This window comes from Fimicolochytrium jonesii (genome assembly GCF_025526975.1).
Source record: "Fimicolochytrium jonesii strain JEL569 chromosome Unknown EV422scaffold_10, whole genome shotgun sequence".
NCBI classification, from domain to species: Eukaryota; Fungi; Chytridiomycota; class Chytridiomycetes; order Spizellomycetales; family Powellomycetaceae; genus Fimicolochytrium; species Fimicolochytrium jonesii.
Genome location: NW_026515677.1, coordinates 184,833 through 434,301, shown reverse-complemented (window position 1 = coordinate 434,301; position 249,469 = coordinate 184,833). Strand labels below are relative to the sequence as shown.

The window sequence follows — 249,469 nt, the reverse complement described above, 5'->3', positions numbered from 1 at the left end:
CCAGACGACATTCGACTCGAAGACACCCAGCAGTGTGCACATACTGCGAAATAAGTCTTTTGTTTCCAGTCATACGGCAGTCTCCAGCAGCGCAAATGGCTTTCCTTCCGCAAATCGCCATTCGGGCGTGCTCAGCAGCACCGTCCACCGGGAAGGTTCTGGCCGTGATCGCAAACCGCATAACTACCCCAGTACTGCGATCTAGCACGTTACGCACCCACACCCAACAGCAACAACAACAACAACGATCCCTCCACATACTACAAAGACTCCGCCAGTCCCCATCCCACCCCAGCCCGCTCCCCCCAACCTCAACTTCATCCCCCGCTCTCCTATCCCAACGCCGCACCTACCGCCCCCACACAACCGCCGAGGACAGCCAAGGCCGCTCCATCCGCACGATTCCCGACCGCCCCACCCAGGCCTACGCCCGGCTGCGCGACGTGATTCAGGAGTCCCGCCTGCGGGAAACTGTGCGCGCGCAGGAACGGTTCGAGCGCAACCCGGATCGGAAGAGGAGGAAGAGGAAGGAGAAGGAGTGGAGGCTGTATTTGGCGCATGTGAGGAAGAAGGTGCAGATTGCTTTTCATTTGAAGACCAGGTATGTCCCGGTGGGGTTTCATGGGTTGTGTGGGGTGTTTTGGTTGGGCCTTTTGGAGGTTGGGAATTCACCGTTGTTTCTTGCTACGACAGGTCGGCGTTGGAGAAACAGAACTACAAAGATATATAGAGATCTTGGGCCTTCTCGCCACTGTACATATTGCAATATCTATTTTTGCGAAACGAGGGTTTGATTTAATGGGAGTCTGCCATTTTTCGCACCTGTGGGTGAATACGGGAGGGAACTGGTGGTCTTAATGAAGCGCCAGCAGTTGCGGAAGGACCAGGGTGAGGAGCGAGAAGGGCAAGAGGAGGTAGATGCTGAAACACCGCGAGAGGCGCCCGTGTCGTTATCTTCATCCGGATTTGACTGAGGAAGATCCACGAAATCCGGTCAAGTGGGGCTTGGGAGCGCTTCCAAAATCAGATTATTGTCCAATCCCACAACCCCACACCACCATCACGTTTCTCACATACGCGGAGGGGAATCATAGAATGCTGCCACAGCGTACCCAAAATACATTCCCCTTCCTCCTCCAAAAAAACCACCTAGTTGTCTTTACATGCTCCCCCCTCTCAATGGACAGATACAGAATCACATAGTCGAATCAAACCCCTCCGGATTCGCCGGTGGCCGCACACTCGGTGTTGCCGTATGGCCCTGCCCCTTCGAAGGTCTAGTCTGCAACGACGGCAAACCCCCCACTTTATCCTTCTCCCCTTCCCTATCCGCCAGTGACGCGCGGGTCTTTCTTGTTTTCGCCGTCGGGGTTGGCGTGGGTGTCGGTGTCGTGGCGGACGAGGATGATGACGCCGACCGACCCTCAGCAGGAATAACAGTCCCAAACCCGGCAGCCTCATACGCCAACTCCCTCTCCTTCTGCGTGAACCCCCTTGGGCGGGAGGTCTCGATTGATTGAGGGTCGACAACGACGTAGCGGATGTCGGTGCCGGGGTATTCGTAGAGGGGGTGTTGGAGGAGGCGTTCCTGTGGGGCCATCAAGGTCAAAGGTCAGGCAGGGTATGTGATCGTTTGTTGAAGGGGTTGGGTGGGTGGGCCAAGACTTACGGTGATACGGCGTAGACCGCGCGCGCCTGTCTTCTTCTTGATGGCCACTTCTGCGATTTTGCGGAGGGCTTCGGGGTGGAATAGGACTTCCATCTGTACGGCATAACATACGAAATAATCAGCACGGATCGTGCTCGGTAACAGACTTGGCGGCGGGTCACTCACGTCGTCCATCTCAAAGATCCGCTGCAGCTGCTTCGTCAGTGCGTTCTTTGGTTCCACCAGGATGCGCACGAGGTCTTCGATTTCGAGGGCTTTGGCGCTGGCGAGGACGGGTAACCTGCCTGGAATGCAGCATTAGTCTTTGGATTCAAAGAGAGGAAGAGGAGTGGTACTGAGATATGAGGTTCGATTTGTTACCTACGAATTCCGGAATCAGACCGTAGCGGATCAAATCTTCCGGTTCCGCGTGTTGCAGAACATTGTTGGCAGGTTCGTTGGCGTCAGACGCCTGACTCCTCACAGGCGCATCAAACCCAATCGACTAGAGTTGAAAGGCGCCAGGCTTCGTAAGTCTCTCATCAGATCCCAGTCTGCTGATACACCCGACATACCCCCTTAGCCCCAACCCTCTCATCCACAATCCTATCCAGCCCTACAAACGCGCCCGAGCACACAAACAATATATTCGACGTATCCACCGAATAGACATCCCCACCCTGCGCCGAGTTCCGCTTCGAGCCCGCTGTCCCCGGTTTCACTGTCACGTTGACAACCGTGCCTTCGAGCATCCGGAGCAGGCCTTGTTGCACGCCTTCGCCGGAGACGTCGCGTTGGTTGGGGTTGGCGGCGTCGGAGCGGCGGGCGATTTTGCTGGAGGGGCAAAGATGTCAGTGATATTCAATGTCAATATCATTGCTGGATGTAACTCCACTCACTCAATCTCATCGACGAAGATGATCCCCTTCTGCGCCCGGTTCACGTCAAACTCGGCATTCTGCAGTAATCGGTAGATGCAGATTTCTACATCCTCTCCGACATATCCGGACTGCGTGAACGGCGTAGCGTCATTCATTGAGAATGGGACGTCCAGGACTTTTGCAAGCGTACGCACGATGAGCGTCTTGCCTACGTAAGTAGAAGTGGGGAGTGAGGCGTGTGGCGGGGTGGATATAGGGTATGATAAGGGCGGTTCAACATACCTGACCCCGTGGGACCAACGAGCAGCACATTGCTCTTGTCAACCAGAACCCGCTCCTCGGAGTCCATCGCGGAACGGAGATGACTCGGCTGCGGATTGAATCGCTCTACTATGGGATTCTCGGAGGTCAGCACCATCGCTGGTCAGTGATGATACGAAACTTCCTCGAAGGTCTTACCTTCGCGAGGATCCGCCGACTGAGCCTGCTTCATATTGATCTGCAGCCTCGCATAATGACTGCGCAAGGCTACAGCAAGCGTCCGCTTCAAATCCTCCTGCCCAATGACAAACTCGTCCAAGTATGCACGGATCTCTCGCGGGGTGGGTATCCGGGTATCTCCCGTGGCCTGCTGTCCGTTATCGACCTCCTCCTCCACGGCCAGTTGCGCCTGCGCAGTCCCGGTGATCTGGCTGGTGATGCGCTCCTTCAGCCGTTTTGTGGCGGATGTGCTGCCGTTGTGAGGGCCCTGTTGATGATCCTCTATGTGGGTTTGCCGCACGGCGGCTATTGCAGGCGACGGCGCGTCGGAGCCGATGGCGTTCGAGAAGTAAGAGGCAGAGTAAGAGGGCTCCGTGTCTGTCAAATAAGTTTTGCGCTGCTCGGCAGCGGGAATGGCGCCTTCTGGACCTCGGTATCTCAGCGGCTCCCTGTTCGTGAGTAGCTCTCGGTAACCTGCTTGCACGGGATGATAGCGCCTGCAACCCGGGCGAGGGCGGGAGCAGCATTGCTTCGCCAGTCGAGCATGCATCTCGAACCTCGCTTGTGGGGATCTTCAGCGGAAAAGAAGACTTCTTGGACTGCTACTTGGACTGGGGGTTGCGGGAGAGGGAGGAGTGGGCGCGTCCCCGAGCGAGCGAGCGATGTGTCACCCTGTGTGTCACCGCTTTCTCTCGCGGATGGGTGGCTGTGCAATCTTCGCAAGACGCTCAATCGCCCACCTGCCCACCTGCAAAGCCTTCGTAACCGATCTACTGTACATACAGTAGCTCCCCAAACGCACTCCGCAGACAACGGTACTCGAACTTCCAACGACGGCGCTACTTTTGCATTCAAGCCGGTTGGAGTACAAGACGTCAAGCGGTTGTGGGTCTCTTTTCAATGTCTTTCGTCCGCGGAGTCGCCGGAACACGGCGCTTTGTATGCGCCAAGTGCACCGCTGCCCGCTTGCGCCAAAGAGACCGAAATCAGTGGAGACGGACGCTGTTCTCGCTACGTTCCGCATTTGGAGGGTCGGCGCCCCCCAAAACCCAAGCACCGGATTTAACCAAAGAGCAACCCAAGGGATCGTCGTCGTTGGAGCGGTCGCAAGGGCAAAAGTCGAGTTCTGTGGCCGTTAAACGATTTCCGACGTTAGAAAACGACGATGAGAGGGAAATGTACGATGAACTTACGGTGCGATTCTTGGAGAGGCTGAGAACAACAGAAGGCTCGACCCACGAGGTGTGGGACGATTACACGAAACTGATGGAAAGCACCCTGGACAACGTCAGGTGGTCTACCATGGCCCATCATCAGCTTTTCCGCATACTCGACAGCACCCAGACCAATGCGGCCGCAGATTCTAAAGCGACAGTGATGTCGTCCATCGTTCGAAAGCTGGCGTCGTCCGCAAGCTCCGAAGAGTACGAGCGCCTGATACGGCTGCACGACGACCGAAACAACTCCTCGACAGTAAATGCTCTCATCCTCGAGATGAGGCGCAAAGGAATGCGGCCTTCGATCCGAGCTTATAACAGCCTCATATCGGTCTATGTGCGGAATAACCAGATGGCAGCTGCTTTGGGTGTTCTGGACAAGCTCAAGACCCCAGAGTCGTGGGATCCTACCGCAGAACACCCTCTGAAGCCGGATGCGACAACGTACACTATCTTGATCCGCGGCTTCTTGGAGAAAGAGAGTCATGCCGAGGGCGAGCGCTTGTTTCGAGAAATGCGCGCGTTGGGATTCAGCCCTAGCGTTTCCATCTACAACCAGATGATGATGAGCTCTATCCGGCGAAAGCGAAACACCGCCGCCATCAGATTGTTCCAGGATATGCAGCAGTCTCTCGATATCGTGCCCAACCTAAGTAGCTATCGACTGTGCGTCGCCGCACACGCCAATAACCGGAATCACGAAGCGGCGCGGAAAATGCTCAATGAGATGTTGAACTCGAACAGCGCCATTGTGCCTCGACCAGACTATGCCATCTGGAGAGTTGTCATCAAAGCCATCGTTGCCGCCGACGATGTTTCTGGTGCACTACAGGTCTTCAGACATCTTCAAAGCCTTGCGCCGAAGCGCCCGACGAAGGGAGATGTCGCGCATGCGGCCGTCGTTTCTCCAGGAGCAGATATCTATGACTCTGTCATCGGGCTGTGCTGCTCCCACGGGGATGCAACAACAGCTCAGGAGCTGTATGCGGACATGGTGGAACGGGGTATCGAGCCACTACCCTCGACCCTCAACCATATCCTACGGATGTTAGCGAAGCTTTCGAAATGGGAAGAAGTGGACAATGTCTTCGAAGATGCCGCCACAAAGACGAGCTCACTCGTGGCTTTGGACGTCATCGCTGATCTCATTTCGGCTGCTATTGCCGACAAAGCGTATGACACTGCGCTCACACTAGCCCGAAAGTCCGCCATCCCACGGTTAGCCTCAACCCCCACCGACACTCCTCGCGGCGCCGCGGACAAGGTGGACGAAGCCATATGCAACCTCTTCGAAGCGCTCGCAGTCACCGAGCGGATGGATGACGCAACTGACCTCGTGAGCCGCCGACGACAAATCCCCTTTCCCGTAGCTGCCACCACACTTTCACAAATGTACACGGCGCTACTACGAGGCGCCGTGGCAACGAAGCAACCCTGGGACTCCATCCAGAATCTGATCACGACCTGCGCCGCAAACGGCGTGTCACATACCCCGGCGTTCTCAAACGACGTCCTGAAAGCAGCGTGTCAAGTCCACACCAAACCGACCAAACCCATCATAGACCTCCTAGACTCCAATTCCATCACCCCGTCAGTCCCCGGCTGGCTCGCCGTCCTCGACATCCTCCTCGACACCAACCGCTCAACCGAGTTACGGCTTCTCCACTCAGAACTCAAATGGAAGACGGGAGAATCGGCCAAACTAGGGTTTTGTGTCCTGGATATCGTGTTGGCGCGGTTGGATGGGCGGAGGGACACGGCGGAGGTCGGGGACGGGGAGGTGGGTGAGGGGTGGGCTGCGAGGTTGTGGACGGGGTTGAGGGAGGAGGAGGTGGAGATGATTGTGGCGATGGTTGCGAGGCGGGGGGTTGGGACCGGTGGATGAGGGCGGGTGTGAATTTTGGTTTGCCAAGTACGTATTCAAGGTGTTTTGTGGGGAATAGCTCGATACCAATGCAGTTCCGATCGACGATGCCCAATCTCGAAAGTTCGTTCCTGTCCAGGATGTGCTTCAGTCTTCTGTTCTCGATTTTTCTGCACCATTTTTCAATGTATTCCCACATACGGTGTTGCATCTATACGACAATGATGACTATGCTAATAGAAACTATGGCCCCCATGCGCTATTACGCACACAACATCCCCGAAGCGCTAAATCACAGTTTATGATTCCCAAAAGCCAACGGCTCATAAACCGCCTCCGAAAGGTAATTCCTAATCGGCGGTCCGACATGCAACCCCAAGTTCCTCGCATCCACCATATCAGGTCTCAAATGCGCCAACGTCGGCGCCCCCAGCAACCGTAACGCCATGTTCATTTCATCCTTTAGCAGCTGTATCGCCTTCTCGACTCCTGGCTGCCCGTACGCGCTCATGGCGTACAGGAACGGCCGACCGATGCCCACGGCTTTGGCGCCCATCGCGAGGGCTTTGATCACGTCGGTTGCGCGCCGGACCCCGCCGTCGATGTAGACTTCCATCTCCGGCCCGGGGTGGTCTGCGTAGTAGCTTTTGAGGGCGGCCATGACCTCCGGCAAGATCTCCAGCCCCGATCGGGCAGTCTCCAACTGCCGCCCGCCGTGGTTGGATAGCACGATCCCCGCAACGCCGTGTTGGGCGGCCAGGACGGCGTCGGCGGCGCATTGGATGCCTTTGAGGACGATGGGGAGGTGTGTGATGCGTTTGAACCACGGGATGTCGGCCCAGCAGAGGGTGTCGTCGATGAAGGTGGAAATGGCGCGCGCGGCGCCTTCGGAGCGTTTTACGTCTTTTTCTTCCATTTCGGCGGGCCGGTCGTCGACGAATTTTGTGCGCATGTCCTTTTCGCGGTTGCCTGGTGGAAAGACATGAGGTGTGAGTGACAACTTAGGTTCACCGCTGATGTGCCCGAAGGGACGCAGGCTAGGTACCTAATGCAGGCGCATCCACAGTGATGAACAAAGCCTTACACCCCCTCGCCTCGGCCTGCTTGACGATCCGCTCCGTGATCTTCCTGTCCTTGTTCACATACAGCTGAAAGAACTGGACTTGATCCGGCCCTCGCACCGCCGTCATCTCATCCAACGAGAACGACGATAGCGTCGGAAGCATATGGATGATCTTGGATTTCCCCGCTGCGCGTGTCAACGCCAGTTCTCCCTCCATGTGCCCCAGTTTTCCTAGCGCCGTTGCGGTCATGTAGAATGGAGCGGAGGAGGGGTATCCGAGGATTGTGGTTTCGAAGTTGATGCGGGACACGTCTACCAGGACTCGGGGGATGAGCCACACCCGTTGGAAGGCACTCGTGTTTTCTCGCAATGTGATTTCGTCGTCGGTTCCTGGACGACAACCTTGGGTCAACGGGCGAAAGCAAGCCATGATGCACTGAGAACCTCTCATCTTACCAGATGAATAGTAGTTCCAAGCACCCTTCTTCATCGTCTTCCGTGCAATGTACTCAAACTCGTACATGTTCAGCACCCGAGCCAAGTCCGGTTTTCCCTCCTCGGCCATTGTGCCTTTCGGTTGCGACCCGGGCAGCTTCACGGCTTTCTCTGGAACCGTCTCCTGATCAAGAGCACCAATGAGGGTTTCCGGCGACAACGTCCGACTTATGACATCCTTCGAGTGAACTTCCTCGAAGGCTTCGGTTCCGTCAGTCCCTGTTTGTAAAGCGGTCAGAGGCTATGTATCTCCGCTCGACACTTCGCGGTCTGCTTGGCAATGTGCAACGCTCTTGAACGAACCTGCTTGCGCAAGAATCAAACGTCGCCCGCCCTGCCTCAATGCTTTACTTAACGTATTACTTTCCAGGGTGGTCAGCATATGCCACAGAAACATACCGGGTGTTCGTCCAGAAAGGATGTCAAATCGTAAACCTGGCCGTGAAGAGCGACCCAGCAGTCGGTTGCTTTGTTATGCCGCTGCAGCTCTTGATAGTCTATTACCCTCCCATCCTGCGTCTTTCCTGGTGACATTGTCTCTGCACTATGCAAGTAGTATATTAGCCAGTATTCCCAGTTTGTGAAAGTCGTCCAGTCCAAAGGTGTGCTTTCGTTTCTGGGCTGGAAGAAACTCCGTCATGCGCTCATCACCCACATCACTTACTTTATCGACGCGTTCTGGCGCTGGTTCCGGCAGGCACATGTCGACAGCTGTTCTCTGGGGCTTGCCCAATGCCCATCCTCGGAGGTCACTACAGAGATCACGCCCAACCTCACTCCCTCCGACACGCACCCCCAGCAACATGACCACCCCTCACAAGCGTCCAACAAGAGCCTCCGCAAAACGGGAAGCAGATACCCCCTCCCCGCGTTCGAAATCTTCGCCCCGCAAACCGAGGCCTCCATCACCCAGGCAGTCGATTTTGGCACGGACCAACCCACTACCCATTATCCAAGCGTATGCAGCCGCTGTTATCACTTACTTGACGAGTTGTGTATACCTGTATGGGCTTATCTTTAGCAATGTATGTGCATTGTGCTGCGTTTTGGAGAAGTCTTCCTTTGAACTGTTTCACCAATGGGATGTGATTTTAGTGGTTGAATGCGAAAACAGGCACGCAAACGAAACCGTATTCAGCGCTGAAGAACAAAATAGTGATAATAGGTCCGGAAACCATCGCGCGTTCTGTGGGATGTTAATGGCCATATGCTGATGCCCATGATGGGTTGCAGGGGATGACCACGCTTTTGGCTACGGCGACGACCTATCTGTCGCCGGAACATCAGGTTCGATCGGTCAAGTAGCCTTGTCTATCTTAATCAACGAGTGTCTCAAACAGCCCCCGTTCTCTAGGAATTGCGGGACACCTCCGAAGAGCCTTACTAGGCGAACGCTACAATCTACGTCAATCATGGGTGATTCATAACCGCGGAGCGATGGGGACGACGAGTGAGGATTGGTATGTATTCCTTCCCAGCAAGCCCTTTCGCGCGAGGGCTTCGACTAACGCATGGGTCCAGGCTACCGAAAAACGCAAAAGCCCCCAACGCCGGGCGCACCAAGTTCGAAGCGGTGTTTGAAGACCCCACATACGCGGACGCCGATGTGGTGATCGTGTTCCTCGGGTCCAATGACTACCGGTTCGTTCACCGTCCCTCATACTTCATCACCACCCTTCGAGAGAATCACTGACCAGAAACCGCATCACACCCGCAGCAACCCCACCCTCGACCCCGAGTCCACAGTCCGCAACATCGCCGCAACCTGCCGCACACTCTCCACCATGGGCAAAGACGTCTGGATCTGCACGATACCCAACCACAACGATGAACCCAAAGGCGACGCGGTCGTTGAGGCCAACATGAGGCGGAATGAGATATTGGGGTTGTGGATTCAGAGGTTCGTGCATGGATACGGGTGGGGGAGGACGTGGCTGGGAGGCGGGTACTGATTGTTTTTGGTGCGGGGGGGTAGTAATCAGGAAATAGTGAAACCCGGCCCACCGCTCGACGCACTGAGTTACGATTTCCGACACAAATCGTTCTGGACAAGTGATGGGCAGCATTTTTCTGCTAAGGTGAGCATGGACTCAACTAACCCCGTTTGCCTTGAAGCTTGGGGCATTCCGGATCTCATGTGTTTGTACTCAGGGATACCGAAAGTTGGCAAAAGACTTGGCAGACCTGATGCGGACGAGTCTTGTTAAGAGGGAGTTTGCGAGGCTTAGCAAGTCTGTCAAGTTTTGAGAAACGGGGACCAACGGCGCTGAGCAGGGCCCCATGTACATCGTCGCAACCTGCTTTCCGCAAACGCCGGATTAGATAGATTCATAGCCTGATCCCCCCATACCCAGCCACCCACGGGGAAAAGTCCCTCCGCCATATACAACCCAGCATGCATCAAACGTAAAATGGCGCCAAGCGTCGTCTATTATCACCGACCAGCCATAAATAAAACACAAAAATAGCTTAAAGGACATAAGTGAAGAAAATCACAAAAAGGGGAAAGAGGCACAAACAAAAATTACACGGGGGCCCAATGTGTGTGGCACCCTCAGCAAAAAATAAAAAGTCAAGCCCGATAGCGTGCGTAATGCTGATGCTTCTCTATCCATTCTAGAATAATTAGATGGCGGCTAGCTCTAATCGGAGTCTGTTGGAGAATGAGCCGAGGAGGAAGCAATGGTCAGTACTGGTCCAAGTGACAAAAGGCATTGCGAGTGACGAAAAGGGCTACTCACCAGTATCAGGCTCCTTAACCCCCCCTTCAACCAACCACTTCATATGCCTCGCCCTCCTCCTAACCTCCCTCGCCTTGACATCATTCCTCGTCATCTTCTTCTTCTTCGGCTTACTCGCCACCTTCGCCTCAATCTTCTTCATCGCAGCCTCCTCCTTCGCATGGTCCTCAAACGCGTCCGCGTTGATCCCATTTTCGTTCTTGTTCTTGCGTGTCAATCGACCGGCTTCGACGTTCCAGACCTCCGGGCACAGCGCGCCGACAAACTCCTCGTTGTGGGAGATCATGACGACCGCGCCGCCCCAGTCACGGATGGCGACGGCTAGCCCGCCGAGGGAGTCGCGGTCGAGGTAGTTGGTGGGTTCGTCGAGGACCAACATGTGCGGGTTGTTCCACATCGCCGCCGCAATGACGACTTTAACTTTCTGGCCCCCCGACAGGCCGGAGATGGCGTTATGGTCTGCAATGTCGCCGTCTAGGCCGACATCCTCGATGTGTTTGCGGATTACACTGGGGGAGAGCTCGCGGTACCCCTGCCCCTCGCGCGAGGCTTCACGGTCGTCGAACGCCTGCACGAGTTTCTGGAACCCGAGCTCTAGCAGCTTCTCGCGGGGAACCCAGGTGTTGTGTTTGGGTATCAGACCCACCCATTTGACCTCGTACTGGAACGATTTCTTCAGCTTGGATCGGCCGATGAGGTATTCGATCCTGCGTTTAGACCCGTCAATGTCGATAGGTGTCTCCATCTGTTTCTCGTCCTGCTCGGTCAATTTTCGGGACTCCTTCTCGAGCACTTCGCGGTCTTCACCGCCTTGGTACCGCCATTGGATGTACTGGTTCGGTGTCTTTTCCAAGTGCTGGTCGAGGTGATGGAAGGCGTGTTGCGCGACGTAGCCGACGCGGAGGTTGGGGTGTTTCCAGACTTGGCCTTCTTGGGGGATCGCTTCGCCGGTGAGGACCTTGATCAGCGTGGACTTGCCGGCACCGTTGGGCCCGATGATCGCCACACGGGACGAGAGGGAGACTCCGACTGACACTCCGCTGAGGGACGGTTTGGGCGCTCCCGGGTAGGTGTACGTCGCGTCGGTCATTTTCAGAATCGATTTGGTCTTTGAGTTGATTCCCTGCAAGAAGGCCGGCGGGGGAAAGGCGAACTTGACGTTGTCGGTGGAGAGGGTGTAGTAAGATTTCGCCTCCGGCCTCCGCTCCACGAATTTCGACAGGTTGCCCTTATAGAACACCAACTTCTTTCGCTCGTAGTGAATGATGTCCGTGCACACGTTGTCGAGGAACCCAGAGTCGTGGGAGACGACCAGGACCGTGAGGTTTGGCTGGGAGGTGAGGTAGTTGACCAGCCACGCGACGTTGCCAACGTCCAGGTGGTTGGTGGGCTCATCGAGTAGGAGGAGGTCGGCGTTCATGAGGATCGCGCGGGCGAGCTCGAGCTTCATCTTCCAGCCTCCGGAGAGGCTCCCGACCTGCTGCGCAATGCGTTCGTCGTCGAACTGCACGTCCCGGAGGGCCTTCTCAATCGCGTCGCGAGAGATACCTGCCAGACGCTTGTCAGTAGCGACGAAATCGAGCACGGGCAGGGAGGTGTCCTCGCCCTGCAGGGAGTGCTCGACGAGGACCGCGCGGAGCTGGTCTTGGGGTGGGAAGTTCTCGACCTTGCCCTTGGAGATGGCGCGCATGAGCGTGGATTTGCCGGCGCCGTTGTGCCCGCAGAGACCGTAGCGACGGCCGCGCATGAGACGGAGGGTGGTGTGGTTCAGCAACATCATTCCACCGTAGGCGAGGGAGAAATCGCAAGAGCAGAGTTCCTCGCCCTCTTCCTTGTCGAGACCGGACTCTCTCAGACGACGCTCGTGTTCGACGTGGCGGTAGTGCGTCGCGAGCTTGCCGAGCACAGCGTCGGCTTGGGGCTTGGGGATAAACGCGGCCAGGTACGGGGAGCAGTTCTGTTGCCATGCCTCGTCGTGGTAATCCTCAGCAACGAGAAGTTCGTGCAACACGCTACCAACGTGGTTGATGGAGACGGCGGCGAAGGGGTCGGTGTCCTTCCAGCGGGCGACTTCGGCGAGGTACGCTCGGAGACGGGCCAAGACTTGGTTCACAGACTCGATTGTCAGCGAATCTTTCAAGTCGGCACCAGACGCTGCTACATCTCCTCCGGCACGCATGAGCGTGTTCTTTGCGACGGTTGCAAGCTGACGAATTTCAGGGAAGGCGGCCGTCTCGATCAACTTGTCAAGACCAGGCAATAGCTGGGGTAAGAATTGTCCAGCTTCCGCGGGATCCCTGACCAACTTGCAAAGATTGTCGGTGATGACGGTTGTTGGGCGGACGACGGCCATGGATCGCTCGTTCAAGGCACGAACGAGGAGGGGGACCATGATGGCCAATGCCGGTCCTGTGACTTCAGCAACGAAAGTGGTAGCAGAAAGCTTCTGCACACAGTCGGGTACTTCGGTGGGCCTGGCCATGCAGGACACCAGCATGGGAAGGTGAGGAGCAATGTCGGGGTTGTTGGCGACGGCGCAGACATCTGTCATACACTTTGTTGCTGCTTTTTCCACTTCGGCTTTGGTGTCGTGCAACCGCTCGGTGACGTTGGGGATGATCTCAGGGAGGGCAAGAGCGATCTGGTCCGGTGCAGTTGCAGCCAACTTTGACAATGCTTCCAGAGCCCCAACCATCGTTTGCCACTTTCTCGTCATGGCTTCGAACAGGTAAGGGAGGATGTTGCGGGTGGAGTACGGTGATACAACGCCGAGGAGAGCGTTGACGGCCATCTCAGCGGCCTCTCTCACGGGTTGACCCTTGTCCGCATAGCTGTCAAGGAGGATGGGAAGCAGAGGGAGAAAGTGGGGTTCGATGGGTCGCCCTATGACCCGGACGAGTCCGTGAAGACCGAGCAGGGCTCCTTCCCTCGCCAGACCGGACTTTTTGTTCTGAGCTTCGCGAGAGAGGTTGTCGAGGACACCAGCAGTGCGAAGCATGTGCAGACCGCCGGCTTGAACGGCTTCACCCAAGTCCGCCGCAATGGCGACACAATCGTCACTGGTTTCGCAGGTGTATAGGTCGTTCAGAAGTTGCTTGATACGAGCGACCGACTCGAGCGATCGTTTTGCCTGGTCGAAATCCTGTTCCGGGGCAGAGTCCATGGCGGCGACTGGGGGCATAGCGGAGTCGTAGTATGCAAGTGGTCAAGTCGTACTACGGGTTGTACTGACCGTCTCTCCAGCTGAAAACCGAAGGTGGGGTATTTGGCAGGCAGTCGCAAGCGGGGATGCTTGAGAGAGAGGACGAGAGACCCTGAGAGCGTGGCCTTAGTTCGAGTCGAGTATGGAGGAGACAAGAACAGCAAGGCGACGAGGGTTGAAAAAGGAAAGCAAGAGCAGCAAACAGAGGGACGAGGGAAGTCTTGTCTGCGGAGCGGGCCTTATGGGAGGGGAGGGGGAGAAAAAGAGAAAGCTCCAGCCAGAACCAAGCGCAAGGGAGCCTGCCTGAGGGGCAATAAGCTAAATAAGAAATCCGCGCGATAAGATACGCATCGTCAATCAAAAGCAAGCAAGCAAGCAAGCCGGGCACTGTGCTCGTGTTCAAACTCCGCGCGCCGAGGGGGCCTTTCTCCTTCCAGAAGCGACGCACTGACTGCATATAATTCAAAGAGACACGACAGACAAAGCGAGGGAAGAAAAAACTTTTCTCCCTCCTCTTTTCTTGCCCGTGGGCTGGTGTCTGGATGAGCAATCACCAAAAGACGGGCGCCATATTTACAATCCGTCCTTTGGATCTCCGCCTTCATGATCGCGCATTACCAAGGCTCCGTTTATTGAATTCGCTTCTGAGATCGACGCGATTGTCATCGTCATCGTCGTCTCACGTCAGCACTTCCCAAACACGTGGAAATCCAACCCTACGCGTCAACAGCTTGGATGGCAAAGACCGCACGCCCGAAGAGGCTGCCTGATCCCGGAGGAATCAGGTCTCACGTAGTTCTCGAGGCGAATGGCTGGCATCTGTCGGAGTTTGATGGCAAATTGGCATTGTGTGTTGGAACCGGTTTGGCGGGCGTCGTCGTTCATCAGATGTAGGAGGCGGTTCACCGTGTTGCCGCCTACATATACCGGAGGATCATGGCCTGCAGTAGTTCCCGATGGCGCGGAAAGCAGATTACCGGGTGGCGAAGGCTGAGAAGGCAAAGAATGAAGGCGCAAGAGCGACATGTAGAGGTATTCCTTACCTAATGGGAAGGCCGAAGCGGGTATTTTGACACTTCAGGATGATGACACTAGATTTTTCGGAACCCCGATGGCGGCAGTACTAGGTTCTTGAATGGTGGGAGGAGACCATGCCGTGCACCATTTCCCAATGGGCGGGCGGGAACATGAGAGTTGAAGAAGGCGACGAATGCGGAAGACCGTGAAGGAGGATGTGGAAACTGAACACGGTCATGCTGCTCCACAGCAGCGAAAGAGGTTGGCATTTGGAAAGACGGCGTGATTGAGATCGTTTTCTGCATCATGAGGGGCATTAGTCGTCCTGAAAAAGCGTAGAGCTCGTCAATCTCGCCGTGTTGAAATCTTGGGTTAAGAAACGCGTAGTGATATCGAGGCATAAATTTGGGCGACGAAGAGGTAATTGAACGAGGACCGTGCGCGCAAAAAGTGAACGAGAAGCCGAAAAGGACAGACAGCGAAGCACGGACCAAGGAACTTTGAATGCGACCAGCCCACGAACGCGAAAGACGAGATGGATGATGAAGACGAGGTGAACAAAGTTTCTTGTATGTATGGACGATCGAAGCCAGAGAACGCGAAACGGGAGACGAAATTGCGGAAACGAAGCCCTGCAAAGGCCTGACAATGATTGAAGAGGACGGCGTCGGTGGGAACGAGTGGATCGATAGACGTTCGAGAGGTGATGCGACCGCGACAGTACGGATAAGGTATGCGTCGGTCGCGCTCGAGAAAGTTGGGGTGACCTTTGAGCGGAATAGAACGATGGGTAGGTGCGTAGTAGGACATTGCGTTGCCATTTGGAACTTGAGTTCGATGAATTGATGAATTGATGAGTTCGATGCAGGAATGCTAAGCGCTACTATACGTGCCCACCAGCAACAATCCAATGGAGTGCTTACGGGTAAGAAACTCCGACCGTGCTTACGAAATGAAGTCGCCTGTGATATCACCTTGATACCGTCCTTGAGATGCACAGACAAGTCGGAATGATACACACCGTTGATCTTGAGAATATAGTCGCTATTGATGGTGCTGTCAGAACATCTATTACGTACAGCTTGTTCCCGTAGCGAAATGCATCATTAGAAGGAAAGGTTCACTGCGGGGGGAAGGACGATCCTCGAGATCCTATAAAAACTTGCATCCGACTTGCTCTCGCTCTGTCAGTGAGCAGCAGGCCGTAGCAAAACCCACTCAAACTCTGCCGTCAATAGGACGCATATAGTCTATGCATTGCCGTCGGGTCCTGACGGATGGTCTCCTGGGCGCCGTGTGCAATATTTGAATCGTTCCCGGTCACGTGTGCGCGAGTTAATCCCGGTGAGCTGCGTCATACTAGTGGAGGCCAGAGTTGCTGGACATGTTCGTTGGCAAACGACTGACTTGCAATGAACCGAGTGTCCCGCAGTCTCTTTACGTCTATCCGTCAATTCCACTCTTCACGAATCAACATGGGTGTCACTAAGGAGACCATCAAGGCCGGAGATGGCAAGAACTTCCCCAAAGCTGTAAGTGAGATCTCACCCGAGCGCCCGCGCATCTCAGTCGACATAAACTAACCCTATGATCATCAACGCTTTTAGGGCGACACCGTCACCATGCACTACGTCGGAACGGTAAGCACTGCCCGGCCTTGGCATGGGCCTTCTCCTACGCCCTCCGGGATTAGAGCGGGTGATAGCTGTTGGAGGAGGCTAACATTGTGCGAACTTCTACTAGTTCACCAAGGACGGCAAGAAGTTCGACAGCAGCCGGGACCGCGGAAGTGCCTTCGTAACTAAGGTACGATCAAAATCGCTCATTCAAAGTTGCATGACCATTCCTTGTATTTACCGCTTGGTTATTCTTCAGATTGGTGTTGGACAGGTCATCAAGGGATGGGACGAGGGTGTGCCTCAGATGTCCCTCGGAGAGCAGGCTAAGCTCTTCATCACCTACGATTACGCTTACGGCGAGCGTGGCCACCCTGCCGGTATGTTCATCCATCTAGGGTTGTCTTGGACGGTGGGGCATACCATGAGTCCTAACGAACCCCCACCTCACCCTCATAGGCATCCCCGCCAAGGCCGACCTCACCTTCGATGTTGAGCTTCTTAAGATCAACTAAACGACCCCTTGTGTATAGTCGTTTCTGTTCCCTCCGTACTGTTCGACCTTTGTATGTAATCAGTGCGTTTGGGTAAATGTAATTTTGTTGTTGCTAGCCAACGAGTCTGCGCGTCAAATATTGTGGTGGCTGGGGCTGGCCGGGGGCAGTTTTTTTGCGATTGCCTTTCTTTCTTCCGATGCATTGATGATATTCTTAAAAAACAAAAGTGCTTTTCCCAGCTGCTACCAGTGAGCGGCCTGACGACTTCCGTTGCGGTATGCGACTCTCTGGTCTTCAAGCTTGAAAAGCTTGTCCATTTCCTTCGCCTCTCCGGCCTTCAAAGATCACTTGCGGAACTGGAAACCTTGCTAAAGGCCAATGGCCACCGAGGGTTCAGCTGCTAGCCGGGCAGGACAGGCTGGACCTGCGCTTCTCGAACTTGTGCATTTGTCGAATAAGCTGGTCTTGGACAATGTCTACTTGAACGGCCTTCACGCACTGCGTCGCTTTGAAGTTCGCAACGTCTCGGCATTCCCGCTTACAATCAAATTGCGGTCGAACCTGGGGTCCCAAATTGCATTCCAGTTGACCAACGAAAACTTGCCGGAACGGGACCTCCGGCATCCGCTCAACCGGGACCTCTCGTCAGCGTCTCTTTCCTCTTCCGTCGAGTCAGGGTTGTCGGATATTGCGACTGATAGGGAGCTTCAACAGCAGAGAGCGAGGCTGACCAGCCCTGTGTCGGCCGAAGGAGAAGATCATCGATGGGCCGCAGCGAACTCGTTCAATCCCGTGACAACGAACACTGTAGAAGCAGCGGCTGTTGGGGTGTTTCAGACGGAGCACAATACGCTTCATGGCCATCAATTCAACCAGCTTTTCAACTACGTCAACCACATCGATGAATTGAAGATTGCGCCTGGGGAGTCGCAGAAGATCATTCTAGCTTTCCTACCAGATGCTCAAGGGCGGGGACGGCGGAATGCAGATAAGGATGATCAGTCCGTTGACAAAGAGGCGAAATTGGAAGACGTGGCGAACGATGATGAAACGTATGACTTTTTCGAGGTCAATGGGTTGCTCTTCTTTTTCGCTTACAAATCGCAAGATGCGAGTTTGGCGACGGCGTTACCGAGTGATTCAAACGGAAGTGCCATCAACGAAACAACGAGGGAGCATATCAGTTCATCGAACGACACGAATGGTAGCGGTTCTAGGTCACGATCGGGCACCGGGTCGAAGAAGGAGGGGGATGAGAATGTAGCGCTGTCCACACAGGCACCGCCTGACCATCAAATCAGCGTGAAGTTCCGTTCACGCGTATGCCGGTCTGTTCTCTGGACGGATATTGGCGATACCGGCATTTCATTCGACGATTGTGTTGTAGGGGAGACGTATTTCAAGGACTTCAGCATATCAAACCGGTCGGAAATCGAGCTCTTTTGGATCCTGAACATGGCTGATTTGTCTAAGAAGCAAGAGAGACCGTGGCTGAAGCTGACGGATTACGACACTGGAGAGCCATTGGATGGGCGCCCGATTCCAGCCTACTCTCATCGCCGCTTCCGGCTAACATTTCGCCCTCGAGATGTTGGCGAATACTCCTACGAATTTCAGCTTGAGAACGCCAACGACTCTAGCAACACGGTGGAAGCAGCGTGTCATGCAGTGGTCCGCTCAGCGTTGCGTGAGGAATCTTTGGTTGTCAGCAGTGGGAATGTGGTGGATTTCGGCGATTGTCTGACAGGCTTGTGGGCGAAGCAAAGGCTGGTTTTGCGCAACATTTCCGAAAAGTCGCTAGACATCGCTTTTGGGTCTGAGGCCCAGGGCGTTGTTTTTCAATTGAAGAGTGACGAGCAAGGCTACGAGAGCGCCGCAAAGGGGGTGTCAATAGGTGGAGACATTGGCAATCCTGCAAATGACCAGACGAAGGACGATCCATTTACACGCGCTACGGAGAACAGTGAGATATCGTTTTCACAAAGCGCTGCAAGCTCAAGACCAGGATCCCCTTCCGTACTGGGATGGAAGCATGGGGAAGCCGCCAACAGAGGGTCTTCGTCCACGGACTTGGCGGCGATGATATCGGCGGCAGCAGGGTTCTCGCATGCTGATGAGGACGGGGACTCTGAAGGGTCGGGAGAAGGCGACTACGTACAAGGAGATGGAGTCGGGCATAGTGGGGAAGAGTATCGGCGTATTGAGGAGCTTCAACTCCGGCCTGGGACAGAGCGGGTTGTTGAAGTTTGTTACCGTCCTGCGAAGGATGCTCCCTCTCCGGATCACCGAGGAGGTCGTCTGGTTCGTCGGAATTTCCGCCTTCTTCTGTCATATTCGTATCATGGAACCCTGGCGAAAGAGCGAAAGGCCATTCAGTGCAAAGCTCGTACCTGCACATCGTTTATCGACGTCAATCCGAAGATCGTCAATTTTGGAGACACTGATGTGGGAACTCTGAAGTCTGCCCCTATTCTCATCACGAACTGCTCCGATTTACCTGCCCGCGTCGAGCTACGTTTCGTTTCGAAAGTACTGAACACGTTCCGCGACGAGATCCTCATCCCGCCCAAGCAATCTACTGAAGCAAAGGTCGACATCTACCCGCGAAAAGTAAATCCGGAGTACCGAAAGCAGTTGACGGTGGTGAATGTGCTGAACCGGGAGAATGATCAGCATGTCGAGGTTCGGTCGACGAATGTTGATCAGAACCGCGTCACATTCCATTCCTTGTTTTACCGGATCCTCACACCAACCTCATCCAATTTCGTCGATTTTGGAGAGGTCATTCTCAACTCGACGGTGGCTAGATCACTGACCATTGCAAACATATCGAAAAAGCGGCTGGTGCTACAGATCACATCATCCTCTCCGGATGAGATAAAGATCTATGGACGCGGAGCTCCGAACTCGCCTACAATGGAGCCATTAGCAAAAAGTACAGCCGAACGTCGCGAACGCTTATTGGAGTCCATCAGTGATCGCAGGAAACTACAGCGGGTGGAATCTGCAGCTGCGACAGCTGCGACAACGGCAGCCCCAACGAAGATAGCTCCCGGCGCTCCAAAAATGCGGTCAATGGCCGATATTTTCGAAACCGCTTCTGCTGACTATCTGGATCTGGCATCTACTCTTTCTGTCAAGGATGGACGCCGATCACCCCGAAGGAAGACGGTGCAACACCAGGTGGGCGCACTCAAGCAGCTGCGTGCTCAGTATCGGGAAGCGACTGGCAGTGGTCAGGAAGAAGAAAGCGCCGATATCCGGCCAAGTCTCAGCGCACGATTGGGTCTGCCAACGAAGGATTCTCTCAGTATTGGCGAGGTACCGGCCAAACCGGACATGGATCCTGATAGCGAGCGATTCTCGAAATCCCTGGAAGCAGCATTGCGGAATGTTGAAACAGGAACCCAGCGTTCTGGATCAAAGGTTAACGAGGGGTCCGAATCTGCTACGTTGTCAGTCAACACGTTGGTCAGCATGTTCGATGCCATCAGCGGCGTGGTGCCTCCAACATTTCAAAAGGCTTCCGGCGAAGAGCGATATGTACGAACCAGATTGCATCTCAATCGTGAAATCGAGAGTGCCATTAAAGATGGACGTCTAGCGCCTCTGTCGCAACTTGAGATTGCACCTGAGAGCGACATGCCACTGTTGCTCTTGTTCATGCCGGATGGAGAGAGTAAACCATATATTCAGGTATAGCAGCTTAGGGTGAACTTCGGTACATGATTCCCGCGCCGGAAACCAATCCGATTCTCTTGTTTCGCAGGCCAAAGCGCGGAAGGTGGATTACCGCGTGTTCATACGCTTAATCGAATTCGATCGGGATATCGAGCAGCCCCAGTTTGAACAGCTTCTACGGGGAGATCAAGACATGATCCCGGTCAGGGAACTCCTGCTACGGTCGTCGCTCTCACGGTCGATGATGGAGCTCAACCAGAAGAACATCAATTTTGGGGTGATGGAGAAGAACGAGCACAGAACAAAAACGATCGTCATCAGGAACAACTCGGAAGCACCACTTCTGTACGCTATCCGAAAATCTGGCTCAATCGCGTCTGGAGATCTCATCCTTGGAGACGGTCGAATGGGAATCGTGCGAGGTCATGGCAAACGTGAAGTGGAGTTCATGTTCGACCCATCCTTGGCTGGACCCTTTCATGAGCGGTTGACCATCGAGAACGTACAAGACCGCACGAACGATCTCTCCATCTCTGTGAAAGCAACTATTCGAAGACCCGCACCATTCATGCTCGAGTCAGACGCGATCGATTTCGGGCCCTGCTTGATTGATGACACGTGCATGACCGCGCAAACCGTGGTTGTCTCAAATACAAGTTTCAAAAAGACCCGGATGTTCGAAATCCGCGCCGATCCCGCTGAACTTCATTTCAAGAAATGTACGGGAACGTTCATTTTCGATCTGGTGGACAACGAAGATGATTATGTAGAAGAAGCTGGCGACATGCAGGTTGATGGCGCACCAATAAAACGACGGCGGCCGTTGATGATGCTCTCAAAAGAGATGGAGGAGGAGATAGAGCACCTGGAGCAGAAGCTGAAAATCGCGAAAAGGAAAGGTCACAAGGACAAAGTGAAAAAGCTTCTTGACAAACTCCACAAGTTGCGAGCCGGGATCGTGGGCGATGACTACAATGAGGATTCCACTAAATCGCAGGGAAGTGCTCTTGGAGCTGAAGGGTTGACTGACACTGGAAAAGGCCCCACCGGCGACACCACTCCGAAAGCTTCGGAGTCTGCCTTCACGCAGTTGATTGATCCGGAACTCAGTAGCGGGATATCTAGTATGAACCCTAGTCGGAGAGCATCGCAAGTCAACCTTGGCACAGACGCCGCCCCTGCGGATACACCATCGCCCGTCGTGTCTTTGTTGCAGTTCAAGGTGAAACGCACTGATCATGGGATCGTCTTTGCATTGGAGCCGCGCACCATCAGAACAATCAGCGTGAGATTTCGACCAATTTCCTCCGACGCTCCCGCCGCCTGCGCAATGCAAGGTGGTGAAGATGCTCCCCTCGTTAGGAACGGATCCGACTCGAAATTGAACGACGGGCCTGGGTTACGTGGGAGTGAATATATCGCTTCAAAGCTCATTACGAATGAAGCGCCGGACGCGAAGGATTGTGTTGTACATGTATCTGGGAAGCTTTATGTTCATGAGCACAAGAACATGGATATCACCAAGGAAGTCGACTTCAGTGCCACGGTGCATCTCGACCCCGCTGCTTTCTTCGACCAGTTACCTCAAAAGCGGGATGGGAAACGAGGCCAGAGCGATGCAAGCCCAAATCCGGAGTATTTGCCAATACGGGACACCCCGGAAACTCAACCTGACAGCCGATCGCCATCTCCGCTATTCATCAGTAGACCTGTGCATTCGGGTGGCGGAAAGGCGCCGGCAGCACCTCTGCAATCACCGGTCGGCGCTTCGCAACTCTTCGCGGCGCCTCCGAGCTCAGCGAGGGTCGTGACGTCACCTGTGGATGCTGCAAATATTCCGCTCATCGAGGTCCCGATAATCGATCTGGGAAATGTCAAAATCAATGAGCGGAAGGACTGCTACTTCACCTTTACGAACCGAGGATCAGGCGCACTTCCCTACAAGCTCGATGCGGGTGCAGATGGACTTCTGCAAGGCTATGAGTCCTTTGGGGTGCTCTCAGGAGGAGAGACGCGGCGAGTAGACATGCATTTTGTACCGACCACATTCGGGCGACAATCATGTTCCTTGAGTGTGCAAAGCGAAGGAAACGGAGAAAGGACTATAGTCACATTCTCCTTTTACGTTGTGGCCTCCTCGTACCTGCGCTTTCCCTCGCTTCCCGACCCGGCTGCATCAACTGTAGAGCTCGATTTCGGATATTGCTACGTGGATCCCAAGAGAAAATTCGCGCGAGTCCTATCCTTTCCTATCGAAAACGTATCTGATGATGAACTCTACATCAGCGCAATCTCGAATCTTGCCCAGCAGTGCTATATCTTCACTGATGTTGAGACCGAGTCGCCAGCGGTAAACCTTCGCATTGCCCCGCACTCTACCGAAACCGTGTTCATCGCGCTCCAGCCCTACTTTGGCGGCTCTTCTGCTCGGCGACAAGTCAGTGTCAAAGGGCAAACACCTACGTCTGGAGCGAATACTTCTCAAACCGAGCCTTCGGCTGGCGGAACTGAAGACTTCCGGACGCTAGTAGGTGGCATAAAGTTCCTGGTTCAGAAGAAAGAAGTTTCCTACAAGGAGGCACAACAACCATCTACTTCTGCTGGGGAAGTGGAGTTGCCCCACATTGTAGCGGATGAGTTATATCAACTGATGACATACACGGCGAAGTTCAACGCCATCATCGGACAATCCCTCATGAGCGTTTCCACCACCCTGGTGGACCTCGGTACCATCAGCAATCTCGGTGCTGTGTACGTCGACTCCTTCTTTGTCTGCAATATGTCGAGCAGAATGCCCCTAGAGTTTTCCGTTAAAGCCCCGGATGGTTTGGAGCTGGAACCTTACACCGGAAGAATTGATGCTAAACGTGACATCCAGAGCGCCATGGCTGGTCGGGAAACCGGGCAGGGTGGGAACGAGCGAGACGCAGAGCTGCCTGATACTTCTTCAGCCCGTGAATGTGTCGGATTCGAGCTACATTGCACGCAGTATGGGTTGACCTCGCTGTTTCTGGAGATCGTCAATGCAAACAACTCTTCACAGAGGATCGAAGTCGAAGTCAGGATTTTTGCGGACATCAATTGGCTGGAACTCCATTCCACAAAAGCTCTCGCGCATCCACCCCCAACGGCGCAGATCGATGGTCGAAAACGGCTGCCGTCTCTTCGCTTCGATAACGCGTACGTGGACATCCGGGCGGGGGACGGTAAGAAGTACACCGTTCCTCCATCACCGACCACTGAAGACCCGCCTGGGCCAGTCGTAGCGTTACAGAGAGACGTCGATGGCAGCACTGTGCGAATTGCAGATAGCGGCGAGCAGTCGGTAGAACTCCGTAACGTATCCGACAAGCACCTACGGCTAGTACCCAAGTCCACACTTCAGATTTTTCTCAGATGGATACTTGACCCGCACGTCAATGATTCTAACGGAACCCCGAACTCAGACGCTTCCGTGGAGCTGAAGGACGAGGACGGCAACTGCGGGCCCGCCATAGATCTTGCTCCAGGGCAAAAGGTGACAGCGATCATTTCCACTCCTGAGCCGAAGTTCAAGGACGATACAGGTTCCGTACTGGATAGCCTGCTCGCTGGAAAGAAAGCAGCAGTCAGGGGTATGCTTCTATTCCAGGACGCGGTCGACAATCTCATCGTCAAGGCAATTGAACTCCGAGCACATTATGGAGTCTCGAAAGGGGAGATAGATCCACCTAATCTCGATCTTGGCAAAGTGGGCTACCACAATGCTTGGGCTTCTGCAAAGTTCCGATTTTCCATCAAGAATACGGCTGAAATCCCTTTACAATATGAGGTGCAGGCCATGGAGGCTTTCGAGTTCTCAGCTTCAGTGGACAATGCGGACAAGTCGCTGGAAAGCGCAAATACAATCGGATCGCGGGGCATTCAGTGGGTCGAAGGAGTCCTGCACGCGCGGCAGCTCAGCTCTTCAACAGCGGGACCGCAAACCTTCCTAGTCGCTGTGAACAATATTCACAACAAGCAGAATGTGATGATGATCAATGTTCAGGTTCACATCACAGTGTTCGATCTTCGCTTTGATCGTCTGGAGGGTGGTGCTTTGAAGCTTCCACCACTGACCCACCCGCAGTTGCCAACGGCCCTACCGTGTGATACGTGGTTCTCGATCTGTAACACGGCTGATGAAGAGGCGAGGTTCGAGATCGGATACACGGCTTCAGTAAACGTCGCGGATTTTGTGCGACTGGATGTCCTTTCCCGGTTTTCGAATTCTCCGCTTACCGGCTCCGTAACCCTCTCACCCAAGGGTTCGATCGAAGTGAGGGTCCGAGCTTACGCCAAGGAACAATCAAGGCTTCCTGCTCAGCCACCGGAGACCTTGTCACTCACAAATCCGGACGGTGTTCCCTTTGGAGATCTTTGGATTGTCCCGAAACTACGCAGTTCTGAGAACGGCAACGAGCGAAACGACGACACCCGAATCACGGAGCATATTCCCATCATGGGGACCATCGTCGAAGGGCAGACATTCACGTTGTCGGAAGAGCAAATAACATTCCGTATCTTCATGGCGTCCGATAGCGATGATGAAGAAGCTTCAGAAACTAACGAAGCAGACCCATGGGCGGAGCGCCGGTCCTCGACGGACATTTTACGAGGGGATGACGCTTCGGGCAAACAAGGATTGGCAGAGCGAACCCGGACACAGAAGGAGATTGTCTATGTCACCAACCTGTCGAATACGTCTGAACTCGAGTTCCGAGTCACTTTCGAGTTTCCCCTGGAGCTGCCCAACGGAATGAGCGTGTTGAAAGCTCCCACTCTAAGTGAAAACATGACAGGAAAGGTTCCCCCCGGTGGCCGCTTTCCCCTATTATTCGAGCTGTTGAACCCGAAGATTGGAGGAGTCTCCGATGACATTCGCGTTCTGGTGTCGGATGTCAAGTCTCGAAGTTTGCGAGCACAAGTCCTTTATGTTTCCATCGTGGAGGACACATCCGCCCCGCTGCCGGCGGAAGAGGGGGAGGAAGATCAAATTGCCGAAACCCTTTTCGTCAACGATGCTTCCGAGTCAACTCCGCTGACCGCAACCATCACCGGAAGAACCCCGATGGAGGATCCCAGCTCATCATTGGATGAGGAGGATGACAATATCTTCTCTGATGCGATGTCATCTTCTTCATTGAGGGAAACAGACCGGGGGTCAGTGTCCGTTTCGACGAAGTCCTATCAAATCGATACCGTCGCCTCTCCAGTACCTCACGTGCGACGCTCCCATGCTGTGCTTTCGTTGCGAGGCTGCAAACGTCTTTCCGAGACGAAAGGCGGTCACGAACTCGATATACTTTATGAGCTAGATTTTGGACAACAAGACCTCGGGGCTCCTATAGCCGTCAAGAAGTTATCGCTGGAGAATCCATCATCAGAAAGGGTATCCTACAGGATCAGGATACTGAATGACGCGGAGCGATCGTGGCTGTCGTTTAGCCGGAATGAAGGGACCTTGGAGGGCGGTGGACGCGTTGGGGTCGGTATAGAGAAACATCGAGAAGCGCACACCGTGTCTGTCAACGTAGCAACGCACACAAGAGGCGTCTATACCACGTACATATTCATCGAGAACCTGGACAATCCAGCTGACATCAAAACCGTCCGCGTATCCACGGAAATCGTTGCGCGACAGAATGTCCGGCGTACCGCTGCATCAACAGCATATGCAGGCAACGTAAGCAGCGCGGTGCCTGTCGAGCCCGCCTCGAATCGCGTTTTCGACGTGTACGTCCACGGCGCGGACTCGAGCGTCACATCCTTCGTCATGGACCCAGTTTACTTCGAGACCGAGTACGTGGCGCGGAGCATGATTATCTGCAATAGAGAGGCAGTGCCTCTCGAGTTTACCATCCACAGCAGTCTCTCGCCAGATGATGACACGGACCTGCTCTTCTCCCTCTCTCGGACGACTGCAAAACTCTTTCGAAGCATCATCATAGAGGCGGAATCACAAGCCCGGATTTACGTACGTTTGCGGCCGTCTATCGAGATGGTCATGAGGCGCTCCGAAGTCGACGAAACAGCAGTGCAGAATCGTTTCCCGACGACATTGGCCGCGGCGAATGTTCCTTTCGAGAAGACGATCGAGATTTACGTGAATTGTCGACTCGTGAAGGACTACCAGAAGATTATTCCACTGCGCTGCATTTGCTACCAACCTCAGCTGCTGCTGTCGCAAACCTCATTCACATTCCGCGGGATCATGCGTCGAAAGCACTTGACGACGGAAGCGATAAGTAGAGAGGATGAACAGTGGTCCATTCAACTGCTACCTCTGGAAGGAACGCTGGAAGTTGCCAATCTACTTACAGACCCCATGGAATGCTGCGTTATGAACGACAGCCAGTATTTCACCGTCGAATGCATACCAGAGCAAAGCCACGCAAAGGAGAGCGACGCCAGAGTGGAGTCAGTCGTTCAGAACTCGGCAAATTCAACGAACGCAATATCGCCAAGCCGCAACAAGCAAACACTGCAATTTGGGATCGAAGCTCAGAAGTTTGTGAGTTTGCGGGTCGTCCCCAATATGGAAGCATTACTCAAGCACATCTCGCATTTGCGGAGGGTGAGTCTGCATCAACTGGCCAATGAGCAACCGTGTAAACATTCATTGATGGAAAGCAACCATTGCAGGAGAAATACATCGTGGAGCACTTTACGGTGTATAATCGCAACCGGCCACGCGAGAAGACCTTCGTGGTACTGAAGCTCAGTTTTGGACAGTTCCTCGAGTTCCAGGTTCGTCTAGCTGCATTGACCTCGATACCCAGTTCAGTGGTACTTATTTTTCCTTCGAACCCAGTCTGCGTCCGGTTCACGGCATTCTTACGCGATATTGGAAAGCCAGATCGTCCGGCTTCTCCGGGACCTGCAGTACGCCTCTGATCTCTTCAACCCACCCGAGCCTGACGCGCCAGTCGCAGCAGTAAGTTTTAGGATACGTGAATACCACCCATATTGCAGCCTGGCGTTTGTATTGATCCCGGTTCGCATATTTTCAGGAATACCCCGACCTCCTGTTCCGATATATTTACATTGTGGATCAACTCGTGTATTGCGGCACGCGTGAGCATGCGGCGGAGAACTACGCTCATCTCGCGCAGCTTCTCTTCAGGTATGTTGAATGTAAATGAAGCTGATTTTGAGGTCCATCGACTAACATTCCTCGTATGAAAATTTAGCTCCCTGTTTGGGAAATCGGCATTCCGCGAGCGAGCGCCGGCAGCAGTTACTGCATGGCCGCCATACTTGACCAAATGGGTAAGTGTACCTCTCAGACTGGGGATGAATCGCCGTTTCTTCCAACGTTTCTCATGAGTTTCCCTCCTGCTGCAGATCAACATTTTTACATACTTTTTGGAATTCTTTCCGCAACGCTGGCCAAGCCTCGATCCATTACGGGATCTGCTCCGAAACTTGCTCGGTGGTCCTACCGTCAACTCTATATCGACGGACACCTCATGACCTGGCACGTCTCCTCGCTTTGATTACTGTAACGTCTGACGCTGGTGACCCGCCCCATTCTCATTCCTTCCTGTGCATTAATTTCTTGTAAATACCTTCTCATTGTTTTATAACTCATCTAAATAGACGAGAGGGGTGGGGCTACTGTAATTTTCGGAGGAATGCTGGATGCGTGCCGCAAGTTTCTTCATGATGCCATATTTTCGACACCGGAAACCTTAATATGCCGGTCATTTGCATAAATCGCCTTTCACGGGTTTTCCAGCAGCTGAGGTAAGTGAAGTGTAAGGAGCCTGAGCGCAAGTGGACCCTATCACTGTGCAAGACGTTCTCACCAATGCGGTGAAAAACAAGTTCATTTACCAAAAAGAGAACACCTCCCCGTCAGAGCGTTAAATCTATATCCCCCATAGCCTACGCTAATCCGAATCTGATTCCTCGCGAACGGGCTGCGCCTTCTTTCGCGCCAGGTATCTCGCCCTAGCATCCGAGACCGTATCTTCAGTAGTCTTCCTCGCCAATTTCTTCTCCAACTCCTCCCGCTCCATCTCCTTCCTCTTTTTGCTTTCGTCCTCCTTTTCCCTCTGCTGGCGCAGGACCATCTCGCGTGCTCTCGCGTGCTGCTCCCGGGAGGCATTGCGCTCCTGTGCGCGCTTCTGTTCCTCGGCGCGGCGGAGTTGCTCTTGGGCTTCTCTCTCCCGTTGGATGCGATCTCGTTCTTCCTTTTCTTGTTGCTGGCGCTTGATGTAGCGGGAGGAGACATTCAGGCCGCCGACTAGAAGCTGGCGCTTGTCGACGACTTCGTTAGAGTCGTTGACTTGGATCAACCCTTTTGCGATTGCGTCTTTCGTCCGTTGGGCTTCCGCTTCGTCCTCATCATCCGCTTCGGTTGGGTTCCTATCATGACTCGTATCCCTGTCGGCTGCTATACTACCATCCCCTATCTTCACGACAGCTTGCTCCTCCTTAGCTTTCGGCACCACCAGGGTCGGATCCCTTTGATTCAGAATGTCCCTATAGAAGCTTGTCAAATCTCCACCCTTTGTGACATCCTTTTCCATTGCCTCTCGCCGCTTCTCCTCCTCTTCGATCTTCTTCAGGTCTGCCATCTGTTGCTTATATGCGCCAGTAACAAACTTTTCCTTGTCGCCAAACTCTTCGCCTTCCTCCTCGCGTTCGCGCTGAACCTTACGGAGCTCGGCTCGCTCCAGGTCGATCTTACGTTGTGCGGAGGCCTTGATAAGAGCTTCCATGTATCGTGGCTGTGGAAAAAGAGGATGCGTCAGTTTAATGCCCACCACTTCCACTGTGAATTGGTGTAAACCCACCTTTTTGATAGCCCCCCCATCAGGGTTATCCCTTCCCTTCTTGACAGCTATCTCCTTCTCCTTCAAGCTATCATATACGCCGTCATAATCAAACACACTCGCATCCTGTTGCAAAGCCTTCTTATGCGCCTCCTCAGCCCGCTTGTCTCCTTTAGCCTGCACCGCCCTCAACTCCAAATTCACACGTTTTTGTTCATCCCGCGCTGCTTTTGCGGCTGCAGAGGCCGAAGAGGAAGAAGACCCTCCAAAGGATGTGATCCCTTGGTCGGTACGTTTGTCCGAGTCGGAGTCGGAATCGGAGGCGTTGAAGGCTTTGGCTACAGAGAGCTTCTTGCCCAAAGAGAATTGCGTTCCGGTTTTCGCCTGTGGTTTGGCCGACTTTGTGTCGCGAATGAAGAGACCATACTTCTGGGTTCCATTTTCGCTTGTTCCTTTGACGTTTCGCAACGAGCCGTTGGAAGCCATGTTTGCTTATCGCAAAGTCAAACTATCTTGGCTAACTAAGGGGCAATGATGTGGTGGCAGTGGTGCACTCCACAGACATGGAGCGTATTGAGCTTTGCGTTGGGAAGCTGGGAAGTCTACGCGACAAACACGATGTGCTTCCCCGCCCATTCCCCGCCCTACTATGTGCCGAGCCGATTCCCTTCGATTGCGTACCGTGGACCCTGAGATTTGAGGTTGGAAGTGGGTGCACCCAGTATCCAGACATTGTCAACCGTATTTAAAGCCCGCCACCCGTTACGCCAAAATGCCCGTGCTCGAAACATTGCCTGAGGAAATTCTCCTCATCGTACTCGGATGGCTCCCGCTTGAGACGTGCGGGCGCCTCCTGCAAGCGTCCAAAGTACTCCAATCGTTAGGAGCGGCTTACAAGCCTTTCAAAATAGTCACTACTTTTCGCAATTTTCTGTTGGAAGGCGACTATGAGTCCGCTGAACCGGAGGAAGAGGACGAAGTGGAAAGTTTTGGCACGTCTTCCGCACCAGGGTGGGCGGCCTTTGCGAACGGTGTTCTGGTTTTCAATGAGGGCGACCCGGACACGGACGACTCTCCTGAGGGTGAGCAATTGGAAGATATTCTCACCTCTCCGGGAGAAACGGCAGTGGAGAAGGCGTCTGCACCAGCCCCGTCACTGGAGGCTATCCGTGCCCGTCTCGAAGTACTTATATATCCATTTGTAGTTCCCGTCGTACGCTATGCGTTTGACGTTTTTCTCCGTTTAGGGCGCCAAATATAGCCCCGAGCTGCCTCAAGGATGGACGTGCCTTTACAAAAGGTCCCGCGAATTGGAGCAGTCTGAGTCTGCCGCTGAGGACATCATCGTTTTGCAGATCCCCCGACCTGGCGCGACAGCGCTTGTTTTGAGATATGAGCAGGGAAGCGGCTACATTCGTAGATATCAAGAGGTTGACCACTATCTGTCCATATCGATTGATCAAGACGACGGGAAAGGTATTCTGCAAATCGCGTCGGTGCTGAAGGAGCATCCGACGGACAGCCTGAGATATCGGAAGATGGCGTTGGACGAATCCATGCAACAGCGGTTTGGATTGGGGACGACTGAAGTATGGGATTTGATTCGAAAGGTCTTCACAGAGGATCCGTTTCAAAAACTCGAGGCGTTCGATGTCTTTCGAGAGGTGCTTAGCATGGATGTTGATGGTGTTGCGGTGCCGTACGTCCCCCGAGGCACCCGAGGTGGGAGAACCTCGTACGAAGTGGCCACAATCGCAGCCGTACACGACCTTGAACAGCATCGCAAAGAAACGTGGTTCGAAGCCGTCCGCGAAGGGATGCTCTTCGAACTTGCACAATTGCAGGGCCGTGTTCAGATGAAGAACACCTTACCTCGAGCGTTTGAGCTCTTGAACAACAGCGACGCTGACCCTCAACGGAAATATGATTCGCCACCGCGGTTCAAGGACTGTAAGGACGCCTTGGAGAAGGCTCTACCGGGCGCCCTGGCCTTTAGTACTCAATCGGTGCAAATCACCGCGATTGACGTACGTCACGGGCCCCACTCCTACTCAGCCTATTCGGATTACGGGATCAATGGTTACATTTGCGACGTGCACTTCCGATTGAAGGTACGGTAACCAACAGCTTCATGATTGATGCACACACCAGAGTGCACTGCACTGACGGTGAATTTTCTCCCAGCGAAACGATGCATCCTTGAAATTCCGCTACCACGGGCAAGTGACTTGGACACACGACGACGACGAGAATCTTAACTTGAAATTGGATTGTGATGGCCATCTCTTGTTACGCTGTGAACAAGACTGGGTTGAGGGGGGTGGTATACGCAGAGTTGGTCGCTGCGTTCAGTCGGTTTTGATGGAGGTCATGGAAAAGCTTCATTTGCGTGAGGACTATGCGTGGGACGAGACGGCCTTTGCGAGACTGCTCTGGGCCATTCCGAGGTGCATCACGGAGGGAGATCCAAGAGAAGGGTATGGGGCTATTCATTGGCTGCTGGGCGAGGGCGTTTCGGGGAGTTCTTTGGATGAGTAGTGTGAGAGTGTGCATGGCATCTAGAGTATCTTCTCTGTCCTTGAAATCAGATGATTCACTTCCAATTTGTCGTCCAAGTCGTGCGTTCTCGTTGTTTTAGGCAGTTGGCGCCAGCGATAACCGCGCCTTACCTGTGCCAATGCCAATAAAAAGCTGCAAAATCTGGCCTCGCGTTCCCGTTCACTTTTCCCCCAAGCTATGACCAACATCACAATCGTAGAGGAAAGCCCCACAACAGCGGACGCGCGAGCGCTCATCGACGAGCTAGAAGAGCATCTCGCCTCCCTCTACCCCGCCGAAAATCGCTATGGCGCCAACGTCCACACCCTCGTAAAAGACGGCGTAAAGTTCTTCGTCATTCGAGTCGACGAGCAAGCCGCAGGATGCGTGGGACTCAAGATATTTCCCGACAACGAGTACGGCGAACTCAAGCGCATGTACGTCCGGCCGGTCTACAGGGGTTTTGGGCTTGGGAAGAAACTGCTTGAACGAGTTTTCGAAGCTGCGAAGGAAAACGGTGTGCCGATCGTACGTTGCGAGACGGGGACGCAGCAGACCGAGGCTATTGGACTGTATCAGCGAGCGGGATTTTCTTACAGGGGACCGTTTGGACCTTATTTGGAGAGCGAGGCTAATGGTGGCGCTTTGGACTGCAATGTGTTCTTAGAGAAGCCTTTGTAACCATAGATTCAACATAGACTCGGAAAGTAGAGTTCCCAAGGAAGTCTGCTTGTATGTAATCTGGGAACAGATATCCATCGGCGCTTCTCTCTTCCTTGCTCTGTGGTGGCAAAGGATGGATGGCATGGACCCACGATTGCATGGAATGAGCTACGAGACTGGCGATGTGGCTTGGATTGGACGTCTTCCCTGAATATTTCGCATATGGGGAGAAACACACATCAAATTGCAGATTTCTTCATGTTTCGCCACAAGCGGAACACATCTCTCACAAGTCGCCCTGAATCAAAGCGCACCAAGCGCTCTTAGGGCAGCAGGTGGGGTTACCTGTCACATCCATTGCAAAACGTGCTTGGCCTTCTTCGATGGCCATTCATCATGTACAGTACAAAGGCCGGCCCCCGCAATCCATTTTTGTATGCATCGGAAAGTTCTTGCGCTCCCTGCACATGCAGGATGTATGTACATGGTTACAGATGATAGCGCTGTCCAAGGTGACCATACCCATCACATCGAACAGCGACGCAGATGGCGAAAGCGATGCACGCCTTCACGAGTGCGACGCGCCAACGCGCAGAGAGAACAGGAGAGAACAGGCTACATGTACAGCCAAACTTCAACTTCCAACACCTTGCAAGACTGCACAGGGCGTGGTGAGGTGGTGGTGGTGCACTCCCTCATTGTACCACTAGTAAGCTCTGTCAATAAACCTACGGACTCCCAACTGCAACGGTCTCGAAAGTGTATTTTTAACTTGACATCCGGGGACACTGCTCAGTTTCCGATTTCAGCCCCTCCAGCACAGTTGGCCCAAGCTGGACACAACGACGACGACGACGATCACGCTCGGCAGGACTGCATATCGGCACTCAGTTTTGAGGAGTTGCATAAACTGAGGCCACAGGTTACCCTGTTTTGACGTCGGTGTCAGGAGGTGACGTTAGTTTCTGTGTAGTCGACGGCTCGCGGCGAAACTTCCACTATCCCGCACTCGGTGTTATCGAGCGAGTCAGCAGGAAAGCCATTTCTAGTCTCGTAGCGGCCGTCCGAATCGCAGTGGGGGCCGGACACACGAAGCAGGGAATGCTAACCCTGGACGCGGAGCTTCCGATCCCGACGCCACCCGGTCAACACTCATCCGGGAAGACGTCGTCACACGCCACCACAGGCGGCACACGGCAATTAACGCTGGACGTCCTCCACCCTACCCCATCCTGCATCCCCCGTGCCACGCGTCCGAGCCCAGCCGCCAAAGTGCCCGCCACGCGCAAGCACCGCAGCTCGGTGCGGGAAAGCGTCTCGGAGATCGCGGCGGCGCATCAGAGGTCCGGGCGCACGACGCTGTTGACGTGGTTGAATCGGAGTCAGCAGTCGGCTGGGGGTGATCAGCAACAGCAGCAGCAGCAGGCGATAACGGCGACGCGTGGGGGTGGGGCCTATCGGCATGAGGGGGTGATTACAAGTACAGGGGCGATTGATGGGGGTGGGGAGAAGATGGTGGCGGTTTCGCTCACTCTCGATGCGGCGCGGAATGTTCAGACTGCTGTTGATTACGGTGAACCGGCCTCCATAGCCGCCCCGTCGACTCCGTTCGCGACGGTGAATACATTCGCATCGAATGGCATTGGTACTCGTGCGAGCAACGGTACAACCTTCCAGTACCCTCCCGTCACGCCCCAAGCAGTTTATAAGCCGCCACCATTACCACAAACGCAACAGCCTCAACAGATTCCGTCACAGCCATGGTCGCCGCCTCCGCCTCATCAAGAACGACAGCGATTATCATCACAGCAACCAACGTACCAGCAACAACAACCACAAAGTGAACAAGAGCGCCACCAAGACCACCAAGACGAACAAAAACGCCAGCACCAACGCGCCCACCCCTCCCTCCCCCACCCAACCCTCCAAAACATCCAATACCACCCCATAACCGAATCCAACATCACCCGCCTCCGCCAACTCAACTCTCTCCTCTTCCCCGTCCGCTACAACGACAAATTCTACCGCGACGTCCTTCACGTCCACCCAGCCGACCTCAGCTGCCTCGCCTTCCTCGAGCGGCTGCCCATCGGCGCCATCTCCTGCCGCAAGGAGCCGCTGTACCCCGCCACCGACCCGCGGCACGACCCCAGGCATTGTCGGGTGTATATCATGACGTTGGGGGTGTTGTCGCCGTATCGGCGGTTGAGGGTTGGGTCGGCGTTGTTGGGGAGGGTGGAGGAAGCCGCGGGGAAGGATGCCGGGGTGGTGGAGTTGGCGCTGCATGTGCAGACGAGTAATACGCAGGCGTTGAGGTTTTATGAGCGGCATGGGTTTGTAAAGGCGACGATGGTCAAGGACTATTATATTAAGAACAATGTGCAGCCCCCGGATGCGTGGGTGCTTAGGAAGAGTGTGAGGGTGGCGCGCAATGGGAGGGATTGGTGAAGGGTTGGCGCGGGGAAGGAGGGGGGTGAGAAAGGACGACCGAGAAACGATTCCCCAGATACACATAAAATACAGTTTTGACCCACGCGCTTCATTTGGTCGAGTCATTTGGCGAGTGGATTATTGGGGTGTGCGATAAAAGAGAACTCGATTCCCCGGCTCATGTGCGGCACACGTCCCTGCATCCTTCACGCCAACGGGGCTGTTGTCGACTAAGACATGCTGCGAGAAAATCCCAGTCGGCCTTGAACTAGGCAATGCACCGGCCTGTCGTCGAACTCCTCTCCGCGCTGTCCAATGGGGTTTGCGCGTTCCAGTTCCACAGGGAGCGCAAGGACATGTGGGTGCAAGCTTTGTGGAACTGCAAGGTCGGGAAGCATGACCGGGTAGCTCGCCAGCGGATGCCGTACGTGGCGGCCGAAATCGCGTTGGGTGAGGCTAACCCACAATTCGACGGTATAATCTCTCCTCGGAACTCGCTATTTCTCGACTTTGGCAACCATAACCGCATCCGGCCCAAACTGCTTCCACTGCACGTCCGAAAACTTCGGTAGCAATCCTCCACCCGCTGCCATTGTCTCCTGAGCCCCAATAGCATGCACGCCATTCCCCACAGCAACAGGGGCGACCGTTACGATAAGCTTATCAATGGCCACATCCATGCTTGTCAACAGACTCCCAATAACGGTCGCCCCACCCTCCACCATCACACTACGGATATTGAACCCAGTCGCCAGCACCGCTAGCGCGTTGCGGATACTCACGCGGGGGCCGCCTTCGGTATCCCCAACAACCAGTATCTGCACGCCCTTTTCGGTCAGTTCATGTCGGCGGACGGGGTCATGCACGCGTGTGGTGACAATGAGGGGTTTACGGGCGTCGCCTCTATCGATGCTGAGGAGTTTCGCAGAGACGGGTGTGCGGAGGGTGCTGTCCAGAATGATGGGTTGTGGATGCCTCGCTTCGTTGCCTGACGCGTCGGAGAGGACAAGGCGGGTGGTAAGGCTGGGGTCGTCGTTGATGACGGTGTCGACTCCGACGAGGATGGCGTCGTGAGAGGCGCGGAGGGCGTGGGTGAGGGTCATTGAGTTTGGAGAGGAGAGGGTTAGCGGCCTCTTTTGGGGACCGGCTATGAAGCCGTCGAGGGATTGGGCGTAGGTGAGGGTTAGGAATGGGAGTTGTTCTTGATTGTGTGGGGCTGGGGACATTGGCGGGAGGTGAGGCCGGAGGAAGGCGTATGCTTCTTCTTCGGCTTTCCTTGTCGGATCTGGTGGTGCTGTTGCCATCTTCGCTGCTTTCCTGAGTAGTGGAAGAGAACCGAAGCCCCTCCTTAGCGGAACGACAATCGAAACCCTGCAAAATGCGTTTCGCCGAACGTCCAGCGGTCGGGGATGGTAGAGCAAGGTAGCACTGATATCCGGAGACGAGACTACTGCGAGAGCACAGCGGGACAGGCCAGGGGGGTTTGTGCGGTGGGAGTCTTTCGAAGTGAGAGCAGCTGCAAGCAGGACCGCCTTGAATATGCGGACGCGTGAGCTTTCTGGACGCAGCGCCCCAGCAGCTCCTGGCGGGGATATCGCTGTGCATTGTCCTTCTCGTGTACAATGTACACCCCGAGGACCCGCTGAGGACCCGGCGACATGACGCTACGTTGCGCCACGTTGGCAGCAGTATATAAAGCTGTCAGTCGGTCGGCCGTCGTGGAAAACTTCTTCCTTTTTTCCTCACGCCACACAATACATCGTATCTACAGTCCTCTCCGAAGAACCCATTTATCGCTCAAGCTTCCACTCGACCCCATACACAAAGCCGCAATGGCTCCCCCCGAAATCATCGAAATCACAAGCCGCACCGGCGCTATCCTCATCGCCTGTAAGCAGCACCGCCAAGAATGATGCCACGTCTGCTGCATGGACTTCAGGGACATGAACCGCACCGCCCTCGACGAAGCCGCCCTCAAAGCCCTCGCAACTCAACACCCAGAGGGCGCATTGCTCGGTGACGGCTACCTGCCTGTCGGCACAGAGGTCCGCATGATTGATCGCAGCGATCGCAACCCGCTGGACCATCTCGTAGGTGTCGTTCGGGGAAGGAAGATGAAGAAGGAGTATCGTGAGATGCTTGAGCACTATTTGGTGAAGCACCAGGGGGGGAACGAGCTGGTCCCGGTGGAGGATGTGCATTATGAGTGGCAGATTAAAAAAGATGGGGCATATGTTGATATAAGGAGTATTGCATCCCAGATGGGTTTGGAGTAGGTTGTCTGTTCAAGTTCATTTTGTACTTTGGGTTCCTTTGGGATGTCTTTCAGGGTGATTTCTGTTGTCACTACAGGTTTTTCTCGTCCTGGATCTCGAATGGGTTCGTGGCAGTCCCAGGCGACTCTCATATGTGTAATAGCTTTCATTGCGATATTAAATCTGCGAAAAGTTCTGGTTCTTTCCCTCGCAGAGAAAACTTACAGTGGGTGGCCAAAAGAGCAGTTACGCGCGGGGGTAGCTGGTAATGTGTCACCTTGAAAGTCACTGACCCCTCTCCGTGGCAACTACTACAGACTACTGGCAGGAGGGGGCCGACGAGGCTCAGCTCTGAATGAGTACACTACATGCAGCTGGCGAGTCCAACATGCATGACTCACGCGTGTGTCCGATTGTCGCTCCGGTCGTGATCAGGGTCGTGATGTCCGGAAGGCTAAATGCCGTGTAATAAACCACGGCGCATATGAAAGGCGGTTCGGAATCCAGAATTCACCCATTCGATCCAGTCACACTCAATCGTCAACAACCAACCCAGGTCTCGGCCTAGAAAGAGGAGCGAAAGAGGAGCGAAAGCAGCTGCTCGAGGCTGTGGCGAGAGGCTACCGGTTGCAAGCGGCCGTTCCCAGTTTGCAACGTGTCCACAAGTTGATGGAAGTCCCAGCATCATTTCAATCACACCCCATCCGGCACCTCACCCACCCCCTTCCCAACCAGACTATATAACAACTCCACCTCCCTCCTATACACCAGATCCCCCTGAGGCCCGTCCTCCCTCGGCGTCTCGAGCACCATCGGCAGCCCATTCAGTCTGTCGTCGTTCATGATGCACCGGAACGCCTCCCACCCGATCTTGCCCTTGCCGAGATTCTCGTGCCGGTCCTTTTTGCTGCCAAGCGGTTCTTTGGAGTCGTTGAGGTGGAGCGCGCGCAGGTAGGGGAGGCCCACGGTGGTGGAGAAGGTGGAGAGGGTGGCGGCGTAGGTTTCGGGCGTGCGGATGTCGTAGCCTGGGGGAGATGGGCGAGGGGAGGGACATTGCGTGGGTCAGGTTTACCACACTCCAAGGCCAAGCCATACACCTCGCGGGATGTACATACCAGCAGCAAAAGCATGGCACGTATCCAAACAAACCCCCACCCTCCTTTTATCCTCCACCAATGCGATGATATCCCTCAGATCCTCAAACGTGTTTCCGATCACGGTGCCCTGTCCCGCCATATTCTCAATTACGATGACGATCGATTCCGTCTGTTTGTGCGCGGCGTTGATGCGCGAGGCGATGCGCGCGATGGCTTCGTCGCGCGGTTCTTTTAGGGCTGCCCCGGGGCTGGTTGAAGAGTAAATCGTAAGAATGAATGGACCATGGTGGAAAGACAAAAGAAGAAAATCTTGAAGCACTCACTGGAAATTATACAACCCAATCCCCAACTCCTCACACCTCTTCAACTCATCCACAAACGCGTCAAATGCCTGCGTGGCCTTGTCGGCGTCCACAGAGGCGAGGTTGATCAGGTAGGAACCGTGTGGGAGGAGATGTTTTCGTGGGTCGAGTTTGGCGGCGGTGCAGGCGGCTTTGAAGGCTGTGATTTGGTTGGCGGCGATGGGGGGTGAGGTCCAGCGGCGTTGGTTTTTGACGAAGAGGGCGAAGGCGGTGCCGCTGGGGGATTTGCGAGAGTGGGTAAGATGCGTGTGGTGAGGCGATGTTACTGGACAGTGCCACGAAGCACTGGGTAGATTGGACCCCCACTCCCCGAGCACCCCCACCGAAACCAATAAAACATTGTACCTACCCAATCCCCACACTCTTAACAACCGCATTCCAGGCGCCCCCAGCAGCCGAAACATGCGCCCCAACATACTTCCCACACCGATGCGCCCGCTCCCACATCGCCGCCGTATCAAACTCTTCAGGGACATCGATCGGCGCATCCTCGTCCTTTTTCTTTGCTGCTTTCTTCCTTGCTGCTGGTTTCTCGTCCTCTTCGGCCGAGTCGGCGTCGGGGTCAGGGACGGCCTTTTTGGTCTTCCGCGCGGCTGGTTTGCGTTTTGCTGTTTTCGGAGCGGCCGCGGGTTCTTCTTCGTCTTCTCCTCCTCCTCCATCTTCTTCAACCGCCTCAGCTTCGGCAAACATCTGCGTATCCTCTTTCTTCAGCACCGCTTTCGATGGCCGTCCTCCACGTGCTTTAGTCGGTGCGGCCTCGCCATCCCCTCCCTCCGCCCCGTCGCTATCCTCCACCTTCGCTTTCTTGACACCCACCTCCGTCTTGACCTTTGCAGCCGCTCGCTTCCTCTTCACCACCACTTTTTCCGCCACCACCGCCTCCGTCTCGGCCCCCGCCGCGTCGCCCTGCTCTAACACCACCACTTTCGCTTTCAGTTCCGCTACTGCTTCTGTTACGGATGCATTAGGAGATTGTTTTGTGAACTTATTTGTTGTTGTTGTTATGGATTGGGACATGGTTTTTGTGGGGGCATCATCGGTGAGGGGTGGTTTACGGGTGCGGGTGGAGCGGCGAGGTGGGGTTGAGGATGACATCTTCCCTTGGAGTTGGTGAGAGGTGAAGGAGAATGAAGTGGATTGCGGGGAGATGCGCAGGGTTCGGGATCGAGGGGCTCTACACTGGTGTGCAAGAAGTGCCTTCAGCATTCCTGAAACTGTGCGGAAGAAAGTCGCAGGTGACAGACATGTCCGGAACCATGCCAATTAGGAGAAAAGTTGGACATCTCTCAAACCGCCACAACCGCCAGAAACTGAAAATTCATCAAGAGGCCCAGTGTTTGCAAAACCGGCAGTCACTAAATAAAATTGTTGCAGCTGAGTAGCCACGGGAACATAATATACATGTACAAGAAGGATACCGGTCCTAATTCTACGCTTTTATAAGGTCATGGGGATTGTGGTGGAATAAGTGAGGGGGGATGGATACTCTAGTAACGGTAGTGGTCGGGCTTGTAAGGGCCAGAGTGGGGGATGCCAAGGTAACTGGCCTGCTTGGGGCTCATCTTGGTGAGCTTCACGCCAAGCTTGTCAAGGTGGGCGGCGGCGACCTCCTCGTCGAGCTTCTTGGGGAGAAGGTGGACACCGATGGGGTAGGAAGCGTTGTCGGTCCAGAGAGCGATCTGGGCAAGGACCTGGTTGGTGAAGGAGTTGGACATGACGAACGAAGGGTGTCCGGTGGCGCATCCAAGGTTGACAAGACGTCCCTCGGCGAGGAGGATGACGTGACGGCCAGAGGCGAGCTCGAAACGGTCGACCTGGGGCTTGATGTTGACCTTCTTGACGGCGTTGGCCTTCAACCATGCAACGTCAATCTCAATGTCGAAGTGACCGATGCTGAAAAGAGGGATATTTGATTAGATTTCTGTATTTAAATGGGGAATCGTTCAAAACGCGGAAATCCATATACTCACTTGCAAACGATTGCGTCGTCCTTCATGCGGGGGAAGTGCTCGCCGGTGATAATGTCACGGCATCCGGTGGTGGTGACAAAGATGTTACCCTCCTCAACAGCGTCCTCCATGGTGGTCACCTCGTAACCCTCCATAGCGGCCTGGAGAGCGTTGATGGGGTCGATCTCCGTGACAATGACACGGGCACCCATACCCTTAAGGGCGGCGGCGCAACCCTTGCCAACATCACCGTAACCGGCAACGACACCGATCTTTCCGGCAATCATGACATCGGTGGCACGCTTGATACCGTCGATGAGAGACTCACGGCATCCGTACAAGTTGTCGAACTTGGACTTTGTGACGGAGTCGTTGACGTTGATGGCGGGGATCTTCAGCTTGTTCTCCTTCAACATGCGGTACAGGTTGTGGACACCGGTGGTGGTCTCTTCCGAGACACCCTTGATCTCGGGGAGGAGCTCGGGGTACTTGTCGTGGATGAGACCAGTGAGGTCACCTCCGTCGTCCAAGATCATGTTGGGGGCAGCGCCGTTCTTGAAAGCCTTCAACTGTTGTTCGAGGCACCACTCGTACTCCTCGTCGGTCTCACCCTTCCAGGCGAAAACGGGGATACCTACGAATTGAGGAAAGAAACGTGCGCGGGATGAGAAAAAAGAGTCTGGGAAGAACAAGAGAACACGAACGAGAACCGAACTCACCGGCAGCGGCCATGGCGGCAGCGGCGTGATCTTGGGTGGAGAAGATGTTGCAGGAAGTCCACGTGATCTCAGCGCCGAGGGCAATGAGGGTCTCCATCAAGACGGCGGTCTGGATGGTCATGTGCAGGCAACCAGCGACACGGGCACCGGCCAGGGGCTTGGACTTGCCGTACTTTTCCCTGAGGGTCATGAGACCGCTCATTTCGTTCTCAGCGATCTCGATCTCTTTGCGACCGAACTCGGCGAGAGTGATGTCGGCGACCTTGTATTGTTGAACCATGGTGGGCGATGTGGGTGTGTTGGTGGGGTTTGGTTTGGGGTCTGGGATGGGATGTGATGGGAGCCGAGTCTAGAGAGGAGGGGGGCGGGAGAAGGCAGTCCGTGGTATTTATGCTTCTGGGGGTTCTGCGGATCGGCCACCAGCAGCCGGCTGAGCCAGTCCAGGAGTCCCACCGGCACAGCATTGTTCCGCTCTCCAAACAAGCAGCCAGAAGCTGGGCGTCCTAATCATGTTGGGTTTAGGACCACGCGTTGTTTGGGGCGGACTGCGTCTAATCAGAGAGCGATCCCTGGGGGGGGATCCGGCATCGAAGAAAAAAAACATGTCCGCTCGTGCCTTGCCCCCACACTCCCCCCTCGGTTTGCCCCAGTCTCTGTCGTTCAACACGACGAGTCATGTCGCGCAAGCCACACCCAAAGCCACCCCAAGTTTCGGACACCCGTGAATCTCTGGACCCTTTGTCGGTTTCGGACAGACCTCAAACAAGCAAGTCACGTGATCTAAAGTGTTTCGCACGCGCTTTAGCGTTCGTGTCACCAAGCCTCGCACTAGGATGATACCGGTTCCGCGGCGTCCTCCTGTGCTGCACTCGTCGTCAATCCCTGCGGTGGATCGGCTACTTTGGGACTCGGGGGGGGGGGAACACAGATGTGTCTGGCTTCCGGTTGAAGGGAGGGCGAGACAAATGCGACGCAATAGTACGATGATGATGGGGATGAAGAGGACCGTAATAATTGATGCGATGATCTTCTCACCAAGTGTAATGTTGTTATTGTGACTTGTGGCAGGTGGTAAGTGCGAGGGAATATATTGAATGTTGTCCCTTTTCCCTCCCATGGATGATGATGGTGTGGATGGACATGGGAGTCGGGACAAGGACAAGAAGCTTCTTCGACAGCCGTCTCTTTCCGCGCCCACCGACCGCCGAGCGCTTCCCGCTTTTTTTCATTTTCGTAACCTACACACACCATACGTAAACAGGAGTGTCGTGACGGGCGTCCCAGTCAGTACACCTACCCGTTGACTCTCCTACTAGTACTGTATCTGCTGTGAGCCTGTCGAAGGTCAGCCCGACAGCCAGCGACGAGAGAGTTGCAGCGCTCCCGCCGTCCGCGCCTCTCGGAGTCTCTCCCGTGTCTCCAGGCGAGCCCTGCCCAACACCCGCATAACGCTGTACGCCCGGCCAGGAACTGCCGAAATAGCCTATCGTCACACCTCAATATTTATAGGAACCTCAACCATGGCAGAAACCGAACGAGACTCCAAAATATCCTTGGCATCAGCGACCGGCCCAGGAAAGGAGGACTCGGGCTTAGACGTTGAAGGTTATCTCCCTTCATTGCGTGACGGCGCAGTCGCAAATGGCGTCGGCGAGAATGCACCCCGCTCACCACTGGCAGCGTCGGCAGCAGAACCAGATAATGCGCCCGCTCATTCACAGCAGCAGCCAACGAGGGAAGAGGCACCTCGCACGACGGGAGAGGAGTCGTCCTCGCAGTCAACACCATTGTCAGCTGTCAACAGCAACATTGCCGCTCTTCGATCAGCCACAGCAACAGCATCCCCGAAACCTGCCAAACGACGGAAAAAGTTCTACTATCTGCAGATAACCATCTCCCTGCCGAAACGAGGGGCTCTGCCAGGGTACGAAGGGGACCGACGAGTAGAGTGGGCTGTAGGCGACGACGCAGCAGATATCGCCGAGTCGGCAGACAAAACGAGGGAAGCGCTGACGACCCTCAAAGCGTTCTGGGACGACGTATCACCCGAAGAGCTCAGCTTCGCTGAATTCGTCTGGTGTGTCTTTGGCGAAGAGTTTACAGAAGCGGCGGCGAAAGACCCAGAGCAGGATGTGACGGGGCATATGGCAACCAGGCTGGCCGGCAACACTATGGCGTTATCGGCGTTTTTGGCAGATGTGCGGGACTGGGACGCTTTTCGACTGTTGATTAGGCGGCGGGCGGGGAGATTACCGGTGACGCTGGCCGCACGAGGCCAGGAGAAGCGGAGACGAGCAAAAGGGAAAGGAGACTCTCCCGACTCGTCCAACACGTCCTCATCCAAGTTATCGATGCGGGACGAAGCGGTGCGGATGTTGGCCTCGGAGGCGTTTTTCTACGTCATGGCAGAGCGGGAAGCAGAATGGGAAGCCAAACGGTTGGCTCTAGAGGCGGCTCTGGCAGCCGCAGAAAGAAAAGTGCAACGCATCGTGCACTCGGTCACTGGCGCGCTGGGCGGGGCTATTGGCGAAGTGCCGTTACATCGGGCGTCGCAGCGGACGGACACTATCGTGCGTGGGTCGCTGGAATTGCTGAAACATATGGAACAGCATAGCAACAATAGCAGCAGTGGCGGTGCGGGCGGGGCGAGTATGCCCGCACCATCACACCCAAGTAGATCACGCAAGAAGCAACCACAGCAGCAAAACCGTCGCAGTGGCAACCATCACGGACGTGGTAACCAGCATTCGACAGGGCATTCAGGGAGTCTCACTAAGAAAGTGAGCTTTGACGAAAGCACCATACGGCGCGAGGACGTGAAAGATAGGTTGCGACTCGCGTTAGAGGAGGCTTGCGGACGGCTGGATAATACAGAAAGCAGAGAAGCCACGACGAAAGAGATCTGGCGCGCGTTGAACGCTGCGCTCGATGGAAACTCAGAAGAGGAAGAAGAGGAGGAGGAAGAAGAGGGAGAAAGCGATGAGCCATTGGACGACGATGAAGGCGAATACGAGTACACAGACCCACGCCCAGAGCGAAACTACAACCGCTACTCCTCCTCCAACGACGACGACGACCACGACAAAGGCGGCAGCTCCTCCTCCTCCACCGGCCGCTCTCGCCCCGCCCTGTCCTCCGTGCACCGCCCCACTTACCGCCACACCCAGCAACAGACCTCCCCAACCGACCCCACGGGGCTCTACCGCATGGACAACGCCGCCTTCATCACACCAGAATACGCCCCCTCAGACAACTCCGACACCGAACTCAACAGCCCCGAAGACAGCGACCTCGGCCCCGCAAATATGCGACACCCACCCACCCTCCGCATTCACGGCTCCGCCTTCCGCGACCAACGCCACCAACCGCGCCGCCCACCCCAACATCTCACCCCCCTAGCAGAAGACGAAGACCTGCACCACCCCAGCTCCCCTTCCTACCCACCCCCGCGCGACTCCACCGAACCCAACTGCCTCGACTTCCGCCACACCTTCAAAGGCCGCAGAAGCAACGAGAGCGCACGCCCGACGAGGGGCGGGAGCTCGGATACGTGGGATGACTCGAGCTCGCCGTTTCGACCGGACCCGCCGAGGGAGGGAGGAAGTCTGGGGAAGAAGTTTGGCAAGCTCTTAAGGTTGAAGAGTTCGAAGGACTCTTTGAGGAATTAAAACGCGGCGTATTACACCCTCCCACTCACACCCCATCGACGAACTGGTCGCGGCCGGAGCACACAGACCTCGTCCCCCACTCCCCCCTTTGGGCCTGTTATTCATTTTTCATTGTTGATATTTGCCCCCCCTCCCCCCCGTTTTTCTCATTTTGCTTTTGTTGTTTTTCATTCTGAACATTTTTTTTTCTTTGTTCCCCAGCGTACATTGTCATCGACCTTTGCTCATCAAATGACTTTGGTTCTTGTAATTTTTGGGAAAACTACGTTAGTATCCCCTCCCCCTCCCCCTCTACGCTAGGCAGATAGTCATAGTCACATAAAAATATTTTGGGTTGTTCTAATGCTGAATCGGGATTGTAAACTACAAGATAAGATCCAGTTTTGTAATCTGTGAGGGTCTATAACCAAGCTACTCTATGTCAGATGATGGGGGGGCGTTGTGGTGACGGGGATACATGCCAAAAAAGCCTCTCCCGGTGTTGAGGGTTGCCAAAAACCGTCGCCGTGTGCCCGTGCGCATTCCTCACCACCACCATCTCTAACTCGCTCCCAACTCCCCACAAACAGCCTCCAGCACCTCCCCACACCCATCCTGTATCTTCGCATCCATCAGCTCATCCGCCCTCGATGTTCCCAGCGATAGCGTCGCGCAGGGCTGGCCGGCGAGTTTAGCGCGCTGGGCGAGGCGAAATGCCGAGTAGACCTGTAGCGATGTGCCGATGCAGAGCAGGGCGCGGGATGCGTCGATGAGGTCGAAGGATTGGTCTCTTATTTGCTGGCGGATGTTTTCGCCAAAGAAGACTACGCTGTGTGATGGGATGTGGTGTTAGTTCAGGTTTCACGATACGGGGGATGGTCAGGAGGGGGTCGAACGTACCTGGGCTTGTACATCCCCTTCCCACACCCCTCGCAGTCCGGATAATGGAACCGCGAGTAGTCCCACGAGGTCTCGACGTCTCCATCCGGTCTCACTTCAGTCGAGCTGGCCACGTCGCCGCTCTCCGCGTTGGGATTCCGCCGCGCCCATTCTACCAGTTCTGGGTTCATGTCTGCGACGGTTTGTTGGAACTCGGACCGCCGGACTGTGTGCTGGCAGGATAGGCAGTGGACTTCGTGCTAGCAAAGTGGACGGGGGTTCGTTAATTCACATCTTCAACGAAACGATTGCAAACACGTCCACACGCGCAAAAAGTACCATACCAGCGTCCCATGCAGCTCGATCTTCTCCCCCAAATGCAGCCCATCCACATTCTGCGTGATCAGCCCGCTCACCCACCCCTTCTTCCGCAACGCCTCGACGGCGTAATGTGCGGTATTTGGCCGCGCTTTCACGATGCGCGGGTAGCCCAGGTATGATCTGCTCCAGTAGCGTTGCCGGGTGGGGTGCGAGGAGATGAACTCCTGGAAGCGGATGGGGCGGTAGTCCTGTGATAAGATTTTAGTGAGTTTGGCAAGTCCCGTCCGAAGCGAAACCTGCTAGAGATGTCCCGAACGGACGCGTAGGAGTCCTGTCCTATCGCTTCAATCGTCTGGAATCCACGACCGCATGCTGTCGCTCGCAATGACTGCTCGCCTCGCTCGCTGGATCTAGAGTTGCGCCTGCGGCGCGGAACTCGCTCCCACCCAGAGCCAGAGCGAACCAACCATGCATCTCGGCCTTCCTCGCCCCAGACACCCCAGACACCTCAGCTGCCAGCCTCGCCATCCCCAACCCATCCCATCTCATTCCCCTCCCCACCCTCAAAATGTCCCCGCCCCACCTCCCCTTCCCACCTCCTGCAAAACACACCTTATTCCGCACATAAATGCCCGTCGGCCCTCTATAATCCGGCACGCCGCTATCGGTCGATATCCCCGCCCCCGTCAGAATAGCTAGCTTGCCCTCACCGCGGCGTATGAATTCGGCGAGAGTTCGTGCGTGCGCGCGTATCCGGGAGGTTTCTTGGAGGAGGGACATGTGGTGAGTGGAGGAGATACCTGGAGCGGATGGGATATGAGCTGTGGGATTCGGGGAGGGTGGTTGTCTTTGTATTCGGGGGCGATCAGTGATGGGGAGTGGGAGGGAGTTTTACGGAGGGCGGAAAATACGCGAGCGCAACATGTCCGATGAGTCAAGTCTCCGATCCGCGCGACTTCCGTCCCTTTTCGCCAAAGGAGGAAAGCTCTCGTTCATTTACAATGTTACAGAAGAGTCTCCGAAACAAGGAGATGAGGGAGTAATGTACAGTGAACGGGTGTATAGCCTATCCAGTTGAATAGCCGTCTCCCTACAGAGCTTTGCCCGCCAACGACACAACACATGAGGATTTCTATCCAGCCCTTCAGCTCGCATGCTCCCCTTTCCGCACGCCGTCCACACTATCAAGTTGAATGTTTTCTATCATCGGGATGATGGCGTCCCACAGTTTTCCTCCCTACCAAAACGAAATCAGGTACGTGTCCCAGGCCCCCCGCCTCAAACACATCCATTCGTTACCTTCTCGTAGTACTCCATCTGGCTCTCGGTGTAATCCCTCAGAATATCCTTGAAATCGTCGATCTTAACCGCATTGAACAGATCCATTTCTTTGATGACCTCGTTCGAGAAAGCGGACGATATCGTGGTGCTTTGTTCGACCGCTTCTTTCAGCTATAACCCCGACCATGAAAAATCAGATCTTTCCCACTTCCATTACAGGCTCGCGATCCCTATTTCAACCCTTACCTCCTTGATCTTGACCTCCAATCTCTCCAGCTTGGCTTTCCTCGCCTGCTCATGATTGACGTTCCTGAAATCGTTGTACTTGTCCTTGATCAGTCCCAGAATGCCTCCGTCGCCTTTTCCCTGTGCCGTGCGCTCGCGGTCGATGATGTGGTTGCCGAGGTATCGCTCGAGCTCTTCGTGGTCGATCTGCTTTTGGTCGCGGATTTTAAGGACTTCCTGGGGAAAATGAAGAGTTGGGGAGTGTCAATGATGAAATGCGACAGGAGAGGAGGGAATGGAAAGACATGATTGTTCTTACTTTGACGGAATGGCTGTATGCGATGTATTCGCGGATTTCGCCGACGAGATCTGTATCCTCTCGTAAGGTCTGCGTAGAGGTACCGAAATGGCTTCGGTGAGCTTCCATATCTTGCAGCTACTGAAAATTCTCTTTCACAAAGGTAAGCCATACCTTCTCGTGCAATAACTTGGCAATCTCCCGTAACGTGGACCCAAACTCGGACAATGGCTCCGATATTTGCGTCTCCATAGATGCCATTGTCGTGATGCTGCGATGTAAATCCGCCGTATCCGTCTCCAAGTCTAGTTCGCAACATCACATGATATGGTCAGGATCTCAAATAGACAGCGAAGTGTCCTCGTCAAACTGCATCCAGTGATCTAACCTGATTGCTCCTTCAGCAGTTTGATATTGAGGCGCTCCACAGTCTTCAGGTTCTCCTCAAACTTCTCCACGCTCTCCTTGTACTCCAAAAACTTCGGGTCCGGTTCCCGGACTTTCGACACGACGTTGAGGATCGCATCGCTGATGGATTCGAAAACGTGGCTGTCCCGCCTCTTTGCTACTGCATCGGCTCCCTGCTGCAAGTAGTCGAAATGTTAACGCTTTCGCCTTCGCTTTTCGTCGGTGATCGCTCCTCATGCTACTGTATGTGCATACCAGGTCCCCGGGTTGCAAGAACTTCTTGATGGCGGCACTGTTCTGCAGTGTTGGATGCCGAGTCACCCGGTTGATGTAGGTCTGGAGGGAGTATCTTCGCTTCTCTATGAACTCAGTGCTGAAGCGGTCGCCCGTTATGTATTCTACCGTCAATCGGCGTCAGTCCTTCGCTCATCCGTAAACGTCATCTACTACTCGGACAATTCTCCGCTATCCGTACCCATGCGGTGCTTTCCCGGTAATGGTGGTATTATGCATGCTGGGTATTCCTCGCTCAGAGTTCCATGCAGCCATGCAAAGTCCTGGAACCGTCTTCGTGTTGAAAGATTTGACCGAGCGAAGCTTGGTAGTGTAGACTGCAGGTACCGAAACCGATAGTTCAGTAAAAGTACGACAGACATAGCAGCAAAACGATCTCTGGCCCAACCTTTGTGTCGATAGCATAGGTGACAAACGCGCTCGATCCCTCTCCATGCTTTTGTGCATCGGTGACAGTAACCTTCAAGGCGTTATTCGCCGTGAGTCCGAAAGTGGTGAGTGTTTGGCGGGTGGGGGAGGTCGAAGATGATGGCCCAATTTGTGGGTCGTCGTCGGGTGTCAGAGCGCTCGTTGCCTGTAAAGGGGATGAGGATGAGTACCGAGCCTTTTCAGAGTGCGTGATGATACTGTGTTGTACATGGGTTTCTAGGGGATTTGAGGGGGTGTCCCAGGGGACCTCGCTGTACTCTTCGCTCATATAGACTTCTTCCATTGCTGGGTGACGCTGGAATGACTTGTGCCAGGTGTACGCGGGGAGTCGAAGAACGAGGCTTGAAGGTGTGGATCGGGAGAAAAACGGCTGGCTTGCCGACCGACTCAGCTGGCTGTCGTAGAATACGGCGAACGTCTATCGGCTATGCACAGACGCAGATGGTGCGGACAAGAGACGTTGGGGTTCAGTCGGGATGGGCCGGTGAGACTTGGCAGCTCCAGTTGTTGCAACCTGCAAGTGGGCGGCGGCCAACTCCAGTCGCCACACGTCACCGCTCAAAGTGACTCACGCCAAACTGATGACAACACAACCACCTCGAACATCCCGCTCGCTCCCCCGCAGTCCCAACCCACCAATTCCCGATGGGCTCTTAAACTTCAGATTCAACCTTATATCCAAAAACATATGGCACGCAAACGATGCACTCCACATTCACCCCCAAATACTCTCTGCAACTGTGCAATGCTCATGACGGAAAGGCATGTCCACAAATCCATTTCATCCTCCTCACTTCCCTCCAACCTTAACCTCAGCCTGCGCATTCCTCGCCTGCTGCTGCTGCTGCTGCTCCGCCGAAGCAGCCCCAGCCGATCGCGGGATCTGGCTCTCATTGCCCGCTCCAGCTCCATACGTATACGCAGATCCTTGCTGCTGCTGCTGCTGCTGCTGTGGATTAGCACGCTCAGAAGCCGAAGACCGGCGTCGCTGCACCTCCCGCACGACTTCCTGCCCTATTTGCTCTTTTTGGGTCCGTGTGGCGGCGGGGAGGGATGAGAGATCTTCAATGCTACGGCGTGCTCTGTACGAGGGAGATTATAGGGTGGTTAGGTGGTGTTCACAGCGGGATTGTGGTACTTGAAGCGATTTGTACGCACTTCTCTTGATCTGCCCACTCATCAACGGCCTTTCCGCACGTTCGGCGTATCGCCAGGCCGATTTCCTCGGACTGGTTGGTTTCCAAGACTCGGCGGCGTTGTTCTTGCTCTTCCAACTGTGCACGCGTGCGCCAAATAAGGGGAGATTCATTGGATCAGCGACTGGAGCATCAGCTAACTCTCCATTCGTTCCCCAGAAGATTTCGTCCTCACTCCCATCTCCTCACACGGACACTTTCCCACAAATACCCCATCTTTTCGTTACTCACCGCAATAGCCTTCTCAATATTCTGCTTCTTCAACAGCTCTTCCTGGATACTACCCTTCTCAGCCTCCACAATCCGTCTCTGTCGCTCGGCTTCCATCTGACGGTCGGCTTCCTTGGCAGCCAATTTGCGCGAGGCGTCTACCTGTGGAGTTTTGCAATCAGGGTCAATCATCAGGCCCTTTGCGCGAAGGCTAGCCAGTGTATAGGTGCAACACAGCAAAGAGGGCGCCTCCCCAACCCCAACGTTGCGTTGATCAATCCATACCTGAGCCTCAGCTGCAGTAATCTCCTCATTCGCCGTCCTCACCGCCTCAGTCTCCAAACGAGTCACCCGCTCTCGGTTTTCCTAATCAAAGGAAAAAAAACACGTAAACAAACCCCTGTCACACAGCTGACAGGACTGCTCCTCTGTCGTCTCACCTGCCGTAAACGCCTCTCCTCCTCGGTCTCGTCCTCTAGTCTCACGGGCTCGGGGAAGGGCATGGTTGGGGTGTACGAGTTTTGATATGAGATAGTGGATGGTTTTCTTTCGGTCGAGTTGTTGCAGGTGAACGGACGTGTGAAGAGTTTGGAAATCGACTGGTCAGGCACCTGATGAACAAGGTTGGGAGACGAGTTACGCGTGGCTGTCAAAACGGGGCTTTCGGCGGTTGGCGTACAAAGTTCAGGGGAGGTCACGTAAGCTCCACAATAACGCGCCATCTCCGACGCCCCGCGAATATGCAGGGTAAGGAGGCAGGAGCAGACGAGTCGGTACTCAAGTCAGGACGAATGTGCGGGTAAGGCAGTCTTAGGTACTGTACATGAGTGCGGCCGAAGAATTTGTCAATGTGTCCAAAAGGGTGAATGAAAGAGGGGAGAGATATTCCGGGCGCATAGTATTACCCACGGTGTATGAGTTCAAGCCAAAAGTAACAATCAGAGGGGGGAGGCAGATGAGAGAGGACTCAAAAGATAGACATCCGATGTAGAGGGGAATAGGGAATGGGAAGGGAAGGGGTGAGGTTGAAGAAAGGGTGAGAACGGGAACATTGAAAGGGGTGGGACGCAGAGATCGGCTATTCCGCCTTTGTGTGCTCCTCCGTAGCACCCTCCGCCTTCGGTGTCTCAGTGTGAGCACCCTCAGCAACGATTTCCTTGTGCGGCTCGTGCGCTGCTGGCTCCGCTGTAGCAGGTGCAGAAGGCTCCTTCGGTTCCTCGTGCGCGGGCTTGGGCTCCTCAACTGGTGCCTCGTGTTTCACGGGCTCCTCGTGCTTAGCGGGCGCAGGCTCCTCATGCTTGGGCTCCTCGTGCTTAGCGGGCGCAGGCTCCTCATGCTTGGGCTCCTCATGCTTGAGCTCCTCGTGGGCAGGAGCACTCTTCGAACCCACGCCGGCGTTGTGTTTCTGCGCATCCTCGAAAGCCTCCTTGAACTTGTTCGCATCTTTTCGGAAAATTCGATTGGTTAAGGGACAGTCCCTCAATCTTTCAAGAATCATTCCCACAACTCACTCTCAGAGTTCGCAAAACGGATGGCAAGGAGCTCGTGAGTGGCGTCTCCCTCCGAAACATCCGCCAGGGTGCTCCACACCCAGGACCTGTCGGAGCCGACGTTGGGCTTCAGCTCCATCTCGGATGTTACTAAAAGAGACAGATCAGTTCTGATGAATTCAAAGCGAGATGATCAGACTGTTAAAACTCACTGTAGTGGTTGGCACAGATCTTGTGGGTCTTCTCACGACGCATCAGGATGCGGATCTTCTGGCTCTCCTTGTGCTTCAGCAACTTCACGTCACCGGTTCCACGCTCCTTCCACTCGTTCAGGCCCTTGTCGAATCGGAAGAGTTTCGAGCGCCTAGATTTTGCGAATTCATTGTCCATCAATATCGTGCTCTTATCGAGTTGACTTTTGCATGTGCTCTGTCCCATTGCTGCGAGGTCTCTCCCCCGGTCCCATTCACTCCCAGTCCCTTCGTGCTCACGTATTGGGCAAGCATCCTATGTCACATTCTGGATAGGCGATGCCCCGATGCAAACCCGACGGTGAAGCCCTCGTCTCGCATAACTCCAATACCGCCGCTGCCAATTCTGCTTCGTTTGCATTTCCCAACTTCCAACCGTCCTGCAACTCATCAGTCTGACGAGGGGATGTCCAAACTCACATCTTGAAGAGCGCCTCATCATCTTCCTCCCCAGTCTTAATCTCATCGAGCTGCTCCAGCTTCATGACGGGCTCAAAATGCACGTCCACGGAGGGGGCAACCTCCTCCTCGGCACCGGTATTTCCTTCCTATGAATTCGACATACGGGCGATCGTTAAAAATGAATTCCTTGTTCCCACTAGTCAAGATTTCGTCCCCATAGCAGACGCTGTTCACTAGTCCCGCAACTCCCTCCTTTGTTTTCTGTCTTCCACAGCGTCCCCGAAGTCCACGTCGCTGCCGGGAGTCACTTTATAGGCTGTGATTGCTTCCAATCTCGCTGTTGGACCATCTGTCTTTAACGCGTTCCCAGGCTCGAAATTCCCACGGTCCTATGACACCCCGAGCTAGGGTAGATGGGTCCCATCCTCCAAGCCTGCTTGTTTTACGTTCCACTCGTTGCTCGCACGCTAGTCTCATCATCGCGCAATGCCATCCCGCATCATCGCGTCTCTATGCCCCCTGCCGAAAATATTAACACGGAGTTGGAGAAAACGCACCAGGTGTTCTTCAGACATATTTGCTATTTCGATTTCGATAACGGATGGATGGATGAATGGATGGATGCCTATATATATAGCTGTGCTTGCTTTGCGAATGGACGGATGGATGGATGGATGGAAGAGCGTTGGTTCACCGTGGGCCGCGTAGATTGATGTGCACGCGTCAACTTCATAAGGTTCCCCGGGGATTTGCTACCTGATTTGCTACCATCTGGCGGGATATATACTCGCTCTCGACTTCCGCAATCGCTTGGGGCAGCCTGGAATAGGGGCAGTCTCGCAGTACGCTCTCGACTCCCGCAATCGCTTGGGGCAGCCCGGAATAGGGGCAGTCTCGCGGTACGCTCTCTCAACTTCCCAATCGCTTCGCTGTCATAGTTGCTTCGCCGCCGGACACCATAGCAATAGCAATAGGTCTATGATACAGAAATCGTTTCCGCTCTCACCAATTTACAATGTTATTGTTCTGATGTTCTTTGAGATCCAATCTAAGGACCGTTCCTGCCTCACCCTGAGCTCTTCTAGCTGGCCCACCACTACGTCAATGTTGCCCGGACATATACCTCCTTCCCGTTTATCAGCACATCTCTTCACAAAGTCAATAATGACCTTCCGCCGGTTGAAAAACCTCTGCTCGTTCCCTTTCCGCCAGCGTGCACCCCACTTCCTCTCCAACACCTCAATTGGTGGCCCACCTCCGAGTCCGTATGTCCATTCCCGCCATAAGTCTTGCACCGTGTGAATTCCCCTGCTCATGTGATGGACCGGTGGGTTCTCCTCTTCTGGCCCCGCCGTTGAATGGTTCAATGGTTGTGCAGTTGACGGAACCGTGTTTATTGTTGTTGTTGTTGTCGCCGCCGTGGGTGTAGTGGAGATTGCCATCAATGTTGATGGTGTGTGGATGGTTGACGGGACTAGCGCCGTTGGGAAGTCCACATTGAGCGAGAGCCAACACAGTTAACGCAGCTACTACGCCAAACGCCAGAGAAGCCGCCGCCGCCGCCGCCGCTGCCCTAGAAATCACTCAGATCAATACGCACGACAACGTTGCGGATATATTTACCAAATCCCTAGATGAAAACAAACACTGGAAGTTTGTTCACGCTCTAGGGTTGCGCCGAAAGGCCGATGTTGCCTGATACAGCGATGCGCTCTTTTCCTACTCCCAGGATCTATTTTTCCTCACGGAGGTTTTTGCGACTGGGAGAGGTTTTTACCGAGGCATTCACGACTACGACGGCGAAGCGACAACACATCCCATGCCGGTCGACCTCCCGCAAGCGGCGGTCGTGCTCAGCACTGGAAGCGTCGAGATCAGCGATGGCGGAAGCGATGGCGGAAGTTGATGGCGTAAAGTTCAGGGCGTAACGAATCGCGAGCCCGGCTCCTACTCCGATCTGGACTCAAGCGATCGTGACTTGAAGAGCGAATCGCGAGTCCGGCTCCTACTCCGATCTGGACTCAAGCGATTGCGGAAGTTGAGAGCGGAACGTTCTATGGGATCATGCAGAGCGACTGCGACGGCGACTGCGGACTGAATTCGATCTGCAGTCTGAGAGGGAGTGTTGTAAACAGCCAGTTTCAGCCACAGCTTCCTTTTTATAGCTACCGTACCCCCCCTTTTTCTTCTCTGCAGATAGAGAGCTGGTTGTGTGTGTGGGCAGACCGTCCGATCGAATGTCTATAAAACGAGTGGTGTGTGTGAAAGGGGAATAAAGTAACGAGTTCCACAACACCCACATCCTTTACACGCGTGTAAAAGAACGTGGGGATCCCCACTCTACTCTTCGCGCTCCTCACGCTCCTTACTGTACACTGCTTACAGCCTTCACGCTCGGCCTTACCGGAACCCAGCGCAATTGCGAGCAGATGTGTACTCGCCGACCACCACCAGGTAACAACCGCAATTCCTCACCGTTCTCAGCTTCATTACCACAACACTGAGTTCTTTGACACACAGCTATCAAGGCGATCACCTGCAACACCTGTCTCGGCTGAACTTAAGGCACAGCACGGCCATCATGTCATCACACCAGGCGCTCCAGGGGCACCGGTGGGGTGGCTTCTTTACGGGAGCAACCACACCACGGCGGAAGAGGAGGAAGGTTACTCCGGTTACCCCGCGGCTGCCCATAAATCCGCCAACCGCTGTGCAGACACCAATGCAACCCCCGCGATTCGATTTCCCACCTTCTGTCCAGCGCCACTTGCCCCAAGCAATTGCAGACATGGTTAGCGAGAGCTCCGGCGATGAAGACGGGCAACAGCAACAGCAGCGAGGGCTCTCACCCGCGGACAGGGGTCTGCAGCGTCCGTTGAACCTCCCAGCTCCCATCCCTTTCCCTTTTCCCAGCACACCGGGATCCCTGGTGTATGAACCCCCGCCACCACCACCAGCTCAACGACCCCGCCCGCAAACACATGCCAGCACTAAGGTTTCGCTTCACCGAATCATCCAAAATCACAATCAAGTCCAAAGGGAGCGCCTGACAACGTTCATCGCCGATGTTCAGGTCCTTGCGCGCCACACCACGTTCTTCCTCAAGTACTACCTTGGTGAGTTTTTGAGGTACACTGTATATTTCCCATAATATTTCCCATAACAATGTCCTGACTGCTACATCTGCCCACCCCACCACAGCTGATCATCCTCTACACGATTTCCCGGACATCACCGACAAGCACAGTAGTGTGATATTTGAGCTACTAAACAATCCGGGCTATAACGGCAATCCGGTCATAGCGCAAGAGTTGCGTCCACGGGTTCAAGAGTACCGTAATGTTCACGGATTTGCCCCCATCCGCATGCGAAATAGCCAACAGACCGCGGCGTACACGGCTACGAGCATCTTCACAAACCTCAAAGTTAACGTACAAGAGCATTTCATGCAAATGTTTCTGCGCTACGTCAATGAAAGGCTTGGTTTGAAGCAAGTCGTACTGCATCTTCGGAGAGCCGGAGTCAGCCGAGCGCAGCGCCAACAGTATTATTGGCGTGTCCGTCAATTCAGAAAGTACGCGACATTTGAAGAGTACCCAACCGAAGAGGAGTTTGCCGGCCTCACACGACTTGAGCGGACTCTCCTCGACGACTTATGGGCTCTGTTTCCTCCCCAGGATGAACCGCTTGCATACAGTCTTGATGTGGACGCAATGCCATATTTAGGTGAGTTGCATCCTGTACATTTATCCACTCTCCCCCCCCCCCCCCCCTCCAGCTCGTGCGTGCTGCGCAGCGAGCCGGGACCCCGGCCGACGTGATTCGCGATGCGCTGTTGCCATCGCCGATGGCGCGCCGAACATACACGCTCAAGCCCACATCTCGCGGCGGTGGGCATACAGCAGCACTGGGAGTTCGCGCGGCGTTTGCGCGGGTCCTTGCTAGGCGACCGACAGTGCCTCCCTTGGTATGTCGACCTGGTCGAGTGGCTGCCTGCCGGGACCCCGGCCAACGTGGTTCGCGTTGCGCTGTCGCCGCTGGGCGCCCGCACGCTTGGCTCCTGCGGGCCCCCGACCCCCCCCCCCCTTCTCGCCCCCTCCTCCCCCGCCTCGACGACGCCCCCAGTGCGCGCACAGCGGGCCCGGGGCACGGCCGATGCTCTTGCCCACCGCCACAGCGTCGACGTAACCACTCGCCCCCTTTGCCCCCCCCCCCCTCGGCTTCCTCTTTTGTCTAATCATGGTCCACACCTGCCTCACCAGGTGCCTATTGTGAGCTCTCACGCCTCTATGAGCGCCGTGGAATGCGGCTGTTTTCCGCTATCCCGCTGCGCAAATCTCGAATCCAGTCGTCTGTTCGGATCGACACGAAGATCCTAGCCACTCATATCTTGGGCTTGAGCCGCCGTCGCATGGGGAAACCCACTGATGAACGCAAGCGGGAGCTGTGGGGGCAGTTTATCAACGTGAATGTAAGTTAAGTCTGTACCCTTCTGTGCTTGATTCAATCAGATTACGTCGCTGAATGACGGATTGTAGGACAAGGTCTTCAAACATCGAAAGAAGCTTGGTCTCAAGTTCGATGGGTCAATTAGCACCGACGGGTATTCCGTTACCATCCACTTCAAGAAGCCAGGGCTCAAGTATGGGTATCGGGCCCGGAAGCGCAGCAAGGCCCAAATGCGGGAAGAAGTCAAGCAGCTGTATTTTGAGCACCACATTGACGACTTAAGGGAGGCTCCAAACATCGTCTGCATTGATCCGGGCAAGCGTGACCTCCTATTCTGTCGAGACAACAAGAAGGAGCGGCCATTTCGGTAAGTTTCAGATTACTACTGCCCTGCTGTCCCCACCATCCCCCCCCCCCCCCCCAACCCTCGACTTTGCGGAAGATGGTGCGGAGGTGTTTGCGGACGTTGACTTGGAAGGGGTGGTTCCCCTGTTTGCGGACACGGGCAACGAAGTCGGTCCAGACGGCGTTGGCGGCTTCCACAGCCATTTTGCCACCGTCGCGGATCTGGGCGAGGAGTTCGTTGATAGAGTTGGACGAGCACGGAGCTGTCGATGGGAAGCGGCCGCGGAGGGAGCGACCAATGAGGGAGCGGCCGCGGTTGGTTTGCTTGTCGCCGTCGCGCGTCATATCGCTCGTCGCGTGGCCCATGTTGATGACCTGCATGACGGTGTCGAGGCCAACCCTGTCCTCGTCCCCATCCCCACCATCCCCCCCCCCCCTTCACTGTCCCCACCATCCGTTGTCACATTCTCACAAAACACCGCCCCTCATCAGATATACATCCAATCAACGGGCGGTCGAGACAAAGTCGCGGTACTTTCGGAGAGACATGACAGAGCGGAAGATCAATGCCGGCGTTGCTGAGATGGAATCACAGATTCCATCGCACAAGAGCATGAACATCGAGGCGTTCTCAGCGTTCATTGTGGATCACGTACATGCGGGTATGATGTTCTACTTCAATTGTGATTTTCAAATTTAGTAATCCATGGGCTGACATCCATCTATATCCCAGATCCCGCCCTGGATGAGTTTTACCGGGATGAGATTCATGTCGCTCGCAGATTCAAGGCGTTCTCACTGCGGCAAAGGTCTGAGAGCAAGCTCATTAAGAACATGCGACGCCGGTATGGAAAGCATTTTTCGGTCATCTTGGGTGATTGGAGCGATGCTGGGAAAACGATGCGCTTTCAGGAGTCATCAAAGACCAAAGGGTGAGTGACCATCATGGTTTTTTATGTACTATAATATGCTAACTCATCATGGAACAGATTCCGCACACTCTTTGCGAGAAACAGCATTCCATGCTACTTGCTGGATGAGTATCGAAAGTCGTCCGTGTGCCCCGACTGCCACGGCCGTGTGAAGAAAAACATCCGACAGCGGCTGTCATCTCGGCCATGGCAAGCTAGAAAGGGGAGAATGGAATTCGTCCATGGATTGGTGGGTTGCCCCAACCCTGAATGTATCAACCAAGACTGGACGCCATTTGAGATTCCTGGAAGACGACGACCACTACGACTACGGATGAGAGTGCACAATCGGGACGTCCTGAGCACCAAGAATTTCCTCTCGATTGTGCGTTCGGTGGTGTTTGGCAATGGCCGCAGACCAGACGCATTCTCCCGTAACCGTAGGTAGTCTAGATTTCACCCCATCCCATTTTCCGTGGTGGTTATCTGCCATCCACATCATTGTACCTCTGCCTGAGGCGTCGCCGATGATGGCAACTTGTATACTCGACTGCCTAGACGGAGCAAAGGCTTCAGGACCTTCGAGCTCAGCGCTCACATACGCCCGCGCGTCGATTGCAGCGTCTCTGTTTCTGGTTCCTTCTCCGCCTTCCTTTTTACTGCATTCCTTTTGGGAATGGCGCAACAGCAAGGTGCAAGAGCGGACTCTGGCTGGCGTTGCGGGAGAGGAAAGCGACGAGGAGCCTTCTGTCTTTGACGTTGATGAAGCAAGTTAAAGTAGGCATTTCTCTGTTTTTAAAAGAAGATAAAAAAAATGTAATGAAACAGTTTTGAAGAGTGGCCTCTGGTGCACATATCCTACTACAATACTTGGGTGGCCGTTGGCCTGTCGGCAGAGGCCGTGGGGTTGCAAGAAGAGATGTCTGTGTGAAAAAGGGTTTCGCGCGGAAGGCAAAAAGTGAGAGAGAGCGACGCGCTTGCCGAAGACGTATGTGAGCGCTGAACCTTCGAGCGGGAACGGTAACCTCGCCTTGATTACGATTGCGGGAAAGCGCATACACAGTAACTGCGTCATGGCTGCCTCCACCTATGCCGCGAGCGCGGCGACAAGACGGGGGACCACTTTGAACCGGAACCAGTTCTATCTGGGCTACATAGTCTTTCCGGCCGAAATCAACCAAGCGACACCAGCAGAATCGTCGTTTCCCACAAACCTTCCATGTATCCAAAGTCCAACATCTCCTGAAGTTCAACGAACATTCTCAGCTGGCGACCCGACCAACCCGCCCTACCGCCGTCTCCGTGACCCCAAGTATCACCCGATTTTGGTACACCGATACGATCCCGAGGATGAGGTGGCGACTGTATTTGTGGCATCCTCCCACCTGGTCTATGCCCACCGGTTCGTCCCCGTTGCGGACGCACCATGTCTGAGGAATCAGCCCCCAGAAGGCATTCATCTCGTGCCGGACGGTTTGTTTGAGGGTCAGAGGTCATATCTCAACTTCTCCCACCCCGTCAAGTGCCAAGTCGTTTTTGAGAGTGTCAAAATTGAAAAAGGCCAGTCTCGTGACAACGCAGGTCGAGCACTGGTTGTCCACCCGAAGGATGATCAAGGTCAAATTTTTGTCACCATCGCCCCAGATGAAAAGAAGAAACTATTGAGATATCATTGGCGATACTGGAGGAATGTTAGATACGATGACAACCAAGAAGAAGACTCGAAAGATAGTGAGCCTGACGGAGGTGAAGCGGATGCTGTTGCCGGAGGTGGTGTTAATGCTGACCAACGTGGCGGTGGTGCTGGGCGAGGAGATTGTGGAAATGCTGGTGGAAGCGGCGGTGGAAGCGGCGCTGGCAGCAGCTCACAGAGCAGGAAAGCATGGGCGGAACGGGTTCAGTATGCACTCACCCATCCCGACGTCCCGGAGGAGAAGGATGATAGCCTTAAACCATTTCTGTTTGTCGTGGGACCACTCTCCCCGTTCACCCCTTTGAAAGAAATCGCATATGAACTTGAAAATGGGTTCGAAGATTGTTTGGCAAGCCATGGACGTCGGGTGGGGGCGTGAATACACAACACAGAGAAGGCTTGTATGTACATGGTTTGCAACCAATCCTTACCCTAAACCCAACAAACAACCCTCAACCTCCTCCCCCCATCCATGCTGCTAATGATTCCCCCATCAGTGCTCATCACATCACCCTCATACGCCAGATATGATTTTCCACCTATCCGTCGTCATGATTGACGGATGTTCCGGAATCTGTCGCTTCCATTGAATACAGTTCACTGTATGTACCTCGTAGATACAGTATAAGAGAATACCATGTTTTCACAATTGGCCCCTGGAAGTTGGTATGTCCTAAGGCGCATGAATATTGTACCGCACGTTACTTAGGGCGGCGGGAGCGGACGACGGGCCCCAGAACCGACCACCCTCTCCAGCACACAGGCCCCTTCCGCACTTCCAGTTCTGTACCGCCACGCCACTGCGTCTAATCAGCCGTCCTAGGGCCCCTGGAGCTGGGGCTAAGATGGACCCTCGACCTTCCACTGCCCGCGGGCGCGTGGCGTAGGAGCCACGCGAACTTACAACTTCGCTAGAGTGGGAGTGTTCAGTGTGCGGCTGGAATTCGTGCTCGGGGTCACCGCAGATTGGGAATTGTGCTTGCCTGAATGACACGGCCGTTGCGCGTCAAAAAGGAAAGGAACGCGTCTGTTATGGTGAGGTCCAATTCATATAGCGAGACACTTACAGGAAGCTGCTTAGTGGAAGGATGTTGTCCAACCATCGGCAGGCGCGTTGAGTGGTGGGAGATGGCGGCGGACGACGGAGAAGCGGCGGCGACGTTGAAAAGGAGGGACGTCATGCAAAAATCCAACACTTACTGACGCCTTCGCTGGGAAGATGCACTATCGTGGGGAAATGTCACCTTATGAACCAGGTCGGAAAGCGATGGGAGATGGCGGCGAGATGGTGGTCCCCTATGAACTTTCAGAGAACAAGAGCGTCGGTTATGTTGTGTGATGACGCACGGAAAAACGTACCATACGATTGATCGATAGAAGTGAGAAGGGCAAGGACGGACGAGAAACGATTCAGAGGGGGATGTGGGCACGATGTCCTGTTCTACCCGCACCCGGGAAGGATCTAGGGCCCACGATTTCTGCCTATGCGTTGCAGCCCAACACGCGTAACTTTGGAGGTCAAGCTTACGTGTTACCCATTTTTTACGGTGAGATAAGCCCAACTTCTTCCTTGATGTTGATAAAGGGGGAACGATTTAAACTACATTATTATCCTTGGGAAACCCAAGCTGACTGGCTTTTGAGACCCAGTGACCTCAAAATTAAGGGGAACCACCCAGCTGATGCCTTTCGCCGATACCCCTCGTGTGATTCTCAAATGTGAACGTAGAATCCAGGGGATATAGCCAGCTGATCGTTTTGAGGGCCCTGTTGAGGGATACTTGTGCCCAAGAACGCGCTTCAAGCCGGGGGCGGTTGCCCAACGAATATTTATGAGCCTTACCCTCTAGCCAGCTCCTAACCTCGCTATTTATCCTTGTCAGGGCTTACAGTACATCTCCCTAAGGGGCTCACTGAGGACCATCGGAAATTTACCTCCTTGAAGGAGAGGAGAGACCAAAAAACCATGATCCAAATCAGGACGCCTAAAGAAGTTTGCTCTAATAGTTGTCCTTGGTGGAAATGTGATTTCAACGACAACCACTGGCGAGCAGCGAGATACATAATATATGCATCCGTCCTTTTAACCACAAACACTTTTCATTGTCTATATGGCCGGCCGAAGCTGGGCAGGATATAATAATGATAAAATCTGCTCTGGACGAGGACCGTAGTCCTCTAGAGTGTATGGACGAGGAGGAGGTTGCTTAGTATCCGACCTCACTACCCACCGCACTAAGCACCTCCTTCCGACGCCGCATTTGCATCGCTTTATTCATCAACGTCGCGCCTTCCGGCACGATCAACGACGATTTATGGGTTTACGGGTTTCCCTGGACATTAGGTGCTAAATGCGCTCTGCGCTCCCGATAGTTAGTTCTTCTTCATCGAAACATCCCTCCCTCCCACCGTAGCTTTCAGTCATAGCACTTGATAGCTCAAAAGAGATAAAGGAAAGGGAAGCTAGGGTTATCTGTTATTTATTCACTCGAGAAGAAAAATAGAGAAGCTTACTGAGCAACCTCCGAACGGAGTCCATTTTACTTTCTTGACCTGCACGAATGTCGAACGTTTCGCAAGTTGTCAAGAACGAAACGCGACATGTCCGAAGATTATGTCATCATCGGAGCACCTATGTCCGACTTCTTGCTCGCATTCCTTTGAATCCACCCCACAACCGCACATCATGAGTGTCACAGCGGCTCCTGCCTCAGGTGTCGGAGGTGATAGCGATACAACAGACGCAAAGGAATATCTTGAGGCAATCGAGCGCATCCGGAACGCTCGGCCTCCATCTCTCCTCGATTCGCAAATTCGAGACACAGCGATCAAAGCCCTCGCGAATGACTTCCTCAACGTCCCGGAAATAGACCTCGAGCTCAGAGCATATATAGTAGAAACGACCCTTCCAACGCTCATAATAGGATTGGAGAAGCTTCTGAAGGAGGTTGAACGACGGGATCTGGTTGGAAATGAGGACCCTCAGCCGTCATCGAAGCCAAGTAGATGGGAGATTGGTGGATCTGGGCCGAAGAGCCTACATGAAGTTCGGTCTTACGCCTCTGCTGGGAAAGATGGGCAGGGAGACGACCCCAATGCAGCGGCGGAGGCGGCGGAAGAGACCAATGTTGAGGTGGACAAACCTAGAGATCAGTTTGATTCGATCAATTGGCTAGGTACATGCGCACTTGCGTTTTCGCGATGAGCGTTCGTCTCCCACTGAAGCACGACTAACTTGGCACAGCCCAGTTTCTATATCGCAACAACCCACGGTTCTCTAACTTCTCGAGCTTGAACTCGTCTGCCTACACCAGGAGCATGGCGAAGACCACCGCTGCTTTGAAGGATCGTTTGTTCGAGCTGGAAAACATGCGGCTAGCGAAGGCTCGGGCGGAGGAGCTGCAGCGGAGCCAGGAAGAGGAGAGACTTGCGAGGATACGATCTGCCCAGATCAATGAGCGGCGTCGGAGCTTCCGGGAGCTTCTGACGACGATCTTTAGAAAGTGGACAGAGAAGCTTTGGAGGCCACAGATGGCGTTCGTGTTTCATTCGGAGCTGGTGAGTAGGATTGAGAAGAAACAGTTCGGTCTTGGCAAACTTATGGCCAACTTATGGCCAAAAGCACTCCTTACTGACTCATATGCTAGCTAGATGCGTATAGAGCAGTGTTTCGAAGAGACGAGCTCCAAACGAACCCTGAGCTCATGATGAAACTGAACGAGATGATAACCGCATTCACACCTGCGTCAGTGAAACCAGCGTCGAGCTCGGACCAATTAGCCGCCGTTGAAAACGATGACAGTTCGGTTGCTGCACATGGAAGCCAGCCATTATCCACTACCAGAACCCTCAAATCCAAGTGGTATCTCGATGACTTCGTCGAATCGCACATGGAGTTAATGGACTCATGGGCGATTGAAGGTCTGAGCATCTTCCTGAAGGAGCTGTCGGGATACATCGATACCATGGGAGATCAGATTCAACAGGACTACGAGAAAGCGTATTACATGCCGCAATTCTCTGACCTGCCTGAGCACGCAAGGAAAGAGGAATGGCTGGCAAAGCTCGGCACCGCGCTGGAAGGCTTTGCCACAGATGCGGAAATTGACGTTGGAAGGCTCAGAGTCGAATACGAGCGATTCTGTAATGGGATGATGGATCAGGAGCTGCAAGATTTCGCTGAAACCTTAGGGCAATACCCCAGCCCTCCTCCGGCGGATGAAGCCACTGCGGGCGAAACCAAGGCAATTTCCGAGTCAGCGGATACAAGCATTGAGCAGCCCACGTCATTTGGCACAGAAAAGGCATATGGACTCTTTACCAAGCACTTGGCAGCTGAGCTCGGCCTGGATTCGTGCCGAGCGTTCATGCAATATCTCTCGGATACGGTGGGCGAGGAAGAAAAACGGATAGCAGCAGAAAAGGCGGCCAAAGTTGCGCAGGAAGCACTGGCACAGGCTAAAGCGAAGGAGGAAGAGGCACCAAAACGCTCCTTGTCGTCCGAACTGCATAGGCAAAGAGCTGAGGCTGTTTTTGATGCTCTCGAACAAGGACGGGGACTCATCGCTCCTGAAGAAGTTCAGACCCTGCTAACGAGTGCACTGGAAAGCCTAAGAGATGCGAAGGACAGCAAGGTCTACTCAGTGCTTGAGGCGCTTCAGAAAGCAGCCGTATCACAGTTTGGCGACCCCAAGCAAAATCTGAAGAAACCAGACTTCATCAAATTGATCGAGACGCAATGTCGTAACATGAAGGATCAAGAGTTCAACTCCATGATGGACTCTCTGATGGCAGCCACTGCGAAGGTCCAACCCGCTGAGGCTGCTCCTGTGGAGGAAGCCAGAGCAGACCAGGAAACAGACCTTTCGCCAGCTGTTACCCGGGCAGCAAAGCTCAGTGCAACGGAGAGAGCCGAGCTAGAAAAAGCTACCATCGCTTCCATTGACGCTTTGGCGAAGGGCTATGACCTCAACGTCGCGGGCGCATGCACGGAAGCACTTCAAATGTTGACTGGCGCTTTCCAGAAGATTCACGCCGAGCATGCCATCCGCGGGCGGATTTCGCTGCTTGAGCAGTCATCAAAAGCTGGTGCGACACCCGACGCAGCCGTTACCATCGAGACTTTCCTTCGTCACGTCGCCACTACAAGTGACGTGCGTGAGGCGCTCCTCGGTAAAACCGTGCCGAGCGGTAAGGGAGTCGAGGCCCAAATCCTCCAAGACAAGCGAAATCTTGCTCTTCCGGATCTGCCGACGTATGAGTTTGAGGGAGATCCGGATGCCTTTTCTGCGACTCTCGAGAACATGGCTGTCAATCGATATCTCGGTCTGCCCATCAGCTCGAGTGACGGAAGACTCGTCGGCGTGATGAGTTTGAACTTGCAAGGGCAGGCGGATGACTTTGATAAAGCGGATCTGCGGTTCGTCGAGGTAAAGATTGCAGTGAAGGACTTGCAGATTACTACCGTAATGTTTATAAACTTCAAACCCTTCCAGAATGCATCAAAATCCATGATGGCAGTCATGGAGAGAATCAACCTCCGCGAAAAGGCGATGATTCTCGCAAACGCCGCAAAGCTATGGGCGTCACAGCAGAGCGGATTGGAAATTGAAATCTTCATTCCCGAATCACCTATCGCCATCAACGACGAACCGTTGCTCTTCCGACTGGAAGATTTCGGTGTTGGGAAGCTCGAAGACGATTCCATCGTCCCCGGGTCGCCTTACATGCGACCACGAACGTCGCGGATGGTGGAAGTCGGCCCCGGGGATTCCGAGTCGTACGTACTTGTACGCATGGTAAAATATCATGAAATTGCTTGCTCATTCGTCCATCCCAATAGTGAACTCCTACGGAAAGCGCGCGACAGCACGGAGGCATCAGAAGTCAAAGACCATGAAGGCCGAACGACCGCTTTCGTGCCCGTCGCCGACCCGTCCGGGAAAACGGTGGCGGTCATGAAAGTGAAAGCGGTCAAACCCGCCCTAGACATCAGTGAAGATGATATGGACGAAGTGCGGAAGACAGCTCGCATTTTGGGATTGGCTATGCAGGATGTCAAGAGAGAGGGCTTTGGATTGCCTAGTGGAATCATGGATGCTACTACGCTTGGTATTGTACCGATGTCCCTCATCTCCTAAGAACATCAAGCGTTGTTGGTAACCAGTATAGCTCCTATCAGATGCGGAAAACATCGACGAGAACGCTCGCCAACATCTGCTCTTCCCCAAATTATTGCTAATGAATGTTCGCGCGGCGCTTGCGAAGCTGGACAATAAGACGTTGTCTGAACTTCGGAGCTATCGCAAGCCCCCAGACACCATTCATAAGGTTGTTAAAGGGGTGCTCTATCTGTTTGGGAAGACTCCAAAAGAAGGTTGGTACCAGGAGCGGACGTGCACAAATGCTCATCGAGTCTGAATGTCCTGTTGTTATTTCCTTGCAGTGAAGAAATGGAGTGACTGCTGTCGGGTAAGGCAGATCATAGCCAAATCTTTTGCGGACGAAGAAGTGTCAGTCTGATCTGACACTTACTTCCCACAGTTCATCAACATGGATCTCTTGAAAAGCATGATCGAGTACGACCCAACAGCGGTTCAGAAGAAGATTCGCTTTGTTCGCGTAAAGAGAGTGCTCAAATGTAAGCCATCCTCTCACCACTTCACATCAGAATCGCACAACACTTCACTGATTCCGGCCAATCTGCCACCCATCAGCGATCCCCAAGGGCGACGTCAAGAAGCGCGGGTCGATCCCAGCCCAATCCATGTCAGACTGGCTCGTCGTCTCTGTAGATCTACGAGACCAAGCCCTCCGACGACGCAAAAGTGCGGGCCGCCTCGCTGCGGATCAGCCCGAGGAAGGCGCCCCGGAGGAAGAAGACGAAGGAGAGGAGGAGGACGAGGAGATTGACTCTGGGCAGAGTTCTAGGTTGGGCACGGCTGATGAGGGTACGGTTGCCCCGCCTATTGAGGGAGAGCTTGGGGATGAACCACCGGGGATTGCTGAGGGGAACCTGGTTGTCCCGCCTGATTTGGAAGCGCCGGAAAGCAATGAAATCATGGTGGTAGGTGGAGGGCTACCCCCGCAAGAAGCTGCCATCCCAGAGACGGTGCCAGATCTAGTGCAAGAGTGAAATAACAGTACATTAGAAGTATGTGGGGTGGACCAAATGTAAATTATCAAGACGCTGGGATCTCATCCCAAAAAGTTTCTTTTTGTGTATACTGACGTCCTCATGGGCTATCCACCCGCATTGTGCGTCGGTGTAAGCGCCGAGCGGGTGTCTACGCTCCCATAAAGCGGTAATACGAGAAATATAATTGCATCTACTTCATTAGGAAAGTGGTGGCCTCCCGCCGCCAGATCCGATTATCGTTGCATATTGTGGTATTGTAGACATTGTGATTGGGTCCCTAGTAGAGCCTCTGAAGGCCCGAACCCTACGAAAATAATTGGATGAGAATGAACTCGCTCACGTGAAGAAAATCGTGACCCATACCTCGGCAAGTTATGTGCGTTCGCCACCTCCCTCTTCAAGAGCTCAGCGTATCGTTCCTCCTGTAGTCTCGCCGCTTCCGCTAGCTCCCAGTCGCGTTGGTGCTCCTTCTCCTTCCGCTCGTGCCCCACCCGCACTTGCTCCAACAGCGCCTTGCGATACTCCTGACCCACGTGGTACTGGCGCTCGCGAGCCTCTTCTTCACCTGCCTGCATCGAAGCTACTTGGGCCTCTAGGACCTGTTTCTCGATTTCGGCCTCGTGTAATCGTGCTTTATTTAGGTTCACTGGGAGAGCGGAAGTATTATCAAGCCGCTTCTTGCAAGCCTGGCAACGAAAGGATGCGCCCATTCGATAAATAGCTGCAAGTTCCACTCACAGGAATGTTGCAGCTGCTCTTTCCGTCCTGCGATCACTTCCTGCATCAAACGATCGCGCGCAGCTTGCTCCCTTTGCCATTTCTCTGTTCGTGTTTGCCAGAGCTGATGAAGCATCCCGTAGATTCTGTTAGGCTTCCGCAGGAAACAAGACCAACTCCTGTCCTCCCTGCTATACCTTGGCATTCTCCTGAGCATACAGCTCCTCAATCTCCCTTTCCCTCTCCGCCTCGACGCGCCGCTGCTCCCGAAGATAGTCCATGTACATCTTCATCTCCCGTTTAAGCTCCTCCTTACGGCGACTCTGTTTTTCCCGTTCTTGCTCATCCATACGGAAGAACGCGTTGACAATCTTCAAATCCAGCTCGAGCGCTTCCTGGACTTCTTTTTGTCGCGCCAGAATCCTGTTCTTGTTGAATGTATCCAAGTCGAGGCGGATGAGACGTTGTGATTGCAGTTTCTGCTCATGCGCTCGCTCTTCCGCAAGACGTTGCAATTCGATTTCTTGGGCCTATGGGTACGTGACAGATAAGCCTCTGCGAGATTGTTGGCACGACCACCCTTGAGAATGTAATACCATCAAAACGCCTTGTTCCTGCTTCAACCGTTCCTCATTCTCAGCGTTCAGCCTCAAAAGTTTGAGCTGCTCCTCCAGAGCCAGCTTTGTTGCCAAATCCCTCTCCCTGCGAATCTGGTTATCCTTCTCCTCGCGCTCGATCTTCTTCAAGCGGTCCTGCTCCCAGAGTTGATCGTAGTATTGTTTCTCTGGCATAATGGGGTCAACCGCCATTCAGCCATTCTTTTCCGTTCCTGAAATCTTTGAAATACCTTGTACTGCGAGGGCCCTCTTCTGTTCATGTTCGATCAACTGTGACGCACGAGCATTCGTGACTTCGGTCTCAAGGATTTTGGATTCCACGACACGCAGCTCGTCACATTCATTCCTGATGTTTGCATGATCCAAGACCAGTCAGACAGGTGAGAAATGGAAATAGCGGCATGTCAAAGTTTCCCACCTCCATCGTTGGAGTAATTTATCGCCCACTACGGCTTGCCGCTCCGCCTCTCTCTTTGCTTTGAGCTCGCTCACCCGCGCCCTCATTGCATACACGCGAGACTCTTTGGTTGGCCTGGAAGCAACCAACTCGGCCTGATATCGGTCCTCATCCTGTGCGATACGCTGGCGTAACCTACGCCAGATCTCATCAGCCTATCTTATGTTTTCGGCACTTAGAGACCCGTAAAATTCATCCGTTACGAAGCTCTCCCACAGATTGAAACGGAACGAACCTCTCTCTCCTCTCCTCCAGTTTCCCATCTTCTTCCACCTTCAGCTGCTTGAACCGCTCTGAAACTCTACTCCGTCGCATAGAATCCTCAGTGTATTCCTCAAACCGACTCTGCTGTTGTGTTCGGTCATAGTATTGTATTTGGTGCTGCATCTGCTCCCGATTCTGCTCTGCGCGACGGCGGGCCGCTATCAGGTAGTCGGAGCGTTGACCATGGTGATGGGCTCGCCGACCCGCGTGAGCCCGATGGTGTTGAGCTGGGAGGCCGGGGAGCATGGGCAGATGGTCCGGCTTCGAACCCAGCTAAGTGACGGTCAAGAAAGCGCATGGGGGAGAGAGTTAGCACTGATTCTGTCCCAGGTCTGAGGAAGGACCATTGCGCCGACCTGGAATAAAGTGGCCATCGACGCAACCGGAAGAGTGAAACCAGGAACTACGATGTAACGTTCAGCCCACCGTGTATTGCAACGGTCTCTCTATGCGCTGCCAAACCGATTCTCGCAGAGGGGTTCTACTTGTGACTCGGTGATGGCGGTCGGTGGGCGGGAGGGAAGCAGCAAAGGGGCGTCGAAAACTCCGGCCAAAGTGACTGCTGATGTCATCACTGTGTTCACCCCCACCCAGCCGCCTCTCACAGACATCCCATAAATGTCACTCCCACCCAAGTTGAACAGGTCTCGCACTTCTGAGAAGGAAGTTGGAGGAGAGCATTGAGTAAATTCTCGCTGGAATGTGTATCATAATCATTATATTCACATTATATGGCGTTTCCCAAACTTGACTACGGTCGGTGATATCAAGAGCACGTCTGGTTCTAATTTGACAAAGCAGACGTTCATCGACTCCTTTCTGAAATTTGAGTGTCAGCGGACGCTTGCCACACGAAATCTTGGCTTTCCCCTCAATTCTATCTGGGTTACCCTATGCAGCAATCGCAGCTGGGGTTTTGATCTGTCGCCGCAACATGTTGTACCGTATGGCCTGAATGAACTTCTCTTGGAAAACTTCGGCATGAGGAAAATAGGTCGCGGTATTCGTTTGGTCGTCCGAACCGCGAGTTGGCTTGGGGAATGTATACGTGCCCCTGGTGGAACAAGTCCTCAACGGGATGGAAGAGATGGACCCGGAACTAGCACCATAGGGAACGAACGAAGGTGAGTAAACAGGTTATGTATCATCTTGAAGTCGGCAAAGTGTACATACCACATCTGAACCATCAGGATAGATCGAGAATTCCAATGCGTTGAATCCGTCATTCAGGCCACTTTCCATCATGATGGTCATGCGGACGTCCATCCCATCGGAAGGGGCCCCACCAAAATCTGGTACACGGGCGAGCACGGTCGCCTCTTGCCTTTGCGCCCGAAGAACTGAGTAGTGGATTTTGCGTCAGAACTGCCTCTGTGCAAAGAACATGGAATTTACCGCACTTACCCAATGGCCGGCGGGCTCTGGCGTTAAGATATGCGTACATCTCAACTGAGCATTGCTGACTTTCCCAGTGAGCACACAAGCCTGGTCCCTACGCGCACACATTGCCCTCAATTCAGCCTGGTACTCTTCTCGGGAGTTGTCAGTAAACCAAGTGGCGGAGCACCATCCCGAAGGGACTGGAGGTGTTTGCGAATGTGAGCGATTTGCCGGCAGCATTCCATGGGCCACTTTTGCTTTGGATCCAATGCCGACAGCTTTGCGGATATGCAACAGCAGAAGGCTGCCCGAATGTACGGTGCAAAGTTATACTTCATCACTGCGCCGTTTTGTTCCTCGGAAAGTGCGTAGTCAATCTTGCCTAATTGCGGATATCCTGCCTTGAGCCTGAACCGTAACATCCTTCGGGAATGAAGTTCGACATACGGAAACTCGACCAGGACTTCACCAAGCGAATTGTGGGTAAGTAGCACTGACATGGCAACGGAACGATGTAATTGATGATCAAGACGTCGGTGCCGTAGGTACGTCGAATCAGACTGTGAAAGTGATACGAGCTGTAGGAGTGAGTGTCGGTGTTTGAGGCTGCGGATTCCGAATTCCCGAACGATTCATATATGCAGAACAACCGCCACCGACTCTGGGATGACGCAGTCCTCAAAAATTGGGCCCTCTACGTATGTTGCTCTTAAATCAAGGTAATAATGTAGAGAATCGCTAGATTAGGTAGATTAGCAGTAGACTGTCTGCCGGCTGGCCACTGTCGGTCTTCGAGAACGAAAATCGACAGCGCGTCATTCCGTCTGGCATCAGAATGACACCAGAAAGGCACACATCTCTGTACACACGCTACGAGCGCAGGGATTTCCAGAATGGCAGAGACTTGGTTGACGAGATCCGACGCAGTGTGCTGGAGCATCAGTACGCCGAGGAGGAGGTCGTGCACCCGTTCATCCGGACGAAGCTGCTGCCGAGACACGATGTTGGTGAAACTTGTGCGTGCCGACCTCTCTGACATTTCCTGTGTGTATATGTTTTTCTCCGGGGACCCGCGGTATCAATGACATCCGCCCAATAGGTAGGAAGGTGTTGATGCAATGGGTCGGCCAGCATGACAAGGTGAAGGACATCATGAAAAGAATCGGAAAGATGTCTGAGACCGACGTAAGTTGCCTGTTTCCTAGATACTCAGAGAACCCGCTCTCACGACCAATGCAGGCCAAATTCGACGAAGAGGTCCGAAGCATGATTGCGGTGAGTTGCTTTTGATCTTATTTGGAGGTGAGTCAACTGATCTCGTTCCGAACGGACGATTTGATGGGAGGTTCTTTGAGCAGTATATGCGACATGAGTCAAAATGGGAGGAATCGAATCCGTTCCCCGTGATGCAAGACTCGGTCTCTGCTACGGACCTTGACATGCTGGGCGAGAAACTCAACAAGACCTATCCTGCTGGTAAGAACAATCTGACTTTACCTGCGCATGTTTATCATCCCTGCTCAAGAACCCTATATTTCTGCGGTCGTTTAGTGCCCGCCCGGTCGCACCCCTATCTCCCGCCCATAACCTCGATTCAGAAGCCGATGCATCGTGTGCTCAAGGTGCTTGATGACTTGAGGGACAGAGTGACTGGCCACACTGGGCCCGGTGGGGAGAGGCAGAAGCTTGTCGAGAGTCAGAGGAGGTATCCCGAAGTTCCGAAGCACAGCGATTGATTTCATGTTCATTGCCGAACGTGGAAAGGGCACTTCATGACAGGCAACTGGAGCACCGCAGGTTTTGACACCCCAACTTCGCTCTTGAAGCCCAGGAGGGCTGAGTTCCAATTTTTTTGCTATGCGGCAACAGGGCCCGTTGGTGAAACCGCCGTGCGCTGTCCGCTACATGTAAATTTTCCTGTTTTTGAAATGTATGTAAATTGTCGCTCTTACTCTTTTGTCTTGAAAGTTGAAATCCAAGGCATGTCTTGTTGTGCTTTCATGTCGTGACGTGATGGTTCTTGACGAACTCTCTACACTGACCATATCCCCAGCGACATGCTGTGCTCATCTCACAGTGTGGAGGAGGTGCATAATACAAGTATTATGGTGGATTTGTGACGCCCGACAACAGCGCCGTGAATGTTCCCTCTGTTCGTGTTCTTCCCACATATGAGTGGGCATGCGAATTTTGCTTCAAAGTTGAGCGGCGCCGATAGACGGAACATGCTCTGCAGTTAAAAGGAGAGCAAAATTGTAGTCTCAACATTTTGGATCTAGATCATAGAGTTCATAAGTTCTGGCAACGAACCATTGACACGCATCCAGACTAAGTACTTCACGCTTGACAAGGGCCAAATACAGGAGAGAAACGACAAACAACGATATGTACATGTTACAAAAGAAATCCGGGTTGAATTGACATGAGGACGACCACGACGACGAATAGAGAAGGAGTGGGCGCTCCAACCCGCTGAGCCCATGACCTGTCAGTCTCGAGTCAAACACAAAGCATCCCAGCACGTTCCTAAGAATAGTAGGTGCCGAAGATGCGACCGGTGATCCACAACAGGTTGCTGACGCACGATAGAGCACCCGTTCTTCCCATGGCATTATTCAGCGAGCCAGGCACAAATCTTACACCACGCTTTAAAGAGAAGATCACTAATAGTTCCCAACTCAGGCGTGATGCTCAAAATGCGTAGGTCGTGCCTTCATATACCATGAGCGGTCCCGGGGCCGTCCGTAACGCTCCCCGTGTTGCTTCACAACGGACGTGCGATCATCTTGACGTCTTGGTATCCTGCTTCAGGGCATGAAGAAGTAGCATCTATTGCAAAAGGAAAGACAGACGATGAGGACGATGATCTGGACGACAACTGGATAAAGCCCGATTGATGCCTACCTCTCGAGAGCTAATCTTCGGCAGTCATCACAATCTCAAACAGATTAGTGTTTGAATTGTGGCTGCTGCGATATGTCCTACATATGCAGGTAGGGAGAGCGAAGAACGCATCTGGAGGCAACGGAAGAATAGTGGAACGTGTTAGAATGGGGGATCTATATATATAGATGGGATCTAGCTGGGGGGAACGCGTTGCTCGAAAAAAAGCGAACGAGGAAAGCATCCATTGGTCTTCCCGCCTGGAATGTCTTGGCGCTCCCCAGCACTCTGCCCAGCACCTCCCAGCACTGAACACTTCCAAGCATCCCATCCGTTTTTCCAATACGCTTCCAGGCTTTCCCCCCCAACCCCTCTCCCCCGTCAATAAGACACGTCAACCGCATTGTGCCGGCTGTCACGATGCTCATTCCAGCCGAACGCTACGTGCCCGCCTCCGGCAAACGCGCCATCTACTACCACACAACCTGGGCCAACTACGGCCGTCGATTCTTCGTCAAAGACCTCCCCATCGACTACATAACCGACATCTCCTACGCCTTCTTCAACGTCGAGTCCGACGGCCGGGTGTGTTCGGGGGACCTGTGGGCGGATGTGCAGAACCCGTTCACGGGCAACGGCGTCGAGCCGCAGAACGCGTGGGACAGTCCCAAAGAGTGTTTGGGGAACCTCGGGCAGTTCAACAAGCTGAGGAAACAGGGGAAGAGGTTCAATTTTAGTTTAGCGATTGGGGGGTGGACGTGGAGTAAGAACTTCTCTGATGCGGTGCTGACGCCCGCACGGAGGCAGACGATGGTCAGGTCGATCGTAACCTTGTTTGAGGAGTGGCCTGGCTTGTTTAACGGCGTAAGCTTGGATTGGGAATACTTATCGGATGACGGCCGGAATTACGGAAACGAGGGCAATGTTGCCCGGAAAGAGGACGCAGACAACTTCATCGAGTTGCTCAAACTGCTGCGGAGTGCGCTGGGCCCGGGGTTCAGTATCGGCTTCTGTGCGCCAGCCGCGCCAGAGAAATTGAAGATCCCGCTAGAGCGCATTCATCCGTTCCTCGAAGAAATCCATGTCATGACGTACGATTTCCATGACGGCGCATGGGGCGAATCTGTTTCCGGCCATCAGACGAATCTGAGGAGATCATTGCATGGTGCAAACTCTGTAGAGGAGGCGGTCGACTTGTACCTCAGCCGTGGGGTGCCGCCGTACAAGATCTTCATCGGGGCTGCGTTATACAGCAGGGGATTCGCAAACACGGACGGGTTGGGAAAGCCTTGCAGCGGCGGAAGCCCCGACAAATCATGGGAGAACGGCGTCGTCGACTACAAAGCCCTGCCCGTACCAGGGGCCAGTGAGATGTTCGACCCCGTTGCGTGTGCAGCATACTCATACGATCCGGCGAGGCGGGTGCTGAACTCGTATGATAACCCGCAAACAGTCATAGAGAAATGCCGCTTCGTGTTCGAGCGGAATCTGGGAGGGTTGCTCATTTGGGAGTCGTCCGGCGATGCCCCGTTTAGTAGTGAGAGGAGCATAATGAGAGCTATCGCGCAGAACCTTACGCATGGGAATCCTAGTTCCTGAGAAGCGATGGTAGATTTCGGCAGATGTAGTGCAGAGTAGTGATGCTAGCTTTAGATATGGATCAATACGCCGCATCTCATTAAGGAATGGACAAAAGAAAGTCTTCCTAATCTATACTATGTTTCATACGACTGGCCAGCAGCCTTCAAACCCCGCGGTGTGTAAACTAAACACCGTGGAAAGCCGGGTCCCGTCCCAACGTGTCGACGAAGAGAGTTCCATTCCGGTCTAGCCGTTGCTTTGGACGGGTCAGGTACTTATGCAAACAAAAACTCTCTTGATGTTTCGCGGAAACCGATTATGCGGTCTTTTCCACATCGTGAATCACCAGGGTCTCACGAGGGCGGTCAAGCGTGTCCAGGCTCTCGTCAGCGTCCTTATCGTTACTATCGTCGTGGTAAAGCTCGAAGGTACCTTCCCACCGAGCCATTACGACACAAGCAAGGCAGTTTCCGACTGGAAGGAGAAATGGGTAAGGGCGATACCCGAAGCGGAGGTTAGACAAGATGTTGAAGTAACGAGCAAGGACGTCAAAGAGCGCACAAGTACTTACGAAGATTGACACCTGTACGGGCCATGTCGCAAATTTCATCGACACCGAGAATGACGGGGATGATTTCGCTACGCAAGCCGAAACTCTCGCAGGCAGACAGCAAGATCACGAGTGACGCACGCGGAACTCCGGCAATACCCTTGCTCATGAGCAGGATCTGGAGCATTTTCACGATCTGTTCCCCAGCACCCCATGACCGGCCGTCAACTTGCGCGATGAACATGAGCGCAGCTCCCAGGTACAGGGTAGTTCCGTCCAGGTTGAAGGCGTAGCCGAGAGGAAGCACGAATGAAACAACTTCAGTTGGAACTCCAAGGCGAATCATGTTCTTCAAGGCGATACCGAGGGCAGCATCCGAGGACGCGGTGGTAAAGGCGATGATGAGGGGTTCGCGGACGGACTTGAGGAAAGGCCTGATGGGAACACGAGCAACAAGCATCACGGGCAGGAAGACCAAAAGAATAAAAGTGAAAAGCCCTGCGTAGACCGTCCCGATCAGCTTGCCGAGGACACCGAGAACGCCGATGCCGTTCGATGCGACGGTCTTTGCCAATGAACCTCCAATTGCCTAAAGGAAGAGGAACATCAGCGAATCAGCTAGGTTTCAGTGTATTGCGGGTAGCCGGACGGAATATGCTGTCCAACAAGCTCAATTTCAACATACCAGTGGTGTGAACCGCATAACAAGGTTTACTACTTGCAACATAACGGCAGCAAGTCCATGGAAGAATCCGACAATGTTCTTCTTGTACTCCTTGTTCTCCACCAACATGGTCGCCCACGCAAAGATGATAGCGCAGAAAACGACTTGAAGGGACCTGTTGTTTAGAGCCGAGTCAACGAAGTTTGCTGCGTGCTCTTGGTCAGTAAAGGAAACGATAGATTGCAAGCAGATGCTGATTGATTGACAGACTCACAGGTGATGATCTGGTTCAACTCTTTCTGAAGAGACAACGGAGCCTCGGTGTTGTTGGGCTTGGCGCCCAATTTGAGGTCCGTGCCTTCTCCCGGCTTCACGACGTTGCTGAAGATCAAGCCGACGAAAAGCGCTAGGACAGTCATCCCGATGAAGTAACTGAGGGCTCGTGCTCCCAGACGGCCAACTCTTCCAATGTCATCGGTGTGACCAGCGATACCGACGACAAGTAGGCTGCAAGCAAAGGGGAAGTTTGGGTCAAAAAATGGATCAAACCGCCGGTGGGTCAAGTTTCGCGAGAATCGTAACGTACGAGAAAATCAGAGGTACAATGAGGGTCTTCAGCATAGGCAGGAAGATGGCCGTCGACAAGAGACCCAAATAGTCCTTGGAAAAGTCCTTGGCGGTGAGACCGAATATGATACCTAACACGCTGCAAAAGAAGATCCACCACAACTATGGACAGAGCCAACAGTCAGTTCAGGTCCGGGCACACCGACGGAAACGTCTAAATTAGCAACTTCGCTTACCATGTTGAGTGATCGAAGGAGTCTCCATGCCTTGGAGACGGGGCCCCTAGGCCGGTCCTCGTCAGTACTCGTCCGCTCGACAGCGGAAGTGCGGTTAGCGCTGGCATCCCGTTCCAGTTCGATTCCTGTTAATTCCTTCTGCATCTTGGCTTGTCGTCGTATAGTGATACTTACGTGAACAAAAGCGCCAGAGCGAGGCTCACGGCCTTATATACATTGTGACAGAAGCCCACGAGCAGCAAAAAAAAAGGAAGCGGCCGGATTGTACGCAGGTGTGCCCGAGCGGTTAATGGATAATGGAATTGACTTTTTGGGCCAAATTGGAAAAATTTGGGTTGGATGGGATCTGTGACATGCACGTACGCGCAGCGCAGTCTCTCTCAGCTTCACGTTTGCGTTTGCCATGGCTTCCATGAGGCATGGCTTCAGGGGCGGGAGGGGTCCGAGCCCTTTCTTTGGTCACTCCGTCGTCTCCCACATCCGAGTCGCTCTCGAGATAGAGGTGGTGGTGCAGCGGTGGGTGATGAGGCGCTTCAAACTCGCGGCGGCGATCCTAGCCGGTCGATAACCACCCTTCCACAGAAGTTACCCCACAACAGCATGGCTGCGTGGGTTTTGCGCCATCACCTTCTGTCAGATGAGCCTCCGGTCGAGGGAAATTTCAGGTCAAAACGCGCTTACCGCTCATCACAATGCCAGGCTCGGGACGCTCAAATTGGGCGCCGTACAACCAGTTTCATGATCCATTCTCCGGAAACGTAATTTCCGCTTTCATTTCACGATGCCATGATGAAGACCCTTGAAATCTTATCGGTTGCCGGTGCTGGGTTCCGCTGGATAAGATGTCTAGCGAGCACCTGGAAACTGGGACTGTTTCCACCAGATGCTACCCATCACCAGGAAACAGGTACGGAGTTTTTAGGCTGATGCGTCAAAGGCCAACTTTCGATGTCGCCAACGAGTGCGGTGAGTGCGGCCCGAATTTTATGTGTCCTACATAGAGCAGCCAACGAAAGAGAAAAGTGGCTTTTCTTTTGGAAGAGAAGGCAGAGCATACGAAAATAAAGAAGTAGACCGAAGAAGGAGGCGTTGCAACATGCGACAGAGCAGCGCGCGGCGGATCGGCATGCAGAAGGAGGGTAGGTCCGCTGACTGCAGCCCGCGGCGGTGTCATGGTGTATGAGATCAGGATTCACGTCCTTTGCGCCGAAAATGGATCTCGAAAATCGAAACCTAAGATATGACTATGTACGCGTCTGGTGTACAGTACACTGCATGCAACGGTAGGTGGCATCCCATCTACCGCCTTCAATCGGCAGCAACTCCAAAGTTATCCACGTATTGCGCTGTCGACGGCGAGGACGCCGAGGAGTGCCTTGGCATCCAAAACCAGGCGTCATCAGGGTGCCTAGGATGTAAATGTTTCTAAGGACTATGCCAATCATTCATCATGCACATAAGCCCGTTTTATCGCCGTCGCAAGATGCACTTGGCGTTTGAATTTGAATCTGTGCGCCGAGGCCGAGCTGCTTTTGCACATACTCCGAGCAGCGTTGTACACCAGTGTACCTACGCGCACTGACAACCGCCGCAGGACACATTGCCACAGATCTCCGTGCTTGGCAACCATCAAGTCATCGGACGACCCTTACATACATACATCCGATTGCAATTCAGGTCATGTGACATGCCCTGTGGTCCGGTGTTGGTTGCGAATCTGCCGAAGCTTACCTGCTGTACATATGTACAGTAGGTGGCCAGATATCTGGGTACGACACGACAAGGACACATCATCCCGACCATAGCCACCAGCAAAAGTCGCCGGCCTGCCTGCCCATCTGAAGAAGTACGCAAATTGACGGCACCTTGTCGTTGACTTTTGGGTTGCACACGGAGGCTTGGCGAACCCGTCGTACCCAGTTATCTGGCCACCTACTGTATGTACGTGTGCTGATAACGCTAGTTGGGCGGAAATGCTCGCCGTTTGAGCTCGCCTTCCATACTAGCTTTATCGGCACATCACAGCGGTCACCCCAACCTTCTGCTTCGTCTGGCGCCCCTGAGAGCCACCAGACGGTGCTTGCAAAGGTCAAAGAACATCATACCAGGCTCGAACTGCATTTTTCAGAAACGAGCGATTCAAGCATTAGATGTGGTCGCAACCCCAAGGGCTCTTTCGAGCATAGTGGGAATAGTTCCCGCACACATAGCGCTGACCTTTGAGGACACGAGCACGGCCATTCCGACGAAGGCAAAAAAATACCGAAAGTGCAGACGCATGGCCCACATTGACTGAGTATGGCGCCTGTATGTGGTGCAGATCCGCGTATCGGAGCTTTAGGTCAAAATGCCGGAAAGGAAACAGAGACGTGAAGGTTTGACTGTTTATTGACAGGCTGAACATCCAGAGAACGATACCTGGGTAAGCTGAATCCCAAAATACCTTGGTCCGAGCGTTAGGGACGTCCGATTCGATGCTAATAAAACAAGATTACGACCTACAACTACCGCGAGAATCACGTGCAACGCCGAGACCCAAGTTGCGATCGAATGCATGATTGCATCACTCCCTAAGAGGAGTCCTAGCAGCCCCTATCACTTGCCTTTCTCCTGCTGTCGCTTGCGCTCGTTTGCCCCATTTGTTGCGGTCCAAGCGCCCAACAACATAAACACCCACCCGGCAACATCCCGTCCGCTCTTGCTCTTGGCATGCCTACTATCCAACAACGTCCCCTCCAGATCCACCATCTTCACTGCTTCCTCCACTTGCCCCGCTCAACAAGGCCGCCGGTCACAGCGCTTCCACCCCTCACCGGTTGCAGCTCCTCCACTTCCGAAGTAGTTCAGCGACTGCGATTTTGTACGAATCGCACATTGCGTCCCCTTTTGTCCAGAACGCAACCACCAGGGTACACCTTACGGAACTTGCAACAGAGTCGCTCCAGACCAAGGCCTCAACCGCTTCGTCTTCCACTACAGCAACGACACTCGTCCTCAAGCATGCCAGACACGACTCTTGACCGCGCCGACATCGCTGGTCAGAAGCCGCAACAGAATTCCACTCCCGTGCCTGCAACTTCTCCCTCCGACGCCAACATCCGTGTGGTCAAAGTTCTTCAGTTGGGAGAGGACGGGGTCGCTTCTGCTGCTGAACCCTCAATGCCTTCACATGCAGGCCACTTCACCGCCGAAGACGATGACGACACACACTCGGTGGTTTCTGATGTCTCCGATCTCGAAGGCGACGGATCACACCTGCTAGCTACTCTGCGGAAGCATAATGTTCCAGTGTCGAAAAGGACTGTTCGATTGAGTACTCACGGAAAGGAGGGGTCGAAGAGCCAGGAGCAGTTTCGAAAGGACGTCCTGGACAGCCTGATTGAACTCATTCCAGACCGGTGGTCATACTTCAGCAGCCCATCCGATCTAAAGATCGACAGAGTGAGCGGCGCAATGACCAACTGTGTCTATTTTGTCACTGGGCCAGCACAACGAGCGGAGGATGGAAGTGATGTCAAACCTCCGAAGGTGCTGCTTCGTGTGTACGGAACGGCAGCCGGTTCATTCATCAGCCGTGACAAAGAAATGTTCTGGTTATGTAAGATGAGCGACATTGGAGTTGCCCCAAAGCTTCTCGGGGTGTTTGCCAATGGGCGTTTCGAGCAATTCCGTAAGTGTCCGAATGGTTTATGGTCGGTCAGAACGCATTCCCCTCAGACGAACGATTGTAGTAACATGGTGTAATTCTTGTCATTTCAGTTGAAAGTTCTACGCTTACGAAGGAAGAAATGCGAGACCCACAGACCTCCATTCAAATCGCACAACAGCTGTACAAACTTCATCAACTCATCAACTCCTGCACCCCGGATGACCTTACTCAAGTCGAAGGCGATCCGGAACACATCCCTACGGAACCCAAGTCGCCGAGCACACCAAATCCACAGACGTCCGAGCTGTGGGCCAAACTGAGAAGGTGGCAGAAACTCGCTGCTAAGACGGCCATTGATCTGAAGCGCGACCAACCTGAGCGGTATCGATTGATTCGGGATGTTGTGGACATTAGGCAGTTAAAGGATGAGATCGCACTGCTTGAGGAGCGATTGGCCAAAGTCAACAGCCCGTTGGTGTTTGCTCATAACGATGTGAGTTTGTCTGTGCTTGTTCGTTTCCTATCACTCTCGACCTTTTCATTGACATTTGCCTCGCTTCCTCCTTTTAAGGCCCAATACGGTAACATCCTACGGAAGCACAAAGACAACTCCATCATCATCGTCGACTATGAGTACGCCGGTATCAACTACCGCGGCTACGACATTGCCAACCACTTCTGCGAATGGGCCGCCGACTACCACTGCGCAACGCCCCACAAAATGAATTTCTCTAATTACCCCACCCGCGAGCAGCAGACGCTTTTCTTAAACGCCTACCTCGACGCCGCCGACGAAGGGTTCACGGAAGGCGCGACCGAGACTGCGTCGCGGAACGCGCAGGTGGAGGCTCTGATGAACGAGGTCGACCATTACGCTCTCGCGTCGAACTTGCTCTGGGGATTGTGGGGTCTGATGCAGGCGGCGGAGACGGAGATCGATTTTGATTATGTGGGATACGCTTGTGAGAGGTTCCGTCAGTACGCGGCTTGTCGGGAGCACTTGTTCGTCGACGAATAGGCGGCGTCCACATCCCCCGCACTTTTTTCCATCTCGATCGTGCCTTCATTGGTCACCTTTCGATGCTTGCGATTCAAGTACACTTGCAAACCTCGACAATGTTGCATCTCTCTCCTTTATTCCTGCACACCGGCGCATACAACATGATTTGACGTAGACTTGACCCGTCCGAGTGATATTGTCGCTCGGTCACTGGGTTCAGAGGTGTATATAGACTTCATTCATCCTGCTACATCGCCTTTCAACAAACAATTTTGGTTTTCGAATATATTTACATGAATCTCATCATAAACGGCACAACTAATGCATGAGAGACATTGGAGCAGACTATGAGCGACTTTTGATTTCAAGAACTATTCTGAGCGGAGGGTATGCGAAACGAAAACTTGGAACACAACACCGAAACAGCACACCAACAATAAGACGAGGAGAGCTATCAAAACTGGGCGACCTACAGAATTACAATCACAATGAGGAAAGAACGGAATCATGAACAGTAATAGCACTGCATTTCCGACGCAAGCGATTGTTACTCGGTTGATAGGGTGGATGATTTGCGATGCCGATCTTACAACTCCTCCTTGTTGACGACAGGAACGGCGCCCTCGCTTCCACCCTGGCCCGGCGCGATAATACGATCCTTGATCGGCTTGACGTACTGCTCATGGATACGTTCGACGAAGCCTTTGTTGTCTTCACCGGGCATCATGCTGGGCACCGCAGTAGCCGCCGAGTCGGTAGCCTGGGCGCCCATGTTCGTAGCAGCGTTCGCAGCAGACATGGCGGAAGCAGTAGCTTGATCAGCGACGTTGCGGGCGCCGTCCGCGGTGTCACGGCCAGCGCCCATGACGGTATCAACGACCCGTTGTGCGCCTTGGGCCGCGGCATCGTACGCATTGCGAGCCGTATCGGTCGTAGCTTCCGCAACAGCCTTGGCGCCGGTACCTTCATAGACCCACCCCGCCGCGTCCCCACCCAGCTTCAACACCCTATGGATCCCACGCTTCTCCCCCTTCAGTTTCGGCACAACAACTTTAACCACCCCCGCATCCAGGTTCGCCTCCGCCTTCTCCTCCTCCGCATCGCTGGGGAACGTGAACGACGCATCGTAATATCGGCCAATGCACAGCGGGTCCGTCTTCGGCTTGCCGGAGTCGTCCATGACGCCCTTGAGCGGCCAATCGGCGCATTTATGCTCGCCTTTGATCTTCAATATGCCCTTGTCGGCGCTGACAGTGACTTCGTTGGTGTGCAGGCCGGGCACGTCCATGGCGAGCATGTACACGTCGTCGGTCTGGCGGAGGTAGATCCCGCGCGAGAGCTGCTCCTTCGCGAGCGTGGTGGTGTAGCCGAGGTCGGTGTACATTTCGCTGAGGGCTTTCAACAGATCGGCCATGACGCCCTCATCTTCGGCGGTCATGGAGGTGTCCTTCATCGCGGACGGGACGCCGGTTTCGGACGACATGCTCGGGTGTTTGACGCCTTCGGACATTATGTTCGTGCGGTCTTGGCTGGTGCGGCCGCCCATCAGTTTGCGGAGGAAGCCGCCGCCGCCGCGGGTGTCTTGGGAGGGCGTGACGTCGTGGTGGGAGTGGCTGGAGCCAGGGATGAGCCAGAAGGCGGTGGTGGATGGGACGGTGGTGAGCGCTCCGAGGGCGCAGGTTGCGAGGAGGGTGCAGCGCATGGTGGAAATGTGGTGTTGATTGGAATGAAGAGATGCTTTGCTTCTGAGTACAGTGGGTGGTTCTTTTGCTTAGTGATTGCAGGGAGTGGGTGGTTCTGCTTTTAAAGTCAGAATTCCTCGAAGAAGCAGACTTGCGAGAGCAGGGGAGGGGAAAGGTCTTGCCTTCTTATCCTGAACGCTCTCCACGCAGTGCCAGGAACAAGCTCACCCTCATAAGCACCGCATCCAACGTCATGGTGATAACAGGCTTTCCCCCTTTTCCTCCGCTCACCATAGTCACCATGACGCATGAAAACCATGGAGACGAAGTGGTTGCCTGCAGTCATGCGAAAATTGAATATGCACTGTTACCCCACGGCATATGCTGTCGTTCGAAAAAAAATCGACAGCGCGATAAAGGGGGCTTTGACAGCACACTTCGGCCGAACGCTTGGTTTATCTGCACCGACACGCAACATCAACCATTCGACCGGAAAAAAATGGATCGACCTGGAGTGTACTGTACATACATCTGACTGCCCATCCGAAGCCATCCAGAGTTCATATACGATCAATGTTACCCAACCTCCGATGGTTTAGTGTTCATACCGCTGTCACAGGTCCGCCCAGTGATGTGTGGTGGTGACCACGCTGGTATGGATTGGCGTATAATGAACACTGTAGGCTTGAAGGGACATTTTGGGAGTATTCCAAGCAAGCTCGAATAGGTTCGTGGTTATACCGCTTCCAGCGGTCGAGAAACCACCCAGATTTCATATATATTAATGTTACCATGAAAGCACGGAAAAAAAAAGTCGCTCCTGGGCAGGCTTGAACTTCCAACTATATGATTGGACGTGCTACTTTGTGTGACTTTTTACACAAGCTCGGATAGTTTAGTGGTCATAACGCTGCCTTCACACGGCAGAGGTCCCCAGTTCGATCCTGGGTCCGAGTATGATTCTTTTTTGTTTTCTCCTGCGAGTGGAAGCGGTCAAAACACACCGGGCGTTGAGCGCCGTCGTCACACTTCATGAATCATCACTGACGGACGCCCACCTAGCCCGCCTGCGTTTTACGTCTGGAGCATCGGATACACCTTCAACATGCGACTCTCATCGCTGGCCTTGAGCAGGCTAAACATATTCAGGCAGGCACTACACTTCGAAAAGAGTACATACCCAATATAGATCACCATGTCAACAACCACGCAGGAACTCTGGGTTGCGCGCGACAACATCGACCAGACCAAGCTGGCCACCGTCAAGTTGGGTCCCATCAAAGAAGATGAGGTCCTATGCCGTATCGACTCGTTCGGCCTCTCTGCCAACAACGTCACGTACGCTGTTCTCGGCCAGTCATACCGGTATGTGTCCGTCTGACTCGCCTGCGAATCCGTCTGTTCAACTTCTCACCGCAAAGGCACTACTTATCCATGGCATATTGGGGAAACGCAATAGATACTTTGACTTCTTCCCAACCTCCGACGCAAAGTATGCGAATGTCCCCATCTGGGGTATGGCCACCGTCACAGATTCCAACAGCTCTGCCGTCAAGGTCGGCGAGCGCGTGTACGGATACTTCCCTATTGCCCAACACCATGTCCTGAAAGTAAAAGCGGCAGCGAACGGCAGCAAGGAAGGCTGGTTCTACGTCCCCCGCGAGCATCTCCCGGAGGACCGCAAAGTTTACAACCAATACTTCCGCGCATCAGCCGACCCGTTCTACGACCCTCGCCATGAAGGAGAGATGCTGCTCTTCCGACCCCTGTTTTGGACCAGTTTCTTCTTGGCGGATTACCTCAAGGAGAACAAGTACTACGGCGCCAAGACGGTTATCATTTCCAGTGCGAGCAGCAAGACGGCGTTTTGCTTCGCTTTTCTTGCCCAAGCGAGCGGCATCCGTACCATCGGTCTCACGAGCCCGTCCAGCGTACCCTTCGTAAAGTCTCTCGGGTACTACGACTCGATCTACACTTACGACCAGATCTCCTCCATCCCGAAGGATAGCACCGTCCTGTACGTCGATGTCTCGGGTAGCAAGGCCCTTGCCACCGATGTATTCAACCATATCGGCGCATCGAACATTCGCCGCTCCGTCAGCGTTGGAATGTCCAACGCACAAGAGGCCAAGGGAACCTTCCCAGGCGAGACGGAGATCTTCTTTGCCCCCACGTGGATCAAAAAGCGTCAAGATGAGTTGCGCGATCAACTCCCGAGGTTGCAGGCCAAAGCTTGGAAGGAGGCTATGGATCGGGTGGACAATTGGGTCAAGTTGTCCAATGGCCATGGGCCGGCGAGCGTGGAGAAGCTGTGGAAGACGATGGTAAATGGTAGGACGGCACCGGATGTTGGTTATGTCATGTCACTGTGGAAGACGGACGCAGGATCGAAGCTGTAAGGAGAACGCCACTTTTCCTTCGCAGTCGATGCTAGGATCGGAAGGTCCTCATGATTCACAGGAGTTCAGATGACGAAGCGGAGATACCTGACTACACCTATCCTGTAGCTTAGATAGGAGTGTTATGAGTGACTGTAGGTTGAGCCAATAAGTGCAAACGGCGTACGTTGTTCCATCATGACAGAACTACATAGTTTCTATATGAGAGGACGATCCTTGTGCCTGCTAGCAGAGATTATGTAGGAAAAAGTAACGAGACGTTCGATTGGAACGACCAGATATATCGGAAGGAGGAAGGTTTCCCTTTGGCCAGCTCAGTTCACCGCCTTCTCGATTGGAAAGCTTGGCTGTTTATCAGGTGGTTTTCAGAGGCATATAACCTTGCGCAACACGCGGCAGACGCGGCTTGGCTGCGATGTCAGTTCATCAAACTTCGACTTCACAGACTTCACAGGCTTTCCCCACCAGCCAGACCTTTCGCAACACTACCTGGTCTACGCAACCCGTACCTCTGTTGGCCTACTTCTCTATCGTCGGAAATTCTGGCATAGCTTCTGTTTGGAAGACGCTCCGCCTTCGTGCTTTCCCAGAAGATTGACAACGGAGCCACCCAACCTTCCGAGTGGGAAAACACAGCGACAGAATACAATTATGGCTTCGAAGGCAGCCCTCAAGCGTTTGACGAAGGAGTATGCGGTGCTACAGAAGGATCCAGTCCCTTACATTGTGGCAAAGCCTTTGGAGAACAACATTCTAGAGTGGTAAGTCTCCATGGACATTGCCATTCGGTCGATATTCGAAGAGCCTACTGTACGTTCCTGAATCAATTTCAATTCCAGGCACTACGTTATCCGCGGCCCTCCGGGCTCCCCCTACGCTGGCGGTGAATATCATGGCAAAGTGCTTTTCCCCGCAGATTACCCATTCAGCCCGCCGGATATCAAGATGCTCACGCCAAACGGACGGTTTCAAACGGATTATAAGCTTTGCCTTAGTATGACTACCTACCACCGTGAGTTGACGAAATTCTTTGATTTCGACGATCTGGGGTAACCTGTGTTTGCGTCAAAAGCGACTCGATCTGATTTGTGTATACCATTTCATTAGGCAACACATGGAATCCGGCATGGAGTGTAGCGACGATCTTGACCGGGTTGCTGAGCTTCATGGTAATGTCCTTGGATCACATCGTTCGGAAATCTTGATAGGGACTCATTCCCAGGATCCCCGTTACGTAGGTGGAGGACGCATCAACAACCGGAAGCATCAAGACAACATTGGAGGAGAAAAAGCTGCACGCAGTTAGGTCGCATGCGATAAATCTACGCAATCCCCGCTTCCGAGGTAAGCGGTGGTTCATCCGCTCGCATAAATAGCAAAGCCATGTGGGAAACTCGTTTTGCGGACCATTATTGACCTCCAACCAAATTTTCCAGAGGTATTCCCGGAACTATGCACACCCGAACTCGCTCCCTTACCAAATGCACCACCGACAACGACGCCCACAACACCAGCTGCTCCATCGACCCCGGTCCCTTCCCCATCAACCGGTGGTCTCCACCAGCGCAACACACCTGCTACATCCCCAGCATCCGCAACATCAGCCACACCAATCGCAACAACACCCAACACGAAAAAAAAAACGTCGGAAACCCAACAGCCGCGTGAGGGTGCTATGGCAAGGAGAGCCGGTGCGGTTGGGGTGGTGGGGACGGTGTGGCAGAACGTGCGAAGCAATGTGTGGCGGATACTGCTTATGGCGGTGTTGGTGTATTTGGTGGTCTTGAAGATTGTGGATCGGATAGCGGAGGGAGGCGCCGACAGTTCATGAGAGTGGACGGCAGGATTAGTGGTGTGGGCGGTTCCTTCTTGTATATTTTCTCATGTTCGCATCGCCCTAGGGTGTGTACAATTCACATTGAACTCTCTTTTCCAGAGTCAACGACATTTTAGTTGCATAGGTGCCAGCATAGCTGACAACAAAAAGCGAGAGGCCGTTCAAATACAGACGGCCCCGCCTGAACATAACATGCAAACCACTCCCAGATTCGATTCGCCCACCGCCATGCGACAGCGCCAAAGAACTTCCGAACCAGGCGCCTATCAATACGATGCGCACGCAACCAGATCGCGCAAAACCACTCCCTTCCCGTAGCACATCAACGCCTCCATGAAGGGTGAGCACCGACACCTCCCATGACAGGCACCTCAGTCCGAAACGAACGAGTTCAGACTGCTCACGCCTATGGGTACGTTAGGAGGGATTTTACGCCGTCTTTTTCATTCCTCTTTCTTTCGCCCAAAGCTTTCTGCCCTGTGCAGGAGCTCTAGGACTTCCTCGTCTTCTGTTTGGGGGAAAAGTTGATACCTGTTTGGAAGAATAGGGGCATGGCGCGATGACGAGTAACGAGGAATCATGAAGATCGTAAATGCATGATTTCGAGCAGTGAAGGACTAGATGCTCGTGGCACACTCACCACATCCCCACGGCATTAAAAGGCTCCTTCACCTGCAGACACACGACCTCGTCCGCGATTTTCGCCAACTCAGCTACCGAGTCGGGTGGCCCGACGGGTGCAGCAGCGACCACACGTGTTGGTCCGTGTTCGCGAACGGACAGGATGGCGGCGCGAAGGGTGGATCCTGTTGCGATGCCGTCTAGTGTGGATGATCCCGGTCCTGTGAATATAGTTGAAGAAGGCCTGGGGTCTTTTCGTTGCGACAGCCTACCGTCAACGATAATGACGTTCTTATCTTTCAAGTCGGGATAGGGTTTGCCTTGCCGATAGTGCATGTTCCGTCGATGGAGCTCTGCCGTCTTCGGTCCGGGGGAAAATGAACCAATCAGGCTTCTCGCCGGTCAAGGATCCCTAGTTCTCGGAATGGTATTCAAACCTCCTTCTTCAGGACAGCCTGCACTTGTGCATCCGTCACGCGCATAGCTGCGATCATCGCTGGGTTGAGGTATGTCACGTCGCCCATAGCGCTAGTGCCCACAACAAAAGTAGGGTAGTCCCGCATAATTGTAAAGTGCTCTCGAGAGAGGTGTGGCTTACATGGCCCCCATCGCCGTCTCCTCGTGGAACGGAAGGCCGATTTTTCGCACCAGCATCAGATCCAGCGGGAGGTTCAAGCGTTGTGCGATCCTATCGTGCGAGAAATTCATCTCATATTTGAGTACTCAATCTTCTCACGTCGCGCGATTCCGTAAAAGTTTACGAGGGTCTTCAGTTCCGAAGACGTACTGGAAAGCCACAGGCACCCCTCCACGCGGCAGGGCCAAAATGATGGTATCATCTCGACCTGCGAGAGTTCCCAATCGAGGGTCGGCTGCAAGTTGGTTTCCGGCGTCGACTCTTCGAGGAAAAGGTGAGCTGTATGTCGCCCGGGCATCCCTTCCTGCGGTGGCCTTACCGGTCTCGGAAGGGAGCCCGAGCTCTGAAACTCCGCGACGCTGCTTCCGACATTTCTACAGTATAAGCGTTATGTGGAATTTGAAGATGGTGATGGGGTCGAACGTAGGGACGGAAGTTCAACGTCAGCACCACGTCCACCAATCATCATCTGGGACCGGAATGCCACATGACCGTTTTAAAACATTTTTGGCGATCTTGGCGGGCCCCGCTTTTGTTGAACCCCAAAACTTGAAACAACCTTTAGGAATAAAAGTTTAACCAGAACGTTCTTTCGGAGCGGCCAGACTAATTTGAATGTGCACCAATAACACCCTGGAGCTTAATCTCGGTCCGTGGTGAATCCAGAGCCGACCCATTGGCATTGGCCAAGAGAGGATCCCGGCGACTCGTGCTGGCGTTTGCAAGCTGCACATACGATTCAGACTTGCGGCCGGTTACGGCGGAAGAGCTGGCAACCAATCAACGCCGTTCCTTGCTGTCCCGACCGCTGCAAAATTCATCTGGATCATGTCAAAATTTAACGCATTCTGTTGTAACCCATTGTTGCTTTTCGACAGTCTCGACAGCCTTTCCACCGACCTGGAAAGGCAGTGGGATGGGATAAATCATCACAGGAGACCAACTTGGGATGCCAAGGGTAGTAACGATATGAGGAATATGATACGGTCGGTACCACTTCTTTGCCGGTGGAAAAGGCTTGTAAACCGGAACGACACAAGAGCGGTGTTTCTATAAGCGGTGACCCATGGGGGTTGGAAATAATTGTTTTGCAAACGTTTTTGAAAATGACGAGATCAATCTGTTGTACAAGAAACAAAATGTATAAAAGGCAGGAGCCGGTGTTGACGGAACTTTCCCTTCAAGGCTTCCTCATACAAGTTACCTTCAACGACACGACCTTCTCGATATGCAAATTAAGCTTCTCTCCCTCGCCTTGGTGGCTTCCGCTGCAGTCGTTAGCGCTGCCGCTATCGAGAGCCGCGAGCTCATCAACATTGCGCCCAAGTGCACGAAGCGCGCCTTGGATTTCCACGACGTGAGTGCTATTCCTGTTGTTCCATAGACTGTCTTTACATCACATTGCTCACGTTCTCGTCGATCCTTTCAAATGTAGTGCAACGTCGCTTTGCTGACGCTAAAGTCCGATAACGGCCGTACTCTTACTGGCAAAGTCAACCAGCTACTCACCTCCGCCGGCAAGACCCTTTCTTCGACCTCCGGCAAATGCAAGGTAACCGTTACCGCCGTAGGTGGCGGTGAATCCATCGCTATCTCCAAGGGACGCATCGAGAAGCTCTTGAAGAGCGTCATCAACAAATGTGGAGCCGGCCAGTCCGGTATCGTCACCGGCGAAGGTGGCTCTGACATCAGGGGAGTTCACAACCAGGGAAGCATCCAGTTGGAACTCAGCAAGCCTAGTGGCGGCAGCCCCAAGCCCCCCAAGACCGCTGCGCCCAAGCCGACCACGACCGTTGCGCCCCCGCAGCCCACCTCTGCCCCCACCAACCCTCCCTCCGGCGGTCCTCTGAACACCGGCGTCGTCTTCCCCGAGGCCAAGGGCTCCGTCACCTTCAACGCGCCCCACATCGTCCCCGCCGGCACTGTCTTTGACGGAGGATACAAGCGTTTCGGCCGCGGTGTCAAATGCACTGGCCAAGCGGAAGGCGGCAACAAGGATGCCGTTTTCCAGGTAGAGGACGGCGCCACTCTGCAAAACGTGTTGATCGGAGCGGATCAGATCGAAGGTGTTCACTGCATGGGATCATGCAAGATCATCAACGTCTACTGGGAGGCCGTCTGCGAGGATGCCTTGACGTTCAAGGGTGACGGCGACGCTCAAGTTATTGGAGGAGGCGCGCGCGACGCCGCGGACAAAGTGATGCAACACAACGGAATCGGCAACATCCACGTCGAAGGGTTCGCCGCGGAGAACTTCGGAAAGCTATACCGCTCTTGCGGAAACTGCAAGAAGCAGGGCAAGCGTACCATCTCGATGAACAACGTCGTCGCCATCGGCGGAAAGGTTCTCGCTGGTGTCAATGCCAACTTTGGTGATGTCGCTACCATCCAGACGATCGCCGTCTCCGACGTGAAGAGTCTCTGCACCCCGTTCGAGGGCAACGATAGCGGCGACGAGCCCGGCAAGCTTGACCCGGCGAGCCCCGCTGCCAAGCGCGCCTGCGGCTCCCTCGCCTCGGCAAAGATTGAGCACATCTAAATCTGAAAGGCGTATACGTACCGAGGATGTAGAAAGTGTATATACCTTTTGAGATGCCCAGTAAATATATAGAAAGACAATCTGGACACCAGTCATAGAATGTAAACAGAGTCTGGCATGTAGATAGAGCATAAACGAATACATCGTATTGCGGCCATTGAATGCTCTGCTGATTGAAAGTAATAGAACTCTGTGGAGAAGCTTTTCCATTGCGATTTGAAAATCCGACTACTTATTTGATCCCTATCCTACGCTTTTCCATACGCTGGACGTTTTCCGACCTCCAAGCCGCGCACACAGCCCGAGTATGCCCGCTCCTTTTCCGGTCTCTAGTTTCTTTTCCCCATATGCACCTTTGAGATCTCTCGCAATTTCCGCTTCCCTTTCAAGCAGTATGCCCGTCTGTCGTTTTCGGTAAACGACGCGTTCGAAAAGGTTGAAAAAGCTGGAACGTGGCTTTTCAAATTCCGACCACGCAACTCGCAAGGACGGCACAAGCGTTCTGACAGCGCACAGGACAGAAGCACCATGGGAACCAAGGAGCCATTAGTGGCAACGCAGAAGAATGCCGCGCTCAAGTCGTTTCTGGCGGGGGGCTGTGGTGGCTTCGCGATGGTGAGCATATGGACGAGGATGTGGGCAGGGAGACCCGAATGTACCTGCGAAGGCCAACGCCGGAATTTCGGCTGATTTTCTATCTCTTTGTAGGTTGGGGCATCCCATCCATTCGATTTGACGAAAGTCTTGATGCAAACGTCGGGAGAAAACATGCACAGCAAGTCCACCTTCCAAGTGATGCGGACGATCTTTGCCGAGAACGGAATAAGAGGACTCTACAAGGGTGCTGTTCCCGTATTCGGCGCTGCTCCCGTACGTTCATGAAGGGTCATCGAAGTGCCATTCTTTCCGTGGTCCTTGTGTTTCTCACCCACCACAACTGACGGTTGGCCGTGTCTGCAATTTTCTTTTCTGCGATGAATTTCAACGCGGCTCGTTATAGCCAGTCCTAGCAACGTGTCTGTGGGCTTACTACATGGGGCAGGTCCTGGTCCGCGACTTCACGGGCGGCCCCGCGCACCCGAATCCATCAGCGGAGCTGATCGATACCCTCAGCTTGGGCCAAGTCGGGTTAGCAGGCGCCTTCTCAGCTGTGCCTACATCGCTCATCCTTGGACCTGCCGAGCAAGTGAAAATCCGGCTGCAGCTGGCGAAGGCGGGAGCCTCGAAGGGTGCTTTTGCGGTCATGGGGGATATCGTGAACCAGTCGGGGGTGCGGGGCTTGTTTAGAGGCACAGGGTTGACGTTGATGCGGGATGTGCCGGGGAGCTTCTTTTACTTTGCGACGTATGAGGCTATTAAGAGAGGGCTGACGACGGGGATCGATGCTCAGTTGAATCCGGCTACTGTGCTCTTGTCGGGGGGTAAGTGAATGGTAAGCTATAGGCTCCCGTAGCCCTGTACTGATGTGAATGGGAAACTTGGCAGGTCTCGCTGGAATGGTCAATTGGACAGGTAAGGACAGCACTCGACGACAAAACCCCTGTGGGGGATGATCGAGATTATGGTTTATCCTAACTGTGTAGGATGCGTTACTGATCGAGATATGGTTCATCCTTTTCCGTTGCAGTGGCCATCCCAATAGGTATTACTATGACCTTTTCAAATGCATCCCGGCTTCGTCTCAGGCCTCTTATCCTAACATCATCACGCCAGATACGGTGAAGTCCCGCTTCCAATCTAGTGCTGGATCCTCAGGATCGCTAGCGCAATGCTTCCGACAAATCTTGGCCGAAGGTGGACCGCAAGCGCTCTTCCGCGGACTTCGGCCGACTCTCATCAGGGCGTTTCCCGCGAGTGCCGCCTTCTTCGGCGGTGTAGAAGGGAGCAAACTGATCCTGAATCGTATTCTGTGATTCATACCTACTATGTAGAGCACTGTTGAGCACGCACATTGCATAGCCGGTTCACGGCGGACATTCATCATCACACGTTTGAGCTTATGGAAAAGTGGCATTGGGACAAAAATGATGGTAGCAGGTGCTATGGATCAGAATCCACGCCAAATCAAAAATCCTTCTATTTTCACACGTGCCAAAGTCTAATATGTACAAGTGAATGTTAGAGCCACCCAGCCGGTTCATCTCAGAGGATGGCAGCCTGTCAGCCGCACTTCCAAGTGTCCCCTCCTGACTTCCTCCAAGAGCCGAGGCTGCTCCTGCGTTCTCCAGCACTGCCTGCCCGATCAGTCATCGATATGAGTTTGATGCAGTTCCCAAATGCTACTGCGACTCCCGAGTCGGAAGCCGAGAGGGACCGCACTTGCAGCACAGGCGCCGGCGCTTCGTCGGCTTCCCAGCCTACCTTACATGGATCATCGATATCAGAATCGTTTTCTGAGCTTGAGGAGTCGTCAGATGAGTTGGTTACGGTGGAGGCCGATGATAGGTCGCTCGATTCGGTATGGCCAGATCCGGAATCTGAGGATGAGATTTTGGCGTCTCTGCGCTGCTGATCTTCCCAAGTCTGGTCTTGGGGACCAGAAGACGCGGGCATCGGAGATGTGAGCAGGTCTCTGCCCAGGTTCGGCGTTGGCGCGGAAGGCTTTCCTATAGTAGCCGAGCGCGGAACAGATTGGTCTCTGGAACCCGTCCAGCCTGCCTCATGGTCCGATGTTCTCAAAACATCGGCATGATCGTTCGAGCCAGCCCGTACGTGGCGTGGTCGGCCCATGGCAGCCGGAGCAGACGTGGGCCCCAGTGAGTCAGGGCGCCGTTGATTACTCGACCGACACTGATTCGAGGGTGGCGGTGCCCGCGGAGGTTTCCGAACCGCATAGGATTCGTTGTCTGACGACGGTTCTCGTGTGGCTTTGATCACACGTCGCCGTCTCACACCGCTTTCCGCTGGCGGTTTTGACGCGCTTGGACTCGGTAATAAGACCCCTAGAAGAGGGTCAGACCCCAACCCTTTGAGCTTGTCTTCCCCAATCACCACGGTCTGTAGCTCGGACAGATCCCCTTTCCATGTCCGGACATCTACCATCCACACCGTCCATACCCAGCCTTTGCTGTCGCGACGGTCGTCAGTCTTGCTTGGCGGTTGCGAGTTGGGGAGACCGAGGATGCACTTTAAATAGTTCCCAAAATCCTGCGTCCTCGACTCCCCCTTCTCTGCTGGAGCACGCGTGCACACCCCAAACAAAACTGTGCCCGCCATAGCTACGTTGACTGCCCCTGTCTGCCGTATGCGACCGACTTGACGAAGGCTCGCCGGTGGGAGAGCGTTTTGGCTCTCGTCGACCATGAGATCGGTTATCTGCTGCTTCGACAAAACGACAGGGTCTCGAGATGCAAAGGAGTCTCTCCGCGTCAAAGCTGCACGCGTGCCCATTGGTGGAGGGGCACTCGTGCTACGGTTTCGGTTCGCGCTCTGCCCCGTCTCGTCCCGTCGCGCGGATGTGTACTCCCATACTATCGCTTCCTCATCCTTGGCGGCGCTGCATATCATGTGAGTGGTGGAGGTCAACGTTTCGCTTGTTTGAGTCAAATAAACCTGTGTTACCGGCCCGTTATGCCCGGACGGCGCCTCGCTTCCAAGAGTATCACCTGGAACGATCTTGACCAGCAAGCTCCGACGCTCGACATCCCAGATGATTAGTTCGCCCGTCGAGGCCCCGCTCGCCAAGATACGACCTTGTTGATCGGATGCTAAAGCGGTCACATGGCCTTGATGACCAAAGAAGGTATGGAAGGGGATCCATTCCGGACTTCCGTATCCATTTCGGCGTGCTGACCAACACTTTATCGTGGAATCTTCAGAGGCGCTGTAAAGCGTGCCGTACGAATCCACGTGAAGAGTAAGTATGGCACCACTGTGCTTTCGACAAACGTAGGTCGGCAGACGCTTGGGTGGCCCTATCGACATCCCTGGTGGAGCGGGGAAAATCACTTTGAGAGATCCATCGGCTGTCCCCGCAAATAACAACGCGTCTGCGCCTCCAGGTCCAAACGCCAGAGTCGTTATCCGCCCTTTTGGTAGCGAGCCGTCTTCCAATAGAAAAACTTTTGCGCTCGCATCCCAAACTTCGACGGATCCCGAATCTGTCCCCGATGCGATCCAGATTGCTTTTTCTGACACCTTATGAACCGCGATTGTCGTAATACGACTGCGATTTCGAACTCTTCCGACGGCAAAGGTTTGCTGTGGGTCCGCTTTGTTCATATAGCGAACGCGCTGCCCTCCTCCTTGAATCCAAACGACAAAGTCAGACGTGGAAATCAAATATTCCACGTCCTCGCAGCCGCCGGCGGGGACTGTATCAATCGCGGACCCATCTATTGATTGCGATTCAGGTGGTGACGATGATGCCTGGCTTGCTTCCGACGCAACGCTGTCTCGTCGGAGAGACTGCCCTGAGGCAGCTGCCGAAGCCCATTGTGCAAGGCTGCTGATGAACAAACAAACGACGACAAAGAGGAGCAGAGACAACACAACCACGATCATGAAAAAGACAGGATGCGCGTGTTGCACCCACTGGAGTGAACTTGCTAGTGAACCGCTTGTCGGAGATGCGTATCCGCTCGAAGGGAATGGTAACGATGACGAGGACGGCGACGGTTGATATGCAACGTCCGGCTTGGCGAACGACCTATCGCTCGATGTCTCAAAGGAAACATACTGCGGCGATCCAATTTCAACGTACTTCGCCGATCTGTCAGGGTCGATGATGTGCCAAAAGGCATTCGCAGTGGAACAGACGGAGTTCTCACAGGATGTATCGGACAAAAGGCCCTTCTTGCCCAAGACTGTGGCGCTGATGCTGTTCTCTGCCCACAGGGAGGATGTGGAAGATCCCGATAGGCCAAGTCCAAGAACCGACACCAAAGCTAATATCTACGAATACCGAGCGGTAAGCATGATTGATCCAAGTTTCGGGACGAGAAGTCAACTTACAATTAAATAGCTTCCCCAATGAGGTCTCTGACTTGGGGATTGTTCACTCTCGGTGGAGTCCTCTGCTGTTGATTCAGAGTCCACGGCGCCGGTCGTAGCGGTCGATGCCCTGCGTCCCGTCAGATTACCACCTACACTTCGGACGTTGTGCAAATCTGACAGCTAAGACAGCGTGAGAAGGCGATCTTGACCCGATACCGACTCCATGCGTGAACAAACCTCTAACCGCCGAATATCAATCGACAAAATTGTGACGAAAAAAGTGATCTGCATGAAGTAATCCATGACCAGGGACACGGCCCCAAAAAGGCAGAATTCCTGAAAGGCGCCCGGATGATCAAAACGTTGTTTGACGGAAGGACTGCATTACTCCAGCTCCTACCTGCAGCGTAGGAATGCTCGTCAGAGACGCGAGAAGCAGAAGGCACATTTCGCCGCCGAGGGACGCGGTCATAGAGGCGCCGACTTTGCTCAGTCCAATGCCGACACGTTCTTTCACAGGTAAGTCGAGCGAAGTCATGACGACCGAGTTTGTGAGGACAAAGATGTTCTCCATGCCCACCACGATGAGAAGAAACGGTAATGCCTCCCTGGAACAGTGAACGAGTCAGCTGAGACGATCTCTGCTTTAGAACAACGTGATCTCCTTACCATGGCACCAGCGAAGTCTGGACCCCAAGAAATGAGCAGAGCCCGACGGACATAACAAGTCCGGTGAACACCGTGATAACGGCACCGAAGCCTAGCGCAAACTTGGATTTCACCAAGTCCACTTTTCCCAGTACAAGCGAAATGTACAGAAATACAATGATGTACATCACGCCGAGTACAAGTGATTCGCCAGTGAAAATGGACGTTGATGAGCCGAACTGCAACGAAAAGTGTTATGACACAGCCGAGCTTGAAAGGGGTGTGACGCCGTTTCCGTACCTCGTAGTAAAGAAGACGCGGCGCACCGTCTGAGCGCCATTCGGTTGGCTTCAGTGCTTCGCTCGCGCCGATGCTGGTGGTGAAATGCCGAGTGCTTTTGAACGCTTCGGTCCATAGTCTATCCCAAACATCCGGAATTCTGGCTTGCAATTGTTCTTCCGGAGGTTTGCTCGAAAGGAAATATGTGAAAAGTAATGACTCTGCTCCAATGACTTTGCGGGATGCGGCATCAAACCGCAGCCCACTAAAGACTGATTCTAAAGGGATCGGTATCCCTAACGAGGATAGTATGCTGCTGTCGGATACCGTCGCCAGATGATCCACATCCTTCGCGAAGCGTTCACTTTCGGATCCCCAATATTCCAGTGGGGAGTGCACGAGGCATCTTTCGATACCCGGTGGCATATAGCAGATGTCGGCTAGCGAGAACTTTTTCTGGTTGCCCAGGCCGCCGGAGGAGCCGTCCACTACAGTCCGTGAGATCGCTTCGTGCAGTGACATGGCATAAGCGAGTATGCTATCACTCAAAACCCCCCTATCGCTTCCTCCGTCTGACGGCAGGCCCGTCACGTTGACGACTATCTGCTCCAGACGCAAGTATGGCTCTGTCCCAAACTTCTCCTTCACGTGGGACAGACCGGACGAGAAGTGAGAGGCCGACGTCTCCCATAGAAGCGTAGGTACTGGCTGTGGTGGCTGTGTAAGGTGCCCGTATAGTTGCAGGATAACAGGGGACGACAGGAAGAACATGAGAACGAACGAGAAGAACAGCGTCAGGTATGGGTGAGAGGCACAAAATAAGCCATGTCGATAAAAAAGCCTCGAAGAAATGCTATCGAGCCTCTTGAACAGACGACCTGGAAACAGGGAACAGTTGGTGAGGACGCTCTCTCTCGCTCCCACAGTAGGATATCCTTCGGACTCACCTGAAGCGCTAGAGCGCCGTGTTAGCAAGGACCAGAGATCACCCATAGCCACCCTAACTGTAACGGTTCATTGCGGGAGCGCCGGCCGAACTATTTGACACAGTAGACAAGTGGAGGTCGGCGGAGGGAGGGCAACGGTGGTACTACTTCTATGTCGGTAGCACTGGGGTTACTGTCGAGGGAACAGGATGTTCTAAAAGGTCGTGGGAATGACGGTGACCTGAAAAGACCGGCGCGCTGTTCTGAAGGTTGGGGCGTGGACAGCATCGCCGTGAAAACCGACCCTCACAGACGAGACTCGAAGACGCACACCAGGTGGTAGATGGAGTATTGGAAGTGCAGCACCCTTTCTAATAAATAGTGCAAGCAGGTATGTGCTTCGAGTGTATCATAGCTTTGGCATGATATGGCGCTGCGACTGACTCCGAAGCCGGTTTCGCAGAAAGTTTTCTGGGTTGCCGCATAGTACGGCTGCAGCGAGCACAACATGGCGACAGGACCGGCGCAGAAGCACCGAGTATCATACTACTATCATGGTACATCATTTTCTCAGAAATGGTCCAACTGGGGAGTATGTTCGACCTTTCTGACTTACCGTGTTAGAGGACGTCGGAAACTTTCACTATGGCCCTCAACACCCAATGAAGGTATGTGCGCTTCGAAGTATGTCTAGTGTTTAGACACTTCATCTGATGCCGCAGTCTCTACCTTTATAGCCACATAGGATACGAATGACGCATAATTTGGTGATGAACTACGGGCTGTATAAGAAAATGGAAATCTACGTACGTAGCGGACAGCCATGATCTATGCCCGATGTGTGAGCGGATGGCTGATGGGGTCGCCTTTTGCTCGCTCAGCGACCATCACGAGCAACTTTCGCCGAGCTGACAAAGTTCCACTCTGACGATTACATGGAGTTCCTGCAACGTGTTACTCCTGACAACTTTGAAGAGTTGACGAGATCGCAACAGAAGTGTAAGGCCCTCTCTCGTTCCACTGCTACTTCATGCGAAGCGTCGAAGTGTAACCTCTGGATCTCTGCAGTCAACGTTGGAGAGGATTGTCCGGTATTTGAAGGAATGTACGATTTCTCGACATTGTCGGCGGGAGGCTCTATCTGTGGGTTGAACTTGCTGGAGTGATGGACCGTTCATGTCACTTGCAACTGAACCCTTGTGGATCATTAAGCTGCTGCGCAGAACCTCATCAACGACAAGTCGGACATTGCCATTAACTGGGGAGGAGGCATGCATCACGCCAAAAAGTGCGAAGCATCAGGCTTCTGCTATGTAAACGACATCGTATTAGGGATCCTGGAGCTCCTCAAGTACGTTAAGTCTCATATGGAGAACAGGTAGAGCACACAAATCCTCATGTCGAGACAATCACTTTTCAGGAACTATCAGCGAGTCCTGTACGTGGATATCGATGTGCATCACGGAGACGGTGTCGAGGAAGCATTCTACTCCACCGACCGCGTCATGACGGTTTCATTCCACAAGTACGGCGAGTATTTTCCGGGAACCGGAGATATAAATGTAAGGTCGAGACTTGCCATTACTGGGAAGAGCAACAGCTTTGCTGACGATCGCGTCGAAACCGATGCGAATGCAGGATGTTGGACACGGGGACGGAAAGCATTATGCGGTCAACTTCCCGCTGAAAGATGGAATCGATGATAGCACATATAAGCGGATCTTTCAGCCGGTAAGTTCAGTAAGCGCTGTTACATTTGGCTACATGTTCTTAACCTCCGTGTACAGGTGATGCGCCATGTGATGGCATTTTACCAGCCAGAAGTCATCGTTCTGCAATGCGGTGCCGATTCACTCGCGGGAGATCGACTGGGGTGTTTCAACTTGTCATTACAAGGTGGGCGCATTCTGTCGCTTTATGCATCTTGCCCGACGTGGAATCTGATGTTCGATACAGGGCACGGGATGGCCGTGGAGTTCATGAAGACGTTCAACATCCCCATTATGATGCTGGGCGGCGGGGGCTACACAATACGAAACGTGTCTCGGGCCTGGTGCTATGAGACTGGGTTAGCGGTGGGCGAAGAGCTGGACGACGGTAGGTCCAGGTATCTGTGATGGTGGATTTATTGGAATGGGGGACTAAAAGCGGCTCCCCTTCTAGAACTGCCTTACAACGATTATTATCAGTACTTTGGCCCAAATTATCGGCTGGATATCCCCAACAACAACATGGACAATCGGAACAGTCGGGAATACTTGGAGCGGATGCAGTAAGGCCATCGATTCGCCGCAGATAACTCATCGAAATGGGCCTCATCACTTCATCTGTAGCATGAAGATAGTGGAGAACCTCCGTAATATGCCCGCGGCTCCGAGTGTCCAGATGCACGGTAGGGAACATTACAACACTGTGAATGGCAAAACGACGGTGTGTTAACGCGAACTCTCCACAGCAATCCCATCCGACTTGGACCGCAACCTGTTCGAATCGGACGAGGAAGAAGACCCAGAGGAACGCATAACACGTAAGTTTGCACATCCTCACTACACGCACATGCACCCGCACCCAAAGCTGACCCATCCATCCAAAAATCCCCATGTAAAATACACAGAATCAATGAGCGACATGCACCGCATCCCCTCCACCGAACTCTCCGACTCCGAAGACGAAGGCGACAACCGCCGCAACCACCGCGACTACGGCCGCCGCTCCAGCCACCTCGTCTCCATCAACCCGCGCGCGCGGCCCGTCAACCCCACCGTTGCGCGCCTGTTCACCATCGACAGCCCCGCCACCTCTTCCTTCACCGACGAGGACAGGGATACGGATGAGCAGCCGCGGCCGCCGCGGAACGGTCTGGCGACGCATCATCATCAACTTCCGCGGTTCGCTCGCCCGCCGCCGCAACCGGATTCGTCGGTTTCGTCGACGGTGGGGCTTGAGGATGAGGCGGAGAACGGGATGGATGTCGATGAGAGTGATACTCTGTCGCAGAACGGGGCGTGGATATCGAATGGCGGGCAGAGGGCGCCGCCGATGATGGCGAATGGGATCGCGGCTGGGGAGACGACGAGGGGTGATGCGGGCGAGGATGCGTTGCACTATGAGACGGGGAGATGATTACGTGCAGCGGTTTGGGTTTATTATCTGGCGTAGATGATTATACAGTACATGTAGCCCCGTTGCGGTAGCGTACCAGAATCTGTGAATGTTCTTTCCTGTTGTACATATACATAGTGTTCTGAGCCGCCATAAATGCCTCATTTGCATGTGCCATGTTCGAGGGCCAGTTTGGGGAAGTATATATGGGATCGGTGAAAAAAAAAATCAAGGAAGGACGCCGTTTGCCGAATACGTAGGGTGGCGACCTATACGGCAAATCGGGACGAGGTATCCGATCGTTCATGCATAGCATGGGGTCGAAACCGCCGTTTCCCACTCATCGTTCATGCGCGGCACCCCCGTCCTTATTCATCATTCATAGCCAAAAACCTCTCCCTAGCCTTCCGCATCGTCGCCTGCTTCAGCGTTTCCTTCCCATGCTGATGCCGATCTCCCCCCTTCATGGTCTCACTCGCCCCGTGATCCATCCCCAGACCAACCCGATTCTGCCGCATCGTAACAGCAACAGGCTCAACCCGCCCGTCCCCCGCCGCACCAAGCCCCTGCCCCGCCGTCCATCCCATCTTCTGCAACATCCTGCCCCCGACGCCCATGACCGGTGGGTCCTCATACGGTGTTGGGTCGTCGTAGGCGCGTCGTGGTGTGTTATAGGATGATTGATGTGCACGCGATGGGGCCGGGGAGTTGCCCCCAATACCTGTGTCGTAACCGATTTCGGCGGCCGGGGGTTCAGCCGAAAGACCGTGCATCTGTCTCCGTAGGGCCGCGCGGTCAATATACTTTGGTTTATCCGCGCTCGCGTCCCCGCCTAGGGCTTCACGTTTGAGTCTTCTAAGTTCCGCGCGTCGGGTTTTCTCTAAGGCGGTTTTATCGGTTGCGTTGCCTGAATTGTTGGTCGAGTCCTGTGAGGGTGGCGGATCGGTTTTGACGGAAGCGGTGGCTTTTTTGGGGCGCGGCTCGGTGCTGACGACGTTGTTGGAGGTGACGCGGCAGTCGGTGCAGGGCCATTCGGGGTGGATGTGGGCTTTGAGGACGGTGGAGCCGATGGCGAGGACGTCGCCGTGTTTGAGCATTTGCGGTTGGCTAGCTTTCTGTATTATTGAATAAGACCGTCAGTTTGATGTTGGGATGATCGAGGAGAGTACAGCGGCATACCTTAGCTTCGCTCAGCCGCACGTTGTTGAGCGTGGTTCCATGCGTGGATCCAACATCCGTAACGAAGAAGTAGTCCGCAAGGCGTTGTTTCGGCGGTGGGGTAGGTTCGCGGCGAGTCCGCCTAGCCCGTTTCTCTCTCCGACGCCCATAGCTGCGGTCGGAATCATAAGAGTCGTACGAGTCATACGACCTGGAACGAGACCTGAAACGAGATCGCGAACGCGTCCGAGAACGAGACCCGGAACGAGACCATGAACGAGACCCTCGACGACCTGAGCGTTGGTGGTGGTGACGGTGGTGGTGGTGGTATCCATCCTTCTCTTCATCACGTCGTCGTTTGCCCGACCGTACTGGTGAATCATCCCGATGGTTCCGATGTTTGTCTAGGGAGATATCGGCGATGACGATGGTTAATCAAAGTGAAAATCGTGGGAGTGGAGAGAGATGGATGGGGCTCATGAACAGGCCGCTAGCAAGATGCCACGGCGATGGTGGAAGGCATTTTCAAGACCGAATCGATTGCTACCTCGCGCTCCGATTTCGGCAGTGAGTTTTGATGCCATGTCTTGTACACGGTCGTGTCCCTTTGCCGCCTTTAGGAACTTATCGATCAGAATGTTATGTTCCGGTCCCTTCGGTCTGAGAGCCATCGTACCTGCTCCGGATGTGCCTCCTCTATTCGTCGATTTTTCATTCCTGATCGATCTCTTGATGACGACCTTTCACGACCGCTCCGGCGTTCGTGGGTACCCATCGTTTCCGGGACCGTCTCCAGGACCCGATCGACAAACAGAGAACAATGCACTCTGCTGACACTAAGCTCATTGAGAACCAGACGGCGATCGAACTCCGAGGATTCTCTCCCAATCGTCAGCCCCTTTCCATCCACAAGCACGATGGATCCAGGCTGCAGCAATTTCGACCGAATCACCACCAATGTCAGGGTTGCATCGCTTTCCGGAGCATGTTCAATGACCTGTAAGCCCATGTTCGTGACGTTGTTTGCGATGGTGGGGACTGCGGGGGGAATCGCCCGGTATGATTGGCTCGCGACATCCCATAAGCTGTAAGCGCCTGTGATTGTGTCGTACACGTAGTTTGTCGCCGGGTGAAAGTAGAAACGGGGATCCTCCATAGGGATGAACCCGTTCATTTCTGGTGCTTCGCCGTCCTCGTGCACCTCGCCATCCTCTAGCAGAGGTGCGTCATTTTCCGTCTTTTCCGCTTCTACGTCTTTCTCCAGCCCCTTCTCCAAACCCCTCCCCATTTCCGCCCCTAGCTCGTTCTTCACTGGGGCCGCTATCAGGTCTATAGCTTTCGGCCTCCTCCTTATCGGCAGCAACTCCTCTCCGGAGGACTTTTCTCCATCCGTGCCATTTTCTTTTCTGACGCTCCCATTAGGCCTTTCGCTTTGGTGGCCGGTCTGCTCAAGTTCCGCGTGGCCTGAATTGATCGCGAGTGGCTCAGCCGTATCGGGTTTGCTGGTGGCCATGACGAAGGTCGGGATACGAATCCGACTCTTTCAATACAGCAAGTGACTGTGGGTCCCCTTGTTCGGATATGCCTCCACCACCTCAGTACTCAGATACGATGAAGGACACTGCCCGAGTGATATCTTGTGCGGTTGCCAGCAGCTGCATAAAGCAGACGTTGCGAAGGAGGAAGACCTGGGAGACCTGGGAAGACGCGTCCGTTGACTTTTGCCGCTGTCCTCTGGAGGAGTCTCGAGGCCTCCTCTAAAGCAGTTGTTGTTGGTTGCGGACGGCTGAAGACGACCCCTTCAGGATAACCACTTGAACTACGAGCTTGACTATCATGGACCCCTTGAAGCAGACGCTGCTGGAGCTCCAGCGCCGCGAGGACAACAAGAGCTGTGTCGATTGCGGTAAGCCGCACTCACACCCATCGTAGCAGCACTCCCACATTCTCACTCACTCTTGATATTTACACTCCGCCAGGGGCACATAATCCACAATGGGCCAGTGTCACCTACGGCATCTTCTTTTGCCTCGAATGCTCGGGTGTCCATAGGAGTCTGGTATGGGTCCCCCTTCAGGACGAGGGTTGTTCCGATATCCATTGCAAGCTCATAGCGTAAACATAGGGCGTCCATCTTAGCTTCGTTCGGTCGGTGACTATGGACAAGTGGAGTGAAGACCAGGTCAAGCGCATGACGCTTGGAGGGAACAGGAAGATGCTGCAATTCTTCGAAACCTTCCCAGGTTGGTTGTGTGGCATATGGACTCAGCGACCTTACGTCATGAGGGCTGACTTTCGCTTTCCTGAAGAGTACTCGAATACCATGACGATCCAGGTAATGGACAGGCAAGATTTTCTGCGCGACTGCTGCGAGCCATCTCTGATTTGCGGGCTTTCATCTTTGCGGGCATCAGGAAAAGTATGGCAGGTGAGTCGGTAGCCTCGTCGCAAGCATTTTCTCGCGTGAGGGACCATACTGATTTGGTCGTCCCCAGTGAGTTTGCTAAGCAATACCGGGAGAAGGTGTGTTCAAGTCGAGGAGCGATCCGAAGCGAGGAGCCAAAAGCGCTTCTAACCATTTCTCAAACAGCTGAGTGCCGAATGTGAAGGAAAGACCTGGACAGCCCCCGCCCGGACACTGGGAACAAACTCCCCACGCACCACGGGGTCCCCACGTCCCAGCGGTTCGCCGGCCCTAGGGGGAAGGAACCTACCAAGCGGCGGCGGCGCGTATAGCGGAGTATCGTCTGGGCAGTCGGGATACCAAGGCGGCGACGGTGGATTCCCAGATCAAAAGTCGAGGAATGAGGACTTTTTTGCTGTACGTGGGAATTTTGGAAACGTGAGGGCCCCTCACTCATGGTGGATGGGTTATTGAAGCCAAGTATCGTTGCAGAAAAAGGGATTTGAGAACGCCACCCGGTCCGCCAACCTCCCGCCGAATCAGGGTGGCAAATACGCAGGGTTCGGCAACAGCGACTGTGAGTTTATGCATATCTCTGAAGTGGCAGGGTACGGTTGCATAACCGTACTGAGGGACCCTATTGCACACAGTCACCCCTTCATTCAGCAATAGCGGACCAGCGAACATCCTTGAAGATCCATTGAAGGCTCTGTCAAAGGGCTGGGGATTCCTCGCGCCCACTCTCACGTCGGTTGCTGGGTTGGTCGGAAACACTGTCATGGAGGGTGCCAAGATCGCCGTTTCGGGAGCTGAGATGGTCGGACAGAAGGTGCGTGCTAGACCCTCGGCCCTGTGGATTAAAACTTCCCCCCAACATCGTTCCCGAGCTTCTCCCGCCTCACCCTCGCCCCCCTTCCACACACAGGTCGCCGAAAACGTGATCCAACCCACAGCAACCGCCGTCCGCGATCCCAACTTCAAAGACAACCTCTCCCGCTCTGTTACCTCCTTCGGCTCCAAAGTCACCGAAGTCGGACAAAAGGGCTTCAACCAAGTCTCCAGCTTCGTCAATCAGGCCAGTGGGTACTCCCAGCCGGGAGGTAACAACCACAACAACAATCCACACTACGGTGGTGGCGGGTGGGAAGACAATCACGGATCGTCTCATGATGCGAACCCGCCCCCGGCGAGTGAGGATCTGTGGGGAGATTGGGACCAGCCTGCGAAGGATGTGCAGCGAGATGAGTGGACAACGCCTGCTGCTGCTGCTGCTGCTGCTTCGTCAGTGACACCGTCACCGCAGAGCCAGCCCACATATGGGACTGCGACGTCGGTTAGTAGTCGGCAGAAGCCGAAGCCGAGTGAGGATGAGTGGCAGGACTTTTGAGTTGGTTTCTGTATGAGACTGGTGGTTGGGGGGTGGGGGGGGGGGGATGGGGATGAGCGTAATTGGGTCGAATGTTTGTTTTCTTAACTTTGCATGCATGTTATAGACGATAAAGGATATTTTCGGGAGTCGGATTGGGTGGACATGATGATGATAGACAGCGGGAGTGTCTCAAACTTGTGCGTTACGAATATCCCGAGCCGTTGCCACCATTCGATATTTGCGAATTGTTGTACTGTACTTTTCGCCGTTTCGGTGTCTTCGTTGTGTTGCTCCGGAGGCTCGGAGGGCGGGCTTAGCCAGAATCCACGGGGCGTCGATGAACCTTAAAGAAAGCCACGCGTCAAATGAACCACCGGGACGTAAACGTGTTCGACACCCTGAACACCCCACGGCTCTCCCACCGTCCCACGCTTGCGGCCTCACCCTTCCTGATCGAAATGACTGGTTTTGGAACCTGGAGGGTTGGTCGGTCGGGGGTCGATGGTGGTCGCCTCAGACGTGCTTCCTCTCCGGTGTACTTATATATAAGAAGCAAGACAGGTAGCAGACTCCCTCTCCCATCATCTCAAAGCAGCACCACCACCTCCTCTATCTACCACAAGCGAAGTTCCTCTCCAGATAACCTTTTTACGCACCGAAAATGTTCACCCTCCCCCCAACAATGCGCGCCTGGACCCACATCAACCCCGGCGCCCCCTCCACGGTCCTCACCCTCGCCCCCACCCTCCCCGTCCCCACCCTACTCACCCCAACCTCCCTCCTCATCGCCATCTCCCACGCGTCCCTCAACCCAGGTGGCTCCATCTTGATGGCTCTCTACCCCGCTGTCTTCCGCAAGAAACCGTGTATCCCCGAACTGGATTTCTCGGGCACAGTTGTGAGGGTTGGCGAGGGTGTGCCTGCTGAGCGGGGGTTGAAGGAGGGTGTGGAGGTGTTTGGGTCTATACCCGTCGGTCAGCATGTTGGGAAAGGGGTCGGCGCGTTGGCGGAGTTTGTTGCTGTTGAACACACTTCCGTTTTTCCCAAACCGGCTACTATTGGTTTTGAGGAAGCGGCGGGGCTGGGCGTGGCGGGCGCTACTGCGTTGTGTTTGGTGGATGCGGCGGGGTTGAAGGTTGGCGATCGGGTGCTGGTGAATGGTGCGAGTGGCGGATGTGGGCATCTGGCCGTGCAGCTGGCGAAGAATGCGGTTGGGGAGAGTGGGAAGGTTGTGGCGGTTTGTTCGGGAAGGAATGCGGATTTCGTGAAGGGGTTGGGTGCTGATGAGGTAACGTTATCGTCCCCGAATTCGCCGTTCAATGACCACACGATTGAACCGCAATACTTTCTTTCCAACAGGTAATCGACTACACCGCCCACCCCTCCCTCCCCATCCACCTCTCCACCCTCCTAATCGACGCCCGCGGCTCCCAACCCCTCTTCACCCACTCCCGCTCCTACCTCCACCCCGACGGCCCCTTCGTCTCCGTCGGGATCGCACCAACCTCCTACGCCTACCTCCCGATGTTATCCGCCCTGGGCAAGATGTTGGGGAACAATATGCGGCCGAGGGTTCTTGGGGGAGTGGGCAGGAAGCATGTGCAGGTTGCGGCGGTGTCGACGTTGGAAACTTTGGAGAGGTTGGGGGGGTTGGTGGGGGAGGGGAGGGTGAAGGTTGTGGTTGGGGATGTGTTTGGGATGGGGGATGTGTTGAAGGTATGGCTCGGTGTTTGTGGGGGTGTATATGTAGGAGGCCCCGGTTGCACTAACCATCTTTCGTTTCTTTCCAAATTGATTTGCAGGCATATGATCTCATGCTCAGCAAACATGCTAGGGGAAAGATCGTTGTCAAGGTCGCAAACTGATGAGCTTCAGATGTTTACCATCTTCCCCCAATGCACCGGTGCGTTGCTATTTGTGCCAATGGATGAAGAAATGTCGTACCGCCAGTTTTAGTATGGTCTGGCGGATTGGCAAAGCCCTGTTCATAGTTCTCACCGAGCTTGTCGCTTCTCATCGAGATTGTTATACCGGCGTATCCCCATCAGACTTCTAATTTCTGCATGATAGCCTTGCACTACTTTGTCTTGTCACCCCACTGCATGAAAAAGGTTACTTGCGACCATTGTCGTCGTTCATGAACGTCCTGGGTGTGTATGTGCATCATTGGAGTTTCCATGTCCCAGTCAGTGTCCCACAGGTGTCCCAGTGGGTAAAATCGACAAACGCGTCTGGAAGTTCGCTCAACGAGTCCTTCCGACATTGCCCTCCCGTCGCCTCCCGTTCGCAATGACAAGAACCTGTAGGCGTTAAACATAAGAGACAAGCTCGGGAACCCTTGTTTGGCTGGCAGGACGGCTAAGCACAGGAAGGCACGGAAATGGGGGTGACGAGGTGAGTTGGCGCCAGGTTCCCATTTCTGGCCGGTCCAACAAATCGCTAATACACCCTGAACTTCCCCCCACCAAAGTCTGGTCTTCCTCCCCTCTGCCCCCCTCTCCCTCGTCAACCCGCTCAACAATCGCCTCACCGACACCTTCGACTTCACCGAAACCGACGAAACCTGGTCCCTCACATGCCGCTCCTACCGTGACCAAGTCGACGCGCGGCTGCGTTCCGCCTCCACCACCTCATTCACCAACCCCGCGACATCATCTTATACACCGAAAGTGCAGTATGTCCTCACCCAAGCGCATGTGGAGGGCGTGTTTGCGATGATTGCGACGGTCGGCGGTCGTGCGGCGGTGCCGGTGATGGATATCACGGGTGGTGAGCAGTGGAAGGAGAGCGGGATTGTGATCGAGATGGATGAGGGGTATGAGATGATTTTGGGAAAGTTGAAGGGGTTGTGGGTGAGGAGGCAGGAGATTGCTATTGAGGTGCGTTGGGGAGTGTGGGGATCCGACTGTGATGGGTTGGGGGTTTGCTTAAAGGTGGGACATGCAGGGAATCAAGTACGAGCGCGGAAACTATGTAATCAGGGTCGGGAGCATGAAGTCTTACGCGGGTCGTGGGATGTTCATCCAGGTGCGTCTTCTCTCTGTCCCTCCTCCATCAGAAACTATTGGCTCAGGCATGAGCCTCTACCCAGGCCGAAGACACAAACCCAAATACACCCCGCGCCGAAGCCTTCCTGGCCCTCCGCATGCTCCTCCGGCAAGTCCTGCGCGGTCTCCCGGGGGTCAACGACATGGAATTGAGCATGGCGCTGCATGAGCGGGCGGTATCAAAAGGTCAGAATCGGATGGGGATCGCAAGGTATGTCCCACCTCACACCTCTTTCCGTCTCGCGTTGGTATTGATATATGTCGTGTTTGGAATAAGTGGTAAACAGGCGAATGATGTGGATGGTCGGGAATTCGATCCGGATTGGCATGAGTATGCGGCGGTTCGGTTGCCGAAGGAGACGTTTGGGAGGGCGCATGAGGCTTATCAGTTCTTTCGGCTGTTTCGGCAACATGGGCTGCTGTGAGGAGGATGCGACGTGCGGCGTATTCGGGTAATTTGAGACCTCTTGGACAAGCAGCCGAGGTTTCAACGTCGAGCGTGTTTGCAGCGGTGCCGGAACAGATTTCCCGCATCGCGAATGCTTTGTAGATATCCACGATCCATCCATGGAAAAGTCCCGGTCGCAGCAATGGTTCAATACGGCTGGCTGACCCCGTCGATTACACTTCCCATATTTACATTTCCGACAAGTATGTACAAATACACAGCTAGTAGACAACCGATACGCTCGCTTTCTCTGGAAGGGAAGATAAGGCTGCTGACATGCTACAGAAGGGTCGGTAGAGGCGTGGGGAATGGGTATCGCGATGCACAGGTCGTTCAATACATTCGATCGCACTGCATCCACGGCCGCATTAAGGCATCAATCCAACCACAAGTCCTCTCTACAACCCCTCCTTTCCGCCGCCACACGCTGCATGACAGGCTCCACAACGCCCCACACACCTTCCTTCACCTCCTCCGCGCTCCGTGCCGCATCCACCTTCTTCCATCTGCCCACACCCTCCTCCTCTCCCAACACCTCAAATATACTCGCAACGCCGCGCTGGAACTCGATTTTCTCGTAGCGCTCGTTCCCGTACTCTGCGCGTGCGGCGGCGACGGCTGGGTCAATGTCCATGAAGACGACGACGTCGGGAGTTAGCAGGCCCCTGTCGGCATTTTTACACCATGAGAGGGTGTTGTAGAAGTTGGTAGCTGTTGGTGGTGGTTGGCTATCCTCCGTGCTGGTGGTCGGGTTCGTTGCGGATGTGGTGAATTTGGCCGCGGTGTAAGCGACCCCAGAATACGCGTACCGATCCGCAATCACCGTCGTCCCCTGCCTCAGCAGCCGCTTGATAGCCGTCTGCGCCTCCCACCTGTTCGTCGAGAACAGAACGTGGATAGCCTGATCGGATAACTCCGTCTCCTCCGCCGTGGCGTCGGCAGCCGCGTCAGATGCCGCCCCATTCCGGATCCGTTCCGCTTTGGTTTGCGCGGTGTTCTCCAGATAGGCGCTGATCATCTTCCCGGTGGATGTGGTCCTATCCGGAAACCGTTTAAGGACGACGGGCACGCCTGCGGTGGTGAGGCGGGAGCATAGTGCTGCAGTTTGGGAGGATTTCCCGCTCCGGTCGATGCCCTCGAAGACAATAAAGGTTCCGCGTGGGGAGGCTGGTGGGTCACTGGAGGAGTTTGAGGCCGAGGAGGAGGAGGAGGAGGAGTTGCCGGTGGGAGTCGGAGAGGGGTCTGTGGGGCTGCTGCGTGCCATTGGCAAAGTAGTGCTGCTCTGCTTGCCGTGTGTGTTTCGGGTGCCAGAATGCCCAAAACTTCCACAAGTCAAATTCTCAGAGTCAAATTCAAGGGGTGGCTTGTGGCCCGTGGGACATTCCCCCAGGTCCCATTCGAACTTCTTCCCAACCCAGGCAAGAACACACCCGGACTGTACGGTACACAACATACACACAGGACAGGACTGGGAGGTTCTGCTGGTGGACGTTTTGGTGTTGCGCAAGGAGTTGGTTGTCGGCCGCCAACTGCACACCTTCGCGGTAGGGTCTCGCTCAGCCAACCCTCATCCTTTTCTGGTGGCCGTCATTTGAGTGTTAGAGTAGCTTAGGACAGATTAGTTGCCTTCGTACAGAAGCGCGGTTCCCGCGTATAGAAGCAGACGATAAAGATGGTCGCATATAGTCTGGACCGAGAAGTTGAACGCAGTTACCACGCGCCGTTGACCCTTGCGTTCACCGGGTACGCTAAAGCGGAGGCCCCGCCGAATAGGCGCAACACGAACGATACTACGGACGCTGGACGATCTAGCCGTCGGGAGCGACCATCCACCAATGATGTGGGAGCCGAACGTTTACAGCCCCGCCGCTTTCACCCTCGCCGAGAGCAAACAACGCGCAACGGGGATAACTCACTGACGTATGGCGCTCAACGCCGTAACTTTCTCCTCGACTTTGTGCGATATGTCGCCGATCAGACGGACCTTCCGAAGACATGGGACGAATTCAGAGAGTTATACAGCCTGTTTCGCGCGTCCGATGTAAGTGCGCCCGTCGGTCTCGCTCCCGCAAGCGCCTCGGCATGGATGCACCGCGAGGACATCATGCATCGAGTGGCAGGGAATCATGTCATCTTCACTACCCGGCTCGAAGAGTTTCGAGGAACAGCCCATACCGGAAGGCCTCGGGGCATGGCCTCTGCTCTGATCCTCGCCGGAAACAGGGAGTACTTAGCGCGCAACAAAAAAGGCATTATTGTCGACGACCTCCAACGTCGCATCTTGAATGCCAATCCCGACTTCAATATGGACGAGGACGGGTTCATCAGAATCCCAGTGTCAAAAACCAAAACCAGAGTGCAGTTCTACGTAAACAATCACGGAAATGAGACATGGCATCTTGCCCGGCCTCCGTACTTGGGAGCAGGGAACCCGGCGGTCTCAATAATTGGAAGGCGAGGCGAATCCAGTCGGACCGAGGTTGAGCTGGAACCAGACAACGCGCAGTTCTACGAGCTTATGGTGAACCCGAAACATCATGGATACGTTCGACTATATGTGATCTTCTTTTTCAGAGAAGACTTTGTCATTTGCAGGTAAGCTACGGTGTCGGCCACGCGGTTCTCTCCAATGGAAACCCTAATCTTCCGGCCGTAGATACATCTCGCTCAAATTCGAAGACGCGGAAATCGCGAAAGACGTTGCGGAAATGAAGCCCGTCGCTCCATACGTGAAGAAACCCAGGAAGCGCATCAGCGAACTAATGTCCGTGAGAACAAACATTGTGCGAGGAGTCGCACCCCGCAAGTTCGACCCTGGACGCTTCCCTGTCAAGCTCCCGCAGTACAACATCCCACAAGCCGTGTTAGATATGGCGGAGACTAATGCGTGTCGCAACCAAAATGTGACCTTGATGCCTGACAACCACCAGAACACGTTCAGCCTGCTTTTGCATCTTGAGGAGATTCAGATGTGGTCAGATATCCGACAATATGATATGAAGAACGCTCAACTGCAGCAGGTTGGCAGTTATTTGACTCTCGAAGGTAAGTCAAGACAAGAAGTCCGATACGAATGTGGGTCGTCCGTTCTGACGCGGTTGTCTTCAGTTCCTGGGCTCGCTGAGAAGCGTCCTTCTGTGCTATACGGCGACAAGATATATGTTCGGCTTGCCGGGCAATCAGTCGCTCGCGAATACGAGGGATATGTGTGGCGAGTGCAAAAGGAGGAGGTACGTCCGACGTCCTTTGAACCTTGCAAAAACGCGAACAATATACTTACCATGTTCTACTCCGGGAATGCAGGTCTACCTCAAGTTCAGCCCCACATTCGTAAACAACATCTGGATAGCCGGAATGCTTCTCGACGTCCGATTCACCTTCTGCCGCACGCCCTTGCGACGCCAACATCTGGCTATCAGCAAACTGAATGATGTGTCTCCTGAGCTGCGGTTCCCGGAGGTTGCGCCTTCGGCCCCGTTGACTCTGAAGGCTATCAGTCAGGTCAACACTAGGCTTAATGCTGAGCAGATGCAGGCTGTTAAATATGTGGCGAATCATGTAAGATGTCTCTCTTTTTGTTGTGGTTTGGGTCTTGGATGTGGAGCGAGGGGATGATTAGCAGGTCATGAGGGGGTTATGTCACTGCTGCGAAGCATATTACCTCTTTCCAAATCTTTACCAACATTTGCATTACGATCAGGCAAACCAGGGCGTGCCTTACTTGATCTGGGGCCCACCGGGAACTGGCAAGACCTCTGTCTTGGTAGAGGCCATCATTCAGACCGCGAGATTGAACCCTCGTGCACGCATCCTCGCCATGGCACCAAGCAATTCGGCGGCTGACCAGATCGTCGAGAGACTAGACAAGATCTTCCGCCCGAGCGAGATGTACCGTCTCAATGCGTACAAGCGATCGAAAGAGGATGTCAGCGCCGTTGCCATGGAGTACAGCACCTACAACGAAAAGGACGGCGTATTCGAGCTTCCGGAACCCAAATTCATAGAAGCCAAGCGCGTTGTTGTGTGTACCCTGATTTCCGCCGGTTATCTAGTGGCTCTAGGCATCCCTAGGGGGCATTTCACCAAATGGTTTGTCGACGAGGCAGGCCAGGCCACCGAACCCGAGTTCTGGATCGGCCTATCGGGTCTCATCGACACAAAGAATCCGACGTCCCAGCTCTGCATTGCGGGAGACCCCAAGCAGTTGGGACCCATCCTGCGATCCCGAGACGCCATTCAACTGGGGCTTGCAAAGTCCTTCTTGGAGCGGTTGACGGAATGCCCGCTGTATCAATCGGATAAGGAGCGGAATGCCACACCCTCGGGATATAACCCGCACGTGGTCACTATGCTTACGCGGAACTATCGGTCCCATCCCGCCATTATTGACCTGCCGTCAAAACGCTTCTACAACGGCATTCTGGAAGCGTCTGCAGATGTGTTGGAGCGCGAATCGCTCTGCAAGTGGGAGGGCCTTCCAACCAAAGGGTTCCCGATCATGTTCCATGCTGTGCAAGGAAAGGATGAGAGAGAGGGAGATAGCCCGTCATGGTAAGTGCCTTTCCGCGAGGTGAAAGATACTTTTCTTGCAAATGCCATATGAAATTTCCGCCCGTACAGGTTCAACCGAGACGAAGCAGCTATAGTCGCGAAATACATCTCCAAATTGCGCGACGCACGCGGCGGACTCGGCATCGACACCTCCCAAATCGGCGTTATCGCGCCGTACAGGAAGCAAGTCCAGCGCATCCGCGCGCTCCTGAAAGGCAAAGGCCACATCGGCGTCAAAACAGTGGCAGTGGAAGAATTTCAAGGCCAAGAACGCCGCATCATCATCATCTCCACCGTCCGCTCCACACTGGATTTCGTCGACCACGACACGAAATTCAATCTCGGGTTCTTGCGGAACCCGAAACGTTTCAATGTGGCGATTACCCGCGCCAAAGCGTTGCTTATTATCATCGGAAACCCGGTTGTGTTGCAGGACGATCCCAACTGGGCCGCGCTGATCAACTTTTGTCGGGACAATACGGCCGTCTGTGGGGATGATCCGGGACCGAGGGCTGGAACCCGGCCACCGTCGCCAGGTGAGATGCGCAGCCGCACGGTTTCGAATGAGGAGAGTGCGGATGTCTTTGATGATCCGGAGTGGAATTGGGTGGATTGATAGGGGTCTTGAGGAAATGGCGGGTGGGCCGTTGAAGCTGGCGTAGGAGTAGTTCCGGTTTTCTGGAAACGATGGAAGGGCATGTCTCTTTAGTAGCCCGTGTGTGACACGGAAGTTCAAAGACTGGAAGGTCTATCTGTATATAGCATCATTCATGAGGGTAGTCGTAGCATTGCCATATGTAGGAGACAGCGATTTGCACATGGACTGTACGTCTTGTGCGCATGTCGTGAAGCAGCTTCTCACGTACGCATAGGTTTGAAGCTTGAAGTGCAATTTGGAGGCGAGCCAGAGTGGCGGAGTCTGGTGGAGATTGTGACAGCGCGTGTGCTGTCAATACACTACGGCAAACAGCGTACACAAATTTAACCTTCTTGTCGTGAGGAATCCATGTCCAGATCCAGTACCATACGACCGTGGTGCTGAAAAATCCAAGTGAGGCTTCGAAAAGAAGACGTGGAAACAAACATGCTTCATGACCCCCCCAATTCTCCGATACTTTAGAAACCCGGAACATTAATATTCTGGCAAGGAGGGTGGCGGCGAACCTTAAACGTATGCGAAAGTGCATTACGCCCCTGACCCTTGGTCCTTCCGAGCGCCTCATAATGATTGTGCATTCGCTTTCTTTACCCTGCGAGGTATTTTGACCTTGGCAAAGAACTCATACATCTTAGCGAGTAGCTACAGCGAGACCGTAGCAAGTAGAAAGCCAGTTCGAGTACCGAGATTAGCGGTCTAGAGAGCGCTGTCTTGTGTAATTTAATCTAGTCGTCACCAAAACTTCGCCACACTCCAGCACATGGACAGTGGTCGCCAATCCGCCGCGGGCGTCCGGTCGGACGGGTCTGGTGCTCTCCCTCGACTTTCGCCCGACGGAAACATTCAATCCGAAGACAACGCACGCATGGAACAGAGCACCAGCCAGACTTCTTACGAGGCGGCATTCGGCTCCACTCGAAGCGGCTTGCCTGAGCGGCCTGAGACGGCGCTCGGATACACCGATGATCATGAGGGGCGGGAGTTCCATTTGGACTTGGATATGGACGACAGAAATGGTTATGAGGACTTGATTGATAGGACGGAAGGGGAGGATGGTGTTTATCCCGATAATAATAGGTTGGGCATGAAAGATTTTTCCGTTTCTTATTGACGGTGTAACTCAAGGTGAATCGGTTCATTTCTAGCGCTCATTTCTCGATGCGCGGCCGCGAGCGCATTTACGATGTCAATTTGGTGACGACGCACATGCCCACCTACGAACCGCTTTTGGACGAGTACTTGTCGGACTACTTCAACAGTCCCGGGATTAGGAAACATTTGCAGAAGCTCGGATTGGTAGGGATTCAATGACCGCATGCCTTTCCCTTTGGGGACTCAGTAACAAACCCTTGTGTTTTCATTCTAACTTCAGGTCGATCGGGAAGGAAATATCACTGACAACAAGGAATTCAAGAATAAGCAGGTTCGGCTCGATAGGGAAGAGTACCGTCATAGGATCTTGAAGAAGATGGAAGAGCTAGAGTTTGATAGACAGATAGAGGTGCGTGCTCATATGTTTGCTCCCTGCATCAAAGGACTTCTCATGACTTCGGACGTGGTTGTCTATGATCCAGGTGGCTATTCGAAAGCAAATCGAGGAGGACAAAAGCCCTCGTTCCCAGAAGTTGCGACGCACTGTGGTACGTGCTATTCTTTATGAACTTCCTTTGTGATCACTCTCGAATGACGATTCAATCACAACTACAGCAACACTCGCACAACAGCCTGCCTTATGCAGACTTTCTCAGCCAGTATCCGCCGACTATGACGCACACGGCTCTGCTCTACGCCGAGAAGCCGGCCTCGCTCACCAAAGCCGAGGAGATGCTTGTAGCAAAGCTCAAGCAGCAAAGCCCCAGACGCCTAAAAGCGCTGGGATTGAGTCCCGAGCAGCTAGCACAGAAGGAGATGCACGCCCGCATGGCTGCCAAATACGATCGGAAGAACTTGTGGCTCGGTGGTCCTGCGGGCTCTCGACAGCCTCCCGGCCGCCGGTTGTACGTCAAGCAACATTCGCGCAAGAGGTCCGACCACGCCGACCGCGCGAATGGCGAGGCAGATGAAGAATCATCTGAGATTGGTGATCGTGAACGACCTGCTTCACGACAGTCGAAGAACAGCAAAGTCGTGCACGATGATTTGAGCGGAGACGAGTGGGAAGGCGTCGACGGACATGAAGTCACTAGTCACGGACCGGTTGTTCCTCCTTCCTTGGCTGATCACCAGAAGGATCAGGATAGCATCACCAATCTCTTCGAGACTGCTAAGCAAGAGTACAGAAGTGGAAAACTCCGCGATGTCAAGGCTCATGTCAAAGCCATCTGGCAGAAAGTTGGTGGAAAGGAACGAGCCTTGACCACCGGCAGCGGGTCGAACTTGAGCAAGGGCTCTTCCGAGAACCTTTCCGATACCGAATCCGCCAAAGCATTTAAGGAAGGTAGTCCTCAGAAGACCGCCGTTAAAAACCTTCGTGCTTCGGGACGCTCCACCCCTTCGACCCCGCGTCATCGCTCTTTCCGCCCTAAGTCCGCTCGTCCGACCCGCGAGTCTCATTTCCCGATCGCATCAGACTTTAGCGATTTCGAAGGCGGGAGTGAGGGAGGCTATGACTCTGAGGAAGGAGAGGTGTTCTTGTCGGATGACTTGGATGATGTGCACGCCTTAGCTAGAGTGGCTAGCGCTGAGCCCATTGTTGAAGAGAATGAAGCTGTGGCTAGGGAGGTCATTGAGCAGAGCCAGGTCCAGGAGACGCCTGAGGAGAAAGCGGCGCATCAACAGGAGGATGAGAAGAGGGCCGCCCGCCAGCATGAGGAGGAGGAGCAGGCTGCTCAACAGCGTGAAGAAGATCAGGCCGCTCGTCAGCGTGAGCAGGAAGAAACTGATGCTCAGGCCGATAATGAAAGCGAAGCTGACCGAGGACATGAGATCACTCAGACCGAGCAGCGCGATGAAGGGGATGCTCATGATAAGCGACGCCGTGCGTCCGCAGTGAAAGTGCAGGCCTTGTTTAGGGGCTTCCACACTCGCAAAGAGCTAGAAGAGCTCGCGGCATCACTCGATGAAAAGGAGTATGCCTCGGACTTCGAGAGCAATAACGATGTGTCTCAGACGCCCGTCGGTGAGTTTTAGATCTTAGGCCTCTTACGTGTCCCTTTTCGAAATCGATTCTAATCAGCAAGCGTCTTACGCAGCAAAACTTTCACGAGCGGCATCTCGTCAGGCTAGCAAGCAGAGTTTACGCCCTTCATCTCGTCAAGGAAGTCAAGATCACCTGCGCCAATCTCAGAGTCGCCTGGCTTCATCTCGCCAAGGCAGCCAGAACTCGTTGCGTAGTGGCCTCTCCCGTCAAGGAAGTGCGTCTGGAACTCTTCAACGCAAACAACCAACGACCGGTTCGGACTCCAAGTTGACGAAAAGTCAATGGGAACTGCGTCTGCAAGGTTATGACGTCCGTTCGGTGGACCATCTTATCAAGGTAGCCAAGCAAAGCCATCCACGTACAGCTGATCATAGTATGATGGACTTTGGCGATGAGATTCCGCGACAGGACAGCTTGAACTTTGCTGCAGAGCAGTCCCTTCCAGAATCGGTCCCGGCCAGTCGCGCAGATGTTAGTGGGAGTCGTCAAAGCATCAAAGCTACAAGCCGAGTCGATGTGCGTCGCAGCAACCCAAAGCTTGCTAGCCAGACAGATGTGCGTGGCCAATCTGGATCACGGTCTCAGCTCGCGCACGACAAAGGTTCCGAAAGGGTTAAGAGTGCGCATAGCGCTACGGACGTGGATGCCGACCATGAGCGTGGCCTTCAGAGGAAAGCGGCACAAAGCACCCCGAACATGCGAGGAGGGCCGATGAGAGTTGACAGCATGGATACGGCGGCGAATGTGCCCCTCCCACCGTCCGCAGCTGCCAGTCAGGCGAGCATTCGGCGTGACCCTAGCAGAGCTGGCAGTCAGCAGAATATGGATACTGGTGGCTCCAGCCGAAGCGGCTCATCCAGCAACGTTGCGCGTGCACAACGTGGTAGAAGCGCACAAAACCTTCAGCAGCAGGCCGGTTCACAGATGGGTTCACGCGGGATCATCAAGAGCACACCAAACATCCGCGGAGAATCGCAAACCGATGTGGCGGCTACCGTCGCTCTACCTCTCTCCGCAGCACAGAGCCAAGCGAACGTGCGTCACACGACAGAATTGGACAGCATCCGGAAAGCTCGTCAATACGGCAGCACTCGCGTTTTCGGCGCCTCCGTTACTAAACCATCGTCGTTGTCCAAGAACGCCGCGCAAAGCTTGCACAACGTTCGCGGGGAGGCAAAGACGAAGAGCCAGGGCGAGACGACTGGCCCTCGCACTGCAGACGACCAAGGCCGTAGCCAGCAGAACGTCGCCAAGACTTCAAAAGGTTCGACTGTGACTTTTGCACCGAGCACAAAGAGCAATGCGGATGTGCGCGGGTCTCGTAACCTCGGTGCAGCCAAGAGCGTAGACATTGCTGCTTTCCATCCGCTTCCTCGCTCGACCGCTCAAAGCGAGGCGGACATCAGGCGCGGAGATCGTGACCGGGAAAGCAAAGCTAACCTCGCGCAGAACACAAAGAGCATCGACATCGCATCAGCGACCGCGCTACCTGAGTCTGCAGCGCAAAGCACTGCCAACATCCGACAATCGGATGGAAGCCAGAGAGATTTGGCAAACACCAAGCAGCAGGCTCGCAGCGTGGACCTTGCGGCCGCTCAGGCACTTCCTGAGTCTGTTGCACCCAGCAGGGCTAATCTTCGTGAGGTTACTCAGCGTGGGAGCACCGCGGAGCTCGCACAGAAGACTCGGAGCATCGACCTAGCTGCTTCTAAAGCTCTTCCTGAATCCGTGGCTGGAAGTCGAGCCAATCTTAGGAATGAACCAGAGCGCTCTGCTACGGGAGATGCTCCGGAGCGTAGCACCGGAAGCCGGGATAATCTGACTAGCAAGGCGAAGAGTGTCGACTTCGCCGCTGCCAGAGTCCTTCCTGAATCGACAGGGCAGAGCCGAGCTCATCTTGGAGAAGACTCGGAAAGTGAGACATCTGCTGCAGATCTCGGTCAAAACACGGGCAGCGTGGACTTTGCAGCCGCCAGAGCTCTGCCCGAGTCCGTGGCGGCCAGCAGGGCAAACATCCGAGGCACGCCAGAACCATCCGTCGGACCACACACCCTAGCGGGCGCAAAGAGCGTTGACTTGGCTGCCGCCCGAGCGCTTCCTGACTCCGTCGCGGCTAGCAGGGCCAACATCCGAGGCACGCCAGAACCATCCGTCGGACCACACACCCTAGCGGGCGCAAAGAGCGTTGACTTGGCTGCCGCCCGAGCGCTTCCTGACTCCGTCGCGGCTAGCAGGGCAAACATCCGAGGCACAGCGGAGAGTTCTGTCGGTGATAATGGCCTTGCAGGAGCTCAAAGCGTTGACTTTGCCGCTGCTCATGCTCTTCCGGAATCCGTCGCCGCAAGTTCGGCAAACATACGTGCAGAGCGCTCAACTGGCAGCCGCGACAACTTGGCGCAGAAAACCAAGAGCGTAGATCTAGCAGCTGCTCAGGCGCTCCCGGAATCTGTGGCTGCTAGCAGGGCTAACATCAGAGACCAACCAGAGCGCTCGACTGGAAGCCACGACAACTTGGCGCAGAAAACCAAGAGCGTCGATCTAGCAGCTGCTCAGGCGCTCCCGGAATCTGTGGCTGCTAGCAGGGCTAACATCAGAGACCAACCAGAGCGCTCGACTGGAAGCCACGACAACTTGGCGCAGAAAACCAAGAGCGTCGATCTAGCAGCTGCTCAGGCGCTCCCGGAATCTGTGGCTGCTAGCAGGGCTAACATCAGAGACCAACCAGGGCGCTCGACTGGAAGCCACGACAACTTGGCGCAGAAAACCAAGAGCGTCGATCTAGCAGCTGCTCAGGCGCTCCCGGAATCTGTGGCTGCTAGCAGGACTAACATCAGAGACCAACCAGAGCGCTCGACTGGAAGCCACGACAACTTGGCGCAGAAAACCAAGAGCGTCGATCTAGCAGCTGCTCAGGCGCTCCCGGAATCTGTGGCTGCTAGCAGGGCGAACATCAGAGACCAACCAGAGCGCTCGATTGGAAGCCGCAACAACTTGGCGCAGAAGACCAAGAGCGTCGATCTAGCAGCTGCTCAGGCGCTCCCGGAATCTGTGGCTGCTAGCAGAGCTAACATCAGAGACCAGCCGGAACGGTCAACCGGAAGCCGCGATAACTTGGCACAGAAAACGAAGAGTGTCGATTTGGCAGCTGCTCAAGCGCTCCCGGAGTCTGTAGCGGCTAGTAGGGCCAATATCAGTCAATCAGAACGCTCAGCTAATGCTGGGAGTAGGAAGAACTTGGCGCAGAAGACGAAGAGCGTCGATCTTGCTGCGGCTCAGGCGTTGCCAGAGTCTGTTGCCGCGAGCAGGGCTAATATCAGAGATCAACCCGAGCGTTCGACTGCAGGAAGCAAAGAGAATTTGGCCCAACAGAAGACCAAGAGTGTGGACCTTGCTGCGGCTCAGGCACTTCCAGAGTCTGTTGCCGCGAGCAGGGCTAACATTAGGGACCACTCCTCTGGAAGCCGCTCCGACCGAGAACGAGAGCGATCAGTCGGCGGCAGCCGTCAGAACCTTGCGCAGAGTGGTCAACAAGCTAAAAGTGTAGACCTTGCCGCTGCCCAAGCTCTTCCTGAGTCTGTCGCTGCGAATAAAACTAACATTCTCGAAGCGGAGCAATCCACCGGAGGCCGCTCCGACCGAGAGCGCGAGCGATCGGTAGGCGGTAGCCGCCAGAACCTTGCGCAGAGTGGCCAGCAAGCCAAAAGCATCGATTTTGCTGCAGCTAAAGCACTCCCGCAGTCCGTCGCGGCCAGTCGAGCAAACATTGCGGGCGATTCCCAGAATGTCGATAATCTCGCAGCTCAGACTGTTGATGTGGCCTTTGCCGACGCAACCCCCGAGTCGCTCGCGCACAGCACCACGAAGTCCGGAAGCGAGCCGCGCATCGCGGGAGTGTTTAACGCGCCTCACGCGGGAAGCATCGACTTGGCGGCGGGGCAGCCTTTGCCTGATTCTCTCGCCGCGAGCGCTTACAGCATTGCCAACGAGAATCGAAACGCTAGGGACCATTTGACGGATGCATCTAGGACAAAGAGCACTACGTTTGCGGAGAACACAAGGTCTCCGGCGCATAGTAACGCCAATTTGAGGTCGGAAGGACGCGCAAGCACATCCAACCTGCGAGGCGCGAAGAGTCAGGACGTTCATGCCGCAGCAACGCAGAGCACGGCCAATCTGAACGACGGGAACGATAAAAAGTCCAGTGGACAGAACCTGGCCAACAAGTCGCGCAGCGTGGACTTGGCGAAGGATGTCCCGCTCCCCCCGTCAGTTGCTCAGAGCACCGCAAACATCAACTCTTCGAGTAGAGCCGATGTGCGTCGGAGCGATACTGCCAGTGGTAGCACCAACAGAGTCGCAGGCAGCACCCAGGCTTTGACCGATACGACGACCCTACCTGGAGCATATATTGTCAAATCAGACCACAATGTGTCAGAAGTGCCATCACACAGTACTCAAAGCCTAAGCAAAGCGAGGAGCACGGATCTCGCTGCCAATGTCCCACTTCCTGCGTCCAATGCTCAGAGTGTCGCGGGAAGCAAACATGATCTCCGCCAGCACCAGCAAAAGTCCAAGAGCCAGTCGAACCTCGCCAAGCCGAGTTCTCGTGCAGGTAGCGCGCGAAACCTGGACGGCGCTTCCGGAAAACTCGGCCGGAGCACCCCCATGCTCAACGATCACGCATCGGCCGACAAAAGTCATCGACGCGTGGACTCTGATGGACCCCCGGATGTTCCTCCGCCACCTGTGGACGTGCGGGGACATGCCGACAAACATTCCAGCACGGCGGACATTGTCAACCCGCGCACTGCGAAGAGTGTCGACATAGCCGCCGCCATCGGACTTCCGCAGTCCAACGCAGCCAGTGTCGCCAATGTGAGTGACGCGGGTCAGCAGAAGAACGGCAACCGTCAGGACCTAACGAAATCGGGTTCGAGGAAGAGCCTGCGTAGTGCTCAAAACTTACAAGGCTCTCAGCCTGAACGCTCGCGCAGCGTAGATTTGGCAGCATCCCAACCGTTGCCAGCATCGACGTACAATCTTTCGTTGCGGGATCAGCTCGTGACGGGTGGGCAAGAATACGGCTCGAACGTCGAGACTCCCAAATTTCCAATCACGGAAAAGGCGGAGCAGAATCTCAAACGGGCGGCTGACACTTATACCGCGCCAGTTCCGACATATATAGCTGGTAGCAGTGCGGGGTCTCGGCCTCTGAGCCGTTCCGGAAGCCGTCAGTCTCTGACTTCTCAATCGCAAACGACGCAGCCTCTCAGAACTCCTAGCCGGACGCAAAGTAAAAAATCGCTCAACGGTGAGCGATCAGCAACGCCCGTGCATGCTTGAAAGTGAGAACAATTGATGTGCTTTGATTCTCCAATTCTATACTGATCTATTTCTGGTTGCACAGGCAACACTTCGGTACACTAGGATGAGTTGTCTTTGCGAGTCGAGATGTAGTTCTCTCCTATATCTAGCAGCTAGGACAGCCAAAGAACAGACAGACTAAATAAAACTATAAGCGCTTACAATGCCATAAAATTTATACTTCCTTTCTTAAGCCAATACGAGTATCAAGCATCTGTCTTCAAATCGTACCTGGACATCCGAGGGATGCGTACTCGATTCATGCTAGATCTCCAGAGTTTCTCGGCTTCTATCCAGTGTATCACTCCCAGCCCGTGCTCAAGTTCGTATGCGCTGTCTCTCTGTCCCGAGCGCATTCATGTCTTCAGTGATTGAATAGAGGCTTCGCCAAGTGTGGCTTCATCGAAAAATCCCAAGCAGCGGCATCAACACAGCTATGAATTCCGTGAGTGCATAGCTCGCGCAGTATCGATCGTCAGCAAGTCGATGGGTACACGTAGTAATTTGCGCTCCTTGTCCACTCGGGTTCGTTGTCCACTCGACGACAGGGAAGCCGTCCAAAGTCGGTCAAGCGAAAATGCCCAATATGTCCACGTTCAATTTGTGGCGATCGCCCTGTCAGTTTTTCTGGCGACCTCCGATTCGGGGCTACCGGAACCCAGGCACATGGTACTGTATGTCGGTCGATCCGCTAATCAAATAATCGGCTGTTTGATGATTGAATTTCAAAGTTCGAAATGGTGTTTCCAGGCCCTCCCCCCCCCCCCCCGTGCGGCGTGTCTCGTGCCCGTTCAGGCCGTGGGAGATTTGCCCTCACATGGTGCCATCTCCACAATCCACAATCCAAGGCCGTCAAGTCATGGCGGCTCGTTCCCTTTTGGAAGACCAAAGGCTGCGGCTTGCGGCTGCCGGGGCCCTCCCATGGGCTGATCGTATTGAGGGCCCTGGAGAGGCTTCATCGTGGAACCTGAAAGTGAGCGATGCCCTCATAGTTATTGGCCTTCAAGTTCACACTGGTGGATGTGGATGTAAGGAGTAAGGACGCGTACGAGACCAGGCCTCACTATAAGGAGACCCGTTCCAAAGGTCATTGGTTCAAGTCCCTTCCAATTTGATGAAGCTTCAAAATCGAAGCCTGCCAAATGATATAAAAAGGGCCGGTGTGCAAGCGCCGCTCGACTTCCTTTTCCATTCCCAAGTTTGCTTTATCAAAACCCAAACCCCTATAAAGCAGACGAAGAAGAGTAAAGGTTTCCCAACCCCGCATCTCTGCACCGCTCTCAAGATGTCCGCGTTAGTGCGTGCGGTCAAGTACCACTACTCGTCGACCGAGTACCATCGAACCGACAAGCAGATCAAACGGGAGGAATGGCTCATTCCGGGCGTCCTTCGCTTCCGAAGGATCTTCCTTATGCCCGCTGCGGTCCTCATTCAGGTAGACATCGCGAATCGTCGGCTTTTGGTGTAATCTGTCCAATACCATTTTCCAACGCTTGGATTTTTCCCCACACGCTGATTGTCCCACGGCACGTCGATCTGACCTAATCTCCTCGTTTGGCAGGTTTGCTGTGGTAGTCTGTACGCCTGGTCCGGTTATAATCTGCCTATCGAGCGCGCGATCTACGGGTAAGCATTCTCCCTCGTCTTGCCCCACCACTGGTGCTGACGCAGCTGACTCCCGACTGACATCGCCCTTGATCCAGGCCTTCGCTCTCAGCAAAGGGCGTAGCTGTAGACCGTGGTCAAGCTAGTAACGTCTTCTTCGTTGCCGTCGCCGTTTTCGGTGTGACATCTGCGCTACTGGGGCCTTGGTTGGAACGCAACGGACCTTTGAAGGGCGCGCTTCTCGGATCAACTCTGTTCTTCGTTGGTCAACTTCTCGCAGCTCTTGGTGTTCACGTTCAAAGCCTTCCTCTCGTCTTCTTCGGATACGGTTTCGTCGGTGGAGCCGGTCTTGGTATCTCTTACATCTCTCCCGTGTCTCCGCTCCAAAAATGGTTCCCGGATTTGCGCGGTCTGGCTTCCGGGCTTGCAGGTAAATAGTTTGCCAGGGAACTTGGTCATCCAATTTCGTTTGTTGGGCGACCATCTGACTCTGGTGTCCATGCAATAGTTTGTGGCTTCGGTGCTGGTTCTATCTTCAGCCCTTACACCCAGAAAGCTCTTATCGGACCCACCTACGCCAACACCGGCGAGGAAAATCTTGGTGTCCCCAAGACATTTATCATCCTCGCCAGCTGCTACTTTGTGATCATGTCAGCCGCGTCGCTGGTCTTGCGTATGCCGCCACCGTAAGTAGCTCATCTGCGCGTTGCGACCCATCACGCATCCCTGACACCCATTCTTTCATTAGTGGGTACCAGCTTAACGGCATCAACATCGACACTGTAAAGGGCGCCGAACTTCACGAACCTAGGGACAACGGCAAAGCCGCCGAGTCTTCCAAGGAGGCAGATAGCGTTGCCATTACAGTGCAGCCAGCAAACCGAACCTCTGCCTTCGCTGTCAATCTTGCGCAAGCGTTGAAAAGCAAGGAGTACATCTTGATGTACATCATGTTCTTCTGCGCGGAAATCACTGGTCTTTTGATCATTGCCAAGATTCAATCTATTGTACAGGTTCGTTCAGCATTCCTCTCCCAAAATTCAATATTATACCTCTTGCTAATCGACTCTCTTTTGCAGAACCAACTTAAGAAAGACCTGCAGACAGCTACGAATATCAACTCGGCCCTCGGCGGATGCAACTTACTTGGACGTCTCGTTCTCCCTACGCTCTCCGACTACGTTGGACAGCGCAAGCCCTTCTTCGTGCTCTCCCTCACCATGCAAACGCTGTTCCTTGCCCTCCTCCCCACCGCAATCGGAGACGGCAACTACGGGCTCACATTGACATGCGCCTTCATCATTGCCTTCTTCTACGGCGGAGGGTTCGGACTTATCCCCGCTTTCTTGGCGGACCAGTTCGGAAGCAAGAACGTGGGTGCCACTCACGGTGTCATCCTCACGGCCTGGGCTCTCGCTGGTGTCGGTGGTGGTCTGGTCTTCAACCAGGTCTACAAGAACGAGGTTGCCAGACTCACACCGGATTTGATCCACGTCTACGATCTGAACTTCCGGTGGATTCTCGCGTTTACATGTCTGGGCGTGTTGATCTCTCTCGCGGTCCCCACCAACCTGCGCGATCGCCGCCTTCCCAAGAAACACGGCGAGACGGCGCGGTTCCGTCTCCCCAATGGACGGTTCTGCCGCCTGTTCGGTCTCAAGCCGGTCGTGTACACCAAGGCTGAGGAAGACGCTGAATGGGAGGAGTTCTTGGCGAACTTGCCTGCGGCCAACCACCACGACTTGCCCCAAGAGAGCTCGCACACTTTGACTCACTGAACTGAAAGCATTGGGACTCTCACTATTACACAGTACAGTATACCGGCGAGTTAGACTTCTAGCGCTGGCCGTGATTTGTTTAACATCTTCGAACCTTGAACTTTAGAATTTGGCTTGTATAATATCTGTGATGCTTTTCCGACTACTGTAGGGCCTTTATGAATACATAGTGCTGTCTTCTGCAGTTTGCTCAATCAAAGTACACCTGAGTCGCTGTGCTGCAACTCGAGTACAGTACGCTGGGACCAAAGCGTGATCATGAGCATCGGCATCGACACCACGGTCGTGCCCAGCAAGACCATCTCAACAAGAGTTCAAAGCCACGGGACAAAGCCGACCGGGAATAGACCCGATCCCCACCCCGTCTACCAAACGATGTGCATGTGCAAACTGAGCATTCTGTGCGTGTTTGATTATTGAAGCCATTACTCACAAGGCAACGCGTAAAAAGTAGAAGGAGCGGAGATTATGTCAGCCAAAGAGGCAGCGGACAAACACCGAACGCTCCCACGCTGAGCCTGAAAACCCACTTTCTGCACTCACATTCTCTTGATTCTGCTATCAAATCTCCTTCGGCAGATGCTGGTTCATCTCCTAGGAATAAATCCACACGCCTCTTCGCTCTGAACCCACCACACACTCTGGAGCTCAGGTCGCGCTTACACAAGGCCCACCATCATGCCTTCGGAGGAGGCGGCAACCAAGCCGGTCACTCCGGGCGCGAAAAAGAAGGACGGCGATGGAGATGACACCGCGGCACCCATCCACGTCGACGCCCGTGTCGGCTGGTTTGAAGACAAAGTCTGCAATGCGCTGAAAATCAAGAATGATAAGTGGAAGAAGTTGACGATGTCGCAAGAGAACTTGTAAGTTGTTTGCATGGAAATCGATAGAATCTTGGCATGGCATGATAGTTCGGTCCGTCTGATCTTCACAACTTCCCTACCAATAGGCAAACAATAGTAGACTTCCTGGACAAGGACTACAGCACCATCCTCTTCTTCCTCACCCCCAAGGAGGATCTCCTTCCGGCAATCGCCTTCCCTTCTTCACTCAAGAAGAAATCTGTATATTTCCTGAAACGCAAAACGGGCAGCCCCGTCACCGAAAAGCTCGACACCGAGCTTGTCCTGGGGGATCTATCCCCCAACCCACTGGAATTCCTCTCCAATCTGCTGGAAGAAGTGTATTTGCCGCTCCTCACCAATCCCAAGAATCTCGAATCGTGGCCTGAGGTCGTCGCGAGTGATGTTCTGCGCCATTTTCATCAACTCAATGGCGCTGTATATGTTATTTCTGGCAAGTCTAAGGTAAATTATCACATCCAAACATCAATTTCATCTTGCCCATCGGCTTGAACTTTGGTCCTCATCATCGCAATGTATTTATTCATCGTTACTCTAGGGCAAGACTATGCTACCACTTCCCCACGGTGCCAAACTCACCACCGAGGCCGACCGCAGTGTCCTACACACTGTGGAATCCGCAGTCATCGACTGGACCCACCAAATCAAGGAGGTCATCAAGAGCTCCTCAGCCGCTCCGCTCGAGGAGCGGCTGAACCCCGGTCCCATGGTGGAGATCGACTTCTGGGCGGCCAAAGCGGCCAACCTGAAGTCGATCCACCAGCAACTTACGGACGAAAAGATCCAGAAGATTTCCAAACTCTTGGAAGTCAGCAAAAGCACTTACTATCCTGCTTTTAGGATGATTTTCGATGAAGTCGTTGCAGGTTCGTGATGCTCACTTCAATTGCTCGAAAACTCCTAGAAGACTGAAATCACCTCTTGTCTCTCATGTTCGCAGCTTTGGACGAAGCCAACGACATCACAACATACCTCCGCGCTCTTCGTCCTTCCGTAGAGAGGCTCAACTCCGTCAACGACTTCATCGAGTTGACGCAAATCTTCCCCAGCGTGATGCACACTCTCGTGCTCATTTGGAAGCACTCCAAATACTACAACACCCCACAGCGCATGACGATCGTCCTGCAAGAAATATGCAACGACATCATCGAGCAAGCTCGCGCCTTCATCAATCCTTCAGAGATTTTCGCCTCCGAGCCTGAAGAGGCTGCAGAGCGCTTGAAGGTCGTCATCCGCGTTTGCAACGCCTTCAAGGAGACGTTCTACGAGGCCAAAGCGCAGATGGCCGAGACGAAGCGGCCTTGGAACTTTGACACCAAGGTCCTCTTCGCGAGGCTCGACAAGTTTTTGGGCCGTGTGCAGAACATCGTCGAACTCTTTGACACAATCATCGAGTTCAACCGGCTCGAGAAAATTGAGATCGGCGGCACGAAGGGCAAGATTCTGAGCTCACAGGTGGCGCAAATCTTCTCCGAATTTCAAGCCGCCCTGGGCAGCTTTTCGAAGCTCAAGTATGACATTCTTGACCTCAACCTTAGCGAGTTTGACGTCGACCTGGGCGCCTTCCACGCCAAGATCGCTGATCTCGACCGGCGCATCGGGACCATCTTGAGCCAGAGCTTTGATGACTGCTCGGGTCTCAACTCTTGCTTCCGTCTCCTCGAGTCATTCGCTGGACTGCTCAACCGTCCGATCATCCAGCATGATTTTGAGAAGAAGTATTTTGCGCTTCTGAAGATGTACTCGGCCGACTTGGATGAGGTCGCCCACATCTTTGCAAAGTTCAAGGCGCATCCTCCGATTCACTATAACATGGCGCCCGTGACTGGAGCGGTCGCCTGGGTGCATGAACTGAAGGATCGGATTGCCAAGGCTATGGACAAGCTGAAAAGTGTAAGTTGATGCAGCTTCCATGCACATTGTCACCTGACTTCGTGCTCAAAGTTCTTCCCTTCGTACAGTTCAACCACAGTGCCATGAACTCAGAGGAAGCAGGTCTCGTAACGCAAAAGTATAACAACCTCTATGAGACACTCGAGACCTACGAGCGCTCCATCTTCACCAAATGGAGCGATACCATCATCGATGAGACCGAAGCCAACCTTAACAAGCCGCTCCTCATCCGCGAAGATGACTTGCTCCGCGTTAACTTCGACCCCAAAGTCGTCGCCTTGCTTCGTGAGGTCCGCTACTTTGAGGCACTCACGGTCACTCCGCCTCCAGCCGCCGCAGCGATCTACTCCAAGTCGGATGTGTTCCGAAAGTACATTTTCCAACTGGACCACATTACAAAGTCGTACAATGGCATTCGCACTGGTGTGAACAACGTAGAACGCCCGCTGATCGAGGATCGGATCAGCCAGATCGACGCCCAGATCAAGTACGCGCTGACGGATCTCAACTGGACATCCGACAACATCGTTTCCTACATTGCCGAAATCAGTGCGTCCGTTGGCGACTTGTCGTCCGTCCTGCAGTTGATGAAGAGCAACTTGAACCAGATTCGCAAGATCATGAAGGCGTGGTCGGCGACGCCATTGGTTGAGCGGAAGGACTCTAAGAAGCTTCTCAATCTGGAGGAGAAGGATACCAAGCTTTCTACAGCCTACGATATCATCAAACGTGATGGACAGTCGATTCACCAGCTCATTACGCAAACACGTGAGGTTGTGCAGGCGAAGGAAGAGTCGGAAGAGTGGAAACGCTACCAAGCCTTCATTGACGAGGTTGTTCGGGAAGGGTTCTGGCAAACTCTGAAGACTAGTTTGGAGTACATCGCTCAAAACATGGAGTCAGAGCGTTTGGCTGATGTTGGTGCTCTTCTTGAGGCTAAGCTGGAGCTTCACGGGGAGATTCTCGTCTTCACCCCTACGATGGATGAAGGTATGTTACTACTCAACTTTCGAGATCAAATATTATCCCTTTCTAACTTTCCAGCCGTTCCATCGTCCTTCAGACTCTGAGAATAGCATCGCCTATATCATCAACGATGTTCTTGAAGACATCTACGATTGTGCCTCTTTGATGGGACGGGTGGCACCTGCGCAACAACCCGGAGTTCCGCTACAGAATGGGGCGGGCATGGTGCCAGTATCCGGCGAAGCTGGTGCAGCCGGTGCTACCGGTGGCGGCGCGGCAGGGGAGGCCGCAGACGCCGGGGAAACGCTCAGCGACGATCAAACCGACGAAGCTGATGGCGAATCCGACGCTGACCAAGAGGACTTGCGCGCCAAACAACTGGCACAAATCAACATGGAAAACGAAACCTACCTAGGTGAAATGCGTCGCGATCAGACACTCGGCAAATTGCGGGCTACGATTCTGGAGCGTGTTCGTCAGATCATGACCGAGTCCGTCTTGTACAAAGATGGATACGACCAGTACACATGGTTGTGGACCGAGAATCGCCAGGACTACATGAAGCAGTTCCTCGAAATTTCTGACAAGCCCAAAGACGAGGAAGGTGCTGCTCCCACGGAGGAGGCGCCGGTCACGCAGACGGAAAACGTCAGCAAACTGGAGAGGTTCGAGAACGAGATCCGAAAGTTCGAGGCACTGCACAAGCAAATCATGAGCATCGAGCCGGAGGTCATCTTCCAAGGCTGGTTCCGCATCGACGCCAAGCCTTTGAAACAGGCTTTGAATGTCGTGGTCAAGAAATGGAGCTACACCTTGACAAAGCATTTGCAGGACGATGCTATTGTAAGCTTGAATGAGCTCAACGACTTTGTCAAGCATAATAAGAAAGGCCTCCAACGTGAGATCAGGGAGGGTGATTACGATGCTCTCGTATCATCGATGGGTCTTCTTCATGCGATCAAGCAACGAACGGGAAGCATTGACGGGATGTTTGAGCCGTTGCGGAAAACCATCAATTTCTTGCGCCAATTCGGTGTGGAAATGCCAGATGAGACGCATAAACTTCTCAACGACTTGCCCGAACAATGGTCGGAGGTCAAGAAGCTCTCGATGGCTGTAAAGGACCAAGCTGCACCGCTTCAAGCGCGTGAAGTCGACGTCTTGCAGCAAAAGTGCAACAAGTTCGAAACGCGCAATCACAACTTCCGGGAAGAGTTCCGCAAGAAGGCGCCTTTCAAATTCGAGATAGGGTCCGAAAAGGCATATCAATCCATCGACACTGTGCACGTCGACGTTCTGGCGATGGAGAACGAGGCAAAGGCTCTTCGAACGTCCTGCGAACTTTTCGAGCTGAACGTGCCCAACTACCGACAGCTTGCTGACTGTCGACGCGACATCGGGATGCTCAAGTCAGTCTGGGACGTTGTGTCTCTAGTCACTCTCATGTTCGAGCAATGGCGAACAACCCTTTGGACTGCGATCGACACCGATGCTATGGAGACTCACTGTCGAGACTTGAGCAAAGAACTGCGGCGAATGGACAAAGAAATCAAGGGATGGGATGTCTATTCGGGACTTGATCAAGCCGTGAAGGACATGGTGACATCGCTTCGAGCTGTTGGGGAGCTTAGGAGCAATGCCATTCGCGATCGTCACTGGAAGCAGCTGATGAAGACGACCGGCGTTACCTTCGTTATGACGGCCGACATGAAGTTCCAAGACTTGCTCAGTCTTCAGTTACACAAGTTTGAGGACGATGTGAAGGTTATCGTCGATCGTGCGACGAAAGAGTTGTCCATGGAGAAGGTCCTCAACGACCTCTCGAAGACATGGAGTGTTATGGAATTCACTTACGAAATACACGAGAGCACGAAAACACCGCTACTCAAGAGTTCAGAAGAGCTTATCGAGACATTGGAGGACAACCAGGTCATGCTGCAAACCATGATGACTTCCAAATATGTTGCGCACTTCGAGGAGCAAATCACCAAATGGCAAAATGTTTTGTCCACTGTGGATTCCGTGATCACGTTGTGGTTGGAAGTCCAACAAACTTGGTCCCATTTGGAGAACATTTTCATGGGGTCGGAGGACATTCGTGCCCAGCTTCCAGAAGACTCGAAGCGTTTCGATAGTATCGATGCAGCATATAAGGAGCTCATGAAGGAAGCTTCTAAGACGCCAAATTGTGTCGAGGCGTGCACGAAGGAGGGTTTATTCGACCGGCTCGAAAAGCTCCAAGGGCAATTGGCCCTTTGTGAGAAGTCTCTCGCCGAGTACCTGGAAACCAAGCGTTTGGCTTTCCCCCGTTTCTATTTCGTTTCTGCCTCCGATCTGTTGGATATCCTGGCGAAAGGAAACATGCCACAAGCGGTTGCTGTGCATTTGGGCAAACTCTTCGATAGTTTGGCATCTTTGGAGTTCTACAAGGGACCCAACGGCGAAGTGACGAAAACCGCCGTCGGAATGTATTCGAGGGAAGACGAATACGTACAGTTCATCGAACCTTGCGAGTGTACAGGTCCAGTTGAGGTGTGGCTCAACCGATTGGTGGATATGATGCGAAAGACCCTGCGAACTGCGCTCGGAGACTCCGTTACCGCCTACGAGGAGAAGCCGCGCGATCAGTGGATCTTCGACTACCCCGCGCAGATTACTCTTGCGGGAACGCAAATTTGGTGGACCACAGAAGTGAATTCAACATTCGCACGATTGGAGGAGGGATACGAAAACTCCATGAAGGACTACTACAAGAAGCAGGTTAACCAGCTCACTGCTCTGATTACGCTAATTCAGGGAGACCTGACCAAGCTGCACCGTCAAATGATTATGACGGTTTGTACCCTCGATGTGCACGCTCGTGACATTGTTGCGAAGCTCATTGCGGAGAAAGCCGATTCCGCACAAGTGTTCTCATGGCAATCGCAACTTCGTCTTCGATGGGACGAAGATCAATCCGATTGTATCATCAACATTTGCGATGCTTCGTTCCGCTACAGCTACGAGTATCTCGGCAATACTCCTCGTTTAGTCGTGACATCGCTGACGGATCGTTGCTACATTACACTGACACAATCCTTGCACTTGATCATGGGAGGTGCGCCCGCCGGTCCTGCTGGTACCGGCAAAACTGAGACGACCAAGGATTTGGGCAAAGCCTTGGGAATCATGGTTTACGTGTTCAACTGCTCCGAGCAAATGGACTACCGTTCCGTCGGAAACATTTTCAAAGGACTCGCGCAATCCGGAACATGGGGGTGTTTCGATGAGTTCAACCGTATTGTTGTGGAAGTACTTTCCGTCATTGCCACACAGGTCAAGTCGATTCAGGATGCATTGAAGGCGAAGAAAAAGCGCTTCATTTTCCAGGGAGAGGAGATCAGTCTCACTCCAACCGTCGGAGCTTTCATCACCATGAACCCTGGTTACGCTGGTCGTGCCGAGCTTCCTGAGAACATCAAAGCGCTTTTCCGGCCATGTTCTATGTGTGTGCCCAATCTGGAGCTCATCATGGAAATCATGCTGATGGCGGAAGGATTTGTGGAGGCCAGTGGGTTGGCCAGAAAGTTCAATACCCTTTACAAATTGAACAAGGAGCTGCTGTCGAAGCAAGATCATTACGATTGGGGTCTTCGTGCGATCAAATCTGTGTTGGTGGTCGCCGGTGCTTTGAAGCGTGCGGACCGTAACGTTCCGGAAGATCAAGTGCTCATGCGAGCACTACGTGATTTCAACTTGCCCAAAATTGTCTCCGATGATTTGCAAGTGTTCCACGGTCTTATTGGCGATCTGTTCCCCAAAGTCGAAGTCGCTCGTAAACGTGACGAAAAGCTCGAACAGGACATTCGCAAGGCCACCCTCGAGAGTGGTCTTCAAGCTGAGGAAGTCTTCGTCCTCAAAGTCGTTCAACTGGAAGAATTGCTGGCTGTTCGTCACTGTGTCTTCATCATCGGTAATGGAGGTACCGGCAAATCTCAGATCTGGAAGATGTTGGCCAAAACCTACATCAACAGCGGGAAGAAGTGCGTCTTCTCTGATCTCAACCCGAAAGCCGTCACGACGGACGATCTATTTGGTTGCATTAACCCATCGACTCGGGAGTGGAAGGACGGACTATTCTCTTCCATCATGCGTGAGCTTGCCGGGATGCCCGGAACGGATCCTCGCTGGATGATTTTGGACGGCGACATTGACCCGAACTGGATTGAGTCCCTCAACACGGTCATGGATGACAACAAAATGTTGACTTTGGCCAGTAACGAGCGTATTCCATTGAAACCGAACATGCGTCTGATTTTCGAGATTGGGGATCTCAAATATGCAACACCTGCCACGGTCTCACGAGCCGGTATTCTTTATTTGAATACGACCGATCTGGGATGGAATCCGTATGTTCAATCTTGGTTGGACAAACGCGAGGACGCTAGCGAGAAGTCGAACTTGAGCGTCTTGTTCGACCGGTACGTCAATGTATGCTTGGACGCCTGCCGGTCGGGTAGATTCAAGCAAGCCAATGTGGAGGAGTTCTCCATGATTGTTACGCTCTGTAATATCCTTGAAGGTCTTTTGACGCCAGAGAACACTCCTAAAGGATGCGACAAGGAGTGGTTCGAGGTTTACTTCGTCTTTGCCGCAGTCTGGGCGTTTGGCGGATGTGTCTTCCAGGACCAGATGGTGGATTATCGTGTGGAGTTCAGTAAATGGTGGAACGGGGAGTTCAAGACCGTGAAGTTCCCTGCTCAAGGAACGGTCTTTGACTACTATGTCGATGCGGAGACAAAGCGGTTTGCGCCGTGGACGGACAAGGTCCCCCCCTATGTGTATGATGCGGACATGCCTTTGAACGCAGTGCTCGTTCATACTCCTGAAACAACGCGCATGCGATATATGCTTGATGTCTTAGCGGACAACGGAAAGCCCGTCTTGCTTGTGGGGAACGCAGGATGCGGTAAAACAGTTCTCATGCAAGACAAGCTATACTCGTACGGGGAGGATCGCCAGATCGTCAATGTAGCCTTCAACTTCTACACGACGGCTTGGTCCCTCCAATCTATTCTGGAAAAGCCGCTTGAGAAGAAAGCTGGTAGGAACTACGGCCCGCCTGGATCGAAAAAGCTCATCTACTTCCTGGATGACTTGAACATGCCTGAAGTGGACAAATACGGAACCGCATCACCACATACGTTGTTGAGGCAATATTTGGACTACAAGCATTGGTACGATCGAGCCAAGCTTACTTTGAAGGAAATCCACAACTGCCAGTATGTGGCGTGTATGAACCCCACCGCCGGAAGTTTCACCATTTCGGGGCGGTTACAAAGGCACTTTGCAACATTTGCGGTCAATTTCCCAGGTGTTGACTCGCTGCAGAGTATCTATTTCCAGATCCTTTCTGGCCACTTGAAACAGTTCCCCAACAACATCCAGAGACTGGCGGAGAAGCTTGTCGCCGGATCGTTGCTTTTGCACAAGAAGGTTGCCGCTACGTTCTTGCCTTCAGCGGTCAAGTTCCACTACATTTTCAATCTGCGAGACTTGTCGAATATTTTCCAAGGTCTCTTATTTTCGAACAAAGATACGCTGAAGGAGCCCATCGACTTGGTTCGGCTATTCCTTCACGAGACATCGCGTACGTACGGTGACAAGATGGATGATGCAGATCAACAACAGCTGCAGAAGTTCCAACAGGAAGTGGTGAAGAAGACTTTCGAGGACATGGATCAAGCCGCCATCAATGCAGAACCGATCCTTTTCACCCACTTTGCTTCTGGTATCGGGGAATCGAAATACGGTCAACTGAAGGATTGGCCGGCTTTGAAAAAGCTCCTTGACGAGGCGCAGATGCAGTATGATGAAGTCAATGCCGCCATGAACCTGGTGCTTTTCGAAGACGCCATGGCTCACGTCTGTCGCATCAACCGTATCCTGGAATCTCCACGCGGAAATGCGCTGTTAGTTGGTGTGGGAGGAAGCGGAAAACAATCGTTGGCTCGTCTGGCTGCATTTATCAGCCAGATGGAGGTATTCCAAATCACTCTGAAGAAGGGCTATTCCGTGAACGATCTAAAGGCGGACCTTGCGGTTCTGTACCAGAAAACCGGTTTGAAGAAGGTTCAAATTATGTTCCTCTTGACGGACTCCCAGATTGCGGATGAAAAGTTCTTGGTTCTGATTAACGACATGTTAGCTAGTGGAAACATTCCCGGTCTATTCCCAGATGATGAAGTGGAAACGATCATCAACGGCATGCGAAATGAAGCAAAGTCACAAGGCCTAGTGGATACTCGTGAAGTGTGCTGGGATCTGTTCATCAGAGCCGTCCGCAAGAATCTGAAAGTCGTACTCTGCTTCTCTCCGGTCGGGAACGCGCTTCGCTCTCGATGCCGCAAATTCCCTGCAATTGTCAATTGCACTATGATTGACTGGTTCCACGAATGGCCCGAAGAAGCTCTTCAGTCCGTGGCAACGAGATTCATCGCTACAAGTGAACTCGTACCCGAGGACCTGAAGCTGCCAGTCACTCGCTTCATGGCGTTCGCACATCAGAGTGTTAACACCGTCTCAAAGAAGTACCATGTGAATGAGAAGCGGTACAATTACACCACGCCAAAATCGTTCTTGGCTTTGATCTCACTTTACAAGGAGATGCTGGAGCAGAAATCTAGGGCTCTTACAAAGAGCATGGAGCGTCTGGAGAACGGCCTGACAAAACTGCAAAGTACCGCGTCTCAAGTAGCCGATCTGAAAGCGAAACTCGCCTCGCAGGAAGTCGAGTTGAAGAGCAAGAATGAGGAAGCCGAGCGTCTTATCGAGCGCGTTGGTGTCGACACTGAGAAAGTGAACAAAGAGAAGGCCATTGCCGCAGAGGAAGAGAAAAAGGTCGATGCTATCACCAAGGAAGTTCAGGAAAAGCAGGCTGACGCCGAAAAGGATTTAGCAGCTGCTGAACCTGCATTGGCAGCCGCAGCTAACGCCTTGAACACGCTCAACAAGGCCAATTTGACGGAACTGAAATCCTTCGGTTCGCCATCCCAAGAAGTCGTTGATACCGCAGCGGCAGTCATGATTTTGCTGAGTCCCGCTGGAAAAATTGCGAAGGATAGGTCGTGGAAAGCTTCGAAGAATATGATGGCGAAGGTGGACGCTTTCTTGGAAAGTCTGATCAATTTCGACAAAGAAAACATCGACAGTTCCAATCTGGACGCACTAGCGCCGTATTTGTCCAATCCTAATTTTAACGAGGAATTTATGAAGTCAAAATCCATCGCTGCTGCTGGTCTTTGTTCATGGGTAGTGAACATTGTCAACTACTACCATACCTACCGGGAAGTGGAGCCCAAACGCAAGATGTTGGAGGCGGCGAATGAGACCCTGCGGGAATCTCAAGCCCGTTTGGCCGAAATCCAAGGCAAGATTGCCGAGCTCGACAGGAATTTGGCGGAGCTGACGGCGCAGTTCGAAAAGGCAACTGCTGACAAGCTTGCTTGTGAGGAGGAGGCTAGGGCAACGCAAGAGACTATCGTTCTTGCGAATCGTCTCGTAGGAGGTCTGGCATCCGAAAACGTTCGTTGGAATGAAGCAGTCGCCAAGTTTAAGGAACAGGAGAAGACCCTCGCTGGTGATGTGCTGATGTCTGCGGCTTTCGTTTCCTACGTTGGATGTTTCAGCAAGCGCTACCGAGAGGAGCTGCTCCAAGATTACTGGCTGAAATACCTGACCGATCCGAGCAACCCGCACAAAGTACCTCTCTCTGAAGGATTAGATCCACTGGACATTTTGACGTCGAGCGCCGAGATTGCCAAGTGGAACAACGAAGGCCTTCCAAGCGATCGTGTGTCTCTCGAAAATGCAACCATGGTAACCAGCTGTAAGCGTTGGCCACTGATTATTGATCCTCAGTTGCAAGGAGTGGTCTGGATCAAGAACCGGGAAGGAGCTGGTCTAAAGATCGTTCGTCTTGGTCACAAGGGTTACTTGGATGCGATTGAAAAGGCGGTCTCCAGCGGAGACACCGTCCTCATTGAGGATATTCAAGAAAGCATCGACGCTGTGCTGAATCCTTTACTTGGTCGCGAGACAATCAAGAAAGGGAAGTACATCAAAATGGGTGACAAGGAAGTCGAGTATGATCCGAAGTTCAAACTCATTCTGCAAACGAGGCTCCCGAACCCGCACTACCCGCCAGAAATTCAGGCGCAAACCACGCTAATCAACTTCACCGTTACACTGGCTGGTTTGGAGGACCAGCTTCTCGCTGACGTCGTGAACGTTGAGCGACCTGATCTCGAGCGTACGAAAGCCGAATTGACGAAACAGCAGAACGAGTTCAAAATCAAGTTGACGGAACTTGAGGATGCGTTGTTGTCACGTCTTTCTGCTGCTCAAGGTAACTTCTTGGGCGACACCGCACTCGTCGAAAACCTCGAAATCACGAAGAGTACCGCAACGGACATCGAACAAAAAGTGGAGGAGGCCAAGAAAACGGAAAAGAAGATCAACGAAACTCGTGAGCTCTATCGCCCTGTGGCAGCTCGGTCGTCACTCCTCTACTTCTTGTTAAACGACTTGTGGCAAATTCACCCGATGTATCAGTACTCTCTCAATGCTTACAAAGTTGTGTTCCAAAATGCCATCTCTCGAGCGGACAAAAGTGAGGACATCAAGGAACGAGTTACCGCGTTGATCGACTCTATCACCCACATGGTGTTCATATATACCACGAGAGGTCTCTTTGAGAGAGACAAGCTAATTTTCCTGGCTCAGATGACCTTCCAAATCCTCATCAGCCAGGGAGACATGGACTTGCCCGAGCTCGACTTCCTCTTGCGGGGACCTCGGGTAGTGAATGTCAAAAGCCCGTTTGACTGGCTCTCGGACTCTTCGTGGGGGCTGGTCAAAGCTTTGTCAAACATGGAGGTATTCCGGTCACTCTCCTCGGATATCGAGGGAGGTTCCAAGCAGTGGAAGAAGTATTGCGAATTGGAAGTTCCTGAAAGTGAGAAATTGCCTCAAGAGTGGAAGAACAAAACAGCCTTGGAGAAACTTTGCATCCTGAGATGTCTCCGTCCGGATCGTATGACATATGCGATATCGAACTTCATCGCCGCGAAAATGGGCCCGAAATACATCAACACATCTCGGGTTCCGTTAACGAAGTCATACGAGGAATCAGGCCCTGCGACACCGATCTTCTTTATCCTTTCTCCTGGTGTAGATCCAGTCAAGGAAGTCGAAGCTCACGGACGAACCCTCGGAGTAGGTGAAGACAACGGAAACTACCACTACGTGTCCTTAGGGCAAGGACAGGAGGTTATTGCCGAGCAAAAGCTCGAACTCGCTTACAAACAAGGCGGATGGGTCATGTTGGAGAACATCCATCTGGTTGCAAAGTGGTTACCTGTCCTCGAGAAGAAACTTGAAGCTTTGTCCACCGGCTCGCACCCAGACTTCCGAGTCTTCCTTTCAGCCGAGCCCGCCGGCGATCCTGCGTACCACATTATTCCGACATCCATTCTGCAGGCGTCAGTCAAGATCACCAACGAGCCACCTACGGGTATGCAAGCCAACGTCCACAGGGCACTTGACAACTTCACGCAAGAGTCGTTAGAACGATGCTCGAAAGATGCGGAGTTCAGAGGAATTCTCTTCGTCCTCTGCTACTTCCATGCGGCCATTTTGGAACGGAGGAAATTCGGAACACAGGGGTGGAATAGGGCGTATCCCTTCAGCACTGGTGACTTAACGATTTCTGCCGATGTCCTTTACAACTACCTTGAGACCTTCGCGAAGGTTCCATGGACAGATCTGCGATACATGTTCGGAGACATCATGTATGGAGGACATATCTCAGACGATTGGGACCGTCTGCTCTGCTCGTCCTACTTGGACACATATATTCAGCCAGACATGTTTGAAGGAAGCTTCGAGCTTGCACCTGGATTCACGATGCCCCCTACTTCCGATCTCAAAGACTACCACAAGTACATCGACGAAAACCTTCCACCAGAATCACCCTACCTTTACGGCTTACATCCGAATGCGGAAATTGGTGTGCTGACGAAGAGTGCTGATACTCTATTCCGAACGATTTTGGAAATGCAACCGAAGGACACTGGTGGTGGTTTGGCAACCAGCAAGGAGGAGAAGGTTGGCCAAGTCATTGAAGAGATTCTCGGGTCGCTCCCTGATCCATTCAACGTGCCGGAATTGATGGCCAAGGTCGAGGAACGAACACCTTACATATCCGTTGCATTGCAAGAATGCGATCGAATGTCGACGCTAACCAACGAGATTCGTCGTTCGTTACGAGAGCTACAACTCGGTCTCAAGGGTGACTTGACAATTACTGAAAACATGGAGGCGTTGATGAACTCTATCTACTTGAATACGGTACCCATTTCTTGGGAAAAGCTCGCATACGCATCGCTACAAGGGCTTGCCTTGTGGTACGCAGATCTTCTTCAACGAATCAAAGAGCTGGAAGGCTGGGTGTCAGAGTTCCAGCTGCCGGCTGTTGTTTGGCTGCCTGGCCTGTTCAACCCGCAATCTTTCCTTACGGCCATCATGCAAACGACTGCGAGGAAAAACGAATGGCCACTCGACCGTATGGTACTTTCCGTCGATATCACAAAGAAAGCCAAGGAGGAGTTCTCCGGAGCGCCTCGTGAAGGCGCGTACATCCATGGCATGTTCATGGAGGGAGCCCGGTGGGACACCAACACGGGTCTCATTCAGGAGAGTTTGCTCAAAGAGCTCACGCCCGCAATGCCCGTCATCTATATCAAAGCCATACCAATCGACAAGAAAGATACGAAGGGCGTTTATGAATGCCCTGTGTACCGAACGCGGCAAAGAGGTCCAACCTTCATCTGGACATTCAATTTGAAAACCAAGGAAAGGCCTCAAAAGTGGACATTAGGGGGGGTTTGTCTGCTATGCCAGACTGATTAGAGACGGTGGGATTGCCGGCTATGTACAGTGATGGCGTGGGGGCAACTTGTATTTATCATTATAATGGATTTAATAAGATTCTGTAAGGCCCTCCTGAAATGACTGTCGACAGTGCGTTTCTGACAACTTCTGAAGTGTGCACTTTTTCCAGGACACGCAACTGTTTCAAGCGGGAACTGGCAGAACCTTCCCGTCTGCCTTCGGAACTCTCTCTCACAAGCTTCACTACCTACCTAGCAGACCCCACCAATCGAGTGAATTGATAAGAACTATTTTGACCCTTCCCATGGCCAAGGTCAAACTTGAATCCGATGGAGAGCTGGAACAGCATAAACTACAACTGACCAGTAGTCCCTCAAAGAAACGTCGCGCAGATCCTGATAATGCTAAGGAGGTATGGCACGCAGCTGGATCTTCCTCCTATATATAACGATGTTGTATCAATTTACCGGTCGATACTCTGTTCTCCATAGATGACTGCTGGCAAAAAGAAAGGCAAGCCACTCCCCAAAATGGAAGGCAATACAAGCGACAAAGATGGAGACAAGGAAAAGGTACTTTTCAACCCGCTGACTGCTTCGGTTTCGGACTTCTGAATTCCAAGCTTCATATCATCAGGCTAAGAAGTTTGGTTGGACTGACAATACCAAAACCCTTCTACGAGAGCTTGTGCACAAATATGGGGAAACTGGGAACTGGAGTACCATCGAGCAAGAATTCAACGCTTCTCAAGGCCGGACGGCAGTGCAGCTTCGTAATTACTGGCGTAACGTTTTAAAGAAATAGGTTTGGTTGTCGTATGTTGTATGAGCCACAATGGGCGAGACCGAGTCGCCTCCGCCATCTGGCTCAATTTTGGGCTTTGCTAGGCCGTTCCTATGAAATTAGGCAAAGCACTTGCCATGGTACCGTTTATGTGTACGTGTACGGTTTAAAGCTCCTGTGTCTTATTCCTCCTCTTTAGCGCATGTAGCTTATGTACATAGTAGCCTTGTGTTCTGAATATAAGCATTTTAAGGATTCACTCGTTCTTCGTGAGCAGTCCAAAGAGGGGCTCGGAATGACGGCTCGGAGAACGCGCTGTCGAATTTTCTCGTCAGTCAAAGCCTTCAGTCTCCGCCAAATTGATATTATCCTCTTTTGCCCAGGTTTCTCCGTCAATCACTCACAGATGTATTCGACTTTCGAGGTGGTCCGTCAACGCAAACAACGCAAGTAACGCAAATATAAATTGCACAACTAACCCTTCAAACGCACGTTCGTTATAATGAGAGCGTCGCACGATGGTCATATGCTTGCGTCAACGGGCAACTCGAGGCGAATGTCGTATATAAGAGATGATGCGCAAACGCCTACGACATCCCAATCACTGGAACATCCATCTGTAGACGTTACAGCGCCAGGATGCTATCCAAACTTTATATTCTGCTGATCTCCAGCGCTGTCTTCAGCGTCCATACTCACGCCGTCACCGTCTTGGCGCCTACAGGTCCTGTGACCGGACGAACTAGCACAAAGGGAAATTTCGCCTTCCTTGGAATCCCATTTGCAGAAGCTGGGAGATGGGAGGCACCCTCAGTGGTGACCCCATGGATATCTCCTCTCGAAGCATTCGAGTTCAAGCAAAGCTGTCCGCAGATATGCCAGGATGTTCTGTGTCCGGACAGTATTGGCGAAGACTGCTTGTTCTTAAATGTGTGGACGCCTGCAGCCGACTCATCAAAAATCCAGACCACGTCGACACCGCTTAGCAATCCACAAACTCCGGTTCTCGTTTTCTTTCATGGGGGCTCTTTCGACATCGGTGGTGCTGGGATGACTGCTTATGACGGTGCGGAATTGGCCGCTGCGCTGGGGGTTGTAGTGGTGACATTTAACTACCGCCTGTCGGTTTTTGGCTTCTTTGATTTCGCCGGTGTTGATCCCAGCGATACTGCCCCCTCAGCAGTGAATTTTGGGATTCTGGACCAACGGGCGGCTTTGACATGGGTGCAAACCAACATTGCCTCCTTCGGCGGCAATGCCGCAGACGTTACGTTGCTAGGACAGTCAGCAGGGGCGCAATCTATTTTACTGCAACTACTGCAGCCGTCAGTTCGCTCGACTATCAAGAACATAATTCTCATGTCTCCCCCTGCTCTAAGCCTTCGCACCTCCCAACGGGGTCGCGCACAAGCAGCTGCCGTTGCTAAGAAGCTCGGTTGCTCTTCAAGATCTTGTCTGAATCTTCACTCCATGCGAGACATATTGACTGCAAATGCGGATGCCTCAGACTCGGACTACAGGACGTTGTCAGGCGTTTCTTTAGGAGACATGACACCCATCGTGGACGGGGTCGATATCACGATGAACCCGTATGATGTTCTCGGTCGAGATGATCTGCTTGGCGGCCTCCGGATAGTGGTAAGCCGATAGTGTCAGAACCTTTGTGATGAGATGATTTTCATCGATGCTAAGTCAATTCCAATCCTTGATGGCGCTCAGATTGGAGGTGTCTCGAATGAAACTTGGCTGATGATTGACAAAGCGAATCCAGGGAATCTTAGCACCCCGCTTTTCAATGTGATCATGTACGTGCGCATATCTCGGACTCAAGGTCATATAATCCTGACTAAATCGTGATGTTCTTCATAAAGGGAAGCAATATACACCCCGCATGACGAGGTCCTCCGCAATGTCTACGATGCTGACAGCCCGGGGTACCTAGCGTCGCGGAAGCCGGTCCTCACGCAGATGACGTCCGACTGGATATTCCTTTGCCCACAGCGGAAAGTGTTACAAGCGACGTCGTCTACCGCTCGCGTGTGGGCGTACATTTTGGAAGCACCATGGCTTGGGGGAAGTGACGAAGCGATTGGAAACATTTGCGATGGAAATGCTTGTCACACAACGGACTTAAGCTATCTCTTCAGGACACCGGGTGATTGTAAGGGTTGATGTGGTAGAACACATTCCCGGCTTGTTCTAGCTAACAAGATATTTTACCAGCATTGTCCCAGAGTGTCACTTCATCCTTCCGGTCTTACTTGTCGGATTTCATGGGCGGTCGAGACCCACTCGCACCATCTACAAACATGCCCGCCTGGACATCTGTGGGCGCCAATGCTGCCATGCTTCCGATTCTCCGGTTCCCCGCACCAAAAGCCAGTGAGGCAGTGTATCAACCAGTAATGGAATCAAGACACCCATCATTGACACGATGTCGTAAATGGGATAACGTGGGATATCAGTATGCGCCCGTTGACGATGCCGCGACTGTAGCCGCGCGGAAGCGAGACTCCGCCGGCCTCACCAAAACGGTGGTCGTCGTAACCATGGCTTTACTGGTCACCATTGTGATCATTGAAGCATGCTTGATAGTTGGAAGCTTACTACTTCGGCAACGCTTGCAGCGGATCCACCGTGCGGTCGAGTTCGATGAAGCGGAAATGTCCAGCGCGGTGAAAACTCTGAAGAAGAATCAGAGTATGCTCATGAAATCTGGGGCCGCGGACGAGACTCAAGTGGGATTGGTGAGCAAGCTGGCTAGTGCTGTTTCCAAGAGGAAGCAGAGTATATATGAGGAAGAGCGACCAGATCCTGTATTAGTGGAATGTCGTAGTGTGACTTACAGAGCAGGGGACTCTGTCCATGGGAAAAGATTGTTAGATGATGTGACTATCGCCTGTAGACCTGGATCCGTAACTGCGATCATGGGACCGAGTGGGGCTGGCAAGACTACCCTATTGAGTCTCGTAAGTGATGTGTACCCTGTGTATCTCCTTCCATTGACAATGTGCTGATGTGGGTCGATTGCAGTTGACACGAAGGCTCAAGGCAGGCGCAGGTGTTGAAGAGCGCATTCTGTATCGCCGTAGACCTTTGTCACATATTACTGCCCAGAAGTTCCGCGCAATGACCGGCTTTGTTGCGCAACACGATGCGCCATACTATGGGTTGACCGTGCGCGAAGTCATGATGTTCAACGCAATGCTTGAGGTAGAGCAAACCTGCGAATGTCAGCCATATGCGTTGTAGCGCTGATCGAGTTTAACGTGACAGCTCCCTCCAACGATCCCCAATATCGAAAAAGTTCGCCGAGTTCATCGCCTGCTGCGATTGCTGAATCTGCTTCCATGCGCAGATGTTGTAATTCAACGGCCGGAGGCAAACAAAGGTGGAATATCTGGTGGTCAAATGAGGAGGTTATCCATCGCAGTGGCCATGCTGAAAAGACCTAGCGTGATCTTCCTCGATGAGCCTACGTCGGGCCTAGGTAAGAGCAGACGTTCTGCATAAGCCGACTGGCCAGCGCTTTGACTTGTTTTCGGCAGACGCCAAATCCTCCCTTGATGTTGCCAAGGCCATGAGCGAATTGGGTTCTCAAGGTTACACTGTCATCTGCTCTATTCATCAGCCGCGACCGGAGATGTTTGCGCTTTTCGATCAAGTGACTGTTTTGGTGCATGGTCGGCTGCTCTTTTCCGGGCCACCAGATGAGTCGGTGGAGCATTTCAAGAAGTTGCGCACACGGCTCGAGGCTCGGGAAGCTGGAACCGACAATGTCATCGAAGACGCCGCCGTTCATCGCCAAGGAACTTCCGTTGTGGGGAGCGACATTGTCTCAAGAGAAGATGGCGAGGGCGCTGACCGCGCCAATCCTGCCGATCTGGTGTTGGACGTCGCGAGTACAATCAAACCGATTGATTCCGCTTGGGCTGCACGGCAATGGTTTCCTCTTGACGTGATTGATGAGGAAGAAGCAAATACTGCCGCCAAGGTGTCGGAAGGGAGACCGCCAGTGCAACCAACGGCCATCGATGTCGGATCAGTGGAGGATATGACATCCCGATCGCCGCAGCCGGCAAATGGCCGTGTTTCGACCACACGGAACACCGATATCTTCAATGAAACGCTGGAGGTTGCAAAGAAATGGACGGTTGTGGAGGGCGGCAGGGTGTTTGTTCCCCTGCAAGGCGCCACTCGACGAGCCTCGGAGCCCTTGCTCCGTGCGACGTCCGGGGCCAACGGAGTTTTCATTTTGAAGCCAGATTGGCAGGACCGCCTAGAGATAGGCACTACCATGCGATCTTTCGCGATGGACGCTAACTCACCCAGTGCGGATGGAGAACGGAGTGTGATCGAACCGTCCACAAGTACGTCGCAGTCTCTTGATCTCCTCAGTTATAACAAGGACGCGAAAGCCATCAAGAAGGTGGCACCTCCCCGGCCGTCTGTAGCACTCCAGGTTCTCATCGTCACGGGCAGATGGTGGGCGACACGGCCGATTCTTCGGAAATTCAATATGATGATTGTTTCCGCCTGTGGAGTGCTGATTCTGTCGCTTTTGCAACGCCGTCCTGGCACAGATGTGCTCTCATTGGTCCTTCAAACGAAGGGATTGGCATTGGGTATGTGTGTGTGGTCCCCCTGGAATCTCTCGATTGAAGCATGCACTCATGTGCTGTTTCTTTCTTAGCATGCATCGGTTTGCCCGCCCTGAAGAACATCCACATCTCGTTCGATTACTACGATGATCGCGACATATACAACTTCGATTCGCAAAATGGTACCGTTGCCGCAATAACATTCTTCGTCCACCGCCTCGTGTACGAGACCGCCAATGCGACAATGGAAGGCTTCATCGCCGTCATCTCCGCCTACTTCATTCTCGGCTGCAACCCTGACCCCATTCGCATCGGCACGGCCATGATCCTATTCGTCGTCTATTACAACTGCACAACCACGCTCTTCACCCTCGTGTATTGCACCCGGCTCGCAAGGCCGGAAGCGCGAAGCGTCGCCTTCTTCAGTCAGGCAGTTTTGGCCATCGTCAGTGGCATTTGGATCAAGAAGGGGGACGCGGCCATCTATGATGGTATCGCGTGGGCGCAGTACCTCAACCCAACATACTGGGCTCTCTCAGCTCTGGTGCGCACCAATGCGGCCGATACAGGCGAATGCATCCTGCGCAAGGAGGGTGTTTGTCAAGCGACGGTGGGAGATGTCATCGCTGAGGAGGCCAGAGCAGATCGCATCAGCCCTCGCTCTGGACTGTTTGCGCTAGGCATCATTTGGGCAACGATGCGATGCATTCAGTTGATTTTACTCTATCGCGACGCATACTGGGACACGTTCTACACGGGCGTGAAACAGTCTATCTCCGACTGGCTCAAGAAGCAAATGACCGATCCTGAAAATCAAGCAACGGCGGGCACACAAACGGGTGCTTCTTTGGAAGCCATGCCGGATCTCTATCCGATTGGGAAGAAGGGCAACGTAGATCGAGAGTCTGGGATGGCTTAGTACTTTCTATTCCCCTACACCGTACAGATCGCTGTAGAATAGCTACATGGCTTACAAATTGTCACAAAAATTGTCACAAAAAAAGGTCCTGAAACAAAATTGAGCATGCTATGGTGCATATGTGTAAACTTAAATGATGATGGTCCTGAGAGCCGTGGTGCGACGCAGCATAAGTGATGCGGCGAGTTGGAAGACAACCCCAAGGCAAATCACAAGCAAAATGCAAATGCCAACTCCTGGTTTGTCCTGTTATCATGCGATGGCATTAGCGAGATTCCGAGTAAATCAGCGAGAACACTGTTCACTTACCAATCCTATGCCACTGACGGCACTCTCCCCTTCCGGGGAGCATGAGCGGCCCCCTCCTGCTCCACCTGAAGAGCTTCCGCACTCGAACTGGAGTCCGTTGAACTCGTTTTGCATGAAGGCTCCATATGCATAACGAATGGGAGATATCCTAAGGACGACCGCGGTTAGTGCATGTCCGAGAAGAGACTCCCTCTGCGTAGCCTTCTAACCATTGGATCCAGCGCAAGACGGGCGTGATAGAGTCCTGATTTGCGAAGTTTCCTCCGAAAACCACGAACGTGACCACGACCAACGGTCCAAAGATTTGGGCCATTTGCACGTTGGGTACAGATGATCCGATGAGCATTCCAAGCGATTGGGCAGCGAACACGAGGCACTCTGGTGTATAATAAACGTTTAGTCGAATAGGCTGAGCATTCAATATTATCAATGAAACTAACCAGTGATGACCAGGAAAAGAACATATCGGATTCCATTTGCATGCAGCCCCACGATCCAATACACAGGGATTGCAAAGACCAGCGAAAACACGAACGCGGTGGGCATTTGGGAGACGGCCTTGGCGAGATACACAGAGGTAGTCCTGTACGTTCCACTCGCTCGCTCGCGAAGAATGATGCGTCGCTCAAGCGGCCAAACACTATAGCACGCAACAGGTGCAAGTTCAGGTCAGATGAGCAATACTGGGAGTCGAACACATCAACCCTTGAGAGAATCAACGGCACTTACGTGATGATGGGCATCAAGAAGGAGAATGTCTGATACAACCGGCCTTAGTTATCATTTCACGGATTGTATCAACCCAGGGTTGCGGACGGAACTCACTTGATTGATACAGATGAAGAACAAAACACCGATGCGATTCTGGACCCCGGCTTGGTCTTTCTTCAACCGCAGGAAGACCAATCCGATCATCAGCAAGATGAGGATTTGTTGCGCCAGGCTGGAAACGAGAATCGTCTTGTCTCGCAGGATTTGCTGGCAAGAATACATGATCTCAGTTCTTGTTCTTTTGATTGCAAAGAGGGAAATTGCTTTCCTACCTTGAAATTCCGTTCCAGAAGCACCGTAAATTCAGTGAACCAACTCGCTCCGAATTGATCTTCTCCATCGTCCCATTTCTTGGACAACTCTTGGCGCCCTTGTTTGCTCTTTTGAGCGTTCTGCTGATCTTCAGCCTTGTCCCGCTCATTGTCCTTGATGGGGGGGATGTGTTTCTTCTCCACTTTCTTCCACTCCTCAACCAGCTTCTCAACCGTCTTTTTCGACTCCTCGTCGCGCTGATCGACTTGGATGAGGTCGAGGAAGACTGAGGGAACACTCGTCAGCGCTGACTGCGTTCCCGGTGAATCACGCAGGTTACTCACAATCAGCAGGGTTCGTCCTTTCTGGGCATTTATGGCCGAGCGACTCGAAGTGCTCCAAGGCATCTGATGCGGGTCCAAACCACACCATCCGTCCTTTAGACATCAGCGCGACCTTGTCGATCATGTCCAAAATCGTCTCGCGAGGCATGTGGATCGTGATAACTATGGTTCAAGTCAGTCAAGAGCGCGTACAGAGGTCGGCGAACGCTGAGCACAGAAGGATGGCGACACATACTGATGGTCTTGGCAGTCTTCCTGGCCAGGCGTTTGAGCATATCGCAGATGTGGTTCGCCGTTGCCGCGTCCAGACCCGTTGTCGGCTCGTCTAGTGGGAAAACAGTCTTAGCCATTTATCTCACTTCATTGAGCCGAACACCGGAATGCTGTTCCTCACCGCAGAAAAGAACGGCCGGATCTGTCACGAGCTCGATCCCGATGGATACACGCTTCTTCTCCCCACCCGAGATCCCTCCCCTAGTTGAGTTCCCAATCCGGGAGTCCGCGATATGCGAAATGCCCAAATCTTCCATGATCTTCTCCACGCGTTGGATTTTCTCCTCCTTTTTGTATTTTCGGGACGACAGTCGGAGCATCGCGGCGACCATTAATGTCTCTCGCACCGTCTACGCATCCATACCTATCGTCAGCAAGTGTCGGCAACATTGATCGAGCATGGCAAGCCGTTGACGTACCAGGTTCTCGTACATCAGATCCTCTTGCTCAACGTAACCGACCGTCCGCTTCCATTTGCGTTTCTCGCGGATCTTTCCATTCGCCAAGATGATGCCCGTCGGTTTACCGACAGGGACACGGCCTGCCAGCATGTTGAGCAAAGTTGTTTTGCCCCCTCCAGATCCGCCCATGATTGCAATGAGCTGGATGCGGGGCAAGAGTTGAGCCACGGAGATTTGTGATGACCTTCACTTTCTAGTTTACGAACCTCTCCAGGCTTCGCGCGGCCCGTATCCCCCTTTAGAATTTCCTTCGTCCCTTTCGTCTTTCCGCTTCCAACAGACACGCCATATCGGATATCTTCCCAATAGATTTCCATCCCTCCTTTCAGGTGGCTATCATCTTCAGCGTCCCTGTCCTCCGAAACGGTCCGACCGGATGGAGGGCGTTCATCTCCTGTCTTGGGCTGCTCTACCGATGGGATGTCGATGGTCACGCTACTGTTGGAGATGAGGCTTTCTTGCCGTTGGGGTCTGTCGGGAGCGTGCTCCTCGTCGTGTTGCACGGCAATCATCTCGTGCATTGTTGCGGTCCTCTTCTCAAAATGCTGCGCTGTGGATGCGGTATATGGGTGTGGATCTGGACGTCAAGCTATCGCGGACATGGCTCTGGCTGCCACCTTGCTTATATACGGTACGTGCTTCCCATCACCAACATTACATACACATCTCCACTTTCCAGGTTGGCTCCATCGCAGTCGGACTTCCGCAAAAAGGAGCAGGAAGATGGGGAATGCATGTTTTCATCGGGCTCGATCGGATCGACAGGCAGTTCGACAGGCGACCATAAATCATGGAGTGTGCGGGGTATGCGACATGCGGCTGATCCACCGTTGAAAACCACGGAGGGCCACGTACGTCCTACGTATCTCGGAGGTCCGGCGTCGCAAGCGATCTGACTTTCGAGACTCCAGAGAGCCCTTTTCATTCTGCACGGAAGGGATCGAATTATCTGTCCGGCGGCAAAAAACCAGGTATGACATCAGCCCTCGTGGTGTTGTCGAAATCGGATCGGGAACTGTCATTCTGCTGCGCCTTGCCTCCGCGAAAAGTGTCATTTCGATCGCGTTTACTCCGCACGCTGAGATGACATACGCAATATGTAGAAGTTAGAGGAGGTGAAGTTTGAAGGGACAGACAAATATTGTGCACCGCCCGAAGCATATATACGGAAAGGAGTGAGCTACTGATTGAAGCACATCTGCACCCAGATGTGGCGTCAAGATTGGCTAGGCCGTGTCGAACTCCTTAATCCAGCACCCTGCTGGTTAGAACACCACAATCTCAGCGGAAAAGGACAGTAGACGGTAGACCCTAACAGCCATAGGACATACAGTAATGTGCTCCAAAAGCTGCTCTTTCGATCTGTCTCATTCGTTTTTCAGCAGCTTCTCTCAATGTCGACAAAAGCCTACCCGAAGAAAGTCTCGCGAAGTGGCCTCCCCTCTGAAACTCTCACGATCCAATCACCAAACCTTGTGGATTGAGTAGATGCGGATGGGCTCAAAAACGATACCCGTGCCTCTCTATACACCCAAGCGTGATTCCGAGGTACTCACTTGGAGTGAGTGATCCTCGCGATATCGTAGAGGGCATGGGTAGGATGGGAAAAACTTGTACTGTACTAGTAGGCCGTGTGACGGAGCGGAAGATGAATGTGTCATATTCAGTGGACCTTTCTTGGACGCAAAGGCAACCCGCCTCCGACCTCCATGAGGAGATGGACAGATTGAGTCGGAATTGAAGAATTCTTATTTACGGGTTCGTATGCCTTGCTCCCGCCCCTTCGCAATCTCTCCAATCCTACTTCCCATCCGCCGCACATCGCACACTCTATCCCTTCAACACGCAGCTAGACGCAGCTTATCAGAATGCCGGACAACCACTACTCTCGCTCCCTTGCCCGCCCCGCAGAATCCACTGCATAAACCTAGGCCCCTCCCTTACTCGTGCCTTTTCCTCTGAACCCGATTCCAACGAGAAAGTCGAATGCTGTACGTGAACAAGGAGATAAGGATGGGAGAACGGCGACGCGAACAAGAACGGTCAAGACGAGATTAATCGCCGTGCTTGCTGAGATCGCAAAGCACTTGCCAAACATAAGTTGCCGTTGGAGCCTAGCGAGCCTAGCCGACATCCCTCGCTTTCACTCGATGGAGTTCAGTTCATCAGGGAGTTTTCACGAAATTGTCTGCCTATCCCACAACCACATGCCAAGGAGCAGTTCATCGCTGCCCGCCCTGCCTCGTGCCGCTCGGCGCTCGCCATATCTCTTGATACATCGTTTCCCGCGCGAAATACACAATACAGTACCCTAGCAGCCGTATGCCGGTATCTAATATCTGCGGTGAAAAGGGCAAGATTTGCGGGAGGCGCTATCCATTGGCATGGCCTGACCTCGCACTCGCACACGTCTACGTCGAGAGGATTATCGCCGGAGCTTACGTATGAATCTGGGTCGCCGTTCCCTTGCGATGGAGCAGCTGAGCAACATTCGACTTCAAACTTTCGAAACTGAATATTCAGAACGCGACACGGCGATGTACAGTTGGAAGAACAAAGATGTCTGAGCTATTTCGGCGCGGTGTATCTTCATGTGAAGACGCCTGCGCTGACAGGGGGACAGCCAGAAGGTGTGGGGCTTATATACATAGGAGTTGCTCGGGACTCTGATGTGCGCATGCATGTATGTACGTAGATCTCATACTGTAGAGTCTAGACACATCGCAGTCCAAAGTCCAGATGCATCGACTTGAATGCTTGGAGTGCTCGCAGCCACCACCCAGACTGGAGTTGTAATGGGAGACACACAACCGCCAATAGCCATGGTAACCAGCATCTCCGACACATGCCGCCTGCCAAATGGTACGTTGCTGTTGCCGTTGGTCTGACGCGCTCCCTCCACATCCCCATCCAGATCCAGTTCCATGCCAGCTTCGGCCACGTTTTGGTGGCCGGAGCCCGAGACTCGAAGGTTCGAGCGTAGCACCATATCATGCGCTTGTGTCTCTCGCTGAGTCGCCAGGACTGTTCCAAGATCTGTTCACGGTCGAACGGTATTCGGCCTCTTGAACGCGCTTTTAATCTTGCGCGGGGTCTTGCACAAGGGGTGTTTGCGCCAGGATAGTTTTATCTTCAAATTCAGCATCACGTTCCAGAAGTGGCATTTGCGTGCAGGTCAACAAGCAAAACGCACGCAAGCAGGGACGAACGAGGGGCATTTGGTCCGCAGCACGTGCAGATTAGGACTCGGAAACAAAGGGAGCCAACCTCCGCGAATCCAAGGGTCCAAGCATCGATCGTTTTCATAAATCGGTGACTGACCATTCCGCTTGTAACTGGACCACGTGGGCAACAACCTCCTAAGGCAGACAGACCCCTGGCTCCTCATGTCAGATCTGCTGGCATGTGAAGCCGGATGCGTTTGCCCTGTGGGTGCGTGCACGGCGGTAGAACAAAACCTTGAACTCCGGGCCATAGCGTGACTATCGCGTGCTTTTAGATCTGGTTGGAGCCGCGCTTTCGGACGGGGCGCGTCGCGATAACCAACGATGATGGCACAATCCGCCTACTGACTAGATCTCACACACCTCTTCAAAGGCCGATAGCAAAGGGGGTCAAGGTCCGACTGTTGGGCAAGACACTCTCAGATCCGAACGTTTTTTTTTTATACGCCCCGGAGAATACGCACACACGACTCACGAGCTTGCATCATCACGTCGGGGGGCAGATTACTACGTATGCTCCCTCCGAAAAGATCAGACGTGATAGGGACATTTGACAGCCCAGAAAAAGGATGGGATCCCTGGGGTGGCCAGTATATAAAGGAAACGGTCTTGCGTCCAGGTCCCGTCTTGCCAGAACAGCATTGCCTGCATACACACCTTTGCTTGAGCCATTACCGGAGTGCACAGATATATTGCAATTCTTACCGAAGACTCGTAACACATCTCGCATCCATCGTCGCAACAATCGTCGCAACCATGAAGTCTCCAATAGCCCACTACGCAATGCGTCCAATCAAGCAAGAATACTACGCACCACCGGCGCCAATATATCCAGGCCCCAACGTCCCTCGCCAGCCGCAGCGTCAACAACGCCCGCACATGCACATTCCCTACGCACGACCATCCCCAAACGAAGATCCGGCAATAACCGCCGCAACGATGGCCATGTGTGCTCGCGAAGAATCGCTTGCCGCTGAGAAGCTCCGCCGCGATCACCGCCGAAGGTTGTCGCACTCCGCCGTCGAAAGGCGTCGACGGGAACGTATCAACGACAAACTCGTTCATCTGCGGGCGCTACTTCCCTCTTGCCCGGCGGGGCAAGAGCCAGCACACAAGCTGACCATCCTGCAAGGAGCGATCGACTACATCAGCTATCTTGAATCGCAACTTCCTGGTCAATCAGCCAAACGCGAAAAGCAACAATTGCAACAGGAACAAAAGAGTCAGCAGGACTCGGGTTCCAACCAAAAGCGACGGACCCTCAGTCTTGAGATAATCGATGAGCAAGAGCACGAGAACGATTCGGATTCTCGCTCTTCTCGAGCAACGAAGACCGAGCAAAACTCCTCTCGATGGGTGCCTGAACAAGAGCACGTACCATCAGACCAAGCGTCCGTGTCCGACCATCACCAGTCACCACCACAAGCACCTCACCCATACGAAGGCGGTGACCGTCGCTACTATGAACTGTCCCCAGGTTGCTCCTTGACTACACCCTCTCGGTATTCTCCAGCCTCGTCGTCAACAACAAATACCGCAAGGGACTGCATGAGTCTGAAGAACATGCTGCTGTTTTGAACTCATTGTCCGAACATATCCTTCCCCCTCCCCTTTTTTATTTTTTGGAAATAATATCCCTACGTGATGATACCCCCTACAAACCCGTCGTACTATGTACATAAAAACGCTTTCCTTGCTGAACTCTCGATAATATCACTCTACTTCTGACATTCGTCAATAAAGTCGTGTCCATCGTGTCCATCTTTCATTACTCCCGAGTGTCCAGAGGTTCGCCTGTAAGGGCAGCCCATTATCGTCCGTCGTCGGAAAGGTTGCCGCAAAGGTTGCCGCATTCCGTAACTCTGTCAAAATAATGAGGTACCTATTCCTCAAAGGCATGACTTCCGACTCTTTCGCACCTCATAGGTCCTCTAACCTACGCAGTACGCTGTACCTGTGCCAGTCCCGTTGCCAGGAGGACTCCGTGGCCAATGCGAGGGAAGTTGAACATGTCCGTGGGCCAACGCGGCCAGTTTTTGGGTGGGCGCCACGTTACGGCTCGTTAGGAACTGACCGCAAGTGCTGTGCCCCATCAAACGGCCCATGCGCACGAGTTCGCAGGGCTTTCGCGAAACACTTCCACGGCGTGGGAGATTCCCATCGAATTACCCTGAACAAACGACCCAAAACGCAGGCTGCCAAATCGTAGGCGGACGACTCACACTCTCATATATACCACACACCTACGTTGGAACAGCGCAGACGCAGATGCGCATGGTTTTCACGCAGTTTTGTTGATCTCTTATGGGTTTATAGAGAATAGCAATGGAAAACACAGAAGGAACGGAATGGCTACGGCTTATGCTCGAGTCGCTGTCCACGGCGCCAAACCAAGCAGTGCTTTCGAACCAAGGAGCCTTCCACCCTGTCTCCACAGACAATGAGTTCAACCCACGAAGCTCAGCGGGTCCTTCGCATGCCGGGCGAGAGGCAAGTCTTCTAGCCCTCCTGCAAGAACAAACGAAGGCGAAAGAGCTTGAATTGTTGGCGAAGAAGGAGGATGTTCGCCTGAAAGAGCTCGAACTGCAAATATTGTTATTGAAGAAGCAACAGGAACAATCCCCGCGACTACCACCACCAACGCATTCGTTCTTGTCGAGTCAGTTTTCAGACGCACAGCATAGCCTGTTGGGGCAGAGGCATGAGGCCGCTATGCAATCTGCTTTCGGATCTACCGCTGTGAATATCAATGCGGGTTCCCATACTCTTTTGGATGCTCATTACGGACATCTCAACCACGGACTCTCAGAGGCCCCTGCTAACGGAGTCGATCGCTCGGAAGGCGTAGCTTCTTCGAGACCCGCACACCATGGGAGCGACCAGTGGACAGGAGACCATACGGCGACACAGGACGATTTTGGCTTATACAGTCCATCTTCGCCAATGCGGAGGCTCCTGGATAGCGCCGACTGGCCGTCCCATCAGACCTTTCAAGAAGCCGTAGGTGCCGATCTACTTGATCACAACCCAGATCACTATCTCGCCTTACCTGACGAGGAACCGCTGGCATCACATTCCGAAGTTCAGTTGCCGGTGGGCGTCGGCGAGCAACTGCCAGCGTCTCATGTCGAAGAGCACCTACCAGTGTCTCATGCCGGACCTCTGCCAGTGTCACACATTACCATGCAAGAACCGGCTCTCACATCCTCTCCCTTGACCGAAACATCACAAACGCCTCAAACACTAATCTCAATCACCAACGCCGTCAAACACGTTACCTTCAGCCCGATCGAACCAATATCACGCAAACCTGCCTATCCCGTCGCCATCCCGCGAGGACGGACAGGCTACCCGGGGACGGCACGTCGAGTGAAGCGGCACGTCAAAGCCTCGATCAACTGCAGGAACTGCTCCGAAGTGATCGGAGATTGCCTGATACATGGGACGGAGGACCAGCTTGCGAACTTTGAGCAGGCCAAAGCGGACTATGCTTGTGCACCATGCGCAGAGAAGCTTGTGTGGACCAACAAGCGCTTGCGGAAGGGACAGTTGCAAAGAAAGCGGAAAACGAACTTTGAACCCAGTAGTATACCTGTTGCATGCGTTGTATGCAAGAAGTTAGTCGCTGCTGGCGCGTTCACGGTGCCGATCGCGTCTGCAGAACCCACTGAATCAACAAGCGAAAAACAAAGTGATCCGCCACAATCTCGATTACCAGAATGGGGTGTGGAGCTCCTCTGTGCAGGTTGCCGACACAAATACATGCGCTGCTCAAATTGCGGTGGCGGAGGCGCATACCTAACCGGAAAGTGGAGGCCAGCCCAACTCTTTGCGGGCAATCGCGCCACCTGCACACTTCCGCACACCAGATACTCCGGGACGGCAATGTCTTCAGGGGTCTGGGTCATGCCCCATCCTCAGTTCCCATGCCCTGTGGGTCACGCGGAGCTCCTGGAAGCAGAACCCGTACCGATCGCGGCGATTTGGAAGAGTCTCGAGATATTCATCACTTGGTTTACGTTTGCGTCGCTGGGGAGGCCGAAATTTATGGAGTACAATAAGGCGCTCGAGAGTTGGGACTTGCTGCACGCGGCGAGCCAGAAGTTCATCGTGCATGCTCAGCAGGAGCTGAAAGGCGAGGGCTTCAAGAGCCGAGCGCCTTTTACAACTCTTCATCGAGGAGATCCCTGTCTGACCCGTTCGTACCTCGGCATGATCTGGACCGATGAGGAGAAGAAAGGGGATCGGGCCGGAAACGCGGGAGAGGATCCACGACTTGTTTGGCGAAAGGCTGTCGAGAATCCGGCGACGAAAACGTGGAAAAATCTCCCGCGCACTCTGGGAGCGTGCAACATTGATTGGGAAGTGAGCAACGGGTTGATCCACGTCAACATGATGGTTCGTGCGTCGAAAAGGATCTTATCACCGCTCTACGCCATCATCTGCCGAATCAAAGAAGACCACGAAGCCTTAGTGGCCAAAGCCGTCTCCGAGAGTCTCACATCCCCCGTACCCCCGAAATACATTTTATTCGGAGAAACGATCTTCGCCAACGAAGACTCCACCGAAAACGACTCTCCAACGCCCACCGCAGGCGCCCCTCCCAAGAAACCTCCCGCCCGCCGCCTCCGCCGCGGACATAACAGGTCCGACCACCCGTTCTTCTCCTTCCTCCGACCACTCGCAGACGTGCCCGATTGCGGATGGACCCTGGAGCTCGAAGAAGCGGCCAACGAGGCGGCGGGTATCGATTCTGTGTTGGGCACTCAGGCGTTCGTGGGTGATTTTGACGCGATTTTGGAGGTTGCGAGAGGGTTGACGGGGTTTGCGGATGATGAGAATGAGGATGAGGAGGATAATTCGGATGAGGAGGTTAGACCCAGGGAGGGAACGAGGAAGCGGGGGCGGAGTCTGGGAACGAGGTTGAAAATTTGATCGTTCTTCCTCTGCGAATGAGTGGGAAGGTGAAGGGAAGGGATCATTGGGTTGCTTGGGATGTTGCTCGAGGTGCACGATTTTGGGAGAGTACTGTTGCGGTGCATTTTGTGTGGTTAATGGCGTCCATATGTAAAGTTTTGTTGAATACTACTTGATCTGTCCTTGGGGGGTCAAAATTTTTTTCCACCCGACTTTCGAGGGAACACTTCGAATTGACGGCAGACGAGCTCGGAGGTCCAGCAAGAAAGGGTGTGGTTAAATGCAAGGCTACTACGAACCCCTACTTCTTTCCCCTTCTTGCGTTCCTTCCTTTTTTCCCACGACGACCGAGGATCATAGTACGTCTTTAACCCACCCACCTCCCTGCTGTATATTGTTGTATAGTGCTACCGAATATATCGCGTTTCTTACCTCCGTAGACGCGTATGAAAGGCTTCACACAACAAAGGGCCAAAGGCGCTCCCTTTGAGATCGTGTGCATCACAAACAAAACAAAGAGCCACCGGAATTGATATTATGGGCTTAGTGGCTCATAGACCGTAGCCCTCTATTGAGTTTGGCGAGTTTCCAGGCTTACGGACGGCGGTTGAAGGGCGCTTTGAAGGCTGTTGATTGTGGGCCTGTGTGAATGAGGGCGAACACGTCAGTCGACACGGCGTTTTCCTTTCCCCAAGGCCTACGTACCCTTTTGCCCAGAAAGTGTCTCCATGCTTGACGCGAGCCCCAAGGCTCCGCGGAGGCATGTGGCGGCGTTCTGAAGGCGCCGTTTGAATATAAAATAGCAGGCTGGGGCCGAGGAGCACCTGGGGGAATCACCGCTTGAGAGCCGGCAGTCTATCCTTGAACAAAGAAGTACAGTACGCGAACGATAGGAACAAGTCGACCACATTGACTACTACACATATAGACACGGGCAAGTCAGCATGTCAGTTCTCGGACAGTATCCACAGCCACAACCACAGCAAGCCATCTGGCTCCCGCCTCCTCCATACCCGTCGGTGCCATACAACGGATACGCCCAGCCAGGGTACATCTCAAATGGCCTCTCTACCCAACCACAGTGGGCGATGCAGCCACAGCAGCAACCGGTGCTGCTGACGCTCCCGCCAGAACTTTTAAGGGGGCAGCAGCCATCGCAGTTCTATCAGCAGCTGGCGGGACTGCAAGCCGCAGCGCCGGTTGGCTTGGAAGGCGTGCCGGCGGTTTATATCACCGAGAAGCTGCGGAGTATGGGGCGGACGTATTGGGGTGATACGGACACGAGCGATTGTTGGCTATATGTGCACCCGCCGGCAGGAGCAGATAGTGCAACAGACGGGAGTCCGGCGGGTGGCGGCGCATCGAACGCAGGAGCTGGGTCAGGAAAGAGCACATCCGTCGGTGGATCTGCAAACGGAGACGCTTCATCGAAAAGGCCTCCGACTGACCCACGGCTCCCTACAAACACGGCCTCGATACCGTCTGCAGTCACCATCATACCCGCGCACTCAGTGTACCTCAGCAACCTCTCTCCAACGTTTCGCAAACTCATCGAAGAAGCACAGCAGGGTCGACAGGGACCCAGTAACAGCATGGCACCCGGCGCACCAGTCCCAGGAAACTCGTCAGCCTTCGCAATCTCAATACGGCCGCCATGTCCCGACGCCTTCCCGACTCTGCTGTATTGGCTGTATACCGCAGATACCGGCGTAATGCACCAGTTCCTCCGAACTTTCGAAGGCGCCGTGCCAGCCGTCATGGCGAATGCGGAATGGTTGAGCCTTGATGATCGGGAGCTGTTGATTCTGTGTAACGGTGTTGCGGAGGAGATCGCTAACGAAAGCGAGGGTGACGAGACGGACGATGATTCCGATGCAGGATGACCTCGCGCGGTTCTCGATCGCTGGACCTGGTGCTTGTCCGCGGCCGTTTTAACCTATCATGTCGCAAGGCGCGGGTCGCCAACCGATTGCGAACTGGACAGGAGCTGTATGCTTTCTACGGCGATTCGGATAGTTAGGCGGCCGCCCAAGCACCTGCACCGCCGCAATGCCCATGACAGGGTGCACCCCTCGTTCCTCAAGACTTCTGTCACCGTGAAAATACGATTCGCCAACTCGCTAATCCTTCGGCGCTGCACCCATGTCAATCATCCCACGGGACTGCGACACTGTGCACCGCCGCGACGCAAGGTGATCGATAGCCTGCTGCGTCCTGTCTCATCAGCGTGCATCCCGGGCGTCGTTGCCAGATCCCTTGACAACGCTTCCCTGTCGAGGCACATTGCTTGCATATGCCATTCCCTTGCTCTGCTACCCCACCGCCGTGCGTAGATTTACTTGGACCACGACGTCCGCGGTTCAATCCCCGACAGCTTTTCATTCTGACGCTGTGATCATCACTCTCATTCATTGGCTTGTTATTTGCTACACTGTACATAGTAGGTACAATGAAATGCGCGTGAGCGCGATGTGTGTGAGTCACACTGCGTTACTATAAGCGTTACTGGTCTTGCGTTACTGGCCTTCACAGTACACGCTTCCCATAGTACACCACATATGATCCCATATGAATGGACGCGTCAATGCGCGCAATTTAACAGAGAATTCGATTTTGATGATAACACTTAACAATTGATTAGGGGAATCGATTTTTCATTTTTTATGGCAACAGATTAGCCTCATGATTAGCTTCCACACACTCCCCCAATTAAAGGATGTCATATATAAGACAGCCTGCAGACGCTCCCCCTCACGTTTTCCCTATGCTTTCCACAGCACTTTTACGCCATCTTCAACACATCACACACACATCACACCGTCTCTCTTCTCTCCTTGCAACGCCACGCACTGTAAGTAAGCTGAGGATTATTGTGTTTTTGAACCAAAAGGGCTGGAAAGCGTCAAAAAAAGGCGTTATTCTCAGCTTGTCGGAGTTTCGACAGCTTGACTGACGTGACTGACGTTTGTTCAAAAGTTTAGGTATACCAACACACCCTGCCCTCATCATAAGTGAATATGGCTTCTTCTTCTTCGGCAACGGTGTGGTGTGGTGGGGAGCCGAGTCATATTCCCGCAACCCTAGCTCCCTGCGGTAACGCGGTAACCCTAACCCAGTAGCTAGTTTATATCCCTCGATCACATGACTTGTTGTTGGATTTTTCTACTTGTACATATTCGCGCGCGACTGCGCCGGCTTTCTCTTTTCTTCTTTACCCATAATACATCTATATATCCCTGCCTACCTCAACGGGACGGGGCAATGACAACGGGGAGGGGGATATGGGGATGGCCATGTACGACCTGTCAGATGGGGCAGGAGGAGACGGAGACGACGATCGCTGTCTTCCGTTACCTCTGGATCCTCTACGACCCAGTGATCGTTACCCGCATGGTCGACGGCCACCAGGTCGAGTTTTACTGGTGGTCACTCGACCAATCGAGGCACATCAGGACGCTGCAGAGGCGTGCCCGCTCGGTGGCGGCCTTCGGCCTCTGTTGAGTGGATTCAGAGGCGCACATCTACCACAAGGGGAAGCAGGTCAACGGGGTGATGCTGAGGAAGGATTGGGTCTGGGGTACGTATCTTCTCGACAAGCTGAGGATTAATGCGTTTTTCGACGTCCCCGGCGTGCGCGTGTCAAAAAGACGCATAAACCTCAGCTTGTCTTTGTTTTGTTGCTGCGTTGAAGGGCAATAACAATAACCGTGTTCTTCTTTCAGATTGCTTGAGGATCCACCCATTGGACGCAGCGAGGCTGAGGGATTGGATGTTGCCAGCATGGGACGACACTGCACTATGCCCCCTTGGCCATCTCTGCAAAGGCGCCTCCGTCGCACACAGCATCCATCAGACATGGGATGCTCCCATCTTTCCGCCACCGCCAATCGGCCCAACCGCAACCGCCGCAGCCACCGCCCCGTCCCCAGGCGACTACTCCCAGCCATGGTTGTCCTTCCAGGACACGGTTGTTGAGGGAATGCGTAACCCTTTGTCTGAGTTATCGATGAGGCTGAGGACATCTTCGAAAATACGGAGCAGATGAAGGAATGGCGGAAGCAAATGGCCGAATACTATAGCCGGAAGAGGACCAAGGATGCTGAAGCCGATGAATAATATGTTCCATATCATACCATTTTTGAATATATTCTGATCATTGGCCTCTTCTTTCCTTTTCTCAATTAACATCAGAATATGGTCAACCCACGACCCCCTGCCCCGCCCGGTTCTGCCAGGAAACTGGCCTTGGATGCTCCACGCCGTCTTCAAAATCACCCAAATTGCCCTGCATTAATTCCCCAATCTAGAATTGATAATGTCACAGGAACTTGGAAGGTGGGTTTTGAACAAGCTGAGAGAACCTTGATTTTCGCCGTCCCCGGTCTGGAGAGGGTTCAAAATGGCACTAACCTTCAGCATGGTACGTCAGATTGGTTATCCACCAAAGTCCACGTTCCCGAAGGCGCTGACTCTGCAACGAAGAAGGGGCGGATATCGGTCGGGCGAGTTGGCAGAGGCCGAGATCAAACACTATGCCCATACATATGGGTCGGTGATCCTGAAGTCGCCCTTCAGGAAGTTGATAGAGGAGATCGACTATGAAGTGTCCTGGGCTCACAATCAGAGCATCGCGACAACCCCGGGGGCAACGCCGTTCTCTGAAAGGCATCGCTGGTACCAAGAGGCAGTTGATGCCCTCCAGGAGACCGCTGAAACATACATCAGCGCCCTCTTCTCAGACTCCATCATGCAACAACGGCATGCAAAGCGTCTGACTCTGAACAAGGACGAGGTGAGTACTTGTTTGTCATTCAACGCATTCCAGTTACCCAAGCTGAAGATAACGCCGTTTTTGACGTCTCCGGGGAGGGGGACGTTCAAAAAGCCGTTAATCTTCAGCTTGGCTTGTGTTCCACACTGATTGATTCTCTTCTTGACAAATAGTTTCGCATGGTCCGGTACTTCCGGAAGCTGCTGAGTGCTTCGGAGCGGACCAAATACCGTAAAAGTCAACATCGGATGGAATTGAAGAGGATCCAACAGGCGTGGACGAGGTTGTGGTCGTTGTCGTCGTGGCCAAAGCCAAAGCCAAAAGCCTCAGCGTCAACGTCGAAGCCGCTGAAGGCCATAGACCTTACGCTTGCTGAGGACAAAGCCGTGAAGGCAAAGAGGGAATGGGCGCATAAGAGGGCTGAGGAAAAGAGGGAGGCTGCCAAAGGGGGGAAGGAGAAGGGCAGGGAGATCGATACCGACGATGAACTGTCGGACGAGGTCAGTGGCCAAGAGAAAGTTTCTCATATCGCATGTACCAATACTGACTTTCTAGGAGGAGGGTGAACTTGGCGGACGAGAAGACACGCCGGACCCTGGGGAGTACGAGAAGGGGATGAATGCTCTCGGGAAAGGAGGGAAGGGGGACGGCAGCGGTGGTGGCGCTCCTTTTCCATACGTGACAGAATGAGAGAGGGTAAGCTGAGGTTTATGCTGTTTTTCGACTTCCCCATCGAGTTCTCACTCAAAAACGCATTAATCCTCAGCTTCCACCATCGAATCTTGTACACCTCGCATAGAGAACATTCTTTTGCACGCACGCACGCAATACATAATCTCTCCTTTTTCACGTTTCCCTTGATATGCTCTACCCTCATGTTGGGTTCCTTATCTTATAAGTTCTACCAGAATGCACAAAGAGCGTACAATGCAAGTTATGAGCACCGTTGTTTTTTATTTTCATTCAGGAAATCTTGGTATTGCGCTAGCGTAAGCTGTTTCTGGCATCGCTCTACCTCCATTGCACAAGCAACCTCCTCGCCTGTGGTCGCCGTCAGTTGGCAACTTGGCCTGTACAGCATCATATATCCTCTTTCGCCGTGTATAATGAGTCCGCTCAGTTGTGGCCGCCCGCCAGCTGGACTGCCACCCCGCATCCAATGCCCTTACAGACGGCTGCCTCGCCCCGTTCTCATCTACCAAGCCCTTATCGTACTCCTCCCAGACTTGGATGACCGTACCAAGCCGCCGACTCATGATGTACTTTGGGATGTCACCAGCCGCTGATGTCGCTGAGGGTGTTGGCGGAGGAGTAGGCAAATGCTCTTTGGCGAGGGCTTGGGAAGGCACAGACGTGGCGTCTTGTGAGGCCAACAGGCGGGAGAGCAAGGCTGGCTGTGGCCGTTCCGTTGACCGCAGATGTTCCAATGCATTTTGAGCCTTCCTCCAGGATGGCGACGTTTGCAAGTCGGTCATCATGCCTTCTATAGATCCCATGAAGTCTTCCACATGATCAATGCGCTGACTATGCAAAGCGACTTCGCTACCGACGCCGTTGATGTAACCCGACACAAGCTGCGAAGCTTTGATAGTCATAGAGATGCCCTTGCGCCCGCATGTATCGATATCTGCAAACATATGGATGTCAGAGACATCGGCGATTGTTAAGACAGACAAGCTGAGGTTTAAGCTGTTTTTCGACGTCCCCATCGGGTTCTTGCTCAAAAAGGCGATCATCCTCAGCTTGTCACCAACGAAGGCAATGCACGGACTTACTTGCAGTTACTCGGTCCTCTCACTCCATGACTCATTTTGTGAGCGCCGCCATGTGGTGCTGTATACCTTCTTCAACCGTTGCCACCTTTGTCAGTATGGAATAGTTAGTTGCTTTGATCGCGACGGCGACATTTGGCAGCACATGCTCGATAGATGCGATTGTTGGATCTGGTGACGTTTCCTGTGCGGCCTTGACTTTCACTTGGTATTCGAGAAAGACAGGATTGGCGAAGACCGGATGGAGCCAGATTGGGTTTGCTGGAAAATGCAATTGAAGTAATGCGGCATCTTGTAGTAGGCTTTTGTGTAACTTGACTAGCAGGGTTGCCACGTTCTTGCTGGCAATGCAAGGCAGTGTGCGTTCCTTTTGATCGTGGGCATCGAGTGCTTCTTTAGCCCACGGGAAGATCTGTTCAACTAGTTCCTGTGGCGGTTCGACTTCCCTGGCCAGAAAATACCCGCCTCCATTTGCAGGCCACTTGCCGATGGCCCGCATCAGTTCTTTGGGGACATCCGTGTCATACCCGAGCCGAAATGCACTACGATTCCAACCTCCCATATTGGTGATCGCGTTCACGTCTGCTCCGTTGCCTCTGGCTTCCTTACTACCGGTACTGCGGGTTAAGTGGGTGACCTTGGAAGCGTGAATCCCGACTGCCGCAAAGGCTGCTTTGAACATCTTGTTGTGCGCTTGGTATGTAAAGCGATTGGGATCATTTTGCAGGCCCCCATCTTCATCGTCCGACAAGAGAACCTCGCGAGTTCGTTTCCTTCCAGTTTTGGTGATATCCTTTTTCATAAAGTACGTGTTTTACCACGATGCCTTGTCAAACAGATCCGGTGGAGTTTCCTAAGAGTTTCCAGAATTAGAAACAAGCTGAGGAGAACCTCGGTTTCGGGCGTCCCATAACGGGGCACGTCCAAAAAAGCACTAATCCTCAGCTTGTCCACCTCAAGAGAAAGGTCGACAAGCAACATGCAACATGTTCCTTACCTTGCTTATATGCCATCGGTAGAAGAGATACACTGCAACATGCGCTATGGCGCAGAATATAACGTTCTTTGCCCGCATGAAACCGACAGTTTCCAATCGCCCAAATTGATTTGTTTACCCATGCCGCGATGTGAGCTCGACGCCCCATGCTGGCGTGGGTCCTTCATTACCGTCCAACGGCAGAAAGGCGAAACGGGAGAGTTGTAAACCACGTATGATTTGGCCTCGCTGAAGGGTGGCGTGTTGGATCAAAAAGGACGTGTAGTTCCGGAGCCCGGACTCTGGACTTTGCTGCAAAATAGGAATCCTGAATTAGAAGAGGCGAAGCTGAGGTTTATGCGGTTTTTTGACGCGCGTACGCCGGAGACGTCAAAAAATGCACTAATCCTCAGCTTCCCAACGATCAACCATTCACTAACCTGCGTCCACCAATGCTTCGCTAGATTCAACTTGTCCTTGTTGTCGTAAGAATCACGTGTACTCCCGATCCCTCGATCTTTCAACGCTTTATATTCGTTGTTATACCGATCCCTACTCTGAGTTTTCAGCATCTCCTTTATTGTGGTCGTTTGAGAATAATTGGGTTTGATGTTCTTGCCCAATGCCTGCTGGGAATGGAACAAGTCCGTCACGGCCTTGACGTACTGGTCCAACGTAGCCCGTGACATGGGCTTTGGAGGAACGTAGGGCTGTCCTCTATTGTTCAATGCCCCCCGGGGATTGACATATTCGTTGAGCCACAGAAGGACTTTGCCCGGCGTGACCTTTTGCGAGCGCCTGTTGGTGTCGCACCATGCCAGATACGACCTCGCACGGTGGCCATATGCGTTGTTAGTCTCAACCGGCCTCGCTCGTTGGTTCTTTTTCATTTGTTTAATGGTGCTTTGGTGAACTTCCGCATCCTGCACGTCTTCCAAGTCCTCCACTATGCTATCGTCATCCCTCGGGGCGTCACCATCGTCCAGACCAGCTGCAGCGGCGGCCTCTGTGGTTGCTGCAGCCATGTCGTTGCCGTCCAGTGTGTCTAAGCTGAGAATTATGCCAATTTTCAACATCGCTTTGGACTTCTCGCCCGAAAACGCAATAACCCTCAGCTGTACGAACGAATGCCGTCCCCCGGCCTATGGTCACACGCATAACTAATCATTTCCATTGTACCCATGTATGGCAGAAATGCCCCATTGAGGGCATTTCCGTTTTCTATTAGTGCCGTACATAGTCATTTCCCAAGATACATAGGGGGGTCACGTGACTCGCGTTACTGGTCTAGTTCTCAGTAACGTGAACGCGTTACTGGCGTCACTGACCCGATAGGTACATGTATATGATTTCTTTCTCATGAGAATATACAAGATGTGTGTACCGAATCGCACAGCAGGCGCATTTGTGAGCGTTATTGAATTGGAGACGCGTCGCTTATCCAGTCGGAGTTCGTACGTAAGCGACTGTTCCCAACGTCCACAGATTCCAGAAACGGTGGATCGCAAGTTCACCGTATGCGTGACTCACTCATACCGAAAGCAGGCACAATGGCCAGCCGCTGACGGAAGAGCATGCCCAAACAGCATTCAAGAATCACAGCGCAAGGATAGCGCGTAAATCGAACCTTTGTATCATTTCGTGTTTTCCTACGTCTGAGTATCCAGGACCTATTGCGGTGATAGTCGGGGGAGCACTACCAATTCTGATCAGGGCTGCGCTGCGCTTGCCCCGTCCTCTGTCGCTGCCGTCCAAAGTCTTTTGAGCCATGTCGTTCATGAAGAAAATCACCGGGTCCGCCGGAAAGTCGCCAACAGCGTTCAGTAAGAACAACGCAGTTAGTCCAACTGGCTCGCCTCACAACGATGCGACGCTGTCGAAGGAGCCGAGTTCCATGAAGTTGGATGTCACTGGGGCGCTCAGCAAGCAGACGTCGGCCATATCGCTATCGGGCAACGGTCCGGTTACGGCGACATATCATAGCGGGACGTCGGGGCCGGATGGTGATGCTGGGAAATCAAAGGTGAGGGCAAGAAAGATGTGATGATTGATATGCTTCGACAAATATTGTTCCCGTCTGACGTATAAGCTCATGGCAGGAATTTTCCGGGCCCGTCACCGCCTCCGCCGCCCGTCCAGTCGCCTCAACCAACCAACCCTCCCAAACACTGCCGCCCGTCGCAGGCGCCTCCGGCCAGTCCTCCAAAGGCACGCGCCAAAAGTTCTCCTTGGCCGATTTCCACCTCGATCGCACGCTGGGCACGGGCTCCTTCGGACGCGTCCACCTCGTTCGCCTTCGTTCGACGGGCAAGTACTACGCGATGAAGGTGTTGAAAAAAACAGAGATTGTGAAGATGAAGCAGATCGAACACACCGTGAATGAGAAACATATCCTTGAATTGCTGGACTTTCCGTTCTTGGTCAGCATGCTGGGGACGTTCCAAGACTATGCGAATCTGTACTTTGTGATGGAATACGTGCAGGGAGGAGAACTGTTCTCTTACTTGAGGAGATGCGGTGTGAGTATCGATTATTCCTCTGTCCCCGCATTTTCGTATTCATAGCTAAAGGACCCTTGATATATCACAGCGTTTCCCAAACCACGTCGCCCGCTTCTACGCCGCCGAAGTAGTGATGGCCTTCGAGCATCTGCACTCAAAAGATATCATTTACCGGGATCTGAAGCCTGAGAATCTCCTCATCGACGCCAAGGGCAATATCAAGATCACCGATTTCGGGTTCGCGAAACATGTGCCCGACGTTACATGGACCCTCTGTGGGACGCCCGACTATTTAGCCCCGGAGATTATTCAGTCGCGAGGTTATGGACGTGCGGTGGACTGGTGGGCGCTTGGAATCCTTATTTACGAGGTACAGACGAAGCGACGGCGCGGAAGACGTGGGACGCTCCAGAACAGCCATGAATCGTTTCCAAACTCAATGTTTCCATTTTCTGTTTTTTTTGCAGATGCTCGCGGGCCACCCCCCCTTCTACGACGAAGACCACTTCAAACTCTACGAAAAGATCCTCGCCTGCCGTCCCAAGTTCCCCACCCATTTCGATCCCGCCGCCAAGGATCTCGTCAAACGGCTCCTATCCGCAGATCTAACAAAGCGCTACGGGAACCTCAAGGGTGGTGTGAACGATATCAAGAAGCACAAGTGGTTCGCGGGCGTCGACTGGGATAAGCTCAAGGCGCTCCAGATCCAGTCGCCTTATATCCCGCCGCTTAAGGGCGACGGAGATACGAGCAACTTTGATGCGTACCCGGAAGACCACGAGCCTTATGGCATCGTTTGCCCTGATCCATATAGAGAGAAGTTCAAGGATTTTTAGATGCGGATGTAATTTAGTCGTTCGAATCCGAGATTATTAAGAAATTGCTCGGGCATGTTCCCGAATGCTGGAATCTCACGCCGTTTCATTCGTGTACAGCGCTTGTAGATGACGGGTTGCATCGGGGCTAAGGAGCTGAGGCACCTTTCTGCCTCGTATCCCATTCCACATCGCTGTCTCAAAATCATACGCACGAAGACAATGTCAAAGAAATCGATTAGCCGTCAAAAGTACTTGGCAAACAAATTATCACCATTAGTCCCTGCCTCATAAACGCTACGCTACATATATCTCAACGATTTTACGCCTTCCCGTTCCTTGCTCCCTTCTTCACAGCTGTTTTCGCCGCTTTCGGTTTCTTCACTCCCTTCTTTGCCTTGCCCACACCGTTCTTCCCCTTAGTTTCCTCTACCTGAACAATGCTCTCATCCTCACCCTCCTCCACTCGCTTCCAATCCGCCTCCATCTGAGCCTCGATCTCCTGCTGGAACGCTGGGTCCTCTACACAGGAGCGCGTGCAATCGGCACAGCGGATATAATAAGCCTGTGTGATTTCTCCTAATCCACAGAGGAGAAGCTCCGGAAGGATGAAACCGATTGGTGTGATTTCGTCCCAGTTCGTGCAGCCCTCGTCCTCACTGCGATTCAACACATCTTGTAAGTAAATCAACCCCAAATCTGACACGGAAGGGCCGGAGGACCATACCAAAATGCACGCGGACAAGTCTGACACCTATAGAGCATACCACCCGCATCGCCCGTGTTCTTCCCACATCCGGCGCAAAAGTGCTGCGGACAATACCATCCAAATTGGGTTTTCTGTGTTTCAGTACACTCCGGATGGTACGAGCGTGGGCATCCCGAGCATTCCAGGAACTCTTCCTTGGAGTCTTTCCCACAGACATGGCACATCTGGCAATGGGATACAACGCGTCAGACCCGTAATCCTTTTGCAATACCGGAAAGTATGCCCTTTTGGCTGTTGCACGGCGTACTCACCTCCTGATGAATGTACTTCTTAATTTTCTTTTTCTTCGTAATGACCATCCCTTTGCTGAACGTAGAGCGAGCCTCCCACTGGTCACATCCGACGGTCTCTTTGAGAACCGCGTGGGTGCCAACCATTACTACCCGCTCTTGCCTCTCACGCTTCTTAAGGTCCTTCCATTCTGAATATGGGTAAAAAAGTCAGGTCAAAAGGGAAGGGGCGAAAACGAACGGCGGCATAGAAGACGTACCTTCCGCAATCGACTTCTCGTCCTTCGGAACCACCGCCCCCTCAAACAAGCGACTCTGCACCTGCTCCATCCCCTCCAGCTCGAAATCTTCCTCCTTGTCCGCCTCCGCGTCGACAAGATTCTGATACTCTTTACTTTTCTCAATGATGTGTTTTATGTCGGATTTCGCAAAATCTTCCGCGGTCTCGAAAACGCGCGTCAGGGCCCGAGCACCACGTCGGAGCATAGACATCAACTGCCCTGTTGAGAGGTTCGCTTCTACGCCCTCGCCGTTGGGGTCCCTCATATCTTCTGTGACTTTCAGCGAGAGGAACAACTTCTTTTGGAGCCGCGTCAACATCTGCTCTTCGACCGTGTCCTGGCACACAAGTCGATAGACGGTCACTTTCTTCGTCTGACCGATACGATGCGCCCGCGCTAGAGCTTGGAGATCCGTCTGCGGGTTCCAATCGTTGTCCATGAAAATGACGGTGTCCGCTGCAGTCAAATTGATGCCAAGCCCGCCCGCCTTCGTCGAAACCAGAAAGACATCATACGGGGAGTCCTTATGCTGGAACAACTTGATCAACAGATTCCGCCGGGCGCGAGGCGTGGTTCCATCCAACCGCGCATAACGGATGTTTCGGAAGATCATATAGTCTTCGAGGATATCCAGCATGCCGGTAAAGCCACTGAAGATCAAGGATTTGTGTGCACACTCGCGCAAATGGGCTAGGAGCTTGTCCAGTAGAATCATCTTTGCTGAAGCTAAAACGAGATGTTCGCCTGTGACAAAGGGCTCCGGTTCCGAGTCTGGTAGCATGTATGGACTGGGACAAGATGCAGTTTTTGTGAGATGTGAACTCTCTTCGTGATAGCTTGGCTGATGAAAGACACGGTACTTACTGGTTGCAACACTTTCTCAATTGCATCAAAAGGTTCATCATCTTCTTCCAGTCCCCTTTCCCACTACCGCCGGCCAAGGAATACTTCAGGTTGTTCGTGAGATCATCATCGGCCTCTCCGCTACCGCCCTCCGCTTTGGCAGTGTGGTCAAAGATCTCTTTCAATGTCATCGTGTCAAGCCGCGTTAGAAGGCGCTTGTACCAGAAGCGTTGCATCTTGGTTATCGGGACATAGACTATAATGGCAAGTCAGTGAATACCAAAGCACAAAACTAAGGTGCGGTTGCGGGGATATGGACATACGCGTAATCTCCTCCCGAGCCGGAATCTGGAAGTCAACCTGGGCTTTCATACGCCGAAGCATGATACGCTCCAATAAGCTGCGAGCATTCCCGAGAAACTCTATATCATACGTTCCTTTCCCCAGATCGAAGCTCCTGCTGAACAGATCCGCCGTCTGATCCGTGAAAACTGTGGGTCTTCCGTTAGAATGCGTCAACAATGCTGTGCGAAGGTGACAAATCTTATCCTTACCTTCAGGGAGAAGCCACCGAAACAGGACCCACACTGGATTGGAACAGGAACAAGAATTGAGAATCGGCTGCCAACTGTGTCAAAACACTACCAGACAAAACGTACGTTCGTGAAGATTGTTCTGGACTGGGGTGCCAGTGAGAAGGAGTCGAAATTCCGATTTGATTCCTTGGAGGGTTTGGGAAACCTGCGATGTTTCGTTTTTGATTTTATGACCTGCAGAAGCAGCGTTTCATCAGCATCCGAGTATCAATGAAGTAAAGGACCATCCTCTTTGTTACCTTCGTCCAGTACACAGTACTTCCAGCTCATATATTTGAACCAATGGCTTTCCGACACAAACATCTCGTAAGTGGTGATGCATATGTCAAACTGCTTGTGGAGATATTCTGATTTCAATCGAATTCGTTCGTGCGCAGATCCATGGAAAGTTATAGCAGTAAGATGAGGAGTCCACCGATGTGTTTCCTAATGGGCGAGACTGTTGGCCATCCTTTCCCGCGTGTAAGTGTGAATTTTAGTGCACTTACCGACAGCCAGCTGTTCAAGACGGAGAGGGGACATACAACGAGGAAAGGCCCCGTATCGCCCGACGCCTTAACGTGACTGAAGAGCGAAAGCGTTTGCAGAGTTTTGCCCAGTCCCATCTCGTCTCCCAAAATGCCGTTCATTCCGTTTCGGTAAAGATTCACCAAAAAGCTCAGCCCCGTGAGTTGATAGGGCTTCATTGTGGCCTTTACTTCTGTCGGCTGTCCCAGCTGTTCATAAGGCACGGCTTTCCCTCCGGACGGGGCTTCAGTCTTCGTGAAGTAGTTCTTTTCTGGAAGCAAGGGCTCAAAGAGACCCTTCAGTTCCCATAACCAGATATGGCGCCTGACGCGGGATTCGACGGTGGAGTCCTTTGCATGCTTTTTTTCCAGGCTTCTGGCTTCCTATTGTAGGACATAACACGTATTTATATGACGCCTGATTCTTAACCAAGCATTTAACACCAACCTTTCGAGCTTGAGCTTCCGGGTCGGCGCGAGACTTTTTGAGGACGGGCTGGGGTGAGTTCTGATCGTCGTCCCAGGCGCCAGAGCGCTTGTTGGCTCCTATCATAATGCCTCAAGCTGCAGTTCGTGAATGCCGGTTCTTGACTCCGTACTTCCGAAAAGGAGCAATACTGCGTTCGAGTTACTGACGTGGTGAGCAGCTGCTATCCTTTCGATACCAACAAGGCGCAACACTGCTTCCAAGTGCAGTGTGAAGTGGGGATGTTTGCCTTTGAAACTGTCACCCTCCACTTGCAAGTGTTGAACCACCGTCGGAGGGACGTCCGAAAGGATCTTCCGCGCGCAGCTCTGGACATGGACATTGGACGTGTTTTCCAGTGGCTTCCCACGCGTTCGACTGAATTTGAAGCCTGCAACGGGAATAGAGTACAGCATAGACTCTTTTGAACGTTCACTCAATCCGTTTACTTCAGGCGAGCCTCGACCTGATGTGTTGAGAACGGAGGCTTGACTGAGGCAAAACGGATTGGATGCAACGCTGAAAGCAAAGCAGAAGTGTATCTACAGTATCTGCACGGACCTATCTCACTCGGCCTCGGCCTCTATTAATCGGGTTAACCAATTATCTAACTCGACCTTGGAGACGTCAACGAAAAGAAGAAAATAGAAAAAAAAAAGCGTAGCTCGGTTACTTCTTTTTCCCGCCGCAAGCATGTGATGTAAGAACAGCACACTGAGATTTGTGGGTCGGGGCAAGTAGTCCATGTGTGAGAAGACGTGCTTTCCGGTAAACGCACTGCATCCAACAAGAAGGGGAGGGGACTTTTTGGGGCGCCCCAAGACGCGTTGGCCCCCCCAACTCTCCCAACTGCGAGCCTGACTGCGAGCCAGACTGCGAGCAACAGGTGGACGCACTACGTACACTGTAGGACTTGCACGAAAGTGGGAAAGGTTCCCAGCAGCTCCAGCACTTCATACTGGTCTTTCTCATTGAGCACACCCGCTAACTCACTTCACTGTAGGGGAGGACCATATCGCTCCGAACCGCATATCTTGGTAGAACCGCATATCCACCGTAAAGAACTCGAGGGGGGCTAGTCCGGAACTACATCACTATGGCTGCCCTCGCGAAGACGGACAGCAGCCTGGTGGCCGGCGACAAGATCATGGTCCGCCAACTCACAGTCCACAACATCATCGGCGTAGACTCCTGGGAGCGCTCCAAGCGCCAACCACTGACAATCGATCTCACAGTCCACCAACAGGTCGATGCATCCGGCGACACCGATCTCCTCTCGCAGACCATCAGCTACGGCACCGTCTCCAAAACCGTGCAAGAGTTCTCCGAAAAGACATCCTACCGATCCGTCGAAGCCCTCGCAGCCGGGATCGCACGAGTCTGCGTCGAAAAATGCGGTGCCCCGCGCGTAACCGTGCGCGTAGAGAAGCCCCGCGCGCTCTTGCATGCTGCTTGTGCGGGTGTGCAGATCACGCGGACGAAGGAGGAGATTGGGGCGATGGGGTCGGATGGACTGGGTGAGGCGTACCAGGATCAGGCGGAGGATAGGGAGGGCGAGGACCAGATCTTTATCAAGGATTTGACGCTTAGCACGATTATTGGGGTAAACCCTTGGGAGCGGGAGGAAAGGCAGCGGGTGGTTATTACACTCATTATCCACCTTGCGCTGGACCCGCAAGTTTTGTTGAGCGACCATGTACCGAAAGTTCATAACTATCGCACGATCACTCGGACCGTGTCCAAATACGTCGAGAGCACAAACTACAAGACCGTTGAAGCGCTAGCAACCTCCATAGCGAGGCTGCTGATCAAGCAATGCCACGTCCCGAAAGTGACCGTGCGAGTGGAAAAGCCCTCCGCTATCGTCTTTGCCGCCGCAGCTGGGGTCGAGATCACGAGGGACAGGGCCTATTTTGGCGAGAAAGCAAGAGCGAGCGACCCGACGCCTGCGACCAGCCTGGATGCCAGTGCGCACAGTGACGATGTGGACGAGGAAACACGGGGCCGGCTGCCGCATGTCGTGTACCTGGCTTTAGGGTCCAACCTCGGAGACAGCGCAAAGAACATCAATGACGCCGTCACGAGTCTAGCCGGATCCGCCGCCATCAAAGTGATTGACACGTCCTTCTTGTACGAAACCAAGGCGATGTATGTGACAGATCAGCCCAATTTCATCAACGCTTGTTGTGCGGTATGTTACCCTTGTTATTCTCTGCACCCCTCCTTCACGACCGTTTTTGTTCATTGACCATTCCCAAAAAAAGATACGAACAAGTCTATCACCGAACGACCTGCTTGACTTTTTGAAGGGTATAGAAGCTGAGATGGGCCGCAACTTCAACGGCCAGCGGTTCGGGCCGCGGCCTATTGACTTGGACATCCTTGTTTACGATCGCGTGGAGATGTCTACTGAGAGGCTGATCATTCCCCATCCACGGATTAAAGAACGGGAGTTTGTTCTTAGACCGTTTGCTGAGTAAGTCTCCCTTCGCCTCTGCGCAGTGCAACGAAAGGCAATCGTTAACTCTTCATTTCGTTACAGCATTGCACCAGACATGGAGATCCCCGGCCTCTTCCGCACCGTCTCGCAACTCCTAGCCCTCCTCTCCCACGAATCCGCCCCAACCCCCTCCGACAAGATCCGCAAAGTCATCCCCCTCAAAACCACCGCCGGCCTCTGGTCCTGGTCCACCCAAACCTACATCATGGGAATCCTCAACGTCACCCCGGACAGTTTCAGCGACGGCGGCGACGCGCACACCCAGTCACCGGACGCAGCCGCCCAGCAGGCGATCAAAATGGCAGCAGCCGGGGCACATATCATCGACGTTGGGGGCATGTCCACCCGACCCGGAGCTGATGAACCCCCGGTGGAAATCGAGATTGGACGCGTCGTGCCGGTGATTGAAGCTATCCGCAAACTCGACGCAAACATCCCCATCTCAATCGACACCTACCGCGCCCCCGTCGCCCGCGCGGCCATCAAAGCCGGCGCGAATTTCATCAACGACGTGTCGGGCGGATCCCTTGACCCGGACATGATCACAGCCATGGCTGAGACCCAGGTTCCTGTGTGCCTCATGCACATGCGCGGAACGCCCAAGACCATGCAGCAATTGACCGACTACCCCGCCGGCCAAGTCGTACCCACCATCGCGGCCTCGCTGACCTCGACCGTCCAACAAGCCATGAACAAGGGAGTCAGGCGGTGGAATATAATCCTGGACCCTGGCATCGGGTTCGTAAAGACCGGCGCGCAGAACTATGAAATTCTGCAGAAACTGCCCGTGCTTGTCGGGGAGGCGGCACCTGCGACCGCGACGTTGGATTCGGAGGGACAACAACAGGCGCCGGCGGCACGGAATGCGTTGGCGGGGTTTCCGGTGCTTGTGGGGCCGTCGCGGAAGGGGTTCCTGTCCCAGGGAGCTGTTACGGGGTCGCAGGCATTGGATGCGACGAGTAAGAAGGAGCAGGCGAAACAGCGGATCTATGCGACGGCCGCGGCGTGTTCGGCGGCGATTGCGAGGGGCGCGAATGTGTTAAGAGTGCATGATGTGGAGGAGATGGCGGATGTGGTGAGGGTTGCTGATCGGTGTTTTAGGGACCTTTGATGAGGCCTGCCATCACGGTTTTTCCATCACCATCTGGGTTTTTTTTCGGGGGTCTGGCGTAGGTAGATTTTTTCATGATATTCCACCATATGGGCGGTTTACAAAAGTATTTTGCCCGCTCCCATGGCATTGAACGGGGAAATAGGCTCTCTCCACCCAGCAGGCGGCCTCTCAGTAGCGTAGACAGACTAGTCGAATCCTATATACATACATGAAATCTTATCCGCTGTGATGTGGAGTGCGGCTTTACCACTGTGACCGCTTGATGTGCCGCATCAATACGTTGATGTCGCAAACCGGTAGCCTCCTACGTCGGTTGCGTGAAAGCGCTGCTGACTTTGTGCCTCTCCTGCAGCAGAACCCCTGTCTGCCTTTGGGATGCATCGCAAACAAACTGGTCCGCCGTATATAACCGCCGGAGTTGCAGTTGCTGACTGTGTCTTAAAACGATGCTCCCCGGCGTCGTGCGGTTGCAAGCTCAAAACTCCCTCCACAATATCCCGTCTCCACCCCACCCCTTCCCCATTTACGCATCCTCCTCATCCTCAGCCTCCTTCGGTGGTCGTCCCCCATACGGTCCCCTAAATCTCTTCCTCGGGTTCATCTGAAACAAAAAAGCACATATGTAAACGACTTTCCCAAGAGTATCAAGACTCGGGAAAGCAATCCACACTTACAATATCCACCTTACACTCCACATAAGCCCTCTGCGCCAGCCTACATGCGGCACTGACGCTCTCCTCGTCGTGGACGGGCGAGAGACATTCCCGCGGAGAGTGGCCGTGTTGTTGGACGCAGGGGGAGGCGAGGAGGCATTTCAGGAGGTCTTTGTAGAAATGGTCGCAGGTTGGCATGACGGCGGGGTGGGTGAGCGTTTGTAGGAGGCGGGAGGGCGGACGGGTGATCTGAGCGTGCGTCTGGGTGGGTGGGGAGTAGAGACCAGCTTGAGCGAAATGGGAAGAAGGAAGAAGCGCAAATTCCGACGCGTCACTTCTTTCTCTCTCGCACGGCAAGCATTGGGACCTGCGAACAGCGGGTGATCTCGCACTTACACTGGGTGTTTTTCCTACATATATACTCTCCCCTCGCACTCTCGAGGACCAGTCTGCTACGTAGCGTTCCTTATTGTTCACCGAGACGCCCATCATGTTTCGACCATGCACCACGTCTCTCCGAAGGATACGGCCATGTCACGCACGACAGCTCACAACCCAACCGATGCCGTCGTCCTCCACAAAACCACAAGCCCCACCGCACCGCCCTCTTCCCTACGGCAGCACGGTAACACCGTCCACAGCCCCGTCATCCCAGCACCCGCACATGTCAGGCTACAGCGTCAAATGGCGTCTCCTCACCTTCGCAGCCGGAGCAGTCGTCGGCGGTCTCACCTTCGCGCTCGCGCTGTACAACGACGCCGACGAGACAGCGGACACCGATATGACTCGCGAATATGAGGAGACTAGAGAGGAGGTTCTGCACCGCGGATCCCTGATTGAGGCAGCCAGGTCCGATCCGGGGTTGTTTGTGTGGGGGTTGGGCGGCGTGGAGGAGACTGCTGCTACGAGGTTCTTCCGGGGCAAGGTGTTGAGGGCTGTCGCGCTGGGACGCGAGCAGGGGGCGGCTGTTGATGAGAAGGGGAATCTGCTGCAATGGCATGTTGAAGGATCGGGAAAGGCGAGTCTGAGCAGACCGGGGAGGAGTAAAGTGTCTGCGCCTGTTGTCACGCTGAGTGGGAAGGATCTGGTGCAGGTGGCTTGTACGGGCGATAGGGTGGTCGCGGTGGCTCGCAATGGGAGTCTGTACTCCCTGCAGAAGCCTGCCGCAGATAAAGGAAATGATGGTGCTACCGTGAAGGCGCACACGGACGTCCGTGTGAAAGCACCGGCATTGTGGCGATTCGAAAGCGTCGCGTCCATAGCGGCTGGAGCTCAACACGTCGTAGCGGTTACCACAAAGGGACGTGTTTTCACCATGCCGTTGACCGAAACGGCAAACAGTGCAGGGCAGTTGGGGACGGGCGTCGCCGAGGAGCGCACCGAGGTCGGGACGTGGAGGTTGGTCAAGGACCTAGGAACAGACACCGCGGCAGAGGCCGCGTGCGGGGACAGTCACACCCTGATCCGCACGACGAGCGGTCGTGTGTTTGGCTTTGGCGCCAACATCTTTGGGGTAGGCGTCTATAATACGATACCTTACATCTAATCTCGTCTCGCAATACTAACATCCTTTCCCCTTCCAGCAACTCGGCCTAGACCCAACAAACCCCACCTTCCCCCACCCCACCGAAATCACCACCCTCCGTCTCCCCTCCGCGCAATCCCACCCCGCCACCTGCACCCAAATCGCCGCAGGCGGCAACACCACCCTCTTCGTCCTCGACGCCCCAGACTCCACCGACGTCCTCGCTTGCGGGTCCGGACTGAACGGCCAGCTCGGGAACGGGTCCTACACCCACGTCACCGGCGGCCCCGTGCGCGTCAAGAACGTCAGCGGGCTGCGGGAGTACGACGAGGCGACCAAGCAGGTGAAACCGATCCGGGTCCGCGAGATTGCCGTCTCGCCCACCGGGACCCATTGTGCGGCTGTGCTGGATAACGTCGTTGACGAGCCGACTAGAAGCGGCTTGTGGTGGCTACCATGGTCGTCACCCGCCACCACCACCCCCGCTCGGTACGGCCACGACCTCCTGCTATGGGGCGGCAATCGCGCCGGCCAGCTCGCCCGAAGCGATAACAAGAAGGCGGGTAGCCCGATACCGATACCGGTCAGGCAGTTGACGTTTGGGGACGGGGAGGCGAGGTGGAAGGGTAGATTTCAACTAGCGCCGGTAGGATTAGTTGCGGTGCGGAGTGAGGGCGGGAAGATTAGGAGGGTGAGGGGGGAGGGGAAGGTGGTGCTTGGGGATGAGGTTACGGGCATTTTTATGACGCAGGCGTGAGCTTGCCGTGGCTTGCATGTTAGGCAGAAACGTATCATCAATATCATCCAACACATCGGTCCCATGTTCTCTTCTTTCACCTCATATCGTTTCATACACACTATATATACATATCCATGGAAGATACGCCTAAGGCTCGGTTCGGCGAGCTCGCGCCACTTCCAGTCACAAGAAAGAACCCCCTATCTAACGCGTTGTGCAGCCTACCGATATCGCCTATCACGGCCAACACTCGGCGAGCGGCTCCTCCTAAAATCTCTTTCCCTTCCCCGTTGGCGCTCATAATCCCGGCTATCAACTTTCGACCGTCTCCCATCGTACCCCGGCTCGTCGTACCTACTGCCTCGCCTCTCATCACGCCTGTCATCACGCCTATCATATCGCCTTTCATCTCCATACCGTCTCTCATCCCGCCTATCGCCCACCCTTTCATCCCTTCCGTCAAACCCCCTGCCATCCCTCCTATCATCCCTCCTATCGTATGAGCGCCGATTAGGGCTCGGACTCCTACTCATCTCGCTATGTTCGCGTTTCCCAAACAATCCAGAATCGATGGTCTTCCCCACCCTTGACCCGCGACGGACCTTCGATGCGTCGTAGAAGGTGACGTGAATCTGGTGGCCGTCAAGCCATCCGTCGTTCATGCATTTGAGCGCTGCGTCGGCTTCGTCGCGGGTGGAGAGGGTGACGAAGGCGATTCCGGTGTTGAGGGATTTGCCGGTGAGTGAGCGCTGGGTTGGGGCCCTTGTGGGGACGATGACGTCGGTTACGGTGCCGTAGTTGGCGAAGATCTCTTTCAGGTGGTCCGCCTCCACGGATGCTGAAATCGGCGTTATGAACAATCTTTTTATGGGTCATGGGTGGTAAGTTCAGATGCCGACAAACGTATGCAACTACGATTGAGAGCTTGCGGGGAACGTACTTTTTGTTATAGGGATCAGCAGCCCCACTAGGCTTATTCCTACCCTCCGTCTCATATTTCGGAATTCGCCTTGGGCTTCTGCTCCTGCTCCTACTATAGCTCCGGCTCCGGCTCCGGCTCCTGCTCAGCGAGCGCGAGTAGGACCTGGAGCTCCTCGACGATCGGGACGAGGAGTATGAGCGGGACCGTGAGCGGGACGTGTATGAGCTGTAGGAGGAGCGACTACCGGATCGTGACGATCTGCTGATTGATCTTGAGGCTGAACGGGTGCGGGCGCGGCCGCGGGCGGGCGAGCGGGATTTTCGAGGGGATTCCACCATTGTTCCGTTTCGTTTTTCCACAATTTGCCGACGTTGAAGCGAGTGTAGTCTTCCTCCTTACGCTAACCCGTGTGTTCTAAGGCCCTTGGAAATTGGGTGGGTTACCCGGTTGAATTTCCAGCTGGAGGAGGAGCGAGACCCTTGCGTCCGGAACTCACCAGTCACGTGACCCGCCGTTATGCCTGTTCGCAACTCGCCTCTTTCGCTGGGACGGTTTGGAACAACTAGTTCCTGGAAGGAAGATCCACACACATCTTGCGCAACAACCAACCCAATGGCCTCACTAGTCCCCTCCCTCGGGGCGCCCTCCGTCTACAAGGACCGCTCCTACAGGGTAACTGCTCCCTGCTCCCTTCCCTTCGTCGTTTCCCTACCTCTAAATGACACCCACCATGACACTTTCCAGGGCTCCAACGAAGACTTCCAACAAGACATATCCCAAACCGCAACCCTCTACATCGGCAACCTGTCCTTCTTCACCACCGAAGAGCAAATATATGAGCTATTCTCAAAGACAGGGGAGATTAAGCGGATTATTATGGGGCTGGATAGGTTTAAGAAGACGCCTTGTGGATTCTGTTTTGTTGAGTACGTGTTGCCGGACGGAGGTGGGGTTGTCTACGTGATCGGTCGTGGCTGTCGCATACACCCAAGTCTGAGTGAACAACGACATGGTCTTCAAATGATGAGGAAAAGCTCACATCAGAACGTTTGCGCGTGTGTCAGATACTACCGACGAGACGACGCCCTAGACTGCATGAAATACGTCAACGGCACAAAGCTTGACGAGCGGATCATCCGAACAGATCTGGACCCTGGGTACAAAGATGGCAGGAACTTAGGGCGGGGGAAGAGTGGTGGCCAAGTGAGTTCCGAAATCTGGGTCGCAACCCTTTTCAAAAGGAGAGAACCCCAGCAAAAGTAACCCCGGGGGGCATCAATCCAACAGGTCCGAGATGAGTACCGGGAAGATTACGATGAAGGCCGCGGTGGATATGGAGCGCGGATGCGGGAAGAGGAGATGCGCGAGAAGCAGCAGAGGGAGACGTACGAGAACTTTTCTTTGGTGCCGGAGGGAGCGTCGTCATCGTACTACTCGCGGGATACATTTGGTGAGTGCAACGAGACATCTGCGCCGTAGCTTCGATGGCGGGCCACTTTTGCAGCACCCCGCCCTCCGAGGATTCGAAACGCATGGAATCTGACCTCCCAAAACTCTTCCACTCCAGACCGGAAAAAGCGATCCCGCGACAACGAAGACGGTGAGCCAGCCCCACGAAAGATCAAAGAAGCGCGACATGTAAGTAAAACATTAAATAAATCTATCTTGCAAGCATTCGGAAGGAGAGAGGGAGGAAAACAAAAAGGGTCCAAAGTCGTGAAGGGGAGTAGGAGAAAAAGGGGAAGGGAGTGGAGGAATGACAAAACAAAATTTTCCACCAATCCATGTTTTCTTCTGCTTTCCCGTCTGTGCCTTTCCAGAATCCACGGTTCCGAGAACGCAGTCGATCCCCGGAAGACGAGTGATAGAGATAATCCTGTAGTGCGGGCGATTCTCCGTGGCAAGGAAGACATGTGGCTCACTACCACCGACTGCCCTCATACCCCCATTGGGAAACCGATGGAATGCTTCTTTACAGTTGATTCCTGGAGATCAGTTCGAAGGCTCACGATGGCCGTGCCCGTGACGACGCTGTGTCAAATAACATAGCGCGGATTAGCATTCCTAGCCTCTCGCGCAGAAGTTTGTGTAGTAAAATGTGCAGGGCAAGAAAACGTACCTTTAGCGGACGAATCATCCGACGCCCCCGCCTCCCGTTCCACCGCCTTCGACAAGGCCTTGCTTATGACATCACTGTTACAAAACCTGACATACGAATCCTTCGCCATCAGGCCCATGATATGCTTCAAGGCGTCGGCGAACACATAGTGGCTGAGATCCTTGTGTGGGTGTTTCTCCAGGGCCTCGAACTGGGAGATGATGGCGTTGCGGTCGGATGAGTTGATGTTCAGTTCGCGTGGTGCGCCCTTTTTGACGAATTCATCGTAGATTTTGGTCGCTTCGAAGATGTATTCGTCGCGTTGAGAGATGGAGTCTAGCGCTTGGCATTTCAGGACGAATTCCAGGTTTTCCTATATATGTGGGAGTCTTTAGCATTTCACTCCAAACACACTGAAACCGCAGGTTAGAGCAGGTTTACCGACCTGAGAAAACTCCTTCTCAACAAAATCATGAAACAGCTGCACGCCCAACGGGTCCCTCATCAGATCCGCAAACGAGGTCGTCCACAGCTTGATCTCCGCAACCGTCGGGAACTTCCTCGGCGCAAACGCATTGCTGTTGCTGGACAGTATCCCGAGCATCGACGGCTCGTCGGTCAGCCAGGGATTGCCCACGGTTGGCTGGGTCGCGAGCATGGGGTCGAGGGGGTGCCACATTTCGCATCGTTGCAATAAGCTTTGGTTTTGGTAGTTAGAGGAGTGTCATCATCGATTGTGTCCGGACTTCGAAAATCTTACCTTTTTGCTGCTTGTGACACCTTCATCCGGTTGAACGACAGACTGACGTTGTGATATTCAACCTTCTTTTCCAGCCATTGTAATAGTTCTTGTTCTGTCATTTTTTTCTGAGGTTTGTGGGTTTGGGTCAGAGACCAGACTTATGAGGTGAAAGTGGTCTGAACCACACGTACTTCATAAGCTTCATTCGAGCGCCGCTTCGAATAAAACTCCTTAAGCCTCTCCTCTTCGCCAGCAAACATAGACATCTGGGGCCCGCTCTACGATCGCGTCAAAATGGGTCCTTTCGGCTTTAGTCGTCATCCCCCTTAGGCGAGCACGCTCTCGAAAGGCCCCACTTACAAGCGACGGTGGCCGATTCACTCTCCAAAAACCGTACTCCTGTAAGTTCCATGTCCGCCTCTCGCCTTTGCTCAGCGCTGTTTTCATATGGCTGTGCGGGTTGGGCAGGGTAAGGACGGAAACTCCATGTGAAAAACGAACAATGCATCGCGCGGATGAACCTTAAATGATCCTCCACGGTGTTCTCCACCAGGTCCCATTGGTCGTAATACACCTCCTGTAAGCGGAAGAGGCGCTCTTCTTCCCATTCTGGAAGGAGATACTTTGTGCTGGCGTTGATATTTCGCTTAAATAGATAGACGGTATAATCTGCGGCCGGAGAAAAAGTCAGCATTTACGGCGCACAAGTGAGAAGACTCGACGTTCTCCATACCAAAATCTGATGCCACCCATTTTCCCGAGGGCCAGAAGTAGGGTATCTATTCCCAGGATGAGCGAAATGAAAACATTGACAGTTAGTAACCCAGTTTCGAGGGAAGATGGTCCATCCGCAATGTACCTGGCATATGTAAATGTCTCCTGTGGCGAACTTGTCATGCAAGTCGACCGATATGATGTATCCGGCATCAAACATTGCATTGCAGTAACGGAGTGCCTCCTCTTTCGACATGAAATCACATTTCGCAATTGCCCAATTTAAAAGATCATTGCCTATGTTCCGATTCATAAACCATCATCAGTATTTGCGAGGAAACGGATGAGAGCGTCAAACATCTGCGACTCACCAACAAAAGAGTTCTGATATGTTTTAAACATTTTTTTCCGGTCCTTCATCTCTACTCCTGTTATTGGGTCCTGAATCTTTAACATGGCTGACAAGACGGAAGGAGTTTCATTAGCGGAGGGTCGCTTGTGATTTTTGGGAGCTGATGCCGACACAAGAGCTTTCCCCTTCATCGAATTCCCGATCAAATCACACAGATATCCAGCTGGCCCCAACTTACTCTCTTTCATCATATCGATCTTCTTCGAATACATCTCCGTAAACCGCTTTCGCGTCCCTCCCAGAAGCTTCGGTCGTTTCGGCAAAAGCGGCATGACGCGGGTTTCGTACGTTCCGCGTGGCCAGCCTTCTGGAAGCACAAACACCTGTGTGGCAGCGGAGCTACCACGAGCGGGCTCGTCCACCTGCTTTGACAACGGCTTCTTCTTTGCTGGGGCGGCCGAGCTAGGCGAGCGTCGACCCGACTCCGCCTGTTCCACATCGCTGTCAAAACTGTCTGAAGATGTGGTCGACTTTGCGTGGCCTGTCTTTCGTAAGGAGTTCACTCGCGTCACGGGACGGTCGCCCATGGACGAGGCTGGCCTGTCGGCTACAGAAGTGACGGGTCGGTCCCCGGTCGGCAGCGAAATGGGTCGTTTGGAATCCCCGGCGGAGTCTTCTCGGAGTGGGGGCTGCGGTTCCATTCTGTATCTGAACTAGGAGATTGTGAGCGAAAGGACTCTGGGTTTCGGTGGGAGTTCTCACAAGGCACTGATGACTCTGAGGATGACTCTAACGCGACGGTTGTTGTTTCTCAACGCAACACAACTTGAGCGGCAACTGCCTATAAATATTATGAGCGGATGCTCTGTGGGGAGGGGTTCCGTGGCGGGATTGGCTTTGGGGCAAGTTTCTCACCCGCGATGGGGCCGGCTGAGAAGGCTTATGGATTCAAGTCGAGTCGGTGAATAGGGGGGTTGTTCCTAACCGTTAGCAAGCGCGCTAAGTTACCCCTCCGCGCTAAGTTCCAAACCCCCCTTTCCAGTTAAACATCCATGTGGCGACATTGTGGACAACGCACGCAGAGCAGCAGCAGGACGCAAAGGATGAAAGGGTGGTCGTCTTTGGTTTATGCGGGATGTTTGCCAAGTTCAATGGGGGCGTCATCGCGGATGTGCTCGCAATAAGGTTGCCTGCGGCATTGCCTCTCTCACGGCGTGTATGTACATACACACTCATTGTCACTGGTAAGCCTATACTTATGCACGGGCATCTATAAACGGATCTTCCAGTCTACTTATACTGCACAGATATGTGCCACGTTGCGCTCCCGACTCGCTTGTCCGCCCGCACACGTTTGAAGCTTGTCACCAACTCCGCCTCCCAACGGCTCGATCATTAGTCCGAGAACGCGATGCTTTGATGCTTCTTCAAGAGGAGAGGAGGGTGGGCAAAGCAGGCACCGTTTCGAGAGTTTGTTGAAGCAATCCACCCATTCTCGTTCGGTTCCATACAGGCAAGAGTACGTACAGTACTGTATATACTGTAGGTAGGTACCTCTGAGTTTACCTGCAACAGCAATATCCGAACACATGGACGCGTCGGAACTCCTTCCGTTCCTTCTCCCAACTTGCGCTCGTCGTCCCCCAACCAACCAACCATAAGCCCATCCCCCCGCCCATCCACAATGGCAGCAACCGCAACCACGCCGCTTGCGACTCCCCCTTCCCTTCCACCTCCACGCAAAACTTACCCGTCCCATGTCCGTGCAGTCTCGTATGGGAAGGCTTTGTTCGCCGACGCTGATCTCCCCGTAAGCCACCATCTTCCCCCACTGTCCCGCTTGATACACTAATAGACTAACGCCATACTATTCGACAGGCTGGAACGGTGGTGGAGCGGTTTGAGGGTGAAGGTAAAAACTCATCCCACTCATCCCATTCGTTGCTTGAATCTCCCTCCATCCGGTACAATACGCGTGGGGAACATCACGAATGCCTCATACTCATCGTTCTCCTCCCTCCCACGCACAGTCGTAGAATACGACCAAGTCTCAGAAAAGGACAAGACGTACGTGCTCAACTTTCTGCCGCCGGGCGAGACGGAATGGAAATGGTATGTGTATTTGGTATCAGATCAGATGAACGCGGGGAGTAGGGAAAGCCCATCGCTTATTCGCAATCGATCCACGAAAAGGCTTCTTCCCACCTCCGACGCACGATTCGCAAACCGTAAGTTCGCTTTTTGCCCTATGGACTCCCAACACAACCCATCCCCAACTCACACACCTCCTTGAATCTCAGACTCTTGCGACCCAAACGCGAAACTGACCAACCTCCAAATCATCCTCACGCGACCCGTGAAGAAGGATGAGGAGATTACGTTTTTGTATAACCCGGGGGATGATACGGATTATTGGGATCCGGCGTGGAACTTCAAGGTGAGGGCGAGGCGACGGGAAAAGGGAGGCGAAGGGGGAAAAGCGGGTCGTGTTGTTCCCGTTGTGGCCATGCGAGACGAGTGTTTGGATATGAGGAAAGGCACAAGATCTAAAACCCCCGGTTGATTTTCTGTCCAGTGCTGCTGCGGATCGACGGACTGCCAGGGAGATATAGACCGGTACCGTAAACCCAAAGCGTGAAAGACAGTACGGCGAGCGGACGATTTGGCTGCAACGAGGTTGTGCGTGGGTGGGAGTGTGTGTGGATGATTCGTATCCGAGGGACTTTGAGACGATATGTAGTTCGCATCGGACGATTGTCGGAAGAAGATAGAGACGTTTCGGGTGCGAATATATGCGGTTGGCGGAGTCATCGGCACCTTGTAGCACCTGCGGCGGCTCTTCGTGGACCTGTCTACAGGAGAATATCCGAGTAGACTCTATCTTCCGGGCCAGGGAATGATGAGGTGTCCGTTGATGAGGCGTAAAGGCGGCTGAAATCCGCTCAGTACAGTCGTATGGGGCTATACGACTCCCACATATCCAATATCTACAAATCCAGCGTAAGGCATCAACCTCCACAACCCAAGCAACCAAAAATCAGAAACACGCACCTCCTGCTGCGACTCCACAAACAGAGTCAAAAACTCCTTCATGGCAGCCACGAAATCGCCGCTCATCTCGGCATGGAACCGGTCGAGCTCCAACCGCAGGCGGAGGGTCACGTCGCGGTACTCTTTTTCGTTTTTCAGGGCCTCTTGTTCCATCTGATGAAAAGCCCACCGGTTAGGGTCCCGTCCCGGCTCCCACACAAAAGAGTGAAAACCCCATCCAGCCCCATACCTGCTCCAACTCCCTAACAAGCCCCGCAACCCTCCCCGCACCCGCGTCCTTCCTTGCCTGCACCGTCGCCTTCTCCACCTCCCTCCTCTTCCTCCCCACCGCCGCCAGCCCATTCTGCCACGCCTCCCACACCCTCCTCCTCGTCTCGAACGCCAGCCCGACACTCGCGACAACCCGCACATAATACTCCGCATTCGCACCCAACGTCGCCACGTCCACGCGCGCCTGCCGCTCCTGCAGGTCTGTGATGCGTTTATGGATCTCTGCCACCTGTGTCAGATTTTTCGAGATGGGTTTGGTGACGTCCAAATTGGCGAGTTGCTGGAACGTCGCGGCGAACTCGTGCGAGGCGGAGGAGAGCTGGGCCTGCATGCGCGCCCAGTCGTCTAGGGCGCGGAGGATGAGGCGGAGTTGCGGCTCGAAGGTCTCGATGCGCGCGCGGCGGTGGGAGAGGGAGGCGTCCGTGTCCGGTTGTCTGGTCCCGGCGTTGAACACGGTGGATATAAAGCTTTTCTGTTCCGGTTTCTTCCGGTCCGCGAGGAATGTTTCAGATTCCAAGAAAGATTGCAGGTCGGGGTTTTCTTGGAGGTACGGGTGTCGCACGACTTTACGGAGGAACTGTTCTAGCCCGACACGTCTGTTCTCGACAAACTCCTCCTGAAACCGGCCGAGCGTCTGTTTCTCGGGCACGGGCGGGATGATGACCCCCGGGTGCTGGGCGACGAGCTGGTTGAACAGCCACAGGAAGTCGCTGAAGCGGCGGTTGACGGCCATCGAAGGGTTGCGAAATCGGGGGTGCGTTGTGTGTGTGTTCACGCGGTAGAGCACGTAGGCGCCCATTGCTTGAGAGACTTTTAAGGGGTCGGTGACGTGGCATTCGAATGTGTACTTTGGTGCCAGTTGGAGGAAGGTTTCGGCGAGAGGGGAGTTGTCGTCGTCGTCGTCGTCTGGAGTGACGATCTTGTCCCGGATACTCAACCGCCCAATCCGGCCTTTTAGATCCCGAACGCGTCCGCCCGCATCCTCGTCGTCCTGCGCGGAAGATCCAACCAACGAGCTCGTCAACGGGTCAAAGATGATCCTCACCCCCGCGGTCTTCGATTTCGGCTGCGGGTTGACTTTGATCGAGGCCAGCGGTTGGACGCTCTCGTCGTCGCTCGCTTCGGACTTGATGGAGGGCGGGAAGGGTTTCATTGATGCGTCGTCTGCGAAGAGCTGGTGGATGCCGGTTTTCAGCGTGAGGGGTTCGGCGAAGGCGTCGGGTTGTGGGAAGGCGGTATCTTCTATTATGGATGGGGGTGTGAAGATGACGGGGGCTGGGGGGCTGTGTAGTGGCGGAGGGGAGGAGAAGAGGTCTGCGGAGACGGGGTCTGCGAAGGATGGGAAATCGTTCAAATTCAGCGGATCTGCGAAAGTGGGGAGTTGTGGAGAGATGGGTCTTTTGGGAGCGAGAGGGGGTGGTGGCTCGAACAGGACAGGTTTGGGCGGCGGTGGTAGTGGTGGTGGTAAAGAGTGAGTGGAAGGCACATCCGTAACGAAGGCGTCATCTTGAAATGGAGAATCGGTAGCGTTTACGTCCAGCGCAAAGCCGTTCGTGACAGGTTCCGGGGTTTGTTCCCGGTGCTGATGGAAGGGAGGATCGACTGCTCGCGGTGGTGATGGTGATGATGGGTGCTCCTCGTCTTCCGACTGAGCGACCGGCAAAGACGGTATGGCGAGAGGGGTGGCTAATGAGGGACTGAAAGTAGATGCCTCGTCCGCCCAAGCATTTGACCCGAAGGGATCATCGTCTCCAAAATTCATCGTTTTGTGTGTGCGTCAGGTTTAAATACGGGGTCTGTGTGGTGGGTGAGGAGGGTTGAGGAGTGGGAACAGAAGCAAGTGAAGCGACACCGCTGGTTTACCTTTGCATGAGTTCTTTCTGTTGTGAATTCCAGCCCAGCCTTCCAATTGGTTTCCAGTCGCAAGCCGCCGCGAAAGAGAGAACGAGAGAGAGGGCGGTCGAACAAGGACATCCGCCAAACGAGTCCTCGAGTCTCCTTCCTTGTCGCGGCGACGAGGCCATGCGACCGCTTACACCCACCGAGTTCACTCTGGCAGCCTGCCCTCATCCAACCAATCGATTGTGCAGCCCGAGCGGGGCAGTCGGCCTATTGTGATATCGTGGACCCGTTCGACCTATCCTTTCCGAATTCGATCTCTGACATGCTCCCAATTTGCAAACGTGGCTTGCCCCGTCATATCCTGCCCTTGTGAAGCCTTCATCCCCACTCCCTCAAGGCTGTGTCGCTGTTTTTCTCGGGCTGGTAGGATCAACACCCTGACATATGTGCGACATCCGAAGTGCCCAATCCCAAAACTATGGCAACCAAATCTTGCAAAGGTCCCGCAGACACCAGGACCAACGCAAGGAAAGCAGAACGAGAGAGGCATGGGTATTACCGTCCTTAGCAGTTTCTTTACTCTATTACTCTATGGGCGAAGACGAGTGGATTACCACACATGAGGATTTAAGCTGAACACTCTTATGCTGGGAAGAATACACCGATGGCTATTGCCTCCACATACATAAACATAGCATCCTTCTTTCCCCTCCTTCAACATGCCAAACTCAACTCCGATGATTCAGCAGCCATCCAAAGTGGTCGCAGAAAGGGTTTATTAGCTCCAGAAATGACGAGGGTCGGCGGTTTCTTCTTTGGAAACTTCCCGGCTGCCAGATCAGAGGCAGCTGCACCCCACCGCTACGGAACCTCCACTTTCCCAAGGACTCTCTCCAAGGTTCACTGGAATGGTGCTCAGCTCCTGCAGTTTCAAGCTCAACTGCGGTGATGGGCCATCATGCTCTTCAGCGGCTTCTGGTATGATTTGCCGAAACGCAACGCATAACACCCTGCAAACCACCTTTCTCCTTCCCCTCGGGCGTCCCGGCAATTGTGGTGTTGGTCGACGGGACCCCATCCAGATAAGCAACGCACGCATAGCAAGGTACCCGAGCTCCCGTTCGCCATCGTGTCCAGGCTCCTGACCGTCTTGCCATAGTCCGAGACCGTCGTCCTGTATTCCTCAAGGTCCACATCATCAACTTGAACGATGCTGCATCCCTCTCTCTCTCGACTTCCAAACTGCCCCGGTCCGCAATAACTTCAAACGTCCAATCTCACAGCACACCCATCGCCCCATCACTCCCCTCTATCACCCCGCTCACCCCCCTCAACCTCCCTCAATATCCTCAGTATATCACCCTCCTCTATCCGATGCCGCGCGACCATCTGATCCCCCAGATGCAGCACCGGCACGTGGTACATGTATTTCCGCAGCCAGGGTTTGTGTTCGGGCTTTTCGATGTCGATTTCTGTTACCGTGAATGGGGTCTGTGGGGAGGGGAAGACGTGTGAGATTGCAGAGGAGAAGGGTTTGGAGGCGGAGTGGGGGCATAACGCGAAGGACATATACTGGACCTTTGAGAGTTTCTTGAGCTGGATGAGCTCGAGGGCCTCCTTTGCGTGCTCGCAGAGGCCGCAGTACTGTTTTGTGAAGAGGGTGAAAGCTAGCCTGGGTGGGGGCATTGTTGTGGGGGATCTCCAATTTCTGCAATGGGAAGCTCTACAGTATAGTCTAGGGTCTTCCCCTCCTTGGCGGTTTGCTCTCAACGGGAAAGGCTCAGCTTCCATCCCGTCCACTACCCCAACGCAGTTTCCCGTTCGCAACCTGCGACGTAGACAGACAACACTCCTGCATATACACACTCCAGCCGACTCGGGGCCGAGGCGGAAGAAAGCTCTCTGTCGTCTCACTCTCCATACCCGCCCACCAACGTCCGCCATCGACTCACCAGACACCTTCCACCGAAAATGGGCTCCCCAAGAAGCGCAAGCCCAAACTACACCTCCATATCCGTCGACCCAGGCTCCCACCCCCTCTCCTCCCACTCCTCACACCAGCCAGCACACCACCTAGGCGAAACCGACACCTATGCCTCCTCCATCCCCCTCCAACCCCGCCCCTCCGACTCTTACTCCGACAAGGCCCCTGTAACCTCCTCACCAACAAGCGTGCTATGGCTCCTCCTCGCCAGCAACATCTGCACGCTGCTTTTTACGATTGTGCCTGTGTTGTTGGATTTCCCGGCGCTGAAAGGGCCGCAGTGGTATGTGGGGGATGATGTGGTGCGGTTGGTGGAGCCGTTTGTGGCGGTGCCGTTGATGTTTGCGTTGGTTTTGGAGTCGGGAGTGTTCGCAACGGGCTCCAGGAGAGGTACGTGCTCGGGCATCAAACATATCTAATTCAGATAAGACATGAAATGTATGCTGACCCCTCCCACCACAGCGCAATATACGATATCAACCCTGTTTATGCTCGCAGCAACCCTCTACACAACCGGCGCCGCCTTCCACTCCGCCGCCGCCATGTTCAAACACCCCCTCGCCGACTTTATCCTCACCCACGCGGACCTCGTCGTCGCCTACCCTTTCCTCACCGACCTCCTCCTCTGGATCCGCACCACATGGGAACACAACGTGAGCCATTACATGTATGCCGCGGGCGGGATGTGCATGTCCTTTGTAGTTGCGTATGTGTATCGCGATGTGAATGCGCACGACGGGTTCGGAGTGGTGCAGAGGACGGTGTGGGCGGCTGCGGCGGTGATCTATGGCCTCATCATCGGTTCCGTCGCGATCGAGTTCCCTATGGGCTCGCTCGTAGCCCTCATTCTCATTTTGGGGTACGGGTTCGGCATCCTCGCGACGTTCCTGTACCGACGGGAAGGCTTCAGGGGCATGTTTAGGTGGGGACGGCGGTATGTGGTGCAGTACTATGTAATGTCCTATTGCATCGGGCTGGTGATTGTGGTGGCGTGGATGGTGCATGCGAAGGGGTTTAGGAATAGGGAGGAGATCGGGAACAAGATTTCGTGAGGCGGCGTACAGTGTATCACTGTATCACTGTACTGTACATAGTGTATCATAGGGGCCAGGTGCTTCTCAGCAGTCCCCACCTGAACAAGAATAAACAGCTTTTCAATCCTATGTGCATACAGTACATCCCTCATGGCGCACCTCACCCCTGCCTCATGTAACTGCACACTGCCCAACTTCCACCACCCCCCCAGCCCACCACACGCTCCCCACCAGCACCCCCAACACCCCGAGCCCGCCCACAACACTCGCCCCAACATACCCATACGCCTTCCCGCCCTCACCCACCGCCACCAAGCCCCTCACTTCAACCGCCCAAGTCGACACCGTCGTCAAACACCCGCAAAAGCCCGTCATCAACCCGCCGACCACAAACGCGCAACATGTGGGCGATACCGACCTTGTCAGATGCGACACCACGTAGGACCCCCCGATCAGCGCCGTCCCCGCCACATTCGCGACAAACGTCCCTAGCGGGACCGGTGTGCGGGCATTCAGAGGGGTCAAGTGGAACCGCAGCAACGTGCCTGCGCGGAACGAACCCTGTCAGAGGGGGAGCGGAATTCCGTATGCCGGGTGGGGGCTGAGAAAACGAAAACGTACCGAAGGGCCCAACCAACGCCGCGAACCCGTTCACCCGCCCCCCCGTATCCTTCGCACACGCCACGGCCACCGCGAGCCAGACGACGGCCCCGCAGGCGAGGACGCATAGATCTCGCGCGTGGAGGGATTTCGTATCCCCCCAGCGTGTTGGGACGAACTTGATGTCCCGCCGGGAAGGGGAGGGGATGGGGAGGGAGAGGGCGGGGAGGGTTGCGAGGTGTTCGCCGAAAGCGATGCTGGAGAGGGCGAGGCATGTCAAGAGGAGGGTGATTGCAAGGGCCGCGAGGATCTGTCATGTTTCCAAGATGGGTGTGAGCGGGGTGGCGGGGGTGATGCGCATGGGATGGGATGAAGGTGGGGACGTATGTACGTACATCCTGCCCGACTGTCCTGGGCTTTGTTTGTAGGTTCGCGAGCTCGGTGAAGGTTGCCAGACTCCAGGTTGAGAATGTTGTTATGGAACCTGGTGGGGGGTCCACATCTTTCAAGATGTTGCTCTCGATTGGGGCCAAGGTGGATTGCGATGGAGGGGAACGTACCGCATAACCCTGTTGCGAGGCCGACATACGCCGGGTAATACCTACGTACACGGGGTCACACCCAACGTCATTCACCCACACCCTCAATAACGCGAAACCCGTTTCAGAGGCATACCATTCCATAATAGCCCTCTTATTCCCCGCCAACCAGCCCATAACAACACACCCGACAATCTGGGGATACACCACATTCGATACCGGCGCACCTGCAAAAACAACACATCATAAGCCCTCTTTCTGCGTTCCCCCCCGTCGCTTGAACAGACATACCAGCATAATCATGCAACCGCAACAACCCGACGCGTATCAGCACACCGACGATCGATAAGAGGACGAGGAGCGCGTGCAGGGGCGCGGGGTGGTAGGTTTGTGGTATCCATGGGTCCCGGTCATTCTGATGGGAGTTATCGCGGGCCCCGGATGAGTCGGCGCCGTCGATGACGTCGAAGGATTCATGGGAGGCGGTGGACTCCGCGGGCGGCGGGGGTGCGATGGGCATGACATTTGGGGGGATGCGATGTGGTTTTAGTGTAGCGACCGAGAACGTGATTCCAGTCGGTCAACTAAGCAACGTGCGATTTCAGCATCTCTTTTTCTCCGGGCAATTACGAAACCGTTTTTATGGCATCCGGAAAGCAGTCGCGGTGGACGGGAGTGCAGCTGAGTACAGGCGGACAGTCTGTCGGCTTACGCTGTTCAGCTGCCTGCCCGTAGGTATACTGTAGATTGCGGATTCTGATTCTGCAATCTTCGGGATAGTCGTGACAGAAACCGAGGAAAAGAGCAATAAAATGAGTCACGTGCCGTCGCGCTGTCGAATTCGAGCGCTTTCCGTTGCCAATGGAAATCAAGCGCAAAGTTACGCGTAAGTCCAACGTCATTTCCGGCGACAAGCCTCGTTTGTAACTGGAACAAACCGGAAAGGGGTCCTTTTTCTTGCGCCGGTTCGCTGACGACAAAGACAGTCGACAACAATATCCGCATGAAGGGATGTGGATTTGAATCTCGCTCCAAGACGACCGATTGGTGTCGATCTTGAGGTCGGCATGCGAACAAAACATCCGCATGGACGACATGTATGGTATGGTCAGCCACACGACGTGATGGTGATGAAGGGTCTACCGTCACATTCGAAGGTACTGCATGACCCGAAGGTCTCGCGGCTCACGACACGTTCCTTCGGCGATGAGCTTGTGCAAGATCCACACATACAGTAATGTGTCATTGGCATATGGAAGCTTTCCCAATAACTCGATCATTTAGAACAGAAATTGGCAACGTTTTGCTGATGACGGTCGGGTGCCCAATATCCGCAACGACCATTTGATCACTAAGCAAGGGGAAACGACGTTTCCATGATGCAGGCTGGCCCAAATATCCGCAAACCCCAGCGTGTGGAAGCTCTTCCGCCGGGCAAAAGGGCTGCAGTGAAACGCCTATAAAAGAGGGTGGTATTCAACTTTCTCCCCAACTCGATATCATCAGCCAAGTTCCAAAACAACAGCAGCTTCAGGGTTACCACCTTCTCAAGTGCATCCCCTCCCAACCGACACTCCAAACCAACCCACAAATCCAAAAACACAGAAAAAATGGGCTCCTTCGACACCATTCAACCCAACACCTTCCCCACCGAACCCGCCCAACGCGCCTGGGCCGGCGTCTTCGTCCTCTTCCTCCTCTGGTGGGTCTCCCTCCTCATCCACAACCTCCTCACCGGCCTCTTCCGCCCCCTTCACGACAACCTCTCCCACAACAACGGTACCACCACCCTCACCACCAACCACCCCGGCTCCGACGGTAACATCCTTCCCGCCCACACGTCATCGGCGCTGGGGACCACGGGAACCCGCCGCGCGCGCTTGGAGAGGCACACTTACACCACCACCAATGCATTGCAGGTCCAGTTCCTGTCCGCGTTCGTCGTGACCACCGTCAACCATCTCGTGAATGGGATCTCGAAGGGGTTCATGGCGCTGATGTGGGTGCAGGTTATTGTCGGGTTCATGTGGGCTGTCGGGAGGGGATCGAGCAGGTTTGGACGGTTCGCGGATGCGTGGCTTTTGGTCATCATCCCTGTCTTTGTGGCGATGTGGGCCCTGGCTTTCCGGGATTGGACTGCCCGTGTGTAAAGCACTTTTGAGGACTCTTAAGTACATTTTCCCATACCCCCCCCGCTCCACCCTTCCCCTTCGTTCTTCTTTTTGGATGCACTCCACTTTTGGAATGTGATCATCACGGCGTAGCATTTTAGTGGTCTTCTTCCCTCACGACTCTCCAAACCCTGACCATGGCGTAGCGTACAAATTTCTTCGATGTCATCTTGTACCTCATCGTACCACTTGGTTAATCTCAAATCATATCGTACTGTCTTCTGTGAATCGCAAAATGAAACATTTCACCCCACCACATTTGGCTGTTGTCCGAAATTCGCCGTCGAGAACGCCGGAGAGTGGAAACTCCTGCTGTTGCGCCGGTACATGCAGTTTCGCATACGTCAAACGCTTATTGCAGCGGCTGCGGAGGTAATGAGGCGAGATACGTACTGCGTTTATTTTGCGTGCATAGTGGGTGGATGACTGGATCTCTTGTCCTTATCAACGACGGAAAGACACAGGGCCGGCGATTGTTCGTTCGGCATTGTGCGAGGGAGGTGCAGTCAGGGTCGGGGGGGTTTAAGTAGGTGTTTCCTGCGGCGATGGAACGTGCCACTCTTGGCACTCTCAATCCCAGTGCTTCATCTAGGTTCCAGGCTGATTGTTGATTGCAGAACATCCTGGAGCGGAGTTTGGGAGGTGAGACGCTGTGAGCTCCCCTTGTGTGTCTGCGCAGTCGAATGTGGAGAGATCCGGAAACACGGTAGCTGAATAAGAAATTAAACTTTCTGGCGTTGCTGTGTGGTCATTGGCTACCAAGGTCGTGGGCTTTGGCGCGGAGAAGCGGGGCGCTTTAAGTTTCAAACCTTCGGCACAGTTTCAGATCCTGCATTGCAATAATAGGTCCGCAGTCGGGCCTCTCCGACGTACAGTCACCTCGCAAAACTCTGTACCCCCCCTCTAATTGAAATCAAATTGGTCACTCACGTGAATTTGGCGTCGCGGCAGTCGCTGATTTATTTCAGGGGGGGGTACAGAGTTTTGCGAGGTGACTGTACAGTACCAACGCGTCAGGTCAAGCTCTCGGTTTGAAGAGAGAAAAGGAGGAAAGGAGCGGGGGTGCGCTGGAGAGGGTTGACCCACAACGGCGCACCTGACTTACTGGAGGCGGGACCTCATCCACCGTCTGATGGCAACAGGGCGAAAAGTCGCAAAAAGGCGGGTTGCACGTCGCACCTTTACTGTTTGTTCTGCACAGGGGTCGCACTGTGCGCCCCAGCATGACTTTTCGGTGTCTCGATCTTACTTACTGTGCATGTTGTGATACGGACCCGCAAGGTTATTGAGTTCCCCCGCCGCTCCTGGGGGCTGCCTGCCGTTTGAGGTTCCCCCGCTCCGGCGGGTTTGTCGCGGGCAATAATAACTGGATCCAGCACAACTGCGCGCGCGGGTAGCTTTTACAGTTGTCACCGAGTGTCACCGAGTGGTGCGCCCGTCGGGGGGGACCGGCATTTGGGCGGTGGGAAAGAAGAAGGAAAGGGGGCAGGCTCCCGTTGTTGCTTGAAGGTATTTAAAGGGGCCCACAGCAAATGCCTCCCTCCCCTGCGTTTCCTCTCATCAGCCAGCAGGTGTCGCCTACATACAGTACTCCAGCCAACACTTTCAGACATCCCGCACATCGGTCCGACATTTCCTGAGCTTCTTACGTTCTCGCGAGACACCCATCCCACACGATGCACTTCACAACATCGTCGACCATCGGCGCCTTAGCGGTCCTGCTGAGCAACTTCGCAACATCCTCGGCCCACCCACAAGGCTACCGCCCACGGTCCATCTCCAACTCCCAGCCCCACCTAAACTGCTTCGCCGATGTGATGCTCGCCACCCCGCAGCAGCAGCAGCGTCTTGGCCGCCGCGAAGGCGAGATAAAGTTCGGCTACGGCGCCGCGGACGGACCCATGACCTGGCCCACGACCTGCCAGACGGGCAAGTTTCAATCCCCCATCGATCTGACGGACCCGGCATCTTTGCTCAAGGAAGCAGGATCAAACATCGTCAAGCCGACCTACACCACCACCAACTTTGACGCCACCTTCAAGAACATCGGAACGACCATTCAAGTCGACATCCCCGCCGCCCCCGCCGCCTTAACCGAAGGCGCCGCCGCCGCCGCACCCGCAGCCGGAGAAAAAGGCGCCGCACCCGCACCCGCAGCCGGAGCAGAAGGCGCCGCATCCGCCGGCAAACAAGGCTACAGCACCCCCAACGGCACCTTCTTCGAGCTCAAACAATTCCACTTCCACACCCCCTCGGAACACCGCAAATTCGGCCAAATGCTGCCCATGGAAATGCACATGGTCCACACCTCTGCCGCGGGGGAGATCGCCGTCGTCGCCGTCATGTTCGAGTTCGCCGATGCCGCTACCGTCGCCGCCGACACGTCCCGCGCTTTCCTCACCCCCATCCTCGCCGGCCTCTCGGCCATCAAGACCACGGGAACCACGACCCAGCTCAAGAACTTCAACTTCGCGGCACTGGCGCCCATGATCGCAAAGTCGAAGGAGTGGGTGTACAGCGGATCCCTGACGACGCCGCCGTGCTCGGAGGGCGTCATCTTCAACATCTTGGACGACACGATGAAGATCACCTCGGATGAGTTTTTGGCGTTCAACAGTATCATCAAGTTCAACTCGAGGTTGATTGTTGGCAATGAAAATGTCGGGCAGCCCGGTGCGCCGTCGGGGAAGAAGTTGGAGGGTGGTGAGCCGGCGAAGGCTGAGGGGGCCAAGACGGAAGTCAAGACCGGAGCCGCCGCCGAAGGCAAGGCCGAGACCAAGACGGAGACGACCACCGCCGAAGGCGCCAAAACCGAAGTCAAGACCGAAGCCACCGCCGAAGGAGCGAAGGCTGCCGTTGAGGTCGTGAAGGTCGAGACACCGACCGCTGAAGGTGCTAAAACCGAAGTCAAGACCGAGGGCGCGCCTGCCGCCGAAGGTGCAAAGACAGAAGCGAAGCCGGCTGCTGAGGGAGCAAAGACTGAGCACACGCCTCCCGCTGAAGGTGCCAAACCCGAAGCCAAGCCGGCCGCTGAGGGCGCAAAGACCGAACACACACCTCCCGCTGAAGGTGCCAAACCCGAAGCCAAGCCGGCCGCTGAAGGTGCAAAGACAGAAGTCACGCCTACCGCTGAAGGTGCAAAGACAGAAGCCAAGCCGGCCGCTGAAGGTGAAAAGAAAGTCGAAGGAAGCCCCGCCGTCGAAGTCGCAAAGGTCGAAGGCGCCCCCGCCGAAGGCGCAAAGACAGAAGCCACACCTGCCGCCGAAGGTGCAAAGACCGAAGCCACCCCCGCCGCCGAAGGTGCAAAGACAGAAGCCAAGCCGGCCGCTGAAGGTGAAAAGAAGGTCGAAGGAAGCCCCGCCGCTGAAGGTGAAAAGAAGGTCGAAGGCACCAAGACGGAAGCCACGCCAGCCGCCGAAGGCGCAAAGGTTGAAGGCGCCACCCCGTCCGCCGAAGGCGCCAAGACGGAAGCCACCGCGGCCGCCGAGTCCAAGCCCCCCGGAGAAGCCGCCCCCATCACTGCCGAGGGTCCTATCAGTGGTGCCAGCACAACAGTGACGACGTCGGTCGGCGTGTGGGCTGCCCTGCTCTCTACTCTTCTTGTGACGCACTTCACGTTCTAGATACGCCCGCTGAGAGATCTGGAAGTTTCCTCCGCTCCCCTCTTCCTTGTACACATCCCCATCTGAGACCTGCTTCTGCTCACCATATCCGGAGACGGAAAAAGCGTATTTGTTGCGCAACATCCTTTCCCCTTCCGCACAAATCCCTGTATATAGCATCACTCCCTCTCCACTCCAGTGTACATATATATCCAGTAAATTTTCAACCATCAAACACGCACAGAATGCTCAGTTTGCACATGCACATCGTTTGGTAGACGGGGTGGGGATCGGGTCTATTCCCGGTCGGCTTTGTCCCGTGGCTTTGAACTCTTGTTGAGATGGTCTTGCTGGGCACGACCGTGGTGTCGACGACTATGGCCAGCGTGACGACGTCAGTTCCAACGGCATTCAGCGGGTGCTGTCTGCATACGTCGACGGCGATAGCTCCCAGTCATCAAGCGACATGGCGCTCGATCAGCCAACGTGGGGATCCTTACTCTTTACTCTTTCCTTACCTTACTCTTCGCGCTCCTTACCGTTTTACCTTTTCTTTGCTAGTCAACCAATCCCAGCCTCGCAACCCAGCGCTGCTTCCGGTACCCAACCCAGCGCTTCCGACGCTGCAACCCCTCAACAGGCATTCGTACGCAGCGATCGCTTTCGACACGCCGCGCGGCCCACTGATGTGCCTGAAAACGAGTACAACACCTCGCAATTCGTCGCATCTGACATCGCGCGCTTCTTCCCCAACCTTGACCTTGATCCTTGCTCTAATCCCGAGTCGTTGATCAATGCGAAAGGCCAATACGGACGCACCACAACCCACGGCTTTGTAGATACACATGGCACGTCCCAGCCTCCGACAACGAGGTTTCTCGACATCCCAGCGAATGGACGGGCAAAGCGCACTCTGTCTACCTCAACCCTCCTGCGTTGCGACTCTCAGAACAACAGGGAAAGACATTCCTCATCCCTCCCTTCGTCGACAAGCTGGTTCTCGAGCTTCAAGCTGGACATGTCGACGAAGCGCTTGTATTCGTGCCTCTTGACCCGCGCAAGAAATGGCAAAAGAAGCTCATGGAGAATTGCTCTCTGGTGTGTTTTCTAATGATATCTATGTCGTTCGATCGCACGCAGGATGCATTGGAGCGCTACAGAGCAGCTCGATCCACATCAACTCGCGAAGCCTCACCACACCTCCATCTGACTGATCCCACTCCCCGTGTCCTTTTCTATCTACGAGGAGATGAATGCGCACTCGGCGGGCGAATGAGCGTCCTAGCTAGACACAAGGACTTCAGCGACATCTTCGGGAGCTATGGCCTCATCCCAGGCTTCAACTCGCCCGTTTATCAAGGCGAGAACATGACACCTCAACCGCCGTAGATGTAGTAAAAAGATGTATGTAAGAAAAAGATGTATAGATGTCGAAATGTAGGAGTAAAGAGTAAGGAAAGTAAGGAAAAGAGCAAGGAGCTAGTCGCTGTTATCCCCCTCATCAAACGCATCTGAAGCGTGATGCGTCATTTTCCTTATCCCTCAGCCATTTATCCTCCAACGCCTGTCTTCCAGCCTCGTCCTCCAGTCTATGAGGGTGGCTTCCTCTGTCGATGTCCACCGATCATATGGACCACAACGATAATGGATTCCGTTCAAGGTTGTGCTTACTAAGCTTCTTTTCTTTCACTCGAGCGATATGCAGTATAAATACATCCCCATCCTTATCCCCCCTCCTTCCCGTCCATCTCTTTTTTCGCTCGAGCAAATACACCTAAGGATCACCGGACGCACAACGTCCTACACTCCAGAATAAGCATTTGCTCTCAATCCTTTCACAATTAGCCTGTACTCACGAACAATTCTGCCTTCATGCACAGAATCCCATACACATACAGTACACACGGTACGGGCAGCGCCGCAAACGGCGTTTGAAAGGGTTTTCACCCAAAGTGCACTAGTCACTTCGTGAGAAACGACGTTGAGCCTAACAACCTCAGCGTCATTCTCAGCCCAATTCTCAACACAATATCGGAAGCTCAAAGCTCGTCGGAGCCGTCCACCAACCCAGAATTCGTTCAGGCAATTGCCGCGCAGCTGGCAGACGTCGCTGCTGAAGAACAAGAGCGCATCCGCCTCTCTCGAGAAGAGGTGGATGTCCTCGCCTTACAGACAGAGCGTCTCGCGACTGACAATGCTCGTCGTCGCAACGTAATCCTACTCGCACGTCGTCGTGAGCAGCTAGCTCAAACCTCGCCTGCTTCGACGCCGGATGACAGCGCCAACGACAGTACGCCCATCGCCTCTGCTGTGTCGGCAGCAAAAGACATGGTCTATGATCACTTGGCCCGGAAGCGCACCAAGGTCATTCTCCATGTCGGACAGAACGCAAGGAACAACGTACCTTAGCGGACCTCATCACCGACGACGGGGTAATCTACAAGATTGTTGTGGAACTCGTTACTTTATTCCCCTTCACACACACCACTCGTTTTATAGATTCGATCGGACGGTCTGCACACACACACAACCAGCTCTCTATCTGCAGAGAAGAAAAGGGGGGGTACGGTAACTATAAAAAGGAAGCTGTGGCTGAAACTGGTTGTTTATAACACTCCCTCTCAGACTGCAGATCGAATTCAGTCGCCGTCGCAGTCGCTCTGCATTCTGATCCCATGGAACGTTCCGCTCTCAACTTCCGCGATCGCTTGAGGCCAGCTTGGAGTAGGGGCAGGTCTCGCGATTCACTCTTCACGTCACGATCGCTTGAGGCCAGCTTGGAGTAGGGGCAGGTCTCGCTATTCACTCTTCACGTCACGATCGCTTGAGGCCAGCTTGGAGTAGGGGCCGGTCTCGCGATTCACTCTTCAAGTCACGATCGCTCGAGGCCAGCTTGGAATAGGAGCCGGTCTCGCGATTGGTTACGCCATCAACTTTCGCCATCGCTTCGCCGTCGTAGTCGTGGATGCCTCGGTAAAAACCTCTCCCAGTCGTAAAAAAAAACCGTGGAGCGCTGAGCCTACAAATCCTTCCGTCTACTGTGCTCTATTGTCCTCTTTCCTTTCCTTTATCCTTTTTTCCCACGACGACCGAGATACATCGTACGCTTTTTACCCACCCACCTCCTCCACCTCCCTAGACTTTTGTACATATCTGGTGGTATCAGTGCCGTCGAATATATCGCGCTTCTTACCTCCAAAAATGGATCTCGGACGAGTGGGGAGGACGTAGGCCCTTCCTTCCTTCCCAACTTGCTTCCCAACCCTCTTCCTTCCCAACGCAATTGCGAGCGCCTCTGTACATATACAGTACACATCCCGCCGACCACCTCCAGGTAACAGCAGCAATCCCTCACCCCGCGGCAATCCCTCACACTACCGAAAACGGATCACTCTAACCTCACCTCGAGAGCCTTCACCGTTGCCATCGCCTTTGCCACCGCCATTGCCACCGCCATTGCCATCGCGGTCGGACCTAATGCCTTCACCCTCGGCCTTACAGCCTTACAGCCTCGCACATCAAGGCAAACCCCCAACCAATCTCTAAAAGCCTTCAACACATCGCAGGTAAGCAGGATGTGTTGCTCGGTCCCCTTGCTCGGTCCCCTTGCTCGGTCCCCTTGATCTCACCACTTGCCTGCACAGCACAGCACAGCACAGCCATCATGTCATCACACCAGGCGCTCCAGGGGCACCTGTGGTCTGGCTTCTTTACCGGAGTTACCACACCACGGCGGAAGAGGAGGAAGGTTACTCCGGTTACCCCGCGGCTGCCCATACGTCTGCCAGCCGCTGTGCAGACACCATTGCAACCCCCACGATTCGAGTTCCCACCTTCTGTCCATCGCCACTTGCCCCAAGCAATTGCAGACATGGTTGGCGAGAGCTCCGGCGATGAAGACGAGCAGCAGCAGCAGCAGCGAGGGCTTTCACCCGCGGACAGGGGCCTGCAGCGTCCGTTGAACCTCCCCGCTCCCATCCCTTTCCTTTTTCCCAGCACACCGGGTGGATCCCTGGTTTATGAACCACCACCACCCCCGCCACCACCACCAGTTCAACGACCCCGCCCGCAGACACATGCCAGCATCAAGGTTTCGCTTCACCGAATCATCCATAATCAAAATCAAGCTCAAAGGGAGCGCCTAACAACATTCATCGGCAATGTTCACATCCTTGCGCGCCACACCACCTTCTTTCTCAAGTACTACCTTGGTGAGTTTGGGGCACACTGCACTGTAAATTTCCCATGAAACAATGCCCTGACCGCAATGCCCACCACAGCTGACCATCCTCTACACGATTTCCCGGACATCACCGACAAGCACATCAGTGTGATGTTTGAGCTGCTCAACAACCCAGGCTACAATGGCAATCCAGTCATCGCGCAAGAGTTGCGTCCATGGGTTCAAGAGTACTGTGATGTTCACGGATTCGCCCCCATACGCATGCGAAATTGCCAACAGACCGCAGCGTACACGGCTCAGAGCATCTTCACCAACCTCAAAGTTAACGTACAAGAGCATTTTATGCAAATGTTTCTGCGCTACGTCAATGAAAGGCTTGGTTTGAAGCAAGTCGTACTGCATCTCCGTAGAGCCGGAGTCAGCCGAGCGCAGCGGAGACAGTATTATCAGCGGGTCCGTCAATTTACAAAGTACGCGATGTTTGAAGAGTTTCCAACCAAAGAGGAGTTGGCCGCCTCACACGACTTGAGCGGACCGTGCTCGACGAGTTATGGGCTCTGTTTCCTCCCCAGGATGAACCGCTTGCGTACAGCCTTGCGGTGGACGCAATGCCATATTTAGGTGAGTTATGTCCTGTATATTTACCCCCCCCCCCCCCCCCCCCCCCCCCCCGCGGGTTCCGCTTTTGTCTAACCATGGTCTGCACCTGCCTCGTCACAGGTGCCTACTGTGAGCTCTCACGCCTCTATGAGCGCCGTGGAATGCGGCTGTTTTCGGCTATCCCGCTGCGCAAATCTCGAATCCAGTCATCTGTTCGGATCGACACCCTGATCCTAGGTACTCATATCCTGGATTTCGGCCGACGTCGCATGGGGAAACTCACCGATGAACGCAAGCGGGAGCTGTGGGGGCAGTTTCTCAATGTGAATGTAAGTTAAGTCTGTATCCTTTTGCGCTTATTTCAATCACCTGGGTGAATGACGGATTGCAGGACAAGGTCTTCAAGCATCAAAAGAAGCTTGGTCTCAAATTTGATGGGTCAATCAGCACAAACGGGTATTCCGTTACCATCCACTTCAAGAAGCCAGGGCTCAAGTATGGGCATCAGGCCCGGAAGCGCAGCAAAGCCGAAATGCGGGAAGAAGTCAAGCAGCTGTATTTTGAGCACCACATCGCCGAACTAAGGGAGGCTCCAAACATCGTCAGCATTGATCCGGGCAAGCGTGACCTCTTGTTCTGTCGAGACATCAAGAAGGAGCGGCCATTTCGGTACGTTTCAGTTGATTACTACTGCCCCGCTGTCGCCGCTGTCCCCGCTATCCCCGCTGTCCCCGCTGTCCCCGCTATCCCCGCTGTCGCCGCTGTCGCCGCTGTCCCCGCTGTCGCCGCTGTCCCCGCTGTCCCCGCTGTCGCCGCTGTCCCTGCTGTCCCCGCTGTCGCCGCTGTCCCCGCTGTCCCCGCTGTCGCCGCTGTCGCCGCTATCCCCATCAACGCCCTCCTCAACCCTGTCCCCGTCCCCGTCCCCACTCCATCCCCCCCCGTCACCATTCCCACCATCCCCTTTGTTCGACATTCCGTTGCCGCGTTCTCACAATGCACCACCCCATACCAGATACACGTCCAATCAACGGGCGGTAGAGACAAAGTCTCGGTACTTTCGAAGAGACATGACGGAGCGAAAGATCAATGCCGGCGTCGCTGAGATGGAATCACATATTCTGTCGCACACGAGCATGAACATCGAGGCGTTCTCAGCGTTCATCGTGGATCACGTACATGCGGGTATGATGTTCTACTTCAACTTTGATTTTCAAATTTGGTAATACATGGGCTGACATCCATCCATATCCCAGATCCCGCCCTGGACGAGTTTTACCAGGATGAGATTCACGTAGCTTGCAGATTCAAGGCGTTCTCACTGCGGCAAAAGTCTGAGAGCAAGCTCATCAAGAACATGCGACGCCTGTATGGAAAGCATTTTGCGGTCATCTTGGGTGATTGGAGTGACGCTGGAAAGACCATGCGCTTTCAGGAGCCGTCAAAGACCAAAGGGTGAGTGACCATCATTGTTTTTTATGTATTATAATATGCTAACTCATCATGGAAATCAGATTTCGCACACTCTTTGCAAGAAACAGCATTCCATGCTACTTGCTAGATGAGTATCGAACGTCCTCCGTGTGCCCAGACTGCCACGGCCGTGTGAAGAAAAACAACCGATGCCGGCTGTCATCTCGGCCATGGCAAGCTAGAAAGGGAAGAATGGAATTCGTCCATGGATTGCTGGGTTGCCCCAACGCCGAATGTATCAACCAAGACTGGACGCCATTTGAAATTCCTGGAAGACGACCACTACGACTACGGATGAAAGTGCACAATCGGGACGTCCTAAGCACCAAGAATTTCCTCTCGATTGTGCGCTCGGTGGTGTTTGGCAATGGCCGCAGACCAGACGCATTCTCCCGTAACCGGTAGTCTAGATTTCACCCCATCCCATTTTCCGTGGTGGTTATCTGCCATCCACATCATTGTACCTCTGCCTGAGGCGTCGCCGATGATGGCAACTTGTATATATCCAGGTGGCTTTTCAAAATTGCGAAATGCACAAAGTGTTTACATACAACATAGCGCTGCTCTTATCTGCGACTTCCTTCTGGTGTTGGGACGCAGTATATCTGCCGCAACCCCTCCTGCCGTTGGGAACACCTGCGAAAAGGCGAAAACACGTCCTGCGCAGGGAGACGAAAAGGAAGTGACGCGTTCGTCGCAGTAGGAACCCTTCTCCGCAACCCGCCCATCACCCCTCCACGCATCCGACGATCACACAGAATACCGGCAGCAAACCACCGAGCGAAGAGGTGACCCCGCACGACCCATATCACAGTGTCATGTCCTACCACCTCCAACAACGCCGCTTCAAGCACCTCGTCGCGCCACCCTCCATCTCGCCCATCTGGCGCTCTGAGTACCAGGTAACGTGTCCGAAACACTCCCTACATGTCACCGTGCTTCCCAGAATCGTGTGAAATCAGATATTTTCCTCTCGCGGCCGTCTGTTCGTGGGTTAAATGTTCAATCACTCATACTCGTTGTTGATTTTGGATTATAAACTCTAAGCGCCAATTCGCGTGGAAACCCAACATCCCAACATCACACGACGACGCAGTGCAGGTCCCTGACGACATCGCCGATCCCACGTCGGTGCCACTGCCCATTTCCGATCATTACCGCGTGACGAGCTCCAACGGGCCTGGGATAGCAGGCGATGGTCGGGATGCGTATTTGGATGGTGTGCAGCGCGGTGATGATCTGAGAGGAACTGCTGCGGCGACAACCACAACGACCACGGTATCACCCCCGAAGACGATGACGATGCCAGTGCAATCGAGAGCGGAAAGCAGGGCGAGTGACCGACTTCGAGAGCTGGAGCGGGAAAGGATTGTGGCGGATGAGGTTTCGAGGAATCGGACGCGGACGGTGTCGAGGTCCAGTAATGCGGCGGCTGTGGAGGCGGGGGAGAGGTATCCTGGGATTACGATTGCGGGGCATCGGTTTGGGGGAGAGAGTCCTGCCTCTTCTGTGACTGCGAGGGAGAGGGAGAGGGAGTATCGTGCAGCTGCTGCTCCCGTTGCGACGACGGCGACGGCGGTGGAGAGGGAGAGGGGTGGGGAGTATTGTGCATTGACTGCCCCTGCGACAACTGCGACGACGTATCCTGCCACGACTGCGGTACCAGCACCCGCATCGTACACCGCACCACCCCACGGATATGATTATCGGTACGACCCCAACAGCACATCCATCGCCCCAGTACCCACTTATTCAGCACCACCCCCACCCGCCCCCCTCTACACCGCCCCACCCCCCCACACCTCCCCTGCCCGCACCCTCCAATCCTACGTCCGCCCCGCCGGCCTCCCCTCCGGCGCCACCTTACCCGCGCGGGACCAAATCATCTTCAACACACCGACAACCCTCCCGCCCTCCCGCGTGTTTTCGCCGGTGTATGGGTATGGACCGGGAACGATGCATGATTATAGAAGGGTGGTGACGGATCTTGTGCCGGTGGATGGGGATGAGGAGGGGAGGGATTATCATTTGAGGAAAGGGGGGATGGTGGGAAGGGGTGAGAAGGTCGTGGGGAGGTATGATCAGGGGGTGGATAGGGAGGCTGCTGGAGTGCGGTATGGCTTTCGTGATAACGGATCGCCGGCGAGAAGCTACGTAAACACGCCGGCACAATCCACCATCCGAGAATCGAACAACAGTTCCCCGCGACGAAGTCGTGCATCCTCACCCGTCCGTGCCACGACCAGCACAGGCAACAGTAGACCCATCTCCCCCGCCCGCACCTCCACGGCATGGACATCGACAAACCCACCCCAACCGTCCACCCACCCCACATCCACCAACATCAGCAGAGCAACCTCCCCCACCCGTCCCGCCGTGCACTTCGAACCGGAGAAAGTGCGCACAGCGGGGACGTCGCCTACCCCGCCCACAACTCACCTACTCGGCATTTCTACGCTACCATCACCGCCGAACACGCCACATACGGCCACAACGGCAACAACCGCGTTCCCTCCCTACTCAGCCCCTCCATACGCCTACCGGCCCCTCCACACCTACCCTACAGCAACGACATATGACCCGCACACGCACAGCACGCTTACGTTGAAGGACTACACCCGCCCGGCGTCGTATAAGTCATACGGAGGAGGGGATCCGACGCGAGCATCAGCGTATCAAACCGAATACGACCGACAGTTCGTAGACTGGACCGCGCCGGTGGGCGAGGTGGTCGCTGCGGGAATGCCGTCGAAACGGGGTGGTGGGATATCTGCCGGGTCGGCGAACGCGACTGTGATTGGGGATGCCCGTGATTATTCGAGTGAGAGGGGTGGGGAATACCCTCGTGATGTGGGCACCCCCGTGGGGAGGGATTACGCGGACCGGTATGCGAGGACTATCCCCCGGGTTGGAGTCAGGGGAGGCGTCGCGGATACGGGGGTTTATGCTGATGAGAGGGTTGGGGGGAGTACTGGGCGGTATTATTGAATGTCGATGGGATGTGTGAACGTGCGTATGGGGATTTTTTTTGGGTGGGAAGACGTGGGTTGATGTTGACGTGGACGGACTCGGCCACAACGGTCGGGGAGTGGGAGGATAATTTTGCGGGGATGAGAGAGACCGGGACGGATGGCAAAGGGAGAAGCAAGACGGAAGTATGGCAACGGGGCGAGTGTTTGTATTCAACATCTCTGCCCCCCGATTGAAGTATGTAACAAAGACACCCCTTGCGAAAAAAGACAAAAAAGTTATTCTTCAAATTGATGCATATGTGCAAATCGTGAATACGGACACCGCGAGATAGTTATCGGACTTGTCTCGCCCTTTTCCCTACGCCGAATGGGGCTACCTATGTTTACGATCTGTGCGAACGGAGAAGCTACATTCTTTTTGGCCTCTATCATCGTACTAGTTGTGTGTGTGTTTCTTTTTGCTACGTGTGTTTGCGCATGGGCTGGGCGTGCGGGTGCATGATACGCCGCGGGAGTTTGCCAAGCAATGTGCTGAAGTGAAATCGCAGGCGTATGCGATATGCGGCTCCCTGAGTTATCCGCGACCCCTGAATCCCCCTAATCAATCCGATCCATAGCCGCAAACGGGTCCTGGCCGTCATAGTAATCCGCGCCGTACAAAATCGCCATCTCGTCGGCGTCATAGAGCTCCTCGAACCGCGCTTCGTCGACGAAGAGGGTGGGTGAGCGGGGTGGCGGGGTCGTCGGTTTGGGTGTCGTGCCGTAGGCGTCGGTGGTGACCGGGGGTATGAACTCCACCTCGACCTGTCCGGCCACTTCCGCGGGGTCGGGGACGACTACTGTCGACGAACGCGCGACGGACGCCGTATCACTTTCGTAAACGATAAGCTCAGCGTCGTCCACATCCATCGCCGTCGAGGAATGGTTTGACCCGGTCAACGGATCCTCCGTGCTCGACGACGCCGCACACGTGCGATCCTCGTAATGCTTCACGAACGGCGCGAGACGGTCAAACTGCGTGTGGCAGGTCGCGCACACGTACTCTTCAGGCAGCGGGTGGTGTGTGACGAGATGGAAGTTGAGCCGAGACAGGGAGAGGTACTCGCAGGTGCAGATGGGGCACTCGTAGGCGTAGTTGTTCCAGCTGGCTTCGGTGGCCGGGGTGAGGTTGTCGAAGATGTTGTGGGTGAGGAGGGGGTGGGATGGGTTGTCGTCTGATATTATCGGTCGGGTTTCGTCATCGTCTAATGAGGTCAGGTGGGGCTGGTGGGGAAGGGTTGTGAATCCTTTGCGCTGGAGGTACTCGGCGCGGGCTTTGGCTAGCGCTGCGATCTTTTCGGAACATTCGCCGGCTTTGAGATGGTCGGCGGCCGTGTATGTTGTGGTGTACGTTATCGAGCAGATGACGCATTGACTCGACTTTGAGCTCGTCCTCTTTCTCCTTAGCGCACGCTCCGCCGCCGTGAGATCTCTATCTTTACTCAGATGGGTGGAACCTATCCCGTTTGGGTACAACATCTTCCTCCGTTGATGCACTTTCGACGCAATATGATTCGCTAAATCAATTCCCATCCGGAACCCTCGTCCACAGTGCTCACACCGATAGCAGTGCTCGTTGGCGCGATGCCACCTGAGGTCCTTCTCAAGCGCATACACACGCGGGCATTCCGGGCATGGGTGGTCGCAATGGCTCGAATTGTGATGCTCGTACAGGTCCTCCTCGGAGTGAAACGGTAGTTCGCAGGCCTCGCAAAAGGCATGATCGTGCTTCTCGTGTTCCTCACGGCCGAGCCCGGTGACAAAGACGGCGAGACATTCGGGTTGCAGACGGCAGATATAGTGCACGTCCCAGACGTGTTGGTAGACTGAGTGCATGCCTTGAAACTGCTTTGCGCAGACTGGGCACTCGACGACATAGGATACTCCGTTGGTTGAGAGCATGTTGCTGAGACCCCTAGGACGGATATCTGGCGTGGAAAGTTCAGCGACGCTTCTGGTTTCAGACGGTTTGGGAGTGTTCTAAGGAGCGCGAACTGACAGCGGTTTTTCGACAGCTCCGCACTTGTGTCTCGACGGAGACTGGCGGGCAGCACAAGCAGAAGAGTTTCCAAGCGACTGGAAGCGAAGCGGGCGGCGACGACGACGACGTGGGTATTCCTTCTCTGCAGAGTCTTCAGAAGGGCGCTGCCTGGGCTGGGTGGTTGTGGGGTATCCTCTGAAGTCCTGCGACTGTTTGCGAAGACGGACGGAGAGGCGAGAAACCGCCTCAGGGCAAATAAATGTCACGCGTAAAATGCGCGGGTCACGTGAGCGCCCTCAGCGTTAATATGCGATGTCATTTACGCGTTATCAACGCGTCTCCTCGCCGAAAACGCGTAGGAACAAGAAAGGCAATCGATCACCAAAACTGGGACGAGCAGCGACACATGATTGCTAATAGTGACAACATGACAACTGCGCTAATTGTCTGTACAAATGAGCCTTGGTATGATTCGTAACATGGAGTCAAGGTTTGGCTGTGTCAAACAACGGCTTCTCCTATGTCCCCATAGCGTTTGGTTGTATATCAGATGGTTTCTCAATGTTGAAGATGGAGATGGGCGTATTGCCAAACATCTATTTTCTACTCACGAGCCTCAAAAGGATTAGCCAGCAAAGGTTAGGCTGGAATCAAGAAGTGACCTATAGCTCCTGGGGACATAACACCCTTTTTATGAGTCCCGCTGCTGGGGAGCACAAAATGTTTACGACGTACGCGGGCCCATCCGGCGCATCCAGCGCACCACCCGGTTCTTCACATGTATATAGGACTGCCACCATTTCAGCTTTACCAGGTAAGCTTTGAGCAGAGGAGGTTTAGAGCCAGCGCTCGAGGCTACTCTATGTATGTATGTATAAAGGGATGACATGGTATCATGCCGAGGTGAGGATGGGTCAATTTAAGTGAACGAACGGAACTACGCGTCACGAACGGGTCTCTTCCTGGCTGGCAGAGATCTCAACACGAAAGACATAAAGAGCCGCCCAGGCAGCGGCACCGTTACAGCTGCAAAGACAGAAAGAGAGAGCTGCGAACGCATTTCGTTTTGTTCCTTGCTTTGTTGATGTGCACCTGAGATGCTGCATAGAATCGCCGGCAGTGACAGCTTTGCTGGAGCCCACCCTTGTTCTGAAATCGGTATTTCTGAAACCGAACAAAAGGATGAAGAAACTGGCCCTCGCTTGGGAACCGTACCCGCCTTGCAAAGGCTTACGCGTCTCCTTTCAAGCAAGCTATCGAGATGCAGGAATTTCAGGTTGAATTTCCCTTATGTGAAAAAGTACCACCGCCTGTCCTCAGATGGCGACTGCCGCCAGTCATTTCGACTGTCGACACGTGCCCGACACTTGCGCTTTTGCCAAGAGACGCAAGTAGAAAAACAGCGTTTTTCGCTTGTGTACAGGGTTCAGATTCTGCCAAGCTTGAATCATCCGGGGCTTTGGATGGTCCGGTAGCCAGCCATCAGGAAAGCATTCTGAAACACAATCAGCTCGCAACGAGCCAGACATTCTTCATTATGGCAACCAATATTGGTTCGAGTCGAATCTCGCTCGTTCACAGCAAAGATCATCATTTGCTTGAAGAGGGTTAGCATATGCTTTTTTGAGACTTCTGGCCTATGTTGGAACCCGATTAACATCAGCTGTGCAGAAGCCGTGGTCTTGATGACGCTTTCGATGCCGCGCAACTGCAGAAAATTCGCTAAGCCGACGGAAGCCAGCGCATCGTCACTGGTGGTGCACAGCAAGTCCCGAGCTTGGTGTGTAAACATGAAGCACAGCAGAATGTCTTCTTCGAACTCCGTGATCTGTTTGCGTCCGCGTTTTGCTAATTATGGGTTACTGGAACGACACCGGCCAGCCAAAGACGGAGGGGATTTCGTTCAAGGTACCTCAGAAACATTCTCCAAAATGGTTTCGACCCCATGTTCTAGATATCGCTTCGGGTGGGATGGTGACGGTGGTCCCCCGGACATCTTGAAGTGTGGGGAGCATGCGCTTTAGCGTAAGTGGGCTGGCTGTGGAGACGACACTCCCTGAAACCTCCAGTTTCGGTGCGAGTTTGACAGGGCCGAAAAAAAAAAGTATCAAATGCATAAAGAACCATATCGGATTCATGGAATGTGTTTCCTACACGTCACATATCCTTTTTCACGGTAACGTGCCCCGCCAAAATGCTTATCGCCTTGAGTTCAACGATCATACCCCCCCGGGACATCCTGCCAAGAGAGCCGGAAAACTACCCAAAACGAGTTACGTTTCCAGCAAACAACAGGGAGACCCTGTCAGCTTTGACACCGGATCAGAAAAAAATAATTAGATGTGCATCCCCATCGGATAGACATCGACAAGGTACCCAACGTTTGTTGTATGGGGAAGAACGCAAATCAGCGGCATGCGACCATGACATCGGCGGACATGAAGGTCTTCGTTCCCTCGCAGCAAGCGAAAGCAGGTCGCTCCGTGAATTCCGTATACTGGATTGTGTTGGGGTTTCCGTCTAGGGGAGTGAGCGCAGATGCAGCGTAGTGGTTTGCTGGCATCGTCGACTGCCAGCGCGTAAACGGAAGCACATCCACAGGACCGCCTGAGAGGACCTGAAAAACGGTCCCTGCCCGTCCCACCCTTGAAAGCCAGTGTAAACAGGCTCGAAGATCAGGCACAGGCGAACGGCGAGGAGAAGGCCTTCGAAGGGAAACGGACGGGGACGGAATTCGGCGCTCGAAATTGAAACATGACGGGATCTTCAGAAGAAAACCGAAGGAGAGAGGATGGGATGAACCCCACATGGCACCAAGCGAAAGGAGGAAGAGGAGGAGATACGGTCATGAGAGCTCTACTACAATCCACAGGAAAGAAAGACTGCCAGGAGGGAGGAAGGGGTACGAGAAGCCGGCGCGAACCTGAATTAACGCGTGGATGCTGACGTGAACATCGAAAACAAACGGGCGCAATTAAACCCGCCAAGCGTGCATGTGATGCGATAAACTAACCGCATAAGAGAAGCACAGCATATCTCTTTTCTGCACAGCATATCCCACCACCGACACATCGGCCATCACGCAATGGGCAAGAAGGGCCCCAAGAAGGCTACAGGCGGCGGCAGCAAAAGCAGGGCGAAGGCCGTTGCCAACGCCGATATCGATGCTCCCGTGCCCAGCCGCCCCGGCGCATTCAGCAACTTCACCGGCATGAGCATGACCGACCTCCTCGCCCTCACAATGACGACCTCCTCCAAGCCGTCCTCCCGCAACACCCTCCAGCACTACACAAAACACCACCGCATCCTCCTCATCGGCGAGGGCGACTTCACCTTCGCCCGCGCCCTCGGCGCTGCACTCGGCTCCTCCGCCAACATCGTCGCGACCTCCTTCGACTCACTCCGCGTCGCGACCGAGAAATATTCCCACCTCCCGCACACACTCAAAGAGCTCGCCGACGCCCGTGCTCGCGTTCTCCACAACGTCGACGCCACCCGCTTGTCATCTAACAAAGCTTTGAAGAAGGAGATAGAGGACAGAGGTGCGTTCCATCGGATCGTGTTCCAGTTCCCCCATATCGGCGGATCCAGCGACGACGACGTGCAGGCCAACAAAGATCTCCTGGACTCGTTTTTCGCGGAAACGGTGGAGCTGTTGGCTCCTGAGGGCGGTGGTGAGATCCACGTGACGTTGCGTGATACGCCGTTCTACCGCAAGTGGGATGTGGAGGCACTTGCGGCTGCACAGGGGCTGGAAATGCTGAGCAGGGATCCCTTTGATGCGAAGAAGTTTGCGGGGTTGGGGTATACGCCGCAGCGGACGAATCCGGCGGTAAGGGAGGCGCCGTCAATGGAGAATGCGTTTGTGCATGTGTTTAGTCCTGGTGTTGGTGCGGACGGGGCGGAATCGGAAGACGAAGTGGACGATGCGCCAAAGGAGAGTGGGAAACGGTCCGCAAAGGCCGTCGATGTGCCTTCGAGAAACGGAAGCCAGAAGCGCAAAAGCAGAGAAAGCGGTGGTCTCCCGCGAAAAGCCGGTAATGAGAAGAAGCCAAAAGCCAGCGCACCCCCGCCCCACCCATCTCCCGCCGGCGGCATCCAGAAAAGAGTGGCGCGAGCATCCCCAAAAGACCGTACAATGACGAGAAAGACAAAATCCGTCGAACGCATAGTCATGTCTGCACCCGCCGCCCCCTCATCCGGCGGCTTCTCCCGCCCCAAATCATCTAGGTCAAAAACGGCTACAGAGGACGCCAGCCCGAAGCGCACACCGACGAAAACGCACAAAGGAGGGAATCATAAGAAGGAACGCGGTGGGAAACAGCTGGGAGTCTCGCGTGGTGGGGTAGACAAAGTCCGAGGCGGCGGCGGCGGGACGGGATCGCATGGGAAACAACAGCGGGGGTCGGGGGCGTTTAGAGGACGCCGGGGTGGGAAGCGGTGAACTTCGAATTACTTAATCAGGAGAGTTTTTCGAACTCTCTTACATTACGCTATGCTATACCCGCGGCACGTAAAGGAAGCAGTCGTGTCCGCTACCTCAAGGTCATTCGAGCACTGGCATCCACGTCCCCCCGAAAATGAAATCTACAGGTCCAACTACCGCATTACGCATCACTACGGGACACCTTCACTACATATCCACCGTCCAGTCTCCCCACCCCTCGTCCCTCACCATCTCTCCACTCGGATCCTTGCCTCTACGCTACGCACAACACCCAAGAACCCTCCGATACCACGGCACCGCGCCCGTGCGGACAAGGCCCTATCACACATGTCAGTGAGAAAGATGGCCTGTGCGACGAAGGATAGAGGGGATGTACGTACCCTTGCATCCCACGTCCGGATCGTCTTGTCACCTGATCCGCTGTAGAGCACGCCGTCGAAGTAGCGGACGCTGTAGACTGGTGTGGGGTGATGCGAGAGGAAAAAAAGGGGCGTTAATGGGCACCTCCTGGCTTGCACGATGATGCGCCCGTGAATACCAGTCGAGGGACGTACCGCCATCTGTATGCCCCTCGAATACCGCTAGGCAATGCCCGGTCTATATTACGTTCGACAGGCCATGGCAAACGAAGGAGAGAGGGAGATGTCAGTTCTTGATTCGAAAACCGTTTCCAGAGCTTCGTGGCCCGGACGTACATGGATGTCAAAACACCTGGGAGCGGAGACGACAGAAAACACACTCATCAGCACTGCTGTAGCACGCCACATTCGCCGCCCCTCCTTCCTGCGACCCACGCGAAGAAACTCACCGCACTGATTTATCATATGACCCCGAAAACACGACCCCGCCCGTCGCGTGCAGGCATTCGATCCCGCCGGTGTGGCCCGTGAGGATGCGGAGGGGTTTTGCTGTCTGTGGATGATGAGTAGCATAGGGCAGTTTAGAGTAGGTTAGATTCAGAGTAGAGAAGATGTTAGCGGTCCGGTAGTCATTTTCGGAATGAAAGGATGACGGGGGTTTTACCTTCTGCGACCATACACGGACTGTCTTATCCATTGACCTGCACCAAAGATTAGTCCTCACAACTAATAAAGATTGCAATTACACCGTGTATCCACAATACGGTACCCGCTGACAAGCATATTCTCCCCCACGACCTGCACGCACTGCACGCCGTCTGTGTGGCCGCGGTAGACGTTGAGGGCTTCGCCTGTCTGGATATGAGGGGTGTGCTGTCAGTTGGAGGAAGTTGGGATGGAGGCTGTTGTGGTATAACGCTGAAGACTTACCGACCGACTCCATTGTATGACGGTCGTGTCCCTACATGCGAACCAAAAGGGGTGAACATGAGTGCCCCCCGCAACACTCCGAGGGATGGAAAGCTTCCACATACCAACTCCCACTAAAAACATCCGTATCCGTCACATCCACCGCATTCACAATATTCCGATGGCCCCTAAAGATATGCATCGGTTTTCCCGTCTAAAAAAAAATCAAAGTTGTCAATTTTCAACGCTCCCCCCCTCGCACACCCACACACACGGCTAGGACTGTCTCTTCCCTCACCTCAACATTCCAACTCCGAATAGTCGTATCCCACGACCCACTGAACGCGCGCTTGCCCCGGATTCGGAGGGAGGAGACGTGGTTGTCGTGGCCGGTGAATGTGCGGATGCATTCTCCTGTCTAATAAAATATTCATCAGAGACATGGATGAGGATGGGGAAGGGGGAGGGATATGGGGTACCTGCAAGTCCCACAACCGCAACGAGTTGTCACCAGCGGAAAGGGCCTGCGCGCCGCCGGGGAGGAGCTCGAGGGCGTACACGGCGGCGGTGTGGCCGGTGTAGGTTTCATTTGTGATTAGCTGTTGGTTTAGGGGAGAGAGTAAGGTGATATGTGTCTTTGGGCTCGGTTTCTGCTTGAAATGAAGTGCATACCTGCGTAGACAGGTTCCCACCATGCGGAGCCCCAGTGCGCACCGTCCACGATATCACCGTATGATCATGGGATCCTACTCATCCGACTTTGTCATTCAACATCCCATCCCATCGCTCCCAACATCTCTCAATCAGTAATCTCCCCAAACATCCGGCACCCTACCCACCAGAAACCAGCACAATCCCCGGCGCGGCATTCAAATCATCTGTATCCATCGAGCCCTGTGGATCAGGCGCAACCCGGTTCTTCTTTGCTCCGGTTTTATGTGCGCGAGAATGTGCCCGGTTGGTTAAGGTTTGTGGGCCTTGGATGTCGAGGGTGTAAACTGTGCCTTCGTGGCCGCTGGTATTGTGAGAAAAGGATGAGGGAATGCATTGGAACGAGCGGGATCCTATTTCGTGCTTACCGGTAGACGCCTACGCACGCCCTCGACTTCTATAATGGCAAAGAAAGAGATGTACGTTCAGTTGGAGACCGTCTGACGCATGCGTTCGCATGCAGAGATGGCAGGGCAGAGCGAGGGACGGACGAGAATCAAGAGAAGCCCTCGATCAAATCTCCGGGTGGATTGCGCCTAGGCTCCCCTTACCTTGGATGAATCGCCTTTGGAGGACATTGGGGTTATCTGTTTGCTACGCAATTTTTTGGAGATACTGCCTGGTGCGTTTGAGAGGGACTGTGCTGATGCACTCGTTCTGTGTGCTGTGAGGGGCAGGGGCAGGAAAGCATCCGGCGCGAGAACGAGAGAGCGGAGTGCTGTCAGTTCTGCTGTCAGTGAGTCAGTGTGAGTCAATCGTGTCCGGAATGCGCTCTCTCTCTCCGCTCTCTCTCTCTCGTGCGCGTCGTTCCCCTTTCCGTGCTTTCTCGCTCGTCCACCGCTTGCAGACCGACAGAGAGCATCGTCATCCAACTACTGTTCCCACTTTCTCACGAGCCTCACTACCTTCATCAGAGTCTCCCCACTTCCTCCTCTTACTCTCGTAATGTTCCCACGCGCCTCGCGTTTCAACGGTACGTTTCCATTCCTCATCTTGCTCAGGATCCGTGCCATCCACTCTCCCTCATATCTACCTCTCTTCTATAACCTCAGACCCCGGGGCGAGCCCCATTAGCCCCGTATCGAAGAGGGCCGGGGCTCCAAGGTTCCGCACTCCTCAGAAAGGTTTGTCAGTCAGTGCTTCTGATGACTTTCTGCCAATAAATTGCTTAAAGAAGACGGTTTCTACACTCACAGCCCGTACCATCGACTTGCGCCCAACCACCCCCGATCTCGAGGATAAGGAGAACATTGCCCCGCCTTCTCCCGCCCCGCAGACCGTTCAGCCGGATCGGGACTCGGTGGATAAGAAGGTGGGCGCCGTAATATCGAGAACTCGTCTATGAATAGGATGAGTAACATTTGGAATTATCCCGCAGCTGCGTGACGTGCAAAGGCAGAAGCTGGAACTCGAGCATCAAGTCCATGCGCAGACAAAGCAAGTGGACCTTCTCCAGCTGCATTTGAAGCACCGTGAGGTAGGATACAGGCGTTGTGACGAAATGTCCACTCGTTCTCAAAAGGGAGGAATGCGGATTTCTCACGCAACCTGCATCGCTATGGTAGGAGCGCATCAGGATCTTGAGCATCGATAATGCCGCCCTCCTCTCGAAGGTGGCGTCGCTTGAAGATCGTCTCAAGGCGGAGAAGCAAAAGGAGACCGGCATGCTGGCTCATGCGGCGCAGCTCTTGCAACAAGTGAAGGAATTGGAAAAAGCGAAGGATCGTATGCATTCAGAGGTATATACTAACACTAATACTTGAGAGGATTCCGTTAATTTGAAAAGCGAGACTAAAAGGTCGGTCTCAGATTGAGCGCAAAGAAGAGATTAGCAAAAAGGACATGGAGATTCACAAACGCGCCCCATCAGCCCTAAACGCCAAAAGCCCCGCCACCCCGCGGAAGGTGAGCGAGAACATCGCAGCAACGGCCAAAGGACCAGATGTCTCCGCTCTCCGGGACGAAGTCGCCAAACTCGAAAAAGAAAAGCGCCACTTCAACGCCAAACTCCGTGACGTTCAACACAAAGCCTTCATCGAGAAAAAGCAGCTCCAAGCCCAGATCTCTTCCCTGCGGAACGGCGCCCCTGCTGGTAACACCGCCGACCGGCAACAGACCGCCGCTTTGCAGGCCGAGCGCGCCAAGTGGCAGGCAAAGACCCGCGCGCTTCAGAATGAGATTGAGCGGTTTAGGAAAGGTGACAAGGGTAACACCGACAACGGTGGCGAGAATCGGAAGGTTGGCAACTGGCTCGACGAGGACTTTGCGGAAGAATGTACGGGCCAGAACCCTTTTGAGGGCTTTTGTATTGATTCCGACCGCAGGCTGTCGGGCTTGTCTGATATGTCTGAGTTCCGACGTCATCAGAAGGATGACGACAATCAGAGTAACTGCGTAAGCTACTGTGCACAGGAGAATTATGGAATGACAAAACAGAAGCTCAATTCCATATCTGATTCCCGTCTCCCATAACAGACCCTCGAAAACGAGCGCTTAGATATCCCCAGCTTCTACCGCGCCAAACACGACAGCGACACTCGACCCAACACCAACGCGGGCCAGCTGGTCTTCAAGCAAAACGACCTGATTTTGATCCGCAAAAAGACGTCAGACGACACGTGGGTCGGCGAGCTTAACGGACAGATTGGTCTTGTCCCTACGGATGCTGTGGAGGATTGTTCGGGTGATAGTCGCGAGTTTGAGGATGCTGGGATGGATGCGGTGAGTTCATCTCTCTCGTGTTGAGGATGACGTGATTTATGTGTCTCATTGAACCTGTGATTTCACAGCTCCCTGCGAACACCGAAACTGCCTTGGTCAGCCCCATCGCCGCAGAACCGACTGATAAGGCAGACTCCGCAACGTCTGCCAAAGTCGATGCTCATAAAGAAACCGCTGCGGTCGCGAAAGACGGTGCTCCTGTGACAGACGAAACGATAAAGGATGAGGACGAGACTACCGTGGTTTCTGGCGGTGATGACGCGGATGTGGTTGCATCACCGAAATTGGATGCATCTGCGGTTGCCGAGGTTGAGGTCAAGGATGGGGCGGGATCGGCACTAGCGGCGGCGAATGTGGAGAAGGTGGACACGGATGAGGGTAATGACGCTAAGCCCGTTCGATGCTGAGATTGGACGTTGATTACCCGGACTGAGATTTGGTTGGAAAAGACGGTGTAGCGTTTCGGAGAGGATATGAGATGGAGACGGCGTGGACTTTTTTTCTTTTGAATTATGTAAATGTTGATAATGTTGTACGTGGCTGTTACTCTATGTACAGTACCATTGATATACCACCTCGCAGACGCAGAGGAATCATCTTTACGGACGCCCTATATGCAGTGCGAAGGGGTATCCTTCATGGAGAACCCTGTGTTTGCCGTGTTGGAAATTCGGAGGGGTGTTCCACCGAGAGACGCAAAAGGGTGCGAAACGGGAAGCCGTCCGTGGAGCACAAATGACACCATTGACGGCGCACAAAATCCGCTGGTGTCACCCTGTCAGTCGATCCGGCCTCTCTTTTTCCCGAAGGTACAGTAATTTCTTTCCCAGCAAAGGACCTCATATTCTCGCTTCGCAACAGTCTCGCTTCCAACTCTCTTCCCACGGCAACCAACCCTCTGACTTGTATGACCACCGCCGCAACCGCCACCTCGTCCCTCAACCGCCGCCGTCCCCGGCATTCCCTCCCACTCGACACCCCCACCCAAGATGATACCCACCAAATCCCCACCCCCGACGACGAACTAGACCGCAGCTTCTTCGCAGCCGCTACCCGCTACGCCCAGTCTGCGCGCGGGGAGTATCCGCCCCCTCCCGCACCAACGCGACAATCTTCGAGTCATACGGCGAGTAGCGGCGAGAATGCGGGTATTACGGGGCCGGCGCAAGCGGTCGGGGATGGCAGACGGGGGAGCAGACCGCTGCGGGAGATCCGACGGCCGGAGATGTCGTATGGGGGTAGTGGGCGTATGGGTGAGAGTGGGATTGTGACGACGCAACCACCACCGCGTCGGAAGTCGGAGGGGATAGGGTCCACAAAATCGGGCGATACTTCCAGAGCATCAGCGATGGATGGAAACTCCTCTGACGACCTCGAAAAAGCATCCCTTCCCGGCTCCCCGCCCGCCGATTTCCTCTCCTACTACGCCCTCCGCGCCGGCGCCGGCTCATATTACCAGAAAGCCCAAGAATCCCCTGGTGAATACTGCCCGCACATGCATAACCGTGCCCTCCCGATCATAGCGGAAGTGAACGGCGGCGGGTATGAGGATGTTGTTGCGAGAGTTGTGGATGGCCGCGTCGTGCTGTTGATGTATTTGGAGGATGTGGAGCTCTTTGATGAGATTGTGGGATGGAGGGAGGGGAGAGGGGGGGTCGAGGCGGAGGATGCGTTGAAGTTCTTTGGTATGGTGGAGAAGAACAGAGGTGTATGTCTGTTTTGAGTACATGCGCTGACGCCGTATCTTTGGTTGTATAGCCGACCGACCCCACGTCGACGCCCTAACCCGGATCATCTTTGGCCCCCAGTCAACCGAATGGGACGCCATCCTCAAATACAGTGTGGAGCCGTCCTCCGAAAGCAGCGCCATCGTGCGCGGACTGTACACGCGGCAACTGCTGCTCGCGAACCTGTTTGTGGAAATCGAGGTGGATGCCGAGAGCGAGGGCGGGTGTGAGCGGTATGTGAAGGTGATGGCGCCCTTTGATGCGTTGACTTTAGAAGCAGAGCGGGTTAAGTTAAGGAAGAGTTTGAAGGTAGGGGTGAGTGATTGAGATGAGTGGTAGTAGGAGGTACGGAAAGCAGGTTTGGGCTCAATGCGTCATCTCTATGCAGCCTTTGAAATCCCCGTCATCTGGACCGTCACGGCCGCCCATGAGCCCTCCAAGCAAAGGCATCTCAACCGGAAACGCATACAGCCCAACCGGAACCGCCTCCGAAAAAGGCAAAGCAGACCCCAGCACTATCGTCGTCGAAATCGCCACCCCCACCACCACACCGGACCCCTCACTCCGCCCACCCCTCCCCAAATGCAAACAACCCTGGCCTATCGCCAAAGTCTTCATCCGCCTCGCCCGCTACATGTTCACCATCCAGCAATGCCCCAAAGACCACCGCACCGCCAGTTTCCGGCGCGCCGCTCTGACCTCCTTCGTCGGCGGCGACCCTAACGAGCCGGGGGTGGGCATCGAGGGGGTGTATTACAACTTCTTCCGCAGCGCACGGCGGATTGAGTTGACGTTTTCGATCATGTTGCATCGCACACTCGACCCCGCCCCCGGCTCCCCCATCTCCAAACGCACAACAATCCGGGACCTCCTCGAAGACGACGTGTACACCGACTGGTACCCCGTGCACGACTGCGACGTGACCGCGCCGCGATTCGGTGATAAAAAGCAGTGTGGTCCACGCAGGCCGTCGCTTGCGGAACAAGCGATGGGGAAGCGAAAGAGATTGCGGGAGATTTTGTTTGTGGAGTGGGTGCAGAGCCCGTTTTGGGTACGGCTGAAGGGGTGGATTACGAGGGATAATGCGGATCTAGTGAGGGAGTATGCGGGGGAGCAGGTTGCGTTCTATTTTGATTGGTTAGGTATGAACGAGGAAAACAGTCCATCAATGCCCATTTAGTGTAGGGTTACTAAGCGCATTTCCGGACAGCATTCTACACCTTCTGGATGCTCCCCGCCGCCCTCTTCGGCCTCCTCGTCTTCACCTACGGCCTCTTCCACGCCCTCACCCTCCACATCGACCCGACCACGCGCACTCCCTCCATGACCGACTCCATGTACCGCCTCGGCTCCGCCTTCGACAACGGCGCAACAATCGCGTTCACCCTCGGCATGTCCATCTGGGCCACCGTCTTCATCGAGTCCTGGAAACGCCGACAAAAGTTCCTCGCGTACGTGTGGGATGTGAGTGAGTATCGCCGCGAGGAGCTGATAAGACCGCAGTGGAGACCTACCATGGTCACGCGCAACCCGTTGACGAGACGGATCGAGAAACATGACCCGTACCCGAACAGGATCCTCAGACGCACGTGGACGAATCTGGTCCTGGGCGTGTGTGCGATGGTGTTGTTGGGGATTGTGACGGGGGTTATTGCGTATAAGGCGTTTGTGAAGGCGACGTTTACGGAGAGTCGGGTTGTGAAGTGGGTGCTTTTGAGTGGGGTTGGGGGCGTGATTGAAATTGTGCAGGTGCTTGTTGTGCAGAATGTGAGTTGTGATATCGTGTCTCTCTTGTGGTTGGTTTTTTTCTCAAACTCACGCACTGGGTCATTCGCAAATCACAGCTCTATAACCGTATCGCGATAAAGATCAATAACGGCGATAACTACAAGTACGACAGTCAGTTTGAAGGTAGACCAGACACCCGCGCCTCTTGCCCCTATTCACGGCGACCTTCAATCTCACACTCACCTCGCCGCCTTGTCTGAACACCAGACGGCCTCATATTCAAAACCTTCCTCTTCAGCTTCATCAACAACTACTCCGCCTTCTTCTACACCGGCGTCGTTAAAGCCATGCTGGGCTTACACTACGTCTTCGGTACATGTCTCCCCCATTCCCTTCCCCAACCCCACCACCAATCTCACCCTCCCACAATCCCGTAGGCAAATACGCCGAACGCTGCGAAGCCATCTCCTTCGGCGGCGCCACCTCCACGACCACAACAACAGGCGACCTGTCACCCGCGGGCGCAACGACCGATATCGATTCGTCGTGCATGCAGGAGATCATGCTGCAGATGGCGATCATCTTTGTCGGGTTGCAGTTTGTGAGGGCGGGGGAGAAGGTTGCTTGGCCGTAAGTCGTCAATTCATCTGACTCGTTCCCCGGCATATTTTTTTCCGTTGATGTCTCATATGTGAATCTTTTTTCCATAGTTGGATAGTCCAGCACCTCCGCGCAACCTTCAAATCCCACCACTTCACCCTCCCATCACCCCTCACCCCCGTCTCACCCGTCGTCGCCGCCCACACATCCTCGCCGTCGTCAACATCATGGCGACCTACCCCCGCGTCGAGTGGGAGGAAGGCTATCAGACGAGCGTCGGCGGGGGGTGTGGGGAGAGGAGGTGGGAGAGTCCCGCAGTATGCGATGGATGAGGCGTTGTTTGCGTATGATGATTGGACGCTTTGTCAGGATTATGGGATGGCTGGTGGGTGACGGTCTTTGTATGCGGTGCGCCCTTCTCTTTACTGATTGTCTTTGGATGTCTGCATCTTCCGACTGGCTTTGCAGTGGTACAGTTTGGCTACATTGCGCTCTTCTCGTGCGCGTTTCCGCTGGCGCCGATCTTTGCGATTGCTAATAACGTCGTTGTGCTGCACATCGGTAAGGACAGTGGAAAAGTGGTGCGCCATAAAAGAGTGCGTGTGTATACATGCGAGGGTACTAAGTGGTTTAATTTTGTCGCGTATAGATTCGTGGAAGATGCTATTCGAATACCGTCGCCCATGGGCCCAGAGAGGTAAACAAGAGTCGATCCCTTTGCGCAGCTCTTTCCTCCTCTCCCTCTCCCTCGTCCTCCCCTCACCCTCCCTCACCCATCCACCACCCTCCTCTCTCCCTCCGCTACCCAGCCCAATCAATCGGCCTCTGGACATCAATCCTAACCGTAATCTCAACAATCGGGGCCCCCGCGAACGCCCTGATCATCGCCTTCAGCAGCTCGACGTTTGCGACGTATGCGGAGCATTGGGCGCCGGGTGGCAATACGTTTGCGATTAAGTTGGGGTTTGTCATTGTTTTTGAGGTATGTATCCGAGCGGAGCGATGGATGGTTGACTGAGGGATGACGGGTTGGCGGATGTGTGATAATGATGGTTGACGCGGGATTGGCCGATACTACGCTCGCGACAAGGATGTTGGGCAATATGTGCAAGCGGACAAACACGACTAGGGGTCGCTGTTCGCTCGCAAATCCATCCGCTCTAACATCGCTCCTCCCTCTTGAATCCATAGCACACAATCCTCCTCATCAAAGCCCTCCTAACCTTCCTCGTCCCGCCTTTACCGGGCACCGTGAAACGGGCCCTACGACGCGAAGCATATCTCAGACGAATCGATCGACGGGGGAGGCCGAAAGTCACCGGCAGTGGAAGAGAGGTTGGTGGAGTCGGGGGTTATGGGAATGAATCAGACAGCGATGATGATGAAGAGGAGGATGAGTACCAGGAGAACGTTGCGAGGCAGAAGATGGCGGCGAGGTGGGGGTGTTGGCCGTGGTAGTGTGTGTCTTAAGATGGCGAGTTTGGACTTTTGGGAGCGGATTGTTTTGTGGGAGGTGGGGTTGTGGTATTTGCGATTTTTCTGTGGTTTTTTTTTGGACTGGTTGTGAAAACGGCGTAGTATACTGGATAACTTGGTAGATAGTTGTTTTGGACCTGCTTGTACATTTTTTCTCTGTTCTCTGTATATACAGTATATATGCTTTTGTTTGTGCTGATGAGGTGAATTACATGATCGGTGGTTGGTTGAACCAAGTCGGATGCGGAGATGTCTTCGGAGATAGCGCGGGGTTGAGACATGAGAAGGTCCGAAGGACATGTCGATGTACAGCACATGAGCCATACGGAATTGGGATGGGAAAAGAAGTATGGACATCGGAGGGAAAACGCTCCTCCGCACGGCGACGTCGTCCGTCTCAGCCACAGACAGACAGACAGCACAACTCCTCAGCAGCAGCGTCATCACCACTGCTACTGCAGAAGAACAAGGACATTTGTTGTCTTGCCGGTCTTATCTTGCTGAGAAATGGTTTGCAGGCCTAGTCAGTCTAGAGGTGTTCCGTCGTCTCAACTGCCGCCACTGGGAGACGCCTCTTTTGCTGTATCCCTCGCCCTCGGAATCCATATTGCGATCGCGGTCGTTTGCTTCCTTGATGAGTGAGGTGTCAGTCGTAGCTCGTGATTCCCCCGTAAACCTCATAGCATGCCAAATCTGAAAACTAGTACCGCCAATCACCTCTGGCATTGGCGGTCTCTCGAGTCTCTTCCGTCAATGAGTGTATTTCGGCGGGACTAGACTACTTTGCCCAACTCATAAGCGAAGAACGAGGCGGGCGTGCTTGGTGTTGTTCTTCACTAAGTCGTTTGACGTCGAGGTGCTCTCCAGGCAGAGCAGGACTTACAGTAGTCTGCCGACGAGGATGGAGAACGGTGTCTCTTTTCTCGCTCTCTATGCACAAAGCGGTTTCACTCCATTGTTGTCGCACTGATGGGGAAGATTGTGGAGGGACGCAATTGACAGCGCGAGCGCGTCCTTACATAAGCTGCAACTCCGCCCTTCTACTCCCTGGTCCCTAACAACTCAAGCTTAAACAATGCAAGCGCCTTGCGCCTACCTAATCCCCCCTGCCACGCTCCTGCAGGGATCAGCCTCGCTTCGTTTTCATCGTTGCGTCATGCTTCCCGTCCCGCCTTATATGCAGTCGTAAACAAGTCCCTAGGCCATCTGACTCGGAGTCGATCAATACTCGACGTATGCATGCATAGGCTCCGCAATATAAAAGACGGTGGAAGGGCAAGCAAGCGTGCGCTTTGTACACCAATGAAAAGTGGTTGAGTGCATTTGGTGCAAATTCGTAACTCTCGACTATCGAACAACCACGAATCGTAACTTGCACCCTTCACGTGGGAGCGCCCCACTTGATGCTGGAAGATTTTCAGAGGGATAAGGTTAACTGATGTGCTTCGCTCGCATCACATCGGGAGGCCTGATGACCAGTGCATTGATCTAACCTGACTTCCCTCGCCTCACCGATTAAACAGTGAAACTACTGTTGGACCATGTCAGGGACGTCTTCTGCTGCAGACGTCGCAGAGGCAATATTCGAACGCGCTTGTAAGTGGCCGGACTACCGCAGAGGAAGGAGGAAGCCGGGGTATTTTTTTCCCCTCGCATGCGTTTGGGATTTTGGGAAACAGTCAAAACATGCAAGTTTTGTCGAACTCACCGGGTTCTTTTCCCGATGCATCTGCATACCTAGGTCAGGTCAAGTACGCCTCGGACATTGACAAGGTGCGTTTCTTTCTATTTCAGCATCGAGGCGCAATCCCATGAGAAGTTACGGGGAGAAATCTCATCGGATTTATCCGCAGTCGAACGTATCGACCTCATCTTCTTCGCTGAACGAGAAGCCAATCCGTCGATCTGTGGGTCGCACTCGCTTCCGCAAAAGCCACGCGGCGCCGTCACCTATTGGAAAGAGCCCCCGACGTGCTGTGCATCTGGATGTATGTGTGACATAGCAGTTTGCTGCATGCATTTTGCCACTAGAGGCGAAAGATGCATGAGCCAAACAGGGAATATTCAAAATACAACGAAGAGCTGACACAGCCCTATCACATCTTCCATCTCGGATTTGTATTACAGCACTCAGTAAGCCTCGTCTCAGACCTCCCAGCCCGTCGTTCCCGCGGCAGAAGCTTCCGTCTCAGCATAAAGCAGCGTCTGCACGCCGCCAAACGCCACACCCCCAACTTCGCCCAGTCCGCAGCCGCTGCCATGGCTGCTCTCACGGGGAGTACCAAATCTGAGGAACACGCCGCCGGCGCTCAGAGTGATCAAAAGGAGGAAAATGTGCCTGTGACGACGGCGGCTGAAGCGAGGAGACGCTCCAGCGTTGTGCAGGACAGACGGGACTCGGCTGGATTGATCGGGGCTGATCAGCATGCTGGGTCGCGTCGTGTGTCGCATGGGAAGGTCGCAAAACCTGTGCCGAATGCGTTGGGTGTTGGTAGGTGTACTTTTGTGTGAGTTTGTTTGTCTTCAGGCTCATGTGATTTTATTTCCCCAGAAAAATTGAAGGATTACGATGGCCCTGCCGAGGATGAGGTGGGTGGGGCCCTGTCTTTTGTGGGGACCTTCCGTAACTCTTCCAGTAATCCCAGTAATAACGTTTCATATTCTTCTTCAGATTCACAAAACGTACCACAAGCTCGACACCGATTTCCCCAGACTTCGCACTGCTGAGGACACAGATGATAGCCCAAAGCCGGCTTTGAAAGCGAGCGGTGGTTGGTCAGCCCAGGACCGTCCCATGCAATTGTCAGTGACGCCTCAAAATGTGGTCGACGTGACGCCGCGAACCGCAGAGCAACGCAGCCAACTGATGCGCGAGCTGGTCGTATGGTACTTTTACAGCCGCGCCGGGTCGCCCGTCCTGCAGAGCCAGAGCCAGGCAGGCGGGATGGAGCGTCCCACGGCGCCCAACCACCCGACCAAAATGTGCATGTCATCGGCGGGGACGGATGTAAGCGAGAATCTGGCCGCGATTCCGGAAGATATGGAAGAGGACGGGGTGGATGTGTTCAAAGGCATCGGAACGAAGGGGTTCACATTTGCGTTGAGTAAAGTCGCGCGACGATCGTTGCACCGCGCTTCTGCCGCGCCGGGGGCAGCTGCACACCCTCCATTGGGCTCGACGCCCTCAACGGCCGCCTTGGGATTCCTAGCCTCGCCCGCGCCGTCCCAGGCGAGCCTCTTCGACGACAAACAGAAACGTCGCCACCGCATGCGTCGGGTCTCACTTACCCCCGCCTTGGAGATCGCCGAACGGGACGCCGCGTCTGTCAACGCACCCCCCTCGGCCGGCCTCTCCACCCCCTCCCCAACCTCCGCAACCAACTCCCACGTCCCCAACCCACCGTTCCTAACCAACAGCACCAAAACCTGGACCTCCTCCTCCGCCCTCGTCTTCACCCGCACCCAATCCTATCCCCTCCTCAAACCCCGCGACAAAGCCAAACGCAACACGGGTCCCTCCCGTCTCAGCAAAGCCTTCGGCACCTCCCTCGGGCCGTGGGTCGACCACGACCCCGACCTGTGCGATGCGCACGACCACGCGACGTACCTCACTGACGTTGCGGGATCGGTGTCGGCTTACAACGCTGAGCGCGCGAAGGGGTGGACGTCGCATGCGAGTTTGGCGGATTTGTTCGGAGTGTCGGTTTTGGCGGTGGCGGAGGGTGGGGAGGTTATTCAGAGGGAGAGGAAGAGTAGTGGGAGGAGGGACTTCAAGGGGTTGTTTGATCGGTTGTTGGTTGCGGATGAGAGCGGGTTGGCGAAAGGGGGGAAGGGAGCGCCGGCGAAGAGTGCGGCGGAGGACAAGGCATCTGAGCAGGGGTTTGCGGCGTTTTTGGACTCGCTGATTGTTTGGTGAGTAGGATTGTAGAAGTGCCGTCACTTTCTCGGCGTTGTGGGTAGAAGCACCAGCTCCGCTTTCCTTTATCGTCCTCCCCGCCCTCGCCGAGCGTTCTCGTTGTGCCTGGATGGTTCTGACAAACCAACTGCCCTTCCTTCCACCAGATCTTCGCGAAGCCCTTCTATCTATGGCATCAAGCATGTGGACGGAGGGACAGGCGGACGGAAGGGCTTTTGGACTTCCCGCACGTTATTTGGCATTACATTTGTTTTTGATTGTTTTCTGTTTTCACTTCATTTGTGTCAATAGTGAATGGAAGGTGATTCTATATGAGTGAAGTACGTCGGTCATGCCCTCGGTCCGGCCGTGAGGGAGGAGGTTGCTTTGGGAAGCACATCATCGGAAACGCATATTTTAGTCTTCACAGATGCTAGAGACGGCCGGGGTGTGGTACCTACTATGTATTACGCCGGCGGTGCGATATAGCCAAGGAAACACCTTCCAGCTCCACCCCTGGCCTGTCCACTATTCTACTAGATGTCAACACCTTAGGCTTTATTCTCCACCACATTCCGCTCATTCTCCTCAAGCTCCATTCGCGTCTCTTGTGCTCCAGCCGGAGTTGCAACATTGGCCGGCAAGCATTGGCGCCTTCTCGGACGTCTCTTGAGATCCGCTCCAACCCCTCGTGCGCTGAAAAGTTGGAGCGCCTCCCTTCACAGGAAGGTGTCTTCCTCACATTTGATTTTCTCCGAACCCCGTCCTTCGTTCGAGGATCCGTGCGCTTATAGGAAATCGAGCGGCGTCTGAGTTCACCTCGCGCACATCGAAAGCCCTACTAACAACTGCAGGCTGGGTTTCGACTCAAACTCGACGTGCCGAGTTCGCATCAGGGTCGAAGCTCGGACGTCGTCGCCAGCTCGATCGAGTCATCCCTCATCGACGCCAACAAAACATTCCCGATCTGGAACCATCAAAAAGAGTGGACAGATTTGATAACCAACTACACCAAGAAACCGCAGATGAAAGGGCTTTTTGCCGCCGCTGTATGTGAACTCCCGTAGGCGAGAAGTGTTACGCGCAACACTTCCTGTTTTTGTCGATATTGGCATCGCCGCCCAAGTTTGACCTGCTCCACGTTGGGCGTCTCCATTGGGCAGGTATGTCTCAAGTACGATAAGCCACAGGAATCGACATTCACGATGGAAACCTTCGAAGTGTAGAGGAATGTATATTAATGCCAACGGTAAACTTCCTACATAATGTGAGCAATAGGTATGTTTCATTGACTATGCTATGATCCTATTTGAATATTATCACTCACTCGCTCTCTCGCGTCGAGGACACTCTTCATACCTTCCATGCTCGGCTCGCTATTCCTCCCTGAGAATTCCTCCCTGAGCCGCCATTCTCTTTTTCACATTCTCTCGCGTCGAGGAAACTCTTCATAAATTCCATGCTTGGCTCGGTATTCCTCCCTGAGCCGCCATTCTCTTTTCCCACTCTCTCGCGTTGAGGAAACTTTTCATACATTCCATACTTGGCTCGGTTTTCCTCCCTGAGCCGCCATTCTCTTTTCACATTCTCTTCCAGAGGGTGTGGGCTGTCCTCGTGCTCGACCGATCCGAGATAACGAGTGACTTGTGGCAAGACGCCATGAACAATGCAGTCTGGCAATGGAGGGGAGATCTTGGTGAAGTCATCGTAATCATCTTGGGTTACTGTCGAGTGCACCCATTTCGAGTAGGAGATGATCAACCTTCCCAACTCCTGCGGGCCACCAAAGTTTGCGTAAAGCTCTTGCGTGATGTCGTGAAGGCTATATTTCGGGTTGAGCAGCCGCAAATGTATGAGCAAGGCACACCAGTCGACGCAGAGAGAGTCCGATCCATATGCGATATTCGTGAACGCTTGAGGCCCTTTCCCAGATGGGGCCGCTTCCGTGGGGGGTACATAGTTGAAGTCGCCGAGCCCGAGCGCGATAAGTAGATCTCGCACAATGACGCCTTCAGCCCCGAATCCCACTTGTCCCGGAAGCACCGCGGGGTCCCAAACCTCGGCGGTACGGGCAACAAAATCGACGACGAGGACGACACAATGGTGGGCCTCTACACCCGTCACAAGTATGGGCAAAACAGCCAAGCGCTGATGGCGTGCACACATTCGCATCGCGCGGGGAAGGGCCGGTGGGTAAGAATATCGCATGCGATTCAGATCTAGATTAACGCCTACCAGCTCCCCATAGTGCTTTGATATGACGCCGTAGTGCGATTTGGGCACGGATAGTCGCTTGTGGAGTTTCGGTTCGTCCCTGAGGATATTCAAGATGTGCAGCACAGCCCTATTGCCGAAAGCAAGTGGTAAGTCCATTTTATTCTAGGACCACGCTGAATTAAGAGACGCATATCCCGTCGTGACCCGGGTGCGGAGAGGTAAGGTTCTGGAATGGTGAACCACTTGAATGGCTTTGCTCGTTTCTCCTTCCGCTTCGACGTCCGCTTGGTAGTGCCCATGTTTGCGGCTTGATGGCGGTGGGGTGTAGTGCGGGTAGAGGATCTGTCGGCGTCTCTGCGCAAGAAACCGGAGTTAAATGGTTGGCATCACGTCACGCGGCTGTCACGTGACACCAATGGACAAAATCATTTCAGATGCGTCGGAGTTCGTGCCCGTATATGAAGTCGAGGACTCGCCGAGCCGATGTGTCCATGTCGATGGCCGGAAGTTGATCGAATGTGCGCTAAGGTTATGCCGATGGAGCTCGTAGCGGAAGGTCGGAGATGTAGGGATGAGCGTAAGGGATGATGACGAGCGCGTGCTGCATGAATAAGTGATGCGACAACGCCGCGACAGGATGGACGGCGCTTGGGGATGAATGCTCTCGTATGACGCTGGTCGGCGTAGCGCCCATTCCAGTAGGAGCGCAGAAAGGTTCGGGATCTTCACGATGTGCGGACTCCGAATTGCGGAGAGGTCGAAAGCTGAGAAACAAATTTGTAGGCACATATGGAACGATTGCTTTGTCTGCCGTGTCCATCCGGCTCCGATGAGAGTCAGCTTGTTCGCCGATGGGTTGGTCAGCAACGAAAGCATCTCCAGATGTGATTTTGGGAGTGCGGGGAGATTGAACTGCGAACAGCAGCTCTCTAGGCACGTATGGCACGATTGCTCTCGAAACCGCGACGTCCATGCTGGCCAGGTGAGGTTCCGATGCAGGAACCTGTTCCTGTTCGGGGGCGGGTTGGGGATCATGAAAAGAATTTGAAGCATTGATATCCGGCCTGCGTGGAAGCTGAAAGGCAGTGAACATCTCTCTCGGCCTATATTGCGCGATTGTCTTGGAGAGTACACCGTCAGCGTGGATAATATCCGCTTTGCGCGGAGTGTCGAAGGTGGCCAACACCTCTTTCGCCAGGTGTTGCACAGTTGCCTTTGTTCCGACGATATCCCTGCAATCCGGGTGAGAGTCTGATCCAAATTCGCTGGTTTTGTGTTCGAAAGCGGGTCGGACGGCGGTGGTATCCGACCACATCTGCATTGGCACATACGGCACGATTGCTCTTGGGGCAACATAGGTTTCACGTCCCTGCGCCGCAACACTCTGGGCCTGTGTACGACGCTTTTTTTTGTCCGCATTATCGATATAGGGGATGCGCGGCGGAGACCCGAACGCAGCGGAGAAGGTGCCGAACGTTACTCTCGGTCTGTAAGGCACGATCTTTTCTCCGGTCGCCGAGTCCTCCTTGCCGAGAACAGAGGCGTGTTCGTCCGGAGTTCGGGTACTGACAGGGTTTTCCGTTTGATGAGTGCTCGAGACCACGGAATCGGGTTTCTGGTGGGATGTCCACGACAACTGCCTTGGCACATACGGCACAATCGCCCTCTCGATCACCCCAAATATCTCACATCTACGTGCTGCGACTGTCGTCCACCCACTCTTGGCCGCGCCTCCACTCGACTCCATCTCCCGACCCACATGATCGACATCCAAGACCACCCTTCGCCATCTCGCCTCTGCAGCTTTACCCGTTTCCATCCAGACATTGGCGCTATGACCCCGTCCCTCGTTCTTGTTCTTGTTTTGTGTGGGAGTGTTACTGAAAGAGGTGCCCGTGTGGGATCGGTTTTTGTGTTCGAGGTTGCGGAGGATTGCGGCAGGGATCACCCCCTCGCGTCCGCGATGACGGTAATCGCCATGTGGCAAGGAGATGTGCCGACCACTCCCCTTCGTCTCTTTGCGCATGTAGTTGATATTTGCCGCCATTCGCCGCCAACTCGCCTCTGCAACTTGATCTGTTTCCAGGCATGCGCCCCATTCCTCGTCTTTGTCATTGCTTTGAGAACCGACGATAGAGATGCGCTTACTATGTCCCTCCTTGCGTTGGAGGTCGCTGAGAAGCCCGCCGGGCAACCGGGCACTCTGATCGGGAGGTTGGTAATAGCTGTGAGGCACCCATCCGGTGTGTTGGTTTTTCAAATCGATGGTGATGAGAGTAGGTGCGTTGGAAAGCTTTGTGCATTTGGGCTTGGGTTCGCGTTCGAAGTCATCTAGCAGGTCATCAAGCGGAACGAATGTCACGGGATGTACTTTCCAATCGACAGGTCCGGTCCTTGGTCCGGGTGTTGATGCGGAACTTGGTTCACGGGTTGACTTGGGTTCCGATCTAGGGTCCGGCGTCCACACGGTCGAGACATTGGGCCACTCGCCACTAACGTCCTCCTCGTCCCCGTATCGGAAGTCGCAATTGAGGTTGCCGATCCAAATCATCGCCTGATGTTCCTTTACGCTCATACGTCTGCCAAGTTTGATTTTGGCATCCATCAAGGCCAGGCCTCTCTTCTCCCTCGCGATTCGCTTCTCCGCAACTCCAAGGACTTTCTTTGCCGCTTCCGCCACCCGCTCACATGCACTCAGCACCATATCCTCGTTCCCCCCCGAATCATCCTTCCCCATCCCCGCATGCTCCACCTCGACGATATCCACCCCCAGCAGCGCATCGCACTCGTCAAGACATGTCTCAACCTCCAAAAGCGTATCATCATCCTCATGGTCGTCGTTATCGTTGCTTCTGATTTGGCGGCAGGCAAGTACCCATACGCAACCGACTTTCCGCATGCACTCCGCAAGCAAGGCTTTGTGGGCGTCGGCGTCCAAGGAGAGCGGGTCTTAGGTAAGCAGAGTGAGCAGGGTTGATGTGAGCAGGAGGGGAAGAATGGGCATGTCGGGTGGCGTCCGGGAGGGGATTGGGGCGAAGCGTAAGTGGAGGCGCAGAGGAGACCTTTCTTTTTGTCTGATGTGTATCAATCTTGACTATATTTTGATCCTGCGTTGTTCTGTTCTTGGGGAATAGTACGACCCGTCTTTTTCTCTCCTCCAAACATCTGAAACCGTCTCCACACGAGAGGTCACCAAACAGTCCGAAGTTGACAGGTTATTGACAGCAGTTGACAGTGGCATCGAATGCTTGAAGCCAACCAGCTAATTGAAAGGTGGATGATGTTATGTCGGTGGGAAGAGACAACGCTCCGTCTTTATACACAAACACGTCTGTCCCTTTAGTTAGCCGACGTGCTTGCTTTAGCAACATGATACCCAATGTGTGTTCTTGCATTGCCAATACCGCTTTTTGAAGCCTATGGTTTCTCAAGTAGCTTGAAACGGATCACGCCAAAGAATCAGTAGATCGAGGCCATCCAGTTCAAGCGATCCGACGAGAGATTATGGCCCTCGCTAAAATCTCTTCCTCGCCCAACCTGGATCTAGATGGCGTCTGACTGATTTTCGGTTCAAAAGACCATATTTCCATGTTATTTGTGCTTATTTCGACAGGTTTACGAATGGACAGGGGAGCACGATGCGTCTCGCACAGAAACACTTTTTCGCAACCCAACACAAAGGCTCTACTAATTGGAAACCTCATACAAAAAAAAAGTCACAGATCAAGCCGTCTATGGCGATGACACAAGAGTTTCTGAACCTGGCCAGCAAACTTCGATGTATAACACAGCGGCAGAGAGGTTCGAGCAGTGTTCCCCAATGCATCCGGTAGCACGAACCCGTACCGTTTTTCCGACCCAGTTTCAATGAGACGGTAGATCACAAGAAAAAGCCCCAAAGCGGGCGTCGAGCATATGCATCAACATAAGCCTAATAACAATACAGTCCTAGCGCGGTGATCAGGATTATTCCAGCGCCTCGTCTCGCTTAACGCCCTCCAGGCACATTGCCCGCCGTCGCATGAAGTTTCTCTCCACCAGGACCCTCTATGTCTAGTGTGGGCCCCGGCCCGGTGGCATGTCTTCCACCGACTCCTTCGATTGCTTGTGGCTGCGGCGGGCGTAGGTGTTGCGCGGCGTTTCGAGGGGCCTGAGTTGACCGTCAAAGGAAAATTCCGTTTTTAGAAACCCGTATGGTGTTGTGAACAAAAAGCCTGGGTCGTTACGTACAGTAGCAGCAGCAAACTTGCGGCGAGCAGCCTTGTGAGGCAGTAGTCGAGGTTTCTTGACTGCCAGTTGCCGTCGGAGGCCCAGGTCATGTAGGCGGCGCTGTATGGTTCGCTTGGATACAGGATCTGTGCGCCCAGCGTTGAGCTCTTGGGTGATCTCAGCTAAAGACGTGCGCCTTTTATTGACTGTGCGAGTTGTGAGCCTGACCAAATGACGGGAGTCGTTTTCCGATAGCTTCTGAGGCCTGCCGGAGCGTGGTTGGTCTTGAACAGTGCCGGTTTTTGGAAGCGGGCAAGGATCAACTTGACAGTTGAAAAAGGGATGTCTTCAGTTTCAGCTATCGCACGTATGGGCATTCCTGCACTTCGGTGGGCAAGAACAGCGTGTCGTTGGGCCTCAGTGGTGTGGGTACCCATGGTGAAAAATTGGGGACAGGTTGGTTAGGAGGTTGGGCGGTGGGGATGTTTTAAATGCGTCGCTCGATGGATCAAAATGGAAGCGGCTAGAAACTTTTGTCACCCTCCCGTCATTGCGGGTAGCTCTTGTCGATGCTCACTTTTACTTATTTATCGCTTGTAAGGGTGGTACATACACTCGGTGTGCCTCGCTCGATTCTATCGTCTTTTCTCCATCGATCTGTTCAAACCCGAGGCGGACCATGGTGCGACCCTTTTGATCCAAACTAGGAGCCCTTCCTCATCGCCAAAACATCACGTCAGTCATACCGTACGGCCATGCCCCACCGTGGCTTCATTCTAACGACTCCAAATGAGACTTGAGCCTCGTTTCCCGCTATCTGGATGATGTGGACCCTGGTGCGCGACCTCGACCTGATACTGGTTCCCATGAAGGGCTAATGAATACCTGTCAGGCTTCTTATGAGGGGATGTACGACGGGCACTTCTACGTCATTTGTTATGCTTTCCTTCCCGCGACTCTCTGCATCAACACAGAGCATGCACATTCCCCGCGACGGCCGCGGTGGCGATCCTCGACATCTGCGGAATCTACGCGGACTCCTTCGTTTGGAGGATCCCGTCACCACGGAACAGAATTCTGTGCGTCCCCACGTCCAGTCCGGGACGACATCTTAGAATGCTTTGTTTGTACACATTTCACGAACTGCACCAGCGACATGATGTACGAATGTTCTCGCTAATCAAATCCCTCACAGCAGCCTAAAAAAAAAACAAAGATATACAAATGACGTGTTGAAAAACGAAAACAATGCAACATTCCAACCCCATCTAACCCAGTACCCCAGTACATCACCGCACAACCCCACCCTGGCTCACCCTCATCCACCGCTTCCCAAAGCCTCGTCCCGGCGTCGGGAACGTGAACCGTCTGCCCTCTCTCCTTTTTGTTCCCGTAGGAGTGGTGGGGATGTCGGCGCCGCCGAGCAGGTTGGTGGCGGAGGAGGAGGGCCATGTGCATTTTCGGGATGATATTATGGTGTCCGTGTCGACGTCCGAGTCGGCGGTGAGGGGAAACACGTCAACCGTGCGTGCACCTTTCTCTAAACCCCTCTTGAGTAGCGGCAACGCTTTGGTATGAGTACTATGGTTGCTGGTATGATTCTGATGAGGCCGCCGAATAGGCACCAGAGTCCTCACAACTTTCCTCTCCCCCCCGCGCTCGGTCGCGGAGATGATGCGTGCCATCCATAGGAGCATTTCGAGAAGGGTTGGGGATGCGAGATGAAGTTGGGTTGGGTTTTGTTGTTGGCTGTCTAGTGAGGTGGAGGGCGGGGATGTGAGTTTGAAGGCGAATGTTCCTGGTGGGTGGTGTGTTGATGTGGTGTGGGATGCAGGTAAGGAGGAGGATGTGTGTGGGGAGGTGTGTTGAGCGAACCAGGCTGTTGGGGAAGGAAGGCTGCGGCAGCTTTTGGGTTTGATGTGGGTGGGTTTCGATCCTTTTGAGGGTTGAGTTTGGCGATGCTCCTCGGTGCCCGGTCTTTGTTCTTGGAGGATGACGAGGTGGGGTGAGAGGTGGACTTGGGCGAGTATTTGGCGGTTCTATTGAGGACGTATAATGGTGGTTAGGTATCTGACGGTGGGGGAGGTTGTTGGTGCAAAGGGAAGTAGTACATACCTCACGCGACTCGCATACGACCACACTCTTGCTACCCAACACGCCCCACCTCCGCACCCACTCTCCCTTACTATCCGTCCGAAAATAGAGCGGGCCCTCATATTCACACGCGTCGACGTTGCTCGGGTTCGCGTCGGTATCCCTCTTGCGAATGTTTGACGCGTCGTTCAATGTCAATGCCGGTGTGGAGACAGTCGTATCCCCAAACACATGCAACCCCCCATACAAATCCATCAAATCCGCCATTTCATCCACCTCCGCGCCGCCACTCTCCCCATCAACAGACGACACGCACGCCACCGGGCCTTCATCAGCAAGTAAGAAGATCTCGTCATCATCGTCATCGCTGTCGTTGTCGCTAGCATACCGCCCCCGCCCCTCCTCATCATCAATCGTCCTCGCGTCCGGGTCGATCCCCTTCATCGGCACATACGCGTCAGCAGGTATATTGAGTATCTGCGTAAGCGGCAGCGACTTGCTCCTCGGCGGGATCGTGCGGTCTTTCATGATCATCTCCGACTTGATGTGCAGGGCGGTATCGCTCGACCACCGCGGGTCGACGGCATGGTCGGAGTCGTACCAGCGGGTGTGCGGGTCGTGCCAGATGTTGGAGTGTGTGACGGGGAGGTGGTGGTAAAGGAGTGGGTGGGTGTCGTCGAGGAGGGTGGTGCGGTGGTGGGAGTCGCGGAGGGTGGGTGGGTGGAGGAGGGCCATGGCTTAGATTGTATGTACAATGGATGTGTGTTGCTGGCTTGCTTCGCCCGAAGGAGCTTGAGATGAGGAAATGTGGGCTATGCGATGGAAAGCGCTCTAGCGCGCGCGGGAACGAGATCCACTTCCCAAAGCAGGAGAAAAAACAAAGACGTCGCTACGAGAAGCCTCGTCTGCGCAGGTAGGTGTGAAAAATCTAACGGCTGTGCCTTTGAGTGAGTCCTTCACCAAGTGAAAATGTGACATCCGACGTCCGTATGTGCAGTAGCGTCCAGCGCAGTGCAGTGTCTGAAGGGCGGGCAAGAAAACCGCAGATCTAAAGTTCTAGCAGGATGCAAGGAGCAGCGGTCTTGAACGAGGTGTGAAAGGCTGTGCCTTCTTTCTCCTTCTCCTTCTATATCTACCCCTGGTGGCCACCGCCCTCACGCTCAGCGACGGCAAAAAGGTTTCCAAGTTTCACGCAGCAATTACTGTAAAGGCCCTTTGGCTGTGCGGTCGGTTGACGTCGGCGAGGCCTTCGTGACCAGCATTAGTAGGATCCGTGACGTTATTGCGGGGGTACAGGGGATCTTTTCAGATTCCCGTACGTCAGCTTTTGCCCCCATCGGCAATGCTGGTACGATCGAGCTGCACAGCTAGAACGATCGAGCTGCGCAGCCGGACATAAGATCCTCGCATCCCTTCCCCAGTCCCCTCCCTACCGATCTCACTTCCCTCCCCCATGTCGCCATGCCTCCAATAACTACTATGGGATGAACCGACTGTGCCGCTGCGGTTTGGGAGCCCCAAGGGTGAGAAAAGGGGTCGACTTGACACGCGTCAATGGAGGGATTGGAGGCGGAATTGGGGGAGAAGGGGGAGACGCGTCTTGACATGCAACTCAACAAACGGCTGAGCAAAAGTTGGAACTAAGGGCCGGTACAACGAGCGGTGCATGATCCACCGCTATCCACCATCATGTATGTCCTTCTCGTGTGATCTCAACCCAATCCATTGCCGGAAAACTTCACAAAGTCCTTTAAGGTTCCGGGTCTGGGGGAGAGAGAGCACTAAACGTATGCGTATGCGAGTGTGTCCATTCAATGCGGGTTGGGGGGGTTTAGAGTAGAGTTTAAGATCCGAAGTCTCTCATAAAATAGTGGGGGGGATTATTGGGCTGGGATTATTGCTTGCGATTCCGCTCGCCGACGATCGCAGTGACTTCCTTGACCATCGCGGGATATTCTTTCGGGTTGATCATGTTGTCGTGGTCCACGTCGGCTTGTTCTAGGATGCGGTCTGCATACGACGTGATCTGCGGAAAAACGTCATAATCGAGATTAGCGTCATCACGATCTTCATTACGAGACAACTGCGTAAAGACAGTCCCAGAGTAGGAATTTTGCACTAACCATGGCATCGTACCCCAACTCTCCACGGCTCATAACGACTTTCTGCAACGCGTCGCGCAACTCAGCCTGGTCCAGCATGCCGTTCCCGTCCTTGTCGAAGGCCGAGAACGAGTCGCGCATGTCGAGGTAGCTGTAGAAATCCGTGCAGCCGCGGCGTAGTATGCCCAGGAACACGAATGTCACTAAAAGACATTTCGGTTAGACGGACAATCCTCCACTGAAGGTGATGTTGAGAGTAAATAACTCACGGCAAAAGTGAGGCCCTATCCTCAAGAAATGCGTCGTCAACCCTTTATAGAACGCCGTCAGACCCTCGTTCTTGGCGATCTTCCTTATGGCGTCGATCCCATTCGAGTACATCACGCCTTTTCCGTCAACGTATTGCTGGTTATAATATCGCGTACGGGTCACGTCGATGGGGTTCATACAGATGCTAACAATCACACCGTATCAAATCAGTATGCTTCCCAAATAACCAACAAACATCCGGCATCTCCCCGGGCGTCATACCAACTAACGATCCCAGAAGCGAGCCCACAGACCATATCCAGCCACGCGTTATCGTTCCACTGCCGTTCCGTTATCAGGTAGTCCTTCATTATGGAGTAGGCGGCGAGATTCGACCCGGAGCCAAAGATGGAGCGGAACATGCTGAGGATGGAGCCGCGGTAGAGGCCGCGTACGCCGTCGGCTTTGTAGATGCTCGAAAGGGCGTTCCATGTTCCGGTGTAGCTGTGATTGCGATTTGAAGGTTTGAGTGATGGGCTCTCTTTGATCCTATGATAGCACTGGAGTCATGCCTACCCATGTTGCGTTCCAACGGCGATATTGCTTTTCGACGCGGATTGTAATCTGATGGATGCGAATCGTCCAGAGGGGATCAGAACGGCCGTGATCGCTACTAACTTTCCGTCTTTCTCAAACGCTGTGTTTCCATTCCATACCGTGTTTTCACAAGCTCAAAGGGATTGCAGCTGATGGCGCCCATGACACCGCACATCGATCCAGCCACCATCCGCTTCCAGGCTGGTGGCTTGCCTTTCGAATTGTCGTGTATGGTAGCCAAAATGGGGTCGAACATGCCCTAGAAGCAAAGCAAAGATGTTAGTGATGCGCCCCTCTGGGACAGACTCGCCACTGAATTCGAATGCCTTCCCACAGGCGTTCGCTATTTGAGTCTGGAATTCTTCCACCACCACACTCACAATGCGAAACAAGTTCTTCGACCCTTCCCTCAGGATCGCAGGCGTCAGACCCTTTTGCAGACCCTTGATGCCCTCATTTATGTAGATTTTATAGATGGTGTCGAAACTGTTTTTGTACACCGTTTGCGATTGCGCGCTGGCTGCTGCGGTTGCGCCGGTTTTCGCTTGTCGTAATTTTTCGCCTTGTAGTTGTAGGCGGACTCTGTGGTGCGTTAGAAAACGAGGGTGAGAAGGGCTGTCCGGTGGAAGGGTCCCATATTATGGCGTTGACTTACTTTGCAGTGTCGAAGGGATTTGTGAAGATGACAGCCCCTGCAAAGGAATAAGAACAACGGTCTGTCAGCATAAACGTGGTATGGTCAATGGCAGCGACCTGCGGCGAATCGTATACAATTAGATCAAGAGGCCCGTGGCCCCAGCTTTTCAATCCTCCCAGACTGACATTCTGGTATGCTCCCATGCCATGACTTTCGCAACGACCTCTTCCTCCGCACACCCTCAGACTTTCAACCCAGTGCACTCCCTATCTTATGACCTCTATAGACTCCCGAAACTCACCAGCAGGGGCCAAAGCGGACATTGCAAAGTGCTCGAAAGCACCCAACTGCCGTGGCTTGCCCGTGACCGGATACAAGCCCGGTATCGGCGCTACAGACACCTTTGCTCCCCCTGTTACGGACATCTTTCGGATTCTCCTGTATCTCTTTCCAGGTGGTTACGTCTCGGGATAGAGGTCGTCAGCGAAATCAGATGCTTCTGTTAGGAATGGGAGCCCAAGAGTTAATGCTAATGAATACGTGGCCACTCAGCGCCGCAAGTAGACTGGGCGTTGTGCGCAGGATGGCAGCTCGCCGTATCCGCCCTGGGTCGGCCGGTCCTGCGCGAAGCCCTAGGCTGGCAACCCCTGATAAAAGTACACTGCCAGGAAATCACATACCACAGGTAATGCTGTACACAACGCGTGAGTAGTGCAAGGTGGGATGGCGTTCTGGAAGAGCGCTGTACGAAGAGTCGGTGTGCTGCTTGTGGGTCGACCGTCGGCGGCAGCTGTTGGCTTCTGGGATGTTGCAGCTGAGTTCGTAAAAACTGGGCTGGGGGTTGCTGCGTTTTTTCTCACGATGACGGTTTGCTGTTGTCGCTGGTTCCATGTCTTTGGGAATCTTTTCCATATCGTTCGCGCCCATCTTTTTTTTGGACCAAAAAAGCTGAGAAAACCAAAAATGATAATATCGTGCCTGCACCAGGGATTGAACCTGGGATCTTCTGTTTACAAGACAGACGCCTTGCCACTTAGCCATACAGGCATCGGTTCTTACACTTCACGCCCTAAAACTCTATACACGTCTTGTATAACAGAAGTCCCACCTTCTCTCGATTTTTTCGGGGGAGTGAGACGCGTTCTCTCACTCGGAGTGCGTGCCACTTCCCTCTCACCCAGAGTCGCTCACTCAGAGTCGCTCAGAGCGGCAGGGGATAGGTGAATGCACAGGTTGGGAACCGAAGTTTCCACAGCATGTCTCCTGCTGCTGGCTTCCATCGATCGCGAAGGTGGCCCCGTGTATCCATTGCGGACCAGACAATTGCTAGAAATCCATATCCATTGCTAGAAATTCCATTGTCGGATGGGCTCCTATGTATGAGATTTCAAATTTGCGCTGCGAAAGGGGACCTGCGTGGTTAGGTGGCAAGTTGGATGGTGGTTGCAAAAGGTGCGCTCACTGTCAAAGTCCCCGGGGGAAGCCTGTCTTTGTTGGAGCAACTCGGACGCGATTGGTCCAGGCATTCCGAAGCGGGCTCTGCGGGCTGCCGGGGGTTTGGGTCTACGCCTCGGGACTGCCGCTTATCGTCGCCTTTGGATCGGACGAGTCGCTGGCCGAGGTTCTCCGGTGGATCCGGTGGCTTGCTATGGCTTCCAACGATATAAGTCCCCGTGGCGCTTTGGCGGATGTTTGGGCCAAGTACCGGGCAAATGAGCGGTATGCTCGAAAGCCGGTTGGTGCGGCCTCCGTCTCAAGCGAATCAGTCGTTGACGTTCCCCGACGAGCGGCAGGAAGAGGAGGAGGATAACGACCACGATGAGGCGAACTACATGCGCGTGTGACCAGAGCCTGCTATTTGGATGCAATCCCATTTCAGGCCCACAATTTACGTGGTACTTGATTAGAGCGCTCGAGTTGGATCTCGGCGTGAAGCTTGACTAGGAAATGCTTGCCTTTTTGGTATTCATAGCTTAAATAGGGTCCCGTTTAACAAACACGACTTTCTGAATTAATGAGAGGCAAAACGAATCCGCCATGAATCCGGCAATATATACATGTATCCAAAATCTTGAAGCCATGCCCGACCTGTTACCCAAGCCAGCATGCCTCTACAAATCACCCATGCGCGAATACAAATGTTGTGATGTACAGTACGTATTTTCTCGGGCCACTCGATGGATAGGAGGGGTTCCCGAATGCGAAAAGGCCATATTAGTACCCAAAATCCTCCCACACAACATGCTCACCCTGCAGCCAGCCCACAAGCGCGGCGAGCAGGGCGGGCCCCGTGCACAGAAAAAACCTGCTCCCCTTGCCCTTCAACGCATGCACATCCTCCGCCTGAAGCCTCCGCGGCCGCACAACCGCTGCCCCGCCAGCTAGCGCACCCATGTCCTCTCCATCCGCGCCTCCCGTCACAAACAGCGTCGTGCAGACAGCAAGGCGCGGCTCAACCGCAAACGCATCGACGGCGAGGGCCAGATCCTCGGCGCGGAGCGTCCACAGCACCTGCAGGGGCCGTCCGGCGGCTAACAGGGCGGGTGCTTGCGCGAGCAGCGGGGTGATGCCGACGCCTGCCGCGATGAAGACGGGGGCGGACGCAGTGGACGGGTCTGTCGGGATGCGATATGATTCGGCGCCGCCAAAGCCGAGAACGGGGACACGTACCGGTGCGTGTTGGGCATCGGCGTCGGCAGTCCCGTCGGGCTGCTGCGCCCAAAGGAAGTGGGTCACCGGCCCATGCAGCCGGACGGTGATTTGCATCTCGGTCGAGGCCGGCGGGCTGGACACGGTGAACGTCCGGACGTGATCGTCGTTCAGGCTCTGCGGGTCCTCATCACGCATGTGCGAGTACCCTGCACTGAGCAGCTCGTCGAAATCAAGCGTGGCGTACTGCCCTGCATGCCATGTTGGCACGACGGCGGCGGTGCGCGAGGACAGGTGGAATGTGAAGCGGTTGATGGTAGGGGTGAGGGTTTCGCGGCGGACGAGCGTTGCAACTGTGTCACGTTCTGCGGCGGCGGAGCTTGCAATATGAGCGTCGTGCTCGGCGAGGAGGTGGCGGATGGGTGGGTTGTAAGGCGAGCGTTCGAGAGAGGTGCCTCGGAACGGCAGACCGGATTTGATAAACTTTGCGGCGGTCACCGAGATCTTAACGGCAAGCTGCGTTTTAGGCATCAAAGATGACGCCTCGTGGCCAACGAGGATGGACGCGGCGCCCGTGAGATACAGCACGTCTCCTGATTCAAAGCCCGGTATTACGATGCCGACCATCGGATTGAGTTTGAGATTTCCTAGGCTCTGGTAGAGTCTGTTACCCGAGACTGGTGGACCCATGGTCAGAGAGTGCAGGAAGATTCTCCACCCGAACCGAACTCACATTCCGGGTAGACCAATTGCACGACGTCTGCAGTGTTGCGCAAAACCCTTACAAATCCCGGGTTGCCTCCGCGATGGTTCGTATCCATGGCTTCGCCGCTTGTGGTCGATAGGAAGAGCATGTCTGCTGTTGCGATCAGGCCGATCGCTTCCTTGGGAAGCGGAAGGGCGGCCGACACGAGCACTGGCTTCATCACCTCGCCTGCGGGAACGATGTCCTTGCAATTCAGATACTTTGGACAGTTCCCCAAGCTCTCACTTACTTGCATAGCAAGCTGCACGTCCCATCCAGCGCCGCAAGTGCCGCGAGAGTCCACCGTCCCAGCGACCATGCGTCCGGCGAATTTCACACGATCCCTCGTCTCCAGATCGATAGCAAGCGCCGACATGAGCCTCCCAGCATCCGACGTCCCAGGCCTCAAGATCTCCCCATCCACAACCTCAGCACCGTCCCACAGCGCCTCCACCACCGGATCATTGTCCACATCGACAGCGCTGACAAATGCCAAAACGCCGCGAGCGATGGGTCGTGTGCACCCGCGGTCACCGCCCCAGAGGGTTGTCCATGGACGACCTGCTGCGTCGACGGTGCCGACAGCGACGAGTGGGAAGTGGGTTGCGCGGGCGGCGTACTGTGGGGGCAGGCCGGAGGAGGTGGGGTTGCGTTGGCGGGGAACGTGGAGGAGGGAGTGCATGGCACGCTCGCCTGCGTGAAACTCCGTGACTGGAGCGGGCATGTCGGGGTGGGGGGTTACTGCTGGAGCAACGACGTAGTGCTGAGACAGCTAGGCAGATACTGACGGTGACTGCTAATGCTTTGGTCCTGTTTGTCTTGACAACTGCGGGATGTGGAGTCAAGACGAAGTTGGACATCAATAGACGGCTCCGACGGCTCCGGCGAAACGCGTCCGAGCGGTCGAAATCCTGCCCTTTGAGTTTAGGTCTGCTCCAAACCCCTTCCCAGATCCCCACGCCCATCAAAGAACAGTATATCAATCCCAGCCATTTATCAAAAACACAAAGTACAAAACTCAAAAACAAGGAGAGGGTGAAAAGAAAAGGTTATGAAATGTCTATGTGGGGGGAGTTCGTGGGTAGCTTGTATGTACGCCGGCAGCTACACGCTTGAAGTCTGTCTATATTGTTGAGGGATGATGTTGAGGCCATGACTCGATTGCGGGATGAAAATGATACAATGTATGTATGTGTTGCATGCGACTAATATGCTGTGCGTGTATGTAATACGCAGGATTTGGGATGTATGCCGAAATCCGGGGAAGTTGAGGAACAATGTCAACGCCGTTTATGTTTGTTAACGCCGTGTTAGGGGTGGGGAGGTGGGGAGAGACCGGCTCTCCTTTCTCTTTGTCGCAATAAATTTATGGGAATCGCTTAGTCATCGCTGCGGAGGAAAGAGAGGAAAATGTCAGTTCTCGAGTCCAATTTGCAACAAAGTTAGGAGCAGACGAGAAGTAGGAGTGCTCACCTATCGATGACTGGCAACCCGTGGTTATGATCCATCTTGGTCGTCGCCCTAAACTCCCATTCCCCATTCGGGCTCCTAAACAGCACCACGCGCCACTCACAGCCCGTCATGGCCGTCTTGAACCTCCGATTGCGTTTCCGCTCGCCCTTAAGCCTCTTCAACCGCCGTCCACAGTTGCAAATCACAACCACATAGTCCGGCTTGCTCGTGCGCACCAGCACGCTGAACCCGTACTTCAACGCTTCCTCTTTGATGAACTCGATCGCGGTCTCCTTCAGGCTCCACATGTGGTGAATCATGGCGCGTTTGAAGATCGCCGGCTCGTAGCGCAGGATGCCGTCGGGGAGGGGGGAGAGGTCGCGGGGTGGTGGGGAGGGTTGTAGGAGGCCTTGGTGGGAACGGACGACGGGGGAGTTGGGGTTGTGGGGGCTGGCGCGGTAGCTGGAGCCTTCGTCATAAGGGTTGCCGTAGGGGCTAAAGCGGTAGTGGGGTTGCGGTTGAGCGCCGATGGCGTAGTGGCCCGGATAGTCGTACACGATGTTGCCTTCGGGGTGCCCTGATTGAGGTTCCATCTTGTAGGGAGCGGAGGGAGGCCCGTTGTGCAGTGATGGGCTGCTATGAGGGTAATCATCCGATGCATATGGGAGAGGTTCGTGGAGGTGGCCGGCACTTCCAGGTCCAGGCATGTACTCAGACTTCAAAGACGAACCGTATGGGAAGTGCTGCTGGTGTTGTGATTGCGGTGTAGGGGGATCTTGAGAGCGATGGGAGGACGACGATGATAGAGGCGCTTGAGGGAGTGGGGAGGCTATCGGAATGGAGAAGAACAAGGAGTGAGTGAGCTGCCAATTGCGGAAATCAAACAAGGAAAAGAAATGCTACATACCAGGATAGGGGGAAGAAGCGCCATCAAAGTGCGCAAAGGGAGGAAGTTGCACAACATTTTGGTTCGCAGGTGGTGGATGATTCCTGTTTCCAAAAGGCAACATCCCTTCAGATCGTGGTGCCGGCAGTGTAGGGGAGTATGGCATTGGTCCATTCGACGAATATCCCATCATATGTTGCTGCTGATGTCCATACTGCAAGCCCTGCTGCGGCTGATGTTGATGCTGCTGTGGCTGATGCTGGGAGTAGAGCGTCATGCCGTTGCTTCCAAGATCATCACCAACCGATCCTGTCGGTGTTGCTGGACTGTTGGCTGAATATCCGTTCAAATTCATCATCGTCAACTGATTGATCGACACCTTCCCGTTCGCGCTAGACGAGGCTGAATTCGGGCTGCTATTGTGCTGTTGCTGTGGCTGCTGCTGCTGCGAGTACCCACCAACGGTTCCTGCCCGTGGAGATGAAGGTAAACGCGGGAAACTCTGCACCAGCGGCGAAGGAGACGGCGAGTGACTTCTGTTGACGTCGTACAGGTGGTGGTGCTGTTGCAACGCCATTGGCGACGCGGGCTGATAGACGGACCTGAATTGCGAGGGGTGCTGCGGTTGGTAAGGGTATGGGCGGCTCATAGGCGGGTGCTCAGTGTGACTTGTCGTGATAGAGTGAGGAAACCCATTCTGCTTTCCCAGTCGAGGTGAGGACACCGGCGAGCTCTCGTTGCTGTGGAATTGCGGAAACTGACGGTGCTGAATGTCCAGTGGCGTCAGCGGGAGCGGACTGGGCTTGCTGCTGTACGATGCCGTGTCCCCCATGTAAGGCTGGCCGCTGGAAATGGGGCTCGAGCGGTAAGATGGCCCACCTTCTGCGAGCGTCCCGTTGCTGCTCGACATTAGGCTCGGTCGGTATGAGCCGCCAACCGACGGTCCAGGCTGATTCGAGTCCGAAACACCGAGTTCAGTGATGAGCGCCATGTTTCTCGTTTGCAACACTTCTATTCCAGCGGTGGGAAAGAAGGGAGGTGATATGTTGAGCATTGTTTGTCCGAGACCAAGTCCTGAGGATCGCTGCCCCTCATTCAAGAAACACTCGCGATTTGACGAAAATACTCACCTACTACTGCGACGGGAGAGAACGAGAACGGCTCGTTGGCGGCGACGGGAGTGTCCGTAAGAGTCGCAGTGGGTGGCCAAATGCGGGTGGGAGTGTCCGGTAGTGCGTGAATGAGGGTTTGCCGTATTCAGCGAGAGTTGTTCTTTGAGCGCACTTCGGAATAAGGGGCGGCGGGCTACAACGGCGTTTCTTTGTTTCGCGCACTAATAACAGACTGTGCGCGGCCGCAAGGATAACTACGACGGCAGGGACAGACAAACGAGTAGTAGCGATCAGCGGCAACCGGGGGTTCTGCTGCAGGAGTGAATGTACGGTTACTACAAAGGGAAGGGAAACGAGGCGAAATTGTCCGAAAAGGCTAAAGCGGCGGCTGTGCTGTGTGTACGAACCTTCCGATTGATTCCTTCTGGGGTGAGAGTGATGAGCGTCGATACTAGCGATGGGGAGTCCAAGCTCCTACTTGGACGTATACAACAGGAACCTCGAAATGAAGGGTTGGAGACTCGAGAGACGCCTGTGCGAGGATGGGGCAAAATATCACCAATGAGGGGAGTAACTCGAAGGCCGGCGTAGGTGCTGTATCACTTGGGCGCCCGTTTATGTGCGGATTCCCCGTTTAACGGCCGTGAGACGAATGCTGGAAGTTGGGAACGGCCGGACGTTGTAACCTTTCGGGTCCCGATACAACGACAAAGTTTTGTGCCTATACGAAACAACCCCAAAAAGTTCACTTTCTCGAAACTCGGAAAGCTTCCGACACCAACAGACCCTGGGACAGTTCAACTTCAGAAGCGCTTCGTACAGGATATCTGACGAGACGGTAGCAGGATGCTCCGGAAGATACTTCCAGGAGCCATGCAAGTCTGCTTTGTGACTTTGGAGGAGGAAGAAAGAGACAGCGGATCAATGGCTGGCCAATACATATGCAACGAGCGCCTTATCGCATAGCAAATTTTGCACGTAAAGACCGCAGGAAAGGGAGTGATATCGGCCGTCGAAAAATGGTCATTGTTCGCGTGAACGGTATACGTAGGATTTCAAGGAATCCGGGTATGGCCGCATTAAGAATAGGTATTAAAATGCCGGATTCCAATGGGACCCCGATAACTCATACTGCTTTCCATTATACCGGTGGAGGATTTTCCATTATACCGGTGGAGGATTACCGGTGGCCGACTGGCTGGCGATTACATTTTCTCGAAATTGAAGGTAAACCGGCGGGGAATGGCTTGTCGCCGCAAATGTCACACAGTCACACTGCAAATCGGCCGATTCTCATATAGCACACGTGGCTTGAAGGCCCCATCCCAGACCCGGGAAGCAAGTTGGGATCAACCGGAGCGGCCGGCTTTACGAGGCAGATAAGAAGGAGACATCGATTGTGCAGGTCACATTGGGAAAGATTGTGTTTTCCATGCCTT

The 249,469-nt window shown here is 54.1% G+C and overlaps 82 protein-coding genes and 2 non-coding genes across 84 annotated transcripts; 50 read left to right on the top strand and 34 right to left on the bottom strand.

The window, feature by feature from the left end:
* Window positions 1-95: 95 nt before the first annotated feature.
* On the top strand, window positions 96-730 carry EV422DRAFT_506071 (uncharacterized protein; the record flags this gene model as incomplete). The annotated part of the gene is made up of 2 exons (XM_053068534.1): window positions 96-601; window positions 694-730. The coding sequence occupies 2 exons, from the start codon at window positions 96-98 to the stop codon at window positions 728-730; spliced, it is 543 nt and encodes a 180-aa protein (XP_052925950.1).
* Window positions 731-763: 33 nt separating this feature from the next.
* On the bottom strand, window positions 764-3,536 carry EV422DRAFT_594772 (P-loop containing nucleoside triphosphate hydrolase protein; the record flags this gene model as incomplete). The annotated part of the gene is made up of 9 exons (XM_053073586.1): window positions 764-1,588; window positions 1,670-1,762; window positions 1,835-1,953; window positions 2,030-2,153; window positions 2,224-2,482; window positions 2,548-2,737; window positions 2,812-2,919; window positions 2,989-3,458; window positions 3,514-3,536. 9 exons carry the CDS (start codon window positions 3,534-3,536, stop codon window positions 1,196-1,198), a joined length of 1,779 nt encoding a protein of 592 aa, XP_052925949.1. The 3' UTR covers window positions 764-1,195.
* A 255-nt stretch (window positions 3,537-3,791) lies between these two features.
* EV422DRAFT_40431 (uncharacterized protein) lies at window positions 3,792-6,247 on the top strand. The gene is made up of 2 exons (XM_053066975.1): window positions 3,792-3,891; window positions 4,111-6,247. The coding sequence occupies exon 2, from the start codon at window positions 4,186-4,188 to the stop codon at window positions 6,109-6,111; it is 1,926 nt and encodes a 641-aa protein (XP_052925948.1). The 5' UTR covers window positions 3,792-3,891; window positions 4,111-4,185; the 3' UTR covers window positions 6,112-6,247.
* Window positions 6,248-6,257: 10 nt separating this feature from the next.
* On the bottom strand, window positions 6,258-8,293 carry EV422DRAFT_527957 (FMN-dependent dehydrogenase-domain-containing protein). Its single transcript, XM_053070241.1, has 5 exons — window positions 8,048-8,293; window positions 7,952-7,982; window positions 7,610-7,867; window positions 7,136-7,543; window positions 6,258-7,059 (listed from the first exon to the last, which is right to left on the bottom strand). The coding sequence occupies exons 1-5, from the start codon at window positions 8,180-8,182 to the stop codon at window positions 6,383-6,385; spliced, it is 1,509 nt and encodes a 502-aa protein (XP_052925947.1). The 5' UTR covers window positions 8,183-8,293; the 3' UTR covers window positions 6,258-6,382.
* A 158-nt stretch (window positions 8,294-8,451) lies between these two features.
* Window positions 8,452-9,895, top strand: EV422DRAFT_567120 (SGNH hydrolase-type esterase domain-containing protein; the record flags this gene model as incomplete). Its single annotated transcript, XM_053072503.1, has 8 exons — window positions 8,452-8,673; window positions 8,744-8,813; window positions 8,882-8,935; window positions 9,003-9,108; window positions 9,170-9,289; window positions 9,366-9,548; window positions 9,624-9,726; window positions 9,800-9,895. 8 exons carry the CDS (start codon window positions 8,452-8,454, stop codon window positions 9,893-9,895), a joined length of 954 nt encoding a protein of 317 aa, XP_052925946.1.
* A 395-nt stretch (window positions 9,896-10,290) lies between these two features.
* Window positions 10,291-13,570, bottom strand: EV422DRAFT_567119 (P-loop containing nucleoside triphosphate hydrolase protein; the record flags this gene model as incomplete). Its single annotated transcript, XM_053072502.1, has 2 exons — window positions 10,291-10,301; window positions 10,390-13,570. The coding sequence occupies 2 exons, from the start codon at window positions 13,568-13,570 to the stop codon at window positions 10,291-10,293; spliced, it is 3,192 nt and encodes a 1,063-aa protein (XP_052925945.1).
* A 2,450-nt stretch (window positions 13,571-16,020) lies between these two features.
* On the top strand, window positions 16,021-16,739 carry EV422DRAFT_550584 (uncharacterized protein; the record flags this gene model as incomplete). Its single annotated transcript, XM_053071784.1, has 5 exons — window positions 16,021-16,140; window positions 16,216-16,248; window positions 16,352-16,414; window positions 16,484-16,604; window positions 16,684-16,739. 5 exons carry the CDS (start codon window positions 16,021-16,023, stop codon window positions 16,737-16,739), a joined length of 393 nt encoding a protein of 130 aa, XP_052925944.1.
* A 161-nt stretch (window positions 16,740-16,900) lies between these two features.
* On the top strand, window positions 16,901-23,744 carry EV422DRAFT_40284 (uncharacterized protein). Its single transcript, XM_053066960.1, has 3 exons — window positions 16,901-20,417; window positions 20,491-23,269; window positions 23,317-23,744. The coding sequence occupies exons 1-3, from the start codon at window positions 17,100-17,102 to the stop codon at window positions 23,340-23,342; spliced, it is 6,123 nt and encodes a 2,040-aa protein (XP_052925943.1). The 5' UTR covers window positions 16,901-17,099; the 3' UTR covers window positions 23,343-23,744.
* A 4,571-nt stretch (window positions 23,745-28,315) lies between these two features.
* Window positions 28,316-29,689, bottom strand: EV422DRAFT_495944 (coiled-coil domain-containing protein 55-domain containing protein; the record flags this gene model as incomplete). Its single annotated transcript, XM_053067840.1, has 2 exons — window positions 28,316-29,158; window positions 29,225-29,689. 2 exons carry the CDS (start codon window positions 29,687-29,689, stop codon window positions 28,316-28,318), a joined length of 1,308 nt encoding a protein of 435 aa, XP_052925942.1.
* Window positions 29,690-29,824: 135 nt separating this feature from the next.
* On the top strand, window positions 29,825-31,806 carry EV422DRAFT_527946 (uncharacterized protein; the record flags this gene model as incomplete). Its single annotated transcript, XM_053070240.1, has 3 exons — window positions 29,825-30,386; window positions 30,451-31,314; window positions 31,388-31,806. Coding segments are annotated over exons 1-3 (1,625 nt in total), but the record flags the coding sequence as incomplete, so codon positions are not given.
* Window positions 31,807-31,834: 28 nt separating this feature from the next.
* EV422DRAFT_527944 (N-acetyltransferase GCN5) lies at window positions 31,835-32,781 on the top strand. The gene has a single exon (XM_053070239.1). The coding sequence runs from the start codon at window positions 31,940-31,942 to the stop codon at window positions 32,420-32,422; it is 483 nt and encodes a 160-aa protein (XP_052925940.1). The 5' UTR covers window positions 31,835-31,939; the 3' UTR covers window positions 32,423-32,781.
* Window positions 32,782-34,336: 1,555 nt separating this feature from the next.
* On the top strand, window positions 34,337-34,822 carry EV422DRAFT_483173 (putative acetyltransferase family; the record flags this gene model as incomplete). Its single annotated transcript, XM_053067335.1, has 1 exon — window positions 34,337-34,822. A coding segment is annotated over one exon (486 nt), but the record flags the coding sequence as incomplete, so codon positions are not given.
* Window positions 34,823-35,091: 269 nt separating this feature from the next.
* Window positions 35,092-36,381, bottom strand: EV422DRAFT_39951 (dihydrofolate reductase-like domain-containing protein). Its single transcript, XM_053066933.1, has one exon. The coding sequence runs from the start codon at window positions 36,136-36,138 to the stop codon at window positions 35,332-35,334; it is 807 nt and encodes a 268-aa protein (XP_052925938.1). The 5' UTR covers window positions 36,139-36,381; the 3' UTR covers window positions 35,092-35,331.
* A 366-nt stretch (window positions 36,382-36,747) lies between these two features.
* Window positions 36,748-37,110, top strand: EV422DRAFT_495839 (uncharacterized protein; the record flags this gene model as incomplete). Its single annotated transcript, XM_053067831.1, has 1 exon — window positions 36,748-37,110. A coding segment is annotated over one exon (363 nt), but the record flags the coding sequence as incomplete, so codon positions are not given.
* Window positions 37,111-37,782: 672 nt separating this feature from the next.
* EV422DRAFT_495700 (xylose isomerase-like protein) lies at window positions 37,783-39,238 on the bottom strand (the record flags this gene model as incomplete). The annotated part of the gene is made up of 4 exons (XM_053067823.1): window positions 37,783-38,114; window positions 38,205-38,434; window positions 38,510-38,764; window positions 38,898-39,238. 4 exons carry the CDS (start codon window positions 39,236-39,238, stop codon window positions 37,783-37,785), a joined length of 1,158 nt encoding a protein of 385 aa, XP_052925936.1.
* A 797-nt stretch (window positions 39,239-40,035) lies between these two features.
* On the bottom strand, window positions 40,036-41,496 carry EV422DRAFT_550574 (Adenosylhomocysteinase; the record flags this gene model as incomplete). Its single annotated transcript, XM_053071783.1, has 3 exons — window positions 40,036-40,441; window positions 40,519-41,131; window positions 41,217-41,496. 3 exons carry the CDS (start codon window positions 41,494-41,496, stop codon window positions 40,036-40,038), a joined length of 1,299 nt encoding a protein of 432 aa, XP_052925935.1.
* Window positions 41,497-42,628: 1,132 nt separating this feature from the next.
* EV422DRAFT_39873 (uncharacterized protein) lies at window positions 42,629-45,219 on the top strand. Its single transcript, XM_053066926.1, has one exon. The coding sequence runs from the start codon at window positions 42,737-42,739 to the stop codon at window positions 44,882-44,884; it is 2,148 nt and encodes a 715-aa protein (XP_052925934.1). The 5' UTR covers window positions 42,629-42,736; the 3' UTR covers window positions 44,885-45,219.
* EV422DRAFT_39797 (DHS-like NAD/FAD-binding domain-containing protein) lies at window positions 45,155-46,987 on the bottom strand. The gene is made up of 4 exons (XM_053066919.1): window positions 46,676-46,987; window positions 46,087-46,311; window positions 45,764-46,002; window positions 45,155-45,692 (listed from the first exon to the last, which is right to left on the bottom strand). The coding sequence occupies exons 1-4, from the start codon at window positions 46,841-46,843 to the stop codon at window positions 45,425-45,427; spliced, it is 900 nt and encodes a 299-aa protein (XP_052925933.1). The 5' UTR covers window positions 46,844-46,987; the 3' UTR covers window positions 45,155-45,424.
* Window positions 46,988-47,003: 16 nt separating this feature from the next.
* EV422DRAFT_527934 (uncharacterized protein) lies at window positions 47,004-49,494 on the bottom strand. The gene is made up of 10 exons (XM_053070238.1): window positions 49,207-49,494; window positions 48,958-49,143; window positions 48,751-48,886; window positions 48,531-48,673; window positions 48,256-48,451; window positions 48,042-48,172; window positions 47,889-47,957; window positions 47,591-47,806; window positions 47,363-47,515; window positions 47,004-47,300 (listed from the first exon to the last, which is right to left on the bottom strand). The coding sequence occupies exons 1-10, from the start codon at window positions 49,279-49,281 to the stop codon at window positions 47,208-47,210; spliced, it is 1,398 nt and encodes a 465-aa protein (XP_052925932.1). The 5' UTR covers window positions 49,282-49,494; the 3' UTR covers window positions 47,004-47,207.
* A 139-nt stretch (window positions 49,495-49,633) lies between these two features.
* Window positions 49,634-51,163, bottom strand: EV422DRAFT_527931 (uncharacterized protein). Its single transcript, XM_053070237.1, has 5 exons — window positions 50,845-51,163; window positions 50,690-50,770; window positions 50,426-50,566; window positions 50,157-50,272; window positions 49,634-50,080 (listed from the first exon to the last, which is right to left on the bottom strand). The coding sequence occupies exons 1-5, from the start codon at window positions 51,124-51,126 to the stop codon at window positions 49,789-49,791; spliced, it is 912 nt and encodes a 303-aa protein (XP_052925931.1). The 5' UTR covers window positions 51,127-51,163; the 3' UTR covers window positions 49,634-49,788.
* Window positions 51,164-51,200: 37 nt separating this feature from the next.
* EV422DRAFT_527930 (RanBP1 domain-containing protein) lies at window positions 51,201-53,280 on the bottom strand. Its single transcript, XM_053070236.1, has 5 exons — window positions 53,105-53,280; window positions 52,566-52,693; window positions 52,107-52,258; window positions 51,916-52,044; window positions 51,201-51,847 (listed from the first exon to the last, which is right to left on the bottom strand). The coding sequence occupies exons 1-5, from the start codon at window positions 53,120-53,122 to the stop codon at window positions 51,483-51,485; spliced, it is 792 nt and encodes a 263-aa protein (XP_052925930.1). The 5' UTR covers window positions 53,123-53,280; the 3' UTR covers window positions 51,201-51,482.
* A 1,601-nt stretch (window positions 53,281-54,881) lies between these two features.
* Window positions 54,882-58,804, top strand: EV422DRAFT_39733 (uncharacterized protein). The gene is made up of 8 exons (XM_053066913.1): window positions 54,882-55,001; window positions 55,068-55,663; window positions 55,749-56,273; window positions 56,810-57,018; window positions 57,086-57,363; window positions 57,834-58,003; window positions 58,075-58,273; window positions 58,331-58,804. The coding sequence occupies exons 2-8, from the start codon at window positions 55,129-55,131 to the stop codon at window positions 58,698-58,700; spliced, it is 2,286 nt and encodes a 761-aa protein (XP_052925929.1). The 5' UTR covers window positions 54,882-55,001; window positions 55,068-55,128; the 3' UTR covers window positions 58,701-58,804.
* A 521-nt stretch (window positions 58,805-59,325) lies between these two features.
* On the top strand, window positions 59,326-60,324 carry EV422DRAFT_567103 (uncharacterized protein; the record flags this gene model as incomplete). Its single annotated transcript, XM_053072501.1, has 1 exon — window positions 59,326-60,324. One exon carries the CDS (start codon window positions 59,326-59,328, stop codon window positions 60,322-60,324), a length of 999 nt encoding a protein of 332 aa, XP_052925928.1.
* Window positions 60,325-62,631: 2,307 nt separating this feature from the next.
* Window positions 62,632-67,080, top strand: EV422DRAFT_496010 (uncharacterized protein; the record flags this gene model as incomplete). Its single annotated transcript, XM_053067847.1, has 11 exons — window positions 62,632-62,962; window positions 63,032-63,121; window positions 63,190-63,503; window positions 63,593-64,685; window positions 64,785-65,374; window positions 65,441-65,724; window positions 65,788-66,061; window positions 66,117-66,321; window positions 66,391-66,416; window positions 66,489-66,585; window positions 66,662-67,080. The coding sequence occupies 11 exons, from the start codon at window positions 62,632-62,634 to the stop codon at window positions 67,078-67,080; spliced, it is 3,723 nt and encodes a 1,240-aa protein (XP_052925927.1).
* A 211-nt stretch (window positions 67,081-67,291) lies between these two features.
* On the bottom strand, window positions 67,292-69,768 carry EV422DRAFT_39524 (tumor suppressor, Mitostatin-domain-containing protein). The gene is made up of 7 exons (XM_053066890.1): window positions 69,495-69,768; window positions 69,110-69,411; window positions 68,836-69,009; window positions 68,648-68,763; window positions 68,397-68,584; window positions 67,998-68,330; window positions 67,292-67,924 (listed from the first exon to the last, which is right to left on the bottom strand). Exons 1-7 carry the CDS (start codon window positions 69,510-69,512, stop codon window positions 67,727-67,729), a joined length of 1,329 nt encoding a protein of 442 aa, XP_052925926.1. The 5' UTR covers window positions 69,513-69,768; the 3' UTR covers window positions 67,292-67,726.
* A 1,585-nt stretch (window positions 69,769-71,353) lies between these two features.
* Window positions 71,354-72,254, top strand: EV422DRAFT_506053 (uncharacterized protein; the record flags this gene model as incomplete). Its single annotated transcript, XM_053068533.1, has 5 exons — window positions 71,354-71,534; window positions 71,618-71,703; window positions 71,758-71,793; window positions 71,877-71,994; window positions 72,070-72,254. The coding sequence occupies 5 exons, from the start codon at window positions 71,354-71,356 to the stop codon at window positions 72,252-72,254; spliced, it is 606 nt and encodes a 201-aa protein (XP_052925925.1).
* A 1,370-nt stretch (window positions 72,255-73,624) lies between these two features.
* EV422DRAFT_39621 (glycoside hydrolase) lies at window positions 73,625-75,150 on the top strand. Its single transcript, XM_053066898.1, has one exon. The coding sequence runs from the start codon at window positions 73,822-73,824 to the stop codon at window positions 74,998-75,000; it is 1,179 nt and encodes a 392-aa protein (XP_052925924.1). The 5' UTR covers window positions 73,625-73,821; the 3' UTR covers window positions 75,001-75,150.
* Window positions 75,063-77,563, bottom strand: EV422DRAFT_527852 (sodium:dicarboxylate symporter). The gene is made up of 6 exons (XM_053070235.1): window positions 77,000-77,563; window positions 76,783-76,925; window positions 76,471-76,703; window positions 76,218-76,402; window positions 75,554-76,121; window positions 75,063-75,456 (listed from the first exon to the last, which is right to left on the bottom strand). The coding sequence occupies exons 1-6, from the start codon at window positions 77,141-77,143 to the stop codon at window positions 75,299-75,301; spliced, it is 1,431 nt and encodes a 476-aa protein (XP_052925923.1). The 5' UTR covers window positions 77,144-77,563; the 3' UTR covers window positions 75,063-75,298.
* A 2,595-nt stretch (window positions 77,564-80,158) lies between these two features.
* EV422DRAFT_495907 (kinase-like domain-containing protein) lies at window positions 80,159-81,666 on the top strand (the record flags this gene model as incomplete). Its single annotated transcript, XM_053067836.1, has 3 exons — window positions 80,159-80,669; window positions 80,759-81,141; window positions 81,220-81,666. 3 exons carry the CDS (start codon window positions 80,159-80,161, stop codon window positions 81,664-81,666), a joined length of 1,341 nt encoding a protein of 446 aa, XP_052925922.1.
* Window positions 81,667-82,197: 531 nt separating this feature from the next.
* EV422DRAFT_578211 (uncharacterized protein) lies at window positions 82,198-83,441 on the bottom strand. Its single transcript, XM_053073282.1, has one exon. It carries the CDS (start codon window positions 83,348-83,350, stop codon window positions 82,235-82,237), a length of 1,116 nt encoding a protein of 371 aa, XP_052925921.1. The 5' UTR covers window positions 83,351-83,441; the 3' UTR covers window positions 82,198-82,234.
* Window positions 83,442-84,214: 773 nt separating this feature from the next.
* Window positions 84,215-84,287, top strand: EV422DRAFT_t75. Its single transcript has one exon. It is a non-coding gene; the product is annotated as a tRNA-Val (tRNA).
* An 84-nt stretch (window positions 84,288-84,371) lies between these two features.
* On the top strand, window positions 84,372-86,067 carry EV422DRAFT_527846 (uncharacterized protein). Its single transcript, XM_053070234.1, has 2 exons — window positions 84,372-84,695; window positions 84,790-86,067. Exons 1-2 carry the CDS (start codon window positions 84,526-84,528, stop codon window positions 85,727-85,729), a joined length of 1,110 nt encoding a protein of 369 aa, XP_052925920.1. The 5' UTR covers window positions 84,372-84,525; the 3' UTR covers window positions 85,730-86,067.
* Window positions 86,068-86,091: 24 nt separating this feature from the next.
* On the top strand, window positions 86,092-87,845 carry EV422DRAFT_39343 (UBC-like protein). Its single transcript, XM_053066869.1, has 5 exons — window positions 86,092-86,490; window positions 86,569-86,741; window positions 86,837-86,898; window positions 86,968-87,073; window positions 87,166-87,845. The coding sequence occupies exons 1-5, from the start codon at window positions 86,381-86,383 to the stop codon at window positions 87,558-87,560; spliced, it is 846 nt and encodes a 281-aa protein (XP_052925919.1). The 5' UTR covers window positions 86,092-86,380; the 3' UTR covers window positions 87,561-87,845.
* A 164-nt stretch (window positions 87,846-88,009) lies between these two features.
* On the bottom strand, window positions 88,010-89,293 carry EV422DRAFT_506047 (phosphoribosyltransferase-like protein; the record flags this gene model as incomplete). The annotated part of the gene is made up of 7 exons (XM_053068532.1): window positions 88,010-88,097; window positions 88,207-88,408; window positions 88,460-88,547; window positions 88,625-88,715; window positions 88,786-88,875; window positions 88,975-89,198; window positions 89,267-89,293. 7 exons carry the CDS (start codon window positions 89,291-89,293, stop codon window positions 88,010-88,012), a joined length of 810 nt encoding a protein of 269 aa, XP_052925918.1.
* Window positions 89,294-89,818: 525 nt separating this feature from the next.
* EV422DRAFT_586846 (pectate lyase-domain-containing protein) lies at window positions 89,819-91,778 on the top strand. Its single transcript, XM_053073472.1, has 2 exons — window positions 89,819-90,181; window positions 90,260-91,778. The coding sequence occupies exons 1-2, from the start codon at window positions 90,053-90,055 to the stop codon at window positions 91,361-91,363; spliced, it is 1,233 nt and encodes a 410-aa protein (XP_052925917.1). The 5' UTR covers window positions 89,819-90,052; the 3' UTR covers window positions 91,364-91,778.
* Window positions 91,779-91,788: 10 nt separating this feature from the next.
* On the top strand, window positions 91,789-93,419 carry EV422DRAFT_527819 (mitochondrial carrier domain-containing protein). The gene is made up of 6 exons (XM_053070233.1): window positions 91,789-91,978; window positions 92,072-92,233; window positions 92,364-92,784; window positions 92,849-92,875; window positions 92,991-93,005; window positions 93,077-93,419. Exons 1-6 carry the CDS (start codon window positions 91,892-91,894, stop codon window positions 93,274-93,276), a joined length of 912 nt encoding a protein of 303 aa, XP_052925916.1. The 5' UTR covers window positions 91,789-91,891; the 3' UTR covers window positions 93,277-93,419.
* Window positions 93,420-96,126: 2,707 nt separating this feature from the next.
* EV422DRAFT_39214 (sterol-sensing domain of SREBP cleavage-activation-domain-containing protein) lies at window positions 96,127-98,542 on the bottom strand. The gene is made up of 7 exons (XM_053066861.1): window positions 98,173-98,542; window positions 97,247-98,103; window positions 96,968-97,185; window positions 96,699-96,906; window positions 96,536-96,634; window positions 96,317-96,471; window positions 96,127-96,256 (listed from the first exon to the last, which is right to left on the bottom strand). The coding sequence occupies exons 1-6, from the start codon at window positions 98,216-98,218 to the stop codon at window positions 96,448-96,450; spliced, it is 1,452 nt and encodes a 483-aa protein (XP_052925915.1). The 5' UTR covers window positions 98,219-98,542; the 3' UTR covers window positions 96,127-96,256; window positions 96,317-96,447.
* On the top strand, window positions 98,321-101,448 carry EV422DRAFT_39180 (histone deacetylase 1). Its single transcript, XM_053066857.1, has 15 exons — window positions 98,321-98,542; window positions 98,619-98,708; window positions 98,776-98,819; window positions 98,889-98,957; window positions 99,033-99,150; window positions 99,220-99,294; window positions 99,364-99,502; window positions 99,572-99,713; window positions 99,790-99,882; window positions 99,939-100,047; window positions 100,108-100,248; window positions 100,315-100,423; window positions 100,485-100,543; window positions 100,607-100,678; window positions 100,766-101,448. Exons 2-15 carry the CDS (start codon window positions 98,660-98,662, stop codon window positions 101,272-101,274), a joined length of 1,728 nt encoding a protein of 575 aa, XP_052925914.1. The 5' UTR covers window positions 98,321-98,542; window positions 98,619-98,659; the 3' UTR covers window positions 101,275-101,448.
* Window positions 101,449-101,621: 173 nt separating this feature from the next.
* Window positions 101,622-103,420, bottom strand: EV422DRAFT_495890 (SMAD/FHA domain-containing protein; the record flags this gene model as incomplete). Its single annotated transcript, XM_053067835.1, has 3 exons — window positions 101,622-102,368; window positions 102,433-102,553; window positions 103,224-103,420. The coding sequence occupies 3 exons, from the start codon at window positions 103,418-103,420 to the stop codon at window positions 101,622-101,624; spliced, it is 1,065 nt and encodes a 354-aa protein (XP_052925913.1).
* Window positions 103,421-104,116: 696 nt separating this feature from the next.
* EV422DRAFT_556769 (uncharacterized protein) lies at window positions 104,117-106,233 on the top strand. The gene is made up of 10 exons (XM_053071913.1): window positions 104,117-104,317; window positions 104,391-104,470; window positions 104,537-104,654; window positions 104,721-104,746; window positions 104,826-104,839; window positions 104,907-104,934; window positions 105,002-105,232; window positions 105,308-105,392; window positions 105,466-105,644; window positions 105,741-106,233. Exons 1-10 carry the CDS (start codon window positions 104,248-104,250, stop codon window positions 106,200-106,202), a joined length of 1,293 nt encoding a protein of 430 aa, XP_052925912.1. The 5' UTR covers window positions 104,117-104,247; the 3' UTR covers window positions 106,203-106,233.
* A 488-nt stretch (window positions 106,234-106,721) lies between these two features.
* EV422DRAFT_573754 (zinc-binding oxidoreductase) lies at window positions 106,722-108,364 on the top strand. Its single transcript, XM_053073176.1, has 3 exons — window positions 106,722-107,472; window positions 107,544-107,900; window positions 107,987-108,364. The coding sequence occupies exons 1-3, from the start codon at window positions 106,846-106,848 to the stop codon at window positions 108,047-108,049; spliced, it is 1,047 nt and encodes a 348-aa protein (XP_052925911.1). The 5' UTR covers window positions 106,722-106,845; the 3' UTR covers window positions 108,050-108,364.
* Window positions 108,365-108,410: 46 nt separating this feature from the next.
* EV422DRAFT_527800 (uncharacterized protein) lies at window positions 108,411-109,917 on the top strand. Its single transcript, XM_053070232.1, has 4 exons — window positions 108,411-108,578; window positions 108,655-109,063; window positions 109,131-109,211; window positions 109,276-109,917. Exons 1-4 carry the CDS (start codon window positions 108,565-108,567, stop codon window positions 109,654-109,656), a joined length of 885 nt encoding a protein of 294 aa, XP_052925910.1. The 5' UTR covers window positions 108,411-108,564; the 3' UTR covers window positions 109,657-109,917.
* EV422DRAFT_527798 (P-loop containing nucleoside triphosphate hydrolase protein) lies at window positions 109,918-110,995 on the bottom strand. The gene has a single exon (XM_053070231.1). The coding sequence runs from the start codon at window positions 110,941-110,943 to the stop codon at window positions 110,056-110,058; it is 888 nt and encodes a 295-aa protein (XP_052925909.1). The 5' UTR covers window positions 110,944-110,995; the 3' UTR covers window positions 109,918-110,055.
* Window positions 110,996-111,042: 47 nt separating this feature from the next.
* EV422DRAFT_527796 (putative helicase mov-10-B.1-like protein) lies at window positions 111,043-115,230 on the top strand. The gene is made up of 6 exons (XM_053070230.1): window positions 111,043-112,274; window positions 112,336-112,724; window positions 112,788-112,909; window positions 112,983-113,237; window positions 113,380-114,230; window positions 114,300-115,230. Exons 1-6 carry the CDS (start codon window positions 111,352-111,354, stop codon window positions 114,844-114,846), a joined length of 3,087 nt encoding a protein of 1,028 aa, XP_052925908.1. The 5' UTR covers window positions 111,043-111,351; the 3' UTR covers window positions 114,847-115,230.
* Window positions 115,231-115,290: 60 nt separating this feature from the next.
* EV422DRAFT_527795 (uncharacterized protein) lies at window positions 115,291-118,412 on the top strand. Its single transcript, XM_053070229.1, has 6 exons — window positions 115,291-115,965; window positions 116,034-116,184; window positions 116,261-116,389; window positions 116,463-116,528; window positions 116,596-118,323; window positions 118,392-118,412. The coding sequence occupies exons 1-5, from the start codon at window positions 115,649-115,651 to the stop codon at window positions 118,015-118,017; spliced, it is 2,085 nt and encodes a 694-aa protein (XP_052925907.1). The 5' UTR covers window positions 115,291-115,648; the 3' UTR covers window positions 118,018-118,323; window positions 118,392-118,412.
* A 6,173-nt stretch (window positions 118,413-124,585) lies between these two features.
* On the top strand, window positions 124,586-127,044 carry EV422DRAFT_527773 (major facilitator superfamily domain-containing protein). The gene is made up of 6 exons (XM_053070228.1): window positions 124,586-124,826; window positions 124,953-125,017; window positions 125,095-125,426; window positions 125,505-125,682; window positions 125,745-126,009; window positions 126,076-127,044. The coding sequence occupies exons 1-6, from the start codon at window positions 124,677-124,679 to the stop codon at window positions 126,772-126,774; spliced, it is 1,689 nt and encodes a 562-aa protein (XP_052925906.1). The 5' UTR covers window positions 124,586-124,676; the 3' UTR covers window positions 126,775-127,044.
* Window positions 127,045-127,316: 272 nt separating this feature from the next.
* EV422DRAFT_556757 (dynein heavy chain and region D6 of dynein motor-domain-containing protein) lies at window positions 127,317-141,546 on the top strand. The gene is made up of 6 exons (XM_053071912.1): window positions 127,317-127,640; window positions 127,727-128,084; window positions 128,179-128,506; window positions 128,581-129,533; window positions 129,602-130,523; window positions 130,597-141,546. Exons 1-6 carry the CDS (start codon window positions 127,453-127,455, stop codon window positions 141,447-141,449), a joined length of 13,602 nt encoding a protein of 4,533 aa, XP_052925905.1. The 5' UTR covers window positions 127,317-127,452; the 3' UTR covers window positions 141,450-141,546.
* A 7-nt stretch (window positions 141,547-141,553) lies between these two features.
* EV422DRAFT_619692 (uncharacterized protein) lies at window positions 141,554-142,366 on the top strand. The gene is made up of 3 exons (XM_053074077.1): window positions 141,554-141,843; window positions 141,923-142,003; window positions 142,068-142,366. The coding sequence occupies exons 1-3, from the start codon at window positions 141,736-141,738 to the stop codon at window positions 142,233-142,235; spliced, it is 357 nt and encodes a 118-aa protein (XP_052925904.1). The 5' UTR covers window positions 141,554-141,735; the 3' UTR covers window positions 142,236-142,366.
* Window positions 142,367-142,603: 237 nt separating this feature from the next.
* EV422DRAFT_38673 (Carboxylesterase) lies at window positions 142,604-144,850 on the top strand. The gene is made up of 3 exons (XM_053066819.1): window positions 142,604-143,852; window positions 143,934-144,019; window positions 144,086-144,850. The coding sequence occupies exons 1-3, from the start codon at window positions 142,854-142,856 to the stop codon at window positions 144,384-144,386; spliced, it is 1,386 nt and encodes a 461-aa protein (XP_052925903.1). The 5' UTR covers window positions 142,604-142,853; the 3' UTR covers window positions 144,387-144,850.
* Window positions 144,394-147,771, top strand: EV422DRAFT_38561 (uncharacterized protein). The gene is made up of 5 exons (XM_053066812.1): window positions 144,394-145,183; window positions 145,248-145,427; window positions 145,491-145,704; window positions 145,763-146,839; window positions 146,908-147,771. The coding sequence occupies exons 1-5, from the start codon at window positions 144,488-144,490 to the stop codon at window positions 147,732-147,734; spliced, it is 2,994 nt and encodes a 997-aa protein (XP_052925902.1). The 5' UTR covers window positions 144,394-144,487; the 3' UTR covers window positions 147,735-147,771.
* Window positions 147,772-147,863: 92 nt separating this feature from the next.
* EV422DRAFT_567078 (ABC-2 type transporter-domain-containing protein) lies at window positions 147,864-150,665 on the bottom strand (the record flags this gene model as incomplete). Its single annotated transcript, XM_053072500.1, has 12 exons — window positions 147,864-147,980; window positions 148,044-148,191; window positions 148,253-148,421; window positions 148,484-148,683; window positions 148,773-148,801; window positions 148,869-149,021; window positions 149,087-149,352; window positions 149,411-149,572; window positions 149,646-149,735; window positions 149,805-150,033; window positions 150,103-150,285; window positions 150,351-150,665. The coding sequence occupies 12 exons, from the start codon at window positions 150,663-150,665 to the stop codon at window positions 147,864-147,866; spliced, it is 2,061 nt and encodes a 686-aa protein (XP_052925901.1).
* A 3,057-nt stretch (window positions 150,666-153,722) lies between these two features.
* EV422DRAFT_527743 (uncharacterized protein) lies at window positions 153,723-155,002 on the top strand. The gene has a single exon (XM_053070227.1). The coding sequence runs from the start codon at window positions 153,882-153,884 to the stop codon at window positions 154,944-154,946; it is 1,065 nt and encodes a 354-aa protein (XP_052925900.1). The 5' UTR covers window positions 153,723-153,881; the 3' UTR covers window positions 154,947-155,002.
* A 581-nt stretch (window positions 155,003-155,583) lies between these two features.
* EV422DRAFT_38418 (uncharacterized protein) lies at window positions 155,584-158,434 on the top strand. Its single transcript, XM_053066803.1, has one exon. The coding sequence runs from the start codon at window positions 155,694-155,696 to the stop codon at window positions 158,301-158,303; it is 2,610 nt and encodes an 869-aa protein (XP_052925899.1). The 5' UTR covers window positions 155,584-155,693; the 3' UTR covers window positions 158,304-158,434.
* Window positions 158,435-159,034: 600 nt separating this feature from the next.
* EV422DRAFT_38416 (uncharacterized protein) lies at window positions 159,035-160,299 on the top strand. The gene has a single exon (XM_053066801.1). It carries the CDS (start codon window positions 159,230-159,232, stop codon window positions 160,166-160,168), a length of 939 nt encoding a protein of 312 aa, XP_052925898.1. The 5' UTR covers window positions 159,035-159,229; the 3' UTR covers window positions 160,169-160,299.
* Window positions 160,300-162,702: 2,403 nt separating this feature from the next.
* Window positions 162,703-163,206, top strand: EV422DRAFT_586818 (uncharacterized protein; the record flags this gene model as incomplete). The annotated part of the gene is made up of 1 exon (XM_053073471.1): window positions 162,703-163,206. The coding sequence occupies one exon, from the start codon at window positions 162,703-162,705 to the stop codon at window positions 163,204-163,206; it is 504 nt and encodes a 167-aa protein (XP_052925897.1).
* A 4,127-nt stretch (window positions 163,207-167,333) lies between these two features.
* On the top strand, window positions 167,334-169,459 carry EV422DRAFT_38347 (kinase-like domain-containing protein). Its single transcript, XM_053066795.1, has 4 exons — window positions 167,334-167,827; window positions 167,904-168,323; window positions 168,394-168,675; window positions 168,773-169,459. The coding sequence occupies exons 1-4, from the start codon at window positions 167,573-167,575 to the stop codon at window positions 169,139-169,141; spliced, it is 1,326 nt and encodes a 441-aa protein (XP_052925896.1). The 5' UTR covers window positions 167,334-167,572; the 3' UTR covers window positions 169,142-169,459.
* EV422DRAFT_594705 (P-loop containing nucleoside triphosphate hydrolase protein) lies at window positions 169,027-172,898 on the bottom strand (the record flags this gene model as incomplete). The annotated part of the gene is made up of 11 exons (XM_053073585.1): window positions 169,027-169,819; window positions 169,888-170,053; window positions 170,141-170,310; window positions 170,380-171,188; window positions 171,265-171,499; window positions 171,567-171,734; window positions 171,798-171,830; window positions 171,903-172,013; window positions 172,079-172,265; window positions 172,328-172,729; window positions 172,794-172,898. 11 exons carry the CDS (start codon window positions 172,896-172,898, stop codon window positions 169,443-169,445), a joined length of 2,763 nt encoding a protein of 920 aa, XP_052925895.1. The 3' UTR covers window positions 169,027-169,442.
* An 834-nt stretch (window positions 172,899-173,732) lies between these two features.
* Window positions 173,733-176,611, top strand: EV422DRAFT_38041 (Dihydropteroate synthase-like protein). Its single transcript, XM_053066769.1, has 3 exons — window positions 173,733-175,002; window positions 175,076-175,287; window positions 175,354-176,611. Exons 1-3 carry the CDS (start codon window positions 173,908-173,910, stop codon window positions 176,420-176,422), a joined length of 2,376 nt encoding a protein of 791 aa, XP_052925894.1. The 5' UTR covers window positions 173,733-173,907; the 3' UTR covers window positions 176,423-176,611.
* A 337-nt stretch (window positions 176,612-176,948) lies between these two features.
* Window positions 176,949-177,276, bottom strand: EV422DRAFT_567068 (cytochrome c oxidase assembly protein PET191-domain-containing protein; the record flags this gene model as incomplete). The annotated part of the gene is made up of 2 exons (XM_053072499.1): window positions 176,949-177,026; window positions 177,100-177,276. 2 exons carry the CDS (start codon window positions 177,274-177,276, stop codon window positions 176,949-176,951), a joined length of 255 nt encoding a protein of 84 aa, XP_052925893.1.
* Window positions 177,277-177,415: 139 nt separating this feature from the next.
* Window positions 177,416-179,672, top strand: EV422DRAFT_38033 (regulator of chromosome condensation 1/beta-lactamase-inhibitor protein II). Its single transcript, XM_053066768.1, has 2 exons — window positions 177,416-178,591; window positions 178,662-179,672. The coding sequence occupies exons 1-2, from the start codon at window positions 177,569-177,571 to the stop codon at window positions 179,358-179,360; spliced, it is 1,722 nt and encodes a 573-aa protein (XP_052925892.1). The 5' UTR covers window positions 177,416-177,568; the 3' UTR covers window positions 179,361-179,672.
* On the bottom strand, window positions 179,319-180,698 carry EV422DRAFT_38110 (uncharacterized protein). The gene is made up of 2 exons (XM_053066776.1): window positions 180,283-180,698; window positions 179,319-180,203 (listed from the first exon to the last, which is right to left on the bottom strand). The coding sequence occupies exons 1-2, from the start codon at window positions 180,600-180,602 to the stop codon at window positions 179,564-179,566; spliced, it is 960 nt and encodes a 319-aa protein (XP_052925891.1). The 5' UTR covers window positions 180,603-180,698; the 3' UTR covers window positions 179,319-179,563.
* A 178-nt stretch (window positions 180,699-180,876) lies between these two features.
* EV422DRAFT_567065 (cap-binding protein CBP20) lies at window positions 180,877-182,129 on the top strand (the record flags this gene model as incomplete). The annotated part of the gene is made up of 6 exons (XM_053072498.1): window positions 180,877-180,936; window positions 181,009-181,190; window positions 181,329-181,467; window positions 181,552-181,714; window positions 181,832-181,902; window positions 182,085-182,129. 6 exons carry the CDS (start codon window positions 180,877-180,879, stop codon window positions 182,127-182,129), a joined length of 660 nt encoding a protein of 219 aa, XP_052925890.1.
* A 140-nt stretch (window positions 182,130-182,269) lies between these two features.
* On the bottom strand, window positions 182,270-184,871 carry EV422DRAFT_567064 (uncharacterized protein; the record flags this gene model as incomplete). Its single annotated transcript, XM_053072497.1, has 11 exons — window positions 182,270-182,295; window positions 182,384-182,735; window positions 182,808-183,060; window positions 183,123-183,229; window positions 183,296-183,382; window positions 183,465-183,555; window positions 183,626-183,773; window positions 183,838-183,883; window positions 183,964-184,115; window positions 184,190-184,276; window positions 184,409-184,871. 11 exons carry the CDS (start codon window positions 184,869-184,871, stop codon window positions 182,270-182,272), a joined length of 1,812 nt encoding a protein of 603 aa, XP_052925889.1.
* Window positions 184,872-185,602: 731 nt separating this feature from the next.
* EV422DRAFT_37833 (uncharacterized protein) lies at window positions 185,603-187,101 on the top strand. Its single transcript, XM_053066767.1, has 7 exons — window positions 185,603-185,712; window positions 185,833-185,980; window positions 186,049-186,082; window positions 186,201-186,282; window positions 186,364-186,398; window positions 186,471-186,607; window positions 186,746-187,101. The coding sequence occupies exons 2-7, from the start codon at window positions 185,855-185,857 to the stop codon at window positions 186,806-186,808; spliced, it is 477 nt and encodes a 158-aa protein (XP_052925888.1). The 5' UTR covers window positions 185,603-185,712; window positions 185,833-185,854; the 3' UTR covers window positions 186,809-187,101.
* Window positions 187,102-187,354: 253 nt separating this feature from the next.
* On the bottom strand, window positions 187,355-189,289 carry EV422DRAFT_527727 (uncharacterized protein). The gene has a single exon (XM_053070226.1). The coding sequence runs from the start codon at window positions 189,251-189,253 to the stop codon at window positions 187,394-187,396; it is 1,860 nt and encodes a 619-aa protein (XP_052925887.1). The 5' UTR covers window positions 189,254-189,289; the 3' UTR covers window positions 187,355-187,393.
* Window positions 189,290-190,632: 1,343 nt separating this feature from the next.
* On the bottom strand, window positions 190,633-191,019 carry EV422DRAFT_567061 (glutaredoxin domain protein; the record flags this gene model as incomplete). Its single annotated transcript, XM_053072496.1, has 2 exons — window positions 190,633-190,824; window positions 190,912-191,019. 2 exons carry the CDS (start codon window positions 191,017-191,019, stop codon window positions 190,633-190,635), a joined length of 300 nt encoding a protein of 99 aa, XP_052925886.1.
* On the top strand, window positions 190,919-192,612 carry EV422DRAFT_37713 (uncharacterized protein). The gene is made up of 2 exons (XM_053066766.1): window positions 190,919-191,707; window positions 191,780-192,612. Exons 1-2 carry the CDS (start codon window positions 191,305-191,307, stop codon window positions 192,367-192,369), a joined length of 993 nt encoding a protein of 330 aa, XP_052925885.1. The 5' UTR covers window positions 190,919-191,304; the 3' UTR covers window positions 192,370-192,612.
* EV422DRAFT_506020 (CrcB-like protein-domain-containing protein) lies at window positions 192,523-194,010 on the bottom strand (the record flags this gene model as incomplete). Its single annotated transcript, XM_053068531.1, has 5 exons — window positions 192,523-192,896; window positions 192,973-193,261; window positions 193,347-193,520; window positions 193,557-193,717; window positions 193,782-194,010. The coding sequence occupies 5 exons, from the start codon at window positions 194,008-194,010 to the stop codon at window positions 192,523-192,525; spliced, it is 1,227 nt and encodes a 408-aa protein (XP_052925884.1).
* Window positions 194,011-197,562: 3,552 nt separating this feature from the next.
* On the top strand, window positions 197,563-198,306 carry EV422DRAFT_495975 (alpha carbonic anhydrase; the record flags this gene model as incomplete). Its single annotated transcript, XM_053067845.1, has 1 exon — window positions 197,563-198,306. A coding segment is annotated over one exon (744 nt), but the record flags the coding sequence as incomplete, so codon positions are not given.
* A 4,331-nt stretch (window positions 198,307-202,637) lies between these two features.
* Window positions 202,638-204,313, top strand: EV422DRAFT_556722 (uncharacterized protein). The gene is made up of 4 exons (XM_053071911.1): window positions 202,638-202,829; window positions 202,908-203,474; window positions 203,544-204,067; window positions 204,167-204,313. The coding sequence occupies exons 2-3, from the start codon at window positions 202,928-202,930 to the stop codon at window positions 204,065-204,067; spliced, it is 1,071 nt and encodes a 356-aa protein (XP_052925882.1). The 5' UTR covers window positions 202,638-202,829; window positions 202,908-202,927; the 3' UTR covers window positions 204,167-204,313.
* A 59-nt stretch (window positions 204,314-204,372) lies between these two features.
* EV422DRAFT_37547 (uncharacterized protein) lies at window positions 204,373-206,002 on the top strand. The gene is made up of 4 exons (XM_053066765.1): window positions 204,373-204,715; window positions 205,059-205,228; window positions 205,300-205,498; window positions 205,558-206,002. The coding sequence occupies exons 1-4, from the start codon at window positions 204,579-204,581 to the stop codon at window positions 205,919-205,921; spliced, it is 870 nt and encodes a 289-aa protein (XP_052925881.1). The 5' UTR covers window positions 204,373-204,578; the 3' UTR covers window positions 205,922-206,002.
* Window positions 206,003-206,538: 536 nt separating this feature from the next.
* Window positions 206,539-208,834, top strand: EV422DRAFT_37478 (uncharacterized protein). Its single transcript, XM_053066764.1, has one exon. The coding sequence runs from the start codon at window positions 206,813-206,815 to the stop codon at window positions 208,502-208,504; it is 1,692 nt and encodes a 563-aa protein (XP_052925880.1). The 5' UTR covers window positions 206,539-206,812; the 3' UTR covers window positions 208,505-208,834.
* Window positions 208,835-209,017: 183 nt separating this feature from the next.
* EV422DRAFT_527651 (uncharacterized protein) lies at window positions 209,018-210,712 on the bottom strand. The gene has a single exon (XM_053070225.1). The coding sequence runs from the start codon at window positions 210,427-210,429 to the stop codon at window positions 209,086-209,088; it is 1,344 nt and encodes a 447-aa protein (XP_052925879.1). The 5' UTR covers window positions 210,430-210,712; the 3' UTR covers window positions 209,018-209,085.
* A 3,037-nt stretch (window positions 210,713-213,749) lies between these two features.
* Window positions 213,750-214,262, top strand: EV422DRAFT_495952 (uncharacterized protein; the record flags this gene model as incomplete). The annotated part of the gene is made up of 1 exon (XM_053067841.1): window positions 213,750-214,262. A coding segment is annotated over one exon (513 nt), but the record flags the coding sequence as incomplete, so codon positions are not given.
* Window positions 214,263-215,082: 820 nt separating this feature from the next.
* On the bottom strand, window positions 215,083-217,597 carry EV422DRAFT_37427 (WD40-repeat-containing domain protein). Its single transcript, XM_053066761.1, has 15 exons — window positions 217,486-217,597; window positions 217,303-217,331; window positions 217,063-217,238; window positions 216,896-216,969; window positions 216,703-216,822; window positions 216,522-216,641; window positions 216,349-216,437; window positions 216,245-216,275; window positions 216,084-216,169; window positions 215,979-216,015; window positions 215,764-215,867; window positions 215,651-215,666; window positions 215,510-215,552; window positions 215,336-215,412; window positions 215,083-215,273 (listed from the first exon to the last, which is right to left on the bottom strand). The coding sequence occupies exons 1-15, from the start codon at window positions 217,510-217,512 to the stop codon at window positions 215,214-215,216; spliced, it is 1,089 nt and encodes a 362-aa protein (XP_052925877.1). The 5' UTR covers window positions 217,513-217,597; the 3' UTR covers window positions 215,083-215,213.
* A 161-nt stretch (window positions 217,598-217,758) lies between these two features.
* On the top strand, window positions 217,759-220,269 carry EV422DRAFT_527641 (uncharacterized protein). The gene is made up of 8 exons (XM_053070224.1): window positions 217,759-217,907; window positions 217,987-218,058; window positions 218,131-218,246; window positions 218,313-218,411; window positions 218,500-218,673; window positions 218,744-219,328; window positions 219,410-219,655; window positions 219,724-220,269. The coding sequence occupies exons 1-8, from the start codon at window positions 217,880-217,882 to the stop codon at window positions 220,060-220,062; spliced, it is 1,659 nt and encodes a 552-aa protein (XP_052925876.1). The 5' UTR covers window positions 217,759-217,879; the 3' UTR covers window positions 220,063-220,269.
* On the top strand, window positions 220,164-225,352 carry EV422DRAFT_37248 (calcium-activated chloride channel-domain-containing protein). The gene is made up of 13 exons (XM_053066745.1): window positions 220,164-220,169; window positions 220,238-221,340; window positions 221,414-221,691; window positions 221,771-222,524; window positions 222,593-223,149; window positions 223,227-223,293; window positions 223,378-223,482; window positions 223,548-223,740; window positions 223,821-224,095; window positions 224,179-224,271; window positions 224,360-224,407; window positions 224,520-224,692; window positions 224,902-225,352. The coding sequence occupies exons 2-13, from the start codon at window positions 220,563-220,565 to the stop codon at window positions 225,166-225,168; spliced, it is 3,588 nt and encodes a 1,195-aa protein (XP_052925875.1). The 5' UTR covers window positions 220,164-220,169; window positions 220,238-220,562; the 3' UTR covers window positions 225,169-225,352.
* A 1,401-nt stretch (window positions 225,353-226,753) lies between these two features.
* Window positions 226,754-229,380, top strand: EV422DRAFT_37203 (uncharacterized protein). Its single transcript, XM_053066736.1, has 5 exons — window positions 226,754-227,174; window positions 227,314-227,677; window positions 227,738-227,775; window positions 227,858-229,098; window positions 229,249-229,380. Coding segments are annotated over exons 1-5 (1,821 nt in total). The 5' UTR covers window positions 226,754-226,997; the 3' UTR covers window positions 229,250-229,380.
* A 540-nt stretch (window positions 229,381-229,920) lies between these two features.
* On the bottom strand, window positions 229,921-231,577 carry EV422DRAFT_37166 (uncharacterized protein). Its single transcript, XM_053066731.1, has 2 exons — window positions 230,441-231,577; window positions 229,921-230,294 (listed from the first exon to the last, which is right to left on the bottom strand). The coding sequence occupies exons 1-2, from the start codon at window positions 231,452-231,454 to the stop codon at window positions 230,088-230,090; spliced, it is 1,221 nt and encodes a 406-aa protein (XP_052925873.1). The 5' UTR covers window positions 231,455-231,577; the 3' UTR covers window positions 229,921-230,087.
* Window positions 231,578-236,370: 4,793 nt separating this feature from the next.
* EV422DRAFT_37001 (uncharacterized protein) lies at window positions 236,371-238,652 on the bottom strand. The gene is made up of 2 exons (XM_053066719.1): window positions 237,623-238,652; window positions 236,371-237,546 (listed from the first exon to the last, which is right to left on the bottom strand). The coding sequence occupies exons 1-2, from the start codon at window positions 238,334-238,336 to the stop codon at window positions 236,797-236,799; spliced, it is 1,464 nt and encodes a 487-aa protein (XP_052925872.1). The 5' UTR covers window positions 238,337-238,652; the 3' UTR covers window positions 236,371-236,796.
* Window positions 238,653-239,495: 843 nt separating this feature from the next.
* On the bottom strand, window positions 239,496-241,611 carry EV422DRAFT_567048 (mitochondrial carrier domain-containing protein; the record flags this gene model as incomplete). The annotated part of the gene is made up of 9 exons (XM_053072495.1): window positions 239,496-239,627; window positions 239,725-239,906; window positions 239,973-240,157; window positions 240,235-240,456; window positions 240,529-240,576; window positions 240,669-240,808; window positions 240,930-241,131; window positions 241,205-241,241; window positions 241,488-241,611. The coding sequence occupies 9 exons, from the start codon at window positions 241,609-241,611 to the stop codon at window positions 239,496-239,498; spliced, it is 1,272 nt and encodes a 423-aa protein (XP_052925871.1).
* A 550-nt stretch (window positions 241,612-242,161) lies between these two features.
* On the bottom strand, window positions 242,162-242,233 carry EV422DRAFT_t71. Its single transcript has one exon. It is a non-coding gene; the product is annotated as a tRNA-Thr (tRNA).
* A 920-nt stretch (window positions 242,234-243,153) lies between these two features.
* EV422DRAFT_36988 (uncharacterized protein) lies at window positions 243,154-245,465 on the bottom strand. The gene is made up of 2 exons (XM_053066718.1): window positions 244,569-245,465; window positions 243,154-244,512 (listed from the first exon to the last, which is right to left on the bottom strand). Exons 1-2 carry the CDS (start codon window positions 245,302-245,304, stop codon window positions 243,401-243,403), a joined length of 1,848 nt encoding a protein of 615 aa, XP_052925870.1. The 5' UTR covers window positions 245,305-245,465; the 3' UTR covers window positions 243,154-243,400.
* A 68-nt stretch (window positions 245,466-245,533) lies between these two features.
* On the bottom strand, window positions 245,534-248,071 carry EV422DRAFT_527600 (uncharacterized protein). The gene is made up of 3 exons (XM_053070223.1): window positions 246,940-248,071; window positions 246,054-246,861; window positions 245,534-245,969 (listed from the first exon to the last, which is right to left on the bottom strand). Exons 1-3 carry the CDS (start codon window positions 247,970-247,972, stop codon window positions 245,960-245,962), a joined length of 1,851 nt encoding a protein of 616 aa, XP_052925869.1. The 5' UTR covers window positions 247,973-248,071; the 3' UTR covers window positions 245,534-245,959.
* Between the last annotated feature and the right edge of the window lie 1,398 nt (window positions 248,072-249,469).

Coding starts and splice junctions, on each gene's coding strand:
- EV422DRAFT_40431 (XM_053066975.1), top strand. CDS start 4,186: ATGTACGATGAACTTACGGTGCGATTCTTGGAGAGGCTGAGAACAACA.
- EV422DRAFT_527957 (XM_053070241.1), bottom strand. CDS start 8,182: ATGTCACCAGGAAAGACGCAGGATGGGAGGGTAATAGACTATCAAGAG. Junction 7,983..8,047: donor CCTTTCTGGACGAACACCCG/GTATGTTTCTGT, acceptor GCATTGAGGCAG/GGCGGGCGACGTTTGATTCT. Junction 7,868..7,951: donor TTTGATTCTTGCGCAAGCAG/GTTCGTTCAAGA, acceptor CTTTACAAACAG/GGACTGACGGAACCGAAGCC.
- EV422DRAFT_40284 (XM_053066960.1), top strand. CDS start 17,100: ATGGCCACCGAGGGTTCAGCTGCTAGCCGGGCAGGACAGGCTGGACCT. Junction 20,418..20,490: donor AGAGTAAACCATATATTCAG/GTATAGCAGCTT, acceptor CTTGTTTCGCAG/GCCAAAGCGCGGAAGGTGGA. Junction 23,270..23,316: donor CGGAAGAATTGATGCTAAAC/GTGACATCCAGA, acceptor GGGCAGGGTGGG/AACGAGCGAGACGCAGAGCT.
- EV422DRAFT_527944 (XM_053070239.1), top strand. CDS start 31,940: ATGACCAACATCACAATCGTAGAGGAAAGCCCCACAACAGCGGACGCG.
- EV422DRAFT_39951 (XM_053066933.1), bottom strand. CDS start 36,138: ATGGCAACAGCACCACCAGATCCGACAAGGAAAGCCGAAGAAGAAGCA.
- EV422DRAFT_39873 (XM_053066926.1), top strand. CDS start 42,737: ATGGCAGAAACCGAACGAGACTCCAAAATATCCTTGGCATCAGCGACC.
- EV422DRAFT_39797 (XM_053066919.1), bottom strand. CDS start 46,843: ATGTCCCTCCTCCAAGAAACCTCCCGGATACGCGCGCACGCACGAACT. Junction 46,003..46,086: donor TCGAGCTGCATGGGACGCTG/GTATGGTACTTT, acceptor CCACTTTGCTAG/CACGAAGTCCACTGCCTATC. Junction 45,693..45,763: donor AAGGGGATGTACAAGCCCAG/GTACGTTCGACC, acceptor CCCATCACACAG/CGTAGTCTTCTTTGGCGAAA.
- EV422DRAFT_527934 (XM_053070238.1), bottom strand. CDS start 49,281: ATGGAAGAAGTCTATATGAGCGAAGAGTACAGCGAGGTCCCCTGGGAC. Junction 49,144..49,206: donor CAAATCCCCTAGAAACCCAT/GTACAACACAGT, acceptor TCCCCTTTACAG/GCAACGAGCGCTCTGACACC. Junction 48,173..48,255: donor ACTGCTGAAGGAGCAATCAG/GTTAGATCACTG, acceptor GTTGCGAACTAG/ACTTGGAGACGGATACGGCG.
- EV422DRAFT_527931 (XM_053070237.1), bottom strand. CDS start 51,126: ATGGCGCGTTATTGTGGAGCTTACGTGACCTCCCCTGAACTTTGTACG. Junction 50,771..50,844: donor AGGAGAGGCGTTTACGGCAG/GTGAGACGACAG, acceptor TCCTTTGATTAG/GAAAACCGAGAGCGGGTGAC. Junction 50,273..50,425: donor ATATTGAGAAGGCTATTGCG/GTGAGTAACGAA, acceptor ACGCGTGCACAG/TTGGAAGAGCAAGAACAACG.
- EV422DRAFT_527930 (XM_053070236.1), bottom strand. Junction 52,259..52,565: donor GATGAGGCGCTCTTCAAGAT/GTGAGTTTGGAC, acceptor CGCAAAATCTAG/GCGCTCGAAACTCTTCCGAT. Junction 52,045..52,106: donor GATCTGTGCCAACCACTACA/GTGAGTTTTAAC, acceptor TGTCTCTTTTAG/TAACATCCGAGATGGAGCTG.
- EV422DRAFT_39733 (XM_053066913.1), top strand. CDS start 55,129: ATGTCATCACACCAGGCGCTCCAGGGGCACCGGTGGGGTGGCTTCTTT. Junction 58,004..58,074: donor TGTGGATCACGTACATGCGG/GTATGATGTTCT, acceptor TCTATATCCCAG/ATCCCGCCCTGGATGAGTTT. Junction 58,274..58,330: donor GAGTCATCAAAGACCAAAGG/GTGAGTGACCAT, acceptor ATCATGGAACAG/ATTCCGCACACTCTTTGCGA.
- EV422DRAFT_39524 (XM_053066890.1), bottom strand. Junction 69,010..69,109: donor CTGGAGGAGAGGAGAGAGAG/GTTCGTTCCGTT, acceptor GATCTGGCGTAG/GTTACGCCAGCGTATCGCAC. Junction 67,925..67,997: donor ATGCTCAGGAGAATGCCAAG/GTATAGCAGGGA, acceptor ATGCTTCATCAG/CTCTGGCAAACACGAACAGA.
- EV422DRAFT_39621 (XM_053066898.1), top strand. CDS start 73,822: ATGCTCATTCCAGCCGAACGCTACGTGCCCGCCTCCGGCAAACGCGCC.
- EV422DRAFT_527852 (XM_053070235.1), bottom strand. CDS start 77,143: ATGCAGAAGGAATTAACAGGAATCGAACTGGAACGGGATGCCAGCGCT. Junction 76,926..76,999: donor TCCTTCGATCACTCAACATG/GTAAGCGAAGTT, acceptor CTCTGTCCATAG/TTGTGGTGGATCTTCTTTTG. Junction 76,403..76,470: donor GTTGAACCAGATCATCACCT/GTGAGTCTGTCA, acceptor AAGAGCACGCAG/CAAACTTCGTTGACTCGGCT.
- EV422DRAFT_578211 (XM_053073282.1), bottom strand. CDS start 83,350: ATGCGCTGCACCCTCCTCGCAACCTGCGCCCTCGGAGCGCTCACCACC.
- EV422DRAFT_527846 (XM_053070234.1), top strand. CDS start 84,526: ATGTCAACAACCACGCAGGAACTCTGGGTTGCGCGCGACAACATCGAC. Junction 84,696..84,789: donor GTTCTCGGCCAGTCATACCG/GTATGTGTCCGT, acceptor GAAACGCAATAG/ATACTTTGACTTCTTCCCAA.
- EV422DRAFT_39343 (XM_053066869.1), top strand. CDS start 86,381: ATGGCTTCGAAGGCAGCCCTCAAGCGTTTGACGAAGGAGTATGCGGTG. Junction 86,491..86,568: donor GAGAACAACATTCTAGAGTG/GTAAGTCTCCAT, acceptor TTTCAATTCCAG/GCACTACGTTATCCGCGGCC. Junction 86,742..86,836: donor TAGTATGACTACCTACCACC/GTGAGTTGACGA, acceptor CCATTTCATTAG/GCAACACATGGAATCCGGCA.
- EV422DRAFT_586846 (XM_053073472.1), top strand. CDS start 90,053: ATGCAAATTAAGCTTCTCTCCCTCGCCTTGGTGGCTTCCGCTGCAGTC. Junction 90,182..90,259: donor GCGCCTTGGATTTCCACGAC/GTGAGTGCTATT, acceptor TTTCAAATGTAG/TGCAACGTCGCTTTGCTGAC.
- EV422DRAFT_527819 (XM_053070233.1), top strand. CDS start 91,892: ATGGGAACCAAGGAGCCATTAGTGGCAACGCAGAAGAATGCCGCGCTC. Junction 91,979..92,071: donor GCTGTGGTGGCTTCGCGATG/GTGAGCATATGG, acceptor ATCTCTTTGTAG/GTTGGGGCATCCCATCCATT. Junction 92,234..92,363: donor CCGTATTCGGCGCTGCTCCC/GTACGTTCATGA, acceptor GGCTCGTTATAG/CCAGTCCTAGCAACGTGTCT.
- EV422DRAFT_39214 (XM_053066861.1), bottom strand. CDS start 98,218: ATGGGTGATCTCTGGTCCTTGCTAACACGGCGCTCTAGCGCTTCAG. Junction 98,104..98,172: donor ACGGCGCTCTAGCGCTTCAG/GTGAGTCCGAAG, acceptor CCCTGTTTCCAG/GTCGTCTGTTCAAGAGGCTC. Junction 96,907..96,967: donor CAGACTTCGCTGGTGCCATG/GTAAGGAGATCA, acceptor TCACTGTTCCAG/GGAGGCATTACCGTTTCTTC.
- EV422DRAFT_39180 (XM_053066857.1), top strand. CDS start 98,660: ATGGCGACAGGACCGGCGCAGAAGCACCGAGTATCATACTACTATCAT. Junction 99,295..99,363: donor GTCGGCGGGAGGCTCTATCT/GTGGGTTGAACT, acceptor TGGATCATTAAG/CTGCTGCGCAGAACCTCATC. Junction 99,503..99,571: donor GGGATCCTGGAGCTCCTCAA/GTACGTTAAGTC, acceptor ATCACTTTTCAG/GAACTATCAGCGAGTCCTGT.
- EV422DRAFT_556769 (XM_053071913.1), top strand. CDS start 104,248: ATGGACCCCTTGAAGCAGACGCTGCTGGAGCTCCAGCGCCGCGAGGAC. Junction 104,318..104,390: donor CAAGAGCTGTGTCGATTGCG/GTAAGCCGCACT, acceptor ACACTCCGCCAG/GGGCACATAATCCACAATGG. Junction 105,233..105,307: donor GGAATGAGGACTTTTTTGCT/GTACGTGGGAAT, acceptor GTATCGTTGCAG/AAAAAGGGATTTGAGAACGC.
- EV422DRAFT_573754 (XM_053073176.1), top strand. CDS start 106,846: ATGTTCACCCTCCCCCCAACAATGCGCGCCTGGACCCACATCAACCCC. Junction 107,473..107,543: donor AGGGGTTGGGTGCTGATGAG/GTAACGTTATCG, acceptor TCTTTCCAACAG/GTAATCGACTACACCGCCCA. Junction 107,901..107,986: donor GGATGGGGGATGTGTTGAAG/GTATGGCTCGGT, acceptor ATTGATTTGCAG/GCATATGATCTCATGCTCAG.
- EV422DRAFT_527800 (XM_053070232.1), top strand. Junction 109,064..109,130: donor GGCAGGAGATTGCTATTGAG/GTGCGTTGGGGA, acceptor TGGGACATGCAG/GGAATCAAGTACGAGCGCGG. Junction 109,212..109,275: donor GTCGTGGGATGTTCATCCAG/GTGCGTCTTCTC, acceptor GCCTCTACCCAG/GCCGAAGACACAAACCCAAA.
- EV422DRAFT_527798 (XM_053070231.1), bottom strand. CDS start 110,943: ATGGCACGCAGCAGCCCCACAGACCCCTCTCCGACTCCCACCGGCAAC.
- EV422DRAFT_527796 (XM_053070230.1), top strand. CDS start 111,352: ATGGTCGCATATAGTCTGGACCGAGAAGTTGAACGCAGTTACCACGCG. Junction 112,725..112,787: donor CAGTTATTTGACTCTCGAAG/GTAAGTCAAGAC, acceptor GGTTGTCTTCAG/TTCCTGGGCTCGCTGAGAAG. Junction 112,910..112,982: donor GGCGAGTGCAAAAGGAGGAG/GTACGTCCGACG, acceptor CCGGGAATGCAG/GTCTACCTCAAGTTCAGCCC.
- EV422DRAFT_527795 (XM_053070229.1), top strand. CDS start 115,649: ATGGACAGTGGTCGCCAATCCGCCGCGGGCGTCCGGTCGGACGGGTCT. Junction 116,185..116,260: donor ATTTGCAGAAGCTCGGATTG/GTAGGGATTCAA, acceptor TTCTAACTTCAG/GTCGATCGGGAAGGAAATAT. Junction 116,529..116,595: donor AGAAGTTGCGACGCACTGTG/GTACGTGCTATT, acceptor TCACAACTACAG/CAACACTCGCACAACAGCCT.
- EV422DRAFT_527773 (XM_053070228.1), top strand. CDS start 124,677: ATGTCCGCGTTAGTGCGTGCGGTCAAGTACCACTACTCGTCGACCGAG. Junction 124,827..124,952: donor CCGCTGCGGTCCTCATTCAG/GTAGACATCGCG, acceptor CTCGTTTGGCAG/GTTTGCTGTGGTAGTCTGTA. Junction 125,683..125,744: donor GTCTTGCGTATGCCGCCACC/GTAAGTAGCTCA, acceptor TTCTTTCATTAG/TGGGTACCAGCTTAACGGCA.
- EV422DRAFT_556757 (XM_053071912.1), top strand. CDS start 127,453: ATGCCTTCGGAGGAGGCGGCAACCAAGCCGGTCACTCCGGGCGCGAAA. Junction 128,085..128,178: donor TTATTTCTGGCAAGTCTAAG/GTAAATTATCAC, acceptor TCGTTACTCTAG/GGCAAGACTATGCTACCACT. Junction 128,507..128,580: donor TTTCGATGAAGTCGTTGCAG/GTTCGTGATGCT, acceptor TCATGTTCGCAG/CTTTGGACGAAGCCAACGAC.
- EV422DRAFT_619692 (XM_053074077.1), top strand. CDS start 141,736: ATGGCCAAGGTCAAACTTGAATCCGATGGAGAGCTGGAACAGCATAAA. Junction 141,844..141,922: donor ATCCTGATAATGCTAAGGAG/GTATGGCACGCA, acceptor TGTTCTCCATAG/ATGACTGCTGGCAAAAAGAA. Junction 142,004..142,067: donor AAGATGGAGACAAGGAAAAG/GTACTTTTCAAC, acceptor TCATATCATCAG/GCTAAGAAGTTTGGTTGGAC.
- EV422DRAFT_38673 (XM_053066819.1), top strand. CDS start 142,854: ATGCTATCCAAACTTTATATTCTGCTGATCTCCAGCGCTGTCTTCAGC. Junction 143,853..143,933: donor TTGGCGGCCTCCGGATAGTG/GTAAGCCGATAG, acceptor GATGGCGCTCAG/ATTGGAGGTGTCTCGAATGA. Junction 144,020..144,085: donor CCGCTTTTCAATGTGATCAT/GTACGTGCGCAT, acceptor TTCTTCATAAAG/GGAAGCAATATACACCCCGC.
- EV422DRAFT_38561 (XM_053066812.1), top strand. CDS start 144,488: ATGGGCGGTCGAGACCCACTCGCACCATCTACAAACATGCCCGCCTGG. Junction 145,428..145,490: donor TGTTCAACGCAATGCTTGAG/GTAGAGCAAACC, acceptor TTAACGTGACAG/CTCCCTCCAACGATCCCCAA. Junction 145,705..145,762: donor TGAGCCTACGTCGGGCCTAG/GTAAGAGCAGAC, acceptor TGTTTTCGGCAG/ACGCCAAATCCTCCCTTGAT.
- EV422DRAFT_527743 (XM_053070227.1), top strand. CDS start 153,882: ATGCTCCCTCCGAAAAGATCAGACGTGATAGGGACATTTGACAGCCCA.
- EV422DRAFT_38418 (XM_053066803.1), top strand. CDS start 155,694: ATGGAAAACACAGAAGGAACGGAATGGCTACGGCTTATGCTCGAGTCG.
- EV422DRAFT_38416 (XM_053066801.1), top strand. CDS start 159,230: ATGTCAGTTCTCGGACAGTATCCACAGCCACAACCACAGCAAGCCATC.
- EV422DRAFT_38347 (XM_053066795.1), top strand. CDS start 167,573: ATGTCGTTCATGAAGAAAATCACCGGGTCCGCCGGAAAGTCGCCAACA. Junction 167,828..167,903: donor GTGATGCTGGGAAATCAAAG/GTGAGGGCAAGA, acceptor AGCTCATGGCAG/GAATTTTCCGGGCCCGTCAC. Junction 168,676..168,772: donor TTGGAATCCTTATTTACGAG/GTACAGACGAAG, acceptor TTTTTTTTGCAG/ATGCTCGCGGGCCACCCCCC.
- EV422DRAFT_38041 (XM_053066769.1), top strand. CDS start 173,908: ATGGCTGCCCTCGCGAAGACGGACAGCAGCCTGGTGGCCGGCGACAAG. Junction 175,003..175,075: donor TCATCAACGCTTGTTGTGCG/GTATGTTACCCT, acceptor TCCCAAAAAAAG/ATACGAACAAGTCTATCACC. Junction 175,288..175,353: donor GTTCTTAGACCGTTTGCTGA/GTAAGTCTCCCT, acceptor ATTTCGTTACAG/CATTGCACCAGACATGGAGA.
- EV422DRAFT_38033 (XM_053066768.1), top strand. CDS start 177,569: ATGTTTCGACCATGCACCACGTCTCTCCGAAGGATACGGCCATGTCAC. Junction 178,592..178,661: donor TTGGCGCCAACATCTTTGGG/GTAGGCGTCTAT, acceptor TTCCCCTTCCAG/CAACTCGGCCTAGACCCAAC.
- EV422DRAFT_38110 (XM_053066776.1), bottom strand. CDS start 180,602: ATGGTGGAATCCCCTCGAAAATCCCGCTCGCCCGCCCGCGGCCGCGCC. Junction 180,204..180,282: donor GCTGATCCCTATAACAAAAA/GTACGTTCCCCG, acceptor ACCCATAAAAAG/ATTGTTCATAACGCCGATTT.
- EV422DRAFT_37833 (XM_053066767.1), top strand. CDS start 185,855: ATGGCAGCAACCGCAACCACGCCGCTTGCGACTCCCCCTTCCCTTCCA. Junction 186,399..186,470: donor CGACGCACGATTCGCAAACC/GTAAGTTCGCTT, acceptor CTTGAATCTCAG/ACTCTTGCGACCCAAACGCG. Junction 186,608..186,745: donor ATCCGGCGTGGAACTTCAAG/GTGAGGGCGAGG, acceptor TTTTCTGTCCAG/TGCTGCTGCGGATCGACGGA.
- EV422DRAFT_527727 (XM_053070226.1), bottom strand. CDS start 189,253: ATGAATTTTGGAGACGATGATCCCTTCGGGTCAAATGCTTGGGCGGAC.
- EV422DRAFT_37713 (XM_053066766.1), top strand. CDS start 191,305: ATGGGCTCCCCAAGAAGCGCAAGCCCAAACTACACCTCCATATCCGTC. Junction 191,708..191,779: donor CGCAACGGGCTCCAGGAGAG/GTACGTGCTCGG, acceptor CTCCCACCACAG/CGCAATATACGATATCAACC.
- EV422DRAFT_556722 (XM_053071911.1), top strand. CDS start 202,928: ATGTCATCACACCAGGCGCTCCAGGGGCACCTGTGGTCTGGCTTCTTT. Junction 203,475..203,543: donor CTTTCTCAAGTACTACCTTG/GTGAGTTTGGGG, acceptor TGCCCACCACAG/CTGACCATCCTCTACACGAT.
- EV422DRAFT_37547 (XM_053066765.1), top strand. CDS start 204,579: ATGCGGGAAGAAGTCAAGCAGCTGTATTTTGAGCACCACATCGCCGAA. Junction 204,716..205,058: donor AAGAAGGAGCGGCCATTTCG/GTACGTTTCAGT, acceptor ACCCCATACCAG/ATACACGTCCAATCAACGGG. Junction 205,499..205,557: donor GAGCCGTCAAAGACCAAAGG/GTGAGTGACCAT, acceptor CATGGAAATCAG/ATTTCGCACACTCTTTGCAA.
- EV422DRAFT_37478 (XM_053066764.1), top strand. CDS start 206,813: ATGACGATGCCAGTGCAATCGAGAGCGGAAAGCAGGGCGAGTGACCGA.
- EV422DRAFT_527651 (XM_053070225.1), bottom strand. CDS start 210,429: ATGCTCTCAACCAACGGAGTATCCTATGTCGTCGAGTGCCCAGTCTGC.
- EV422DRAFT_37427 (XM_053066761.1), bottom strand. CDS start 217,512: ATGTCCTCCAAAGGCGATTCATCCAAG. Junction 217,332..217,485: donor CCAAAGGCGATTCATCCAAG/GTAAGGGGAGCC, acceptor TTGCCATTATAG/AAGTCGAGGGCGTGCGTAGG. Junction 216,016..216,083: donor GAGAATATGCTTGTCAGCGG/GTACCGTATTGT, acceptor TCTTTGGTGCAG/GTCAATGGATAAGACAGTCC.
- EV422DRAFT_527641 (XM_053070224.1), top strand. CDS start 217,880: ATGTTCCCACGCGCCTCGCGTTTCAACG. Junction 218,412..218,499: donor TGCATTTGAAGCACCGTGAG/GTAGGATACAGG, acceptor TCGCTATGGTAG/GAGCGCATCAGGATCTTGAG. Junction 218,674..218,743: donor AGGATCGTATGCATTCAGAG/GTATATACTAAC, acceptor GGTCGGTCTCAG/ATTGAGCGCAAAGAAGAGAT.
- EV422DRAFT_37248 (XM_053066745.1), top strand. CDS start 220,563: ATGACCACCGCCGCAACCGCCACCTCGTCCCTCAACCGCCGCCGTCCC. Junction 223,483..223,547: donor GGGCTTACACTACGTCTTCG/GTACATGTCTCC, acceptor ACAATCCCGTAG/GCAAATACGCCGAACGCTGC. Junction 223,741..223,820: donor GGGGAGAAGGTTGCTTGGCC/GTAAGTCGTCAA, acceptor TTTTTTCCATAG/TTGGATAGTCCAGCACCTCC.
- EV422DRAFT_37203 (XM_053066736.1), top strand. CDS start 226,998: ATGAGAAGTTACGGGGAGAAATCTCATCGGATTTATCCGCAGTCGAAC. Junction 227,678..227,737: donor GCCGAATGCGTTGGGTGTTG/GTAGGTGTACTT, acceptor TTATTTCCCCAG/AAAAATTGAAGGATTACGAT. Junction 227,776..227,857: donor ATGGCCCTGCCGAGGATGAG/GTGGGTGGGGCC, acceptor ATTCTTCTTCAG/ATTCACAAAACGTACCACAA.
- EV422DRAFT_37166 (XM_053066731.1), bottom strand. CDS start 231,454: ATGGACTTACCACTTGCTTTCGGCAATAGGGCTGTGCTGCACATCTTG. Junction 230,295..230,440: donor TAGCGAGCCGAGCATGGAAG/GTATGAAGAGTG, acceptor TACACTTCGAAG/GTTTCCATCGTGAATGTCGA.
- EV422DRAFT_37001 (XM_053066719.1), bottom strand. CDS start 238,336: ATGGCCCTCCTCCACCCACCCACCCTCCGCGACTCCCACCACCGCACC. Junction 237,547..237,622: donor TCGTATGCGAGTCGCGTGAG/GTATGTACTACT, acceptor CGTCCTCAATAG/AACCGCCAAATACTCGCCCA.
- EV422DRAFT_36988 (XM_053066718.1), bottom strand. CDS start 245,304: ATGCCCGCTCCAGTCACGGAGTTTCACGCAGGCGAGCGTGCCATGCAC. Junction 244,513..244,568: donor GCAATTGGTCTACCCGGAAT/GTGAGTTCGGTT, acceptor TGGGTCCACCAG/TCTCGGGTAACAGACTCTAC.
- EV422DRAFT_527600 (XM_053070223.1), bottom strand. CDS start 247,972: ATGCTCAACATATCACCTCCCTTCTTTCCCACCGCTGGAATAGAAGTG. Junction 246,862..246,939: donor CGCTTCTTCCCCCTATCCTG/GTATGTAGCATT, acceptor CCATTCCGATAG/CCTCCCCACTCCCTCAAGCG.